The sequence below is a fragment of the Passer montanus genome, unplaced genomic scaffold (assembly GCF_014805655.1).
Source record: "Passer montanus isolate IOZ18808 unplaced genomic scaffold, ASM1480565v1 scaffold14, whole genome shotgun sequence".
Classification (NCBI taxonomy): Eukaryota; Metazoa; Chordata; class Aves; order Passeriformes; family Passeridae; genus Passer; species Passer montanus.
In genome coordinates, this window is record NW_024360941.1 from 6,541,700 (window position 1) to 6,780,271 (window position 238,572).

The 238,572-nt window shown below is 37.1% G+C and overlaps 3 protein-coding genes across 14 annotated transcripts in view; 2 read left to right on the forward strand and 1 right to left on the reverse strand.

Moving 5' to 3' along the window:
• Positions 1-706, forward strand: part of LOC120497912 (tripartite motif-containing protein 54-like) — a 12,353-nt gene extending 11,647 nt beyond the window's left edge. Inside the window, exon 8 of the mRNA XM_039699984.1 lies at positions 1-706. This exon is cut by the window's left edge and continues 4,413 nt beyond it. The gene's annotated coding sequence lies outside the window, so the exon portion shown is untranslated.
• Positions 707-15,285: 14,579 nt separating this feature from the next.
• On the forward strand, positions 15,286-205,487 carry PALLD (palladin, cytoskeletal associated protein). 11 transcript variants are annotated; one of them, XM_039699944.1, is made up of 23 exons: positions 18,042-18,198; positions 21,103-22,137; positions 77,960-78,138; positions 80,446-80,512; positions 81,094-81,199; positions 82,168-82,242; positions 84,750-84,891; positions 86,449-86,472; positions 94,636-94,755; positions 95,518-95,830; positions 165,928-166,623; positions 180,719-180,854; positions 183,181-183,282; positions 183,842-183,892; positions 185,286-185,507; positions 190,382-190,531; positions 194,314-194,408; positions 199,338-199,470; positions 200,448-200,655; positions 201,375-201,540; positions 202,294-202,427; positions 202,541-202,591; positions 203,401-205,487. In XM_039699944.1, the coding sequence occupies exons 2-22, from the start codon at positions 21,104-21,106 to the stop codon at positions 202,552-202,554; spliced, it is 4,167 nt and encodes a 1,388-aa protein (XP_039555878.1). In that variant the 5' UTR covers positions 18,042-18,198; position 21,103; the 3' UTR covers positions 202,555-202,591; positions 203,401-205,487. The 11 variants fall into 11 exon arrangements, with proteins under 11 accessions (XP_039555876.1, XP_039555878.1, XP_039555879.1 ...); XM_039699945.1 differs by lacking the exon at positions 202,541-202,591 and having other exon boundaries at positions 165,928-165,990; positions 166,528-166,623; XM_039699942.1 differs by lacking the exons at positions 18,042-18,198; positions 202,541-202,591 and adding an exon at positions 15,286-15,434.
• Positions 205,488-214,456: 8,969 nt separating this feature from the next.
• CBR4 (carbonyl reductase 4) lies at positions 214,457-221,569 on the reverse strand. 2 transcript variants are annotated; one of them, XM_039699954.1, is made up of 6 exons: positions 221,495-221,569; positions 219,563-219,704; positions 218,912-219,029; positions 218,311-218,447; positions 217,572-217,706; positions 215,383-215,956 (listed from the first exon to the last, which is right to left on the reverse strand). In XM_039699954.1, the coding sequence occupies exons 2-6, from the start codon at positions 219,702-219,704 to the stop codon at positions 215,778-215,780; spliced, it is 711 nt and encodes a 236-aa protein (XP_039555888.1). In that variant the 5' UTR covers positions 221,495-221,569; the 3' UTR covers positions 215,383-215,777. The 2 variants fall into 2 exon arrangements, with proteins under 2 accessions (XP_039555887.1, XP_039555888.1); XM_039699953.1 differs by lacking the exon at positions 221,495-221,569 and having other exon boundaries at positions 214,457-215,956; positions 218,912-219,032.
• Between the last annotated feature and the right edge of the window lie 17,003 nt (positions 221,570-238,572).

Genomic DNA, 238,572 nt, shown 5'->3' on the forward strand with positions numbered 1-238,572 from the left:
TTTTATTAATCAAACTTTGCTACATTGGTATGAAGCCCAATATATATATATATCAGATTTTGCACACTAAATCTGCAGGCCAGTTTGAAAGCTTTTATGGTTGTTCATGACTATACTACTTCATGATTCAATAGAAGCCTTGGAAAGCAGCTAAAACTTTTTTTTTTTTTATAAGAGCTAAAGAACTTTTTGGACTACTTACTTCACAAATGAGCTGAAAGTTTCTAATGCTGTCCTACTGAGAGGCTAATCTGTCCAGCTGTCAGAAATGTGATGTTTGTTCAATATATGTTACAGAGCTATATTAACATGTATGTCACTGCCTGGAAAAAAAGTGCAACTGAAAGATAAAGTGCAACTATTTGGTTTTGTAACTATTAAAAAAATTATTAAAAACAATTGTTTAATTGACATTAGAGCTGTTTAAATGTCAGTTTTTAAAGGTTAACTTCCTAAAGCAAACTTTGCATTATTTTGTATTTTTGGTTTGTTTACTATTGTAATATTGGTTATTAACTAAAGCTTTATTCTGAAATTGTATTTGATAACTCAGATCTAGTAACTTTCTAACATAAAGACTGCTGATCTGTGTGGGAAGACTGCTAAATACTGGTGCTTTAGTTGGTTTTTGTTCTTCAGGTAACATACTTCAGTTTCTCTTCATAGTTTTCTTCCAGCTGTTTAAATGCCAGTAGAACATTATTATTTGGATCATCACAGTTGACTCAGACTTGTTCTGGTTTAATAAAAAAAAAGGAGCAGTGTTCCCTTTTAAGTTGCTTTAAAAGTGAAGCATATATTGTATTCTAAAAGGCACAAATTTATCACACCCAATAGATTTAATAAGCAGTGAAAAATCCTTGAGTGCATAGTAAGCAGGTTTAACCTGAAGAAAGAAAAAATTCATTTAATCTGAAGAAAGAAAAAGGCTAATAAATCTGCACTGGAACTGTTTCATTGTTAATAAACCCAGTTGTGTAGGTAGGGTAAAAAGAGAGCATCAGGCATGACCTCTAATACTGACACACTAGTTCCCTGGGGTCACTGCAGAACAGCTGTAAGCCTAAACAAATAATGCTGCAAAAGCTCATGTTTCTATAATTATATTGAGTATATAAGACTCATGAGTAGTATTAGAAAAGATAATTTATTAATATTATATTGAGAACATGGTATCAACTGATTGATTAACCTGTTGCAAAGCTAAACTGGAACACTGCAGACAAATCGCAGGCTAAATTGAGCAGGAGATTGTGTGAGCTTTCTGTCAATGATGAAGACCCTCTGTTTTGCAAAAAGGACCACTAATTACTAAAAAGGAACTTAATAAACTCAGTTCCTAGAAATTAAGAATACCATGTGGGTTTGTTTTTTTTTTAATACAGTCAATATTTTGTTGAAATACTGGAATTATAGAAGGTTTTGGACTGGAAAGGATGTTAAGGGCCATCTAGTCAGTCACCTGGGTTGGTGCAGTCTTAGGCACAAATCCAGGCTGAGCAGAAAATGGATTGAACCCTGCAGAAAAGCACTTGTAGGTGATGGTTGATGAAAAACTCAACACAAGCCAGCAATGTGCATTCACAGCCCAGAAAGCCAAGAGAGACCTGGGCTACATCAAGAGAATTGTAGCCAGCAGGTCAAGGAGCTGATTCTTTCAGCTCTGCTCTTGTGAGACCCCACCCACTGTAGAGCATCCAACTCTGGTGTCCCCAGTAGGAGAAGGACGTGGAACTGTTGGAGCAAATCCAAAGAAGGGTTATGAAGTTGTTAAGTGGAGTGGATCACCTCTCCTATAACGACAGGCTGAGAAAGTGGGGCCTGTTCAGCCTGGAGAAGAGACAGTTGTGTGGAGACCCATAGCAACCAGTGTCTGAAGGAGGCCTACAGGAAAGCTGGAGAGGGATACTGTCAGAAAATATAGTGATGTAACAAGGGGGAATGGCTTCAAACTGCAATAGTAGGTTTTGATTAGGGAGAAATGCATTACTGTGAGGGTGGTGAAGCAGTAGAACAGAATGTCCAAAGAAATGGAGGGTGCCCAGTCCCCTGAATGTCTTCAAGACTGGATTGGATGGGACTTTGAGCAACCTGGTCTAGTGGGAGGTGTCCCTGCTTATGGCAGGGGGGTTGAAAAAAGATAATCTTTAAGGTCCCTTTCATGCCAGGCCATTAGAGAATTCTATAGTCTCAACTCCCCTGCTTTGGGCATGGGCATCTTTTACTAGGCTGGTTCAAGGGGTGTCTCAGGGCTCTGCCTTGGGACGGGGGCTTGTCAGTGCCTTTATCAGTGACACCCAGGGGCACTGAGCACCCTCACATTGCAGGGGACAGGAAGCTGAGCGGGGCAGGGGCACCACAGAATGATGGCATCATCCAGAGGCACCTGGACAAGCTTGAGAAGTGGGATGAGAACCTCATGAGGTTCCACAAGGCCAAGTGCCAAGTGCTGCACCTGGGTCGTGGTGCAATCCCTGTCACAGATTTTTCCAAGTCAGAAGATACCTCCAAATCTCTCATTTTAGTGCTCCCACCACCTCCAGAACCTGCACTTGGTTGGCCCTTGGGGCTTTTCCGTGCTCCTGCCCACTTCCAGAGGGGAGCACACACAGCCTGTGCCTCTCCTCCACAGCCCCTGTGGGCAGCATGTCCAGCTGCCCTCCTTGGTCTCCACTGAGGAGTGTCTTTCCAGAACAAAGAAAGCAAAAGCTATAGCAATTATAGTACTGTATGCTTATGTGGTGCCTTAGCCGGTTTTTCCTGACTTCTACCATTGTGTAATAAGAATTTCTTGTGTTGATAAAACTAGGTCTGAAGTGAAGTCATATTTTCAATCTAGTGTTCCAAAGAAAAAAAATGTGAGTACTTTTTGGTCTTTGCTCCAACCTGGGTCACTGAACAATACAGAATTAAATATAAGCAGCAAAAGGGATAGGGTTATTTTCAGCCTGGATCATGCCAGTGTTCCATCCCTAAACTTTTGTACTGATACAAGGATCAGTACAGCCACATTTACAGTTGCAGCTGATGAGCAGCAGAGGGAGGAAGAGTTGCAATCTATAAGCTGTTTCATTTTCCCTGTTCAGTCTAACGCTCCAAGTATTAGCTACCTTGTTAGTATTTTCGGCTATCTCCTTTTCTTTGGAATCCAACAGCAAATTGGAGATTTCTTCTTTCCTCTCAGCGTGTAGCCACTATCTCCTTACTGTAGTAATGATCTCCTCTCCCCCAGGCTGAACAGACCAATTTATCTCAGTTACTTCAAATATGGTTTCCCTTCCAGACCCTTCAATGTCTTTGTTGCCATCATCCTGAATTTCTCTAATGGCTTAATGCCTTTTTTTATATTGTGGCACCCAAAACTGCACACAGTGCTCAAGGTGAGGCTGTCCAGAGCAGGACAGTCCCCTCCCTTGCCTGGCTGGTGATGCTGTGCCTGATGCACCCCAGGACAGGATTGGCCCTCCTGACTGCCAGGGCACAATGGCTCAGGTTCAATTTACCATTGACCAGGACCCCCAGGTCCCTTTCCACAGTGCTGCTCTCCAGACTTATTCCTCAGTTTGTGTGTACATCCAGGCTGATTGGAGAGGTTTAAATCTCCTCAGTAACTTCTGCCAATGCCCCCTTTGTGCCTGACTGGCTGCCGAGGGCTTTCAGGTCTGGGTGGGGCTTGGGGCTTGTTCCTGTGTCCCTGGGTTCGGGAATTCCCCTGTACATTTGATATAATCCTCACTTCCAGACTCAAGATTATCTTTGAATTTATTTCTTTTAATGCCACATCTTCATGTGCACACTCATAAACATAAATACATTAAATAAAATTCACAGTGTGTGGTATTACCTGCCATGTGTCTGAGTAGAAATTTTGAACCTGGGATCTCTGTCATCCTCTCTTCTCAAAATGGGAAATGGTCTTGTGCTTCAGAAGAAATCCAGCTACTCCCACAACAACAGAAAATGTGGAGATCTGTTTGAATGTGTTCTGGATTCTGCCCATGCAAAATACATCCCAGCATGAGAAAACTAACAGCTGATTTGGAGAAATGCCATACAAATTATTCAGATATCAGTGTAAGAAGAGTTAAGAAAATTTTTTTAAAGTGCGGAACAAACTGAATGGATAAAAAAACAAGATGTGGCAACAACATAAAACACATACCAATATGTCAGAAATTATTTGACATTCAGTTAAGGATTTCAGCACTCGAGCTTTGTGCTTTTCCTAAATATAGAAACAATGTCCTGTATTCTTTAGGGAGGTGGACATACAGAACACAAAGTAATTCAAAAGGAGTACAATTTTGTAACTTCAAATTGGCCTTCAAAGCAACTCAAAAAGCCATTAGGGAAGCTGAAAGATATTTACAGACAAATTTACATTAAAATTTACATCCTTGTAGGCTAAAAGGGACAAGAAAATCTTCGTTCTTGAATGGGAACCTCTAATGAGATGATTAGTCATCTCAAAAATTAGATGATCAGTCAGCTCAAAACTGACCGCAAAAAGTTGATTATCATGGTATTCCATCTCAATTACAATGCAGTACTAGGTGGAACATAATAATCCCTTTTGTGGAGGAGATTTAATTAGGCAATAGAGTAAAGAAAATCACAGTTGGTCTGCTAAGCAGTATATGCTTTTCTGAAAAGAAAAAGCATAATTTAGACAGAATATTATTGACTTTATAATTTGGAAGTGAATGGGATTGCTGGAGAGTCAGTTAAATCTGAACAAAATGCTGGAGGACACTGAAAAAAGCTTACACATTTCACAGGGAAAGTGCTTCTTGGGCACCATTATCTGATATGCACTCACCCCTGCTGTGCTAGGCATTTAAGAACATCTGCAAAAGGCAGCAATGTCATAGAATGGTAATGTAAAATCAAGTCCTTAATTGAAAGCTTTCAGTGCACAATATGACTATATGCACATGTGATACAGTATTTCTACAGGTTTTTATAAGGGTAATTAAATAGTATATCTAACAAATATTGGCCCATTTTAGCCCTACTTTTTATTATGTCTATTATGTATGGTGCAAAGCAAAGTGTTCTTGATAGATTAAAAAGCAAGATAAACAGAATTAGAAGGTAGTGTAATATGGTGTCAGAACCCAGGACCCATCTCTCTGGATGCCCTGGATGTCTCAAAGCCCTGGCAGGGGCTCAGAGACCCTGGCAGGAAGCCAAAGACACCTGGAAATTCGACCTTAATTCATGGAGCAAATTGCCACTATGCTAAAGTGTTAGAAACTATACAGCTGTACATTAAAATCTGTAAAGATACAGATATATAAAAAGCAAAAATCTTTATGCATCAGAACTACAGGCAATTATAAATAGTGCATCTCTGAACTTTACAGTTCTTGATTTTGCAATGTAAGTACATCTCTTATCAGAGTTTTCAAATGTTTTGGTTTCCAAATTTTGAGAAAAACAATTCCAACTATGCAGCAACAAATACATGTAGGAAAAATGGAAAAAAATTGATTATTATATTATTATAATCTGTGAATAATCCAGACTGTTTGTCAAATTCTCAAATCCTAAATATCTAAGCCATTTGGCAATCCTCTGACTATCTGTGCTCTCCAGTAAATCATGTTATTTATCCAGTAGAGAATAGAATCTTCTCATGCTTCAATAGTTATTCTTAGGTCTTTTGTTCTTCTGCCTTGGGGGAAAAAAGACAAAAAACCAAAAACCAACAGCCCTAATGATTGTCACACTCATTAATTTTACTTTTAAGAAGCATTCCCCTAATGGAAGAAATTCTCAAAAATCAGTGATTCTCTAGATGTCCCAATGTGTACAGAAATCAGCATGTGTTAAAGGTGTACTTGAAAATGAAAATATATGCATGTTTTCTCTGCAAAAGTACAGCATTATCCTATGATCTCCCACATAATTTTAGGCCTCCAGCTCTATAAACCTTAGGCACCTGCTGATCTGGTGAACAGTTACTGATGCCAGCCCATCCTTAATTCAGTCATTACTTCAGGTTTAACTAGCTGTAGCTAGTGACTAGGTGTAACTGTCCCAGTAATTCTATACTAACTGATGATATGCCAGACTTTACCTGTTAGGTGATAGAGCTTGAAAAAAAAAAAGCTGCAAGAAGTTAGTATGCAGAAAAGTGGAAATGATTGGTATGAAAAGGTCAAACCAAAGGCTCCCGCAAGTTGTTTATAATTCCCTTTCATTCCTAGACAGTCTGTCGGTGGGTTCATCAAAATTGCTCAAATCAAGCAGCTTCAAGAGCCTGGAACTGAATGGCCTGGGGGTCTGGGCAATCACACAATAGCAATGCACCCCCTGCAGCAGGTCCTGCACTCCTTGGCTGCCACTGCTGAGGGGGGATTACTAAACAGGAGAGGCCATCACATCAAGTGGATGCATACCTCAATCAGGGACCTTTTTATACCTTACTGTTCATCCTGTGAAGAATGTATGTTCATCATCATTGCTAGGAATTTAATAGAAAGAGAATGTACTGAGATGTGCAAGCTTGACATAAGTACACCCTCAAAAAACACAACACAGATCTATTGTGTACTTTAGCATGTTGAAGCATTCTTTCCTCTTTGCTACTCAGCTGGCCCAACATAATCTACAATATACCTACTGTGAAAAATAACTTCTCACAAATCTCAGCTGATGCCAAGCTGATGAATTGCTGTTATAACTAGAAAACTCCTCAGATACAGAATATGCCTCTTTCACAAACTAATTTCCTTGAAGTGATCTGAGCTGCACACAAAACTCTTAGTATGGGAACATTACCATTACAGTAGGCAAGTTTATTAGTATGTTCTTCTCTAATCTTCACAGAGTTAATGCCTGCCATCCCCTCCAAAGAAAGCACAAAAATATGGGCATTTACCTTTATCTAAGGATTGTTCTATCCACAGCTGAAACCAGACATTTCTGCAGTACATTTCACAGAATTGCTTTGGCATGTTTCCAGGAAAACTTTTACTTTATTTATTCCAGACCTAAAATTGTGTTTAATTAGGATGTCAATGCAAAGCTTTACAATTGTTTCCCCTTTATTTCCCTATTCATCTTTTATCCTTTTCTGATATTGTTCAATGATTTTGAATTCTGTTGATTGATCAAATATTAATTATTTATGCATATTAATTATTTATGCCATTTTAGCTGAGAAATGCTAAATGTCTTCCATAAATTCCAAGTTCATTGCTTTATGAACCTGATTTATGTTTCCCATTTTCTCTCATATAAAATATTTACAAAACAAATCATAGTCAGTGTATATAGCACCGGTAGTAACCTAGTGATAATGAAATATATCCATATACCATGATGAAAACATGTCCAAGGATAAAGTGATATAAGGCTTTGAGAACTCTGATTTTTGAGCAAAAGGATCCAAATGTACTTTACCATACAAGTAAATTAATAAAAAACCCACACACAGCAGCAGAGATCTTAAACTGATTACTTCCTATATTCAGTCTAAAATATTTTTTCTATTGTGTTATTCAAAGTTTAATAAACAAATTTATATGTTTTCACTCTGTATCAGCTAGTATAAAAATATGACATTTAGAATAAACAACAATTTAAAAAGAAAAATATTAATCACTCATTTAAAAATTATTATTATTATTAATAATAATAATGACACCTAAAGTACTGATTCCCTCATATGCATTTGCCATTCCTCTGTCCTGTCCCATTTTCTGAGTATTACCCAAGAAGCAAAGTACCCAAAGTACCCAAAGTTCAACCTACACAATAGTGTGAATGACCCCACCTTTAGGCCTCTATTCCCATAAGAAACACTCTGAAAATATGTGATGGCTGCAAGCCCAGTGAAGGGCCAACACTGACCCTTTGTTATCACTATACATCACTAAACAAACACCAGATTGAAGAGATTTATGATGATGAAGGCTTGTTAACATTTTGAACTGTACTTCTGAGGAAATACATGTCTGGATGTATTAAATAACAATTATTCAGATGCCAGTGTACAAGGCAGAACCTAAAAACCAAATTAAACTTACACAGAGAGATCTGTTGATGAAACACTAGTCCATGGAACATACATCATGTAATTCTGAAAGTTAAATTTCAGAAAGTCTTAGCAAACATTCACAAGGATTATATAGTCATGTCCACGTATCTCTCTATTCCATCTTTATTCATGCAAGGTACAGGAATAATATTAAGGCTGTGAAATCAAACATTCGGAAATCAAATAATGATGAAGGGAAAGGCTTTGTCATGTAAACCTTATGCAGCCTCTACGAGACCTTAGCAGTGAGGCAGATGTCCAGTCTGTACAACTATGAGTCTGAACAAACGTACAGTCTGCTTTCAAAGCTGTTACATTTAGGAACTTGAAAGACTTATGGAAGGACTGAAGTGTGAAGGACTAGAAAGGCATTAGCTTCTACTCAACTTAAAACTCACCAAAATTTAAGGTATTTAGTTAAAAACATTTTCAAAGTTACCTGTCTATATAGAATGCTGGCAAAGTATCAAAACAATGATGCCTGCTCTAATAATAGTGAAATACTTAGAATAAAAGCTCTATAATAAACATTACCAAAAAAAAAAGAGTTTAGATTAAAGGATTTTCTTTAGTGAAAGTTTGATACAGACAAAAGAGAATTAGCTTCCTTCCTGGATTTCTGATGGGTCTTTTTTTGTGAAACTCACTTACTGTCAGTAACTGCTCTATTTCCTCTCCAAGAAAATGTATTAGAAAATTCCCTGCACTTTTATTTTTGCCTTGATTCTCAAAAGATACTAATTTTTCTTACAACTTTAAACTGTGAGATTGTCATTATCATTTCCATTTTGAAAACAAACGGTAGGCACCATCATTGTCACCTCTCAGTTCATACACACCCCTTTTAGAAGGGGTGATTTATCTTCACGTACTACATTTTCTGTATATTTGTAAGGAAAAAAAAAATTTATGAGCTTTATTAGTTAAATAACTTTATACGTTAAGTCAATGAGCTTTGAAAGATGGCAGCTAACTATTGTTAAAAGTTTTGTCACATTTTACTAATTTACTTCATAAGGGTTTGAAGTCAATGGACAGCAACAACCCCAAGCAAAGTCTATGCAATTCCTAAAACTGCAAACTCACTCACACCAGTACAAGTGCACATAAAAATGAGGACCATGAAACCTGGCAATGCAGAGAACTCCTGGGGCTGGAACCCCTTCACTGCTTGCTGGAATATTACACCATCCATTCAATTTGTAGAACAAAGGTAAGGAAAGAATTCTTGGTCAAACATAGCTAAATGTTTTCAAAGGAGAGGTGCAAACTTCTATGGGCTTTTGAGGTAATCAACCCTTATGGTTAAAAACTCACAGACAGCATTTCCCAAGGCAAAGCTTTAGATGTTGATGATTCCTGCGAGTCACTCACAAGAATGGTTTCAATTTAGGATTTAAAATGCATACTGCAGGAAAATGCTATGAAAAATAGAGATAAGAATGTTGTATTGGTTTGTTTATATAGATGTCATATATCAACTGATCACGAAACTGTGCAATATATTCTCACACAGTAAGTACAATATGTCAAAATAATAATTTTTTTTTTGTGATTGCTAATTCCTGAATGCTGTGTATTTATATATTGTAGCTGTTATATATTTTTCATTTATATTATATATATATAATTATTATTTATTTAATGCATTTATTATATAGTAATTATTATTCCAATTCTATCTAAAATATATCTAACACCTCTTCTACACCTGCTTATATCAAGACAAACTTTAACTCTCCAGACTGTTTGGATCTAAGAGTGAAAACAAAGAGAATTAAACAGCTTGTTGTTTGGTTTGTTTTGGTTAGATCACCCTTTCTTCTCTCTTGTTATATAAAGAAAAACCTACATTGATTGGTTTTGTTGGATCCTAATCTTGCACACCAGATATGCCTCTATTCTTATCTGTGCAACAGTACAGTACAGTTAATGCTTTTGCAAAAAGTTTTTCAGGATCTTGCACACCAGATATGCCTCTATTCCTATCTGTACCACATGTGCAACAGTACAGTTAATGCTTTTGCAAAAAGTTTTTCAGTAACAGATTTATTGCCTAAATTCTCTGGGTTATAGCCAGGTTTTACCATTGCCCAAATTTCAAAGCAAATAATATATGTATTATATTGCTCATATAGCATCTTAGAATTTTAGAGTCTTTTGTGATAGTATTACAAAAGCCTCCTCTTTCATCTGCCAGGTTCTTTAGATTTAGTCAGGTTTTGATGACAAAGCCAGAAATTGTATTCCAAACAGCCTGAAAGTGGTGTTTCCAGTAATCCATTTAGATGAATCATTGTTTCAGTGAATCTCAGCTGTCTCACTCATGCTTTTAACTCTCAAATGCACACTTGCATCATCATTAAAGGGTGGTTGTCTTGGCTCTCTAGGCTGCTTCCTCCCAGACCTTTCTCTGACTCAGTGAATATTTTGCATGATTATCAGTGACATTTCACTTTTTAAAGAGAATTCATTAGTTCACTGATCCATCAGCCTGACTCCCTTTTCTAGACTAATACCACCAGGCTCATGTAAGGACCAGAAAATTGCTGTATAAAGATCCACTCAAATGACATCTCACTGAACAACTAGGAAATACATTAATTTAAAATGAATTTTTCCTACTTTGATATAGAAAAACCAATACAAGGTCCACATCTGATGCTGGAGAATTTAAAGCATGGAAAAACATATCTTTAAATAACTGCATACTTTGCCTCTTTATCTTGATTCTAATCAAGATAGCAAACTGGACAGAAAGGAGGTGTGCACGTCTATCATGTACTTTTCATGTCTGATGGCGAGTCAAAACTATCATGTTTTGTCTGAAATATATTTTTTAATGATTTTTCATCACTGCCCTCTAAATGTACTCAATTTACCCCTGCCATTTATTTTTTTCACCAGAAATAATCACCCTTTAGGAAAAAGCTGGATCCTGTCTAAACAGAGACCGTGTTTGACAGCTTGTTTAACTTTAAAAAATTCTGACTGTCAATTTTTCCAATCCATCAGTGCCAAAGTATCAGGACTGTACCCCACCAGTGTTTAGTCACTGGCTCTGGAGCTGTAATGCCTGGGGTGGGAGATGGACCTAGCAGTACAAGATCGGTACTCTGTCAAAATTCTAATTCTTGTTCTTGCTTTTAACAGAACCAGTGGATTCAATTTTGAGGTCCAAGCTCTAGAAACTGACTCCAAAATGAAGATGTACAAGCATTCTCAGTGCTGCCACACAAGTTGTCATTGCCACTGAAAGGCTCCTTCCTCTCTGACAAGCTTGGAGGCCTACTTTGTGTCATTCCTAAAAGCACCTATTTTTAAAAACAGTTTGCTACATGATTTCTCTCTAAAAGGAAATTTTTAATATATAATGCAATAATACATTTCTGTTTGAAGGACACAGACTCTTGAAAACCTACATGGTTTTACATTTAAGGTGTTAAACATTTGCTGTAGTAGAACATGCCCCTCCCAAACTCTAAATGGAGGCAGCTGTATTTTCAACCAACATGAATCAGTTCTTTGTCTGATCTCTTTTCATTTCACAACAGAAAGAGAGAAAGGAAAAATTCTGTTACATTTTCACATGGTATAGCCTATCATAAAACAAGAAGTAAGTTGCTGTTGCTTGTCTGTGTGTTATTCACCACGTCTGCAATATTTCTGCCACCACCTTTTTCAGCACCTGTCTGTTGGCCAATCAGAAAAAAGCAAAAGGCCTGAAGTCTCTCCAACTCCAGGGAAACTCTTTCCTAAAATATCCCCAAGCTAAGTGTCTCCCCTAATCGGAGCTACTGACTGACAAATCTCTCAGCAGTTCATTCTAAACAGCCAGCTGCGTTTTAACTTTTTTCTTTTTTTCTTTAATTTAGTTCTGCTGAAGCTAACAGTGGAAGTAATCAGCTGTTCCATGTTCCTCCTTCAGCATTCATTCCTCTTCCCAGACGTATGGATGTCACATTCTTGCACATTTGTCTTTGTTAGTGCTGTGACTTCTGGCAGCAATACACAGCTGTCTACCCCTATCTGGCATCAGGCATGTTTTTAGGTGGCAGGTGGAGTCTTCCTACGAGCCACAGGAATACATTTGGCATAATCAAAAGACAGCATGCAATAGCTGTTACAAAGGTAAAGCAAAGTAAAGCTGTATTATGATAAAAGGAGAAAGAAGTAAATATTTATTTTCCTACAGATCAGCATCTCATATTTTGTTGAAAGAAGCACATTCCATTTTCAAAGTTAATCCCCGTGTAAATAAAGAAGCTTTTATCTGGTATTGAACTTCAGCTCTGTCTGTGCCTGCTCAGATCAAACACATTTCACATGCTAAGAAGGAATCCAAATACATGACTGGCTGTGAATATAAACATGTAAAATATGCACTACAGGCTTGCAGCTAAAAATTATCTAATAGAGATCATTTTCCTCACAAGGAGGAAAGTCTAAATCCTAGCACATATAACATTAAAGGATGACATGTGATGCTATAAAGCATTTTTCTCACTGCCCAGCTATGGGAATTTTATGATATGCATAAGTGCAAGTAGTTCTTATATAAAGAAAAATCAGCTCTGTTTGAAATGTAATCTTCACAGAGGCACAGGTAATATCTAATGTGAATAGGATTGCAGCACTTAGAATTAAGCAGTTCCATACTCCACAGGGCATAGAGGGATGAGTAACTTTTCAGATACAGCACAGGTAGTTATAACACACGTAATTAATTTAAAAATAAAAGACTTGGTAAAGCCATAATGAATATGACTAATGTGTACACTATACATGACAAAATTAACCCAGAGAAGAGTAATACTTAAAGCATTTAAGTTAATCAAAACTGGGCAAAATTAGAGCTACGGTTCTGTATATGGACTTCTTAAAAGAAAATTTTAAGAAAGAGACTAATGGTTAACTCTGCAGAGTCAGGACAAAAATTAGCTATGTAACATAAACAGGTTGCTTTTCTTCTTTCAAACAGCTTAAGTTAGTGTTACTTTTGTGACACAGATTTTCCACTAGTGTTTTAACTCTAATTTATTTCCCTTCTTTTCTAGAAAATTATGTAAGGCTACACTCAGCTGATACAGCTTAGATTTCTTAAACTTATAATATAATTTGAAATCTTTACATGCTAGACTACACAATCTCAATTATATTGCCATGTGCGATATAATTGACAAATTCCATCTTTGCTTTCTCTATCCTCATGAGATTGCATTGATGCTGCCTTCTTTAACTTCCACTAATTTCCCTCTTGCTTCTTAATTCAACATGAAATTGATCAAAGTTTTTGTACTAAAATCAGCTGTAACACGTGCTTGCTTAAATTCTTGTATACATTCCCAAATGCTACAATGTGGAAGGGCCTTTCTACGTGAACCACAGAAGACCGTCAATTCAGAGTTTGTTGACACCTCATTTCTTTTCTTTGACACCACTAGATAACGCTTCTTAAGTATTTTACTAGAACAGGGCATTGGAAAGGCTTTTTCCAGGCCATGGCACGGCTGTGGGCCCAGCGGCTGCGGTGCGGCCGCAGCTCCAAGGCACGGCGGTGAGCTCCGCCGGTGCGGTGTGGCCGCAGCTCCAAGGCACGGCGGTGAGCTCCGCCGGTGCGGTGCGGCCGCAGCTCCAAGGCACGGCGGTGAGCTCCGCCGGTGCGGTGTGGCCGCAGCTCCAAGGCGCACTGCACAGCACCACATCCCGCAGGCCGAGCTCGGCCCGTGGGCACCCACTGCCTCCACAGCCGCACAGACCGGCAGGCTCCACGCTCCCTGTCCCTCACCGCAGAGCCTCACCCTGCCTGCCCCGCCCGAGCAGCCGCTCTCGCCGGTGTGGCCGCACCTCTTCACCTCCAGCACCGACGCCATTCAGCGGCGCCCACTGGCTTCTCCAAAACCAGACCCCGTCCCCGTTTTCCCCTCAGCGCCTCACGCACCAGAGCGTGTGCGGGGCTGTGAGTGAAGAGTCCGGGCAGGCAGCGAGGCCGGCTCAGGAAGCAGCGTGACACGGAGACACGGTCCTGAGGGGGTCCGATGAACACGGGGCCTGGCAAGGGGCAGGATCAGCACCGCCTTTCCCAGGGCAGCGCCCGCTCTCAGGTAACGCGGACGGAGACATCTCTACCCTGGGCAGTGTTTGTAGGCAGAGACCAAACAGCTTTGCCCTACGTGTTTCCCCTTTGTGATAAATCCGTGAGAGCACAATGTGCTTCACAGCCGCAGATGCAAAAGTGTATTAATCACAGGGCACAGGGGTGCAAACTCCTAAAAAAATTTCTTTGAAATTTTAAGGGATGCTGGGGGCACTTGCCAGTCAAGCAGCTGTTTGTACGTGTGTTCCATTATTACCTGCCCAGCTAATGAAGAGGATGGCGTCTTGAGGCAGAATGATACTCCAAGTGTTCTAGTAGTCTTGAGATAAGGGAAGCAGAATGACAAGTTTCTCAATGTGAGGTAGTTTGCCTCATGAAGACCTTAGGTAGACTATAGATCTTGGACTGACAAGTGTTCATCTCTTTCCCAGTTTACAGAATGGTATTAGTTCTTTGTGAGTTACTTGGCCTTCCTTTCTGTTTTATGGTTTCCTTTCCTGTTCACAGCTGTGGTAATTCTAGTAAGTTGTACTATTTTCAAAGTTTATTTATGTGTTTTTACTTGCAGCCCCTCAATCTCTTTGTTGATGAAATATTCTGTAAAAGAAGGCTGAAGGTTATTATTACTGTTCTGTTATTAGTTTATTTTTAACAATTGCTGTATTTCTTCCAGACCAATTACTAATATAACTACTAGGAAAAGCTGAAGGTGTATAAGCTTTCCCATTGCACTCCTAATATTCTCAGAGAAACTTGGAAAAATTGTGTTTGAATACCATTGACACTGCTTGCTACATATGACACTTTCATACATATATGACAGGTAGAAACTTGCAACGCACTCTATGAAAACATATATTAGCTCTAGATATCTAAAAAATCCATTTATTATTAAGTAAATACAAGCACAATTAAATGTCTTTTGCATACTGAGGGAAAACTAAAGAACAAAGCTATATATAGCATCGAACTACAGCAAGACATTGACCCAGTCTGTTTAAGCATAGGCAACCAGATTATTTTTTTGCTCTTTCAGAGGTGGAAAAATATGTCTGTTAGTAACTCAAAATAACTGGAGGTTTCTGTGGCAACTGGTAAAGGAGGTTGTATCTCTCTCTGCTGCTTAAAGTAGAAGCAGTTCTTAGAGATTTCTATTTGAAGTTTGCATACTGGTGTTTGACTTCAGGTCTTGGAAAGGAGATTGCTTATCTACTTGTATTTTATCTTGTTGCTATTTAGAGTAAGAAACAAAATAACAAGGACCATAACAGAGGTGCTCTGCTTTCTCAGGTAAGTACATTAATCATTAGGGTAAAGACCTTATTGCTGTATTTTGGTTTTACATAATTAACGATGAAAATCTTTTACATTATGTAACATCTTCATCAGATCAAATGGTAAGCTTGTACAACCAGAATAGTTTTATGGTTTTTGGGATGAGATTTGGAATGACTTGAGCTGACTAGAGTTAGAAACTATTATTAAGGTTTCAGGGAAACTGCAGCTGCATTCCATCAAATCTATTGGTAATGAAAACTGTTATCTCTGTGGAGTTCTGTTCATCAGCTGAATTTTCCATAAGACCGCAACAGGAATGGAGTGAGCATATTAGCTGCATATCTCTAATCTTGTTTGATGCTATTATTAATTTTAAAATATTGTGTGCAAATCCTAAATTGTTACATCATTGCATATTAAATCGTGTTTATCTTGCAAAATGTGTAACTGTTCCAAAGTTTTAGTCTGTTTGCCATTTGTTTAGAGTGATTTACTGCCTTTACTACATTTATAAAGGAGAATACACATTGTTTTTGCAATATAAATGGAAGATATCGATTCCAAAATATTCAGTACACATCAAAAATATAAGCATTCCCTAAATCACAGAAAAAGAATGTTGGGAAAATTTATTCATGGCTTAATAGAACTTTATAAAACCTTGCCCTATTTTCAGGTTATGAAGAATATTTCATTAACAGCTGAAGAGGAATTAATTGAACACAAATCTTTCACTTTCTGGGCAAATATTTCTATCATGCTGTACAAAAAGTATTGGGCATACTTGATTTACACAAAACAATACTTTATTTGTATTCAGAAAGAGAAATTTATTTTAAAATATCTCTGCAGATATCTACAGGCAGATATATTTTCTTCCCAGAAGTGAAAATTTAAACACATAATTGCAAGAACCAGGATTTCATCCACCCACTCCCTGTAGAAAATGCTGAAGATAGCCCAAGGCAGCTTGTTGCTGTTTATATGCAGGCTATTTTTGACTCCCATTCCAAGGTGGCGAAGTCTTAGGCATTTAGTGGAGATGCTGGGTGCCTGAAAAACATTGATTTTACTTTGTGGGGTGACTGCTTAAAAATTACGCATACAGTGGTTAACTCTTGGATAACCAGCTTCTTCTTTGTGCACGATCTTCAGCTCGAAATTTTTAGAAGCATGGTTCTGTTCTTATTTGGCACGCTGAAATCACTGTAAAATGACCTGAAATAAAATCCTTTTAGCTAATTTCACTACAACATGGTAAAGACGTCAAACTGCAAAAATGGGATTTGTATACATTGTGAAGCATTCCCAGTCCAGCAGTGAGTCTGTTCAAGCTGTGACTAGGGGACAGTAATTGCCTGTATGAAGATGCCAAGATGCTCTATCAACACTGAAATAGGATGTGTGGTACTGGCACTTGTTGGTACATAAACATGGTCTGATCCTCTAGGGAGCTCTGAGTCTCTTGTGCTCTTCTGTCACAAGAGTACATCTACTGCACTTCCATTGTTGCCAAGGAACAAATTTTAGTAAAAAATGCACAGCAGTATCTAGAAGACCTTGAGCTAAGAGCAAATGCCAGTGTACAAAATGATTTCAAATCTGAGAGCAGATATAATGGATGCTGGCAGAAGGGATGGAGGTCTGTAACATCTCTTTGGAGCTATAATTTCTTCTATCTACTCTGGAGCATGTGACACCCAGTAGGTTGCAATCTGGCAGAAACCACGTTGCCCACACATTGCTTTTATTTCTGGAAACTGTGTGATAAAGTCTCTAGATTAAACCAACAGTCTTCATGTTTACTTCTTCCTTTCACTGAGTTTCAACAGAAATTATGTGCTTGAAAAAGTGCTTTTGGACAGGTTTGGGTTTGGTTTTTTTTGTTTTTTTTTGTTTTTTTTTTTTTCTGGGACTAAACGTTTGCAGGAGTTTTAATGAGGTGAAAGTTCTTCCTTAAGAGAGACAGTAAGTGAGAATTGACTCTGCTACACATTCTCTATAACTCCATAACTCTACAGAAACCAAAAATGTATTTTGATTGTTTCAGTGTTAATACATGTGTCAGAGGTGCGGGGTATTTTTAAGCACACATGTTTTCCAGGGATTTTTTGTGTCTTTTCTGAGGGAGATACTTCTTTTATTATTTCACTTGAGATGTGAAAATTCAGTAGGTTAGTTTATTTGTACAGTGCAGTATATGGTTACAGATTATTTATCAATTATTACAAAAAGTTGCTGTATTTCTACTCATAAATCCAAAAATGTTAAGGGTCTTTTCCAACCTAAATGATCCTAATTTTTTCTTTTCTACAAGATTTTAAGGTACACAAGGAAGCTATTGATTTTAAACGATGCTTAATAGAAAAAGGCAATTATTTTATTTATTATAATGAAAATAGTGTTGTTTAAAACAATTTCAAATCTTTGACCATAAAATGTTATAGAAAGGGAATGGCTAAGCTCTCTAAATTTCTGAGTAGTAAGCACACAGAACTTTGTGCCACTTCCAGGCCGAACGTTGCTGCTGCTGGAATTCCAGATAGTGGCAGTCTGCTGAAACATGAGTTCAGTTACCAAATATAGATGAGTGGGGTACGAATTTCATAGTCACAGAGGACGGATGTAACGCACAGGCCACAATCTTCTCGACTAAGGACCAAGCAAGCTTCAGGGAAGGGCTGGAGCAACTTTAAGCCTATTCAGATAGAAAAGGAGAAAAACAACTTTACCTACTGTTAGTTATACTTGAACTCTTCATATTGGCCTGCTCATTGTAAGATCTGTTTTATATTTTCTGCTAAACGTAATTGTTGTGTTTGTGGAGTAATTTTGCAGGATTTCAAAATTCAGAGAAAAACTATGTGCCTTTTTTGTTTTAAAAAATCTTACTAGATACATTTCATCCTTCATACAATTATTTTGAAGATATAGGTCCTGTTAAGTAATAATTGGGTCATGTTAAATCATAATTTCTTATTTGGCAGTTTCTGCAAATTCAGGATGTTTATATATTTTTTTATGAGTCCTTTAGTTTTCTATGTTTTTTCCATATTTTAGTATATATCTCTACAAAATCTCAATTTGATTACTCTAATTTTCTGAAATTATTGTAATCCAATATGTTTCAAATTTAATATTTACCATATGATTCTTTAGAGCATCTGTATTGGGTTTTGAATAAACATTTAAACTGCATGATAAAAAATGTGGTTTTACTTGGGTGTAATTTTTAAATATATACAAATAGGAGCTCATAAGTAGTCTGAATGTAATAATGTTGATCTGCATGCAACATTGTAATTTATGCTTGTGTCTTTAAATGATACAGTATATGGCTTTGCAGGTTACCTAATGAGTACTGATGATGAAAACTGTTATAAATATATTGTAGTCTAACTTGGAGAAGCTAGAAATAGTGTTCAAAATTTCTAATTATGATCTTATAAGCTACTTGATAGGGTTAGTGATACTTCACCTCCAGTTCACTGTGATTACAAGTTGCTCTAAAAGAATAGTGAGTTTACATATTACAGTATGGCTGAAAAAAGTCTTTCTCCTGGAAGCTTCCATTCAGTTCCCTAAAGCTAGACGCATGAATCCATTTTCAGGAACCTTCTCACCAAGAAGGCTTATCAGCATTAGAAATTGCCAATTAACCAGCACATATAAATCCATCAACTTTATCTAAATATCCAGGTATAGACTGATTCACTTCAATTTAGACATCAGGCTTTGAAAATTACAATATATGTAGCCATTATATTTTTCTAACAACAAAGCTGAGTATTGGGAAGAAATATGTTCATTCATAATCAACTGATTTTAATAATCATGTTGGGTGGCTAACAATAAGCAAAATTGTCCTTCTACCCATGAAAGAGCTCATTGAAACATTAGAGCAGCTTGGTGTTGGAAGTCAGGGAAGTTTATCTGAGTATGTAATGTGTCACTTTGAGATGTGAACAAGCTAGGAACCAGTGTGTGTCAGATTTAAATAAAGATATAATTTGAAGCACAGATATTTATGTGTTGTCTAAATAGCACCTTTGTTCACTTAAATACAAAGTTTTAAAAAATAACTAAGATTTAAGGAGGCAGAAACTCTACAGTTTTAACCCTTGTTTCTCTGGCATTCATCCCGTTTATGCCTGAACAGCTGAGCCTCTAGACCAACTGTTTGCTGGGCTTCTCAGATTCTTTCTTTAAAGCTGCTATGTGGTAGTCAGTTATACTGTATATGCTTTTTTAGATTTTGTTGACAAGAGATTGGCATGGTTGCTAAATTTGTTGCCCTGTAAACGCAGATAACAGGAAAGGAAAACATAATCCCAGCACATAATAAACTTATCACTGAATTCTATAAAAACATTTATCAAACCTTAAATGCTTTGGGTTTCTTAGACTTCTCTTTTATGCGTTGAGTTGTAATCTGTTGGCAAGACAAACAGGCATATCAAGAGATACATATGCTAAGCCAAGAATTCCAATAATCTATCAGTCATTTAATGACTACATGCTGGGTAAGCCCTGGTTTAGTGACTACAGGTAATTGGAGTCTGCACAAGCTGATGCAAAATACGTCCGAGTGCATCTCATGATTGTCAAGCCATTTCTCCACTATCAGTAGAGAATTAAAGGAAATTTTTTCTTTTTAAATCTTATGTAAAATTTTTTCTTGTAGAAATTATCATTAGAATGAGAGGATTTTTCAGGGTAATTAAAACCACTGATGTTCAACTCAATTAAATGCTCTGCAGAAACAATAATTATGTTTCAGATCTCATCAGCCACAATCTAGTGACCAGTTAGACAAATACCTTTCAGCAATGAGATTTTCAGGCCAGTCTTTCCCTTGAGGAAAGTGTGGTTTCCCTGATGTCTTGTTTCTTGCTGACTTTAAAGAGAAGGCTCATCCTAATTCTGAAGTCATGTTGAGAAACTGGAGAAGTATAAATGCTTACCTGCTTTGTGAAACTGGTACAAAATATACATGATACACTTCCATTGAGCAGGATGATATATAGGTTGTGAAATTTGTTTCTTCAGTGCTTTACTTCTAGCATATGGTAGCTTGATATTTCATTTTGCAATTGCTACTAAATTGGTAGCAAGTTAAAAATATTAGCACAATAAGTAAAACAATATTAAACACATTATTAACATTAAACAGAAAGGATAACTTGGAATTTCTAATCCAAATATCCTTGTGTGTATCCTCATAATGGTTTCAAGTTGAACAATTCTCTCAGAATTTGATGGTTTAATGTCTGGAAGGCAATGTTAAGGGAAAGAGAAAAGTAAATATATTCCCAAAATCTTCATAAGGCTAAAACTAGGAAAAGAAAAAATTAAGTCTAATAGAATTGATGTAAAAAACGTAATCAGATGATGAAATAACAGCAATATACATATTGATCCAGTAGAATTGAGATTGTGCTAGGCAATATACAGGCAAAGGATATCTTCATACTTCTGAGGGAAGATTCATGAGAAAAATTACTTCTAAGTGTTCTCATTTCCACCTAGACAATTTGCAGTCCTGGCTCATTCTAATAGAAAACAAGGTTTATTATATGTCATACACTATTATATTCTGCTTATCTTACAGCTTTGTGTCTAGCTTATGGGAACTAGGATATAACATTTTTCATTAAGGAATTGTTCTTGTGTCTTCCAGGATGCAAGACAGAAGCTGTGGCCGGGCATTGCCTCTTTCTTTAATGCTGAAGGAGACTTACTCTCCAGAAAGCGGCAGTAGTACGGGATATCCTGAAAATATGTCAGAAGCTTCATCTTACCATGACTTTTTCTGTGATTCCCTGTCAGACACACAGAATGGTGAATTTTCAAATGAACTTTCTGCCTTCCTTACCCAGGAGGAGATAAGTAAGAGCCTTGACATAGCTCGAGAAGCCATTGCCAATTCCATGGAGGAAGAGGAGAACACAGCACCAGACTTTACTCATTATCTCGACACCCCTCTTTCTAGCCCTTCAGAAAACCCTTCTTTCAGGGACACCGACCTCCATGAGCAAGACACTTTACCAACACCTCAAGCAAGCAGTTGGACTTCATCTGCTGCAAGTCATGTTCTCCCAAGGAATCAGAAAGAGCAATCCACTGCACCTCAGACAGAGGATAGTTTTGCCACAGTTTCTAAGATACAAGCAAGCACCACACCTTTTCTACCTGCTAGTCCCAGCTTTGTCAGAAGCCTGAAATATTCAGAGAAAGGTGGTCCATGTATGCCTAAGACAAGCCCAAACTCTGAATCGACATTTCAGGGAGAAGCTCCTTTCAGGAACAAGCTGTGTGACAAAGCTGCCACATTCATAGAGGAGTTATCATCTATATTTAGACAAGCAGCAAAGACAAGAGGCCGTAGTCCCGATGGGGATTCTTCTTCTCCAGACAGTGGATACCTGTCACCTAATAAGAAACAACCAGCTTTAAGTACCTTGGTGAACCAGCCACATCAAGAGACTGAACCTGAGGACAAATTACCTGGAGTTCATCTGAATGGAGAACACTATTCTGGAAGGGGGAGCATCATGGAGAGCAAAATGGTCCTGTGCCGTCCCTTCATCAACATGGAAGAGCATGAGCTTTCACCACCTCTATTCACTCAGAAGCTCCGGAGCCAGGAAGTTGCCGAAGGAAACAAAGTATTGCTGGAGTGCAGAGTTGCTGGCAACCCAGTCCCTGATGTCAGGTAAGTGCTAAGTCACCAGATAGCATCACCTGATTGTGGAAGGAATCCACAATCAAGGAGGAAGGAATCCACAATCCTAAGAACAGGTATGACAGTGACCCTCTTAGAGGTAGTCACATAAGAGAAGTCAATCATGCAGTTTTAAAAAGCACAAAGATTAACACATTCTAATGTCCTTATTTCACTAGAATGTTTCACTCTGTTTGCTTAGGAAATGAAAATCTGCTTCATTTAAGAGCCACATGGCAAAATTAGAAACAGAATTGGCTCTGTCAACATTCTGTGTGATTGTTACTTCTTCAATCTGGGTAAAAGAAGAGACAGCTTGCTCCTAAAGAGCATATCTCAAGAAGATGATACAGTTTTTACTGCTGATTAATTAGAATGTCTCCAAGATCCATGTAAACTGTTTTTCTGAATTTTAACGCAGAGAGAATCATAAAATAAGTAGGCTCTTAATGACTGAGGAAATGAGTAATGAGAAACATTGCTGACATAATAGTTGGTTATTGTAAAATCAAGCAAACTTTTAAGTAATCACATCAGTATAAATTAGTTTGTAACTTCTGTCTTGTATCCCTTTTGACACACATAATTGTGCTATGTTAGCAGTCTGTAGATGCAGCCATCGCTGCATTGTGGCAAAAATGATTCATGCTAACCTTTTGGGCTCTTGCAAAGCTCCCTGACAGTCAAATTAATACACTTTCATGGTCCATTCTCAAATTGGTTTTGTTTAATAATTATTAATAATTCTCCATCTGGCAATTGAAAGAAGTTACTAATAAAAATTACTTTTTCAATGTTTCCATTGAAAAGAAAATTTCCCCCTTCGTTTCTATTTCATTATGGATCTTCAAGAGAGGAAAAATACGGCACCTACACCTCAAAAACTACTCATTTCAGAAGTCGGTGCACTTCTTTTGCGTGTCCTTTCTGTAGTGACACCGACTTGGCTGAAGAGGTCACTCACACACAGCACGGGCGGCACAGAGCCCTCAAGTGAGCGCTGCAGCGGAGCCAAGGCTGGCTCAGGGGCTAAGAGGCACCAAACACTTGAGTGATGTTCGGGTGAGACTCTAAAGTCTGAATCTTGGGGAAAGGAGGGGGTTCTTTCCAGATGGGAGAGTGTGCAGAAAAATATGTAAAGGATTTTAATCTATAACAGCATTACTAGGAACTTCTAAACAGTTTCATAGTATCATCTAGGCACATCATTGCTCTTCTTTCTGGATATGAAAAGGAGTTTTATGGTGTATCCTGTATATATCCAGTAAATAGTTAATTTGATGCAGTGGAAAAAGACAAGCCTATTTAAAACCGCCCACATATTGCAGAGCAAGTGAAGAATGTCTGTGCTACTTTCAGAAGTATTTTCTGTAAATGGGAGTTTTATATGGTTTTAAAAGAAAGCAAAACATCAATGATACAAAAATAGTTGACCATTCTCTTGTATTTTGGTAATGAAAATAATCCACTTTTCTAAAGCACTTTACTTAGACAATTGTTTCATTAGACTGGGTTTCTGGTTTGTTATATATGTGAAAAACAATCTTCAGATCATAGTCATATGAATTAAAAATATTTACAGTTTTCTGAAGAAACTGGCCAGAAAAATAAATGTGTAAAAGATATTAAGCTTTTTGTGAAGGTTTCTGAATAGGTAGAAAGTAGAAATGGATATTAGGAAAGCATTGTATTGCATTGCCAAAAGAAGAGCTATGGAAGAAGCTGAACTGTTACCCGGTGTGAGAAGTGTAAGAGCAAGCCATTTGGCACATGGAAAACCTGCTCAACAGGAGCTGCAGACAAGGGCATGAGCCAGGGCAGCCATAGTCTGTACATCTTCATATAGCAATAGAATCTGTAGAAACCAAGCTGCACCTCTTCTGGTTCTTCCCAGAAAACCCAGTTTCAATAACATAACCACTGTAAAGGCTGTTTTGGAACTCTGTGTGATAAGTGTGATTAAAGAAGAAAGCAGTTAGGATTTTTTGAGAGTTTTTTTGTTTGTTTTTTTTGCCTCAGCTGGGAAGAAAACTGGAAGCCCCATTTCCTAAAGTCATAAGGAAGTAACAATGGTGACAAGAAACTCACTAAGTTCTTATTTCACCAGGCACTCAAAAAGTGAACTCTGTGTGATAAGTGTGACTAAAGAAGAAAGCAGTTAGGATTTTTTGAAAGTTTTTTTGTTTGTTTTTTTTTTTCCTCAGCTGGGAAGAAAACTGGAAGCCACATTTCCTAAAGTCATAAGGAAGTAAAAATGGTGACTCACTAAGTTCTTATTTCACCAGGCACTCAAAAAGTTGTCCAGTGTAATAATGAATACAGTTGGTATTTAAGCAGCATCAATTACTGGCAACATTTAAATCATCCAACTGACACCAGAGCAAAAGGCCTCCAAAAGAATCTACACAGGCTTTTCTGATCTTTTAGCATGTTACTGCTTTTCTATGCCTCATATTTTATCCTGGACCCAAGTAATCTTTATAACTGGCTTTCTTCCCTTTTCATAGCTTTTTTGTAGCTAAACTTTCTAAGTCCTCAGCCTATACAAAGTTGAGGTAGAATCCTTCTTTATCCTGTTACTTTTCTTATGAGGATAAAGATACCAATGTTGCAGAATCTTAGTATAATTGAAGAAAACATCAAATGTAGTGTAAGGACGTGGTGTATATTTGAAGGTTATTTGATTAGGAAAACCTCTTAAATTTTAAGTTCCTTAGATGTTCATAGCCATACACAGCTGAAAGTAAAACAGTAAGTGTTATGGTTTGAGTGACAAAACTTGACCAAATAGCTTTGCACAACAAATAGAAAAAAAATATATTTTGACAGAAGAACTTAAAACTAGAATCTTAGTGTTGAAATCCAAAAAAAAAAAAATCAGTTACATTTCAGATTTTTTTTTTCAAAGTTCAATGTCTAACTTACTAGTTCTACTAGCAGAAAATCATATTTCTTAAAATGAATATTTTGTCACTGGTCAGATAATTCTTATGTTTCTGTGAGATTCCAGATTCCAGCCTAGGACCTAGGAAGGCACATAGTGATTTGAAAAGTTCTAGGATATCTGTCTTCTAAAGAAGGTCTAAAACATGTAAAATATAAGTTGAAACCAAATGTCTGTTACTCTCAAAACCAATTTATTAGTCAGTAGCTGTCCTTGAAAGTGTATCAGCAATGCTGTGTTTAAAATACTCATATTGGCCTTGAGCTAGCTGAAACAAATTCCAGCTGGGTGTGACTTAGACCTCTTCAGCATTCGCCTCACCACCTGAATATTTAATTGCTTCAAAGCCTGGAGCTGTAAGCTGTGATTAAAGTATTTTCTGACATCTACCTTGAGCTGTAAGCTGTGATTAAAATATTTACAGATATTCACCCAGCTTCTGTAGCATAAGAGGTATTGAAATTTTTATGCAAAATATATTATTTTCCTTTTTCCACAGCAAATTGATGCCAAAAAAATCCAAATCAAAGTTAAAAATAAGGCACTTTCCACAAACTACATGACAAGAACAAGGTCTCTTTGCTTTAAGGAAATAATTTGCTGTCGTTATATTCCTTTTCTTCTCGTAAGTGCTGTTTGTCTAGATTTGGCTTTAACAAATACCCAAAATCTGCACCTAGAAACGTTACTTGCATGTAACCCAGAACTGTTCTTATAAAATACAGAAACAAATGCAAAGTACAATACTTAAATTTATAATAAAACCAAGTTATGTTGACTTCTACAGCTTCAAAATCTTCATCTGTTTTACAGTCTTTAAAGGCTTTGAAGCCTAAAAACACACAATAAACTGTGGCACCACCATAGTCCACCCATCAGGCACAGACGCAAAAAAATTGAACATCAGATTAAGTCATGCTTAACACAAATCTACACACCTGTGTAAAAACTCAAGTGTACAAGACAACAGTGATTAAACTACCTACACAACAGCTGGTAGTTTTAAGTCTTGGAAATTTGGTAGTTTTTAGTCTTAGTAAGAGGTATCCCAGATGTAGTTTCTTTGCTGGACTTGGTTTGAGGTAGGAAAATCTGTGGTTTAGAGATACAATTTAGGTTTATTTCTTGAAGTTTCTTATGAGTAAATTTTGTAGTTGTAGTGAAACTTGGTGGGAGATAGAGATGTTCTACTACTTCTATAATGGCAAGGCTTTAGTATTACTTATTTTTATCAAATGTGAATAGTTGTTTATGTATGTGTGGTAATGGGACATACTTGACCATTCTAGGTGTCCTTAGGTAAAAACAAAACCTGTTTCATGAGTATATTCCTTGCTTTCTTGTAGAAACTCTTTAATAATCATCTTCAAAATTGTTGTGTTACTTTTTTATTTGTAGAATCTTAACTATTTTAGTTAGATTTTAGAATTAGATGATGAAGGTCCTGCTTTTAAAATATTCTCATTAGCTTATATACATACTTGTGTTAGTCAAGATGGAAATTTTAGTGAAGATATTTTATTATGAATTTGTTTAAAGTATTTGCTAATTCCATTCTTGTTTGCTTGACCCAGACCAAAATTTTCTTCTGAACAATGAAATGCTTAATGTGTCTTAAAAACAGAGTTTAGTAGTTTACAAGTATTATGTTAGCTACAGTGATTGCAGAAATAATTCATAAAAGATAAAAAAGATTAGGATATATTCTGTGTGGGAGGAGAGGGCTCTTGTGACTTGAAAATAAGTAACAACTATATATATATTACACTTATACAATAAAAAAAATCAAGTCCTATATTGATCTTTGAGGTGATTCTTACCTGAGTCCCAAAATGTAATATTTTGCAGTTAGAACTGATCTAAAATACTTCCACAATTTATGCAATTGTTTCTGTTCCACTATTTCAGTGTTGTTATAATTCTTTATTAATATCTAGAACAGTGCAACAAGAAATAGTGGTTTTCTTATTATGCAACCCTTTGTAAATAAAAAGTGTCTCCAAAATACCTTGCATTTATTTCCTAAGGGTTATAATTCATGTGAATTGCTCACACATAAAAACATTTTTCTCATAGTCTCCCCATAATTTTCTCTATTAAAAGGTTTTCCCAATTAACATACTTTTATACAGAAATCTCCCAGAGTCCTCTATTAATCTTTTCAGAGCAGAATCCTGCTAATCTGTCTTCTTACTAGCCTTTTGCAAACAGAGGGTGCTTGTTAAGGATGGAAGAATATTCTTGTACCTAAGGAGCTCCTTGGGTCAAAAATGTTCTGTTTGCAGATCTGGATATTTTTCTGTGTATGGAGGGATCATTGACAACCATCTGAAAGCGTTAACAGCATTCTTATTGCTGAGATTAAATAGAAAAATATTGTTGCTATTTTAATCTGGCAGTACACTCTTTTAAGAAATCTGCTCAACAGTAATATGTTGTCATTTAGTATTTTATTTACACTCAAATGAAGAGAAAATATCTTCGATATCATTTCTTTTCATATCAATATGAAAATTTTAGTTCAGCATACTCAATATTTTTCTAAAAAAATAATATTTTTTACTTCTCTTTATCAAAAATGTCTTCTTTTGTTGGACTTTTTTCTTCATTTACAAGTCAACATAATAGCTATTTGCAGTTGATCTCATTATTCTTTTAGCCCTTCTTTCCTTCTCATTTATTTCCTTTTATACTCTTTGTTTATTGGACCATACCATGCTATTCTTGTGTCTTTTGTTTGTTTGCTTTTGCTGATTTTCAGGTAAGGCCTGGCCATCTCCAGGCATCCCTGGAGTTTGGATTTTCTTTCAGAGCAGATTTGGAATGTAGTGTTGAAAGTCACCCCAATGACTTGTGAAACTGCTCCTTAATTCTGCTTGTCTTAGAGCAGTGCTCTGGACTAGTGGGCTTTGCTGGGGAATCAAGGGGTAATGATCCAGCACCAATGGTAAAGCTATTGCAGTGCAGTGGCTGCCCGTAGGGAGTTGTGCCCTGCAGGTATTAGGTAGATAGCCTGCATCTTTCCGATATTTCCTTTCCCATTCTCCATTCATTTTGTGGCAAGAAGAGGCCACACCCTGCATCTGGGGAAAACACGCAGTGGAGTTAAGGCCTGTGTAGGTCATGAACCCACCTGCTTTAAAAAACAGTGGCCTGTCTGAGAATTCTAGTAGTGTGTCAGTTTTCTTAACTTGTAAGTACTAGTTCTTTTACCTTACAAACACTTGGAAAGATTTGCCATGGTGCTCCTTAAGAACAGCGTTTTGGAGACTCTTGTATATGATTGTCTGATTGCAGAGAGGGGGCAGAGCTTAGTGCTGTGCAGGTTGTTACTCTCTAGGAATGACTGGTTACCACCTTTCTGTCTGTGCATGGTGGCATGGTATCTAACCCAGTGGATGTACCCATATGCAGTGCTGGTGAAGATGTTTTTCCAAGCAGGGAGAGCTAGTAGGATTGCTTTGTTGATGTACTGCATGATATTGGTTTCTGACATGGTAGTGTCAAGGGCAATGAGGGTCATTAGGGATGTGTATATTCAGTTTTCATCTGGCCTGGTCTTTGGATATTCATCTGGGTATTCATCAATAATCATACCTAGCCTATGGGAGGAATAGAGGAGGAGGATTTTCCCCAGCCTTCCACTGCCTTCTCCTCCTTCAGGACTTCTATAAAAGATTCTGAAAATTTTGGGTTCTCTTTAGATGTTAAGAAAACCATCTTTCACTAAATTGTTATCTCAACCCATAGGCTTTGCTTTTGTCCCTCCCTCACCAGAAGGGACAGGGGAAAGGGGAGTGGCTTATTTTAGAGTTTAATTCCCTCTTAACCTCTTTCCTCCCTCTGTTGTGGGAGTTAACCCACAATAATGATAACCAAATGTTTTGTTTGAAAAGTGAAGTTTTTTCCCTTGCTTGCCTGTTTAACACCATAGAGTACAGTATTTAAAACAGGTACCTGGAATGCATGGCTCTTTCCTATGTGAAATGACCTTTACGAAGTTCAGACTGTGATAACAGGATAATTTATATAGGTCTTATAAAATAAACAAATTGCTAGAAAACAGGCAGAGCAATCCACTGATGTTGCAAAATGAATATTCAAAGATCTAAAAAAAATGTGTGGATATGGTTGGGAAGGTGGCCTATGGTGACATAACCTCTTTACTTGCTGGGTTTTGTAGAAGCCCCAAGGAGGATCTGTAGATTCTGGACACTGGGATTATTCTTATGTTTTGTTTATTTATTGCCTCTCTAGAATAGTTTTGACTACATGATGTAAGTATTTCCTCATTTTTGTTATACAGGCTCTGTGTATCACCAGGCTCTTTCTTTGGAGCTGTCATTTTTAATTAATGTGGAAATAGCACATTCTTGCTGTTGAATGTATCACACTTGTAAATTGTGGGGTTTAAAAGTTTCATGCTTTTGTTTTGGGTTTTGTGTGTGTTTTTTCCCATCCTGAAATTTGGAAGACTAAAGCCTGTTAGGTGCATGAAGACGACTGCTGCAAGAGGCAATTGTAAAAAAAAAAAAAAAGGAAAGTTATTTGAACTAGAATTACTCTCTTAAATTGGAATTAGGAAGAGAATTCCAGCTCAGGTACTTTATTTTTCTCTTTGCATGCATGTGTCTCTGGTTTAGTTTTTCTGATTGCATTAGTGAAACTTTAAAAACATCTCATCATAACTTCTTTATTCTTTTATTCTTCTTTTTCTGCCTCTCAGTAAAAGAATGCAGATCTAAAGTTCCTTGCTAATGCTCCCAAAATAAATAATGTATGGACTAGTATTTATAAAAATACTCGAAGATTAGATAAAAATGTTATCAAAATACTTGATGGCTAACATGAAAAGCTTAAAAATAAAGTAATAAAATTATGCTGCTATCTACATAGTAGAAAAAACATAAAGGACTTTTGCCTTGTATTTACACAGGAATTGGATGAGACTTGGATGAACTTTAAAATAATGTGGCACCACATGTCTTCAGAAAGTGCTTTCACTACACAAGCTTTGTCCATGTTAAACATTTTTGGTTTAAAAACAAAGTTTAATTGAAGTAGTTTTAAAATACAGATTTTCCACAAAAGTAGGGCTGAAACAGTGCCAGAGGCAGAATTCCAAGAGGCTGCTTTTACTTCATGTTTCAGAATTTATTTGTATAAATCTTATATGCTGTCTCAGGGCCTTTCCAGTATTGTGCAAAGCATCAACAGTCAAGAAGTCTGACAGTGAGGAAATACATCAGCATTCTGCTTGGCATGGACTAATTGAAAGTGATCTGTGAAAATTAAAACTAAACGTAGAGGCTAAGTAGTACAGAGGCAGGAATGAACCGACATGATTTAGGCCTATTTTACTTGTACTGAAAGAGAAGAAAAGAGTAGTGAGGCTTTTCACAGAGAAGTGTTTGAAGTAAGTAATTCTGGCATCAATACTTATCAGCGTTCAACAGGTATGAAGTGCCATTCCAAATCCCATTTAAAATATCATGCTTAATACCCTTTGACATGTTTGCTCATTTGCCTAAAGGCGGTACCACATCTTGGGTTGTTTTAACCTTCTTAAGGGCAATTATAGCAGTTTATTAGTGTTACTTAAACAGGACATATATTTTTAAAACACAATACACTGCTTTATAAATTAAGTAAATGCAAGTACAACTTTGAAACTTGATGCTTTAAAAATTCTTTCTAATAAAAAGCTGTCATGTCTGAAATGCTGTGTAAATGCATTCTTGGCAATGTGAAAGCTACCTTTAAAGATATGGACAATGAAATTTAACAAATAGGACTTCTCTGCAAACATTCACAGCTGAAAATGTTAAACTTCAGTTTGGGCTATTAGAGCTGGCAGGGCTTTGAGGGAGGTAGGAAAGGCTATGGACTAAAAGCTTATAATAGAACAAACATAGAAGAAAAATTGTTAAACAGCAGTGAATAATGAGCTTCTTTTATTTTATTCTGGAATCCGTCTGGAAAGAGTGTTTTTTCTAACAAGTGTTATAGTTTGATAGGACTCTGTTAAGTGGGCTGGAACTGTGGTTCATTTACTAGTAAATGGACTTGCCTTTCCAGCACATGCAGTGGTGAAAGGAATAAAAGAAATTCCCTTGTCCTCCTATTCCCTGTAACATAGGAAAATAAACAAGTAAGTAATGGAATTATAGGATATCCTGATTTGGAAGGGACCCATGAGGATCATCCAAGTTCAGGTCCTTCTCATAGTATCCATATTTCCTTCCCTGAGCAAAAAGATATAAAGCAAGCAGGAAAGTTAAGGAGTTAATTTTGCTCACATTTGGAGGTGTGTGGTGGGGGAAGAACATCATGTCAAGTAGACATTTTATGTTGTCATGAGTTTTCACATTGCACATGCTTTAGAAAAAAAGTGAAGATTAAAAGATTATTTGAGGTTTTTACACTTTGGGATATTTATAAATGATGTAGTTATGTAGTGAGGAGATAGATAGCAGAATGAACAAAATTTAGAAGTTTATCTTTGTACAGAATAAACCTTTACTAAGATATTGTCCCCTAAGTGATTTAAGTGTTTCTTAGCTTTTGTCATCAAGAAAAATTTTCACATGCATTACTTTAAGAAATGTACTTAATGTATATTTCTGTGCCTCTGTAAGTTGCCTTATCTGAAGTGACTTCCAAAAGGGGAACTGATCAGTTGGAATAGGAAAAAATTGCAAACAGCTGAAACACTGAGGGACTTGATTAAGTATTGAAAACTTGAATCAATGTCCATATGATATCTTTCTACAATCAGGAAATTAGGATCTTAATAAGTAGCTTATCTGGGTAGAAAAAAGGTGCAATTTTATTAAATAAATCAAGATGAATAATTCAACTAGATAATTTCACTTGTGTTTACAAGGGGAAAGTTGCAGAAGGGCCGGACGCCTGTACAGAAGTGTCTCATCTGATATACTGAATTACTGCATGTTCAAAGTGTTTGTTACTGACCTGGCTCCAAGAACCTTATTGCCTTCAAGTAGTGTGCTACCACTTGGTGTGATACTACTCAGCATAGATGAGTACACAGCTTAGGACTGGGAGTAGTATGAACTTGAATAGGTCTGACTTCCTGTGGGAAAGGGAAATAAATTAAAATGCCTGAGGATTGGAGGTAATTAACAGATGGAATAACTCCTAAAATACTGGGGTTCTTTTTTTTCTGGTACCTGCAGGTCAAAACAGAGACTAGGAGATTTAGGATTAGATTCAGGATAGATTTTAGGAGACTAAGATTTTTCTGCCACAAATCTGTTATGAAGACATAGCTGTTATGTTTCCTTTAGTCTAATGCTAACATGCTGCTTCAAATCAAAGTGATTCATTGTTTCATGTTATTAATATTATGTACTTGCAATTCATGCATACATTAGCATTATAAAAATAGCTTACTTCGCAGTTATGCAGTGCCTTTCACGTGAACATTTCAGTGCTTTATAAAAACAGTTTGTATAATATGTGAACAGCTTTTCTTTATCTCCTCTTATGTGATAAAGTTGTGCTTTTCAGGTGGCCAAGGGAAAAAGTTTAGACAAATAGAATCCATCTCTCATTTATAGTACAACTGATGGGCACCTATGTGAACTCTTTTAATACCACAGAGAATGTGAACATATTGCTCTTAGAGCAAGTTATTCAATCTAGACTACTGGTTCCCCATTTTCAAGTGAGACTAAGAGAATTTATCCTAATCTTTGTGAAAATCAAATTCAGTTTTGTTTTTTGGGAAAGGCCGTATTCAGGCAATGTTTATTGGACATGTTATGAATCTCCTATGAACTTGAGTGAATTCACTTTTCCAACTGAAACGCATTACCTGATAGATCTATTACTGACTCTGTTTTGTATAGAGCCTTGCCAGGTCCCCTTACCCTCCACCATCAATGAAACTAGCAGTTGCAGTAATCTCTGTAGAGTTGTTTCTCTTTTTCTTTTATTTTTTTTTTTCCTCAAAAAAAAATAACCTTACTAAACTTAACATTTGCAGCAGGGATTATTACAACCTGAAACCTGACTCACTGTTGCAATAGGGTTTTTACAGCTGCAAAAACAAACATGGAACAAACAAAAGCATAGCAGTCTAGAAACAGAAGTCCTCACTTAAGTTAAAGTTTTGTTTACACCCAGTTTACATGGTGTTCTATTAAGTTTGCTTTTCCAGTCAACAGGAGTTTTGAGAAACAAGCTGAAGGCAAAACCTTTGTTCTGTAAATAGGTTGCCCTTTGCTACCTCAAGAATTGTAGGACTAATACCAAGGTATGTAGATTAGAACAATTTATCCATTTTACTGCAATTCAAAGTGAAATGTCTGCTTTTTTTACTGAAATTTGCATAGTGGTGGCTGGCAATACTGTAGCTGCACTTTTGGCAACTATCTGTGCTTACCCAAGCAATAGCTTCATTAGATAAGGAATGTCAGAGATGAAATAAGCAACTCCTGATTCCATAGAAAGGCTCTCCACACAGATAATAAAGATTCTTGGAATGCAAATGTCTGACTGTGGGAGATATGAGGAACCACAGACCCTACGTGTGGTTCTTCCCATATATGACTAAGGCATTCTGTGAATTGGCAGTGCAAGAAAACTACACTGCATGCAAATGAAATGAAAGAACTGGAGAAACAGCCACTGCTTTGGAATGCTAGAGAGAGGCCGAAGACACAGCCTTTACTGGAACTTTTTCTTTGCAAGTGCAGTCTGGTTTTGACATCTTTTTTAGGACTCCACTGCTATCATCAAAAATCTTACCTCCTGATCATAAGTGATGAAGCTGAGGTTACTGGGAGCAGATTTAGAAGGAGTACTACAATCTGATTGCTTTTCTGCCAATCACAGTGTCTTTCAATAGAAATATCCTTTACTTGTTTCTGCTAATTAAACCACAAGTAGAACATAATAAAGATGCATAAACATAGAACAGATGAAGTTCCTAGTGTTTTACTGTATACTTTTTGTCTGTATTACTAATGGAGTATTCTGCTTTAGAAATTGATTTTAGTAATTTACAAAAAAAAGGGATTTTTTTTTTTTATGGAAAAGCATTTAATACTACTATGTGCCTATCCTTTCTTTGCTTTTCCTAAAAACTGTATTTCAAGTAACAGCCATTTCTTTTCTCAGAAGGGCAATTATCTGTGAGAAATAAAGTGCCTTCATAACCCTTTATGTCTGTCTACCAAGAGTGTTCATCTCTCCCTACTTTTTCCTTTAGGTATTCAGAAAATTTTCTCTTTCACAGTATAAAATAGTTCCACTCAAGGATCCAGAATCTAAAGCTAGGGATATTTCTTCCTCAGATTAGGTCTGGTTTTCAAATATAATTTGGCAATTGAAGCAGGCTATGGAAACTCAGCTGCAGGTGTGTTGATTTGAACAAGGAAGCTCCATCTTGTGTCGCAAGGTATTTTACTAAGATGCTAATTCTGCTCCCACTAGAATACAAGTATGACTTTTAAGTAGTTGTACCTCTACTTTAGCCTCTTGCTGTCTTTTTGTTTCTTTTTTACTGCCTCAGCTGAGCAAGTACATTTAGTTACATCGAACGTAGGCTGTCCTCCATTTCCAAAGAGTGATGCTGATTTTTCTTGTCTTCCCACAAATAGAACAAGTCCGCCCTCAATATGAAGTTCTTGATATGTGAAATGTGTTAAGACTTTCCATCAAATGCTGTTCTGTTATTCTTTAGAAGAACTCTGTTTCTTTTAGTTGCTTAGTAAGTTTTCCACCTTTTAATTCTTTCTTGATTACTCTTTGGTGAGTAGTGCACAGGGCATAGCTTCACACCATTTTATTTTTGCCTTGCATATTACATTTGTTCTATTTTCTTACTTGCTCATTTACTCCTAGTGAGCATCGCAAATACAGTTTCTAAGTACCTTTCCCTGTACTCAAAATGGAAACCATCTAGTTAGTTATATAATCTCCCTCAAAATAGTTGATCATATAGGAGGCATCTAATAATAGTTGAACAGAAATGCTTTTTTCCCTCATTGGTCATTAAAAAACTGTGACTAAATTAATGGCTGACTTAAAAATAAGTAAACATTACAAGATCCATGTGGACATTAAGAATGGAAGCATCAAAAACTTTGAATATGTGAAATCAATTTTCAAAGATACTGGAGCATGGGAGCTAGTGGGGAGGTTTTAACACATTACCCATTCCATGTACATTACATGTATATCTTAGGTGTGAACATGGCATTGAACTTTTCATTCCAGTTTTGAAAAGTGTAATGATAATTCTTAACACCCACTATCTGAAGCAGAAGGAATTTCAGTGGTGACTTAACACACATGTAATCTTTGCTATAAAATAATTGTTTATGCCTTTGTTTAGAGTGACAGTGGCCTATTTAAAATGTGGAGTTTCTTTGTTTGTTCTTTTTTTCTGCAGTGTATCAAGGGCCAACATAATCTTCTCAGGAGGAAGACATGTGACTGTCAATCTCAGGGAAATTTTTACCATAAAGGACTGTGCTTTGCTTTTCCTTACTTTAATAAAAATAGAAACAACAACAACAAAGCACCAAAACAAAAATAATCCACCAGCCAAAAAAAAAAACACAACAACAACAAAAAAAATAGCAACTCCCCCTACACACACACTAAAAAATCAACAAAAAACAAAACTCAGCAACAATGGAGCAAGTTGCATGGTATATTGAAGATTACTGAAACAAACATGATGGAAATTCAAATGGAGTAGTGGTTGACATACATGAGCATATTTCTAATCCATTTTAAGATGCTATTTATTCAGTTTTAAGACTAGATATATCTATGAGGACTTTATTTAGTCATTTTCCATGTTAATTGCAGTGAATGTAGGTTTCATATTGTGCTTAGTGTATCACCAGTAGTATTTGAACTTTATGCCCACAAAACAAAATATATGAATAAGTGCAAATGAGATTGTCATCTATTTGAAGTCCTGTGAGGCAGTTTAAAGAACTACTGTGTTGTTTAAAAAAACAAAACAAAACAAAACAAAACAAAACAAAACAAAAAAAAAAAAAAAACCCCAAAAAACACAAAGCTATTTAACACACAGTATCAAATATTCAATCTGGCACATATCATCTTGACTTCCAAGAAAACCTTGTATTGTGGGCCAAAGGGAAGAGGAGGAGGAGAATTTCTGAGGCTTCTACAATACTGCAGGCAGCTGGTATTCTAAAATTAATCTTTCTTGCATAAGCTGAAGCAGGATAGCTTCAGCTATAAGATCAATTATATCAAATATTCTCCTAGGTTTATTTAGTGAATCTTATAGAACAAAACTGAACCTTTTCTCAGCTTGCTGAAGAATGGAATGAAAAAATCTTCGAGATTGACCATTTAGGCTGGAGGGAGATTAATTTCTGACAGATGCAGTTCTTCTACATAATACCTCTGGGAAAGTTTTAAATTATTCCTGCCAGTTATACTGCTAGTTATTCACAGTTTGGCAGGGAGGGGAGGAAAGATCACTATTTTAGTACTGCCTTAAATGCAAGCTCTTGTACTAAAGAGTTCTCTTAAACACGAGGTCCTGAATAAATAGAAAAGCACAATATATAGAAAAATACTCTATTGCAAAGGGACTTGTTTCAGGCCCATGATAAGTCTGCAGTCATATTTTGCAATGGCTTGGAAGTGTCCAGTTGTAATTTGGTAGTTAGGTAAAGTAAGAGGAATTTGTATGGTCGATTGATTTTGAAGCCCATCAGTGTTTAAAGAGAGCAAGCAAGAAACAAGAAGGATCCTGACTGTTATTTTGGTATTCTAACAATCTTTCATACTTTAAAACTTCAACAAAGCAAGCATGCTGCACAATTAGTTCCAATTTCAAAAATCTTGTCTTGGTTTGAAAACAAAACTGCTTTTTTTGTTGCTTTTCTGCAGGATAAGGAAAGGAACTTGATGTGAGAAAAACAAATGACAATTGTTGCAAGTTTTTTAAATGTATCTGAATGATTTCTCTTATTTTCATGTGGTTATATTATTTTTGTAAGTACCTTTTCTAGATTTTGGATTTAGAGAAATAAAACTATCCTTTCACTTAATATTTGAATCCCTTTCACTTTTCTAATTTTATGTTTCATGAAACCTTATAGCCTGAGAACCCTTTGAGAGTAGTCATCATAGATCTAACAGAATACTTTTGATATTTATCACAGCATGAAGGCAAAATGAAGAAATGCTGAGATTTAATGATGTTTTTCTTCAGAGCAGCTACTAAAAAATACCAATGGAAAAAATGTTGATCTGTGTTAGGGCCAAATATTAGCTAGAAAGGAAGTGTTTTGATTACATTGTAGTAGTATGAAATATAGCCTAAATAATGAAAGGCAAAAGGCCTCTTACTATATAATCTTTTTGGCCATCAGCCAGAGCAGGAAATTTTCTCTGGGAGAGTGAAGGTATCGAGTAACTTGAAAAGTAATATATTTTTAAAGACACTAACTTCACTTCACACTGCTTTCTAGAATTAGATTGTCACCTTAAAGAACAGAACTTCTTGTTTGAAAAGTTGACTGCAGTCTAACCCTTTTTCAGTATTTATCTAAAATATGCTTTAATTGGATAGGGAAGAGGGAGAAACCTACAGAATACCATTGTTTTAGTAAGAACCTTTATTACTAGTGAATAGCAGTATACTGGGAAATATACTAGAGAACATCATATATTATTCATGACTGTAGTACAAATGTGTCACCATAAAGTCAAACACTCAAATACCATATTTGCAGTATTTCACTTAACAGAAGTGACTCTTGGCACAGTCAATGTCAGCAATAAATCCTGAAAAGTTCAGTGATGGGTCCTGCAATTATATTCTGCTTCTCCTGCTTATTGCACCAAGTGAGTTTGTTCACTTTTTTGAAAATCTTTGTGGCAAGACCATTGCATGAATGAATCTATACAGACCTAAGGCAGGAGAAGGAGCAAGGACAAAGAGGATGTAGATGGTTGGAGGGATTTCAAATCAGTCTTGAAAGGATTTTGGTTACTGATTGAACCTTTAAAAGGACTGTTATTTATTGTACAGAAAACTTCGTGCTGCTAAAATTTGAACAGTGAAATAGGGTTTTGCTCAAGACAGTTGCAAATTGTTTACTACTATTCTACTTTTGGGGACAAAGCTACCACAATATGTTATTATGTACTAAAAAAGTTCTGTTTCAGAAAGCACACCAGTTTATAATACTTTTGAAATGTCACTACCTGTGATATTTGCTATATGAATTGTGATAGTGATTATTTCTTGTCTCAGTGGATAATTGAACAATCACAATATTCATGTACTTCATGGTGAAGTAGAGGGAGTTAAGACTTAGACACAAACATTCTATTCCATCAAGGCAGCCTGATTCTCTCTCTCGCTCGAGTAGGATGGGTGTTGCAACAGAAAGTGTCTTGGAGAGATGTGAGATTCCTTCTTCTTTATCAGTCTTATGCAAGAGTTCTAAGATGGGTAACATGGGAGAATCAGCATCAGTCCTGGTAGCTTTGCATGCATTCTGTTCATAATGCCAGATACTGTAATGACATCACATCATAAATTATTTCTTTGGGGGCATCCACACCTCCCTTAATTATTTCTATCCTTTGAAGAGTTGCTGATTACAGCTTCCTTATCCCTTAACTTCAAAAGTCCCAACCCATTAAAAGGTTCTGGGAAGGATTTTGTGACTGCTAAGGGTGTGGGATTTTTAGGGTTTTTTTCTTTTTAAGAGAGGAATGAGCAGAAAATTAGGTGTTTAGTTTGCCTGAATTAAAAGAAAATGGTGCCCAGTAATATATATATATTATCCTGCCAGTTCTTTAGGGCATATTTTGAAATTTGATACAGGGCAACCTTTGTGCTAGAGATGTGCCTTTTGCCACTCCTATGAAAATCCACTCAGAGCTGGCCAAGTTACAACCTGCAGTTTGTTCTGGATTTGTATGTAGTTCCATGATAGAGGAAGTTTGCCCTAAAGCAAAGATTATGTATTGTACTTGTTATGCTCATCTCAGAACCCAATCCAAGAAGCATAAACCTTTACAAGCTGGTGGATTTCTATGCTCTCCATTAGGCCAAAGAGGCTGGGACAGTTTGAAGAGAATCTTTGGCCAGGAGTATAGGGTGCTCTTAGGATCAGCACTGGATGACAAGAGGCCACTGTCAGGAGATGTGAACAAGCTGGGAACTGACCAGATAAAAGCTCTTGAAAACCAGGGCAAGAGGGAAGGACAGACTGCCTGGTTAAGAATGCTGGAATTGCAATCCAGTAAGGATAAATGGAAGGACATGGAAAACAAAGAAAACTGAATGAGAGGTCAGGAGGCTGTGCTAGAAAATGTGAAGTACATGGTTTAGGGCTGCCTATACAAAAAGATATAGCCATATAAAGGATGGGACCAGGATGGCTGGGACCAAAGAATTCAACTCTCACTTGCTGTTTAGTAAGAATTTCTCATGGTAGATCAAAACATTCTGATGTGATTTCATCATGCCTTTTGTAGTGTTGTATGATAGAACTTACCTTGTTGGCTTTTTCCAAGAAGCATAAAACTGCCTTCAGTTCTACATAATTGTTGAAGTTATAAAGTTAATGACTCAAAATGTAGAAAACCAAGTTTCACTCAAACAATACACTACATTATGACATTATGTAGTTATATAACCACATTTGCTGCCACCCCGCCACCCCCCCACCTCCAGCATGATCTTATTCAGCAGGTATGGTAGAGGGGTAAAATCAAGAAAGGAATTTTGTGGAATTTATCCTTTTTTTTTGTTGCTGGAACTGGAAAACTAGGTATTGAATGAATATGCATAGTTATTGAATGAATACTGAATTACTTCTCAGTAATGAGGTCAGTGTTTTCAGCTGCAACTGAAACAAATAGAAATTCTGCTCTAACTACATGCTGCATTATTTGGTCTCTGAATAAACCAGCTCCTAAATATTTCATATTGAATTTTGCAATCCCTTTTGCTAAGCAGTGATAACACTTTTTATATCATTGTTAATTCTGAAAAGGAGTTGCTTATGAATTGTTCGTGTAGAGGGAAATAAAAGGACAACAAATACTTATAACAGTTTTAAAAGTAGGTAGACATTATCTAGCAGAGAAGTCCAAATGTTGTTTGATGAAATCAAGGTTCTGAAGGAGATAGAACAGGAATAGGCATGGATATATAAAGTTAAGGAAAATGAGAAAGAACAGATTCCTTTCAGTCTCTCAGATCTTTATTCTTGCCTGTCCTGTACTACATGTTATGAAAAAACCTGGTAACAAACAGTCCCATCCTTTTCCCTCCCAAACACCATTATCTGCTCAGCTGATTCTCTCCAGAGTATGTGTTTGCTATTTGGCATTTCCTAGCATCTGAGTGCTTAACCTCTTAGAAATGCTTTTTAATGCACTAGGCTTGTATGCAATGCCTTTTCTTTCCAAATATAACACCGAAAGCTCAGAACTCTCTGTCATTCATTACTCATGAGATGCACAAAGTCAGCTTGTCAGATATACAGCTGCTCCAGCTGACTTAAAGAAAAAAAAACAATAAATGGTAAAATTATTTTAGAATGATTGTTTAACCTATGGTTGGAAAAGATTAAAATACACTACAAATTCTATGTACATTTTGAAAAAAACATAAGGCATCATTCCTCCAAATATGCTAAAAAGAAAGGCCAACAACAATGGTATGGAAATAAAAGTTTCTGCTAAATGTGTGGTTGCGAGGCATGAGTTTAACATTCTCCAAGCACATAAAAAATGACTAGTTTTACCTGTGGGGAGTATTTTATCAACACATTTTATTAAAACAATACCCATTCTTATCAACCAGAACCAGGTTCAGTCTTGTTAATGGGATGAATTGGCAATGACTTCTGTCTACATAGCAACCAGCAAATATTGTTCCAGTGGTCCAGAGCAGCCAGTGAGAGGCGGGGCACTCTGGGGCAGCTTTACTCATGCCCATAGCACTGTGCTGCAATTCCTCCTCCTGACAACCCCCTCCCCACTTCACGGATGTGAACATTGTTGAGTATGATCTCATCTGAAAATCTCAAATACTTGGCACTTCTATGACAGGAAAGTATTACAAAGTGCTGAGGCTTGCTTCATGAAGATTATAGGTAGGAAGCAATTTTAATTTTGTTGTTAATGACTTACAAATATTTACCAAAAAACCATAATTTTGCTAACATTCCTAATTTCAGTAAGAGTTCGTCTGTGCAGTATTTAATGTTTGCAAGTCCTCGTTGTCCTTAGGGCCTCTTAGTGGAAGTGCACTCAGCTGCTTTTTATTGTTCATAAACAGGCAGTGACTGAGAAAAAAATAAATCCTTTCACTAGTATTATTTATAAGATTTAAACATGTGCCACCTAGTAATGCCTCTTTCATTTTGTTCGGAAATTCTTCATTTTGTTGCTGAAATGCCCTTACTTCACTCTGGATAGAAGAATAAACAGTGAAATACTATATTGCCTCTTTTTCCTTTTATATTTTCTTACTATGGAATATAATTTTTATAAAGGAAATCCTTAATGTATCCAAAGAGATGAACTATATAAGTCAGGAAGTATGTGAAACATTTAGCATGGGTGATTTTTATAGGTGTCTATCATTTAATGGTGTTTTCCATATAAAGACAATTTCTATTATAACAACTTCCATCTCCATTTTAGTTCAAATCTAGTATTTTGAGTGTTTTGAGTAGAAGTTTTAATGGGTATATATTACACCAGTGAATACGATAAAGAATAATATCTTGTACCTTTTTGCATATGTGGTAAGGAATCTAGGTTTTAAGCCCTTTGGGGCCAATAGGGAAAATGCTACCTTTACTTTTAGTTTAATTTTTCTTTTAGAAATATGGTTATTTCATGTTTTAAAGACACTGTTTCTGGCTTGAGGAGGGAGGTGAAATTAGACTGTATATGTCAACAGTAGAAACAAAGGTCCAAAAAAATAAAAAATACAGAATTACTGTTTCTTCCCACTTCTAAACTCAAATTTTAAGCTGGGGTATTTTGAATCTAAAGAGTTACTTGAAGTTTAAATTTTTTAGCATTCAGTGTAGGTGTCTGACTTCAAATTCATGAAACAAACCCTGCCACTTTTCATACATGAATCCAGCAGGATTATATTCTCAAAAGCTATCTTCTGTGGACCAATTTCAGTCAGTACTGAGGAGGTATATTCTATTAGATTTCTTTTCTTGAAGTCAGAAAGTACAACTTGTTTAAATGTGCAGTGTCCATACGAAGATCAATGCTTATGAAAATTTTTAATACAAAATAATTTCTTATGCATAAACTCATGCATTGTACATAGAGCATGTCCTTGATCTGATTCCTGCTGATTGTACAGATTTCCTAGTGATTTTAGTAGGTCACTTAAAAGGATCAGTCAACTTCATCTGAAAACCAGAAATCTCAGAGATATAATGGTTTCTTCTCAGTCCTTAAACATGAGTGGCATAGTTAAATTTAAAATTGGTTGGGATCTAAAAGTCTAAAACTCCAATGTCTATGCTGTACTGCTGACAAAGAATATTAAACAGATCTTTGAGCAGAAAATGTTTCTATGCATAGGAATACACTGATTTTAGTTAAATCTCTTGCCTTGAATACTTCTCTGAAGTTTTGTCTTTATGGTTTCTGCCTCTGTTGGTTCTATTCCTGAATTTAAAGTGAATTAGTGTTTACCCTATCCAGAAGACTTTTTGTTGAAGGGCTTGCCAGCAATATTATGTGTTCTGTGTAAGAGAAGAGCATAGACTGAAGTATTTTTGGATGCTTTTAGAGAAAACAAAACTGGCATAAAATTTAGGGTGTTTTTTCTAACATTTATGCTTGCTATTTATGCCAATTCCATCATTAGACATTAATTCTCTATCATAAGTTTCCCCAGGATCTTGACTTTGCGGAGACAAATGAGTAAAATGAGTGTTTAAAGACTATGAAAATTAAGAATATGTAGAAAAGAAATCAGTGAGCTTCCTTGCAGGTAGAATAAAAGCACTGGTCACAAAGCATTTTGTTTTCAGGTTCTTTCCTGCAGGAACTCAACCCTGTAAGGATTATCATACTGCTGGTTACTTGAACCAGAATTGCATAAATATGGTCTCTGTAAGAAAATTTTGTTTGAAATATCTCAGATTAGGACACAAAATACATTTATTCTGTGTGGTAGCAAGATAGCAAGAGCTTCCTTTCATATGAAATGTCTGTCATCTTACAGCAGTAATTCTTCCCCTCTTCACTATGGCAACACCAAAATGATGTCATTATATATTGCATTTATACATGTTTGATCTTGACCTTCCCATAGAACACTTAGAGAAATTCAAGCCCTGAATTATATGGCTTCCTTTGGATCCAAACTGAATTGTGTTATTTTAATTAACATTTGTAGTCTCTGATGACAGAGACTTGATGACAGAGTAGCATACCAGCAGAGTGATAAAATAAGATTAAAAGGTAGACAAACTTCTGTTTTTATTAAGCCTGAATGTTACAAAAGAAGAAAGGAATTTGATCATGGAATGTTCCTAGATTAAAGATCTTAATAACTAACTTCCACAATATTTCTTTTAAGGTATTAATTGTTTACCTCTGGGTTTGGATGTATTAGGAACTTAGATTTTTGACTTGTTGGGAACCATTTTAGCTTCATAGCTGTAAAAAGCTTGAGTGCTACTGCAACTAAAAAAGGAAAGTGTGATTGCATACCTAAATATTTCACCTAAAGACTTCTTTCTTTCCTTTTTTTGGTTGGTTTTTTTTTTTTTTTTTTTTTGGCAAAACATTCTTATCTGCTTTTTTCTGAGCTCCAAAGGCATAGATAGGGCTTACAGAACTTCAGCATGAAGAGTTGATTCAGCTTTTTAATAGGTAGTTATCTATTATAAAGTAATATCTACCCTAGACTCAGGAGAAACTACTAACAATTTCAATCTTGGGAAAGATGTACAACATGAAAATTCCATAGTAAGTGGTTAGGTCTTCGGTTTTTTCTTTTTTTTTCACTTTCTGACTACAACTATTTGTATTGTTTGCGATAGAATATCAGTTTAAATGTTTATATTTTATAAGCTAATTCATCCAAACTAATTGCAGTAAATAAGCTCAGCATACTTGAGTTCAATTTGTCTTTCAGAGTTGTGGGCATTTTGATGATATGAGCATATATCACACTGCCATATTTGAAAATGCAAGGGAAGCAGTTTTTGAGCTTGAAAGAAAATTGGCAGATAGCTGTTACTACTCCTGGATATCCTCTCTAAATTAGAGTAGTAGCAGGTGCTAGAGAGCTCCCATGATCTTATTCCTAGAAGTGCCTGCATTCATTGGGAAGAGGTGCAATCAACATCAGTAACCTCTACTGAATATTACCTATTTTGTATTTAGCTTTTCCAAAGTAGCAACATGCACTCTGTGAATACATCCCTTTTTTCCAGAGAGTATTGGAAGTCCTGGGCCTCAGGGATTGTTTAAAAAGTTCTGCCTTCAGAAAGCCATCAAGGAGGAAAGGCCATGTCACATTCTGTAGGAGTACAGGGAGTAAGGCAGAGTACTGAATTGGTAAGCAGGAAATGGGCAGGAGTTACTTACTTTTGCATTATGTATTAATAGTAAACTGGGTGCTTCTTCATATGGGTATATATGTAGTTTGGTCTGGTAAGTACTTTTATGTACATTAAGTTGTCACATGGGATATCTGTTATATTCTTGATCCTGCCCTGGCAATGAAGGCTAGCAGTGTTTTCTAAACATACTGCACAGACTGGTTGGGAAACTTATCTGTCAGCAGTAACTTTACCCATAGGATTTTGAAAGCAAATTTTGTTTTTGTTTTTTACCAATCCTACTAGGCAAAGGCCTATGCAATGTAGCACTGGGATCTTCTCACGGGGTAAGAGGTGGTAGGGACTTTGTATTATCAGTACAGAAATAACTTTTGTAGAGACTCATATACAATTTTGAATAAAAATACAATGAATGAAGCATGAATAAAAATGTGTATATAAGCACCAGAAGAAACAGCATAAGTGTTAAAAGTATGGCTTCAAATGATAGTAAAGAAGGTAATTCCCAGCTGATCATATGAAATGCTGTGTTATTTCTATCATAACTCAAAAAACCTCAATAGTTATTTAGCATTTTGTCAATGGAAGACTGCATTTTGACAACAGAAGGATGGGAACAAGGTTGTAGTATGTGCTTTTTCTGTTAGCCTCAAAAAGAAGAAATCTTATAGCAAACGACTTTTCATAACAAAAAAAAAAATGCTGCTGATCAAGAAGAAACTTCAAGAAAACACAAGAACTTGATAGCCAGCATCCCTTGTTTTCCACATTGCATAAGAGTGATCCTGGCCAGACCACTAAATACATGTTTTGCTTCTTGTAAATATGTGGGTGTGAGAGTATATGTTCAATCGAGAGTGGATGAAAGCTACAAGGGAATGACTGTGTAGGTAAAATCAAATTACCCAGAGACACTGCAAATGCTATTTTATCTTCCATAAGGTTTTGCATAGAGATTTGTTATTCCAGTTTTCTAACATCTACCTAAAAATTATGAGGGAAGCATTTAATTTTAGATATGCACAACTGAGAAAATCATACTAAAATTTCATCTCATGAAAAATAGAAAGCTTAAAAAAAAGTGTTAATTTTTTGCACTTTGTTCTGCAGGAATGGTCTTGCAGTAAAGGAAAAACCTCGAACATCTGACTGTACCACCAACTTCATGTTACACACCACTGCAACCAGGGAGGGCAAATGCTATAGAATTTTCTGAATGCTCAGTGCTCCAAACACTTGAAGGTGATATCTTAGAATCTCATTTTATGAAGAGTGTTTACACTGGGGACAAATTAGCATTTTTGGTGTAAGAACAGCAGATGCAGATGCATATAGCATTCCGATTTAGAGCTAAATAATTTGTTAGCCAAGTCTTTCTCAATGGCCACATCTGTGGTTGACTACAAATTGACAATAGCAAGCCTCAGATTGCTATTCTTTCTTAAACATTACAGCACCCATTTTAAGGAGCACTTCAAGGATGCTGGAGGAAGCTAGGAAGCTGTTGGTGTTTAGTCCACATGCTAAACTGAAACTTGTACAATATAATAATTAATAGATATGGGTTCCATCACCTTTTATTGGGGGGAAGAATTATGTAATGTCACATTTCACGTGACTCTCCTTCTAGCTGGTGTGGTATCAGCCTGCCCTCTCTGGTGATAACTGAAAACTGATAGTCCAGTCTCCAGCATTATCACTGCCATTAGGTAATGTTATGTAAATACACATTCTTCGAAAGGAAAGCTGCAAGCAGGTATACTTCAAGTGTAGCTCAATCCTTGGTTTTATCCTCCTGTGTGTTAGTTTGTATTCATTACTAAATGTGGCATGCAAAACTTTAACTGAAAAATTGGAAATGTCAGATTATATTTTTTTAGTCAATTGCAGGACGTCTCATCTTGGATGCTTTTAAAAGGATGTCTTTGGCAGAAAGATTGTCAGCCCTCTGCAGACTGCTTATGCTCCTACAGGCTGGATTTTGTGTTCTGTGTAATATATCTGTAGGCGTACTGTTGTTTATACCTAATCCCCTTTTTAAATTTCACTTGACTTGACTTTCGGAAACTTCTTGATACCTTTTTTGCCAGATTAAAGTACTCGAAGGGTATCTTCATTCCACGCTGTCCTTGTCAGCAGCAGGACAGACGCTCCTTCAGACGCCTCTCTACTGCACTCTAGTGTATTGTCCGGAGATTTCCCCCATCCTGTGCGAACACACAAAATTGTCTTGACTTTTGGATGTCTAAAGGTGTTCCCCCCCCACCCCCCCCACCTTGGTTTCGATACAAAATAACAAACATTAAACCAAAATGTAATATTCTCTGTTTTGCTTCCTCCTTTGAGATTTGCCGTCTATTGAAAAGAATTTTAAGTGACCTTATGTTAACAAATGGAACTTCAAACTGCCTGCTTTCAGTTGTGTGCTGATGCTTTCAGGGATCTAATGCAGCTTTTCACAATGAGTCACCTGAAAAAAAAATTCAGTATTTCCCTGCTTAACTTTGAATTAATGTTGCCTGTACTTAGGTGCCTAAAAGGATCTGACCTTTGGGTAGCTTATCTTTGCATTTCTTTGATGAGGGAATGGTGCCAATGGTGCTAGAGATACTTTGTGGTGATGTTGAGCTAGGGTAGCCAGAACATTTGCATGAGAATCCATATTACACAAGGGGTGCAAAATATAAAGAAAAGTAATCTCTTCTGATGGAGATAGTTTTGTGTGTGCCCACAGTCTGTGTCAATCATTCAGGCTCCTGTGTATGTAATCAAATTCTGTCTAGAGTACAAATAGCTGTTAAAAAAAGTAAACTGCATCCTAATTAAACCTGTTGTTTTCTCTAGTGAACACTTCAGAAAATACACTTCTGTGTTTTAACTAATGGGTTTTTTGTTGTGTTTGGGGGTTTTTTTTGTTGGTTTTTCTTTTTGTTGTTTTTGTTTTTGTTTTGGTTTGGTTTGTTTGGTTTTTTTTCTGGTAGCAAAAGGCAGGATTTCAAAAGGGAAAAAGCTGAAATTCTCAGCAGAAAAAGTTTTTAAGCTTTGTTTCTGCTAAGCACTATGAAGAGAAAGCAAATAACTTTTATTTCTTAGAAATATTTCAATCTTATGTGCAATTTAAAAATATATACATATATCTAGAGGAAAAGTCTTGCTCTCCTTTTAAAAAGCAGTGCAGCATTAACTATGAGCTGCTACCAGGAATTTGCTATGGAGAAGCAAGTTCTTGAATCTCTGACTTCTTGATACGAGTTTAGTAATGGATGTGGACTGTTTATCTTACCTATTGGCTGGCATCTGTTTTTGGATTTTTTTTTCTCTCTTTTCAGATTTGATGGGCATGGAAAGGAAGCCAGAAAAGTTTCTTGGTTTTGAATGCGTATTTACAGGGGAGATCTTCAATATTTTAGTACAGAGATAATATAATGCTGGAAAAATTCAGACTGTGCAGTCTGAGGTGCTTTACATGAATCATATAATGAGCTCTAAGTAGTTCAAAGTCTTTATAGTCTTGTCCAGTACTTCAGTTGTACAAGTCACTACTCATACTTTTATTCAGTGTTACATTCTGAAATGCATGCATTTTAATATAAATTCCTTTAGATATTTATTAGCAATTTTAATAAAAATATTGTTCATGCTTGTGTGTATTGACCTGCTTGCCCTTTTATATTAGAATATTACCTCATATCCCCAGCAACTTGTATTTGGAGCAACATTTGCTTGACTCTCCTTATTGACCAGCTTGCTACTCTTCCAAAAAGTAGTAAAATAAGAGGGAATATAAAGTGCTTGTCTGTGAACCATCTAGAACCAGCCAGGCTCATCCCTTCCTCTCCAGACTAGCAGAATGAATGCAGTTCAGCACGCTACCTGCTTGACAGATTTAGAAATGCCCAGGTTTTCCAGGCATTCTTTTCCAAAGACACTTCTCTTGAAAGGCACTTACTATGTGAGTTCTCCTAGAGACAGCTGTCCTTGGAACAGAAGAGCTGCTGATGGAGCCACAGTGGCACAGACAGATTTTACTTGGTTTATGTGCTTTTTTGGCTATTTTGAAAGTGGTTAAACTGCATATAGAAAATGGAGCTCTATTACCTAACAACTTTAATTTCTTTATAAGGCTAGAGCATAGCAGTATCTTTCTACCTCCACCAAGTCAAGGCCCTCAGTGTTCGTAATAGTGTAAATATCTAAGCAAGTAAGTGGAAATTTATTCCAATTCCCCACATGCATGGATCACTGCAACAAGTAGTGAGAAATCAATATTAATGATCTCTATGTTCGGTATAGTAAGGGGGAAAGAGAAGGAAAAGGAATTAGAAGTTTTGCATTAATTCACTACATGTATAAAATTAAATGCTTTTAATTTTAAATGAGAATTTGGCATTTTCAGTGGTATCCAGAGGGGAGCCTGTGAATATACAGAAGAGATGATCTCTGTCCTGAGAGCTCTGACTGGTATGTAGCAATTGGATGTTACTTCTGGCACTGTGTGGGCTTGATCATCTGATGAGTCCCTGGCACAGCAATCTGTGTAGCAAAGATCTGTGAAGACATCAAGGGCTTGGCAGCATTGTCTGTATCTTAACAATACAACAAGCCTCGATTTGCCAACAGGTATTGCTGCATGAGTTCATTCAGTGAAGGCAGAAACAAAAGCCAGTTTTTCAGTCAGAGGGGAAGGAGAACAGTCTTGCCAGCTGCATTACTCATTAGTTCTTTCAGCCTAGCTTAACCCTTATGTGCACAGTGAAGCTGAGAGAGAGAGCAAGGAGCGTTCAGGAGTGTTCGAATGCTTTGTGGATGCTTTCTGCATTTGTTCATCAGCTGCTGTAGAGCAGCTGGCCATGCTGCAAGAGGGAAACTCAAAGAATGTGTTTCCAGAAATGCTTGGGCAGTCTGCCCTCCAGTTTGTCAGGCTGTTGTTGAAGGTATGCAAAGATCACAGATACTGCACTGAAGAGCAGCAGGATATCTGCTGATTAAGAAATTTGTGATAGTGTATGCATAAAGTATCCATTTTTCACCATAAATCCTGTTTGCTGTGCAATTAGCTCAGAAGCTGCATAGCAGAATGATGGGAAATGTGACAGGGCTCTACCATGCAAGTCTCTGCTTTTATTTCTGGATACTGGTTACTGCTCATCATACTGAGGGGTTACAGAAAAACCTTAATTTTAAAGTTAATTAACAATGGCAAAAAGAATCTTGAGTACAACTTTGGCTACTACTGGCTAGAAGCACTATTAAATCCAAGCTCAGCATTTATATACCAAAAATCCTCTTCTTCAATGTTTAAGCAATGCATTAGGAGGGAAACAGCATCATGTGTTCAGTGTGATTATTCTGGAGAGTTTTAATTTTATTTTTCAATTTACCTATGAGTTAATTTCCTGTACTCATTTTCCTCTGAATTTAGGAATAGAAATATGTGGTTTACCTCAAATTACTTTTGAAGTATTACTGCCGCATGGTTAATCCATCTGAATAGCATTTTTAAGATTTTTTCAAATCATGAAAGGGGATTTGTACCAGAAGTAGGTGAAGCAAGCAGCCTGGTAAAACTCAGCCTTCACTCCACAGCTGTCCAAACAGCCAAAGCAAGCTTGAATCTATATAAAAAGTATTGATTGATGTTCAAGTGAAGTCTGTTCCAGGCAATGCATGAACTGGGACCCCCTTATGATCCCGTCGGCAGTCTCTGCTAGGTGATCTATTGGGAGGTTCTCCCCCCACCCTAACCTAATCCTCAGTGTTTGTGCCAAAATATCTTTTCTGTAATCATCCTTTGAGACATTACATAGTTTGTTTTAAAAAATTATGCATCAACTCCAAAGTGAATATGCAAAGAATGAGATTTTATTTTTAAAATATTTTATGAATAAGATATACTTTTAGTATGCTATTTAAATTTACTCTTAATTCCATTTTCTGTTGATATCAATGCTTCCTTTATGCCAAATGTTAATTCCTAAGTTATTTCTAGTTCTTATTCTCTATATCCAAATGCAATTTCTGGTTTTTTGTTTCTTTGATAGAAAATATTCTAACCTTAAAGAGAAATATAACTTTTTAATATAATATGTCAAAATATAATGTCACAAAAGTGTGAGAAGGAAAAATTGTGGCTACCTTTGTAACTTGCTTTTAAAAGACCAGTAGTGATAGTTCTCTTTCTATGGAAGTAGAAATGAATACTGCTCTTACTATAGCAGTTGGATATGGATTTTTGGCTTACTTAGATTCTACTCCTGTCTAACAAAAAGCATTTGTACAAACAATTTATGTTTTCTGTTAAAAGTAATCCCAAGAATCATTGGGTTTTTGAAATCTAAGTTGTGGTATTCTGGCTATAAAACTCTACAAGTATTGATTAAATTTAACATCAGTACCCAATAAAGGGTTTTTTTCCCTTCAATTTATCTGCTTTCTTTATGGCAATTTATAGGTGCTGGCTAACCATCAAATCTGTTAAATGCTTCTACTGCTTAGTAAACATATCTTGGAAAAATGCAGCATTTTTCTTTTGGCTTAAGCTAATCACTGTGTTTTAAAAGGAGGTTGTTCTTTGTATTTGAAAGCTTTCTGGTTGCTGGTTCTCAACATGCTATTTGCTGATAGTAGAATGATTTATTCTTTTATGGTGAGAGGGGAAGGATGGTTATAATTTTGAATGGGTTTATGGTGAATAATGCAACTTATTTTTTAATAGGTGTTATGTGACTTTCAGAAGATGGCAAATGCCTTGCTGTCAGTTAAAGCCTTGATCACAGTTCAAGAACTGAACCTCCAGGACACAAGAAAAAATAGGGGGGTTCCTTTTCTGCTTCAGCTACACTTTATTTAATTCTATTTTTTACAAAATGCTTGTTGTTTCAATGTTAAATATAATTTTATTTAAATGGAAATGCAGCAGTTGATGGATTGTTTCATTTACTGTTTCTTTCACTAATAGATGCTGCAGAAATGTATTCTTTGAAGGACCAACTAGAATGGGATAAAATGATGCCTATTCTTTTGAAAATAACTGTGATTTTAAAAACAAACCAGTAAACAAAAAATCCCACCAGAATATGAGATATGGTGTGGGTGGAAGGGTTTGGTCCTCGCAAACCTCTTGCTGCGTTGCTACATTTTATTATTTAACTCCTGACAGTTACTAGATCATAAGATAATGATTTTGGCATTGCTCGTATTAAAAACAAACAAACAAAAAACAGATTAAATAAACTCAGAAACTATGCTAAGAACTAATATAAATAGTTCTCCTTCACAGCCTGTGTTTTTCAAAGATTCTTACAATTGCAGATGAACAAGGGGAAAAGAGTATATTGTAGAGGATTTAGTGAAAATTTTGTTAGCTTAAGGAAAACTACTTTCTCTTAGTTCAAACTCAAAGAAATTTTTATGAGCTTCTTCTTACTTTGCTTCCTTGTTTCTTAACTAAAATGGATTTGGTGGTCAGGTGGCAGCAGCATTATCTGCTGACATCAGTTTGCATAGAGAAGGATGTACTGGTAATGTTGGAAGCCTAATTTTAAGAAATTATAGCAGTTGCTCAGCTTCCACAGAACACAAGAGTTGCATTGATGTTTCTTGGTGTCCGGTCAGTTGTCCCAACCATTTGCCTTGTCAGCCTGGAAAGAAAGGCTGTAACATGCCTGTGGTTCCAGTTTCTTTAGTAATGTGACCATGGATTTTCTACACTCTGTTCAAGCAATATCTTTTTCTCTTATTCTTCTTGGATTTTCATTAGTAAATAGTAGCAGATAATGGCAGAAAATAAAATGAAGGGTGAAAAAAGGAATGGAATAGGGGCAGAACTAGGGAGCATTCACACTGCAAATTACATTGTAAGATTAGAAACAATTTTTATGTGTAGCTCCTTATTTTTTACAACCAAAGCTCACACTTTCTTCTACTTTTATGCTGGATTTATAATTTCTTATGAAAGGAGGAATGTAATTTTCTTTAACATCATTTGAAGTATTCACTTATTTGTGAAAATCTTCTGTTCTAACTGAGGATATGTTCCCTTACCAGAAATATGTAGTTGAGTTTTTTATTTTCTGACAGAATATAATGGAGAATCATTACCAATTTCCAGACTCTAGGTTTGTATTTTCTCTCAACATGACAATGAAGGTGAACTAAAACTGCAGATAAATAGAAGCACCAGAGAAGGCATAAGAGTCTCACACTAGTTAGCAATTAAAAGAATAATTCATAAAAAGAATATGAGCAATAATCTCAATACTTGAATTCTGTTAATCATATGGACAGTGAATTTATTAAACAAGTAGATGAGTTGAGTTTTGGAAATGTTTGGTTCCCTCATCTCCACCCTATCATTATCCTAGTCCATGCATACTTTTAAAGTGCTTTTATTTAATCACTAAACAATTAAAAATTAATCTCTTTCAGGGCTAATTATTATATACTTATCCTGAGATTACAATGGATTCCATAAACAAGGAATAAGTAGATGGTTCTGGGAACAAATACTTCAGCCATTTGACTTGTTTGGGCTTGGGATGCCTGCATATATCTCCCTTAAATGTAAATGATTTTCCATTTAAATCAGATATAGCTTCTGATTTGGAGAGAAATCATTAATGGTTAATAAAACAGTGCATGGGCATTTTGATCTTTGGGAAATTCCTGTTGTCACTTAAATGGCAGATTCCTACATTCTTCTCTTGCTCTGAAATATCAGTCATGCTACTTGACTAATATTCAGGCCTAAGTACAGATGAGGATGGTTTTATTTGTGTAATAAATATTTTTGTGTATTATTGTGTAGCAAATATTTTTCTCTCAGTTTATGTTGCAGCTATAGAGCATTTGGAAAACCAAGCTTGTCTGCTCATGTACTGTTAGTGTGATATAGTTATGAAGTTGGAGAGCATTTTGTTTATAGGTACCATTTGTTTTAATAGTTAAAAATCTTGTGATTTCTTTAAAACTCCCGTTTAAGTGTGGTGTTAATTCTGGCCTTGGATTGTGTGGAAGAAATCTCATTAATAAACCTATTCTGAGATATCTGAATACATCCCTTTTTTATGCATAGCTTATACAGCTGCTTCTAATACCTTGTTCTTCTCCATCTCTGTGGCTTATAAGCAAATTAACAATAAATAGAAACACTGGACAATCAAAGACAGAATTATGTATAGTTCTTTGTCCTTAAAATAAGAAAATATTCATGCAAAGCAAACACAATGAATTTTTTTCCCCTCTGATTCAAATCATATTATCTGTAAAAGTTTATTGAAAAAAAAAATGGGGAAAGAGGGTAGTTATATTTACCTGGAATAAAAACTAACTTAAGTTATACCTCTCAGGCAAAAAATACTTTAAAAATAAATGCGCAATAAAAAAGCCTAATTGCTCTTTAGGTCTTTTTAGTTTTGGAGAATGAAATTTCAAGATTAAATAATTGCAGAACATGCAAATACTTCACACATTATCTTTACAGAATAAAAGTTCCTCCATAAACGTCTGCCACAAACCACTTTTCACTTCTTAAAAGAACACAAGTGTTTAGGAGGAGAACAGAGAGCAAAGGAGATGATGAAAAAGCAGGCTTTGGGTCAGTAGCCACAGAAACCATGAAAAGGATGTATGGATAAAAAAGGCAAAACCTTTAAATATTTTATGATCAAAGATAAATTCAGCCTGAGTCATTATTTAAACAATTTAGATATGTAGATATTGAAAGGAAAATGTTTGATTTAGGAAAATACAGATTGTCTGACCTCAGTCTTCTATCTTTTCTGCATTTTTCACCACTCTTGTCTCTTTTCTTAGATTATAGCCCTTGTCTTGCAAGTGCTCCCTACATCCAAACAGTGTCTGTCACCTTTACTGTCGAATACCAAATTTACATAAGCTGTATTGGAAACACATTTATTTGTGTGTACAGAATATATGACACTGAAGGTGTTAAACTGTCCTAGTTACCAGAGTATGTGTCTAGTAAGTGCTCAAAAAAGAGAGTAAAATGTGTTCTTTCCTCTAGATATATGGCTACTATTTTATTATACTGTTATTCCTGGGAGACCAAAAAATTAACATATGATGGCTTCTTTATGCAAATAGTCCAGGAGGGTCTGCCATTACCTTTCTGAATAGGTCTTCCCATACTGTAATGTGAGAAAATCTTGATGCTGCTGCCAACATTCAATTCATACTTTTGTTAGAACATGGTGATCACACTTAAAGACTTTTTAAAATCTGTTCTTTTTTGCTGATTATAATTTAGATGCATTTATTTAATGCTTCAAAAATTACTGTAACCATCTAGTCTGAGCACCAGTCAATTTGTGGTGGCTATATCATACCAGTCAAAGCATTTCTAACACAAAGTGTCTCATTGCTGCATGTAACAAGAACAGCTTTGAGTTTGGTTATGATAACAGACAGAGGAAAAGAAGGTGACAGCTCCCCATTGTTCTTTTGTTTGCTTGCTTTTTTTGTCTTTATGTTGCATAATTTTGCTGAATTTGTATTCTTTCAGGCCTGTGCTTTTCTGTAATAGCAAAACAAATTCAAATGTCTGGACTAATACTGGGTTTTGGACTAACCTCTCTTGTGTGGAGTCTGGATCGCATAGCTAACTAAATGTAGATTTGTTGTTGTCCACTTGAAGAGTGTTTTTCAAGTTAGAACTGTAATTAGTCAGTTCAGCAAATTCAATGCAGCTGATGTTCAAGATAGAATGAGGTGTAGACTAAAAGCCCTCAGGTAATCTTATCTGTTCTTGATCTTTCCTTATGTGTGAAATTTGTCAGGTTAAATTTCAGCTGGCAAACTTCAAGACAACAAAGGAAGCCAAGCTTTGTAATGCTACCAAGTACACACAGGAAAGTACATCACACAGTAGGACTAAACTTCCTGATACAGAACTTGGATTTACTGTAACTTTTATGGCCTTCTAATATATTGAAATTCAGTCTCTAGGGAATATGCAGGAAGGCAAACTTAAATCATCATAACTTCTCTACATTCCAGATGGTTTCTATAGGCTTCTGAGATTTACCTTCAACATAAAATGTATTTGTAGTTTTAAAATTTATCATAAAAATTTTTCTGCAAGTAGCTTTGGAAAAGAACTGTCATTTCTTTCATGTAATGGGAATGAGGGGAAATGTATTATATCTGTTCTGCAAAACCTAAGCTCCTATCCAAAGCTTCATTATTTTTACTAAAGGATAAAACAGGGCTAGGTCCACAAGTACTGACCTTGGATATGGAAATCACTATGTCTGAGCTACACTGTCTCCCATATTGAGGAACAAAGCCTTGTGTAAACAGGTGGCTGGTTTATGCCATCATTATTGAAACCAGCACACTGGAGTCTGTTTTCTAATCTAGTTTCTGCCTTCTTTACCACTGTTACTTCTATTGTGAAAATTACCATTCATCGTTGAAATTTACTAGTTTGGTTTTTCCTAAATACCCAGTGCTACATCAAACAACTCAGAATCATGGGCTAAATTAATCTGCATGAGATTAAATTAAACCCAAAATTGCTTTGAACTTTCTTTATATTGTAATGGTTAAATTAAAACTTAATTAAACACATCACAGACAGTATCACAATAAAAGTATGACTTGCATTGTGTTATCTTACAATATTTTGAAGGGAGTTCCTTAAGACTCAAGTCCTACCTAGACTGAGTAAAGATTCTTCAGAAATGTTAACTAATCATAGAGGCTCTTCCTGAGTTTATAAAGAGTTTTAGCAGTCCTCAAGTGGATTTGACATAAAGCAGGTTAAATACAAGTGCTAAAATAATATTGGGGCTATTGTGTGATGAGCTCAGTTGATCAGAGCATCGTGCTAATGATGCAAGATTGTAGGTTCATTCCCTCCATGGGCCATTCACTTCAGAGCTGGATTTGATGATCCTTATGGATCTCTTCCAACTCAGAAGATTCTGTGATTAATGAATTATTAGTATTTTTCCTTAAATTTGTTCTTCATTTGTTAATGACTATTTTTAAGATTTTGGAAAGCCCACAATTATTGAAATCAGTATTCTAAGGGTTTTAACAGAACAAGAAAAGTCACAATAATTACATTACAACTTTCTGATTATTCAGGAAGGTTGTTTGTTTGGGTTTTTTTTAGGTGAGGTTTTCTTGTTTGTGTTGTCTCATAGGCGTTGATTTTATTTTTCACAATACTCTTCTGTATGTGGATTTTTTTAATGATTGTAAAAAAACGGAAAATTTAAACTATATAAAGATTTTTATATCTCTGTTTCTGCATTATACTGTAAATTTGCAACATTTGCTGTTTTGAAAATCCACACCAACGTACTGGAAATACCTAGGACTGGAATTTAGGAACTTCTGGACAGGCAAACATGACACTGCTTTTTCTGGTGTGTAATAAACTACATTAGTAGTTTCTGTGTTTTCTCTCCAGTTTGCAAACAAATGCACACATTGTGAAATGCACTCTGGCTGGAGTATCATCAAGTAGATTGTTACTAAATCATGCATTTCGTGACGTGTTCTTGTAAGTGTACAGCTCCCCAGTTACAATTTAAAAGCGCAATCATATGAGCTGCAAGTCACAATGGAATTTTTTCTCTACCTACTCTTGAGATCAGAATCATAGGGTAGCTCAGTACATGCGATAAGGAGAGAGAATGAGGGGAGACGGACCACTACTTGACTTCCTTCGTGTTATTTTTGGATATGACTAGCATTCCTCCCCTTACACACACCCTCTTTTCCCCCAGCCCCCATCTCTTACACGCGTTACAAGCTCATGCAAACACTCTCACGTACTCTGCAGCAGCAGCAAGAGCAACAGTTGGACTGGAGCCAGACGACTTAAACTCCGCTTCCTCATTGCCAGCAGGCTTTGTTCTTTGGACTCAGTCAGAACTAGGGAGAACGTCTTCATTGCCGCTCGTGGTGGTTGGAATTTGGCAGCTCAGCTGTCTATTAAATTTTTCTGTGCTCCGCTGCGGACTAGAATGAATTTAGAGCAGCAAAGCTAAGAGCTGGGGCTAGTCAAGAAATCAAGGATCCAGAGACCATCAGCTCTCAGCCTCTTTGTGGGGGTGGGGTTCCTCTGTGCCACTACGGTAAGTGTCAGCCTTAAATGTGTATAAAGGTGCAGGAAACTATAAGGTGCTTTAGCTTACTACTGTAGGGGAGGGGGGGAAAGTACGAGTGGATCACACAGTGTGTGCTGTTATAGTGGTCTTGGAACAGTGCCTTGCAGTAAAATGTTCCTCATTTCTCCCTTTCCAAGAAGCTTTATAAGAATGTATCTATTTTAACAAAATTCATAAGTGTCTGTACAATTTTGGAAAGCTTTCCAAAATGGCTTTATTATTAGGTTTTCTGCAAGCCTGGTTTGTTTTGAGCCATGTGTAGTACAGAGTAACTTTAACTGGCAGAGTAACTCATTTGTTTTAAGTGCAAGAGCTGAACCTGGGAAGTAAAGGTGTTCCATCACGGAGGATATGAGTAGAACTATTGTTCAGGAGGACGGGGAGGGTAAAGGGATGATATGCATCCCAGGACTAGTCTATAGGCACCCAAAATAAGTTTGTTTTAAATGACTGGCATTCATTCAGAGCGCATCCCCTCCCCCTTCCTTTCACCACTATTAGGAGCAAAGTGAATCTTTTTAAAAACAAAAAGCTTTGAGAGTCTACTGTTCTAGAGCATGCAAGTGAAGGCTAATGTACAGTGTAAAAAGAATGTAGGCTTGAATAAATGAGACTGAGAGGACAGGAGTCCTCCTGAAAGAAACTGCTTTCTTCCAATATGCAAAATGATTTAGCTGTTCTTGCTTTTTCAAAGTTAAGACTGCTGCCTTATAAGTTTACTAGGAAAATGGTTTGCTTTGTTACAAAGACTTTTTTTATCTCAGTATTGTCTTTAGAAAAAGTTTTATAATGGCCAGAACAGAGGCAGGTTAATCCAAATGCATTACTTTCAGAAATGCCATCTAGCTGTCAAAGGAAGTTCACTGCAGGGACCCATTTGTTTTAAAAGTACTGATAAGCCCTGCTATCAGCATGCTATTATGTCTTGCTCTGTAGGTTATCTTAATAAAGTGATAAATAAGAAACCCTTGAAGTCCAGAAAGTCAACTGTATAATAAATTTGACAAAGGGGGAAAGACCAGGTGACTGAATGTACTTACTTACTTTTAAAGCAAAAAGTCCAAAGAAACCTTACTGGGACAATAGATCTTAAAAGGGGAAAAAAATTCCTTTCCTTTGCCTTAACTCTGGCTCCATCAGTTACTTCAAGTAGTTATTCAAATATTTTTTGTTGACAAAGTGAGAGTTCCCTTGCCTCTATCTGATTATTAAATGCTGGTGATCAAGTATTTGTGAAGGTGAACCTATTCACATGAAAAATATGCTGAATGGGCAAATATGTGATTGTGCAAGTGTAGCAGTCACAGTCAATTAACTGTTTGTTTGAGGTCTGTGTGTTTGTTTTTTCTAATTTAGAAATTCAAAACCAAAGCTTTGTCATTCTAAATTTCACCCTTCATTTGGGAGAATACTCAGGTGTGTTAATTGTTAAAAATTATCTGCTAAATTATGTTTCTATGGATTGACTGTGAAACAGTGCTCAGCAGCACAGTGTGCAATTACTTAGGATGTTGGGGATGTTTAGTACACTTTGCTTGCCAAGTACTAAGGCATTTCTTTCTATAGTAGTTACTAGCTCTGTTTATGGCAAGTTATTCACTGAATGGGAATTACACACTAAAACTAGCAAAGATTGTTTTTCAGAGCTAAAAATGGAATATTGTTTTCCTCAGTTGGACCCCCCTCTGCAAATGGCACCATGTCAGGTTGCCTCAGCAGCTGCTTTCAGTTTCACAATTTACATGGGTGCTATAATGACATTTTTTCTCATTGATGTGGTGGAAAAATCTGACATCTTTATGCTGTTTTTCCTGCTTTGATATGTTAAAGCATATTTTCTATTGACTGTGAGGTTTGGCAATGAGTGTTGAGTTCAGAGATGGGCCTGTACCAAAATCCCTGGATTCCTACATCCATGAAGTATAAGAAGGTTAATAACTGGATCCAAATGTCTTGGCTCTGCTCTATTCCTGTTTTAAATGCACATCGCTTTGACCACATGTTTAAATTGTTTTTTGAGGTGATTAAGACTGAAAGAAATCTTTCAGGCTCCAGACACAGTTTTAAAGAGGAAATGGCATTTAAGAATCTTACAGTTATTTAAGCAAAGCTTGCTCATTTGCTGTTTAAATGTGACTTTTAGGAGCCTCCAAGGACCTACATTCCCTTTCCTCTGTTATAACTTTAGATGTAAGTAATATTTTGGAACTCCTCCTGAGATGTGCTGAGGAAGCTAAGGTGGTTTTGTGCCTGTCCTTTCTATTTGTTTAAGGAGACTGGTGAAGAAGGCTAGCAGCATACATTCAGATAATGCAGATACCTCAAAATGGTTTTTGATCCTAAGTGATCTACCTATAAGCTTTTAAGAAGGTGTTATATATGTATATACTAAACTGCAAAAAATTGTAGTGGCCTATCGTGAGAAATACTGTAATATGGTGTAGGAGGCTGCAGAAATTGTTGCTGAAATGGTGTGTATTCTGCTTTTTTAATTGATCAGCTTCTCCTACTCTGGCTAGCTTAATGGATTTAGTGGCTCTCTGTGAATACAATTACATATGCATCTGCCAGCTGCTTGTGGTATCCCTGTCTCAGCAAGAAAAGCTGTTCTTTGGCTCCCTGTGCTTTGTGGCACACAACACTGATTTATTAGGCAGTAGATGCATTTTTTTCTTGAATGATTGAACTATGATGTCACTTTTTGACTTGGCTTTAACCTTTTAGAATTGGTTTGGTGTTTTTTTTCTTCAGACTATTCTCTTAACACTAGGAAAGTGGGAAATATCTCAATGTTCATTGCAGAGCAACTCTGTCTACCCCAGCACATTCCAGGGCCACCGAATCATTTGTGGTGAGCGTGATTCAGATCTGGTTAAGATGATTTAAAAGAGAGGTTATGGGCATACTGCAGTTGTGCATTTAAGAAAATACAGAGTTTTTACTGCCTGATTGAGACCACATGGCTCCAACTTAGACTTTTCTTTTAACATGGAAATCATTGGCTGGATGTACTCAAACGATTTATTTTTTTTAAATTGCCTAGAGGCTGAGAGTTTGGGTCATAGCATTTAATGGTAAGGTCAGGGTTAAAACAAATAGTTTTTAATGTTTCTTTGAATAAATGAAAAATAGCTTTTTTGAATATTTTGCAGGGGATGAAAACATGCTTCTCTTAAAAGAAAGCAAATGTATATCAGGAATTCTTTTGGACACTGCAGGCTAATTGGTGACCTGATTTGAGAGTGAGAAGGATAGAGATAAGGGAAGATCTCCCTGTCAAAAATCACAGTAAATATGTTCCACTCCAAATACATTATGGAAAATACCCAAAGTAAAAAAGAAAGACCTTTTTTATTGCATACAATTTAATTGCTTACTCTCAGCATTTTGTGTTGCTCTTAGGAGGACTGAAAAGTTTATATAACTAAACTCTCTTTAAATTGTTGTGACTATTTACATACAGTATATCCCTACTATGAAGAATGAAATTGTAATAATCTATATTCTTTTAATGTATATTATTTATTTTGAATATTTATTTCTTCCCTCAGTGCTCTCACTTCTTTCTTTTCAATTATAATATTTGTCCCATAAACTGGTGCATAGCTTTGATGTAAAACTTTCACCCAAATAAATATTAGACTATGAATGTTATTTTATATGGATACTTTTGAAATTAGTAAAAAATTCCAAGATGTTTCAAACATAGAACGCAAATCAGAAGTTACAGCATTGAATAATCACTCTTTGTTCTTGCGTCTGTTTGGAAGATAAAGTAATGATAAAAGGCAATTCTTACACTAACTCACCATAATTTATCTAGAAATAATACAAGAGTCGTATTCTACAACAGGAAACCAAATAAACAATAGGTATGAGCTTTTTGCTGTCTTTAAGGATTGGGGTGATAAATTTAGCTAGGGGAGAATGGGAAAAAAGAAGAACAGATCAGTCATGCAGCTGTGTAGATCCCTTTTCAACTAGTTTGTTGCTTAATGTTACATCTCTCTCAAATTTACAGACCACACATGAACTTTGTTCTTAACTTTAAAAAAGGATAAAAACGGAAAAAACGAAAAAAACCCCAAACAAACAAAACCCCCCCCCAAAAAAAAAACCAAAAAAAAAAAAACCAAAAAACCAAAACCCAAACATTAACCAGAGGTCATGAATCACTGTTAGTTAATTTCTGCCTCACATAAATGACAATGTAAATGTCATTTGTAACTTTGTAGTGCATAATGTAACTTTTTTGTTGCTGATTTTTGTAACTTTGAAGTGCATAATGCAGGTGGGAAAGCTATTATTATTTCTGAGTAACTGCTGTGAGACTTAATCAGACATCAAAATACGTACTACAGGGTCTTGACATTCCTGTCCATGGTATGTTGATGTGTTGTGTCAGTGTTCAGTTTTACTGAGTTAATGCATATAAAATACTGAATCCAGAATAAAATTAAATCCAGAGTCAACTGGATTTGGTTTTATACTCCACAATCCTAATTGTACTATGGATAGAGCACTACAGTCTTTCTACAAATACACAAGAAAGCATGGCCTTTAAAATGCCCAGTCTTAAAAGATGTATCTTGTGCATGAAGCCCTTGATAAATTTCAGAGCCACTCAGTGCTTTACAGATTAAGTGAAGCAAAGGTGACAAGATTCTGTTGTGTTGTATAGGTGGGAATATTCCTGTGTCTTCATATATATTCCAGAATATCCTGTTCTGTGAAGCATCTTTAGGCCAGCTTTTATAGGGTATGTACATATACAGTTATTCATCTGTTACTAGATTGAAAGTTGTCATTCTCCCTAAACTGTGACTACTTACATTTTTTTTTTCTGATTGTAATGCTGGTGAAGTCTACATTGCACTGTGCATATGTAAAACAGATACCCTCTCTTCAGACAGTTTCTCAATCAATGGAGAGAGGCACATTGGGAAAGGAAATAAGAATCAAGGAATTTCATGATTTACAGGGGTCATAGCAAGCATATATAAACTCACGTCATTGCAAAGAGAAATAAACCTTAAAGCTGCCTTGAGTGTTGACCCTCAACCTGTTGGATTCCTAGGGAGTTTTTGATTTTCCACTCAAACCTGCTCTTAGTATTGTTTCATATTCAGTTTCATGATGTTTGTGAAAAATGTGCATGGTATTCTTTGAGGCATAGCTGGCTAGGCTGGTGTATGTCAGTAGGTAGGATGAAGCTTGAAAATATGAAAATAATGTTGAAATGAATGTTTGGAGCAAGGAGGAAGTAGTCATAAATCTGGAAATAGTCACCAGAGTATAAAACATGGGTACATGCGTGCTGTAGGATCATACCATGTTGACGACTGTCAAACATGGATGTAGGCTTGCCTGATAAAGCTGAAACTAAAGACTGAAGTGAGGGCTGGGCTGTGTCTTGCAGCAAGTGAGATGTGTAAAGGCACTTCAGCTGATACCTGAACAGATAGCATAAGTCGGTCATTATTATTTACAGAAAGGTGATGGCTAGTCCTCAGACCTGGCTTAGGAAGAGAATGTAATCCTCCCCTAAGGAAGATTGTTTGTGTGTTGTAAACTGGACAGTACTACAGCAGTTAACCCTAATGACAGGTATCTCATTGTGTAAACTGAGCAAATCAATGGAATGTAATTTCAGGAAAGGAATGCTCTGTGGAGGATGCTGAGGAAAATGTGGCATAAGTTTTGAGAGAACTGAAGCTCCAAAGACAGGCAATTTTCCTTCCCCACCCTTTCTTTCCTATTATCTGCTGTTTCTACAAGACCTTTTTATACAGCACACTTTAAATCTGTCCTAGGGCACCACAGATGTTATCCCAGAGTCCAATGTCTTGAATCTTATTTTACCTCTTTTAATGGGTAACTTTTTATAATATCTATGATTTTATTTGCCTCTGAGGTAAGATATAAGAAAATAGCATGCTACAGAAAAGTACCATCACTTGTAAATATGATGGATGTTTACAGAGATTAAGCTTTTTTTTTTCCATTAGCAAATGTGAAAATTATCTTTGATAATATTCCATTATTAATCAGAACAGGTATTATCAATATTGTTTTGCTAGTTTGTTGGAAATTAATTCAGAAAGCTTTCAGACTAGTAGGCATAGAAACTAACTAGTTAGATGGTGATTTTTCTATCTGTAAATATATGAAATAAGCAACAGTTGCAAATGTCTGTGAATATAGGGCATCCTAATCTTGAGTTCTTTGATTATGACAGTTTGCTTCACTGACATCACAGCCATCCAAGACCTGTTGCCAGTATTGAAAACCATGGTCAGAGCAGGACTGAGGTACTTGTTCTCTATATCCTATGGCACTCTGCTGAGTAATGCCAATCTCTGCAGGCTGAGTAAATTCTCACTGAGTAAATTTGACTGCTGTCATACTTAATGTGAGGCACTGACAAAACTGCTGACAGCTTCCTTGCTTTGTTGTCAGTTACTGAGTTGCTGACCTGACCCAAATGAATCAAATATTTTAGTTTCTGCTCAGCAAACTTATACTGACTGTCTCTAGCTTAGAAATAATCAAGAAGCAAGAAAAAGGGAGATGATAGTAGGAATAGTACCCATATAAAAATGGAATTGTTTTGTATTAGCTATGTAGGGTTTTATTTTGCATTTAATTCCATCTAGTTTAGCTAATGTTGCAGGTGGCAATTAGAAGCTTATCTATTCAGCTACTATCATGTAGATAGCTGTCTTCTATAGGCATCATTTAGTTGGCCTATAAAAATGCACAGTGATGGCCATGTATGTCACAGTTGATGTAATAGCTTTTTACCTTTCCAAACATCTAAAGTTGTTTTCCACTTTCAAGGTAAACCAACAAGTTCCATGATTACCATTTCCATTTGCTCAGTATGAACAAGACTGTACATCCTGAATGGAGGTTTCCTTTTGCTTATTGTTGATTTGCAAGTTATTAAGGTTTTGTAATTTAATATTGTTGGTTTGTTTTCTGTGGGCTAGAGTGGTTGGTGTCAAACAGTTTTCATCTTCTTCCCCTTTTTAAGTGTTATGGTTTTGAGAAGAATTATTACTTCTTCATCTGACATTTGTGTTGTCAGCCTTGAGTTGCCACTAACTCGCCACAGTCATGTTAAATGCAATTATGTATAGAATTCAAATCACATAAATGAAATTTCATCCTTATAACTTCACATATTTTTTCTTACTTCTAACTCTTTACAGTCCTTCCCTCAAAGTTCAAAATGGTATTTCACTGGAAGATTATGCCTGGCAATTCTTCAATAGGTGCTCTTCCCCATGAAGGCAAAATAATGACAGCACGCTCTTTGAAAATCTGTTTCTGGCCAAAGGAGTATAAGCGATAGCTAAGAGTGGCATTTCAGTTATAGGCACTATGCATTCCATTTCAGCTAGACAAGGAATCATGTTAATCCTACAAGCCTCAACAGTTCTTTGTGTCTGAAAAATGTTCAGCATTTCACATGGGATTATTAAATGCTTTTTTTTTAACCCGCTCAACCATCTTCACTGCCTTTAATTTTTTTATTTTCCTTCCCTTCCATGATTTTCTTAATTTCCTATCAAATACCAGAAGTGGTAACTTCATTTAAGCATGGGTCAACATAAACCAAGTGATGGTATCTTCAATCTAAGTGAACAAAGTTACAGTTATTTTATGTGGCTCAGGTGCATGACTGCCTTCAGACTTCATGGAAGGTGGCCACATAATATCCTTCTGCAACAGGTAAGCAGACCCCTAACAATGAAATTCCAGTATTTCATTGTCACACAGGGCTGTATAATAACTTACATCAATCTCTTCAAGCCAGTCTGCTAGCTTCCAAAAAGATTGAGTAGTTTTATGTCTGGCAGTACATCTGGTAATGCAAGGTCAGGATCTGCTCTTATTTTAGAGACACAGTCAGCACAGAGAAGGTGGCCTTGGAGTTAAGACAGTGGAAATTGAGTTCTGAGATGGCTCTTACTTTCTTGAGAGACAATGGACAAACTGCTTAACCTCAGTTTTTCAGTAGTAAGACATAACTAATTATCTCATGTCCTATTACTGTTTCAGTGCTTAAAGATCTATTCATTGAGCTTTTCTTTAGAGAAACATTTTCTTCAGCTCCTACAGACACAAGAACATTCATTGTGCAATTAGTTTCTGTCTAGACTGTTGTTAACAGGTAGACCAATGGTTATATTCAGTAAGATGTGCGATGTGCTAGACACTGTGGAAAATTACGGTGAATGTTCTTACTGAAAATACAGATAAGAATATGCCCAACCTAATGGAATGGGAAAAATGTTTGGGGCAGGAAATGGTGGAATACAATGAGGGAGGCCTACTAGGCTGCTCTAGTGGGCTCTTCCCGCATGCTCTGAAGCTGAGAACAATCTGAATGGGACCAGGCATGTCGTCTCTAAAACCATATATGTGTTTTCTCTGAAGCACTATACTTTAACTCTGTTCTCATATGCTTCATGCACCACTACTGTACTCTCAGTACAGGGCTGGATGCATTTTTAATGCATCCATGCATTTTAATGCATTTTAAGGACAATTTTTAATATGTTTGCGATAGCTTTCTGTAACTTTGTTTAAACAAATATTTGAGAATGCTTTATGGGACATAAACCAGGCAGAATTTCCTGAATTAACTTCCAAGTCCATTTTGGAGAGAAGATTTGTATCTGTGTATTTCCATGCAGAGCAAAATCCTTTAGCTACAGGGTGAAAAATACAAAGCAGCATCTGTGCTTTGGAAATCTAACATTCTGATTTTTAGGGGAAGAGATGATAATCTTTGCATGAAACAAAACAGCAGATCAATTATTTTTTTTGCTGGCACAACTACAGACACAAGCAGAAGGGGTCTGCTTGACTTACTGACAAATGAATTAGTGGAACAATCTGAAATGCTGATAATGTCTACCACACTTTGACTTCAGGGTAAGATGTTCCAGGCCCCAGAAGGAAGTTGTACAAAACCAGTCAATTTAATTGCCTGTCAGAATGAAATAAATTATTGCTCAGTGTCTGGCTTTTCATGCCCTAAAACTATAGGAGCTCCTGTGTAGTAGCTAGTTGAATGCAATAAGTGCATGTTTCAGGTGCTGGGGGTTTTCTTCTCTTCAGTGCTGAATTCTTCTGTGTAACATGTTTCATATTTCTGTGACAATCCTATGAAAGTATAAAACTCTCAAAGGGTGTTAAATGAATGGCTTTATCTGGTAATCATTTAAACTTCAATTACATTAAAAAATTAATGAAAGGATCTACATTAATATTAAGCACAGAACTGCAGAGCCAGCTATTATCAAACTTTTTATGACTGTACTTGCTCATTCATCACATTTATAAACTGCTCGTTCTTTGTGCTCTGACACATGGAAACGGCTTCCAGGTTTTTTGGCATTGGAGGCAAGCTATTGCAGTGGAGATCAAAATGTAGAAGATATTTCAAAAGAAAAAAAAACTTACCATGAAATATGAAACCTAAAAATGCAAAATGAGAAAGTTACATGGAATGTTAAGGTTATAAATGAATGTAAGTTGATCTTTTACTCCGCTTAATTCTTTCTGTCACTTCCTGCTTATATCACTTACCAACTTCAGTGTAAAGACTTCTGAAATGCAGGTAATTTTATCACAAAACTAGTATGGGGGCATTTTTCTCCTGTATCTTTCTTCTGCTTGTTTGCTTTTTTATTTTTTCTGAGTCATAATAGACAATTGCATCTGTAGATATGTCAGAAGACCAAAGAATTTTCCTTTTCAATGCATTTTAAATAATTTTGGAAATTGTAGACCAGATTGTAAGTCCTTAGAATCCACAGGACTAATTTGTGATTTTTTTTTGGTCTGAAACCCATGAAACCCAGAGAGATTAGAGATACATTTACAACTATATTTATGAAGCAAACAGCCACTTTCCAACTTTGCAAAAGTAAGTGGTACCATTTGATATTAAGAACAAGTGGGAATTTACAATTTTTCAATTATTTTGCCCTATCTTGTATTTAATAATGCTAGGGGAAAAAAAGTACTGTACTGTAGATTATGGAGATATATATAATAAAACTCCTAAGTTATTGCAAACTGGAGGTATTTTCAATGCAATATATTTTTCTGCATGATATTTGCAAGCCTTTATAATTAAATGTTGGGATCTTATAGCTGAAGAGAACAAATTCCAGTGAAGGGAAGAGAAATTAGCCACCTGAAGTTGAAAGTATTTTGTTGTGACACAATATTGGCTATGCTCTGAAGGAAATTTATTTCAGTTTCAACATGTAATGGGAGCTTGAAAAAAATTAAATATTGTCAAGCACAGCCATCCAAGTTGTTGAGTGATGACATTCATTACTGAAATACAGAATTGTAATTGAAGTGAAGCAAAGAGTTCTTTTGACTCTTCGGCTGTGCCAGAAAGTGCATATTCTGAATTTTCAGGAGAATAGCAGTTTTCTCTTTGGTTATTCTGATTTATCCTTCCTCAGTGTAGCTAGCCTAGAAGACAGCAGAATTATTGCTTAGGCACTCACAAAGAGGCTCTAGCTGTGTTTGCCCAGACTGCACTGGATCTCAAAACCCCTTTTTAGATTTATCCCAAATGTATGGATGAGTTGTAAGTGGTGGTAGTATGCATACATGAGGCAGGAACTCAGGTTTAGTCAAATAGATTATATAAAATATTCTTCTATAAACATTTAGATGTCAGGTAGAAAATAGCGCTCCAGAAAATGAAGTGAGAATAATTGTGCAAGAAGAGATGATGTATGGAAACCAATACATTAAATATTATAAATTACTTGTAATGCAATAAATTCTCTGAATATTCTGAAGAAAACTAAGTAAAGAATCTCACTAAATTAGCCTGCAGTTATCTAATGAATCCAACAGCCCTCAAAAATATCTTACAAATAGAAGTGTTGAAAACTTCATGTCTTAAATGGCATATAACTTATTCCGGGATTTTTATTTAATGCTTTTTTCACATGTATGAACATGGTCACGTAGCTTTTAAATTTATACATGTCCGTCCAAACTCACTAGTTAAAAAGTTGCTCAATGAAATTAAATGTTTAGGAATATATAGCTTACGTGTCACAAATAATCAACATGCCTGTTGTAGAAAAGGTGGTTTGCAGTTCATAAGACACAAGTGGTCCTTGAATTGCACAGAATTTTCACTCTTTCTTGATCTGATGATTGCAAAAATATAGAAGAAAGTGAATTATATGTCTACATCTATTTTTCAGTTCAATTGCACCTTCTGAAAGTGACACTTTTATTGCACAGGCTAGTGGCCAAAGAGGGAAAAGAAAGTTCTGTGAAATGTTTCTGAAAATGTGAAATCTGCAGGTTACACCTACACCCAGACTATGATTTTGTCTTCAGAAAACATCTAGTTAAGATAAAGAATAAGTACTTTATGTTTTGTTAATGGACAAAGATATGGAAGAAAAGATAAATCCTTTAAAGGGGTAAAGATAGGTCAAAATAGGATGTGAGGTGGTGTTTAAGCTTTGGCCTTCAAAAAGGGAAAATAAGTTATTCAACATGCATTTCAGCATTCTGTTATTTCAGAAGGTTGACTATAACATAAGAATACTGTTTTAGAAAAATCTTTAAGAGATATTTGTTCATTCTGGTTAGAGAGGTAAGCATACAGATTTTTCCTTTAATATTGACTGCTTTTTGGCCAGTTAAAGAAACATGATCTCCCTGCTGTTCTTGTTGAATAAAAACAGCTGCACAAATGTCTTTGATCGGCATGATGAAACAGGATAACCTGAAATGTGGTATCTCATTTGGATACCATTGATACATTTGTGAAAGATCATTTGCACAAACCCCACAGTGCAGCCAACAACAAGAGTCACTTCCCTGCTTTCTTTGCTGCATGGCATAAATGTACCTCTGAGACTCTGAAGCCAGATCAACAACAAAGCTGCTAGATGCTTTTGGTTAGTTTTATGTTCAATATTTATGTGTCTTCCTTGTAATCAGAGTTCTAAAAAAATAGTGAGCATATCTAGTTTTATAAAAACTTACTCCAGCAAGAAATGAGTAGAAAGTAGTGAACATTACTCTAAGCTCCTAAGAGCTTGTTATTACAGAAATATATATTAATCAGAAATCAATAAATTCGGATTGCATGTAAGTCATGTAGCAGGTCCCTCTTTTCTACATGATATAGTGTCTCTGGTTATGGACAGGAAAGGTTAGCATTAAACTTCTGCATTATAGGCATGATGTGTAATTCAGTTTTATTCATTAAATCTCTTTTTTTTTCCCCCTTTATATCCAGGTGTTTCATTGCTGTGTCACAGCACGCATATCTTCCAACTTTTATAACACTGCAGGATTAATACAGTGACATGCAATTTATAGTGATAAAATCTTACTAGAATGTATTTGTTTTACAAACTCATTATTTAATTTTTTATAGTACATAATTAAATTATGATTAATGTACAAAAAAGGTCAGTTTATTTATTTAAATTACTGTTTGTGTTTCTCTCACACCAAGGCAACTACTTCTAAACACCCAAAAAAAGCCCCAAAAACCAAGTATGAATCTAAATACAGCTGTAAGCATTCCTTTAAAAAATAATTAACAAAAAATACCAATTTGTATTTCCGTTCATATTGTAATGCTCACAGTAGTTTTGACCATGATGCTCCTTTAAAAATATAATAGGAAGCTGAGATAAAACAGGAGGACCTGAGGAAACAAGAGTTAGTTGCCTCAGTTGCAAATTTATAGGAGTAAATTTCAGTACATTCAGCAACTTCAGAAAATACATTTTGTATCAAAAATTCTTATTGTGCCTAAGAATAGTTCAGCAGTGGCACAGTTGAAATCAGCAGCATGCATTATACCACTGCCATAGAAATGCAAAATAAACAGTAGTAACTGTTGAGCAAATAATTTAAAATTCACTTAATCTAAAAAGTAAAAGAAATGTTTTCTAAAATGTTTAAAAAGTTGTACAGTTAAAAGTCTTTGCTTTGCTCAGTGTTGTGTTCAATTTTCATACTTTCTAGCATTGATTTTGTGTTTTCTTGTGTGAATATCATTCAGACAACTAAAAGCTTCCATCAAAAATATTTTCTTTAAAACTTCTATACTTAAATGCTACAAAGTGAGGCCATCAGTTGCAAAGTCAAGGACAAGATACAATCTTGAAAAAAAAAAAAAAGAGAATTTCAAAACTGATTCTGTGATTTTAAGACAGAACAATTACTTTTTAATCAAGTCCGACAATGCTGTCTTTCTTTTGTAATTAGCTGTACACAACCATGTAAGGCTGTGGAATATTGCTGTACCCAGAGAGAATGACATGAGCTACAGGCTATACCTCTGAGCACCTTGTCCAAAGCTATCAAAATCTCAAGCTAACTTTGAGATTATTTCCCCAGCTGAAACAGAGTAGAATCCTTGTTCCGTGGGTAAGGTGAACTGAAAGAGGCTTGGAAAACCTACACAAGAACGTAGGGAAGAAATTTTCCTAATGACAGGAATAAGCTAAAAAAAAAAATCTTTGGAGTTACTGCAGGTTGCAATCAGTGACAGAGGCCATTGCTCACTGTTCTTGGAAGCTTTGTTGCCCATGGCTCAGCTGGTCTCGTGTGTTACTTCTGTACCCCTCCACTTTGTATCCTTGCACAAAACATGATGCAGAGCTTCTCTTCAGAGGAAACAGAGTTAACCTGTAGGAAATGGCAGACTGAAATGTTGATACGTGTCTTGACAATTCAACGATTTTGGTATTCTCTTGCAATTTCTTTGGCACTTTAGGAGAACAGTTTTGGTGTCCAAGTATCTAATTGTGTGGATTACTCAGCTGGATGTGAAGTCCTCACTGAAATTTGTGAGAGCTGGATGAACACTATGCAACATCTGAAAAATCAGTTAAATTAGTTAAATTATTGTACGCTGCTTATAATGTAACACACTTTTTATTACAAAATTTGGTTCTATGTTTTTCAGTATATAGAGATATTTTTTAATTGCTTAACTGAAGATTCAGCCAAAGCACGAGCATTTATATTCAGGTTTTTTTCCCGTAGATTTACAGTTTATAAATATTTAAAGTATGTATGTTGTTATTGGTAACCCACTTATGAATTACCTATACAAATAATGAAATATCTATTGCACAGAAATTGGGCAGTTTGTAGAGAATTATAAGTATCAGAATAATTTGATTCCTGCAGTGTACTCTAGATCTTTTATGAAAAAGCTGAGTTATTTTAAAAATCAGGTTAAGTTCTTTAGGTAGTAATGTTTTATAGTCTGGAAGTGTTGGACTGCTTAGTTTCAATGGAGAAAAGCAAAATGGGAGTTACACAGTATTGTGATGGAAATGCTGACTCTGCCAGTACAAGAATGTCAGAGTATTTCACTTTGACTTTTCTTGCTGGACATACTTAACACTACTAAGGATAAAATTACTTTTTAATTTACAACTTATCTCTCTGCACTTTCTGTAGTGGTCAGAGTTCCCTATTATAATTTCTCCCTAAGGCTATATCTTAAAGTTTCACTTCAGCTGCCATTTTAAATTAACTTTAAGAGTGTGCAGAGAGGAAAACCTCTCTATTCCTCAGTGACTCTCAAAAAACGTAAGTTCCAGCAGGATTATGCATTAGAGAGAACCTTGAACTGTTTTTCTTAAGACCCTTGTGCTTACTTAGTCAGTGTACTGTTCAACTCTGTTTATATTTTGTTCAGGGTCATTAAAATCCCAGACACACGTGCTCCTATGTATTTCCATGCATGGAGGATTGTGAGGGCACAAAGAAAAGAGGAGTGAATAGAAAGGCACATTGTGTGGCTTTCTGCTTGATGTCAGAGTGCATGAGCTGCTGCTTACCTGGCATCTGACTGTCCTTTTTTTGTTTGCTGTTCTGGTTTTGCCACAATGTAGCCAGTAGAAAAGCAAAGACGGTTTGAAGCATGAAAAATGAGTATCTGATCATTGCTCCCCTGCTACCAAAATATCTCTTCCTTGTCTGTTGACTTTTCAGTCTAGTGATTGTTTCACTATCTGCATTAAACATTTAATTGCTATAATTTTAATATACAGGAGATACAATGTAGATGTAAACTAAGCATCGTTGAAGAAAAGCAAGGCAAGGAGTGGAAAAGTACACAGGAAGAGAAATGGTGGAAAGAGAATGAAGAAAAAAGTGGGAAAGAGCAGAAAACTGCAGTGTAATTTGAAATTTGGCAAGATAGAGAATGACTAATAAAATTGATTTCAGTTATATAGAGTGTATGTTCCTCTTTTTTTTTTTTTTAATTGGTCAGCCATTATCTGACACGTTGCCGTAGTTTCTGTTCTTTTTCAAGGGGACAGTTCTCCACAGTTTTGCATGAACTGTAGCACAGCCTGCAGGAATGCACCCATGGTGCAAGCTGGAGGACTTATTCTGGGGACTGATATGTACACCTTTTGTTGGTGTCTCTGCCTGGTTTTTTCCTATTTGCACACTTAATGCCATACTGAGAACCTGCAACAAAGGGATAGGGAAATGAGTTGCTGTTTTTACACTTGGTATCCAGAAGTTATGAAAGAGGTATCTTTTAAAACAATGGTCTCTATGTAGAGAATTTTCTTTTTCTCAAAGCATCTGCTGTGCCTTTGTTCCTCTGTGTTATTTTCTTTCAGGTTGGGTTTGGTTTGGGGTGTTTTAACTCTCCAGAAGTATTGTTGTCTTCTCAGGACTAGAAAATAATCCTCTTATCCCCAAGAGGATCAGTAGGCTGGAATAGACTGGACATGAGTTACTGCTGCCCTAGTTAGCATAAAACTGGAATTTTCTTGTAAGACTTGCTTTGTGGTTATTTTTCTGTGTCTAGCCATGAGTCCTGGTTTCTTTGGCTCAGTTTCCCTTTGATAGTGATTTGTTGCTTGCTTTAGTGATCCTTCACAGTAAGAGGGAATGCTTCAAAGATTTGTCTTTGAATCTTTTTCAGTCCTTAGAAGCAGAAAATTCTCCTCTATGATTATTCTGACTGTAACGCAGTAAGGCTGATTGTACAAATATATATATAAAAGATGAAAAAGTGGCATTTGGTCTGTGTTTGGGGAAAAAGTACTTCACTTATTTTCATTTTATGACCCTTTTTTTATTTCACAAACTCTCTTGAACTGAACTGGCAACTGGGAAGTTATTGCTGAATAAGTATTTCAATTGAGTATTTTCTTATTCACCTAATTTTGATGTAATCAAAAAAAAATTCATGACAAGTAGTCCTCCTCTTTTATCAACACATACACAGAAAAGAAAATACAATTAGAAAAGGAAAGAGAGTACAATTAAGCCTCTTCCAGTGTTCATCATTTCAAATACCTGTGCTCTTGCCAATTGTGAAGGTGAATTCTTCTTTCCACAATAAACAGTGGAGTCCCACACCAGGTGTGTTTCCCATGCATCAAATATTGCCTTAATGACAGCTGAGGTAATTTGGTATTGAATTGCTTACTTACGTGCTTTCCTCTGGGGCAGGCAGTGTCTGATGAAGCAGGTCAGGACTCGTTTTCAGTATGACACTGATGTGATACAAGTCTTAATCCCAGCTAGTGCTGAGGAATAGCTCCCACTATTTGAGACTGACCATGAACAAATCAAGGGACAATGTAGAACTTGTCCTCCTAAGAAAACAGTTTACTTATTGTTATCTGACAAACACATATAAATGGATATTTTTGTTGTTTAAGTTCTCATGCTTAAGACAATTTCTTAAGCATTTTGTGAACATAGAATTTAGGAAACAATAGAAAGCCATACAGCTTGCATTAAACTAAAATGGGATCTGTCTGAGAAAATAATTAGGCTTGGAGGAGAGGTTTTCCTTTGCAGGATGTTTCTGGAAAGGAAAGAAAAATAGAACAAATGGTTATGTAGGGCCTCATATTACAGGCTCTTGTCTGTGATTGTCTAGAAATTGAATTAACTTCTCTCTTGTGCATATTGTTTAAAATGCAGCTTAGGAAAGGCTACACAGAGGTTAGGACTCTGAAGGTCTAATAATCAGAAATAGTAGCAGAGGTCCTCACACTGGTAGAAGGGACGACTTGTGACAAGAGAAAAGGAGGGGAAGAGGGGGAAGAGAAATGTTAATTTTGGCAGTAGAGCTGACAGAATAGATTTGTCTCCAAGGCAAATAGTTGTAAAAGTAGGCCAAAGGGGTCTGCTGAGTAAACAAATGGAAGTTTGTTAGTTCTTTCCAAAAATGATACTTTGTGCACTATCTAGGTAACAGAAGACAGAAAAGGAACTTGTTAGTATTTTAATTACTGAAGACAATTGCATAAAGCTTTAATGCCACTACAAACTGAGGGTTTTGCCTTCAGGAATAAAATATATATTGTTCATTAACACAGAGAGTTTGCCCACAATTATTATGTTATTGAGGGGAATTGTGTTATGTGTAAACCTGGTAGATTTCTTAACTCTGCATTCTGAAATAACCATGACATTTCAAGTTTTACAATGCAATATTTTCAGAAGGATGTTTTAAAACATTTTTATTTATGTTAATGGCATGAAGTTTTCAATTAAAAAGAACAATAAAAGTGAGGCAGTTAAATTTTAAAGACTACTCACTGACTGTTGTTTTGCAGTATCTGTCATCCTGAAGTGTTGTATGCTTTTCCTAAATAGTTAGGAACTCCCTGGGGTTATTTTGGTTTTCGGGGGTAATGGGAAGTCATCTGATAGAGGGGAAAAAATTTAATTTGAAGTATTACTGGGATGTAACTGCAAAAATTCTCTCATCAACACATACAAATTAAAGGAAAAATACCAAATCTTTGCAGCAAATTTTAATTATTTTTAAATTAGTTTTAACAATTTGATGATCTTTTACTTTGCATTGACTATCCATAAATTTCTGAGGTTATATTTGTTAATTTATGAAAAAAACCCATACTAGAGTAGACAACTAAAAGTTTGGGGAGGAAGATCCCTTTTGAAGCTTGCTGTCAATAATTCCTCATTTTGTCCTTGTTCTTGTTAGAGCAAGATTTAAATACTGGGGTGGCAGAGGAAGAAGAGGGAAAGGAGGGAAGGGAGAGGACATGGAAAAACAGATTAAGATTATGGAGCAAGAAGAAGGGAAGAAAGAATGCTAAAGATCAGAGTGGGTTTGCAGGATTGGAATGGGAATAACAGCCCTGGCAAGGCTTGGCCAAATTTGTTTTCAGGATATAGGGACCATTGGAGAACAGAAGAATGGTTGCTCGTCAGTGATTTTCTTTTAATGACTCTCCAATCTGCCTCTGCTCCCTGCAAAAATGCACAGCAGACACTATAAACCAAGAATTAGTGACTTCTCATACTTGCGGGGCTGTCAGAGATAGAGATAAATCAGGGCATAGACCAGGGTAATAGGACTACCTGATATGAGGGCATCAAACAGAAAAAAAGTGGGAACAGGTGCTTTCATGGCAGCAGTATGGGCTGAGAACACAAAGTAGCTTACACTGGTGAATGTTTGATTGACCTGATGTAAACAAAATTATGCTGTGCTTTTATGTACTTATAAATCACCCTAGATAAGTGTCTGTTTTGTCTGTACCTAAATCCATCGCTTTTGTTGGGACATACCTTTTTGGTAGTGGAAGATGTATTGCTTACACACATAAAAATCCAGGCCTAGGAAACCGGTTTATGTTCTTGATCTGAAGCAACAGTAAACCTATTTAAAGCTTATCAATATAGAACCTGTGCCATGGGATTACATTAGGTTGACTGGACAAGATGGATGAAAATCACAGAATGAGTCAGTTGGAAGGGACCACAGTGGGGCATCTGTCCCAACCTCCTTGCTCAAGCAGAGCACATGGCACAGGATTGCATCCAGACAGTTCTTGGGTATTTCCAGTGTGGGAGACTCCACACCCTCTCTCTGCAATCTCTTCTGGTGCTGAGTCAACCACACAGTAAAGATGTTCTTCCTAATATTCTGGTGGGGACTTTCTGTGAATCAGTTGCCTGCTGTCTCTTGTCCTATTGCTGGACACCAATGAGCAGAATCTGGATCCATCCTTTTGATACTCTCCCTTCAGATACTTATATACATTCATGAGGTCCCATCTCAGTTGTCTCTTCTCAAGGCTGAACAGGCCCATCGCCAATTTTTATATGAGAGATGCTAAAGTCCCTTAATTATCTTTGTTGCCCTCTCAACAGGAGCTCCAGAAGCTCCATGACTCTTTATTCTTGAGGAGCCCAAAACTGGACACAGCACTCCAGACGAGGTCTCACCAGAACTGAGTAAAGGGGTAGGATCACCTCCCTTGCCTCCCTTGACCTGCTGGAATGTTCTTCTTAATGCAACCCAGGACACCATTGGCCTCTTGGCCACAAGGACACTGCTGACTCATGGACAGCTGGGTGTCCACCAGCCTCCAGCCTATACTGATGCATAATTGTTCCTCCCCAGGTGTGGGACCCTGCAGTTGCCTTTGTTGAATTTCAGCTGGTTTCTCTCTGCCCATCTCTCCAACCTGCCAAGGTCCCTCTGAAGGGCTGCACAGCACTCTGTGGTATCAGCCACTCCTCCCAGCTTTGTGTCATCAGTGAACTTACTGAGGAGGCACCTTCTCATCCAGCCAAGCATGGATGAATAGTACTAAGCCAAATATCGACCCTTGGGGGACACCACTAGTGACAGGCCTCCAGCTAGACCCTGTGCTACAGATTGCAAATTCAGAAATTTTGTGTGCAGAATCAGCAGAGTTTAGGTAGATGGTAGTGATAAATTATATCAAAATTAATTAGACCGTGGTCAAAACAAGCCAATACACAACTTGTGCAGGAAAAACTCATTTACCAGGAGATAGTTTTTAAATGTAGTTGTGTTGTGTACAATTTTCTTAGTATTCAGAAATGTCTCCCTACCTTTTAAACAAAGTTTATTCTAGCAAGTTATTTCTTTGTGAAATATTTTCTTTTTTAAACACTTCAAAGCACCATGTGCTGATTTCAGTAGCAATTTAGATTTTTGCAGCAGAGTGTAATGTCTTCTTGTGTGCGATGAGCCTGAACCAATCCTTTATATTCTTTTTGTCTTTGTCTTTCTAAATGTGTGTGGGCTGCAGATGGTTCTGTGAAGGAAAAGAACTCCAGAATTCCCCTGACATTCAGATCCATTCTGAAAGTGGAGGACTTCATTCACTAATTATAGTAGAAGCCTTTGAAGACGACACTGGGCGCTATACTTGTCTGGCTTCAAATTCTTTTGGTTCAGATAGCACATCAGCTGAAATATTCATTGAAGGTAAGAGATAAAATAATAAAATACTTGATGTATATAAGAAAGGATAAATAAGCTGAAGTTTACTTTTGGTTCTTTATCTTAACATTACATTCAGTATGGTGGTATTTTTATGGTATTCCTCTGCTTTTCTTTAACACAACACATTTTGAACATCACATCATATTAATTCAGATATTTCAAGGAATGTATCAGGAATCACTGAGTATATTGCTATTTATTTAGGGTAGAAAAGAGATAAAGAATGAAATAGAAGGAACCAGCAAAAACTTTGGCATATCATTAGCTTTTAAGCGGTACCTCTGTAAATCACTATTTAATGATTTGACTAGTAATAATGATTTTCGTGATAGCAGTAATCCCTGTCTCAGTTTTAATATATTTGCCTCCCTGTGCAAATATATGTGGCTGCCCAAAATGAGTTGTCTTAGTCATGTGTAAATGTACCATTGTCTTTGGTATACTGATTTTGAGTCAGATTAAAGTCAGTCATACTGGTTTTGTTCACAAACAGCTGCTAGTTATTGTCAAAATATTTCCTAACTGCAAAATTAGTAATAATTGAAGTATTATTTTCTCTGAAAAAAGTTAATGATGACCATGAGTAAAATTATTAAGTTATTTTTTACCACAGAACTGTATTTCAGGCAAGATTATTTTAACTGAATACCAATTTTTATTTTAATTCATATGTCTCCCAAAAAATTGGGTACTATATATTCTTTTAGCAGCTTTGTAACTCATTAAAATTAATTTAAATGGTCACTTGAAAACATAAAATAAATTAACATAGGAAATAGTTATAAGAAGTCTGAATAATGACACACCAAAATTATTCAATAGATTTTATTTAACAAAACAAAAAACTTTTTGCTGTTAATTAACTAAATCATTATGTATGTGCCTTTATAGGATTTCTTTCATTATGCTCTTTATTCTCAGAACTTCTTAATATCCTATTGGAATATAAGAGCAAAATCCCCAAGACTTTTCTGAATCTTAAAGATTCTAGTAGAGGTTTCCTTTACAGTAGTAATCACGATTTCAGAAATACTCAGGTGTAATACAAATACATACTGCTGTGTGACAGGAGCAACAGTAAAAAAATGAAACAGCTAAGTAGGGAGATGCTGTGAATAAAAGAATTAATTCTTTGACATCTGCCAGTCTTGCTATATGGAAGTCCTATTTTGAAGTTTTATAACATGTTACTTTGAAAGAGAGAGACTTGTACAAGTCATTGCGCTCATGCCCTGTCACTTTTAAAGGAAACAGGTTGCCACACAAGCACTGCTTTGTACATTAATAGACTTGATGACACTGATGCGTGATACTTTCTTTTGTGCAGCAGGCCCAGCCATGCAAGACCTGGTTGTTCTGTGTTCTTAAGAAATCCTTTCAAGTAGACCCACTTTGATGACTGGACATTTGCTTCTCTATTCTCATGTGTTCTATACTACTTATTGCTTTGGTTTTTTTTACAGCATAAACTTTGTAAATCAATAGGGTACTTGGGTATTTTAGTCCCAGCATTGTTTCATTGGAATCTGTCTATGCTATACTATGCATACTGATTATGAAGTGCTTATGGTTTGTATTAAACATACAGCTATCCACATATATGCACAAGTTCCTTGAGGAATAATATGTACTGCATAAATGTCTAGAATAAATGTGTGAAGTATCTGCTATTAGGAAAAATTAGGACAAAGGGAATAAATGCTTTCTTTTTTTTTTTCTTTAAATAAGCTCAGGGTATTGCCAAACACATACATTATATCAAGACTTCACTGGCAAGAAACAGCAGTACATAAATGTTATGTGTAGGTTAATGTAAATAGTCTGAAATGTGGACATCATGGGCAGCAAGTTTAGTCTGAAAATGTCTTGATATACTGAGTTGCTCTTACTTAAGATCGAAGATTTGTTATCTGTATAAGCCATATGTTTGGTTAAGCTTCAAATTTAAAATTTAAGTAAATAAAATTATACATTTCCCATAGAGCAATAGTACTCTGCTTTTTTTTTTGTTTTTTTTCTGCCTTGGCCATATTTGTTTCACTATGAAGGGAGTCAGCTAGGAGCCCAGGGAAAGCAGTGCGCAATTAAATTGGCATGGTTATGATTTCTGTAACTGTCTAAAGTACATAGTTACAATCTTTATCAGATAAAAAACTGCCAAACTTTGTTACAGAGGGTTCTCAATTCTTGAAGTGAGATTCAAAAGCATCATAGTTTTTCCTTTGGAAATTAAACATTAAATAAATCAATAAAAATATATGAGGTTATTGAAAAAACTTTCTTTTCCAGGTGCCAGTTCTACAGATTCAGAGAGTGAAAGTTTAATTTTCCAATTAAAATCTGGAGCTATGCCACAGTAAGTGTGTAAAGCGTTACCAATATTGTGTAAATGTTCTTCATAAGGGATACTGGAAAATCTTTGGTAGTTTTACAGACTGAATAAGCATCTGGGGTATACTTATGTATGCCTTGTCTTTTCTACTTCTCTCATGTGATATAAATGTGTAGTATAATAACTGTAAATTGGATTAATTTACTTGTTCTGTCAGAGAAGACTGGCCTTATTCTGACAACGTGTTTGTTAATATCAGCTTTTCATACTTGAAAGTAAGCTCAAGTTAGCCAAGTTTTCATTTATAGTCACCCAATCCAGTGCCTCCAAAGACATATGTAGAGGACTACAATTAAAGAATAAAATACATTTTAGTTTCATCTTAAATCAGTACTTTTTATTGTGCGTAGAAGTGCAAATTAGCCAGAGGTTGTGTTCTACTCAAGCTTCATTCATCCATCTTGATTTTCAGCAGTCATGTTGATCTTTTCAGTTGATAAGGTCAAATTTAAATATGTAGAAAGTACAAGGTGGCTTACGTATTAAAAACTAACACATTGTTATTTCAGATCCTATAAAGTGCTTCCTGGATTTTTATTTTTCAGGGCCCAAAAGAAAAGCACTTCTGTTTCCTTGACAATAGGATCTTCTACACCAAAATCAGGAGTGACCACAGCTGTAATTCAACCTATCTCTATGCCCAGTCAGCAGGTATTTTTAGACAACTTTTAAATTAGTAAGAGTATTTCAAATTTTCTTTGAAGATTTGCAGCATCTGAAAAACTCTATCATTTTGAGGAATTATATTGTTAAACTATAAACATGCATTACCATATTAAGAATGATAATTTTTAAAAATTAAGCATTTATCCACTGAATGGGATATAAAAATAAATATACATATGGATTCTTACACAATGTGTATCACAGCATTTAAGCAGCAGACAGATCTGGTGATGATGAAAATTACAGAGTTTATCACTTAATAGTGATTTGTTCTAGTCCTAAAAGAATGTACTACAAATGAATATTTTCTGCCAGCAATATATTTTAGCAAAAGTTTTAAATTTTGTTATTAAGTTTAATATTGTTGTCATTTCTTTGGGCCTTTTAGAGAAAAATAAATTTTACTATCTAGATGTTAAATATAGAAAATCATTGTTCATTCATATGTGCTAAGTCTTTAATGCCACTGTGGCTGACTTAGAGTTTACATGTAAATCATAAAATACAAACAAAATTAAAATCTCTATCATCCTGTACATGGTAAGTTCTTTTCCCTTCCTTGAGCCAACCTTGATAAGCTTTTAGGTACCTGAGTTTATTTATCACTGCATCAGTGAAGGTATGTAGTAACAGGAGAAGCAAAAATGCTTCACTGCAAAAGATTTACTTGAATCTATTAACAGAAGTCAAATTCTCAAAATACTTTCAGGCAAAGACAATCTGATACAAAATTCTCATTGGAAGTATATTCTGCCTTCAAAGCTTGCATTTTGATTTCAGAATATAAAAGATGTGAAATAGTGATGTCTTCCAAGAAATATGGTAGAAAGAGAACACCATAATAAGACTGCACATGTGGGAGTTTGCATTTTTGCATATATGCGGGGGCTGTATCATTGAAACTATTGGAAAGTATTCTTTCCATTTCACAGCATTCTTGCATTGCTTTGCAGGTTCAAAGCCCTACTTCATACCTGCACCATCTGGATGGACCCAAGCCTATCTATTCTGCACCTATTTTTACAAAGGTATGTTTTATCCATCATGATTTTTATCTCATACTCTTATAGTCCAAAAGAAAATATCAAAATTATGTGTCCTAATGCAGGAAGGCTTGGTCAAGTTCAAACTTTTCAGTATCAATGACTTCCTAAGAAAATACTTCTCCACTGCAACAGTGAAGTTGTTATGCATTCTACTAGTGGATATAAATGAATATTCTGTATGAATTTTTTTATGGCCAGGACTGCTCTCCATTGATAAATCTTTGTAAACTATAGCAAGGTAAGTACTGATTACTAATAATAGTCTTGACAAAATCTCATTCACAATAATTTACCTGCTGATAAGAACAAATAACACAGGCTTTTTAACTCTGATTTAGAAAAAAATTGTAACCACTCAAGTTGGAAAAGACCTTTAAGATCATCAAGCTCAACCATTAGCCCAGCACAACTAAGCCCACTGCTTATACATGCTGATGAGTGTCACATCTACATGGCTTTTAAATACCTCCATGGATGGCGTCTTTCCTGGGTAGCCATTACTTTGCAACTCTTTCTCTGAAAACAATTTTTCCAATATCCAATCTAAACCTCCCGTGTCACCCCTGAGGCCATTTCCTCTTGTCCAATTGCATGTTACTTGTAACAAGACGCCATCCCCCACTTCATTACAAATTCCCAGAGAGCAATTACATCCCCCCCAAAGCCTCTGTTTCTCACGACTGAACAGCCCCATTTCTCTCAGCTGCTCCTCGTAGGATTTGTGCTCTAAACCCTTTACTAACTTTGTTGCTCTTCTTTGGACATGCTCCAGCACCTCAGTGTTTTTCCTGAGGGGGCCAAAACTCAGCATGGGATTCAAGGTGCAGCCTCACCAGTGCTGAGCCAATCCTTTCTCCTGCTGATCATACTTTTTAGAATATAAGTTTCTATTCAGAAAATTCTACTCAGTATTTCTTAGGTAATTACTTAAGTCAATATTTATCTTCACCTTCATCCCAAATCAAACTTAAGAACCGGGAAACAAAAAGCAGCAAAGCAGCAAAAAGAAGGATGGCATGCTTCCCTATCTATAAAATACAGCTTCAACTGAAAATATTATTTCAGTGTGGCTCAAACAATTATTTCCATAGTAGTAATTATTATTTAATCACTACTTGCTGAAGCCAAAATGAAGTATTTTGGTTATTACTTCAGGAAAACATTTGATTAAAAATTAATATGGGCTGCAAATAGTTTTGCCTAGAGATAAGAGTAAGAGTAAGCCCTGCTCTCTATAGCTGTCTAGCTTGGCTCCAGCATATTCCTGTCTCATATCTAGAAAGGTGTGATTCTGTCCCTTATAATTCTGCACCCATACTGCAGGTGTCACAGGAGGGTGAATAACAGAGGTACGGGAGATTAGAGAATGTGGTTACTGCAAGGCTGGGAAGCAGGCAATTTCCAGGTACAAGTGGGAAAAAGGTGAAGTCCATCCCCCATCCAGAGACTACCAAAGCAATCAAAACTCTGCTGTTTCTTCCTGATGCTGATATCTCTTCTCCCTGAAATTCTTCACTAACTTGATAGGACATACAAAATCAAAAAAAGTAATTACACTAGAAACAAACCAGATATGAACAACAAAATATAAACTTAATCCAGCAGCTTGACATAAATTTCTCCCCATGCAAAGTTCAGGGAACAGCTCAAAGATTTTCAGGTTTCCATGTAACAAAATTCTTATGTATTTGATTAAATAGAGATCTGTGAATGTAAACTAGAATAACTCTGAGCTTAGACCTAATTTCAAGTGCTTTGCTGCACTAAGGTCTAAAACTTTGTCAATAAATTGCAAAAGAAATGAGACAGCCACTGCAGAGTAAAAAGGACTCCTTGATTTGTAATCTTAAGATAGATAACATAGGTAAAAATAGTGGCTATCACCTGTCAATTCTGTTACTTAAAATATTGTGTTTCCCTCTGGTTGCAGCACTTCATTAAAGATCTAGACTTTTCTGGAATTTTTTCACATATGTACAAGGATTTATTACAGCCAGAATACTGTCCCAGAAGCTATCCATACACTAGTTAATACATCCTAATCATATTGGTGTTGTCTAATTTTGCTTGGTTTGTTATATATTGCTCAGATGAAAAGCAGCTCCATCTTCTAGAGCTGGACCCAAAAGCATCTCAGCTACTCTCTCAGGATAAAGTCAATCAATGTGTAGTTAGTTCCAGAATTTTCATTTCAGTTTGTGGAAGAACAAAAACAGAGAGCTCAAACTGCAGTGATCTGCTTGTGTTAATTTGAGGAGTTAAATACTTCTGCATTTTTCCAATCTTTGGTCTTTTTAAGAATGTATTTGTAAATACATTATATTCAATAATTTTAACGATATAGATATGTTAAATTCAATCAGAATGAAAGAAAATGTCTATTGCAAAAATGTAATGACAATAAAGCTTAATTACAAAGGGAAGAAAAGACTATTTTTAAGAGTGTAAAGTGCTTCTGATTTATTTTAATTTTGATGTTTATATTTCAGGAGCTACAAAATGCCACAGCATCTGAAGGACAAGTCGTAGTATTGGAATGCAGGATCAGAGGACACCCTCCCATTCATGTTAAGTGGTTTCGACAGGGCATTGAAATTCAAGATTCTCCAGACTTCAGAATTCTCCAAAAAAGTAAGGCAATGTCATGGTTTAACTTCAGCCAGCAGTTGAGGACCACACAGATCCTCATTCACTCTCCCCCAGTGTGCTGGGGAAGTGAATTGGAAAAGTAAGAGTGAGAGAACTCATGGGTTGAGGTACAGTTTAATAGGGAAAGCAAGTCTCAGAAGCAAAGCAAAACAAGGAATTTTTTCACCCCTTCCCATGGGCAAACAGGTGTTTAGCCATTCTGAGGAAAGAAAAGTTTCTGTAAGTTGCTTGGGAAGACAAGTGCCCTAACTCTGAATGTTACCCCTTTCTCCTTCTTCACCCAGATCTATATGGTGAGCATGATGTCGTATCGTTTGGAATATCACCTTGATCACTGCATTTTGTTTGTCCTGGCTGTGTTCCCTCCCAGTTCTTTGTGCATCCTCAGCCTCCTCACAAGCAGCAGAACAGGCCTTTATAAAAAAAGTCTCTGTATTACCAACACTGTTTTAAGCACAGATCTTAAACATGGCCCAATACCAGCTACTGTGAAGAAAATTAACTCTATCCCACTTAAACCCAGAACATTTTCCACTCCCTTATTCCCATACCATTTATGTCATGCTCAGGTCCCATACTAGCCAAGAGATCCTCATGAACCACCACTTCTCATCCTTTGGTCTAGTACACAGATATCATTCCCTTAGTCTATGCATCATCCCTGTAAAATGTCACAAAACCTTCTTGGAGTTCAGTTAGTCCATATCTTTGGGCTCCATCTGTTATGATGGTACTCAGGACAGGAGAGGTGGTGTGTTGCATGGACTTACTGAGCACCAAAGCCAGCCCAGGCCAGGTCATCACTGCCCTTGCGCTGCTTCATGTGAGGGCTTCTCCTCAATTGTTTCACATTGTTCCTGGTACAGTAATTCGTGTAACATGCAACTCAAATCACAGGTTACAAGAATTTAAAGATATTACCATTACAATCTTCACCCATGGTCCCACTGGACCCTAGCACTGGGTTTAACATTGCAATTAACTCCTCTCCTTGTTTCTAGCCTGGCTAGCAACAAGAGGTTCTGGCTTTCTTCACCTCAGTCAATTCCAGATGTACTGAACACCACTCCAAGTGAAAGCCAACTTGGCCTGCACTCTGCTGCCAAAGAGACTGAGGAAAAACACATTAGGGGTGCCAGTTGTGGCATCCCATTTGGCTGCCTTTGACTCCAGTTTATCTTGAAGTTCTAGCACATCTGGCACAGCTGCACTCAGCCGAAACCAGCTAAGGCAATAATATGAAGTGGCTGCTTTTAATACAGGATGGAAAAAGGAATGTATCATGAAATTAGTCTGTCAGGATTCAGTTTTGGACAGAGTCCTTTCCTCTTCCCATTTCAGTGCTAATGGCTAGAAGTAATAACTGAACTGCTTCTACTGACAAACAATTTAAATATTGTTGATTTTGTAATGTCTGCACAGGTTCTCTACTTATTTACAATATTTCAGTATATGTTCATTCAGTACATTGATATTTATTAATATAAACTCTAATAAATTTTTCTTGTTTGTTTTCCTTCCTTATGATGTGATATGCAGAGCCACGATCTGCCACTGAACCTGGTAAGAATCATATGAAAAAATAATCTCTTGATTCACTAGCTCTTTGAGTTTGTACTGAAGCCATAAATAGAAAAGTGTTTCTGCTGAACATTGGTAAACTGAAACCCCCTTAAAGACAATGCTGCTTTATCACACCTCCCATACTGTACTCTGTCCTTTACATCAATTCCTTTATTAGTTAAACAGTAAATTCCATTTAGACCAGCAAGGGGAGTAAATGGTTTGCTTGCTACTGAGGGAAAAAGGACAAGTCCCACAAAATTCCATTACCCAAATGGTGCTCATAAGAATTACATAATACCTAACCACTAAGTGCTAGTTTTACCAATCCAGCTTGGCAGATGTGATGTGTCTTAAACATAAGTAAAACCTGATCCTAAAAAAAAGAAAAAAGAAAAAAAAAAGAAAAATAAAAAGGCACTGACTCAATTTTTCTAGCCTATTCACAAGATTAAAGTCCTAGATTTCAGCAAGTAAAAGGTGTTCTTCCAACTGCAGGTTTTATCTGCTTAATTTTCCCATTATACATCAATATATACTGGGAGAGATTCTAGAATAGTAAGTGGATGCTAAAAGACTGAGAATAATCTTTGATGTTTCTAAGTCTAACACTTAGAAGAGAGCACAGCAATACAGTCTGAACTTTGCTTTAAGAGAGAGGCTAGTTGTGCTTGAATATTCTTGAATTTGGAGAGAGTGTTAATGACACTCTCTCCAAAACTTTTCTATCTCAGATCTGAGTATTACCAAAGAGTGTCTCTGAAGGATGCTAGAAGTGGGGGGATGCTTTAACTCTGAGGGGTTGAATTGACAGGCAGGACAGACCTAGCAGCTGAGAGATGTTTGTAAAGTATCACTGTGACTATGAGGGTACAGGCTAGGAAAAATGCAGCTTTCCTTTAATTTCCATGGAAATGAGAGGAAAGAAAGAGGAAAAATCTTTTCTTTGTCAGCTATTCACTAATTTTTTTGCTACTTCACAAAATTTTTATATATCTATTTTACTTCATGTCCATTATACATATATAGATTGCATACACACGCAGGTGTTCATGCTCTATCCTAACAGTTAATACTATTAATCATGGTGTGCAACGTCATCAGCTCCAGTATCAGCTGATGCCCTGAATACATGTGACTGAATGATTTGATTTGTGGAGGCTGGAAATGTGAGCCATATGAAGGAAAGAAGAGTATTGGAAAACCAAATTAACCTCTAATGAGGAATTAAAACATGTCAAAGTGCTAGCAATAGGCTATTAGTGTTTTATAGTCATAACACAAACTTTAGTCATAACACAAAATAAATAAAAGATAATAAATTTGTGTGGAAATTAGTTTAATTCTAGATCTTTCTTAGAACATTTTCCTGTAATACATAATACAGAATAAGTCTCCAGTTTAGCTGTTTTCTTGATATCTTAAAAATAAAAAAACAATCTGATCAATAGGTTGACATTTTTCCCCTTCTCAGAGGAACATTTCTCCTAGCACTTAGTGTCAAAGTAGCAAAATCTTTTCTAGATTTAATCTACCAACATTATCAGAATCATACCTGGTATATCTGGCTCATTCTTACTAGGAGCTTCTTTCCTACAAAATCACTTGAACTGTGTTCAATTTGTCCTTTAAAATGATAGATAGTATCTGAAAGGAGTGAAATTTTTCACAAAAGTTTCTAAGAAATACAAATTTGCCAACCTATCTTAGAGTTTTTAATATCCAGTTTAACACTCTTCTGTCAAAACTCATAGTCATGAAAGTTCGTTTAGTTTTGGTAATTTTTTTTTACCCTTTCACCCTCTTTAATAAACCTATTGTGTATAATGCTAGATGAACTAAATATTTTAGAGTAGGAATGCAGCATCATCTAGTAGAAAGGAGAAGCACTTTTTTTCTAGAAAGAAAAGGGTTGTTTGTGCGATAATTGAGTGCTAGAAGATTTTTTTTCATAAACAACTAATTTTCATATTGTTAGTTGCAAGGTTTGTATAGCCTTTCTGACAATTATTGCTATGGAAGACGTAAGAATGTTATTAGTTCATGTATATGTATTAGTTCATGAAATTATCCACTTGCTTTCATAACTGCTGCCTGAAATAGGAAACAGAAAGTGAGATTCTGAGTCCAAAGAGATCATCACTTTGCCCTCCCTCTCACGTACCTGCGCTATCATGTTGAAAGTGCTGAACATTCTCCTTCCCATTTCCGGGTAGCTTGCAGACCCGGAGAAGAGATACCTGAAGTCTTCTAAAGGGTACTAGGGAATGAATTCTTATATGAAAGTTGCATGTCTTCAGTCTTCTCAAGTAGAGAAAAGTTATTTAATGTCGAGGTATCTCATGCCATTCTTAAGGGAGCTGGCAAGACAAAAATAGGAAGACATCTCAAAACAATTTTAGTATCTGTATTGTTGCATCTTTATAGACATAACAGTAGTGAATGCTTGATGCAGTCTGGCTGGTTTGTTGGTGGATTGTTTCTTTTTTCATGCTTGTAATTATGTTGCAATATATATTTATGAGCGCCTTCCCATGCTTTCATTCTGTGAAAGAATTTCAGTTTGGTATTTTGTTCTCCCTGGAATCATTGAGCTAAATACTATACTATCCCTTAAGATTTGTGCACTTATCTTTTCCTACTAAGCCCTATTAAGTAATGTAGTATCTTAAATAGTGCAGTGTCTTACACACTACAGAAATTAATGACAGTACACTTACTGGCTTATTTGCCTAGGAATTGACACAATTTGTGCGTGCAAAGGGAACGTAAATAAAGTTTGGGCACAATGTAAATATTTCCTTTTGGCATAAATAATGAGCAATGTTTTGTATATTAATGGTACTACTGGTAATATGTAACACTGGCTTTTACAATGTCATGAAAATCTTAAAATTTGTACAACAGGAACATGGATACGGTTATCAGAAATGTAATAGATGCAGCACTGGTTTGTGATGTAATGCAAACTCTTAGAAGCCAGACTAAACAATGCCTTCAGAGGAAATTTTTCATGAGCAAATACATAACTGCTATTCAATGCAGATGGTTAATACATATGCAAGATTGACATGGAAATACACATATTCTAGATAAGTATTCAGAATTTTGAAAGATGGACATGCTTTCTAAAAATTTTTCAAAGTGTAAAACATCCATGGAATTTTGCATAAATTGTAGCAAGTTGTAGTGTGACTTTAATTGCTGGTTGTCAACCAAAATCCAACCATCAATAAACACTATAGCACTCAATAACATTGGTTGTCCTTTGATAGGTCAGTACTAATGATTTAAAGGAAAAATAGTCAATGAACTCACACAGGTAAGAAATTAGGAAGCAAAGGAGTTTTTTTGGCTACTTTTTTTTGTTATACTCTATCTACTCTAATGTGTTTTGCACTCCTTTTTCTGTCTAGACAGAAATCAGTTTGCATTGCAAATCCCTCCAGACTGCTTTGTGAATTAATAGCTAGTCAGATTACTCAAAGCCAACATCACAGTTTGTCAAATTACCTGTTCTGTACTTCTTTCTTGGACATTTTGACTTTATACTGATTGAATCCTTCAAAAACAGGCTGCCTGAGAATGAAAAATCCCATGGAATCACTTGCCAGCTGTTGATATTTTGACCATTACTCAGCTGTCTGGAGACAGCCACAAACTGTATTGAATTACATTAGAACGATTGTCTAACAGCATGTAAGAAAACTGTATGAAGTAATTTTGCTTAAATTGCCAGGGAATTGCCACATATACCTTTTTTTTCCTAAGTACAATACTGTGTATGTTCACAAAACACATCTCAAAAGATAGTCATCACTTCTCTTGGATTGTGCTTTCTTGTTTCCTGTTTTACTGTATTCCAGAGTCTCCACTCTAGTTAGTAACTCCTTTAGAATTTCCTCCCTATTTCTACATAATGTTTGAAACTGAAAATACATGGCAAATGTTACAGAAATCCTTACTGCTTCCCTGCACCAAGAAAATCACCTTTCTGGTAGCTGATGAAATTCAAAACATAGAAACTTTGGTAGGTTAACATGTATGCCAGATCCTTGCACTCTTTAGTGAAAATAAGAGAATTATGACTAAGGATCTGTATTCTTATTTCACTGCTGAGAAGCAAACAAGGGCTTGGAGAGAGTAATCTTCTATAAGCCGTATCTCAAGTCAGATTAAGAAAAAAACTGAAAATAGGCTAAAATTCCCCTTCATTTAAGGTGGTCTCATCAATTTACATATTATCACTTGTCAGTTAAATTTTCAATTGTACTCCGTGCTCCCAAGATACCTACAGAATTCTGCCCCTGTCAGTGACCTCATCTTAAGTCTGACTGTTACAACTATCCTTGCTTGTTGATGCTTCCCAATTCAAAGTAAACAACTGATCTGATTTGTACTATGTGAGGATTAATTTCTCCTCAAACTTGAACAATGCTTTGGGGGCTAAGGTTTTTGCTGCCATAGCAGTGTTCCCATTTATTGTACCCAATCTGGCTAGATAGCAGATGTCTTGGTTATTGATTACATATTGTGTAACCTAGACTCTCCACCCTAAAACTGCATTTTATTGCTCACAATCACATTTGCTGTTGTTCAGTTTTCTTACCAGTCTTTTTTAAGTGCTGATTGAGATGTCTTCAAACATAGTAAGTCTTGTGCATCTCCTCAAAATTTTACTGTTCATTCCTTGAGTAACATAAAGCCTGTTAAATTAGCCAGAACAGCTGTCTGACTGGATAAAGGTATATACGATAGTGATAATCAGAAACAGACAAATTGAATAAATTTTTTGTTACATTATTGCAAGCTAAGGCATCTACAGCTCTGCTATACTACCATTTATTACACTACTCTGCACATTCTTCTCTATTTTCACTCTTTTCTATCTTCTTTATATAAAAAATGCACAGATACCTAGATGAGAAGTAACCTGATGGGCCTATTGCTTTTAGTTTAGCTGGAATTAAACACTTGTGGAACATAAGAGAGAATAGGACACAAGCTGGCAATCTATTTTGTTGGATTTTTACCAGGAAACCACAACTGTGACTTCCCACTGTCCCTGTGTATCAGAAAACTTACGGCTTTGAACCTACAGCTCTGGAAATTTCTCTGTTCATTGCACAGGAATGAACAGCTACCAGCAAGGGACTGTACTTATTTCCCCAGCTCTGTGTGTGTGTTACAGTGGAGGAAGCTAATGGTCACATTCGGAGATGAAGTTGCAGATATAAGAATTGCTCTACCTTTAATGTATTACAGAGAAACATTCTGAAGTAAACACACTGCCAGTAATAAAATTTGTTAAAATGCAATAGTTTTCTCTCTTACCAAAGTTTATTCTTCCTAATGGACTCATAAGCCATAAAGGGAAAGAATTGCTGTGTAAAATGTAATCGTTCTTTCTAAATAACTTACAAAACAGTCAAGTACTTGCATGCCTAAGCATTTTACATGTTTCAGTGAACAAAATGCTTTTGTATTCATTTAGTCAAGTGTTAAATATGTTTTAAGGCCCTGAGAACAGCATTTCAGTGCTGCTTTCTGGAACACATTTCTGTGATGAAGTTATTTGTCAGCTGATGAACGCCAGGAAGTAGAACAGACATTATTTCCCTCAAATCTTCTGATTCTGCTTAGCGCAGTACCAGAAAGTAAAATAATTGCATAAGTCAGGATGTAAAGGTAGAAAAATATCCAGAACACTGAGTATATCCAGAGTGTGTTACGGAAATCTTGAAAGAACCTTTCTTTTGCCAAATTAGTGTTTCATTTCTATGTGTTCCACAGTAGTAAGCCTTTTAGCAAGGGGTGAGTGATTCTTGGCTTGGAGAAGGAAAATCAATAAAGATATCAATGTGTTGTTCACATGTGCTTTTTGCCCATGATGCCTTTTGATTTATTCTTAGGATTTCCATGTTTTCAGTTTAGCCAGTTTTCTTATGATTGATCACAAATGTGTTGCAGTTTGTTTGTCTGGTTGAAAAAACTAAATTTTAATCTCTGATTATTTTCATCATTAATTTACTTTGAATTTTTTTACAAAGATCTATATCTAGATCTAGATCTAAATCTATGGTAGATATATGCAATCTACCATATATAATTTTAAAACATACCTCGTCAGCAAGCAAAGCACATCATTCTACAATTCATTAGAATTCTTTTGTCACTGAAGAGTGAAGATTGGCTCTTCTCATGTGATCATTTTACACACTTAAAATCTGGAAGAATGTTATGCATTAATTAGCTCTGCTGTTTAAAAAATAAGACTTCTGCTGGTTGCTGTGTTTTATATTGCCTTTGACCTCATTCAGAGAGCAATTCTCAGCCTGGTGGAGTGATCTTCTTTTGCAGTCCTGAAAGACCCAGCTTTCAGCATTCTGTTAAATGAACAGGAAATTCGAATGCTGCCTGTATAAGATTACATCCCCAGGGTCAGTTCAGTCCAGGAATACGCACGTGTGGTTAACAATACAGCTTCAACTGCTTATGACACACCAAGGCTCTAAAAAAAGCTGATCTCAGTAGTTCAAAAACTAGCTTGTGTTACCCATTACTTTCCTGATAAGACCTTTCATGAGTCATTAATCTTCATCTGTGTTAGATAAGATCCAACGTGCTACAGTGTTACCAGACATGACTCTAGCAGCTACACAGAATGACTGGTTTGCGATGCCAAAAATAAAGGCATGTTCTGCTGTCTGAAAACCAACTCTGAGCCAAACATTTAGTCAGTCATTCATTTTTAGCCCATTTCCAGTACAGGAAGCTTTTGGATACATTGTCATTTATAATTGGAAAAAATTAGTAACTTTTTTGTTAACTGTCTAAATGAGACAGTGGTCTGTCATTCCACAGGGGAAAAAAACAACCACTATTTGAAAATGTTTTCCTATTTGAGCTATGAGAAGTGAAGCTGACCTTACTGAACCTCTTCTACAGAATAATTTTCATATGGAAGTTATTAGATTCTAAAGTACTTTTCCTCATTTTACAGTATGCTTTTATTAACTGATTTTGTGATAATATATGGGATTGTGTCTAAGTATCCAAATTGCAAAATGCATTTTTCTCTTTTTTTTTTCTTTTAATCAAACTGAACATTATAAAACTTCTCTGCTTTGGTTTTGAGACTAAACAGTCAGCATAAACAAAATAAACTCTGAATTAATTAAGGAGACCTGCAATGTAGCATAATGGAACATTGTCCAGGTATAAAATTTTATGTGTATGTTGTGTAAATAGTAGGATTATTTAAATTATCTGTACTGTGACATCTTTTTAAAAAGTACCATTGCAAGTAGAAATAAAACAAAGTGACTTCTTCGAAGAAACTGGAAAAATATGCCTAAATAGTTGTGAGCTTATTATAAATGGATAAAACTGATTTTGTAAAAGTCACTGTAAGACCCAACCTAATATACTTCACACGAATTTTCTGACAGAAATCCTAGTATAATCAAAGCATATACCATGGCTTATCCAAGTAGAATGAACAAATTTAAAACAGCTACAGAATATGTCTGTCACAGCATTCTGAAGAGGTTTTGGGGACACTGTTTTTTATTATATTTTTAATGTATCCATTCTTACTGCTGTGCAGACAAAGACAGAAATTATTTTCCCAAACTCTGCATAAGAGGAATATTTATGCATCTGGAGTTGTTAATTCTGATTAGTATGCACAGGAAAGTTAATTGGAAGTGGTGATAAAATGTTTTCTAGTTTTTCTAGAAATGGGATTTGATCTGAATGTTCCATTAAATACAGAAAAAAACTCAAAGAAAGAATTGTGTGACATTTGTACTGATGGTGTACAAAGAGCTTGCAAAGGTAATTGTTTCTGGAAACCTTTACATTCATTTGTATTAATTAGTACTATCCTGCATTAAAAAAACTTTGAGTGCGTAAAATGACTGCGCAGACTTGTAAGTGCAAAATTACTGTTCAAGCTGGTTTTGAAAACTTAGCTTGATGAATTTACTTCTTTCAGATGCAAAATTATTTTCCTTAAAGCCATTTATGCTGGAAGTTCTGCAGTTCTCACAGTATTTCTTTGTAAAATTCTACTTTCTGGTGTCCTTTTAACATACAGTGCAAAAACCACTACATGGTACTTTAAATAGTTTTTTATGCACTTTATTTTTCTATTTCCAGAGGAGATATGTACACTTGTAATAGCAGAAACTTTTCCTGAAGATTCAGGAATTTTCACCTGCACAGCAACAAATGAACATGGTTCAATAACAAGCAGTGCACAACTGACTGTCTGCTCAGGTATGTGACAAAGAGAAAGAGGAGTGTTTATACATAAATCTTGCATAATTAATTTACCTGTGAAGTTGTTACTCTGCTTTCTTTGTGGAAAATGGTAGTTGTAAGACATGGGGTTTGTCAACCTCAGTGCATTCATATAAAGCAAACAATGTTTCTTATGTTCACTCCCTAGTTTAATATTTTTATTAATGTGAAATAGATTTTTAAAGTTCTGCCATAACTTGGCATATCTTAAGCATTATGGTTCAAGACTAGATGGCAGCAGAGGCAAAATTAAAGATATGAAACTATGCTACTAGAGGTGTCCTTCTGTAAAATAAAACACTGTGAAATGATATGTTTCCATATATATTGTCATGGGATGCACTAACCCAGCTGCCATTGCAAACTTGCCATGTATACATGCATTCTTCAGCATTTTTAAATTATTTGTTCCTCAGTGATCCTGAAACTCCAGGAAGAGGAAGTCCTGTTTTAGCTGTTGTTATCCATACTTGCCAATCTCAGTTAGTGCCTTGATTCCTGAAATAGATTTAGAGAGGTCCCTAAGGTTTTTAGTTGTGCCTTTCCCATGAGGCACACTCAGAAAATGAATAGCCACCCATTAATCTAATTCAGCATAAATTATCAATAGGTGGACTAGAAAAATGCCTTTATAAAACCAAAGATATTTCACCTTTAAAAAACTGAAAATATACCTTGTATTTACCATGTACTTTGTCTATAACTTGTTGAAGAGACATTCTTTTTGATTTCTTTTAGCCAACTTGGAATGTTCTAGTGATGATTTCCATCATTTCTCACCACTTCCTCCAGCTGAAATTAGCTCTCTTGAGCTTCCTCCTAAGAAACATACAGATACCCACCAAGCAAACAACACTGACTTGAGACCTGGTGTGATAGACCTTCAACAACAGCTCAATTCACCTGAGGAAAAATCAAATGGTATTCATCCTCTTCATGGAGTAAATGGAATGATTAGCAGCAAGCCAAATGGTGATAAATCCATCCCATCTCCAGCTGTCTTGCTTTCACCCACAAAGGAGCCACCACCTGTGCTTGCCAAACCAAAGCTGTGAGTATTTTTGAGTGGTTTTGTTTCCTATAAACTTGATATTTGTTGACAGCAAATTTTTGCCTGAAGTGATTTAGCATTAGACAAATGCACAGTCACAGTGCCAGTCCCTTGAGCAGTCTTCTGGCTGCTGTGATTGATGTGCCAAAGAGCTGAATACAGGAGACACTTGTGTCCTTTACGTAGTGCTACATCAAAGAGAAGTACATTCTATATCCCAGTGTCTTTAGAGAGGTTTAAGATAAGTCACAAACAGAGAAATATTGTAGAGGCTGTTGCTCTGTGCCTTTTTTTCCCCAGTCACTGTATGTAAAGATCATAGGGGCCTGAGATTTTTGGATGCCATTTCTGTTTCAGCACTGGTTAGGTCTTTTTTTTTGCTGCATGTGCTTGGGTTTGTGTAGTCCATGACTGTTCAGGTGTGTAATTTTTTTATTATATCTTATGTTTATGTATAACACATATCTCTCTCTGCTTTCAGCCAGATTACACTAGCTCTCTTGTATCTAGAAATCTGAGAAGGCAAAGCTCTAGGAAAGGACAGAGAAATGAGTGGTAAAAAAGTTACAGCAACATTTTTACCTTTTGTTAATGGCGATACCTTAGGCATAAGCAATATTATTATGCTCCCTGTTAGCTTATATTTTGATTTTGACATTGCACAGACTCCTCTTTTCCATCTCCCTAAAGAATATTTGGAATGTGATGAATTTAAATACTACTTTATTTCATTTGCATCAATAGTTGGAAGGAATTGTAAATAATAAAAATATTTAAGAAGAAGCATGAAACACGGTCTTCAAGTTTAGCTAGGTCATTGCTTTATTCCACTTTTTCACAGGAAACTTGCAAAATATAAAAATGCTGGTTTTTTAGCACTCATGTTGAATTTAAATGCATAAAACCACATTTGAGACAGCAAGCCAACAGTATTCCCTTTCCACTCTCACCACTTTTTCTTTCAATTGCTCTTGGTCATTCTAAGCAGTCTCTGGCAATTGTAGAAGGGAAGGAGGGGTGGAAGAGCTAGAAAGACAGAGCAGTGAAATTACAGTATATATGGTGGTGGTTGTGCATATGGGAGGGAGGCTGCTGAGAATGGCAACTTGCAGATGATATGTGATATGGAATAAGCCAGGTGGTCCTGTACCCAGCATATATATCTGTTGCAAGACCCACTTGTGAAGAAAGGAGATAGTGGCTCCAGCAGAGCAGTAAAAAAGAAATTTCACCCCAGAGCTCTCTTTCCCAGAAGCAAGGTTGGCTGAGATAAGGGAAAGAATGTGATATAAACATTGTAAAATGTTCCACTGCTATGTGTGCAAAATTTGTTTTGTTTTTAAACATGAAGTTAACATAAAATACAGTAACGTGAGAAGGATGCTATTGCAAAAGTCCCTTCAGTTGCTGATGTCCAAATTGATGACCTTGGAATCCCTAGTGTAATTACACTTGATTCCTCTATTTTGCAATTAACAACACTTGATGCACAAGAGCCTGATCTTGACTGCAGTCAAGATACATGTTTTGCTTGGTCAGAGGAAGTGTAAATCTGTGCTGCTGTCAGAAATTGAAATCTTGCCTTCTCCTCAGCCAAGTATTTTGCTCCCAAGTACAGTGATAGCATAAGGAAGGGAAAGAGTGCCAACCAAAGGAGAAAAAGAAATGCCTGACTGCAGAGACTTGAAACCAGCTTTCAACATTTGGAAGACTGCTTCCATAGTAAAAGTGAACAAAATAATGACATTAAAATTAGCTGAGTAGTAAAGTAGCTTTCTCAACCATGAGAATCATCTCTCTTGAAAATAACTCATCTATGGAATTGTATCTGTCCATAGAGATGATAGAATCAGCGCATACTAGCAGTGAATAAGAGAAAGCACATTTATTATAACCTTTTTTAAAAGTTATTTAAACTTCTAAATTGTTAACTATGGAGAGAGCTTTAAGTTTCTGAAAATCATTCACAGGTTTGTTTTTCAGGGAGACTGGTTTTAAATTTCCAAAATAATCTTTTTTCAAGTTTATCATAAATTATAAATTACTTAACAGTTTATCTGTGAACTCTCTGAAAACAGTTTCTTCATCCAACACTGAAAGTAATTACAAAAAGTTTGGGAATGATAGGCTGGTATTTGTTTTGTGGTTTTTATTATTATTTTTAATTTAACAAGAGGAAGAGACTGAGTACCTTCTTGAAGTATGACATATATTTGCATCTTGGCAACGTAGCTGTAACCAACACCTCTAAATAATGATTTATCACAATTCAATCTAATGCAAGAGTGGACATACTGCAGAGAGTTACTGTAGTTGTTTTCAGGCTTGAAAAGTGTTTTTAAAGCCCTAAAAAACATTCAGGTTGTGGTTACAGACAGTCTAGTAATCCTTAAGGCATCATTAGTTGTTGCTTCAGTCTGGTGCTAAGAATATTTAAAAGAGTTTAATATGACAATATAAAAAAATTCTGGGAAATATATATATGGAAGTAGTCAACACCAGATATTTTGCTAAAGTGAAATCTAGAAGACAATAATCCTAAATATGGTTAAAGGGCACAATATTTCATGATGTCTTGTTTGCAACATGAGTTTTTGTAGAGTGAAAGGACTGTTGAACTGAGACAAAAACCCCTGATTTCTGTGATTCTGATCTCTGCTGCAGTGACCTATTTGAGGAGGTTGAGCTATTGCTGTGCCTCAGACTTTTCAGTCCATAATGTTGTAATGCACAGATGAGGTTTCAGAAGATCAGCAGCAATGTATGTTATCTTAAGATATTTTGCATCTCTCAAAATCAGGCAAATGGCATTAATAGTAATTTCAGTGTGAAGTCTGTGTATGAAGGATCTGCCTTAAACTCCTTAAAAAACCTCAGTGTAAATGTCTGCAAAAAAGACACAGGGCTTCCCGTAGGACTTTATATAACATGTCTATGATTTCAAATTAAGAACTTCCATTCAAGTGGCTTGGTATTACTGTTATTTTTCCATGTGTCTGTTAAAACAGTAAGAGGGAAAAAATGGTGTTTGTATGGTTACTGGACGTACCTGTGTGATGTTTGTTGGCTTTGTATCAAGCCATCATTTTAAAGTTCATAGACTCAGTGTAACTAAAATGTGGTGCCAGAGCTTCCAGACTAGAGTTCTATCACCTGACCAGAGAGCTTCTCTGCAACTGTCTCATGTTCAGCCTCTTTGTGTTGGAGTGTTATCCAAGTCTGTCATATACAATGACCACAAAGAGTATAAGTTTAAAGGGAGCTTATTATTTCCATAGTAATTGTACTTGATATCTACAAGCAATAAGAAACTTTTTAGAATACCTTGAGAAAAGCTGGATAAGAAAACAATATGTGAGAATAGGCAAAAGTTCAATGATTCATGTAGCTTACATTTAAGACCAAAGGTCTACCCATATCCATGTCATCTGCTCTGCTCATTCAAGGTTGATAAGGACCTTTGGATCTTTATCTTGCTGTTAAAGTCTACCCTCAATTAAACCTTGATCTACACATACATTCTACTGTAGTAGAAATAACTAATGCTAACTAAATTTGCTAAAATGTAAAGCAGGATAACTGCACATAAAGTTAATCCCTTGGTAGTAGTACAAGTCTAGAGCAATTTCTGCATCTGTTTTCACAATCAATGTATGGATGTTTCATTTGTAATGCTTTTTTTCCTCTCATTCTATACCAATACATTTTTAACAGAAATTGAGTTAAGGCAAGGAAAATTTTTGAAACATTTCCATTTCAGTGATCAACTGACACTTGGACTAGGGTTTATAATTTACTAATAACAAATAACACATGAAAACAGAGGAGGCCTTATGAGAGAATATACTAAGAAATAGGAATTTCCCCCGTTTTCTCAGACTCATTTCTTATGCAAAAGTTGCAAGTCCTGAAAAGAAATATTAAGTGTTACAATTTCTTCTGGTACACCTGTGGACTGAACACAGTAGATAACAGTAAGTTTAAAACAAAGCATTAGTTGTCTTTTTTTGATGATCTTGGATCACTCTGAAAATCTCTGAGACCACTGGAAGACAGAAGAGAGGAAATAGGAAGTGTTATGAAAAATAGGTTGAAAGTCATATTTCATTGCCTATTTCAGATCAAGGAATAGCATGAACCAAAACCGGGGGCAGTTATTGCTGAGAAATTTCCTTTTTACTTGTGTCTTTGTTAACATAGTGTCAAAGGGTAATCACAAATGAACTTTAAGCCTTTTAAAATCTGCAGCAATAGAAGTCTGAATGTCTTTCTAACAATAGATGTGAAAAACAAGAGGGGTTAAAGGTGATGCATTTATTTTTTCAGTTTTTTCTCTTTTTATCACTGATGTAAGCAGGTGGAGACACCTAAGTGTACATCCTGCCTGAATAAAAGCTAATCAGTGTTTTAACCAGAAAAGTCAAATATCCTTGAAACAGTAATGAAATACATATACTGTTTGTACCGCCGTCATGGTATGCACACAGGACTTTGGTGTTTTTTCAGACTTGTGCTTTAACACTGAAAGTCATCCAGTTTATAGGACAAGTAGGGACATGAGGGAAATTAATAGAATCATAGAATGTTTTCAGTTAGAAGGACCCTTAAGGATTATCTAGTTCCAGTCCCCTGGAATGGGTAGGGACACCTTCTGCTACAGCAGGCTGCTCAAAGCCCCATGCAACCTGGCCTTGAATGCTTCAAGGGATGATGCATGCAACAGCTTCTCTGGGCAACCTTTTCCAGTGTCTCACCACCTTCACAGTAAAGAATTTCTTCCTAATGTCTAATCTAAACCTCCCCTCTTTCAGTTTAAAGCCATTACTCCTTGTCCTATCACTATCATGACTCCTATATGTCCTATCTGCTCCAGAATTCCACAGGCACCTTTGAGGTACAGGAGGGGCTGCTCTAAGGTCTCCCCAGAATCTTTTCTTCTCCAGACTGAGCAACCCTGGCTCTCTGAGCCCATCTTCACAGTAGAGGTGCTCTAGCCCTCTGAGCATCTTCATGTCCTTCTCTGAACATGTTCAAACAGGTCTGTCTTTCTTATACTGGGGACCCCAGAGCTAGATGCAGCACTGTAGGTGGGGCTCACAAGAGTGGAGTAGGAGAGGGAGAGTAAGCTTCCTCAAGCTGCTGGTCATGCTTCTTCTGGTGCTGCCTAGGATATGATGAGTCTTCTGGGCTACAAGTGCACAAGTTCAGCCGTGTGCTTGAGCCTGTGCATTTTAAGCTTTCAGTTAAACACGTGCTTTAAACTTGTAAAAATCTTTAGTGCCTCCAGTGTTTTTCTTCTCTTTTCTGCCTGAGTATTGCTTTATAGCTCTGTTGCCTCTCTCATACCTTTACCACCAGCTCCTCAAAGTAACAAGAGTGGGATTTTTTCTAAGAAAAGGACAGCAAATGTTGGGACTGGGGGGTGGATTATGCATTTAAGGCAATTTGTTTTTTTCTGTAACAAGGTTGAGTAGAATACTGTGCCAACAGTTTATGATGCACCTTTGAACCAGAAAATATAGCAGGAAATATTGTACTATCCATCTACAAACAGTTTATGGATAGTTTTCTGGTAATCATGAACTAAAAACATTGTAATGAAACATTTCTGTTGATTTTTTGTTTGTTTCTTTCTTTCCTTCTCACCTAAATAACTGGGTGGATTTAATACTTGAAATTATCAAACAAAGGAAATCAAAGTGGTCAATTTTTCTAGAATGCAGCATTTTCTGAGAGGTTCTCAGTGTGCTTTTGTACTGGGAGTTCCTGCAGAAATATTCAATTATTCTTTTGGCATCACAGGGTAGAAATCTCAAATAAAATTATTAAATACTTCCCTGCATGCTAATCCTTGCAGTTTAATCTTCCTACGTACTTAATTTTTACATGGCCTTAATATGGCATGCAGCCACATTTCCCTTGGTATTCTTTCATCCCTGACCATGTAAATATCCAGTCTACACATAACTTTGAAATTGTAAATATATCAACTTATGCTGGTTATGGGGAAGAAGGCAGATGAGAAGGGATATAGGTTTTGTTTTGAACCACCTTTGTTTACTGTCTTGATACAGCTAAACCCATTTGCCAGGACTGCTCACTCCAGCTGTAGAAGGTAGAAGATGAAACTGGAAAACTGAAACAAATGGTGTTCATAATTTTGGATTTGATTTTCAGGAAAAAATAAATTTTAAAGTCTCAGTTATCTGTCACCTTTGCCTTCTGAGTGACTTCCTAGAGAAAGGTCCCACCTGATTCAGGCAAAGTGCTTTTAACTAATACTGCACTGACACTCCCTTTGGCACCCAGGTCTGTTGAGAAATTTTTAAAAAATTTCTGCATACTGCACTTAGTATTCTAATCCAAAACAAGAGACTGGAAATCCTTACTCAACTGAGATATGACATGGAAGTTGATTAATATTTAAAAATACAATATTTATTTTAGAAAATCTGCTAGTCCCTTTTGTACAGGTTTTGACAGTACTTTTTATGATGTTCAATTAGTCAACAAATTGAAATAAAAGATCAACCAATATCAGTTTATGAGGCAGAGAGAGGAACTGGCCAAAGCTTGTTCTGCCAATCTTCATTTTCTTTGGAAAATGTGTTTGATAGAGTCTGGATAGATAAATATAAAGTTCCTTTTCGTAATGTGAACTTCAAAGTAATACAGACTACAGTTCTCTATGATAGACAAGTATAATTATGTGAATGGTAATTGGGTTAAATAGTTATTATGTTTGAATGGGATTTCAAAGCTACATGACTTCGGCTTAAAATCTTCAACAATGTGAGGACTGATTAGTAATTGTTTTATTATTCTTTCCTTGAAGAAATTTTAAAAAAAGGTAATTTGAGGATTTTTTTTTAGCAAGGATAACTTCTGAATAGCTAATTTACTGCATGATTTTTAATATATAGCCAAAAATGGAGCTAAACTATGTAAGCAAAAGTTAAACTTGTTAAATAGAAGTTCAGGTGTTGACTACCCTCAAACTCCCAGTGCCTACTCTTTAATAAACTTGTTCTTGGAATGTTCTTATCATAGAAACCATCTGCAGTTAGTCTACCTGTCTACCTGCAGTTGGTCATGCCCATGCTTTAAAAAGCTCTGCAGAAGTGTGAACCCATCCTTGAGTAAGGAGACTTGCTGGACAGGGTGCTAGCTCATGAAGTTTAATCATAAACTCACATAGTTATATAGCTACTTGATTTTATTATTCTTCTGTTCCCTCCTAACGTATGCCAGATTTTTTTAATTAAAGTTATGCAATTGTCTGATGTTTTCCATGCTTTTTCTATCCGTGATTGTACTATTAAATTTTTCTTGTATGTCATTTCAAATTTTCATCCTTGTTCTCAGGTATATCAGCCTTATCTCTTGCATTTACTTGTATTAACTGTGTTTAAATTTTCTATGTTAAGAAATGTTTTCTGGTGACAAAAATAAGAGGCTGGAACTCAGTGGTATTTGCTTTTTTCTGGTTCAGTGTGCATGCTATGAAACTTAGCTACAGAATTTACATATGCAATTTTTTTCTGTCATAAAGAGAATCAATAGAGGTAACTAAATATACCAACGATGACCTAAGAATTGAGCAAGTGCTTCAGGTCCTCCTCTGTCAGCCTTATTCTTGTCTTAAGAAGCCCTATGGCTCTCTCAGAAGTTTTATGGAGGTAGGAATGGAAAAGGCTTATCCAGTGGAAGGAGCGGTGTTGCTTGAGTAGATATTTGTCAATGAAATAAATTGATGCTTTCTAGAACACTGACAAAACCATGTAAAGACAGTGGCTGGACCACTTTCAAAGACCCTGTTTATATCCTATCAGAAACATCAAATTGGAAGCACAAGTCTAGAATTTCGCTGCAAAGAAGAAGTTCAGTATTTGGCTTGAAATTAATCATAGGGAAGGCAGAAAAGACCCCAAAGCTAAAGACCAGGATAGCTGTATTTACACACAATAGTTCCTCCACTGGTGTAGGAAATGTCTCCAGGGGATGATGAAGGGCTGACCTTAGTATCAAGTAGAACAGTTGTTTACTAGAAAGATAATCAGTCCCTTATCTTTTGGGAGACTTTATAATATGTAGTATGTATGTAGTTTTTGTCTAAAAAAAACCCCAAACTCATGAAAATGTAACTTGGTTGATATCTGGAATGTTCTAGAATTCCTGCCTGTTACCTTCAGGTATCCCTTCAGGTATCCCTGCCAAAATCTGCAGTGTATTTAGTAAGAAAAATAATTAGCATATATGAAGCTAATGGAATTGAACGCCTAGTAAACACTGAGAATTTTGCTTCCAGGATGAGAGCTTGGCAACCCTCTTACAAGCTCTCAAAGGCACTGTATTTTTGTTTCTTTTGACTAATTGTTACTGCTCATTACAAACTTATTAAAGCAGATCTTTGTGATGTTTGGTTATATGTAAAATATCTTTAGTTTTCAAGGCTGTGAAGCATCAACTCAGTACAAGTGGAATTCTATGTATTTATCTGTATTACCCATTATGTGACATACTAAACATACCTTTACACAGGCAAAGGATTAATTTCTTGCATTTTCTTTCAAATTTTTTTCTCTTATCACCATTATCCTGATTCTGGAATTCATTTGTATTTTATGGACTTATCCTTGAAAACATGTCCTCCTACATCTATTTGAAAGATGCAGTTGCCAATATTCTTTTTTCCCTCCTTCTCCCTTTCTTTCTGCCTCTCCCTAACAATCTTAATGACTATTGTTTCTACTTGTATCTTCTTTCTGTTTCTGTATACTTTTTAAGAAACATATGTGGACTGTGTTTTTTCATGTTTCACTCAAGTGTAAGAGTTTGTCAATCAAAATTTTGCTTGCCGTCTCCCTCTCTCACCTTCTCACCTCTCTGTGGTAAACCCTTTAAATAATAGACATGAATTGTTCGGTTCAAGTCCTTTGTAATTCCTAAGCTTTTTTTTTTTAATTTCAATTAGATAACTAGTGTGATATGTGAATTTAATTAAATGTTGTATTTTGGACAAAGTGAATTTTCTGTAAAATAACTGGCAGCTGCAATTGTATGTCAGAAAACAGTTTTAAATAAATTCATTGGGGGTTTTCACTAGCTGTCAGGATTCCTCAGATTGTCTGTAAGTTTACAACCTAGGAAATAATATGAAATGCAATAAGGAAAATAAAAGAGGTCAGATGAGAAAAACATGTCTGCAAATGGAAGTACAATTAAATAACCTTTGATTTGTTTTAATCTCCAGTTCTCTATGGGATGGTATTTCTTGTCTGTATTTCTTGTCTATTTTATACAGCTGATAAATATCAATCCATGATAAGCTGATTTGACATCCAGAGAATGATGGTGGTAGCTCATCTAAATAGAAAAATCTATTTAGAAAAATGGGGTTTTATAGCATTAAAACCTATTTAACATTTTCTGTTCTATTGGTCTTACACCTGTATCACAGAATTTTCCATATTCATAAAATAATTGAAGAATAGGAACTACACTTAAAAAACAGAAGAATTTTAGACTGAGTGAAAAGATTACTTGGTTAAAATTTTATGATGATGTTCACAATGATTGAAATTCTCACCATTTTCAGTGCAGTAATACTGGAAATTTACAAATATTTTCTATTCTCTCACCGTTATTCATTTCATTAAAGTCAATTTAGTACAAGTGGTAGTAGTTTACTCAGATCCTGTTGCAGTTATTGATATATCTCTGCAGTGAAAAATGGAAATGGGAGGTACATGGATATGGAATATGAGCTTTATGGATTGGGGAAAATTGATATGGGAGTAATAATAATTCAGAAGGAAAATTTCTCTTTTCTTGGATTATAAAAGTGCAATTAAAGGAAAGACTTTCCTAAAATTTCTCTTTTCCAAAAATTTTTGTTGAAATAATTGTAATAGAAAAAGAGAAGTTAAAGTAACTAGAGCTTTAAGTAGCTTTTCCTTCATTCCCTTTCCCTTACTTGCTGTTGCTCATTCTTTCTCACTCATACATGTTCTCAGCTCTCAACTCTCTTTTTCTTTCATTCTGATGGAAAGTCTTCACAATTAAAAGTCTTCACAATTCAAACAGATAGCACTGTTAGCATAAGCTTCACCAGTTCAGGATAAGGACTGTTTTGCATTTATTGCACTATCATGTCTTCACAAGGCCTGAAAGAGTTCTTAGCAGAATCAGAGGAAAACTTCATATTTTCCATTTCAAATACAATAATGTCAGAGTTACTGTAGAAATTCCTTTTCTTTGAGTTTTGTTAAGCTGCTGCATTAATTTTACTGGTTGAAGGAATTAAATACTTGCATGATCCTGACAGATTTATAAAATGCAGATCAAATTGCTTAAGTGTTTAGTGGGTGAGAAAGACAGGGTAGAAGCCTACTTTTTTAATGTGAAAATTCTGATTAAAGAGGTTTCATTAAAGACGCTATGGAAAATTATTTTTGATAACTGGTAAGTTCTTTGTTATATTAAATGTTTTTACTGGTTTACTTTAATAGAACTGACATTACAAGGCTCTATATTTAGTTTGCTAGAAGTTACTGTGTATGCTTAGGGTTTGAATCAGTAAGTCATCTTCTTACCTGTTTGAGTGAAAAATCCATTCTGTTTCTTTATTAATCTCACATATGGTGTTCTTCCATAATAGTGTTCTGATTTGTTCTCATTGTTCTGAGGTTCTCTGTTTGTGCAAGTGCTTATAATTTCTGTATGTCTTAATACTATATTTTTAATATATGCCTGTGAAACAGTTAGTGTGTTAACCATCTAAAAAAAATCTCTATGTCTAGCTGTGGAGTTGCTTATAATCTGTTACAGTTTCCTAATATGAAAACCACCACATAGCACCTATAAGCTCTACTGCCTTCTTGGAACTGGCATATAGGGATTAAAATTTTAGTAAAAGCAGAGCTTCCTCTCCACTGCATGCAGAAATGGATATGATATCAATGTACACCCACAAAAATGTACTTGCGGTTCCCATTTCATCAATTACTAGGTGAGATATTTTCTTATTGATAAACCAGCTGTTTCACCCAAGGACCTGCCATGCAAATTATAAACTGATTATAATTTGTGAATGTGGCAGATGTGAGTTTAACATGCCAAAAATTGGTTCTAGTTTTAAATACATCTAAATAAAGTAGAAAAATATTAGAAATATATTTGAACCTGCAAGTGGTATATGGGATAATATTTAAAATTTTTCGCTGATTGCAGACAGATACTTTCTCATTATATAATCTTCTGCTTATTCTGTTGGTGTTAGAGACTGACACAGAACCTGGAAGTAAATGCTCTTCTACACTGTTGTGTGTGTGCAGTATCTGTGCCAAACTTTAACAGGTACTGATCTTATGGCAATTTATCTAACTTTATCTCCTGGACTTGCATAAAGTACCTTGCCAGTAAATGCATTGTGCAAGTCCTTTGGCATTTTTTCACCATTCCTATCTGTACCTGTTTCCTTTATAATTTCCTCCTGTAAATGATTTCTTCAATTAAGGATTTCTTTGGGGTTTTTATTTGTGCTGCCAAGTATAATGCAATGTTATTATTTTTTCAATTTGGAAGAGAATGAGGGAAATAAGCTTCACTGAGCTTAAAGCCTATAGATTCCTAATGAGAACCTGCATTCAGAGTACTTGAATGCCAACTCTTGCTAGTTCAGCTTCTATGGTAGGAATTGTGCAAGCAAACCTTGTATCTCTGCAGAATCTCTCCAAGTTTCAAGAATAGCAGTAGGTATGCAAGTGGTGATCTGGCCAAAGAATGCAATTTTGTGGTTTGGTAGCAGTGTATTCTCCCTGATAGGTGAATAAATGGAAGCATCATCAGCACATTCCAAAAGTTAAAGCATAATGGAATGGATTGCTGCTGTTGTAGAATAGGGAAAGTTTAATGTCTGCTAGATTGCACCCTTCCTTTGAGAAAATTACCTGTTCATACTCACAGAGAGCTCAAGCAGTCACAAGAGACAACAGCTTTATTGCAGCAGTTTACTTCTGATTTTACCTAGAGGATGGAGGCATCTTTTTTTTCCAGCTTTCAGAATTCACTAGTAACATTTTCTGTTGCGTCACTTTTGAGAAAAGTGCTTTTTATTTTATAATTAAATATTCAAAACATATAAAATGGCAGACATTACTGTAAAAGTCTGATTTTATTTTTTGGCAGCTAATTGCTCCAATGTGTGTGTTAATTACATCTTTAAAATTCATGAAATTTCGTAACTTCTTACAGGATAAAATTGTCATTGGAGATTATACAGAAATAATAAGTCCTCTGAAGTGCTTCATGTTGTCTTTTTTTTCATTAATATCTGTAGTATTTTAAATACTTAGGGAAATAGTTATATTGACTTAGAAGATGTTAGTAGCTGAAATTGCTTAGAATTTTGAGTTTTGGATACACTTCAACTTCTGTTTACTTTTATAATGCTCATTGGGAATTAACTCTTCCTCCCTGAAGTAATGTAAGATAAGCAGTGTTTTCTGTCAGAAGCAGAAATTCACAGCTACCCTTTTGGCTCCCTTGCTAATCATGTTTACTTAACTCTCAACACGGTCTAAAATGGACTTCAGTGATATTTCCAGACTTTGTTATCTAGTAAATTCTTGTCTGAGTGAAGTTGCCAAGTCAGCCCCTGAAGGCAGAGCTGTGTGACTTCAGCTTCCATTAAAACACATAACATAATGCTGGTTATGAGCAAACACTCTGGAAATGTGCATAAAAAAATACTCCATGTGCAGAAGCATCCTTTCAGCAGCCACAGCCATTGGGATTATGTAATGAGCCTCCTTCTTGCTTAATTGAAGTCACAGAAGAGTTTGTTGCTATGTCACAGCAGGGGACATAGCATACAGAACACCTCAGTCAAAACAAAATATTTAGGGGGGGAGGGGCAAAAAACCCCCTTATAAATGTCCAGAATTACAAATGTCCAGCCTGGCTATTGCTGTAGTACAGGTAAATATAATGTTCTTTTTTCCTCCTTCTATATGTTTGTATAAATGAAAGACAAATAATTGCTAACTTAATTAAAAACAGCATGGTACAAATGTGAAGGTCCCTGAGACAGAACTCTGCGATTTTGATGCTGATGCTGATGCTTTTGCTCTGTCCAGTTTATTTTTCCTATGTGAATATTTGTCTCTTGCAGTGGAAAGATAAGAGGCACAAGAGAATTTGAGGTTTTCTATCACTAGCTCATAGTGCTAGCTTCATAATTGACTGAAGTTACAGTAATGTGTTTTATTGCAGAAGGCTACAGACAAAAATTTTTTAATTTTATGTTCCCCAAAAATATTTTATAATTTCTTTACATCATGAAGTGGTAGTTGCTGCATATAGAGATCATTTGCACACAGATATCTTTGTCTCACACTTCTCAAGATCCGTGCTCAGAGATTGTGAGGGTTAGCCCCTCTCATCATTCCTTGTTCGATAATCGGATTATGTGATAGGGATCCCAAATGCCTCATTTCAGTATTATCCAGAATTGTAGCTTTGCCTGCAGCATCCCAAAGACAGATTAGCCAATTAATTACAGATTCATCAAGTCATTGAGTGTAATCGGTTTTTAGGCTACTAAGGTCTTTCAGGGAAAAGGACTCAATATGACTTCTGATTTGGAGTCAGTTGCTGGAGCTGGCTTTGAGGGTCCTTCCCCCGTATCATCATCATCCACTGGCCGATTGGTTTTGGTTGTGTGTTTCCCACCTCTCGTGGTAGGAGCAGCAGCCATTGGTTGAGGCTCACAGTCTGGTTTAGCTGCAGGCTTAGGCTCACTTTCTGGTTTAGCTGCAGCCTGAGTGACTGGGGTAGCTGCTGATTTATCTCCCTGCCTCCCTGCCTCTGTCTGCTGCCCTACAGTATTTAGCAGTGTACAATAAGCATATGCCAGCTTATTGCAATGAGCTTTTTTTATTAGAATCATCACAGCACTTTCAGATATTTTCCCATTTCAGCTGGGTTCTGCATTTTCTCACGTGGAAGTCCCAGGTTATAGGGTCAGAAAATTCTTTCAGGGTTTGGGCCATACCCACCCATTCTCCACACCACTCAGGATTTTTTTTTGTGCCTGGGTCCACACCTGGGTTAGGTATCTCATTAGCTCTTCTGGACGTATTAGCCCTCATTTTAGACAAGTTGCAAACTATATAGAGGAAGCTTATTAGATAAAATACCAGGAAAGTGGTCTCTTTAACATTCAGGGGAAATTGAATATTCTCAAAAAGTGACATAGCAGATTCAAAGGAGAAGAAGGGAAGGACAGAAAAGGCTGAAAAGCCTCATTCCTTGCTCCTCATCTAACAAATTGGGTGCAATTACAAATAAACTCCCAAAATATGCTATTAGAACTAGGATACAGGGTAGGATAAAGAAACCATAAACCATACATATCTTGAACAAACCGTTTTAGTACCTTTTAAAATTCCTTATAAACCATTATTATTATGGTTTATTTTGCTCAGCACAATAGCAACCCAAATCCATGCCCCTCTACTGTAAATGCTACGTCTTAGGGACAACATTAGAGCTATGTCCAGATAAGAAAATAAGCCTAGGGACCAGAAAGGTATTAAAACTTTAAAAAAGCCTACGGACTAGATGCACATGAAGGCTTTCACACAGAGAGACATTATGAATTTATGCCACATGGCTACTGACTGCTTTATCCCACTACAGAGTAAATGAAATTAAAATGCAATTAGTACAGTTTTTTTCCATTTTCTTGAGCCACACACTAGGCACCAAAAAGTATTTGTCTTGGTTTAGGGCAAATTTGGGAGGAAACTTTCAAATGGGATATTTTTTTGGAAAGCAAATTCAAGAAGCCCTTTTTTCTTATTGGTTTGGGAAGGATCTCTTTGGAGACAAGTGGAAAAAATGGTTTATTTAACAAGCAAAGTACTCACAAACATGAAAAATTGAGTAATATTAAAGAACGTAACCTTTCATTATTTTGAGATGGCAAATTCAGAGTCCTTTTTGTGGGATGTAGCTTGGCTCTCTTTCAGTCTCTCCGGGGCTCAGGTCCGGTGTCCCAGCCGCAGTGCAGCCTGGAGGGCTCCACCCCAGACCCTAGCCCTGGTCTTCTCGGATAGAGCAATAATTGAACAGTTCCAAAAAACTTCTGGCCTCAGCTAACTAAAAAACACTGACTAAAAGCCAAGGAGCACTCTCTCTCGCTGTCCGTGCTGCAGACAATAGTCTGTAAATGAGATCAAGGGGGAGCAAGTGCTCTTTCTGCAAACAAACTGCGCGCTTCTTTTTCCCCCTTCCTTCTGGGAACCAGTTTTAAAGGTGCAGAACTTAATATCCAGCATGAACAGAACAGTCAGCATCACAAAGTCACCCTAGAGCATGTATTAGATACTATTCTCACAATATTCCGAGAATGAGGAAAATTGGAGAGAAACAACTCCTTTCGTCTTGGTAAGTGTTGAAACAACTAAAGCAAGTTATTAGAGATGCTGCTGAATTATCAGTTACCTAAGTTATTCCACAGTATTCTCATGGTTAAGGTGATTACTTAAATTCTAATTATTCTGCGTAAAAACTGTAAAACAATGAATAGTCCAGATTTTTCTTTCATTCAGAATATTGTATTTCCATCTTCCATGGCATTTATAAACAAGCAATTTTTTGTTCAAGTTTCCATGTTGCTTGCTATCACATTGTTTTGGGCAGTACCTGGCAGCAGATTCCATTTTTTTATCAGAATCCTCCTATAATGTGGCGGTTAACACCTCATTTTAGACTCTCTGCTTCTCTATGTGGAGAGAAGACTGTTGTGAAGAAATCTAGGACCATTAGAGAACAATAGTTTTATCTTTGATACACATAAATGTCTAACAAGTTATCAATATACCAATGACAGGATAATTTCATTAGAAAAAATCATGTGACTTTCAAGAAAGCATTTCAGTTTAATATAGATAGGGATAGAAGTTACCCAAAGCACGGTAATCCTCTGTGCTGATTTGTAAAGCGATATTTTAAATATCCTCCCAGTTCTCTATAAGTATTAAAAAGGAGACATTGAAGGCATCTCTAAATAGCCTTGCTAGTGCCAGAATGAGAAAAATTACTAGAAAGTTACTAGACACAAAATTGTGAAAGACAGAATTTAGTCATCTTTGTTTAAGGTATCTAATTGCTTTACGTAAATTTGTCAAACTGAAACTCAAAATGCTGGAAGCTTTAGATTTAAGACATGCTTTTAAATATGAGTATGGAAGCTTAGAGAAAATGCAGACTCATACATGTTTTGCTTGGTAACAAACTGAGCCATCTGCAAGAAATGCTAGGGGACATAAAATATAGTTCATCAAAAGCAGCCCAAGGGCAAAGAAAGGGGGTTTGGTTTTGTTTTGTTTTTAAAGTAAGCTAAATATACAAGTGGATGAGCTTCTGAGTCTTTGATGTAGCTGGCTTTTTATAAGAGGTTTGTTCTGCCAGTTCTGACCAGGATAGAGCATGCATGTCAAATCCCTTTCTAAACAAGCCTCTCTGATTTCTTCCAGAGAACCAGCCTTACTAAAGCAAGGCAAGGTTAACCCTTATTTAAGAAAAGTATAATGTTGTGTAAATTGGGAGAAAGAGATTGTAGCTCGCTGAAATGGTGCTTCTAACAATAGACATTGATTTAAGCCATTAAATAAATGATGGCATTTTTTCCAAAATAAGATAAGGACAATTCAGAACAAATAACAAACTTTCAAGTTACTATAACAAATTATAATTTCACAAATCATCCTTTAATTTTTCTAAAGGATGAAGTATTGAAAATATACATTCAACAATTCATAAGATTTTATATCTGAAGAAAAAAAAATTCTGGTAAAATGTGAGGTACATAAATGTGTTTCTTTATATTCTTTTACTACAATCATACAATTAGTACTGGTATCTGTAATGGCATAGAAGTAAATTCTTAGAAAATATTTACCTTTCTGTAATAAATCTTGGTATAGTATGTATTTTATGACAAAAATGAGGACAAAAAGAACAGTTTTGAAATATTAAATCTAATTCTACTGAAAAGGCATGCACATGGTAAGAACCCCTGCTGAAGCCACATCTAAATCCCATTTTATACTCAAACAGTGAAAGAGCAAGCCTTGAATTGCCAGGCCTGACCAGGCAATATTTGGACTCAAACATTTAGAAACAGTGCTGTGGATAATGATATTCTGTAAAGCTTTCAGATAGAGGTTAATATGTAATAACAGATAAGTACAAGTACAATTTTAGTGAAAATATTGTGAAATCAGTGACTTGGGGGAATTTGGACAACATGAATGTAACCTATTAAAGGAAATATTAGGGATAGGAAATAGCTGTTTATACTCAATTTGTTGCATACCACTTGTATATTTCATGTTTACTCACCCGTGGAATGTTTCAGGGAAAACATTAACTTTTTGCCAAGGGAAAATGCAGTACAGCGTTATTTAGGGACAGAAAAGCTTTTTTAGGAGTCCAGATTTCAGACAGTAACTCAGTCATCTTTGGATGTTGGCTCTTGGTTGTTTACCTTGTTGAAAATAAGCACGAATTCTGTGAGTACTCTGTACACATTTGCTCTTATTTGTGTGAGAATCCATATACTTTTAAACATTGTAACCAGTTCTAGTTACTGCTTTATACCACCTAGTATCCTCCATAAATTAGCATCTCTTTCTAATATGGCCAAAGGCTTTCTCATAAGCTGTCAGAAAGCAATTGGTTTCAACCCAAGTATTTTACAGCTTTAATTTGTGGTTAGAAGGAAGGTTATTCACTTAAACTTCAGAAAAAGTGAATGACAGAAATATTCTCTCTAAAATGAGAAAGAAGTATTATAAACATAAAATATCTGATATATATGCCAAAACAATTTTGAGAAGTCAAAGGTACTTTTGTAAATTTTGTTTTAGTAATCGATGTCAAACTTCACAAATATCAAAGCCATAAGCTTTCGGACCCCCATTTTAATTTGTAATGACTTGACTCTGATTTTCTTTGGATTTACTGGAATATCTACTTAATACCCTATGTATATAGAGATTCTTGGAAAGAGATCTGAAAACCCAGTAATATCATAGCTTATTTTAGCCAGAAATTCCAATGGGTTTTGTTCTTGTTTGCTACAAGTAAATAATACTTTTTCTTTTCTTTTCTTTTCTCTTTTTTTTTTTTTTTTTTAAAGATATAGACTTCTACAAGACCCTTTGAAAGGAGCTGTATATATTAATGTGAAAGTAAGGAGAAGGGGTTTTTCACATACTAATAATTTCATCTCTTTTGAATGTTTGCAAACCATTGTAAATTTCTGTAAGTTCCAAGCTCCCAAAAGATGATTTAGTCTTGGAGAAGAATCCAGCTATACTCCTTACCAGTCCTCTGAGCAATGATGTAGAATGTGGAAGTAACAGAGTTATCAGAACCTTCCTTCTACGAATAAAAATTATCTAAATATAATTTTATTAGGTCTGTGGTTATGATATTGGGTAGTAGTATACATGTGTGTGTATTCCTATGATAAGCCTTCTTGAAGATCCCTTTATTAAAAATATTTTGCAGAACTCAAAAGGAAACCTCAATCTCTCCAATTTAGAAACTGTGTATGGTAGTCATTGAGTTAGGCATAAGGTGTGCTAAATATTAGTTTACTTTTGATTTTCTGGTGTTTACCTGCATTCATTTTAATTTTGGTAAGGTTTTTTGGCTGTTGCTCTTGTTTTTTCCTTATTTGACCATTGTGCTGAAGATGCATCCCTCAAGCATATTGATGGAATAAATACAACATATTACTACTCCAAGAGTATTAGGATGTCATGTGCTTTTAATTCTGCACAGATTCAAACTTAATATAGGATCTTTTTCTCTTGGCTCTCATTGCCAAGACCTGTGTCTACAATTACCTTCTCTACATCATTGTCTTTCAGGAGCAAATCTGAAGAACCCACTATCTCGCCAGTGGGGTAGAGTATGCATCTCACTGGTGAGGCTCATTTCACATGGTCATTTAGAGGTCAGTCTTCACACAGAGTTCACATAATCTCTTAGAAGTCAGGTTTTAGGTATCTAATCTAAGCTTGCTGGAACTGGAGTCAACTTTGTACGCAAGTCAACTTATATATGTAGATAAGCATTATTCATGACAAAATAAGGCGGCTAAAGCAGCACAGAAAATGTAAAATGGTGATAGTGCATTTCAAATTTGAGTTTCTTGGCAGTACATAGTTGAAAGGTTATTTTTATGTATGGCTGTTTTTAAATGAAACAAAAAATCTGTAGCTCTAAATGCAAATTTCATTTGATAGGCTCTTGTCTTACCAAAATGCCAGATGTTTCAGGTGAAGTGAAGCTGACTCTTTAGAACTGGTTTGTTCAGCTCAGTCAGAGACAGCCTGCCAAAACAAGGCAGGTTAACTCCAAATCACTGCAAACATGCTCTGGGAAGGAGGAAAGACAGCAATTGTTTCCAGACCAATTAATTACACACTTTGGGTTACTGTTTTTAGTGGGTGGTTGTAATAACCAAATGACCCACAAATACTCCATGGAAACCTTAGAAAAAATATTCTGTTTGAAAAACATTTTTACTGTGTACTGTACAGCTGTGATCTTTCAAAGAACTTTAAATGCTAAGAATAATTTCAGAGCAAGACAGTCATAGCAAGTGAAGGAGCTATTTTAAACTTGCTGTAGCAAACAGTTTTCTTAGATGGATGGGAGTCTGAAATATTTCCAGTCTTCTGTAGCTTGTATTGCTTTTTATTTCATAGTTTTTTTAATGGATTCTCAGTAATAGATAATGTTAGTGATATGCATTCCAAGAGGCCTCTTCTGCTTTGGCCTACTTTCAACATACCAGTACAGAAAGATGTGAGAGGATTAGGCTGTAGTCTCATGTATGCACTTCCAACAAGCGTAAGTCAAAGCTGCCATCACCCTGTTCTGGCTTTCCTTCTGCTGGGCTGATTCCATGGATCTTCTGTGCTTGGATCAGATAAAGAGTAGCCCAGGATGCTGTGCTAGGTGAAAAGCAGTAATGCAGCAGATGCCTACATAAATGCTTGTGCTGGCACTAGGGTGGAAGCAGTGGGCAGTGGGTTCTGAATAACAGTGACACCTTTAAACATCTCTGTGTGAAGCTGTGACTTCAGAACTCCTGCCATTCCAGTAATGATGCTCTCCTGCTTGCTATTTCTACTGGAAGAAACATTATTGTTGCTCTTGGATTTTTCTGTTCTGTTGTTTTAAATGTTCTGTTTCATGACAGTGCAGTATAAATGGTTTTTAGTTTAAGAGTAAGGATTTCTGTCCCAGGATTTTTATCCATGAGTTCATCTGCTCCTTATGTTGCTGATTTTTGTTTCTCATTGAGGATTTACAGTCCCTTGAGGTTTGGTAACTGAAAAGATAAAGCTGCAGTGAGAAGTATCCTAGAAAATCAGACTCCAAAGAAACACCTGCAACTGATTATACACTCTGTTAGTGAGTTTTACCCTAGGCTTCAGAAAAATATGAGGGAATGCTAGCTCATTTGGAGAGCTGTAGAAACTTCCACAGGGACAGACCAGTGTAAAGTGCTGTTTTTACACTTATTTTGTTCTTTTACCTTTTCCTGCCCACCCCCTGTCCTGTCTCTCTCCCCTCAATTTTTGTCTCTTTAAACATAGTAGCCTCTCCCCAAATTCCTTCAATATTTCTGCTACTTACTCAAAACCAGAAAAGCACCTTAACTACAAAATTACCAAATGCAGGTCCTCTTCAGGGTAAGCTTGTCTTTCCTTCTGTAATACAGTTGCACTGCTGCTGGGAATCTTGCATCTTGTACTTTCAGTAAAAGTTTTTTTTCCAAATTTATGCAATACAACTGTGAATTTTGCTTCATAGGTCAACTAGTAATTTATTTGAGAGAGAAGAATAAAAATAAATTGTCTCTGAGGTGACGGAGATAAATCATAATCATTTATTAGAAATATTATTTATGTTACATGGCAGCGAAATTGCACAAAAAATTATATCAACAGAGAGGTGGGAAACTGTAGCAATGGTGCCTAGAGGGATGATGGGGTGACTGAATAAGAGGGTACCACTCAAATTTCCTGAAATTACTGATGGAAAATGTTTCTGTTCCACTTAACATTTCCATTCTTCATCCCCAGCTACATGTTGGTCTCCATTAGATTGTGCCAAGTCCAGCTGTGCATGTCTGAGACACTGAAACCTCTTTACAGTGTAATGAAAACATTTATCTTCTATGAACACCATAATAATTTGTATAGAATTATGATGATTTTAGAGCCATAGAGACACTTCATAGAATTATGTAAGGCATCAGATTATAAAGCAAAAATTGCATTAAACAGTACAATCTGATGTAAAATAGTTAAAGTAGTCATAAAATATGGCAAATTCTATCTCCCAACTAGTAGACAATTTCTATTTTATGGTTACATTTCCTTTTCTACAACTTATATTTGCAGTTGAGTGTTTTTCTCAGTATTACAGAAAAGTAAACTAGATCAGATAAATTAGGATGCAGTCAAGGCAGCTTCTTACCTAAAGCCTGGTCCACATGCAGAAACGTTGGGAGCTTTTTTTTTTGTTAGCTGTCAAAATTCCATCACCAAAGGATTTTTTACTTTTAATGTCAGACACCAGTATGCAATTGTCTGAGCTTTTGAGGCCAACATTGAAAATGGGTCTGTATCTCTGTTTTTCTATTCATAGCTCTGCTTTTTTGGGGGAAAAAAAGGAAGCCATTTTTTTAAAAAAGTAAATGTACAATTGCATGTAATGTTTATAGTAGTGCTTAGTATAAACATCCATCAAAATGGTTGTAGGGTATCAGTGTTTGGGTATTTGTGAGTGGCTGCTGCATGGACCCATGTGCATTGATATGAGCTGTATGCTGCAGCTGGTTTTACTCACTTTAAAGATACGACTCTAAAACTATTTCCACAAAGAAGAAAACCTCAAACCTCTAAATATGCTTCTACAATGGCTTTCTTTTGCTGAAGTGGCAATGTGAAAAAGGATTTTCCTGGGCAGATTAAAAACACTGGGTGCTCCAGACAGAACAATCGAGCATTTCAGAATGAATTATACTGACTTGCTGAACCAGACTCTTCTCCCTGTGGGCATGTATTTGTTTGCATATATTTATCAGTGTGCTTGGAAACAGAATGAGAAACATTCATGCATTGCCTTTTAGAGAAGAATCTGAATGGAACTTTTTTTGTTATTGTATTAGGGGGAAAAAGCATCCTAGGGAGGATTGTAGCCACTTACTGTGAACTAGGAAGAGGCTGTAAAGGTGCTCCATCCCACTGATTTTCACACAGTGTGAGTTGCTAGTTCATCTTTCCTTTAGATAATTCCATGCTCCAGTTTAACAGTGAAGCATACTATAACTCCCTGTCTCCTAGTTCAAGCTCCCTGAGGGAGGTATTTCAGGAAACCCTTACTTGCTTGTAGTTTCTTGACTGTCAGGCAATTTTACTTCTTTATTTCCATTCATGACCACACATGAAGCACTTCAGACTTAGTCTGATTGCTAGGACTTTAGCAACAAATTCAAATGCTTCCAGAATTAAAAGTTCTTAAACTAATGGCTCACTTACTACATTTAAAATTTTTACATCTAACTTCTCATGAAAGAACTTACTGGTTTGTTAAAGTTATGACCTTATAGCTTCAAAGTCAGGTTAGGTCTGATATTAGCTGTGGTACTTCACATGATACAGGTCTATCTAGCAAGCACACAGAGCAATTACAGCTCCTGACAAACTGCTGGAATTCTCTTCCCTTGTGACCGGAAAAACTGTTCCAGTGTTTGACATAAAGCAAATGCTTACCAGTCACTGTGCAAGAGGCTGCTTGCAAAGGCTACGGGTCGTTCACACTGCTCAGGGCACACAAAGAAAGCTATATTAGGAGCCTGCTCACACATCACCCATGTTGTTAGTAAGGAGGCAAGCTCTTACAGTGGTTGTTTTGATTATTGGTCTGCAGAGCCTGAGAGCACTTCAGGGTCCAGCTGCCCCATCAATCCATTATGATTTTATCTCGTGAAAAGACTCAGGGTGCACAATTTGCTCTTCTCAAATTTTATTTTACCATCTAAGAAGACTGATTTTCTTGGTTTTCTTCTACTTTTTATGTCTTTGCAAATCAATGTTATTGGACATTTACTAATTTCTAGGCTAGGTTGCTTATATTCCCACTACTAGAACTCTGAACTGAAAACCAAAATACCTATACAGAGAGCTTCAGCATAGCTTATACATATCCTTCATGTCAAAAGCCAAAAATATTGCTGGAAATAATGAATAAGTAATCACATTTTCTATAATGAGGGAAGTGTCCTGCTGTATGCTCTTTCAGGAGTATACTGAGGATTTAGGAATACACCCTCTTCACTTAAAGCTCTCCTTCTGTTATGTGAAAAATGTATTAGGCCACTAGAATGACAGTTCCACTCTTTTTGCTTATTTGTTTTTACTTTCTAATTAATCTGACTTATTCATTTGAAGGGAAGCTGCTGCCTGTCTTGGTTAATTGTGGATGTCTGCTTATATCTTTGCATAAAGACTTCAAGCAAGGCTATTTGGTTTCCATGGCTATGAAAATATATTAGCAGAAGTTTTAAAATCTTGAGGAGAATTTGCTTTTCAGTAAAAGCAGTAATGGAATCATAGTCATTCACTTTCACCTACTATCTAGTAGATTATAAAAGCTGGTAGAAGTTTTTAATAGGGAACAATGCCAAAATACTGATTGGTGAAATTGGGTAAATAGGGAACTAGAGAATAACACAATCTTTAACGACCTCCACATTTTGATTTAATAACTGTTTACACAGGAAGTGTAGATTTTTCTTACAAATGGCAGTTGTAACCATAACATGCCATGAGAATTTTCTGCTCTATGCTTTGGCTGTTCATTTTCTGGGCCACAACAATCTCATTAATATAACCTGTGTAACATTGGATTTATTTTCACGTACTTCCCTTTTACTTTTTACCCAAACTTGTTCTCTATGCTAGGGATCAAGAAATGGTTCAGACTGAAAATTATTAATCCAGTCCCATTTTCAGCCATGTATTATAATTACTAAATCTCCTTCAGTTATTTTTCATGGTTTAAAAAAAACAAACCCAAACCAACAAATATTTTGGAGTGATGTACCTCAACCAAGAGATGGGAGGAGAGGAGAGCTTTAGCTTACATCAGACAGACAAATCAAAGTCAAGAGCTGAAGCTCCCAAAGGAAGGATCTAAACAAGACAACTGTTTGACAGTGTCCTGCAGAATATCAAGACCAACATCACATCAGTCTATGTTCTGGATCAAGTATTAAGCAATATTAGTGAAATTTATTTGTGGTCAGAATTACTCTAATGAACTGGTCCAGCATTACACTTCAGTCTTAGTGTATCCTGAGGGGTTAGTTGCTATGTAGTTGGAAAGGTTTAGAGAAGTTCTTGAAAACCTTTCAAGATAGCTTCCCTTCCTCCCTTGCCTTGCAGTGAGACAAGAATCTGTCTTATGGAAGTTTAGCCAGACTGCCCTACAGATCTCTTGGTCCAGTGACTTGAAGCTGATGTAACCGTGGTTTAGATTGAAGGCCACTACACATAAATTAATTTAGTTACATGACTAAGTAAATTTTTTTCAAGTTGAGATGAACACTTTCAGAAACAATTGTATGCTTTAATTCATTATTCAACAAAGATGAATAATAGACACCAGCCACTCAATAGTGACTCTTTGTAGATGGAACCTGTGGTTGCCTTATGCAGCTGATGTTGCCAGACCTTTCAATGGGACTGCAGAGGGACAGAGCTGGTGATGCTGGGGGGCAGAATGGGCAGCATGTACCTTGGCAGGTTTCTCTCTGCCAGTATAGTTACCAGTGCATTCCCAAAGTGAATGTTATTTCAGTGAGGAAAGTTTGCTCAAGTAGGTAGGGCAGTGTAAATTACCTCTCCCTCCAGCAACAGAAATGCAGAAACCAAGATGTTTTGAAAAGTAGGGATCTACTTCTGCTCCTTGAACTGCAGGGTTAAAGAGGGAATGGGGCTTTTTGCTGCCCACATATCTAATATCCCACAGATGTTTTGGAGAAACAACACCAGAAAAAATATTATCTACCTCTCCTGTTTTGATCTGAGAATTCAATGTATGTTTAGTATCCTCTAATATTTATTTAGTAAACCATTCTACATCATATCAGGGGGACTGCAGATCTAATGGAGCCATTGCTGTCAGATGGAGTTTTTTTAACTTTGCAAAGAAGGATCAGATTTTGTCTCAATAGAGTCAAAAAAGGGTAATAAAATCATACTCTGGTTCAGAAATTACCTGGCATTCTTAAGTAGGTGGAGTTCCTCTCAACGAAATACCTGTAATCTGCTTCTCAGTCAACTTACTATCCTTTGAGTTTCATAGTTTTCTCTAAGAAATATTTTATAAATTCTTTATGCATTGTTTGTCCAGTCGCTAAATGTAAAGGTTCACAGTTTTTTATTCTCTTCATCTCAAGTCTCAGAGGCCACATACACCTTAAGGAGATACATGGCAGAATTTACTTCCTTCATGCTGTTTGCAGTGGGTAGTTTTTTGTCTGGATTATGCTGCACCAAGGGCCATACTTTGCCACAAAAGGGATAAACCTGTATTCCTCAACCCCCACCTTACAACTTCTCCCCTTGCAAAGGCACCAGCAATCATGCAGCCACATGACTAGATCAATTAAGTAGCTGATATAGTTGAAAAATAAGCCAAAAAGAGAAAAAAAGAAAAAAAGTCTTTTCACCAGATCACAACCCTTTCAGTATTGGCCCAAAATAACAGTGAAACTGCATTTTTAGTGTGGAAGGTGGTTTTGATACATCCTTAACAAAAATCTTTCATGTGTCACTCTTGGTACAGAGTATTTTAGAACAGGGTCTGTTGAAATACAAAACTTAAAAGATATCACTGGCTGTCCTCTGCATGGGTACCTTGGGAAACTTTCTTGAACAATGACTCACTAGCAATACTTTGTGGTAACATTTATTGTGTTGATTTTGACATGACTCCCTGCAGAATAAAAATCTTGACGTTGATGAATATCTTGAAAGGTTTACAGGAATTCTTTAAAACTGCAAAATACCTGAAAATTTAACCAGAATATATATTAGCAGAAAATCAAGAGAAAGAAACCACTTAGAATTTCCTATTTTATTTTGTGCAGTTTTTTTCTGTCCAGTTCATGAATTTTGTCATATGCATGCTATATTATTGTGTGAAGGATTTATTGATCTTCATTAGCAAGTCTGATTGGACTGATTTGGAAGGTAACATTATTAAACTGATCAGAAATATTATGCCAGATATTCAGAGTAGAACAATCTGTTTTCTGTAGTATGACTACATCTAACACCACTTCTTAAAGTTGTTTGTTTTGTAAAGCACTTTCATACTTGGAGAATATTTTTCAAAATTACACTATCGGTATAGATTCACAGAATTCTTTCTTTGCATTTCCAGCTGCTCTATAATATATTCCATCTGTGTTTTAACTATATTTGTATTGATTTTTCAGCTATGCTAGCTTATGTCTGTCCTCTGTCTTACTGACCCTAAAGTCAACCAAAGTAGTGGGCATACAGCCAATTTTAGATGGCATTTGGTTAGTTTACTCCCTTTTAAAGTAGTTTAGGAAATGTTACTCAAATATTTCTCTTTTTGTCAAGGCTGTTTAACTTTCACAGTTTCACCCCCTTTACTCTGAATTTTCTCCTCCTCAGTATTTTTCCAGTTCTTGAGAAAGGGATTAGAAATACACCTCACCTCCAGCTATTTTCATTGTAGCTTTCTGTACAGATTTCTGGGGTTTTTTGTCTAGCTATGGGGTTTTTTTCCCTAATCCTGGGTTTGTGTATAATTTTGCTGTGCACTACTTTGCATTTGTCTTTTAAGACATAGTTATATAACCCTAACACATAGCCTGAACTCATAACTTTAAAGTGAATTAGGCGGTGCAAGGAGTGCAGGATCAGACATTTGGAAAATGGTCCAGTGGAATTGTTTTCTTTTCCCTGTACAATGAGTATTTGTCTTAAACAACTTCCATGGCTCTTGGAAACTTATTTCACTTCTTCTTAGGTAATCTATGTTCCATTAGACATTTTTGGTCTGAAGCCAGTTGATTCCTATAGGCTTTACTAAGTGAATTGTGGGTTTTTTCCTTCTGTTTGGGTTTGTTGCATTGGTTTTTTGGGTTTTTTTTTCCCTTTTACCATTTTCTGAAATTTTTCAGCTTTTATTTGGTGGCTATTGGTTTTGGGTTTTTTTTTTCTTTTCCCGTTCTCTGAAATGATTCATGTTTTCTTTTCCCAGATCAGTGACCAGAATTGTAGCTCCTTGTTTGAAAAGCTCAGACCTTTACTTTATTGTAGAATGTATGGGAAGCTGTCCAGGCAATATCTGATTAAAGTATGATAAGAAAGTATATTTAGTGATTAGACATATCCGACTTATTTAATTTTTTGAGAATCATGTCCCGGATCATGTATCACACCATACTATTGATAATACCATTCTCCTGTCAGTGCTGTTTAGGGCAGGTTTCTTCTCATAGCTTACTGGGAAATTCAAAAAGAAATAAAAATACTGTATTGCCTTTTATATACACGTGGGACTGATTCTTTACTTCACTGTGTGTTGTATTCTCTGGAATGTGTACTTGAGTAAAGGAAGCTATACAGTATTTCTTAGAAGAACAAGCCAGGAAATAGTGATGCAAATAAATCAGTCAGACAGGCAGGGTTTTGAAGAGTGAACTGGTGTAGTTACCTAGCTGACTGTATCCAAAATCCAAAAAAGAATTTGCAGTTCTTTAAGGTGGGCTGAGGGGGGTGGGGAAGGTCCTTAAAACACAAAACAGAAGGTGCAAGGAAGAGCAAGAAATTTAGGGTAATAATGAGATACTGACTTCTTTGTGTGCCAGTGAAAAGACCTGCCAGCAATAAGGGGAGTTTTTGTGCAGCAAATAGTTCAGAGGTCTGTACTCAGCTTTGCTCCTTTAGTTGTTGAAAAGTCAAGACTTGGTGTGGTTTCTGTTTCTGGAGTTGTTTAAACATGGTTTCTTTTGTTGTTTGTACGTATTGATATCAGTAGAATGTGAATGTGTAAATAATTTTTCATCAGGATAGCTGTGATACCATGAACTGAATTTTTGAATTGAGAATGACTGCTGCAGTTGCACTTGCCTTCACAGTGGGTACTGGCAGAAGCTCATGAAACCTTCAGCATCTCTAGGCTCTGGCCTGCAGCTCTCCCTTCGGGGTATATCTTCTCAAAGGAAGTTTGACCTTTCAAAGTTGTAGTTGAGATACAGCATCTTTGAGCATGAAGTACTGATCAATCAAACCTCACATCACAGTCTTTGTCATGTTCTGAAAACAGGTGTTGTGTGTTGTTTAGCTTTGTCAGAGAGGTCTCTCTCATGGCCTAACACTGTAAAAAGGAAAATATTGCATCTTAGTGCACCTTAGCACCTATGTTATCTACTCCATTACCCTTATTACTCTCCTATAATTTTAAGGCCTAGTTAAAAATTCAAGTAGGAACTTAAAAACTAATAAAACCACGTGAAAGCAAAATGTCATTCATAACAACTCATGTAAGACCAAAAAACCCCAACAAACTGCCTAAATTTGGGGGTTTTGAGCATGGATTTTTGAGGTTTTTTACAGAACATGGTCTTTTTAAGCCATGGAAACTGCATACTTGCAAAATTGTTGTACCTAATGAAAACCTATACAGATAAATAGAATTTCAGTGCTTTTGAGAAACTCTGTGTTTCTGCTTCTTCATTGACTTTTCAGAATATTTTACCACAGGATACCCCATGATACCTCTTCAACCTTGTTTTTAAAGACACTTCCAGTTTTGTTTTTATTTAAATTTTCACTTCAGCAGTGAAAAATACACTTTGGAGAAGAAACATATGTAGAATACTTCAGAATCTTATGGATATCTGCAGGTTAATATATGTATCCTACAACAGAAGTGTGGACATTTTATTGCATGTTTTAATTAAGTTTAAAGTGAAAAGCACCTTTTTAAAATAAAATTGAATAGCAAGAGTGGTAAAGTTTTTATCTAAATTCAAGATAAAACAGCAGAAATAATTAAATGTGCGGCACAATCTTTTTACCATTTATGGTTATGGCAAAAAAAGAAATGGGAAAAAATGTGCAGCATTCACTGGAAACTAGATAGCAAAAATGAAGTGATTAATGGGAAGTAATTTAGATTAAGAAGAATACATCTTAGGAAGGCATCCAAACCTGCAGGCTTATGTCAGACTTCACAGATTTTACAAAACTGTTACAATAATCCTGCTTAAATGAAATGTAGCATTTTAATATTCAGGCTTACTGCAGCATAAACACATTTGTCTTACAGTACTTTCTTGAGATGAGGTTTTATGATACTATATCTCTTTGCAGTTTATTTTCATCTCAGCTGGTTAGCTGATGTATGCAAAACTTGATGCTTCCCAAATAGACGAGTAAGAACTCCAGAAAGAGATGTATGGTGCAGACTCTCTCAAAGGATCTCTGTGGAAGTTGAACATGTAAGAACAAAAGTTAAAACTAATTTGGACAAGTTTGTTTATCCATTTCTACCCAAACATATCTCAAAAATTACAGGAAAATGAGTTTATAAAGTCAGGTACAAGAAGTTACTTTCTTAGTCTTCTGTTTGATCTCTGTTCTCTCACTGTACAGCATCTCACAAGTTGCCCTGTTGTCATCTTGAACAAATGTTGGGAATGAAGGCAAGATAAACTCCTTGCTTTCAGTTCTTGTGCCTTTTATCTGTGAGTCAGAACAGGATGTCTAGAGACATCCTGCTAAGCCAGGAGCAGTCCAGAGATCCCCATAGGCCACTCTATGTGTGTGATTCATGGACTTCTGACCCAATGGAAGAAAATCTGGCTGAAATGATGATGTCATCCTGAACATGTCCAAAGCTGAATCTTTGGTAGCAAGGGGTTTTGCTTGTTTCTTTTTAAATAAAAGCGCTTATGATCAAGCCAAATATAGGCATAGTTTAGTGCAGAGAAAAAGTCTGATTTCTGGCATGATCCAGATAATGTCAAATTAATTCTCTACAGAAGTGCTCGCATGCTATAATGTCCTTAACATATAGTAAGCAGACCCCTTTAATTAATTTCAACTTCTAAACTTCAATTTCAAAGGCACCTGATTCCCACCAATGGAAATGTTACAAAGTAGTGAGAAACTGATTGCAGGTTCTTCCATCAATGTGCTGTGGACATCTTTCACAAAAGATGATGTTACACTTCCAAGAACGCATTACTGCTTACCAACAGACTGAATGCTTCCTCCATGGAAACCATGGAAAATGTCCTGGTGGGTTCTGCACCAACACATTTGGCATAGACGAGGGTTGTGCTGGCTTAGTGTCTCTTTGGTTGCCATACAGAGAGGAATTGCTGATGCAAGATGTTTTGGTCTGTAAACAAATTATCGTGCAATGGTGAAAGAGCTCTCTTAAAAAGCATTTTGTTGCAGTGTACAGTGTTGGAGTGGTTCATGATCCACTAAGTAAGGAGAAACACTAGTCAACAGCTTTTCTGTGTATTTTAGAACAATTGCATTCCTTTTTCTAAGCCAAAATATAGCCATCACCATTATATAAATGTAAATCTTTCCTGAGAAGTCTGGTTCCCTTCCTTCATTTCCTGTAGCATGTTAGCTGCAGCTTATTTCAGACTGTTTTCTCTTAAGCTCCTAGAAAATGTAAACAGAGCATAAAAATCTTGTCTACAAATCTTCTAAGTAATTCTGAACTCCCACAAGGAGTACATTACCCATAAAATCCGTGATTGTAAATTACTACTGAAGTTTTTTGAGGGTTGTTTTGTTTTGTTCTGGTTTTATATGTTTTAATGTCTAGGAAGAAGAAACCTGGTTTCTAAACCAAAATTAAGTCTTTAGCATGTTGTGCTTTGACAATCTTCATGATTGTCAATCTTCAAGCCCCAGTCTTCATGATGCATGTCTTTTTGTTATATATAATGGCGGGGGGGGGGTTGGTTCCTCAAAGTTCTGTTTAACTTGTGAGCATCCTACAAAGGAAGATCTTACTAGAACACTGCACCAAGAGAGCTAGAATTATTTTGTATTGCTTATTTCGTTACAGTGCTGCTTTATTCTCTGTTTAGCAGTGTCTGATCAGTGGATCTGTTTTGCCCAACAGACTGAGATGAGTCAAACTATGGAGTAAGACTAAGTTTTTCATTTTTAGTCAGCTTCAGTTTTTCATTTCTTCATTTTATTCTGCTGCTCCTCACAGCAGTCTGTGCTTATTTGCTGTTTGCCATTTCCAGATATCACTAGTTGTCATGTAACAAAGTCATTCATTATATATTTCTTTGTAAAACCAGATTGAAAAATAGTCATCTACTTGCAGTTGACAGTTGTTTCTGCTGCTGTTCTGTATATTTTCTCCATTTTGATGAAAACATGGTGGTAAATCTTTTCCAGATCTAAATGCAATGGGCCTTGCCAGCTATGCATATGGAGAATAGTGCTTCCTCTTCCCAAGAATTTGTGCCCAGCTCTCTGACATGTGCATTGTCCTTGACTGCTGCTCTAAATATAACTCAGTGTGTGACTTTTGACCACTCATAACTACATAACTCATAACTCATAACTGCCTTACATTTCAGAGTAGCCTTCATACAGGTCTGTCCCAGCATAAGTTTTAGCACTTCTACACTGAAAATTCTGACAATATTATTTTGATATGAATACACATGTGTTTCTCATGTAATTAATATCACTTCCATGGGTCTATCATAAAACATGCATTAAGATTAAATGATAATTTAGTTGAAACTATAAACTGATGCATAATAATTATTGTTGGACAGTTGTGCTAGTGAACAAACTGGCTAGTGTGCAATGGGCCTGTTTATCACTAAAGTCAAGGCAAAGCCTCATACTTTGACAGGGAAATTTTGAAGATCTGTATTAAAATGTATTATTATCAATATGTGTATCTACATATTCAAAACATGTTAAGATGTTTAGTCTGAGAAATATGATTTTGTGTTATTGAATACGTTTTACAATATCACTAAATGTTTTAGTGTTTATGCTACAATGCCAATAGTTTTTATTACAAAGCTGAACATTAGCACAGAAAATCAGTTTTAGTTTATTGATAAAATGACTAATCTTTTTTTCATTGTTTTCATAATTCCTTTAATAATAGTAAAGATGTTGTAATTTTTCCAAGCAGCAGGTTGAAACGGTTGTTGCCAGTACTCTAACCTTGGTAAGTGGTTGTGCACTGAGCTGAATACTTTCATATTCAGATGATAAAACTACTCAAGTCTGTTGGGTTAATGATGTGGTCTTTTATGGCACATTTCTGTTCCATTGCTCATGAGGAGCCTTCTCATTTTTGACGACATGGAACTGCCACAGCATTGATGTGGGGCTGGACAGCATGAGGGCACCCTCTGGCAGAAGTGAAGGAGAGACAGGATATGGTGTGGTTTTCTGGGGGCAGTAATTCAAACCAGGGAGAAGGAGGCTGCTATGGCTCAGTCTGGTTGCAGCTGTGGATTTACTGTGAGCTGTGGAGTAGTAGTTGGAGTGAGGGGGTTCACTCAGGGAGGTGAAGGAAGCACAAAGTGGCAGGTACTGAAAAGAGAAGATGGCACAGGGAGCAGATATGTTCTACTTGCCTGGAAATAAACTTGCACATTAAAGATTGCCACTGGGGTCAATGACAGCAATTTAAAGAGACAAAACCTGTACTTTGAAACCTGTTTGACCAGACAAAAAGAGGACTAGAACTTACATTGAAAGTCAGTTGAGTAGTAATTTCCAGACCTCTGGGAGGTCACCCTTTCTGCAAGGGTAGAAACCTAAGCTTTCATACGCATTTCTCTTAGATTTTTAGATAGCTGTCCTGAGAGCATTGCCAATTTCTGTTGCAGCAGAGACATACTACTTGCAGAAGAGCAAATGTAGAACAGCACGTCAAAGGTCAAAGGATATGTCCTCCAACCCTAAACGTGTCTCTTGTGATGTCATTTGTTCCATTCAGATGAACCAATGTCAGATGACAGGGCCTGGACAGTAAATTGCTTGCAGAATCAGCAGTGAGTTATTTGTCGGTAGCCTGAACACCTGCTGAAGATGATGGACTAGTTCTGAAATAAACTGGTACTCTGCAGCCTTTAGCAGTAGAAAGGATGAGCTCCATAAGATACTGTATTTTGTTTAAAATTATTATTTCACAATGCTTCATCTTTGTGACATTAGTTTAATTTATTCTTGAAGTATTTCTCTATTTTGGATTTTTATTTTAGAATTTTCTTTGTCAGATAGGAATGTTTTATTTACATTAATCTTGAAACAGAAATTTGAAAGCTGGTCTTTCTGGGCATAAATTCTCCGAAATTGTTCCTATGTATTTCTTATTTTGCTGAAATTGTTTGGTTTGTTTGGTTTTTTCCTGAGGTGAATTTTAACATGCTAATTTAAATATGTAATGTAATTATGATGTCATCAATATATTTATTCTGTTATTTTATTAAGCTATTCCCTTATGTTTTTCTAGTTTGAGAGTTTCTCACAAGCAAACAAACTTGTTCAGGCCTCTGTTGAGGGCAAGAATGTGGTATAAAAATACCAGAGTCGGTTTTCTGTTGAACTGAAAGTACAACTGACTTGCGTGCAGCTGGAGTCTTACAGGAAGATTAGGTTATAAATGCACCTTTGTATTCTCTGTAATTATTTTTTTCAGGCACTTGTGTCCAGGAGCAGTCACTATTGCCCTGTATGTCAGTGACTTAAAGCAGTGCTCTCTGTTCCAGTTTACTATTTGTTTTCTGCTTCATCCAACATCCACGGGAGCTTGCAACAATGGAAGGAGTTTTAGCATTATTTAAGGACTTGTTTTCATAACTCAGTACTAGGGAACCATATTGAGAAATACAGAAATGCTTCCAGATTCCCAGAAAGACTTAGAAAGTTTGAAGTTTAGCTATACCTTCTTCTTTGATTTTTTTCAAAATGTTGTTTCTTGTCACACTGCATGAAAGGACTGTCTCAGAACACTTTTACTAATTTTCAATCACTACTTTGTTAAGGGTTTTCCTTTTAAGGAGTAACAGCTCAATAAGCTCCTTAGTCAGATAACTAGATCTCTGGATCAACTTTTGTTTCAGCTGTCAGTGTGGACATATTCAGTATATACTCTCCTCTGAACTGTTGTCATTTTCTTATTTAAATTTAAAGAAAGAAGTTACTTCCTACAGGATTCCTTGATCTTTGTTAAAAAAAAAAAAAAAAGAAAAAAGCTATTGACTTAAAAAAACTAAATCTAAAAGATGAACAAAAAAAAAATACAGTGACCAGCAGGACTGCGTTTTGGTTGGGTTTTTATTTTTTATTTAAGTGTTCTTCTTCGCTTGCTGTGGCTCTTATAGACATGTACAGTTTGGCAATTCTTTCTCATGAATTACCTGAAGTGCTACTAAAACTGAGTATCAAGAAAAAGGAGCAGCAGTAGGGAGTGTTCCCCTAGCACATTTCACTGTCTTCCTGCAGGTTAGCTCTTCTTCATAAACGCTACTTTTAAAAGTTTCTGGATATTTTGAGAGTAAAGCTAATCTTGCTTTGTTTCTTCACGTAGCATAACAGAATAGTAACTTTTTAAAAAGTAGGTAGTAGTTGAGGGATTCCTTTCCTCTGCAGAAAGCACCAGTGAAATCCCCACAGGACACGCTGTAACCTGTTCTAAAGAACAATGGAAAACACGACAGGAATCTCTGAGTTTTTACACTGGATCTCCATCTCTTCATTTTCCTTTGTCTTGCTGCCAGCGGTTGCAGACGCAGCCGGGGCGGCTCGGGGAGCGCTGCTGCTGGGGGCTCGGCGGCGGCTGTGCGCGGGGCCGGGCCGGGGCAGCGGCGGGGCCGGGCCGAGGGGCTGAGCTCGCCCGGGGCCCGGGCGGGGTGGCCGCTGGAGCCGGGCCGGGCCGAGCCGGGGGCGGCGCGGCCCGGGGGGCTCAGCCAGACAAAGAACAGTCCCGGCAACCAAATAAGGAAGTTGGAGCTGGAGGATTTCAGAATAGGAGCAGAGGGGGGGATGCCAGGGGAAGCAGTCTGTGTGCAGGGAGCTGCTCTCTCCTGCTACCAGCGGAGTGGTGAATGCAGGGGATAGAGGCTTGTCCATATCCTTCTGTGATCTTCAGCCAGCAAAGTTGAGAACTCAAGCTGTGTTTGTCATATTTTCTCATGTTTCTGAAAGCTCTCTACAGTTTTCTGTTTAGAAAGGAGGGGTCTTTGGCAGCCCCGTTGGTTAGCAGACTGAAGATAAATGAGTCATCCTTTGCCAAGGGGAAAGAAGAGTCCCCTTATTGCAGATAATTTTAGGCATTACAAAAACATAAGTTTTTGTCTACTGTAGTGTTCTAATGAAAACTTAGACATTCATCTAGAAAGGCTACACAGGCACTCCTGAGAGTCATGGGGGTCTTTGCAGTTGAGAACAGTAGTAGAAAAAGACAGAAAAGAAAGAAAATAAGCACTAAAAACCCTGATGATTCAGATAGAAGAGCATTTCATAACAACATAAATATGGAAAAATATTATGGGATTTCAGAAATGCAAGTTAGGTACTGGTTTAAACATAGGTGTAAAATTCATGCCCTGTGATCCAGTGTCTTGGGATGTTGTTTTACTTACTTATATGGGCTGAAGTTAAAAGTTCTTATGCCTGGTTGGAAAACACATGGACATCATTCACTTTTTCACTTTAGACTCATTTAAAGCAGGGAGAATGCACACAACAAATATTCTGAAGGAAGAGCTACAATCTCTGCTGAGTGTGTGAAACCTAGGACAGAGAAAACTAAATAGCTGTGGGCACAAACTTCAGCAGTAATGTTTAACATACTGGCCTGGTTTGCTCTGGTTTCAAAATGTTAGCAACAGAATGTGTCCTAAAGTCACAGCCTTTATAGCAAACAATTACATGCACTGTGAGCTTGACATCCTGATGAAAGGAAGTAAGTTATGCCTTGATCTTGAAATTGTGACAAGATCAGCTCATAAACAGCTACTGAAAAACTTTTTAAATACTGTAGGGAAGCCTGGCTCAGAAGAAACAGCTTCTTTATCTTTCCTGACAGGCCTTACAATTACAGCAGCTGTAAGTTACTGAAGTGTAGCTAATTGAAAGATACAACACACTCACTATTGCCATATTGGGGCTATTAAAGAAGGAAATGTAGTGTTGAGATTTGAGTTCAGAACTGGGAAGGACTTACAGGTGACATTCAAACTGCTGTGATCATCTGCAACTTTTTTTAAGCCTTCTAACAGTATTAGCATCTGAAGTGCAGGTAGACGTCTCATAAATCCATGGCAATGCTTGTAAAAGTGGGTTTCAGTATCACAGCTGAAAAGTGTTATGACAGCTTTACTATGAAGTAAAGCCTGAGTAGTCAATGGGGTTTTTTTCTAGGTTATATTTTGTTATATTTAATTTCCAGAGCTCTCACACATTGCAGTATCAGTAGTTCTGCAGGCCAGGAAATCTCATGGATTACTCATGGATGAAACAGACCAATCACATGGGTATTGCAGTATCTAGGAAGTTATTGGGATACTTGACTTCCCCATATGCTTGTTGTTCAACCATCACTGTTCCAGTTCCTTATTAGAAGGTGCCTACATAGTAGAGCCACAGTTTTCCTCTGTGCTGTCATAGGAGTTGCACAATAACTGATCAATGTCATTTAATTTTTTACCCTGAGGACCTTTGCTATTTTAGTCTGAAAGGTGAAATAGTGGTATAACAAAGAAGACTTGAGTATGAGTCACTTTGTCACCATGTATGTACTCACACATGCGAGTATATGTGTCTTTCACAAAAATGGTAACTGCTGCCTTAGGAAAATTGAATCAGTAATATCTTTGGTTTTCTGTTGGTATTATTAGAAGTTTGGACAAAATTCTTCTTGTCATTGTTATTGTTGTTGAATCCTGTTTTCCTAGATCAGAGACTGCAGTATGATCTGCTATCAAGTGCTGACCCTAGCTGTGTTTTCCTTTTTGCAAAGCACATAGCTTTAATAGTGTGTATTTGCAGAATTGAAAGTGGTGGGAAATGTTTGTCTAAATATTCTTTCTTGCAACAAACATGTGATCTTTTATTTTCCAGAAATGCTAAGAACAATAAAAGCCACAAACAGCTTGGTACTTCCAGTTCAGACATTGTGAATTTCACCAAACAGAAATACTACCAGACAAAGCAATTTCCAGTTACTACCTCAGTGTCTGCCAACGCCAGCCAAGTTAGGTAGTACAGGATACTTGAAATAGTGCTAAATGCTTTGAACTGGCACATGTTTGGTAACTACCATTTCAGAGGTATAGTCTGTCACTTTTTGGTTTTGGGAAATCCTAATTTGACATTCTGGCCTTCTAATGAAATCTCTCTCACACATTCCAAGAAAATCAGTGTCCTGTTCCTGGCTTAGGAACCCACATTCAAAGCTATGCAGAAAAGCTTTGACTCTTCTGTCAAAGTTTTGTCCCACAGTATGGGAGGTGATGAAGTTTTATGGAGACACATTTTTTTGTTTTAAATAAAAAAATTAAAATCTGCAATGGTTGGCATGCCAAAACTTATTTTGCACAGCTAGTATAAATGGGATGCATTTCCCTTATGTAGGAAAAACAGGGAGATTGCTGAACTGGCCTCCATAGATCATTGAATTGAGTAAGCTGCATATGAATCAGTTTGGAAGCTTGTAAATTCTTTCAATTCCCTATTCTGGTCAGTCCTTTGGGTCTACTTTACTGACATTTCCATCTGAGTTTAATGATGTTTGAACTGTAATATGAAGCAAAGCTGCATTGTAGCTAGCTGAATACTATTTGGGTTGATTTACAGGCATGCCTACATCCTCACATTAATTTCCAGATTTTAAGACCAAAAGAATCTTGTGTCATGTGTCTCCCTCATTAGAAAACACCATTTGAATCTCAACACAACTTCTTCCTAGATCTCAGAATTTTTTAAGTTTGATTTGTTGGATATTTTTCTTTTGTCAAAACATCCTGTTTTGATTTAAAAAATTTAAGACTTCTGGTCTTAACTAGTGTGATCAGAATTGCACACTCCAGTATAGCTTTGAATGTCTCAGTTAAGTCAGCAGCTACAATGCTAAATTTTTACATATCATAATGAGGGAAAATCAAGGAGGCAAAGATAAGAGAGGAAACAGAAGTGTAGCTTTTTGTAGTAGCACCTGGAAAACAGCTGTTGTTTTTATTTATAAAAAATATATGTATGCTATTAAAATACACTTCCTTCACTGAAGATACACTGCAGGCAAAAAGATTGTATTTAAATGCTACAAATTATTCTGTAATAGTTTAAGAATTTGACTGACTCTCTCATTTAATCCAGTGAGTTATTTTCATTTATTTTCACTCATTGCTGAGGATGTGATTACTTTGTTAAAGGTTTTCTCCCTGCATTTTCAGCTTTTCTTTCCTGAAGGCATCCTTTTTAGTTTTTGTGCTTCCAACAATACTAATTTCATTTCATTTATGGGGTGATTTGAAAAGTAAATCTTAATTTTGTGAAGCTTCTCAAAGTCTGAATAAACGCTAGCAAGAAAACTTCAGGTCGTTTAGTGTTTGCCTGCTTTACTGGTGGCATCTACCATTATCTTCCCTGGTCCACAGAAATGAATTGCTGGGCTCCTTTACTTCATTTTTCCAAAAGCTGTTTGTTATTATTATAATTATGTTTTAATTATTTCTTTTAAATATTAGGATTTAATTTGAGTTGTAGACAATTGTCTTTTTATGTGTGAGTTAGTGTCCCTCATTTTGGTTTGCCAGTCATGCTGTAGATATAGTTGGAAACTCCTTAAACCAGAAACAAATGTTCCTGGGACCAGAATTATAGGCAAAGTTGTTTACAAGAAAGAATCACAGATCATATTAAGTTAAGCATATGGTTTTGTTTCTTTTCTCTTTTGATCTTTATCTTGCAATGTGCCTCATGCTTGTTTCCCAGTAAGCTGAGCTTTGTTTTCACTTTCCATGCCCAAATATGCTGTGGAGTCAGAGACAAGGAAGAATCTTGAACTAAGCTGATGTGCACAAGTTGTCTCTGCTTTCATCTTCCATCCCTATGAACTGAACATACGCAAATACACACAGACATAAAATTCTTCTGTGCAAAAAATTTAAGAGCTGTGACAGAAGAAATGTTGGAGAACTTCTTGATGCATGTCTTTGGTGCAGTATTGTCTCAATCTGTTATAATCAATTACAAAGGAGAAGGTGCAGTTAAGAGATGTGAAGTCCAGGTAATGTTTTTCTATCACTGACTTTTCCTACTGTACATCAGTCTGCTCTTTCTTGTGTGTGTTATATTATCTGCACCTGTTATAGGCCATAACAGAACTGTGTTCTGCTTTTTAGAGGAAATTCTTGACAAGCATGCCTACCAAAAATCATAGAGAGACCTGACCAGCCATGAGTGATACTCTTTTTATCTTTGTACTATCTTAATACTATGTGTATGAGCTGCCATGCTTCTTCCCCAGAGTCATGGACCAGAATTGGAAACAGGGTGCAGTGCAGCACCAGTCTTCTGACTGCCAGGTTCTGGCATGCCATTCTGTTCTAGCAATGGGGAGATGCTTCATTTCCCTCACCCTTTTCCTAATTGGCAGCATTCCTCTGTTCTTCCTGTTACATTCTGGAGGAATTGAGTGATGTGGAGTGAGTTCTGAGTCCTAAAGAGGGCTTAATGGTGAAAAGGTGTGAAAGGGGTTGGGTAAGCAGAGAAATTTTCAGTGCTGCCTTGTTCTGCATTGCCCACTGTGGAATGAAGTTTCTCAGGTAGAGGTCTTGCTCATTTTGGAGGTTCATAACAGCTGGGACAAAATAGTTATGGTGATGTTTTTGTAAACCAAATAGATTTCCAGGCATCCAGAACTGATCTATAATATACACTGATCAGAAACTGGATCCAAGAGAAGAAAGAGGATCACCCTTGCTTTCACCCGCCCTAAAATCTTTTTACTGTCCAGGATGCTGAGCAGAGATGAAAGGCAGCCTGTTCATATGCTTACTTGCTGCTCGTGAGGTAGTCAATGCAAGTGATGCCACTGATCACCTCCATGGGCTAAGCATGGAATTGATAATAGTGATTGTATAGATGTATCTTTTGAGATTATCTATCTTGTTATAAGCAGATGTTGAAGTAGATGTTACTAGTCTTTAGTTGTGTACTTAAAAAAATGATGTTGGCATGTAACCTGTAAGAAAGCACTGGATCTGGACCAAGTGGGTTATAGTAGGAATGGTGTGAACCAACAACAGAAATCTGTTTACCTCCTTCTGGGGAAAAAGAAGAAAAAAAAGGAGGAAAAAAGAAGAATTATCTACCTTCAAATGAATGCCTTAGTGGAATATGTAGTAGTAATTAATATATTTAGAGTAAGTGACACCCTGGAAGGTTTTGCATAATTAGATCACAAAGCAAGTAGATTTTTATATCATATAGTAAATTTTCTCTGATCACTGATGCTATTTTTTGGCAGGTAAAGAAGGCACAGGAGACTATTTGTAAAACAGATGACTACATGTGTCATATAGTGAAATAGCATGATTTTTTTCTGAAAAAAGTTTTAAATTCAGTTTAATCTGAACACTTGGGGTCTTGGTAGTGATGCGTAATGGCATAAGTGTTAATTTAAAAGAAGATAGACGTGTAAAAGGGCTTAGAAGAACAACTTGAGACATCACTTCTGCAGTTCTACATTAAATTTGTAGCCATCCCACCCGCTTGTCATGCAGATGAAGCTGATGTGGCAATCGTGGAAACTTTTGCCTCGAAGAAGAGCTGATGTAAATTCTCGTGGCAACGCTTTTGTGCAGCTGTATGGCAATATGGAAGAGCCTGGCATGTTTCTCTAGGCTATTGCACCGCCTTCTCAAGTTTTTCTGCTGGCTATGGATGTTCGTGGAAGGGGAAAAAAGTGAACTTCCAGCCTGGGACTTGAGCATTTTTTGGCAAAAAGTGTACCACAGAGTCTCAGTTCTTGCAGCTCTGAAGGAGAGTGGCTAAGACTTCGGCTGCGGCAGCGGGTAGAACCATCCCGATGGCGGCTGGCTGCGGGAGAGCCGCGTCTCGCCGCCGTTCCCGGCAGCCTGGTAACGCCTCCCGCACGCCTCGGGGCGCCCGCGGCGGCCGCGGGACTCTTAACGTGAAGCTGCCGGAGCGGCCCCGCGGTGAGTCACGGCGCGGAGCGGCGCCCCGGGCCCGCCCTATATAGCCGCGGGTACCTGCGGCCGCCGCGCCGCTCGCTCCGCGCCCGGGACGCCGGCGCTCGGCTATGTGAGAGCTGCCCGCCCCGCCGTGCCCAGGTAAGGCGGCTGGGTACTCGCAGGAGTTCGCGGTGACGTGTCTTCTTCAGATGAGGTTACCGCACGGCAGGAGCGGTGATGGGAGGCGAAAGGTCAGGGCGCATGAAACCATGCTGTAATCGGACCGGGCTGACCGCCCTTCTGTCGAGTATTTCTACTTTTGATCTACTTTTTCTTGATCTTTTAGTTTGCCTCATCGTCTCTAGCCGCGTAAGAGTTTGGCTGAGGCGCTTTATTTGCCGTCCCCCTGGTGTTTCCAGAGGCAGAAAGGATGCTTTTGTGGCGGCAGCGGCTCTGTGCATCTCTGTAGCCCAAGACTTGCAAAGTCAGTCCTTCAAAAATGTGATAGGGCAGTAAACTATGGGTGCCTTTCCACCCTTCTTTGTACCAGACTTCTGTAGGAACCCAGTGATAGTTTTGGATGAGGAGAGTTGGCAATGGGCAGGAGACTTGATCTTTTAGAAGATTTACTATAGCTTCTTACCCAAATGAAATCAAACACTGGAGTTTTGGGCTGCTCTGTGGAATTCATACGTCTATAAGGAAGACATATTTGGTCATCTAGCACTTAATGTACTCTTGTAGCTAAATTTTTTTGTCTAAAGTTTATCACTGCTTGTTGAAAGGAATTTGGTGTTACTTAGTAACTTTGTAACTTATAACAGTAACAGCTTTGGAGGTTTTTTTCCTTCTTTTCCAAGTCTGCAGCACACATCAGATATTTGTTTAAGTTTTAGTAGTGAAGACAAAAAAAAAAGGAAAGTTTCCTGGCAGTAGGCACATAATTAGAAAGAAGGCTGGGAAAAGTAAGACTGGCCTTCTTTATAATGATGTGTTTACAGAAACTTGGAAAGCAGAGATATGCATTGGCTATCAAAGAGAAACCAACGTCTGCTATTGGAACATTTGGGTCAGCTTTATATTAAGGAATATGGCACTGCAGAGCACACATCTAAAAATAGGAGTGGACACAGTCAATGTTTCATTAGGCTTTGAGGTCAAGAAACAGTTTTTCCATGGTATTCTGTGGCTGTATTGAACTGAAACCATGATTCCTGTGAACAAACCTTATATTTCTGAAATTGACTCTGTAAGATGTATTACATGTTGTGCAGAAAGTTTTGTGTTCACTCACGGGTTTGTGTGCACAGTGGTACACTGGTGTTCTGGGGTGGGAAAAGTTTTGATGACGTTCTTTAAGAAAGCCCAGCAGTTTCCAGACATCCAGAGCTGGTCTGTGATTCACAATGCATACCAGACATAAAAGGATTAAGATACAGAATTGATAACAAGAGGATGGGAAAAAAAATCATAGAAAAAGTTAAATGGCTCTCAGCATATGTCCATTGATTGTATCTAAACTGCTTCACTATGAAAATGGGGCAAATACTTGTGAGAACAAGATTCTGAGAGAGATTGTATTGCATCCTGCTTTTGGTTGGGGAACAAAACCTGAAAGAACTGGCTGTGAAATGATGTTCTTTCACTAATTTTCCTGGCCAGAAGGGGAAACACTGTGGGAAAAGGTGGGGGCAGAGGGATAAGAGTTTGAATAAAAGAAACTGGAAATATGGGGTAGGAGATATACAGATATTCTTGCAATGTTTGAAACACATAGGAATATGCAGGTAGGATATTGTTGGAATTGGGAGTGTCTCATTTGGATAAAACAAATCCTCATCTTTGAGATAGAGGAAATCTGATAGTGGATCTCATCTTTGAGATGAGTTTTCTTTCATCTTTGAGATAGTGGAAATCTGATAATCACAAAGTCAGAATTTACCAATTTATCACACATTGCAATCTGACATAGTAGTTATTCTAAAGTTGCAACGGTGGATATATAGTAAAGGTTTGTTAGCAGTAGGTGGATGTATGTCACAAAACTTTTCTTACAGCTTTCTGAGTTTTTTCAGTAAAAATCTGTCCTGAAAATTTGGAGTGTGTTTTAACTAACAATTAAAAACCATTGATGTAAGAGAAATGTTTTTGTGCTGTTACACTTACCGAACATCCTAGAAAATTCTCTATTATCTTCAAAGTGTTCTTAAGTTTCTTTCTTCTTTTTGTTCATTTTACTGGTGAAGCTCATCTTGCTGGACATCACGCACCAATTATTGTGGGCCTATTGACTAGCCTGAGCCTACTGTTTTCTCTTTGCAGAGACTGCGTGATGATTGCAACATATAAAACTTTGCACTGCAGAATTTTTTGAGCTGATACGATGGTTGTGGAGGGCATGATAGTCTAACTGCTCCACAAGCAGGAGCGTGATTGCAGTTTTATTATCCACTTTGTGGTCTGTGTGATTGCAGCAGCCATTTCTAATAGCTATGTTAGAACAGCATGCCTCCTTTTTTGTAAGGACACAGTGGTAAATCTGATGAGTAATGTTCAGCTGTTGGGCTTTAAGCATTGGAAGACCAAGGAAGCAGTCTGCCTGGAATTGACTTGTGGGATGCTGGTCAGCCCACTTATATGCAGAATTTCTTCTTTCTCTCCTCTACAGAATTTTTTTCTATTACAGTGTTTCGAAATGATCCATGAGAGGCTTACCTTATTGAACTTACTGGTTCTCAGCTGGGTAAAGTAAACCAATCATACTTGAAAAATGATGTAGTTGATGGAAAATATTGTATTCCTCCAACAACAACCTAATTTCTCATCCAGTTCTACTTGAATTAGCTGCTTTTCAATTTTACTCATGCCAACATCCATGTGGATCCATGTGCTTGGGAGCAGAGTAGACTGTCAGTGAGTGTGATGTCATATATGTAGGTTTTCTCTGTGTGTATAGCATCATTTCCTGTAAATTATGAATATTTGTGGACACTACATCTGAAAAACATGAAGATAAAGGCCTTTAGTTTTAAAAAGCTGAGTTTCTAATCTGAAAATGTGTAAATAAGTGCATAGAGCACAGTGCAAAGAAACCCTGAAAGGTGAAGATAGCAATAACATAAATTATTTTGTTTTGAAATTATGCAACTAATGTTGCATATGCTATGTGTTTTTTCATTTGCTGTTTATTGTCCAAGAAAAGACTCTTCAAGTATTTGTGGGTCGTACTGTACTTTTATTGATCTGCAAAGAGTTGGTGGCCCTAAGGTTTTGTTTTCCCAATGAAAATTTCAGGATTATGTAGAATGTATAAATTGACTGATAGTCCCAGATATATTTTTGAGAACATAATAATTGACTGGAAATCTTTTATCCCAGGAATATTATCTAATCAAAATATGCCTGTGGACTTTTGTATTCATGTATCATCTTCCATTGGAAACATTCCTGCTTTTTTAACAGATAGCATTTCAGTGCTAATTAAGTAATAAAGTTCTCTTTGGAGGGAAGTGCCCACTCAGTAATAGCAATACTCAGCAATGATTTCGTAGTAATAATAGATGCATTTGGAAGAATATGTACGGAGTAATTACTAACCAAATTATAGTATGCCTAGAAGACTAATTTTAACCTCCTACTGCAGAAGGTGAAGAGTCTTGTGACCACAAGTGTCAGAACTTATTGGAGCATTATAGATAATTTAACATTTTGGTATTCATATATTAAACATATAATTATAATAATTAAAAATAAAATTATCAAAGAAGAAGAACCAGTAGTTAAGGCAGTTCTTTTTACATGTGTAGTCCACTTTCTGGGTTAACACATGAATAGAAAATTTAGGAAATACTTTTCCTCCACATTTCTGTCTAGACACTTACATGGTCCTTTTCCCACCTGCTTGAGACATTCTAACCTTTGCCAAGGCAGGAAGTTTGTATTTCCTTTATTGAAGCAGAAAGTGATTGTAATTAGTGTATTGTGTATGGCACTCCCCAGCACTTCCCCTTCCATGAAGGAAAGGAATTTTAAGATAAACAGCGCTTACTTTTATACAAATAAATAAATATAGTGGGTTCAATTTCTTGCTGGGCTTTTTCTGCCTTATTCACCTGTGTGAGATGAGCCACGAACCAACTGAATCTGCTTTCCCTAGTTTTCATAGTGTGCATATCTCCCCAGTGATAATTTGAGTACGAAATCTTTGATTACCTTAGATTATCTTAAACCATTGTTTGTAGCAGTTACTTAGAATTCTTTCCAGTCCTTCCCGGGACATTCTTCTGAGCCTGGGAAACTGTATTCATTCACATCAACAAAATATGTTCCTGTTGAAATTTCTCTTTAAAATGGGCTTCAGATATTGTTTCTAACCAATTTCAGAAGATGGTCTACATTATATGCGTGAGGATATAACGCAAGAAAAAACAATTCTTCTAATTATTCTCTTTGAGAAACCAATCTGATATCACAGTTCACTATAGTGTATTTCAAGCAGAAAGTGGTAATGTGGGGTTGAGTTCCTACCTCTACCTTAAAAATATGGAAGAGTTATTTAGTTGAAGAGTTGAGTCTATGCATCAGGAGCTTCTATACTGCATTGCCAAAGTGTCCAAGTTCTGGTAAATGTTCATAAGATGGCACATACCTTATTTGTTCTTTTGGGATTGTTTAAAGTAAAGGTTTTTTAGAAAAAGACTATTATTTTCAGACATGATGTGTCAGCCAGCAGAAATGTACAGGAAAAGATTTTTTTGGGTTTTCATTGGCAACGTGCTTACATTTTTTTTTCCAGGCTTAAATGTAAAAATAGATTAGTGCACAAAAAACCTGTTTTAGTGATGTTAATGCTTATACCAACCATATTACCCCATTGAGTTCCCAGTAAAGGCTGATGCTTGTTTTCTATGCTACTGTACCTATTACAACAATACAGAACCTGAGGTGTGTGTAAATAATGGGAAAACACAAGGTATTACTTTTACAATCTCAAGTGGATTTGTTTCAATCTTAGCATTTACAAAATTTCAGTTTGTTCTCAAACAGAACACTGTTTGAGAAGGCTGATGACATTCTGGCCTGTATCAGCAATAGTGTGGCAGCAGGACCAGGGCTGTGACTGTCCCCCAGTGCTCTGCACTGCTGCATTCAGTTTTGGGACTCTCACTTTGAAAGTGACATTTTGATGCTGCAGCATGTCCAGAGAAGGGCAACAAGGCTTGTGAAAGGACTGGAGAACATGAGGGCTAGCTGGGGGTGTTTAGCCTGGAGAGGAGGAGGCTCAGGAGGACCTCATTACTCTCTACAAGTGTCTGAAATGAGGTCGTGTTGAGGTGGAATTCAGTCTCTTCTACCATACCTGCAGTAAGAGGATCAGAGGTAATGGCATCAAGCTGAGAAGGGGAAGATTCTGATTAGACATCAGGAAAAAAAATTAGATGTTTAGTGGTTTAGAAGTTACAGTGGTAGTGCTGGGTCGATTGTTGGATTTGATGATCTTAAACGTCTCTTCCAAAACATTGAACTGTGATAAAGATTCAGTCAGCTGGACTTAATTTTTAAATTGCAAATGAAAATTAATTCCTCTCCTGTGATGAAAAGAAATGTACATCAGAGAGCAAGAAATGCATGCAGACAGTATCTGGTAGACAGGACAAACTTCATTAGGAGCTCTTGCCTGGGCTCTAGTGAATAGAAAAAGGGAATGGAATATTTAGATTTTTTTAGTACTTCTTCTGCTACAAATTCATTTTAAAAGTATTTCTCCAGCCACACTGAATACAGAAATCTGGTTTAAATCAAGACCCACATGTGTTATAGCAACTTTTCTCAGGAGAGCCAACCTGCTGGGTTTAGGCCAAGCTTTCAGCTGAGCTTACTCCTACCCATTTTTGCACCTTACTCACAACTTGGAAGACTTATCCTTAAAATAGCGTAATTCTTTTTTCTGTAGTTGGATCTTGAAGCTTTTTAAAATTTTTACTCTACAGCTGAATTCATTCTTCTGATTAGGTTGAATCACAGTATGAAAGCACTCACTAGAAACATAATTGTTTCTTTCAGTTCTAAGTGCCATGTGTGTATGTACATCCAGATGTGTGTAAAATGTTTCTAACTTCAAAGAGCAGATTATGCAGAATTTTTTATATGAAAGAAGATAATGTAAGTCTGTTTCTGTGTCCATATGAATCTCATGGTATATGAGTATATAAATGTGTGTGTGTGTCCTTACACACACACATCTATAAAATCTCTACCTGACTTATGGGGGTGCTTTGTTTAAAGCAGCTATTAAAGTGAAAAACTTTTAATAGCCAACTTTGGCCACCAAGGAGCTTCACCAAGGCAGCATTAAAAGTTTTGCGCAAGTGAAAGTAGAGTTTCTTTGCTCAGAAACCCAGTGGTGCTGTATTTCTTTTAGCCCACCTCACTCTACTTACATTGGCTCTGAAATACAAAGCCTTTCTTTGCAGTGTTTGAAGGTTTCAGGAGGGCAGCCTAATTTATGGTTATTTTTGTTCTGACCCAAGATCTAGTGAAGTTTTCAGTGCAAGTGAAGCTTTGAAAATCCCAGGGGTGTTCATAGTATTTTGTGGATGGGGTATTTTCATGCAGTCTGTGTTTGTGTGTGATTTGTGTTTCCTGTTAAAACTTCTAGGGAATTTAATAAAGGCATGAGTTACTTGGTAATACATTACTGATGGTGAGCCTGTTGCAAGATGATGCTGTTTATTTCTGTGCAAATCTGAGGTGCCTAAAACCAGAATTACATAAAGAATATTTAAAGGGAATATTAATATCCACACCTACAGAGGTGTTGGTGCATATCAAGAAATGTCTTTCAGATGTTTTAATGAAAAGACTGCCTGGTGTTCAGAAGTGTTCATCTGTATTTCTCAACTGACAAGCTACCAGACTGTATTTTTTTCTATAAACTGCAGATTATTTTCTTTTCCAGAATACATATCTTCCTCATCTGACAAGGCCAAATTCTACACTTTTTCTGTTTCCAACACTACTTGATAATTTTCTCTGTGGCAATTCTCATGAATTGCATGAGTTCAATGTCCTTGCTGAATAATGCTTATTTTTTCATATATAACATTTGTAGGTAATTTTTTTCAGGCAGTAAATAGATTGCCATACTGCTTGGCTGTGCTCTAGGAGCAAGTCTTGTTTTCCTATGAAACTTCATAGTTTCCTATCTTTTTCAAAACCTGGAGATCTGTATGTGATGTAAAAAAGAGAGACACCTCTTCTATGAGTGTCTGTAGGCATATGAATTCCTTAAGGTGAGACTGTGGAAGTTCACACTGTATTGAAAGTACATTGTGTTGTCTTATGAGTCTCTAGGATGTTGCATGTGGTTTCCATTCCTTTATCTTTAGTGACTTTTGGAGTTTCTGCTAGAGATTTTGCAGTTGTTCTTAAGTGGTTCATCAGGAATTTCTGGAAAATTATTGCTTCTGTTTTCTGCTTTATATTAAAATACCTAAACATTTTCTTTTTTTTTCTTTTTTTTCTTTTTGAACATTTTCTTTTTTTTTCTTTTTTTTCTTTTTTTTCTTTTCTTTTTTTTTTTTTTTTCTTTTTTTTTTCCTTTTTTTTTTTGTTTGCTTGTTTTTGGTTTTAAGAAAGAGAAAAAATTCCTGTCAGTTGGATTTCAGAAACACTTGTACTTAGATGCTGCTTTCGTGGATATGCAACTGAATTAGATAACTGTTGCATGCACATTTTCCACACAGATGGAGAGAAAAAAGGAGTGTCTGTTAAGATAAAATCAAAATGGTATGTCAACATTTTCTAAAACAATGGATGAACTTTCAGCTATTTACTCTGAGGTTACAGCTACAGTTGTGTCTGACCCATAAACCACAGCAACTTTAAGTGTTTCTGTGATTTCAGAAATAAAAATTATATGTTGATTCCAAAACTCTAGGTTCCCATGTCTCCCATCCTTTCAAAAGATAATGGTCATGTTGATGGATAGATAGATGGATAGATACCCAGAGACATATCAATAATGACATTTGTCAGAGTCACCTGAAATACCCAGAAAGTGGAGGAGGAGGCCCAGAATCACAATCTCTGCCAGGTTCCCTTGCTCTCCTACCAGTTACATGGCTGCCATCAGCAGCCAGCTGCCAGCAGCACATCAGCCTTCTCTGCAGCCCTGGCTGGACCCCATTGCAGCACTCTAGTCCTGATGTCAGAGGTGCACCATGCGCTGTGCGGACTGGTGCGGTGGAGCCATTCCTGGCATGGTGAAGCTTGGCAATGACCACATGCATCACAGCTAGCCCAAAATCGAGGACTTGGTTTCAGTTCTGAGGAACCTTTTAGGAAAGGAAGCTTTTTGGAGCAGGAGCTGGTATCTTACAGGAGCAGGGGTTTGTGATTGTCTAAGTTTCAGCATATCCAGCTGGTGTGTGGTATCTCACTGGAAGTTTTCTTCAAGAGACGATCCCGGGGATTCTCCTGGATCACAAAATTATCAAGAAATTTAGACCTCAGAAACACATATAGTAGTTGTGGATGTACAGGCTGCAGTTATAAATGAGGGTATTAACATGTGAGCCCAAATGTTATGCATTAGTTTCAGGTTCTTTCGGTATCCAGGTCTTGAGATGAAGTAAGCCATTAGTGCGCTTCTTTAACACATGTCATTATTATCTGTGGGCATGGCTCTGTGTGTTAAAATGTTTGGTTCAGAAAAAGTATTGAAATCTTTAATGTTACATTTAGCATGTTGTTTTACAAAAAGGCAATAAAATACCTCTGCTTTCACCATTTTCTGGCTGCAGTTTGCTCATTCTGCAAGTTGCCAGACAGAGCTATTGCATCCTCACTTTAATAATCTTTGAAAGTGTTTTGAAACTTCGTAAAGTTAACATTCCTGTTGGGCACAAACTTTGGACTTTTTTTGTGGTAGGCTGTAACTGGAAAAGAGTGATGACCTAGGGACAGTTAATTATAATAAATTACAAGAAAGCTTTGTTGACCACTGAGGCTAATTGTCGGTTTGTGACTAAAACACAACATTTGCATTATGTCCTTTTTTGGGTTAAGAAGATAGATGTTTGTGCTTTAAGCATTACTGCCTACAAATGCAAGAGACAGGCCCTGTTTACTGAGTGAATTCTTGTAAGAGTACTGAATCAGAGGAACTGTTTGCAATGCTAATATTTGAAGGAGCATGCTCATTGATAAAGAGCAGAACAGAATAGAATTGGAATGCTTTTAAGCAGGAAGCTGATCGGCAGTAAATGAAAGCTGGGGTAGTTGAGTGAACATAGAGTTCTGTGATGCCCAGTATTTTTGCTTAGTAACCTCTCTTTTCTCCAAAAAGATTTATTATGTCTGCCAGAATTTCCAATACTGGCAGAGCAAAGTTGATGCATGGTATGGAGGATTGACTAATCAGAGTGAAACTGGGATGTTTGGGTGAGAGTTGTAAAACATGTGAATAGTACCTTTCTAATTAATGGAAAGGCCAGGGCCCCATACAAAGAGTGATACAAGAAGCTGCTTGTCTGAGAGATTAAAATTTTAACAAGTTCATAATAAAATAATACTTTCTGTGCTTCTGAGTTGTGGAAATTCTCCCTGTCATCACTGATGGTCTTTTTGGTAGAGGTAGAATCACAGAAATTTGCCGTTAAGCTTCCTGAGTTACCAATGTTACTCTCTGTGGTTGGTTTTTGAAATTGTTCTTCAATGCTGCATCTGATTAATTACCTCAGATTCCTCAAAAGTTGTATTATAGGTTGTTCACTGTTTTACATGAATTTGAAAACGTGTTTGTTGAGCAACTTAAAATGGAAGGAAGGTACTAATATGATCTGTTTCTGAATTAATTGGCTGTCATTTTGAAAACTCTACAGTTTGCTAAAATCACTGACTAGTGGTGAAGTAACTGTGACGTGCTGCATTAAGGACAGAAAAGATGTAGTGAATTAGTTTTTTGGGTACTGAAGGACATGAAAAATGTGTTTTCCTTATTGAGAAACAGTTCAATGTTTTCAGAGTTTTCCTTGGATGCACCTATTCAGGTCTAGAGTTTTCTTGGATGCTCTTGGATATCTTTGTTGAGCAACTTACAATGGAAGGAAGGTGCTAATATGATCTGTTTCTCAATTAATTGCCCGTCATTTTGAAAACTCTACAGTTTGCTAAATCACGGACTAGTGGTGAAGTTTGTAGAATAATTTAAGGTAACTGTGACATGCTGCATTAAGGACAGAAAAGAGGTAGTGAATTAGCTTTTTGGGTACTGAAGGACATGAAAAATGTGTTTTCCTTATTGAGAAACAGTTCAATGTTTTCAGAGTTTTCCTTGGATGCACCTATTCAGGTCTAGAGTTTTCTTGGATGCTCTTGGATGTACCTATTCAGGTCTAAATTAATGGTTTGTCCTGTAAATTGCTGAATGTGTCTAATAGTCTTGTTATCAGTAACTGGGTCATGCATTGCACAGACTCCGGTCATATGACATCGCACACTGATGTGCAGATTGGCATGTTGTGTGGACAGGAATATGTTTAAACTAAACTCATGCTTTTGGTCTAATGAAACCATTTCAGTGCCTTTTTTCAGAAAATTTTACTAGTTTTGCTCTTATGATAGTACAAATTGATAATCCAGTGTTTTTGAATAACTGTCTTTCTACTCAAATTCTCATTGAAGTGCTGACTCTTAGGGTTTATCTGTGGCATGTTTGGATTTTTTGTTCCCCAGTAAAATAGGGATTACATTTACTGCTGTTGGTGAATTTACACACTGGCCTAAATACAGAAAGAGGTAAGCCATCAGAAATAATAGTGTTGTACATCATATGCAGGCTAAGTCAAGCAATGGCTGGGACTAACTCAAAGCTATAAAAGTCTTCAGGAACTGTCAGGTTTACTTAGTTGTATTTCATTAACTCTAAACTTTTCTGTTTCTGTTCTATAATAAGTATGCATGCCTAAGCAGTTTGGAGCACTTGTGGTAGGAGTATTTATCTGATATAATTTCATCAGCCCAACTGCTTCCTTTAGCTCTAGTTTCATGTTTCCTAGCCCTAAATGGAGGGAAAAGCAACATTTCCAAACTGTAGGTGAAAAATACTGCATAGAATTAGTACAACTGATTTATTTATATAATAAATACCTATATAATAACCTATATAATTTCATCAGCCCAACTGCTTCCTTTAGCTCTAGTTTCATGTTTCCTAGCCCTAAATGGAGGGAAAAGCAACATTTCCAAACTGTAGGTGAAAAATACTGCATAGAATTAGTACAACTGATTGCTAAGCCAAAATTAACTAAGTGGTGGTATACCTTCTTATTTATACATTTCTAGGCATTTTAAACTGTTAATCAACTAATGTTTCTTCTGAAACTTCATTGTGTCAAGATTGCATAGATTTGATTGTGTCAAGATTGCATAGAAAAGACCCTTAAGATCATCAAATCCAATCTTTAAGATCATCAAATCCAACCATTATCCTAGCACCACCATCATGTTCACCATTAAACTGTGTCCTCAGTTGCCATATCCACACATTTTTTGACCACTTCCAGGGATGACTTCCAGTGACTCCACCACTTCTCTGAGCAGCTTGTTCCAGTTTACAGCTTGTAAGAGTTAATATTATTGCTATCTTGGTCATTTAACAAAAAAAGTTCTTCTGACCTTGCGAGAAATTTTGCCATACCACTTATGTCAATTTTTGAAGGAGTTTGTCATTCATCACTGTTATTTAGACTACCTGGATTTGTATGTCAGATAGCCTTCTCTGTGGTCTGAGTATTTAATTAAATCTTGGGAAAAAAGCCCCAGTGACACCAAAGGCAGGGAGTTAATATCCACCAAAAAAATTCTTCTGCTCCTTTATATGTAGGGACATCTTCCAGGCACAAAAGAAAGATTTCTGCATTTTCACTGCTTAAATATGCTCATAAAGGTTCATGCAAAAGGTAGCATTTTTAGACATTGTAACAAGTTTTCTGTAAAGAGCATTGAGACTCTTCAGTCACAATTCACTTCACATTGATTCACTTCAGTCACAAATGCTGATCAGGTGCTTTCCATTTCTGTTGCTACTGATAGGACCTAACCTGGGACCGGAGTACAAAACCTTTACATCTCCAAGAATTTCTATGCCATTTAATTTACAGCAAATTACTGAGATACTTCATTCTTCTTTTAAAAATGTTACTCTGAGAGCAAAACCTAATATTTTTTAATGTCTTTCAATACATGGGTGAATTTTAAACATACATTTTCAAATTCACTTGAATGAAGTTAAATTCATATGAAAGTTGCCTGATTTTCAGAGCTACTAATTACTGTTGCTCCTGGTGGTTTCAGTGGTATGCCTGCGTGCTTGAACACACAGGCTACTAGTGTGACCTCCTGAATTCATTTACACAAGTTTGGAAAGCAGTTGTAGCTTGATTGTTCTGTGATAAAACAAAAAGATGATGGATTCAACATGTATGTGCCCAGCTAGCACATCAGTTCTGCTTGTGGTTGCTGTATACAGTAGGATAACTTGCATAATAATAGTGGTGGGATGGATGAGTGGGAGACTTGCAGTTGATTTTTTTCCCTTACAGCTAATTTCAGCAGATGTTTTCTCTGATTCTAAAATGGCACAGCAATCCAGTATGGCAGTTCAAACCTAAAAGTTGTAACAACTTACTTAGCAGGACCTCTGTCCAATCAGCTGGTTTTAGTGAAGTTTTATTGGAATAAAATTCAATTCATGTTAGATAAATATAAGTGCTATATTATTTTATATTTTGTTTTGAGTTTAACTTCATTCATCTGCTTTTCTTGTTGTTTTCTCCAAATGAGGCATTAGTTGAAACCACTGCTAAAACAATAGTTTAGAAAATGAACACTGGCTGATGATAATAATTCTAATATTGTTTTAGAAAGAAAAAATCTTGTTATGGAATAAGTAACCAATTCATGGATCAACAAAAATACACAAAGGTGAAACTGGTCAAGTGAATATTGTTCTTTATACCTTTGTCATTCATGCAATCAAGTCTTAAGCTACATGTCTTCATTTTTAGGCCTGTACTGGGCTCTTGGTAAGCGTGTAACATTGCACAAATACCCCCACTTGAAATCTTTAGATAGTGAAGGTGAAATTTTCTCCAATTATTCATTGGGCACACTAACCCATTTGAAATTACTTTTCTCTTATTGTAAACTAAACTTTGGCTTTACTTCCATTAAAGACTTCATTCAATTTGGGGCAATTGAATTTAAAATGTATATGTGAAATAAAACTTCATGATCTTACTTGGTCATTGCCATTGAGAAACGAAGCAGCAAAGTCATCTGTAGGAGAATGGATATAGAAGTTCATTCTTGCCTTTCACAATTACCAACCCAAGACAGGTTTTTCAAGCCCTGCTTTGGCAGTGTGAGCTATGAGGTCCAGCTTTCAGGTGCTTGTTCCTGGACAAGCACCACTTTGTTGCTGCACCAGCGGAACCCTCTGGGTGGCTGCTCTTCAGTCTGAAGGAGTGAACAGGCTGAAGACTTTAAAAAGCCAAACAACAAACCGTCACCCAGAACCAAGTTACACAAAACCCAACCAACAAACAAAACCATCAATTTACCCAATTCTATGTTGACTTTCAACTTTTAATTCTCTTGTCCTTTCTGCTAGGGTCCTGAGCTGTTGTGCCATCACAAACGGCAGTGAAAGAACAGGGTTGGACATAAAGAAGTATTAAGGGATGTCTTACTAAGGGGGCCAGAGTTCATGGTATTGTAAGACCAGGTGGTTCCTAAGTGAGAGCAATCACAGCAGTATACAGTGTAGCTCAGCTTACATTTATTTTTTGCATACCTTTACTGGATTAGTATTTTCTTTACTGAGAGCCACTGATGTAAACATGGCAACAATTACTGTAAATTTTTGAAGACTGTTTGCTGCACAGCTGCAGCTAAAAGCAGTAGGACCCACTCAATGAACTTCTCTCAAACTTTTTTGGAAAGGACGAAGCAGAGGACGAAATGACCTACCATGACTTTTTGTACTGTGATAAATACATTTTTGTGTTCATTAGTGTCTGTGTGACAGTGCTTCCATAAATTATGTTCTCAATAAAATTCCATGCCAGCAAATACAGCATGCAGACTTGAAGGGGAATTGGATTTTTGCTCGGCAATATGCACATTGGAAATACAATAACTGGAATTTATGTTTACGTTAATTACAACATGAACATAAATTTCTCATGGCTCTTTTTTTCTTCATGTGCTGTATGAATTGCTTTTTGTCCCTCAAAGTATGGCACAATAAGGACTAGCAATCTCAGTGATGGATGAGGAAAAACTGAGTGAAAGGACTTGTCTTTTTCTCAGGAATCTTGTACATCCACTGCGTTTTGCTGCACATGTAATTTATTTTCACTGTGTACAGTCAAAAAGTCCTATTGTTTTGGTGAAGAGCGCAACCTATGTGGGTGGCAACATCTGTCTCCTAGTAAATAAATATAATATTTTACAGTAATTAATTTCTTCAAAATAGAAGATTTTGTCTTCTTGAAGAACACAAAGAGTAAGCAGCAAATGAAACTGTGATAGATACTTGTGCCTCTGTCCTATTTATATCTGTTGGATCTGTTTTTAATTTATTGGTTTCTAGAGGAATTTCTGAGTCTACAGAAGTAGCATCATAGAAATTAGAACTTTATCCTTTTCTTTTTATGGGAATTATGTACATTTTACAGATGTCTTTTCTTAGACATTATGCAACTCCCTTGCTCTGTGGTTGGTGACATTTAAAAGGTGGTTTTCACTAGAGAGTTTCTTTTCAATGTTGTACTGGGAGATCCAGCTTCATGTTCTAGCCTGTTGCAGCTAACTCCTGGCCTTATATGATGATCCTCACTGAATACTTTGTGGACACTTCTGAGGGTTTACAGCAAGATGTTAAGTTGCAGAGAGGTTTCCTATTAAGGAAAAGTGATGTAATGTCAGTGGAACACTGCCAACTTCTCTCTGCTCATTTTATTTATATTAGCTGCATACCAAAGAAAATGCTCCATAAAACACGAGTGAGTGCTCCCTTCTATATTTAGCCAAGCTAATATACTAATACCAGGAGATTATGTTTATATGCAATTGAAAAAATTATAAAAAGATTTGGGGGCATCTTACAGAAATAAGAGGTTGAACTTGGGAAAAGTAAATGCTAGATTTGCTCCTGGTGCATAAAAAGACTAGGGTTTTTTTTCACATTTGTACTTCCAAGATATGTATTTCTGTGCTGAAAAACATAGTTTAACATTTTAATTGGTCTATTTGGCTGATTGTTTAGGGAACATAAAGTACAAGGAAGTTAATTACATTGACCTGAGCCTTTTTAGTATAAGCGCTGCAGATGTCTCACTTTAAAGCAATTGGCAAGATTGGTGTGATTAAAACCAAGCTTGACATTCCTGTTCCAGTCTGATCTTCTGGTCTGAAATATTCACATTCCTCTTCATACAGAATACAGTGTGATACTGTGCTTTTTTGGCAGGGTTTAAAATCAGTTTGGCATATCTTTGTTCATCACCTTCTCTGACTTTCTTTAGGACTGCTTTTTAAATGAGTAAATGAGTCTCCTTTTAAACTAGTAGATTTTTTTTCCTCCTGGCTTTTGTTCAACTCTTTGTTATACAGCTGATGGTGTTGATAAATAATCACAAGATTTCTTCCTGACTCTAACAATGTTACTTCATAATGCTGTTAAACAATTTGACCTTTTCTATTAATTCTACTCCTACACGGTGACACTAGCTGGGTGTGGTAGTGTTGGAACTATGGATCCTCCCTGATACTAATTCCACCTAAAAGAATATTCCCCATCCAGAGTACTGAGTACATTTGTTAACTGATAAATAAGAGCTGTCGTACTAGTTAACTAACTCATAATGTATATGAAAAAAAGGTAGTTTAATAAATTAAATGCTAAGTTTAGTGTGACTGTGAAACCATGTGATGCATTATGAGTTCTTCAGTTGTCTCATGAGCTACTAAGTTGTGGGTGGGGGAAAGAATTTTGGGTAGCATTATTTTTATCTGCATTTCTGAGGATGCATTGAACATTTTATATGTTTTCTGCTTAAATCTGAGTTGTCTGTCTTCATTTTGAAGCCTGTGGTTTATTGGGATGACTTCTAAAGCCACTGTTTGAGGGAGTCTTCATACATTCTGACATTTAGTATCAAATTTACACACTCTGAACTGCACCCTGGAGGTTTCCCTACTCTCTAGGAGGCTGTACTACTAGTTATGCGAGATGCCAAAGGGGAGTAATGAGAACATTTGCCTATGTATCTCCTTTTGACAATAAGAATTAGAGCAACATGACATCAAACTGAAGGCCAGTAGAAAAAGGCAAATGGTCTTTTAGTCATATCACAAATCAGATATTACTGTTTTACACATCTGGATCTTGTTTCAGAAATATAAAGCTGTCTAATGTGTAGAAGATATGAAAATGATTGTGAGATTCTGTTGCTATTTCCAAGTATGAAGATCTCTTCTCATTCATTCTGAGTGATTCATTGGGGAAGTAGATCTTGCTGCTAAAAATCATGAGAAAAAATTTTGAGTCAACCAAAGGTCAAAAAACATTTCCTGCAATTATGAATTATATGAAACCAGGACTTTTGACTTACTGATTCCTCTTAATTTCAAACGTAAGATTTTAAACATTAAACAAATTTAAACAAAACAAGAAATCTTGAATCATGAGATGCCATTTCTAGTATAAGGTTCTTGCAGGCATATGTTCTCCCTAGTGTAGAAGATCAGACATAGCTAATCTGTGAAGTAGTGCCTGGACAGGGTACAGCAAGAATTATGTGCTATCAATTCTTGCTTAGCAAAGTTTGTTTCTCCATTTTTTTAAACTAAGACTTGGTGGATTACTGATGATTTAAGTAACTTGAATATTGAAGTCTTGAAATTCATTTGGAAAACTGCAGTCTCTGAAGGTTTATGAAATGACCAAAAAATGGGCAGCTTCAAACAATGCTGCCTTTAGGGCGTGAGAATGCAATTAGTGTGGTAAGTCTGAGTGCATGGACTCATTACAGTCTTGGCGTGAGAAAGAGGATGACTGTAGGGGAACGTACTTGTTTTCCTCCAAACAAAAATACTAAGCAGCAAAGTCTTTCTGCAGTTCTGGGTGCTCACTTTCCCTGATAGATAGCACAAATAGTTGGAGAACTTAAATGTCCTTGCTTTATTTTGTACCTTTATGACAAAAACTACTAAATTTTAAAATTATTTTTGCTTTTTTTCCTAGCTTTTTGGCTTTTTACTTATTTTTCTGGATATTTTGTATGTTTTGTCTAATCAATTAGCTGACCTCAAGTCATATAAATGCTTTTGTTATTGTATACACTTTAAGTGCTATACCTGAGGTTTCTACCTGAAATGGAATATGATTAGGAGAATCTTTCAAGTGAGAAACAAGGTCAATGTACTGTGTAAATTTTATTTGTGGCTACAGAGTAGCTTAAGTAAACTGGCCCAGAGACACAAGGGTCTTGCATGTTCTAACGCCTCTAATAATTTTCCTTGAGTTCACAGTAGAATACTGTAGTAGATGAGGTTATTTTAGACCAGTGTTTTCCAGAGAATGAAACATAGTTTTCCCAAGAATGAAATATGGTTTTCCAGAGAAGCTAGAGTATGTAGTGAGGTAGAAGGTAAAGTCATGAGTTTTGGTCTCGTACACCCTAGGTAGGCCTTCTGAAGCTCACAAGGGCTGGTGAAGACAGCCTGGTAGCCCATGGGAAGAGGCAGGGAGGCAGATGAGAAGGCAGACCAGCATTATACCATGATCTGAGTATTGCTGAGAGGAACAGGATCATGTGGAAACTCATAATGAAAAAAGGAAGAACCGTATGATCCCCACTGATGCTGACTTTGGTGATGCCAATATTGTTGTCAATATTCTTCTGCCTTTGAAGTAACCTGGAAGTCCTAAATGACATATTTGATATGAAACTATTGGCTATTTATCAAAGCACAGCCTGGTTTTTCTCTATCTCAGCTGTTTTAGAGGTAAATGATACTTGGGAGTCCAAGCTGTTGTGGTACCTGTAGAGGTTTACACACAATTAGTGTTGGCTTCATTGAGAAAGATACGTATTGCAGCTTTTACGTCTTGCTAGCACTTAGAGTGAGAGAAACAAAGCATGGATTACTTTTTTCTAATTTTAGTTTACTAACAGTGATTTACCAATAGTTTCCAAATGTAATTTTAGTAGTCCACTTATGTGAAGGAAACAATTTATATATAGAATAGTGTAACAGTTTGGGTTGGAGGGGACCTTAAAGAATATTTAGTTCTAACCTTCCTGCTGTGGGGAAGGAACACGGGCAGGAATAAAGTGCATATACAATTCAATGTAAAAACCTTTTACAACAGGGACAATAAGGACAAAACAAGCTGCTGTTGGTCAAGATAAACCAAATGAAATTTACTATAGGAGTAGGTAAACCACTCTTCTTGTCATCCGTTCTGGAATGTTCATTTTAACATAAATCTTAATAAATATGGAAAAATATAACTTGGAACCCTTTAATCAGAAAAGTGTTTTTTCTAATATTCTTTCTCTTGAGAGTGTCCAGCTCCAGGCTAAGAAGGTGCATGAGTCATCAAAATAATGAGTCCATAAAGATAATCTTCATAATTGTCAGACAAAATGGTTTTAAATCCTGAGAAATACACTTTGTTACTAGCCTTTTACAAACCACTCTGATCAGACTGAAAGCAAAAAAGACATGTTTATTTTGTCTGGGAGTTTTTTACTGTAGAGCAGATGGGAGGAGCGGAATTGATTTCTGGAGGTCAGCTGCAGGCAATTGAATAGGAAAATTCATACTACAACATAGAAATAGTAAAATTGCTAACTAGGATAGGTCAATTCATTGTCTCTGAATACGTAAATGTTAAATAATATGCAAGATACCCTATTTTTGACATATATTACACATCAGTATGTTGTACACTTTGAAAGTGTGAAGAAATCCTGTAAAGAAAACCCTATAAATGAAATAAATTAATTTTAATCGTATTCATTTAGAAAAGAGATGTGTTTGACTTACCAGAAATTGACACATAAAATATAAAGCCAGAACCTCTTGTGGTATGCACACTTAGTTTTAAAAGCCTCTTAGATTGCATGGTTTGACTATCACTTCATGGTAGTTTATTTAGTGTATGACTTACATTAGGAAATAGTGCCCAGAAACAAGAGTGGCTCCATAGAGTGAAGAAACATGCTGAGCGTGTTGTATCTGCACACTTCAGGGTCATTGAGCTTTGGGATTTTGGTTTTTCCTTTTGGACTAGCTCTAGTCTGTTCCATGGACTCATAAGTGGCTCAAGCTGGTTAGTTCATTTGACCTGATAGGAAAGGAGTTCATGTTCTCGGGAGGCTTCTCATGGATGAAAACTAGAGAAAAAGGAAGTGGGAAATGGTTGGAAATTTGTTTCAAAAACACATTTCTGACCCAAGCAAAAACCCAAACACAGAGATGTCCTTATGTTTCCTTAGGAGAAATGTCAGGTTCCTTGTTTTTGGCAAGTCACCATGACAGTCACAATTTCATTTGGGGAAAAAATGAAATATTGTTCTTCCTTTTGTTTTCTCTGTATAAGATGGCTGGCTGCTTTCACTGGAAGCTAAGCAAGAGTCAAAACAATTTTAGGGAAGGAACCAGCCATTCATACTCATTGGCACAGTATTTGTCTATAACAAGTGTTTATCAGTACACGTTTGCCTGTATGATGCCTTCTTTTTTATGTGATTATACATCACTTAAGGTGCCGCTTAATTCAGAGAAGTCTTTACTACATATCTCCCATACTCAAGGTTGTTTGCTATAGTAAAAAACAAATAGTACCTGAAGTGAATCATCTTTATGGAATGTATTTTCACTCTGAAGTACAAAAGAAATTATTTGTTCTGCCATTTATGCATAAGGTATTCCATTTAAGCTTTCCAGAACAATATACTGTACACTTAGCTAGCAGTTTTAAAACAAACAAACAAAAAAAATCTCACCATAACATCACTATATCTATTTGTGAGCAAAATTCTGTTTAAAATTATATGTTGCCATTGCAAGAAGCTGATTCAGGTTATATGTCAATGTCCAAATTCGTGTAACAACAGTATGCATTGTTTCTCTTTGTAGTGACAGGGCCTACTCAAATGTTCAGGCACATGATATATTCAGACTACTTAAAAGCAGGTTTTGACTGCAGTGACATCTCTGTACTGTAGGTGGATTTTGCCTCTGCTTAGTAATACTGCTGAAAGATTTCTTTTTGTTTGTTTATTTTAGCCAAGCAACGGGGCAATTATGTTTACAACACCTTTGCAAAAAGTAGCAGCTCTTCATATCTGAGGGTGCTTTAGCAACATTTTGGGTATTGTAATTTTTCTTGTCTCTTTATACATCGGGGATGACACCTTTTAGAAACAAACAACAAAGTTCAGCCTCCAAACTCACTGTTCTAAAGTGCATGTCTGGCTAGATAAGGTGTGACAGTGCCCTGTAAATTATTTTAATTTTGGGAATATAACATCTTCTGCTGTATCAAGCCTAAGTTATAATTGTGTTAGGATTGTGTTAGTTGAATAAATGTCACAGAAGTTCTGGGCAATGCTGCAATGTTATTTTCAGTTTCCAGTGCTCCTGACAAGGCTGAAAGATTATTACTGTCTTTAGCAGTTGGGCTTACTTTGTGGTGCATCTCCTCCTTCCCTAAAAGTATGTTGTTGAGGGAGATATTTTTGTGTGCACAGAAGGACTTCAGGAAGAATGGTATAGCACTAAACTCTTATGGCATTAAGATGGGGCTGACACCTAAAGTAGTTCTACTGTATATTGTTGTAATGGAATTGCAGATGTATATAATTATTTCATTTAAATACCAGTTCTTATGTATTTATTTCCTTTTCAGTTGTTCCTTTTCATATTATGGTTTAAGAATAGGGTGTCTCCACTGAGTTTCCGTAACATAAACTAGTGATGTGTCAGCTGGTAATATCCCAGCTTTACACAAGGCAGCTACCTGCTCAAATGTCAGACCTGTTGTGAATACAGAATAGCTGATAAAAGGGCCTAGAACTCAGTTGTGAGTATTTTTATTAGAGAGTTGAAATTTTAATTTTCCAAAAAGCACATTGAGAGCAAATGTGTGCTCCCTTTAATGTCAGGACATCCAGTAACTACTCAGTTTTATCCCTTTTTAGTATATTATCCATTCATCCTCATGAAAGTATCTCTTGCAATAGTACAAAGCAGTCATCTTTAAAAGAACACACTTGACAGATACTGGAATGTTAATATTGAAGATCTGTAAGTCCAATTTTAAGCCCTCTGTAACAGTTATTGAGTGGGCATAAAAATAAGCAAATCTCCTAACTGGTGGTCAGTAGTAGATAAAATGTGATGATTTATACAGCATCTTGTTAATCAAATACATTAAATTTAAAATAAATATGTAAATTAAAGACAACTGTGCATGTGTTGTACCAGTGAGAAAATGTATAGTACTGTGTCTTTTTCTTCTGTTCACTTTTGGTTTTAGACTAGCACAGTTTTTTGTACTTTGAGATTTTTTTTCCACCCCATATTTTCTTGGAATATATATCAATCAGCACAGAACATAACCTTCTATGTAATATAGCATAATCAGAGTCAGAAGATCTATTTTTCTGTTTCCAGGCCAGTTCATTCCTGCATTCCAAGTAATGATTTCCTACACTTTGGGCCAATCCAGCTGCAGATTGGAACCTGTATTGTAATTAATGTCTCAGTGCAATTTACCTCTTAATAACACAACACTTTTAGCTTCCTTTGTCAGTAAAGCCTGTTGCCTGTGTAATAGTTTAACTGTTATTTCCATCACTGGATAGCCTGTGCACTAGTTGCACTTGCACTGTGTGCACTGTTCTAGTTGTGCAACACAAGTGAATTACCAAGCCAGACCAATTGTTGACTACCAGACCAATTCTTATGATCTAACCCTACCAGAGATATGAAGTTTAGCATTTTTGCTAAAGCTGTATTATATCTTTATGACTTTTGGGAACAATGAACGTGCACAAGAGCACCATTTCCTCTCTTTCTGTACCCAAGCTAAATGTGTTATCTCACTGGTGCATGTTTTGCAAAACATCCCCGCAGTGGTATTGAGGGGTAAAAAATGGTTCCTGTCTCTGAAAGAATGGCTTGTGTTTGCTGAATACTGGCACCATCTCCACTGTTGGTTTCCTTAGCACTGAAATTACCTTGATGTGTTTGACAGATAATCACACCAGAGTGGAAAATGGGCACAGCTACAATGGCCACTTTTTAGGATAGATAGAAAAGTTTTAACAGCCAAATTATAGCAGGACTTCCTTACAAGAGAGTTCACAAACAATGCAGATGGTTTACACTTCTTATCTGTGTGCATGAAGTTTCTTAGATGAAAAGTTAAGCTCAGCTTCACAGTGTGCTTATAACACCGTCCCTGTGTTAGTTCTTGCACCGTATTTCTTCTTCTAGGTGTGAATTAGGTTACATTGAAATTAATTATAAATGCTCCTGTATATCAACCTGAAATACAGAAAATATTTGTGTGAATCTGCATTTTCAGATTGTTAAACTTGAAGGGAAGGTAATAAAAATGTTAAAGGGTTACAGCTGCCGGAGATGGTTCCTAGTTATAGTTCTCAGTTACCCAGCATGAGGTTTAAATTGTAATGACAGCCTGAATCCTCCCTGTAATGTTAGTATACACCAAATATACCTCTGAATATTTTCATGCTAGAAACTGGTGCTGGTTTCTGTGTGTTGTTGTTATTCCTCCATCCTGTCCCCTCCATCATTGGCCTGCCCCCCATTTTTATTTTAACTGATAATTCTAGTCTTACATAAATATGAGCCCTTGCAGCATTTAAAACAGTACACTTCTTTCCCCCCCACACACAATATAAGGGACTGTTCAGCCTCAGAAAACCTAAAGCTTGTCTAAATGCATTTGTACTGATATGGCCTGGAGGCTGTCTGTGTGTTGAATACATAGCAGTTTTTGTTAAGAGGCAACTTTTCTACCTTTACATCACATTTTTGTCTTGACATATATGTACATTTTTAACATTTGTAAAAGTAAGCAAACATTTCTTCAGTGGATATTTCAGTTTGGGTTACTTTTGTATTCTGAGAATTTCTTTTCAGTATAGCTGTAATTTGCTGGCAGATTAAGTTAGGTTTTAGGGGTTTTTTCATTTTTAACAACTCAGTAATTGATAGGCTTGGTGGAAAAAATTTAATTGCATTAGGAATTTCGTCAAGAGTAGAGTTCCAGGTATCAGTGATTGCTATCACATTTTGGATAAGTTCATATGTGTATTTTAGTTTCTTAAATAGAAACTAAACTGTCAGAAGTAGTAAAGAAAATTACTAATTTTCAACAGGTATTGCATCAGTAAAATACACATGTTGTGCTTGTAGAAAGCAAATTAAATGTCTTTAAGAGCTACCTGACAGATCTGTCCTGCCAGCTGCTGGGAGCCACAGATGCAGAAGCAGGTATCTGGTTTGGCTGCCCAGGAGCTAGAAAGATATAAACATATGTGATACATTCCAATTTTAATACATTTAAAAATTATGGAAAAAAAATTGTCCTGGCTTTTATTGTATAAATACCAACATTTAGAGATAACTATATCTAAATGTACACATATAAAAATTTATCTATATATAGAGACCTGCTGACATGGAACTCAGCAAGAAGAGCCCCTGCCATTTGATAGTGTGATAGTGACTGTCTCCCTTTTGCTAGAGCTCCAACATAAATCTGAAGCAATAGTATTGAATTAGAAACTAGATCTTCTTTGGAAAGTAGAGTACATGGAGGTGAGTAGTTCTTACCTCCAATATGCAGACATTTTCTGCCATTGTTTTTGAATCTTAACTTAGAAAAATAGCTCAACCTTTTAAAGTTGTGCTTAATTCTGATCATGTTTCATTTGAAATATTCCTGTACCTTTGTTTCAGTGGTATGTTTTCTAGTGGTATATTTCTGTAGAACTGCACCATCTGTTTCTCAAAGAGTGGGTCACTGATAGGATTGTGAAGGGGCCAGTCTGCTTTTGCTCAGGAACGACTTGAGACAGAGGGAGCTTGTTATTCTTTCATACCTGAGATAAATAGGATTCTTTCTTCCAAACAAAAATTGCCTTTCTTTGTCTGCTTTCCATTTGCTCCTTTTCTTTCATTAAGATCAGGAGGGACAAAATTTGGGATTTTAAAAAGTTATAGAAAACATCACTTAATCTTGGTTCTTTACCTGTGGTCATTTATTTCCATTTACTTTGTGTACTGTGTTGTAAAACACTGACTAAAATTTCAGTGCCTTTGCATACTTCATGGTAGGCATAACTTGGTAGGGTTCATCTCATGTACAAAGACTTCAGGGCTGGAAGAGCATTTCTCTACATTTTGGGAATTTCTCCTTCCAAGAAAGGTATTTTGGATAGAAGGGCTTCCATATGAACTTTTGTGTTTAAAGGTACTCAAAGTTGATGATTAAACTGCAAACAGTAAGACGCTTCCCAGAAGAGGGACATTTTCTCTAAATAAGCTTTGTAAGTAAGATAAAAGTAAAGTTGGTACATACCCTATTACTGGGAATATGCGAATGAGCATAGGAGAGAAGTATGAAGGATTTATTGCATTCCTGGAAATGCCATCTGCTGTAATGCTTTCTGCAATCCAGCAGCCAGGTCTTGTTGAGACTTGGAGAGATGTGCAACCAGTACCTATGTCCCCTCCTCTACTCCACTGTGTTCAGGCACTTGGAGTTACAGTTTCTGATGGGGGTTGTTCCAGTTTAATTCTCAGTCACAGACTGCTCTGTTTTCAAAGCAATGTGATACAGAGGTTATCAGGAAGAAAAAGCATTATGAAAATGGGAAAAAAGTATAAACCAGTCTATTGTAATTTAAACCAAGTGCATACCTCACAATATGATGTCTCGAGAAGCTATTAAACTGTGGTGTGTGTATTGGCAACCACTGTTGTCCACCAAGAAACCTAATGTCTCATGTCCCTAGTTTTTGCTTTTAACATCTGTTTTCAAATGTTTCTTGCTATCCCATAGCTCTGAAAGTCATCACCTTACTGAGCATGTTCTAAGTGCCCGGTACCAAACCTGTGCATGAAGCTGCTCTTACAGGCAGCATGGCTCAGAAACCTCTCATTTGTTGTAACTGATGTCTGCTTTCATTAACATCTTATTGCCTTACGGCTTGTGTTTTGGAACTGTTTTAGCATACCTATTTAATAATCTGAAAATGTATGTTAATATCTTGGTTAAGAATACCTGGTATTGGAAAAACATCACAAGTTCTAAAGCAGAACTTTTGAATATATTTATGTAGTACTAGGCCTGCTTTTCAGTGAGTTGATGAAATTTCTCAATATTCATTTCACCCTAGCTATGATTTTTTTAATTACTTACCTTTATCATGCACTGACTGAATCTGCTAAAAAATTACTTTTAAATGTTCATTCTTATATTGTTATAATTAATTAACAATTAATTATTTGGCAAAACAAAAAATTCCACATGAGAAAATAAGTTTATGCTCTATTGTTTAGACAAGCTTGATGCGTTCCCTGACTTTACGTGTGCCCTATAAAATTGCAAAACATATTTCAACTAATTGGAAAGAGGATGTAATTACAATTAAATTAGTGTTTCTTGTAATCTCATCCAAAAATTAAACTCTTTTAATTCCCTTCTTTGTTTCCCTACTAATGAGAAATTAATAATTTTCATAATTTTGGCAGCTGGGCTCTCCCTGTCTTTGTCACAGCAGAGTTATCTTTCAGGGATCTACCTATGTAGAACTTCCACCACTGATGGTGTCATTCCAAAGAAACACTGGTGAATTGTTATTCTTTCCTCTCCTTCTTCATAAAGACACATCTCTAGGATACTTCTCCTGGAGAAAATAATGCAGTGTCTGATGTTAAAAGAATAGCTCTGAAGTAGAGAACTTTCCTTTGCAGACAAGGATTGTGCACTTCTACAACTGGCATGAAAATTTACTCCAAGATGGTCTTTGTGGTTTTTTGCCCCATGGACTGATACGATAATGGTTGTGTTTGCATGCTATTTTTCAAGCAAACCAACACTTAATTTAGGTGGAGTCTAAGCTGACCAAAAGCTGTTCAACCAGAGTCAGTACTGTCCTGGGCTAATAAACCCTGATTTACAGGCACGCATGTTCCTGCAACCTCGTCATGCTTAGTGTAAGACCCGAGCAACCTCATTTTTGCCCGGCACCCTTTTGTAGAGGTACCCTGAATCTGGTCTCTGCTTCTGCCTGGCAGGGTCAGCAGCAGTGCAGGGCAGTGCTGCAGTGCTGCACTTGCATTGACAGGGCCATAGATGGGCATTTGTGGGATGCTGCTGGCCGGGCGCAGCGCCATGTGATTTGGCAAATGCAAATAAAAAGGTCTCAAGACATGACACTCCTACTTGCTTTCAGCACATGTTGGATAAACATAGTAGTGTTGGAGACAGCTAAGTTTCTTCTATATTCAACACCTTATTTACAATCCTAAATTTTCCCCTTTTTTGTTCTTTTACCTTAGTCTGTCTGTAATAAATGAAAAAAAATTGAGGGTGACTGTGATGAAAAATAAAATAACTATTATTTGTTAATAATTTTAGAAGTATTGGACAGTGGGTCTGCAAATATTCAGGCCAAAGGTGCCGAATGAGGTGTAAGTAGTAATCTTACAGAGTTTTATCTGTCCAGTCAGAAGTGACCTGAGCTGTTTCTGTCATCAACTAAGCAAGTTGAATGCTGATAAGAACTAAAATTGTGTTGTTTTAACTGATTTAAATAAAGGTGACTGTTATTCTTCTATTTTTATAAAATTAATTCAGTTTCAGCCTGCATCCTATGGATTGAAAAGTTGAACTGATAGGGATTTAGAGTCTCTATTGTCAACATTGAGAAATGAATCATAAAATTTACAAAGTGAACTGTAACTTTGGGATGTTCTTGTTGCTAATTTAAGTAAAAAAGTTAATCTCCTTTTAAGTGCTGAAATTTGTATTGTTAGTGAGACATTGCTAGAATTGAACCATCTTTACAACAACAGCACCAAAGAAAGTCAACTCTTAAGTTACTGATTTTTCAGTTTTCTGCCCTAAAACAGCTTGCTCCCCTTTTTCTTATCTAAGCAATCTTTGGCCAGAGATCATAAGCAGAATTATTGTCAGAAAACATTTTCTGGGAAATGTAGATGGTTGGAATATCAAAATTAATCTTCAAGTGGAAAATATGATGTTATTACCATTTCTAATTTTGTTGCTATCAACAGAAGTATATTGTTGTGCCAGAATCACACATTCATATGCCATGCATTAGGCAGACTGCTTCTAAAATGTCTGCTTAGATGACCTAAATTATGTATAAACAATGACACACTTGTAAAAAAGTATTTATATATTAAATGTACAGAAAAAGTATATGTGCATATGCTGAAACTTCATAGATATTTGGAGTTCAATAGTTCAGTTCAGATAAAGTTACATTTTCCAGCTGAAAAAGGACAATTTTAAGCAAGTCAGTCTGATATATTGTCACATGATAGACCGCACAGTTAATTTTGAGCTTAATGTCTTTCAAACAGCTGTATTGAGACAAAAAAACCCAGTTCTGATTTGCTTCACTGCTGAACATTTTACATTTTCCTTTTTTTCCCCCTTAATTAAGAGTTCTGAGTCTCCTGCATATTAATTTTTTTTGCCTCTATTCTTCTTCCAGTGAATTTCTGAATTTCTAAATTAAATTATTATTTCCATTTGAGCTGATAGTACTGCAATGCCTCAGAACTGTATTAAATATCTACTAAGATTCGTCTCAGGAACTACAGTTGTAAATAAAACTGGGGAGAAAAAAAGTGGGGACTCAAGACCTAGGGGAAGCTCAGGTCACAGATTCCCTAGGTTACAGATGTTTCTCAGAAGTCTTTGCTCATCTGCATACATGCATGGTTCTAATACAGAAGTTGGTCCCTTGGCTCCAAGTACCTCATTTAAAGTATGGCTGTGATCAGGTCTGTCTGATTGGCCTACAGAGGCTACAGCAGAAATTCAGCTACAGCTGAAGTTGTTAATGGGTAAATATTTCAGCCTTATTCAAACAAGGCCATTGAAAAAAAAATCACAAGAAACAAAAAGAAAGCTTGTTAAGAATTTCAGTACTTTTACCTTCTGGGTAAATATTTCAGCCTTCTTCAAACAAGGCCATTGAAAAAAAAACAACACAAGAAACAAAAAGAAAGCTTGTTAAGAATTTCAGTACTTTTACCTTGAATTCCATTATCTGGATTGTGCCTTTAAAATACCCTAAGTGCTTCAAACTGACATATAATTTACCTTTTTGAAGAATTGATGGTACTGTTAAATTCTATTGTGCGTACCCTTTTTCCTTCATCTTGAGGACAAAAAAATGGACTTTTGTAGTGTGTTAACTCTGAAGAAGTGGGGCTGTTCAACATATGTAAATGCTTTGAACTTTCCCTCTTTCCATTTTCCTGGACCATAGACCAGTGGAACTTTTACCTCCTCCCCAGCCAGAACTGCATGTCTGATCATCTTTTTGTCTATTTTTCCTTCCCGCAGGGACCCCCAAAAAATACAGCAGCTGCAGAACCAAATTCGTCTGGAGCAAGAAAGTGGACAGTGGTATCGTCACCAACAGCAACCTGATCATCATCAGCACTCTCCCTCTTCTCCTTCCTTTCCTCCTCCCCCCTCCTTCCAGGAGCTTGAATCCAGCCAGTCTGCCACCTCTCCTGTGCCAATGAGTATTCTTAACTCTCATACTTCCCCAACCATGCAGTCTTCCGGCTCCTTCAACTATGCTCGGCCTAAGCAGTTCATTGCTGCCCAGAACATCAGCCCTGCTTCAGGTTATGTGACTCCATCTTCTGGGTCATCTACATCTAGCCTTCCTTCTCCTATGTCTCCAACTGCTTCTCAAAAACAGTTTGGGAGAGTGCCAGTTCCTCCCTTTTCTCAGCAGTTTGCTCCAGAAGGGGAATATGCCTGGTCTCCTTCTTCTCCATCCCCTCCACCCCCACCTCCACCTGTCTTTAGTCCAACAGCGACATATCCAGTGTGTGATTCCTTTCCACTTCCACCTCCTCCACCCCCTCCTCTTCCTTCACTTTCTTCACCTTCCCACAGCCTGTCTCCAACTCCAAGATTTCCTAATTCCAGCCAGTCTCCAGCAGCTTTTCTCAGCTCCATGCTGCCATCCCAGCCACCACCCATTTCTGTCAACGCGTTAGGCCTCCCAAAAGGAGTGACGCCTCCGTAAGTATCAGCTGATGAGCTCCTTGATGTACTGCAGATTGTAATGAAGATTATTGCACTTGCTTCATTTTTACTTTTCTGGAGTCCTTTGCTGTTAGCAGTTATCTGAGAGGGAGAGATGTGTGAATAAATTGCAAGTGCTTCTGTGCTAGGGATGTGAGATCGTTTTTAACCCTCACAGAAGTGAGATTCTGAAAAAGCCCTACAGTAGGAACATAAAAGACGAGAAGCTGAAGCTTTAAACTGGAATTTAAGAAAATGTGAAAACATGAGCAAAAGGCTCTGCAGACCCAGGGCAGTGGAAGGAGATCCAAGAAAACCCTTCTCACGGCCCAGTTCTTTTAAAGTCACATATTCAGTGATATTTCCAGTTTGTGTTCCTATTACATCTGCAGGTAGACAAATACCAAGTAAAGAGAGTGTCTTTTAGAAATCCCTATAGCTTTGTGATACTGAAAATACAAGTTTTAAAGTGCACATCTGATAACAAAGTGGCCATAACAGTTCATTGTCTTTGGCTAGAGATTTTGTTCTGAGGAAGTTTGGGAAAGTGTTGAGGGAGGGATTTAAAATAGCAGTGCATAAAAACAAACAGAATCCCTATCCCTAACAACTCTGCACACTTATTTTCCCCTTTTGTCTTCTGTAAAGGCCAAAATAGTATTTTGGAGCATGTCATCTCCCATCGCAGATCAGTTTTTCTTTCCACTGGCACTAGACTGTCATTCCATCCTTAGAGAACAAAGAGACATGCTGAAGAACAAAAATGAGAATAGCTGTATCCAAGGCTTATTTATAACTTTGTCCAGAAGTTTGTCTAAACATATCTACAGTATCTAGGTGACTTGCTCAGCTACATACTGTTGCAGTGGGAAATTCGGTTATTTCAGTCCAAGATATGAAGTGTAAGAAGAAAGAGGACAGATATCAAAGTAATAAGTCATATATGTTTTAAAAAGCATTTCTTTATCTTGATTTGTTTCATACAGCTCATTATGGAGTCTGGCCATGAAACATTTTTAGGAGAAAAATTAATAAATAGTACAATTTGCTCTTGCAGTCATAATAGTTGTGACTTTCTGTCTTACTGTGTCCTTTGCACTGGCTGAGTTTCACTATTGATGCTGGGCATTGAAAATTGCATTATTAATTTAGGGACAGCTTGACCAGTAAGCACAGCCCACTGAAGCCTGCCATTACCCTTGATTTTCCAAGAAAAGGCTCTAGTCCAGCTATACAGCTCTGACAAGAGCTGGATTAATTTTTGAGCTCACCTCGGTGTGCTGTAAGGGTAATAGCAGCAGCTTGAGCCTCTGCTGTGTCCCTCTTTCCCAGTTACTCTGTGCTTATGGATACATGTTCTCACTTGAAGCATTAGCTGCGCTCTTCCTCATTCCCTTTGATCTTTGGGCAGAGAAACAACTCTGCAAAGATTCTTCCCCCTTCCCTGTGCTCCTCACTTCCCCAAGTGCAGCAGCCAGTCTGGGTATGCACATGATGGTTTGTCTATCTATATTCCTCCCTCCCCCACCCCAACAAGGCAGCAACCTCGGGGCCTGAGCTGAGGATGAGGTAGTTGGCTGTTTTTCTGCATTCCCTCAGGAAATAAAGTCCAGATGGGAGCTGGATTGTGTTAACTGTACTGAATGTATGTGTGTATAATTTGTGTGTGTATATATATATATGTGTGTGCGTGTTTATATATATATATATACACACAGTGAGCATTTGTCATCTGAATTATAACACTGAAACATGGTAAAATATGTACTGTGTGATACAGAAAAGCCATAATCTATTGTTATGTATCTTTGATGCCAATTTTTCCCTGGCTTCTCCTTTTTCATGTTACTGTGTAGGTTAATATCTGGTGTGTCTTGCTGAGTAAATCACTCTCTCTCCCATAATTCTAATATCATTTCTGGGCAGTTCTTCCCCTGGCCTCCATTTCCCCCTCAGTGTTAGTTCTCTTCTGCTTTGTGCTATAGCCTTAGTTCTTTTTTGGCCCCTTTCACTTTTTGCTTCTTTTCCTTTGCCTTTTGCTCCATCCTCACAAGTCCTCTTCAGCACGTTTATCTTTCCAAGACATAGTTTGAGCTCCAGACACTATTCCATAACTTTGGCCTGTAGTCTCACCATTTTGCCATGATCTCCAAGATCTACTGGTTTAAAATGATTATGCTGCTTCCTGACAGTGCGCTTTACAGACTGGGTGCAAGAAATAAATTGTTGCATTCAAAGTTTTGCTTGGCAGCTGAAATGCTAGTCAAGCCATTTATCTTCAAAGACTGTGTCATTGCTAAATCTTGGCACAACTACAGATCTGCTCTTCAAAAGTAGAACTTGGTAGGCATAATCTTTTTCAGTTTTGTGTTGTGGTAGGGGCAGAATAAAGGTGAAGTAATAAACATTGCAGGTGGAGGCAGTTATTTTTGGAAATGGTCAAATGGAAACTGGTCAAAGGCAGCACCAGTAAATTTCTCTGTGGCTGTGTACAAACCAATAGTCTTTGTTACTCCTCTTGGAGTCAAACCTTCCCTTCATCAGCTTTCTTTGGTAATTTCCTTTCCTGTGCATGTGTCATATTTGTTCTACTTAAAAGAGAAATCTATCCAAGGAGATGCAGGACAAAGCAAGAGGAACTCAAAGCTTTGGCCCAGCCCCAGAGATATGACATTATTGGCATAAGCAAAAACTGGTGCAATGAGTCCTGGGACTGGTGTGCCATGAAGGATGGTTACAGGCTTTTCAGGGGGGATAGGGAGGGCAGGAGAGGCAGGGAGGCACTCTATTACATAAAGGGTCTGGAATGAATGGTGCTTACAGTTGGCAATGGCATGGTCAAAAGCCTCTGGATAAGGATTAAGGGACAAACAAGTAATGCAGATGTCATCATGGGAGTTTACTACAGACCTCCTATCCAGAATGGTGATGCTGATGAGGAACTAAGGAACATCTTTAAGTTAACCACTCTTATCCTTATGAGGCACTTCACCTTGGCAAATGCTAACTGAGAATGCCATACAGCTAATACAAGCAGGTCCAGAAGGTTCCTAAACAGATGGATAATCACTACATGGTTCAGATACTAAGGGAGCCAACTCAGTAAGATGCCCTCCTTGGTCTGCTGCTCATTAACAGAGAGACTCTTATGACTGAAGTGGAAATCAGTGGTTGTCTTGGCCACAGCAACCACAAAGCAATTGGATTTAAAACTTCAGACTGCTTAGGGAACTAATGAGTAAGGTTGCCTGGGAAAATGTTTTTGATGGTGCTGGGGTCCATCAATGCTGGTGACTTTTTAAGCACCACCTCCTGTGGGCACAGGAGCAGGCAATTCCAAAATGTTAGAAAAGCAGACGAGGCAGAAGGCCAGCTTGGCTAGGCAGGGATCTTCTAAAGGTAAGGCAAAAAACAAGTAAATGTTTGACCAGCAGAAGCCAGGTGACATGGGAGGACTACAGAGATGCTGCTCACCTCCATGGGGACAAAGTTGTGAGGGAAAAGCTCAATTAGAGCTGAAGCCAGCCAGTACTGTGTATGTAGCACAATAAAAATAACTTTTAAAAATATGCTAGTTGCAAAAGGTAGTGACTTGTTAAATTATGAGGGTGTTCACCATACAAACAGGGACAGAGACAAGGTAGAGGTGGTCAATGCTTTCTTCAGCACCAGTCATGGACTGTGGGATCCCAGTGCCCTGAGCTGAAGAATGAGGATCCTGAGAATTATGAACTCAGAGTCAACTCTAAACTTGTGAGGGAATCATTGCTCTAGCTGGATCCCTGTAAGTCTATAGGGCCTGATGGGATTCATCCAAGAATCCTCAAAGAGCTGGCTGATGTCATTACAAGACTTCTCTCAGTGACTTTTTGAACTGTTTTGGGAATCTGGAGAGGTCCCACTTGACTCAATGCTGGCTAATGTTGTCCCAGTTTTCAAGAACAGCTCAAAGGAAACTACAGGTCTGTCAGTCTCATTTCAGTGCCTGGTAGAATTATGGAGGAGATTACTCTTGGAGTTACTGAAAAACACCTGAAGGATAAGGCAGTCATTGGCCAGAATGGCTTCATCAGGGAAAGCCCTGTTTGACTAGCTTAATTTCCAATTATGACAAGGTAACCCACCTAGCTGACCAAAGGAACCCTGTTCATGTAATCTCTTTGGGCTTCAGTTGAGCTTTCAATACTTTCATGGTGTCCTTCTGGACAACATGTCCAGCATTCATCTAGATCAGCATATCATGTGATGGATGCTCAACTAGTTCACAGATCAGGCACAAAGAATTCCAGTAAACAGGGTTACATCAGGCTGGCAAACAGTCACCAGTGGGGTTCCACACAGCTCCACTGTAGGGCCAGTGCTCTTCAGAAATGACTTAGACACAGAACTTAAAGGAATACTAAGTAAATTTGCTGGTGATACTAAATTGGGGGAAACTGTCAACTACCTTGAGGGCAAAGAGGCCCTAAAGAGAGATCTCGACAAATCAGAGGGTTAAACAATCACCCACTGTATGAAGTTTAATGAAGGCAAGTGCTAGATTTTGCACCTGGGACAAGGCAACCCTGAATATACAAGAGGACTGGGGGATGAGAGACTTCAGAGCAGCTGTTTGGAAAGGGACTGGGGTCTCTGATTGATGGAGAGAGCACGGTTGGCAGCCAGGAGGGCCAACCATGCTCTGGCAAGCATCAGGCACAGCATCCCCAGCCAGGCAAGGGAAGGGATTGTCCTGCTGCAGGCATCAGACACAGCATCCCCAGCCAGGCAAGGGAAGGGATTGTCCTGCTCTGCTCTGCACTGGGGTGACCTCACTTCAAATCCTGTGTGCAGTTTTGGACACCACAGTACAAAAAAGATGGTGAAGGGCCTTGAGGAAAAGGTGTATGAGGAATGGCTGAGGTCACTTGGTCTGTTCAGCCTGGAGAAAAGGAGACTGAGGGGAGACCCCATTGCAGTTAAAACTTCCATGAGGGGAAGAGTAGGTGCAGGCACTGATCCCTCCTCTGTGGTGACCAGTGACAGGACCTGAGGGAATGGTCTGATGCTGAGTCAGGGCAGGTTTACATTGGATATTAGGGCAAGGGTCTACACCCAAAAGGTGGTTGGGCACTCAAACAAGCTCCTCAGAGTAGTGGTCACAGCACCAAGGCTGACAGGATTCAGGGAGGGTGGTTGGGCACTCAAGCTCCTCAGAGTAGTGGTCACAGCACCAAGGCTGACAGGATTCAGGGAGTGTTTGGACAATGCTCTCAAGCACATGGTGTTGTGCTTGGGGTGTCCTGTTGGGGCCAGAAGTTGGATTCAGTTTTTCTTGTGGGTCCCTTCCAACACAGAATATTCTATGATTGTGTAAAAATATTTCTAACCCTCTCTTCAATTCCTGTATTCTGTGGGCCCATGAACAGTAAATACCACAGTAATGTTTCAAGATTTTCCTTGGTTTTGAACCCTGAGATTCTGTGGAAGTGACTGCATTAGCTAAACCACTTTGAACCAATTAATATTTTTTCCAGTTAAATTAGGATAGATTTGGAAAAAATTGCAGTGGGAATTGTTAATTTGTTTAGAATGGAATGTTCTGTGGTTTTGTGTTTTGGATTTTTTTTTTTAATAGCATGTGGTCTTACAGTCTTGTGTGTATTATGGGAATACCTACTTGTGAATTTAATACATTTTATTTGGACATCTGAAACAACAGAAAGGAGCTTTGTGTCATTAATACCTGCTAATTAATCTTTAAATATTTTAAGCATTTATTTACAAAAATATGGTGAGTCTTTCCCTTGAATAAATTATATCTCAATTTTCCAGTTAGCTCTAGACACTTTGTAGTGACCAGCATTTTCAAGCTATGGCTATGGTGTGTTAGTTGAACAAGCTTTGGCAATAACCTTTTTTTATTAATGGAGTAGATTTGGTAGACTTTGTGTCTTGCTAGAGCTTTGTGTTATTAAGCAGAAGAGAAGTGCTGGTGCAACTGCATAGCTAATTAAGTACTTAAGGGAATTTTGAGCACTTATCATTAATTTCTCTGGTAAAACTTGGCTGGAGTAAGTTTGTTGAACACTGTTCTTAAAAATCTCAGTTATTTCCTTCTTTACCTAAAGAAAACTCCAGGGTGGGTGGATCTGTTGTATTCAGATTAGCTTTTGGTTACAAAAGACTTTCAGGGAACAGAGTTAATGTGACAGAAACATACAACTGAGGCAGGTTAAGTTCATAGAAGCTAAAAACTGATCTCCACTGTTCCTAGAAAAAAAGTCAACAAGTTACATGTGAAGGAACAGAAATAAGTACACCTAAAAGTTCTAGCTAAGCACATACATTATATATTTACATGAGCATTTGTGAAAGCACAAATAATCTCATGAGAAGTATTTGGTGACTATTTATTTAGTGAATAGTTGCTTTTAAAAAGTATAAAACCTGCCACTATAGGGTGTGGAGTTATCCAACCTGGAGAAATGGGATCTCTAAGTATAAAAAATATGTATTGTTAGCTATACATATATTCTTTTGAAGGCAACTTTAAAAATTAATGATTTTCCTTAAAGCAGAACTTTTCTTAAAGTAAATATTTTCACTAATACTACCTTAATTAAAAACAGGAAAAAATCTGACTGTACAGAATTGGTGAAAGAACATGAATATTGATTTACTTTCTGGAAAAGGTTGGAAAATGGAAAAGAAAACATTATTTGAATGCAAGATTGTCCAAATTGCCTTGTAGAAGGTAATTAAATAAGCTGCTTTTATCATTCTACACAAAATTTAACTGCTGTTTCAGTGACCTTTAGAACATTAAATCCAAATCATAAAGGAGATTTTGTGGGAATCATGAGAGTGCAATGCCTTTATGATATTGCTTTTTTTCCTCCTTTGCATCAGAGCTGCTGCTCTGTTCTTGCAGCTGTGTACTGTGACTTGTCCATTGCATTCTGTCCCAAATGGAATTGAAACAAATATTTTAGTGATCATTGTTTTCCTTTAGTCAACTGGCAATGTTGGTGACCACTCAGGAAAAATATACTTCTCTATCTTTTTATCTTACAGCCTTCAACCCTCTCCCAGCACAAAAGCCAGCTTTCATTTTAGAGTAAACTGCATTGCTGTGCTATGTAGATGGGACTTACACTTTTCCTGTTTCTGTAAATTATGCTTGTCACACTTTTTAAAAATTGAGGTTATCTGCAGTATGATTGATGTGAAAATTGTAGGAGAAAGTACCTTGATCAAGAACTCCAACATCAAACTGAGAAGACAGGTCAGGGTGTATTCTTTGCTTCTGAGAGAGAGAGAGGGAGAGACTTCATCTCTTTGCTGCCTATTCAGTCATACCTGGAGGTATTCCCAGATAATGTATTGGGAAAACATATCCAAAGGCAAGTATTGCTGTAACTGGAAAAATTCCAGAAAATATCAGAGTTTGCATTCATTCTCAACCTCCAATTTTGGTAAGCTTATTGCTCCTGTCCATTAAACCATTTTTGTTTAAATTTTCTTGAAAATTTTCTTTTCCCATAGCTTGGATACTACTTGTGGCTGTTATACCAACACAGTGACAGTAGACCAATTCTTGTTGGTCGTGCTAAGAAACAGGCCTTTGTTTTTGCAGTTTTTGCATCTCTGGATAAGGCATGTGCAGGTGATTATCATAAAATACCTATGCATATCAGCTCTTCTGAGATATGATTAGTGCATGTTTGTTCCACCTGAACTTAGAAATGCAGGTTGTGTCCCAGATCTAATCAATTAAAGCTGTGCAAAAGTAGAGCTCAAGGATGTAACATGGAGACACACAGACATTAGCCAAAAAAACAGTATCCTGGCAACCATTGCCTCTGGAAGTGTTCATTTTCAAGATATTTTTTATCCAGTTATTTTTCAAAATGGTATTTGCAGGTACTTAAGAATATTGAAGATGGCAGTGAACTTAACTAAGAGAATTAGTACATGTATTTCCCTGTTAAAAAGACAGAGTCTGTTCACAGCATGGCTTTGATGCTTGTTTTGGTCTGCAGGTTTTTTTTTTCAGGGGACTTAATTTTATAACTTCTTTATTTTAAACAGATCTGAATGCCACAAAAACATCAGTGAATGTGAAAGCTTGATACAATGTACATTGTACAAGGTACAATGCTTGATAGTTGCAGAGACCTTAACCAGTAACACCACATCAACTGGAATTAGTTGATATTTTGGATATGAAACCTTTTCCCAGTCCAGTGTAGCTTTTTCTTCCCATGCTTCTCACAGTTACCTGTTCTTCTAAAGATTTCAGGACTATGAGGATTGTGCCAGCCTTTTCTACATTCAGGAGCAGTTAGTGCTTTAGTTGTTTCTTCTTGACCATCAGTTCTAGCATACTGCTGGTAACAATCAGAAATTCGGATTACAAAATGGGCGTTTGATTTTTGATTTGGTATCTGAATATAGGCACATCTTTTGATAGGCAAATGGTGCTTATGTAGCTGCAGTAACCAGAACAGCATGAGGCAGACTGATAGCTTGTCAGGAAGGGAAGGAACTTAACAAGGGAATGAAAAAGTAGTAATTTTTCTTTTCATGAGTAAAAATGCATTTTTAAACATATGCTTTAGAGGAAAAAAAATCCATAGCACTCATGCACTTTGTAGGTAAGTTTGTATTCTTTGCTATCTAAACATTAAGAGGGATCAAACATGTTCAGAAATTTATATTATTCATGTCAGTCTTAACCCTATCCAATGCTGAGACATGATTTATTTTTTTTCAACTACAGTTCCAGAGCATTGGGTGGTAGAAAAATTGAAATTTTCTTACATTTGTTCTGTTTGCTGGAAGTCATTCTTAGTCAAGTCTGTTCCTCAGGCATTCCCTTAATTCAGAAGCATGTAACATCACATTACTGGACACAGCTGAAGCTGCTGGTCTCCACAGCATGTATGACAAGATCAGACTAAACCAATTTTATTATGCAGCTGCAGCTTCAAAGTTTGTGACCTTTTACAGTGCTTGTAGTAACTTTGCTTTTACAGTAAGTGAAAAATGTGTGAAGTGAGCAGGAATTAGCTGCATTTTTGGAAGGCATTAGTTTTAAAGGGAAAAAAAAATCAAGTTACTGTTCATTACCTCAGTACCAGAGAATTAATTTGGATTTCTGTGAAACTAAGCCATATTGGCTGCAAACAGGAATTTGTTCTTGGAAGGATAACAACAGCCAGCCTGTTGCCCTTGTTTACACTGTAAAAGGTACATAGGAAAAGAGGGAATTGCATCCAGCATGCACTCTGTGTAATTAAAACATAAAAAGTACTGCTGGTTTGGCCTTCCTTCTAAACAAATGTCAGGGCAAATATTCAAAACTAAGGAGAGCCAAACCAAGGCTGCAAAAATCTCTGCTGTCAAAAATCTCTGTGTGAATTAGGATGACAGTTTTTAGCAATTTCATTGCACCCTTTCTGACCAAAAGAATTCAAACATTTGTGCTTTTATTTACACCTGGATTCAAGCCCCCACTGACTTAGGTGATGTGTATTTCAGAGGTGCTTAAAATCCCTAGGAGTTGCAGCCTAATTCTCAAGGCTGTTCATTTCTCTGCACATTTGTGGTGATGGCTGTGTGCTTGAGACTGATCCTGTCAATAGCCTGATATATGCTGTCTCTTGCTAGCTTAATGCAGTAAATCTGGAATTTGCCTTGGGCAAATAATGAACATACGAATTCATAAATGAATTGGCAGATTTTTTTTGTTTGATATTATCCCTCAGAGAAGACAGAAAGAAAGCTCATGCGTCACTGAGGACACAGATCTTTAGAGCTAAATGCATCCAGATAAGGGCATGTAAGGATGGTGGAAAATATTTGCAAAAGCAGCTGAAGAAAGTTTGCTGCCAGGCTGTCTTGCCATGTAAACCATTACTCAGGCTGAAAGGATCTGTGCTTTGGAAGACAGATTTACTAAAGTCCTTCTATTTGTTATCGTTGCTTTGCAGACATTTTGAAATTCATCCCAAGAATGTATGTCTTAAGAGTTAACTTGCTGTGGGGTATGTATGTATGCATATATATAAATATATATATATACACACACACACAAGATATCTATTTGGACAGTTTTTAAAGTGTATATATTTAGAGAAGGAGATTCTGAGGAGGGGGTGGAAACAGAGCATCTGCAGGAAGAGCTGTGTTTCCTTATGCACTGCTTTGAGTTTTTTGTCCCAATTTAAAATAGTACTTAAAGAGGAAGAGAGAAGCTCTCCAAAGGTATTTGAAGAAATTTTGACTGGTGGTCACTTTTACAGTTAAATTTTTAAACCAACTGCTTCCTTGCTTATATCCTTAATTAAGGGATGATAATCTACTTTTCAGGCAAGTTGCCTTGACCAGGTCTTGGGTGACATTTCCCCATGGACTGTTCAGAGCTCGGGATCATCTGACACAAAACCAGAGATCTGGAAGGTTGTTAAGGACTCTGCCTCTCCTGTTAAAAGTTACCCAGGATCCCCAGGCCATTGCTGTCATATTTGAATACCTTGTTCTTAAATAAAATGCCTATGTAGCTTTGCTACATAACTTGCTCCAGGGTTTAAATGTCACTGTTGTACAGGGGAGGAAGGAGAGTTCTACATTGTTTGTGTCCAAGCTAGGCCTGTTCTTCTTCAAGTTACTGTGACTTATCATCCTCAAGGGCATGAAGAATTATTAAATACCAGCTATTTTCTGATTTCTGACATTTCATTTGATTTGCCTGTCTATCTTCATTCTCCTAATTTCCTGACTAAATAAACAAGAATTTTTGCCTCTCTGTGTGTGACAGTTTGTCACAAAAGCTATGCTTTTAAAACTGTGTTAGTTTTCTTGTTCTAAAACTTTCCAGTTTGCTGCATTTTTCTTGAAGTGCAGTGGTAAAACTGGATTCAGTGTCTAATAGCAAGGAATAAAGGAAAACAGCTTTCATGCTGCCATGCCCTAGAGTTTTTTATTTTTCCCTTTGGAAATGATAGTGTTATTTTCCAAGTTTTAATCTCATCAGTTCTCAAGAGATGCATAACATGTTAATGCTAATTTTCCATTAGCATTGCTATCATGCTTTGAACATTTTCCTGAGTTTCATCATTAGAATACCTCTAGACAAATCATGAAGATTATTGTGACAGTTGTTACCTGCAAATTAATTACAGCCTCTGCAAATTAAGTGTCATCAGCCAATTTGAGAAATGTGTTTCTCTATTTCACTTTTCCAATTAAGGCCAAAATCCTAAGTGCTCAACTTACTATATGGAGCTCTTTGAAATGCTTCATTGGACTATATTATTTCAGTTTGATAGAAAAAGAAATCACCGGTTATCTCTGAAAAGCTTTTTCAGACTGAATAGCTTTACACAGCCATATAATAGAAAAGTCAGCCAGACTGTTTCCCTGATTTACTAGGGAACTTACTGCAGCTCCTGAAGGCTAAGAAGCCATAAACTCAAGTGTATTAAAGCTACTTCTTGTTGCCTATCTGCATGCCCTTCAGCCTGACAGAGAGATAAACATGAGGTTTAACGTTATTCAATTTTAATTTTGTTTTTTACATTGTTTAAAAATGGACTGTGATATTGGTTTTCTGTGTTTAGTACAGATGTTGAACTTACTAACTTTAAATTCTCAGGTACTCATTTCCCTGTGAAAAAATGTGTGTATTTGCTTAGGGGTTTTAGTTTTCAGATGTAATCAATAGTGCTTCAGAAAATCCTTTTCTTGAAACCCACTCCCAAGCACGTAGCTCATTCTTCTTTTCATACAATGTTGTGACTTACTTGGGTGAACTGTACACTTCACCTTTACAGCCTCTTGAGTCCCAAGCATAAGCAGATCTTTTTCTGGAAAAACTCTGTTTATTAGTCAAGAATAAAAATTTATGAGAATGAGAAATGGAAGCTGTTTGTTAGTGTATCACTTGGAATTTTCAAGGGGAGGATGCATGTCTCCATTAAAAGCTGGCATAGGTGAAGGCAAAGGTGAGGCCAAACTTGAAATTTGCTGCCTTGGAGTTGGCTGATTTTTGGGTTGGGTTTGTTTTGTTTTGTTTGGGTGTTACTGTTGTTTGTTTGAGGATTCTAGTTTTTTTGTGGGGGAGGGTAGTCTAAAAAGTGACAAAATTTGGTTTCATGGCAATGCTGGCCTAGGTGATTAAGGGCTGTAAGGTGAAGGAAAGACTAAGGGAGAAGCAGCTGACACCTGCCCTCCAGCCTTCCAACAGATGCTGAGCCTTTCTGGGGGACATTCCCTTCTGATCTGCTCTCCCCACCTTCTCCTGTCCATTTTCCTTCCACATCTTCCTTTACATTTATTGTACCAAATTTCTGGAATTACTGAGGCATCTCTTTCTTGCAGAGACCTTATCTCTGCCTCTTAACATTCTCTTGTCTCCCTACAGATGGGACAATTTTCATGTCTCTTCCCCAAAACAGAGTGGAGGAAACTTGCTTTCTTATTTGTGACTGAGAAAGAGCCCCAGCTGAAAGCTGAGGGAATTATTTTACTTGCTGGTCACCAGAAAACAGATGACTATTTCTAGGGCAAAGAATGTAGTTCTCTGTCTCTTTGTGAAATTAAGACAAATGCCTGCTCTTCTGCTGTGATTTAATGCAAAAATGCAGTCCTTTTTACACGATCTTCTCTGTTTTCACATTTTGCATTTACTTACAGCAATGGAATATGAAATGTATTAGTTAGGAATGTTTCCAACTGTTATCTTCTGCATCTATTAACTTAATTTCTTTTTGGCTTTTGACAGTATATGTGTGTTTTTTCATTTTTTGTAATGCTAGAAATGACCATTGAAAGCACTTGCTGAAGAATGAAGTCTCTCTAACCACAGAAACATAGAATTGAATATTATCCAAGAAAATTTGTCATCTATGTATGAGTCTTGTTTAGAATTTTGGCACTGATTATTAAATTATTAAGTTGGATATTGGAAATAAATTTTCCAATTACATGCTAGTCTGATTTTTTTCTATCTCTGTCATCTGAGTTTGTCTATTTATCTGATTCAATTCCGTGTTTTCCATGTCATTCCCATGTAATGGGGCAGAGCCCTATTTACTCAAAAAAGGTATAAAGACCCTGTAAACTAATATTGAACCAGTTATCAGTGTTTTAAACAATCCTGTGTCACTTCACTGGAGAAATGGGATGTGCTACAATTTTCAAATACAAAACTTCAGCAATGCTGATTTCTTCTCTGTTAAGAACAGCTGATCTCCAGTAGAAACCACCCATGTTGGGCATTTCCAGTAATAAAGCCATCATAACATTACTGAAAAGTGTTAAATATTAGTGGAGTCTGGTAAAATAAAATTTCCCACACTGTTTAAGAAAATGGGAGTGAAACTTGCTGAAAGTGCAGTCCTATCCTGTAGGCTGGTAAGAGGAATAAATTAGCCCTGTGAATGTGAACTGCTAAATGATTGCTATTCCACTGGGAAATCTTGCTGCTGAGAACTACTTCACAAGGATGATTTTTCTTTTTCCCAGTGTAACCCAGACTGTGAATGGCTCTTCTTTGAGCAACAGCATTTATATGTTGCCTTATGGGTATGTGTTCACAGAGATATGAAGAATAAACATGAGGTTATGCAGTTATTGTGAAGTTGCTACAAGGAATTAGTTAATAAATAACATAAGAAATTAATAATTAACTGCTTTGTCTTACATCTTAGGTACTTTATTCAACTAGGTACTTCATAGGAACCTAGTTTATCTTCCATCCCCATCCCCACTTATCTAGTCATGCTTTCTCTTTCATGTTTCCTCTCATTTTGCTTTATTGCCACTGCTCATTTGTGAGTGTATGGTGTTTACAGCCATTGCCAAGCAATCCTGAGGGCTATTTTAACTGAAGCACAAATAAAGGATAGTTTCATCTTTGTCCTTAAACCTACCATTTAACCAGTAGTGTGAGTTAGTAGCGACACTATAGAAAGAAAGATGTCAGACCTCTAGTTTCAAAGACACAGTGTTGTTTTTGTCATTAATAGCAGTGATTCCAGATACATTCCTAAATACAAATTACTTCAGGAAAGCTCATGATTTTTTTTTTTGTACTGTTTTGCAGGGGATTTCCCAAGAAAACAGGCAGAACTGCTAGGATAGCATCAGATGAAGAGATTCAAGGGTCAAAAGATGCTGTAATTCAGGATCTGGAGAGAAAACTTCGCTTCAAAGAAGACCTTTTGAACAACGGACAACCGGTATAAAAACATAAAATACCCTGGGGAATGGGAGTGAGTGAGGGTGGGCACCACTGGTAGTTTCTGAGAAAGGCTGCATATAAAATAATTGTTGTAGATTGCTTTTTATATATTTATAATTTTTAATTGGATTTTCAAAACTGCATTTCCGAAAGGAATGATAGCGTACATTTTGTTCTATCATTCCTCCTGTTTGACAACTTTACTTGGACTTAACAAAGCAATGGAGGTCGCAAAAATGGTGAATTTGCATAAGAAGCCTGCACGGGCTCTACCTCCAGGACTTTTTGAGCATCAAGGACCATTTGCTTTCGCCTGTTCATTACTGAGTGGATGAACATGCACAGCTCTGTTTCAGTCCAGGCTCATTCTACCTTGTGCCCAGCCACTGGATGATGGGGGAAGCAGTAGGTGCTAACTGGACATCAGAGGAGGTACAAGGCAGTTCATAATGAAAAACAACCCAGCTGGAATCAGGCATCATTAGATTCTGCAGCTGGGGGGCTTCTTTTGACAGATAGAATTTTGACCAGTAGAATAGAAATAACCCATAGTACTAACTTACAGACTCAAGAGTTAATGAACTGCCTGAAAAGTCAAGAAATTAGGTAAAATGAGCATATCAACAATGGAAATGCACAGCCAAAGATCTCTGTTCCTTTTTATGCACTTAAGATGCATATGAAAGATAAAACACCAAATTCTTCCTGCTCAGAGTTGATGAGAAGCAACTTCCCTAAGAGTTTTTTACAGTTACTAAGGCACTATCTTTGAAGCAGGAATTTCTTTTAAAAGGAAAGTAATTTTAAAAATGTAAACTGTTGCCTCTCTTTTATCAAAAAAATGTTTTTCCAAAAATCTGAATGTCTTGGGATGTCCTTGTGTCACTTTGAAAGGAAGTGGAATTTTATGTTTCTTAGGACAATGCCCAGAATTTTACTAAGTTTGCTACTAGATCTGAGCTGTGAACAGTAGTGGTGGAGTTCAAGAAAGCCCACTGAGTCAGACTGTCTATCAACATTGCTCCATTTTGGTTCTTAATAAGGTCAGTGGAGTGAAGTAGGGAGAATGTTCAGAGTGTCTGCTGCTGCTGTTACCTTTCTCCACTGACTGCACAGCATTTGGCAGTTTTCTGTAGCAGTTAAGCAAAATCACTGTCATAGTGTATTAGTTCCTGGTTTTTTCCAAGGAAGTGGGCTGAGAATGACTGTCAATGCCTATTTTGGAAAGTGAGGGAGATGTTTGGCCTGGGCCAAACATTTGAATGGAATGTCCTGAGAATGCCCACATGGCCCAAGGTAAAAAAAAAAAAAAAAAAAAGAGACCAAGTATGATCAGATGATGTAGGAGCTTGAACTAGATTCCTGTCTTGGGTAAATTCTGTATGTGTAATCATGGCAGTGGGCACTTGAAGAGACTGCAGAAGAAATATAAATGAAGAAAAGTTCATGATTTTCTTAGATACTTGTAACTGAGACAGTGCTGCTATCTAGTTGCCATGAGTTTCAGCCTGCTGGTTTAGCTGCAATATGACATTAAGACAAAATTAATTAAATGAGCTTTTTTTAAAAAGCAAGCGTGAAGTAGATGTAATGTTTACAATTTCCATTCTTCATTCGTTTTTAAGTTCTCTCTTTAAATTAGGTGTTTCACCATGAAATGAGTTTGTCTTCTACAAACTTGCATTTTTTTGTGATGTTGATTTGTAAGAGAGTGTCTGAAATGCATTCATAAATGCAGGAAGAAAACTAGTAATAAAATAATTGATTTATACATTAAGATTTTCCTTTAACTCAATTTCTCAGTGTAAATTGTCTTTTATAAGCTGTCTCTGATTTCTGAAAGAGTAAGAAGAAACAGAAATTTGAAAATCTTAAAGAATACATTTTTCTGTATTTTGGAAAAAATGTTCAAGTAGAGTAGAATCTCCTTATAATTTTTGGCAGTATTTTCTGCCTTGTGGTTTTAACGTAAAAACTGAGCAGAATGACTTGGATAAGATTTGAGATGATTTGCTGTGCCCTCTTCTGATGGCCATGATTTAAGCAGTTCCTATTGCTCATTCCTACCCAAGTTCCTGGCACAAGGATGGAAACAAATGGCAGAGTCAGTGTAAGGGTTGCTTAAGCCAAAAGAGCTACTTGTAATACTAAAAAAATGCATTACAAACTGTGGTAGAAAATTTCTGTTAGAAACATATTGCTGCTCTTTTTTATCAACATTACTTTAAGCATTGCTTACTATGTACTGCTTTGTAGATGGAGAAATAGTATCTTTTCTTTCTTTTGCCTCCCCTCTCATCTCCTTTTTATTTTTTTTTGTTCAGAGACTAACATATGAGGAAAAAATGGCTCGTAGGTTGCTGGGAGCAGACAGTGCTGCAACTGTCTTCAATATACAGGAACCAGAAGAAGATCCTGCTATACAGGTGACACATAACTCTACAATTTCACAGGAAAAAATGCCTTTCAGTTTTTCTTTTTTACTGACTGTGATTGTCATTAAAATAAAGTCCTACATGAGATGATAAATATATACAAGATAGGATGGTTATTGATTACAGAAGTCATATGTTATCTATTAGTGAAATAAACTGGAGGATCACATGTCTATTGCTCAGTTTTTCCATAAGGTTGAGACTTCTCAAATGTCTGCTTTCTGCTTTAAACTCTTCTGTTTATCCTGTTCTGTCCTGACCTTTAAGTCTCTCAAGGCAGAAATGCATCTACTATCTTGAAACCATCTTCTCTTTATTTGTGTAATAGGCACTTTTTGGGTGCAGACCAAAACCACAACAGAAAGTCTGCTTGGAAGGCCAGGTACACGCTCTCCATTGTTCAGATGCCAGAGCTGCTATTCAGAAATGTGTAGCATTCGTTTGCTTATGGTGCTGCACAAAGTACATTCTCCTGATAAAAACTGAGGAACTGCCATGGATATCTCTTGTTCTTCTTTCTGCCTCTTGATCTTTTCTTCTACCCTTGCAGGAAGCTCGCTCTGTTGGTGCTTCTGTAGTGAGTCCCATGGATATTCAAAAGGTTATCATTTTCACCTTTATCTGTCTTGTGTTTTTGTCTGGTTTTTCTTTCCCCTTTCCATTCTGCTGTTCTTGGTTAATAACAAGAGGTCATCTAGCATTAATAACTGTGGAGAATTGGGCTGCACTCCATTTGTGAGGATGTTCAAGTTGTTCTAGAAGCCTGTGTGAGTGCAGACAGTTTAACAGCAATCAGCGTGTGCTCCACTATCTTTGTGCTGTAACAATAATGTACACTGACATGATACTAACTGTCATGTACTTCGTGGTTTATTTGTATGGTGCACTTCAGGAAAAGAAAAAGAAATTTTAAAACTCTCTGCAGTTTGCAAGGTATTCCTGTCCTCTAGCATTTTTTGCGATTATCGAGGGTTATGATTGGTTCTGTAACCAATGGCAGAAACGTGTCACATCATTCTCAGACCAGAGGCAGCAACAGAGGATGGGGATGTGAAAGAATACTTTCCATGAGATGCATGTTCTCTCTTAAATACAACAAGAGTCAGAGACTGGCCAAAAGTCATTTGAAAGAGTGTCTGAATTTCTGCTGACTGAGAGAAACATTGACTAATATTTTTTTTCCTGCTTCTGAGCTATTTTACAGTCTGACATTTTCACTCTTATTGGTAAGATTTCAAGCAGGAATTCTGGAAAGTAACAGTTCAAGAAAGCAGATAACAGTGTATATCAGTAAATCAAAACAAATTCAAGCAAGTCAGAGTGTTTTACACTTGATGAACCTTTCTGCTCTTCTTGCTATATCTTCAATACAGTTATGGTAAATTTTGTTTCTAAGGGAGGATCCCACACTCAGGAGATCATAGCAACAGGAGTAAAGGGAAACAACTATCATGGACTGCCACTGTTGCAATTTTCCCTTATTTTTGTCCTCATTTTTACAGCCAACTGTAAACAATAATTTTATCCTTCTGGTTCAGCCTCTGGTAGAGTTCTATGCAAATAGCAGATGTGAACCATATGGTCTTCTAGCCATCTGGAAACAAAACCCACCCTAAATCTGTCTGTACCCTCAAGGAAATATTAGTGTGTTCCTTTTGTCTTTATGAACTGCCTCAGAATACTTTTATTCTTATAGGATTTTTTTTAAATGGAAAGAAAGCAACCAATGAGTGACTTTCCCCTTATAAATTAGACCATAAGACAACATGAAATACAGTTTTTGCCTCATACCAGATGTCTTGATTGTTTCATAGGGAAGCTATTGGAGACATGGATTATAGTGTTTTTCTTCAACAAGATACAGTTTCCTTTTATATGTAAAAACTTAATGGCTTGTTAAAGATTGGTAAAATAAAAAAATCCAAACATTAAAAACATACTTTCCTGAGTAATGTGTTGAAGCTGGACACTAATATCTACCTCTTGTTTGACAGGAATATAAAGTCTCCAGCTTTGAGCAAAGGTTGATCAGTGAAATTGAATACAGGCTGGAGAGATCTCCTGTGGAAGAATCAGATGATGAAGTGCAACATGGAGATGAACCTATTGATAACAGTATGTCACCATATTTTGAGATAAAGCTGAAGCACTTCAAAATCTTTGAGGGAATGCCAGTCACATTTACATGCAAAGTGGCAGGAAATCCAAAGCCAAAGGTAAGAAAAGACAGTAAATCTTTCAAGAATTTCTCTGAAGAGTTCTGTGTTGGTCCTTTATGATCAGGCTCTGGACTATGAGCTGTATCTTACAGGAACAGGAGATATTCACACTTGACAAGAAAGAATCTTATCTGGCATAAACTGCCAAATATCTTTTGGCATAAATGGAACTATTCAGTCAAAATCTAGTAAAAAATGCTATTATGAGGCTTCTGCTCTCAGTTACTCCCTTCTGACACTACTTCTCAGATATTTTACCGGGAAGGAAAGCTTCTGTCATTGTCAGAATTGCCTTTCAGGGTACATTTGTGGCACAGAATGCAATGCAATGCTAGAAAGCCCCACGTGAGCTGGCATAGGAGTCCCAAAAGCCTCCTCATCTTGCTAGCATGGGTAATTAGTTCAGGCATGGTAACATGGTAACCCCAAAAATATGTGGGTTTTAGTTCAGAAGCCAGTATGGTATCTCTCATTCTTCAGCATCTACACACACTAACAAGACTGGATTTTACTGGAATGTAGAAGAAGGTGTAATAAAATACCATAAGCTCCCATATATCCCAACAGCAAGATGAGACATGATGGTGAGGTTTTAATGATGAACTTCTGAGGGAGGGTTGGGCTTGGGAAGCATTTCCTTGTAGCAAATGTAAAAGTACCAGCTGCATGATGTCAGTAGTCTGGAAGAATGCCCTCTTGGATAGGTTGCATACAACCATTTCAAAAATTGCTTGGCAATCAACTGACTGATTATGCAGCAGGCAAACAGCAGCAGCTTCTTCAACTCCCCTGGCAAAGCCAGTGAAGTCCTCGCAGCTCTCACAGTGACCTCTCGTGGACAGGGGCTCTTATCTTCTTAGACAAGATCAGTGATGCCCTCTCTGATACATAAAACTTTCACAGAAGCACTCGCATCCAAATCTCACATCTAGTGTAAGTTTTATGGGTGCTTAGGATTTCCAACAGAGATAAATGCTAGTGACTTTATATGCCCAATGCTATATGTGTAAGATAATGTGCAAGCTGGTTTTTTTTTTTTTAAAGACTTTATGAGATAGCAGAGGAAGAACAACAGAGCGCTAGGGCTACATCTACATCAGCAAGGAGTGCAGACCAGAGGAAGAAAATCTCTAGAATGAGCTATCCACCCCTACACATGTCAGAAGGTTTTACTCCAGGCTAGCTCTAATCTCGTCCCACAGACTGAAGCAGATGCACACTAGATGAGTTCTTGGAGCACATTTTCTGGCTTAGTTTCATCTGAAAGGAATCCAGTTCTGTGCTCCAAGAGCACAACATGATGTGAACCACTCCAAATAAGTGGATCAGTATACTTGTATCAAAAAACCACTCCTGCTTCAAACTGGACACACACACTGAGAAGATAAGCTCAGTCTGACTGAAACCAAATTTTCCATGTCTAGCATTACTTCTGAGATGACCCTAGGTAAGAGGCTGTTGTGCCGAACAAGGGTGGAATGCAAATGGGTCTGTTGCTGATAGAAGTGCAGTGTGTGCAGAGATATTCTTTCTGCCTGAGGCTTATGACTAAATTGCTAGATGATCTATTATGAGTCAGCCTTAGTCAACTTCACCGTCCCCTAATTTCCACAGTTTCCAATTAAGGTGTAGTTTCTCTGTCTGATTTAAGACAGATGAAAGGGGATGTCTCCTTTCCCTCACTGGGGTGATAAGGATTGCACAGCCAAGAAACCACATTCCTAGCACTTCCCCTAAAGCATGCCCTTACAGAGGAGATCCGATGTGAGCCCCTGTGATTCACAGCCATGTTCTGTTTCCTTGCAGTGTCAAAGCCTGCACATTAAGAAGTGATTTGCTCTTGCACCTGGAACTCTGGCCCTTTGTTCCATTCACTCACAGATGCTTTGTGTAATTTGTTAAGTTGCTTGGGATGGAACCAATATCAGTCCTGTTGTATGGGTGCTTGTTAGCCAGGTTTCACAAATGTCCAAGGCCGTGTCTCCCCCTCATCTGCCAGAGCATTCCAGGACAGTAATTTTGAAAAGCTCAATGGCTGAGGGCTGCCCTTCTGCTGTTATTTGTTGAAGCTGGAAGTGTTGTTTGTGAATAAATTTTTTACTCTGGTAAATGAAAAGCTGGAAATAATTTACTAACTTGAAGCTCCTCCCTTCTAAGTATTCTGTCAGGTCTGCCAAGGAATGGCTTTGGGAAAGACTGCAGTGTTTCTAAAATCTGGCATTCATTACAAGGGATTTTTCTAAGCAGAGTTATTGGCTTGATTATTTTTCCCCCGAACATGCCATGTAAATTGAAGACTGATGTGCAGACTCTGTCTTCATATGTATGACTTTAAATCTGAGCCTACTCTTTGTTATAACCTTTGGTGTAATATAAAACTATTTTCTCATTGAAATGAGAAATCTGTGGTTCTACAGGAGGGGCTATGGAATACTTCTTTTTAAGGGATTATTTCTCCTCAGAATTCAGATAGTGCCATACAAGAGGTTAATTGATACACAAATGTTACATAAATCTCATACTGCTCACTCTTCACATGGCTGAATATAATTCTTGGTGATTAAAACAGCTTGTGCTGCCCAAGCTCAAACCCCTCTTTGTACTGTGTATACCATTGTATTCCTAGTCATTGCACACTGGTTTCTGAAAATCTGGTGTAAATAAAAGCAATCCAGCTGCAGTCTTCAGTTCTTGCGTAGTTTAACGGTACATTTATTGAAAGTTATCCTAGGAGGAAAATACTTTACTGCAAGGACCATTGTCTCCTGCAATGGTACTGTTTTACTTATTTACTCCATGTAAGATAAAGGTAATATTAAGAATTTATTGCTCATATGGGATGCCAATGCTTTTAAACTCAGTTGATATAAGTTTTGGACAACATATACATGATGTTTGGATAGCTGGTTCAGTTAATATTTGTGTGTATTTCCATGCATGTCTCCTGATATTTTTGATAAGTGTACTGTTATTAAATAGTTACTACTTAATGCAGTAGATTTCCAAGCAACATTATGACACATGTAAAGCATGCAAGTTAAAACTCATTTTTTGCAGCAATGTTGTTTTAGCACCCATTAGCATGTGTATATAAGTGATCAAATATCTCTTCCATCTCCAGTAAGTGCTCTGTCAGCAGACAAGAAGATGACTAAACCTTTTGTTCGGGCCACAGAGTCTCTGCAAGGCTGCTGACAGACAAAATGGGAAACAAGTATAACCAGCTATTGAGGAAATGAAATCATTTCAACTTACGCATAATGCTTGTTAATATAAAAATCATACACAGTAATAAATATTTAAGCAAAATTTCCACTGATTTTCACCTAAAAAACCTCCATTGTTTTTTGTGAAATTCAAAAGTATGCCCTTAACTTTGCCCCAAGTGAGTGAATTTCAAGCCTTGAAATGTTGGCACACATGAAGAACCCAGCAGATTAAACTCTATCAGGAATGGAATTGCACATTGCTCTGTCACTTCATTTTTTACTAGAGAGCCAGCACCCTTTCTTCACTCTTAAGACCTAAATTCCCACTTCAAAAATGAGGTTGGCCAAAATGTGTTTTTTGCTCATCCTGAATAGTCCCAGCAGGACCAGGACAAATACAGTTGTACTTTGAATGAGTTGGCCTCCTAAAAATGATGTAGGTATCTTCACAAATGTCTCAAATGCTGAACACAATTGATGTTATGTGTAGTACACATTTCAGAAACGACAAGTAAATAATGTTCTACTTAAATATGGATTTGGGCAGCTGAATACAGCCTTCCTAATATAACATTTTTCTGCTATTCCTCTGTGTGTGTTCATGCATACCCAACATTTACTTTTGATTCCAGCAGATATCAGTTTGGGATTTTACTTTATTATTATAATACTAAAAAAAACCAAAACAAAACAATACTCCTGAAAGCTAGGTAATTTTTTTTTCCCTTCAAGTTTGAGGTACTAAAAGTACATTTATTTTGTGTGCAATTCATGGATTACTGTAAGATATTATCCTGCATACATCATTTTTTTGGCTCATTGAAAGTATATCTTGGGTCAGCCAGAGAATGAAATTATGTATCAGAAGTGCTGGAAAAGCCCTCTGTTTGATAGCCAACGTAACAGTTCTGTGCAGCTTGGAACTGTGCTGCTGTTGGCACACAGTTGTTAATGGATGTCGCTGGGCTGCTTTGCTTTGAAGTATTTCCTATGACTTTGCAAAGCTGCCCACTTGCGTAGCTGGCCTGTCACATTGTTAGGGATGACATTGCTAGGTTCAATCATGTCATTGCACTGAGCTGGCCCCTCCACATACTGAGCTGCTCACTGCCAGTGGGAGCAGCTCTATCCCTTCTGGCATTTTGGTCCAGTCCAGTCAGCGTAATGGATATGAGACAAAACAGGTGTTTCAACAGTGAGATCATTGCTTCTATTTTGTCCATCAATGAATTAATTAGGCCTATCATTATCTTGGGTTTTTTATTTATGTTTTTATTTTCTGAAAAGAGAGCAAAAGCATTCTCAAGTTTTTTCTGCAACTTCTTCAGATTTAGGCAAAATAAATGTAAAGTTAGTAATCTCTGAAATCAGTTATCTCTTCTTTGTAATGACGTTTAGTTTCAGTTTTTGAAATGTTCAGCCCTTATGCACCTGTACGTTCTGTTGGAAATCGTTCAGGCTGTTGTTTCTCTTTGGACCACTGATAATCTTGTAACTGTTAGTGAAAGTGAGTCATAGAAAGAGGAGCTGATCAAAGCAGTTTTCTTTTACGACTTACCAGAGAGTTTTTCAGCAGTTAATTTCGTTAGTGTTGTTAAATGAGAAATTATGGCAATGAGCACCCACCTCTTACCAGCTGTGCTTTGCTTTTTTCCCCTGTAGATTTATTGGTTTAAAGATGGGAAACAAATTTCTAAACGAAGTGATCACTACCGAATTCAAAGAGAACCTGATGGAACTTGCTCGCTGCATACTGCAGCCTCCACCCTGGATGATGATGGGAATTACACTATTATGGCTGCTAACCCACAGGTAAATGAAGGTTTGGCTCTGGAGCAAACATCCTTCTGGACATAAATCTTCAGAAAACTATCTCATCTCACATATGCATGATTTAATTAAATGATGAAGTCACTGTAAAGTATGCAAGTTAGATTTCTGTTTTCATTTTGCATCAGTAGGGTGGGACCTTTCTATCTCCAAGAGATTAGCAACTCAACAGTAGTTTTTCTCCTATGGCTTGAGGTTCCAGGAGGAGGGGTATAATTTTTTAATTACTCTTACACTAGTTGTTTCAGCTGATAACATCTCAGTATTCTAACTGAGCACATATATAGAAAGGGAGAAAAAGATCCAGTTTACCAGCAGAAGCAACCCAATCCAGCAATTTCTTTCTTTTGTGCACCCTACTCGCTGACTGAGGCCAATTTTTTTGAAATGAGTGGGAGTATATCACACCTCAACATGCTTACAGTAGGCAGACTGCAAGTCTCTAAAGCAAAAAAAAAATCTAGCACTATTATGTAGCAGTCCCGTGTTGATCTTAAACAGTGCTTTTCTGAAACACAGAGTGTTACTGGTTTAGCAATTTTTCAATGCATTTTCGAAGCATTTTTTCTTTGCAGATTTAATACAAGAGTTGAGGTACACAGCAGAAACCAACTAGTTCATTAGACATAGCCACACTTGCAGGTCACTCATCCTATGGAAGTCACTTTTTCAATCCACTTTTCCTACACCACAGCAAATTGAAGGGCAAGAGTTGCATGTGAGAAACCAAAGCAGTAACATAACTTTTGGGATGTAATGAATTATTTTCATCTGTAGTACCAAATATGTTGCCAAAACCAGGCCTGCAAGCAGAATCACCCTGTAGAATAACAAACTGTATCACTGAGACAGAGTTTAATCTAAGCAGGAGTGTTGTGCTCTGTTATGCACGTTGCTAGGTTACTCAGCATGACGCTGCCATTTTTGTCTCACTATTCAGCTTGTCAGTCCTGCTCATACTGCAGAGGGCTTGGGAATATAAGGGTTTGTACACACAGGCAACACACAGAGAGCAGCTTTTGGGTGGATTCTATGAACTGCAGTGCTTAAATATAGGTGGTTTAATTGTTATTTCTACATATGTAAGTAAAAGAAATATTAATGAAATAGTGTAAGGCCATGGAATTGTTCAAGCTGTGAGCTTTTACACATAGATGACTTTGTTACCAATACTTGGTACCATTTAAGTTGTGAAATTTCACAACAGGTTTAAAATATGCATGCTCAAGGTAAGAAATATTCCTGTTCATCTTCCTCTAAGTGTAGGCTCAGTTCATGCACAGAGTTTCCCTGTGTAGTGATACTGTGTGATCCGAAGTCTTGGAGAACTTGGTGAACAAACTGCCTTTGTGTTTGGGCACTGTACTCTGTCCCTGAATATTTACAGCCTACTTTGGAGCATTTGTTGTTCTGGATAATGTTCATTCAATGACACAACAGTGACCCAGGTTACCAGTCACGGATGGCACTGCTTTGTTAGTGGGTTTTTGGATGTACTAAAATGAGCTGGGTTTGTGCAGTTCCCAGCTTGGAGCTTGAAAAAGCAGCTTTGTTAAATGCTAAAATTCTGTGCTTGTGCTTTTTTCCTCTCTTTGGAAAAGAACCAGAAGCATCCTCCTTTTTACAGTGTAATTCCCAAGCAAACATACTTATCTCTTCCACTATTTGCTTGCTTTTACTATGCATTTAACAGTACAATGGAGGCAAAGAAGGGCAGTGAGTTAATGTACTAGCCTTTCACACTCAAAGATCTGGATTCCAATTCTTTTAAGTCATCCTGAGTGGAAATAATTTTGGCAGACTTCTCAATTCTAATGGAAAGTTGTCCACGTCTCAAAGCTATCACAAACTTAGGCAAATTTGGCAATCTTTCCTTAAGAAAGTGAAGTACGTAAATATAAGGGAGCTCACATCAGAACTCTGATGGATTGGTAGATATTTGCTAGGCTGTTGCTGTGTTTGGTCATTGCTATTGGAATCACCAAACTTTAGAGCAAAAGATGTATTCTCAGCTGATAGAAATCAGTTTTATTAAAGGATTCAGTTCATAAAAGCTCTGCCAGTCCATGCCATCTCATGACCTGGGCTAACATAATGGGATTTATGTGTAAAATGCCTTGTTGACAGACCCTGGAGATCGTCCATGGTAGTTAACACAGCAGGGCCCATTGCCTACGGCATAAAGTGCAGTGAGCTGGAATTAAAGTTCTGACACACCACTGGGGTTTGTTGTAAAATTTGCCATAGAAGTTAATCCAGAGCAAATGGACCCTGGGCCTAGACAAACACAAAACCCTGCCTGGTTTAGGCCTTTAGTTAGAGATTATATCCCTTAACTGAGCTCTTTCTATGAACAGTATGGGCTTGCATAGAGTTATTTTTCACCTTCTTTCTTTTTATCCCATTCCCTCTGCTTCTTTGCATTACAAACCCAGTCCTCAGGCTGGAGTTCCCTTAGTTTCTAGGACATCATCTCATTAATTACTTCCCACTCATTGCTTCCATCCTCTCCATCCTGTGACTTTTCTGAAATCTTTGGCTTCCTGCTTAATCTTCCCTATCCAAATTCCTTATTGCCCTTTGTGTTTCCATTTGTGACACCATCATGTACTGGGATATGCAGAAATGATCCCAAACTATGTGTATTCATCACCTGCCAGAAAAATATTAATATGTAGTGGTACCCAAAATAGAAATTCATTTGTTCCAGATGTCTTCAATGGTCTTGTAACATAAGGGGAAAAATAAAGTTTTTACATAAGGAATTGCTGTGGGTCTGTCACAATGGCTTATTTTAATGCAGGGATTTTACTTCTGGACTAAATGGGTCATGGGAATAGAAGTGGGACACAGACTTCATTTCTAAGGGAACATAAAAGTTGTTGCTATTTGAAGGCTGCTTGTGAGCCTGGTGAAATTGTTTTTTGATGGGATTTGGACCGTTCTTAAAGAACTGCTGTTTGCAACCCCGCAAGTACTGTGATAAAAATATTTGTCACTTTTATGCTGGCAGACTTGAGTGTGGAGCTCACAGCTTCGAGCTGAAATACACTGCAAAGCTGATGTGGATGCTGCTTTACTGCTACCAGCCCGGGGGGCAGAGATGTTATTATGACCACCAGATGCCTTCACCCCTTAGAAGGCAGCCCCATCCCAAATCTGTTAGGACTAGTGCTTGTGGTGGAGAACCTGTCTTCTAAAACACAAAGTAAAAGAAAAAAGGGGGCCAAATACACCAGAGCCATGTTTTATTTATCTTTCATTGAAAATAACCTGAATTATCACCAAAGTCCATCAGCACAGCTGTGCCTTTCAGTGCAATTCCTCAAACAAGATTCACTCTGCAGAGAGGACCTGTTAAGTACCTGTCAAATTATTTTGGCTTTCACATTAATGAGGGGTTTTTTGAGTTTTGAACCCACCGGATCAAGTAGTTCAATCCACTTTGGAGGCAGCAACTGCCTCTGTTGGTAACTGCCAACACTCACCATGGGCCATCTTCTGCCCACTTGCCACACACAGAGGAAACCTGCCCACATCAATAACAGTCAATAAGAACTTGGAACTTGATTGCCAGTGGTATTAACAGTCATTTTTTAAATTAAAAAAACATGAATGTATTATAGTCACAGTCATTCCAGTCTGCTCTGTGTTAGACTGGAAGCTGATAAAATGGGTAGGGGAAAAAAGGGAACAGATCAGATTGAACATTTATTATTACATATTTTAAGTCTTTTCATATTCCTTCTCTATCATCCTAACAGGGCAGAGTGAGTTGCACAGGCAGGCTGATGGTTCAAGCTGTAAATCAAAGAGGCCGCAGTCCTTGGTCACCTTCAGGTCAGCCTCACATAAGAAGGTATTTGATGCATTTTTTTTCTTTTAATAATATGGATTTTGCAAAATAACTGTGGCAAAGTAAAGAATGTGAGGTAAGCAGGTAAGTTAAAAGCACGGCATTCAGGAAGAAATGTGACCTCTGCTGTCTGAAAATTGCTACAGAACTTGCACACTCAGAAGTATAAATCTGAAATGCCATGACTTTTAAATATCCTTACATTTCCCTGTGTGTCCTCCTCCTTTCTCTGTGGTGTTTGCTAGTTACTCTGTATCTCAAATTACACTATCAGCTATTGGGAAGGCTCTTGTCACTTAGGCTTTTTAAAAATATTTCGTGTGATTAGGATTCTACCAGGAATCCCCATCTTCTGCAGCTTCTAGGAAGTGTTCATTTAATAACTGCATGCCAAAGAGGTTTATCAGATTTACATTAGAAATATTTTAGTATTTCAGTATTTAATATTTCAGTTCAAGTTCTTATAAGGAATTATGAGTCAGAAATAAAGTATTAAACTTATCTTTGGTGAGTTTACAGTTATTTTCATACGAAGCTATGGGTTATGTTTGTGGACCATAGAAGGGAATTTTCCCTTCAAATAATTTTTTTCTTTGCCCAAAGCATTTATGAGGCTGTTTAGCTCAGCTTAGACAGCTTTAGATGATACAAAAAAGTTGATTTTGGTTACCAGAACTGTTTCAAGGGCTCTGGTTTCTAGATTCTGTTGTTGTGAGGCATGTTTTTTGTTTAATGCTTCCAACAGCCATAGAATCTCAATATTGCCCAACTAATACACAGAGTATACTAATATACAGAGTACATGTAATTATACAGTCAGTGCACAACCAGGAGAGGATTTCTTTAACAGTTAGTACTGGTACGAACTGGTACTAGCATGTAATGTACAACTGCTGCATGTAAAACAGGCTCTCTTTCCCCCTCTGCTAGCTATAAAGTGTTAGGAAGTGAGACTGGTTGGTTAAAAGATCTTGTCAGTCTTATTCCTGCATGGAACAAACTTCAACCCTGAAAGCATTTCCCAGCATTTCTCTGAGATGGCCACCAGCTCCCTCTGCAGTGTGTCATCTTGTGTTAAGCCCAAAGCTCAGAGTACCTCCGGAGGGGAATATCCTGCCAGGCTGCTCTGAGAGAACAGCACAGAAAAGGCTGGGACCACCTGGCATAGCCTCTCCAGTCACTAATGCACTTAGCACCTCCAGGTAATGGGTACAAATGGAAAGTCCACATTAACCCCTGAAGGGAAAAGCTGCCATGAAGAATCAGGTTTCAGCTGAATAAGTCAGTGCACACAGGGTGACAAAGGGGAAAGACCTTTAAAAGCAAAGATGATGGGAAGGTAGGTAGGGGTGAAAACATCAAGCAGCTGCCACTCCTGCAGCTTCCTGAAGGACAAAATGTGAGGGACAGAACCCCCAGGTAATAATGGAGGAGGCTCTTTTCACTCTCTCCAAATGCATTCAAAGTCCAAGGTCACTTCTGGCTGGTATTTTATTTTCTAATGGAGACAGCCACTCAAGCAGCCACTGTTGCTTTGTGTCCAGTTAGTAATGAATTAGAAATAAGGGATTTCTGTAGAGCAGTTTAATTAAAATTAGAGCAATTATTGGGGTAAAATAACCATGTGAAGGGCTTATCCCATTATCTTTGCTCTGGAAGAGCAGTTTCTGTAAGCATTCAGCACAGAATCTGTTTAGTGACAGTTCTCACTACGCCCACCGGAGGGTTCACCCAAGACTGATGAAATGAGAACACATAAAACCTTCCTAAGACAAAGTCCTGCCACTGGCTTTTCTAATGTAATATGCCAAATTACTGTTCTCCCATATACTGTGGTATTTGTCATGTCTATTGCATTTGACTTTTGATAAGTAATATTCCTATGGCACTACGATATTATAAGATTTTCTGCTTGAGAGTAACAAAATCATTTGTTTGCTTCTTTTACTACAAGTGTAATTATTAGCTTAATGAACTTTATTACTTGTTACACTGTTGACAGGCTTTTTTTCTGACTCTTACAGAATGTTTTCTGGCAGAACTATGGGGTTTTATTTCACTCTTAATATATTTTTCTGACAAACATATAAAATACATTTAGCTGACAAACATCACTTTCTTAGTATCACTTGATGTGGGCAGCTACTTTTGAATTTTTTGATGTGTACAAAGCTTGGACTCAATCCCTTAGATGACAAGGTGCTCAACAAACATTGTGTCACCTAAGCATGGCAGCCAGAGTCCAAAATAAATCATGAAATACAAGAGATTTAAAAACTAAAGATTCCTATCACCCTGCTCTCAATTAGGGGATAAATTTGAACTTAATCTCCTTAATTCTAAATTAGTGATCATTACTATATGACCAGTCGTGAAGTCTTCTTCATCTCCTTACTGAAATTCCCAGTGCATTGTACTGTACCAACCCGTGGAGTCTCCCCTGGACACATTATTACATGGTGTCAGTTGTGCTGAAGCTGATCTCTGCAATGCAATGGCTGCGTTGCAACTCCAAAGAGCCCACGATGAATCCAAGTTATTCCAGTCTTTTGCAATTTGTCATTCTTAGACATCTGAAGCTACTTGGCTCTACTCATTTCATTATTTGTTTAAAACCACAAAATGTTTTAGAATTGAAATTACCCTAGTTTCACCACGCAAGGCAAAGGCTAAAAAAAGAGTCTGTGATTTTAGGGTAAGCTTACCAAGAGGCAGAAATGCAAAATCTGTATTCACAAATTCTTAACTTCTCTGTTTTCCATTTTATTTAACACAAATTCTCCACACACACCTCCCAATTTTGACCAGTGCTGCCTTTTCCTGCAGCTGCAGCTGTGAGTGGGTGGATTCCACACTTCTGTGGTGCCAGTTCACCTGTTTGGCTCAGCTTCGCAAAACCTTACGAAGCACCAGCTACTTGTACTTGGTTGGCATCTTATCAACAGGATGCTTATCAATAATGTGGAGGCAGATTTTGCTCAAGTTGCTTGAACTGTGCAGAACTCACTTGACTAGATACTATAATTTCTAGTTGGTCTTGCAGAACTCATTACCAAACAATATCAGTATACTTTTTCCTTATTGCTCTCCATCTTCCATCCCATCTACCTGCACAAGACATCTATGTCTCCAAACCTGATCAGCAGCTCACCAATTAAAGCTCAGAGTTGCTTATGAGCTGCCATGTTGGACCTACTGAAGTGACTTTGGACATGTTCAAGTGGCAAAAACTGTGAGGTGCTCCAGACACAGATTTAGGCACCTGAAGAGTTACATGAGCTCTTAGTGTGTGCAGGGATGTCAGTCTGTGTTTCCCTTTTCAATATCCAGTCCTACATTATTAAGCAGTATTGAGTGGATATCTACACAAGCCCCCCCAGCCCCTCCATTTGCCTTTAATTGTAGTTGTCAGACAACTGTGATGATCATTAAAAAGTCAACAGTGAATTATTAAAAAGAGAATACCATAGCACAGGTGATGCCTGGCCAATTCAAACACAGCAATATCAGAGAAAAGGGCAACAACAGAGCCCTTATAAAATAAATCAAATTCAAGCAGCTGTAATTAACTGCAGCCTCAGTGGAGCAGAGCATGCAGCTGCAATGTTTATCTCCCATGCAGTAGTACAGCATGTTTTCCAAATGTAACCATTGAGGGGTTTAGGCTCTTTTTTGTTGTGAATTGTTTTAACCTGGAAAAATGACCCTGGGCAGTAGAAAATGCATATGGGCACCTGTACTGCAGCATGGGCACTGCAAACAGCAGCCAAAACAGAAACATTGGCAAAAGTTAACAGGATGTGGGATTCAGAGAAGAGAATTTCACTGTGATGTGTCATTGATAAAAGAGGTCTTTGGAGGATATTTGAGTAGCCCCTCTTCTTTACACAGGATGTTACTGTAGGCAGCAGATGGCTCCAGAATGGAACCCACTGGAGCTGATCAGGCAAGGACAAAAATGGATGTAAAAAATTGTTTCAAGATTCTTTGATTACTAAATCACACAAATGGAATAATCTAATTTCGACAGAAACAAAAATTTAGTTAAATGAGGAATCACTTAGAAAAAGATTTGATGGATTAAATTAAAAGGGAAAAATAGCCAATGCTGAAAATGGATTAAATGATATCATGGAAGCTTAAGGTGATTGATAGTGTGTATGGGGACAGGAGTTTTTTTTCTTCCCTTTTTATTATTTATCAAACTGTTTATGGTACCTTTATATAAAAAAACAAATAACTAGTAACCAAAGTTATTCTCCCTATTTCTCACAAGTGAAACTCATTGTTTCCGTTCCACAGTTTGGTGGCGTTGAAAATACTCAAGAGTATTTCATACAAAAAACCTGTTCAATGAGGAATAAATATATCCACAGCTATTCAATACACAGAATTTTCTGTACAGTCTTCACTAGTGCAGAACAAGAGAAGATAAGTCTGATGTGAAAGGTCTCTTGTCAACTGAGATGGGTTAGCTTTCAGCTGCTGTTGTTTGCTGAAAGGGAACCATGATGTATGAACAACCCATGTACTTTCTGGTGTAATCAGCAGCAGTGAGGGGATTAAATACACAGGACACTAGAAATGGGGAACTGAAGCTCATGCCACAGCCTGCCAACTTATTTGTAGTTTTATTTGTAGTACAGTGATTTAAAGACTAAACAAAAATACTGTAATTCATAAAATTAATTAATTTGCAAGCTGTTATTCTGCAGCAATATTGTTTTATAGGTCATAGTTTGTCACAAGATGTGAATTAAATGAAAGTAATTAAATAACTGTAGTGTCATAATTAAGTCAATCTGGGCCAAATGCTACCAGTGCATGTGTGTAAATATGGGGCGATTATGGGAAAGGTTAAAGAAGTGATTATGGTTCTTCTGATTTAGCAGAGGAAAAAAATAATTTACCTTTATTTCATGTTATTTTAAGACCACGATCTCGATCAAGGGACAGTGGTGATGAAAATGAACCAATTCAGGAACGATTCTTCCGGCCTCATTTTCTGCAGGCTCCTGGAGACCTGACTGTTCAAGAAGGAAAACTATGCAGGATGGACTGCAAGGCAAGTGTCATGCAAAGGGTAGCAGCAGCCTTTTGATAACATCAGCTGACTCAAAAACCACATTGGTTTCTTTTCAAAGCAATTTTGCCTATTGGCAGTTTCGGAGCCTGTTAGCAGGGTAATTAATCTCATTGCTTATGAGTGAGTAAGTGGACAATAAAGTTTCCCTCCCTTCCAATGAAAGTGCTTCAGGCAAATCTTAGAGCTCACAGTAAACTGATTTATAGAATTCAGCTATGCTGTGGTGTGGAGGGAAGCAGCACACACTACAGACAATGTGTTTCTACATTTTAAGTCCTTTTACTAGTTGAGTTTGGAACCCCTGTTAAAAGTTTCAAACAGTATAAACCTGATTTATGACTCTGCTGAGCAGAAATAATTCAGGCTTGGGTGACTTCTGTTTACTTTATGCTGACCTATTTGGGAGAAGCTGTTTGCTCTGAAGCAGTCCCCACAGCAAGTGGCACAGCTTTCAAGAGTGCAAGACTTGTCCATACAGACCAAGCATTAACTAGTGCAAGTGGTGCTGTCACCAGGGCACACCTCAGTGGAATGCAACTTCAGAGGTCAGTAGTTAGTCAGCTAAAATCTTTTTGTCTGCAAGCTTTCCGACAAGAAGTTAATCTAGAAAGGAATATCTTCTCATTCCACCTCAAGAGCAAACAATAAAAAAGACAAAAGGTGTCACCCTGCCTTTTGTTTTGCAATGTATTATTATTTAGCTTCTAGCCTATCTACACACTGATCTTTTTTCAGTCGCGCCCATAAGACATCATGGAATTTAGGGAGTTGGCCAGAAAGTTAAGTAAATGACTACAACTGACTCAATGTGTAAATCAGGACAGAATTAGATCTTTAAATCTTTTGGTACACTTGCAGTAGCAAACCAAACCAAACTTCCTTGAAGAAACAAGTCAGGACTCCTCCAATGTTTCATGTGGCTAAAACAATTTCCCACTGTTCTCTTTACTCTCAAGGTTAGTGGATTACCAACTCCAGACTTAAGCTGGCAACTTAATGGCAGACCAATTCGCCCTGACAGCTCTCACAAAATGTTGGTGCGTGAGAACGGGGTGCACTCCTTGATCATAGAACCGGTCACATCCAGAGATGCTGGAATCTACACGTGCATTGCCAGCAATCGAGCTGGTGAGAATTCATTCAGCCTGGAGCTCACTGTTGCAGGTAATAACTTCATCCTAAGCTTTCAGACTGAGCACTGCCAGGATAGCATGAATAAAGGAAGCATGAATGATGTCAAATGACACGCTGAGGGGTGGAGGGTAAGAAAAGGAAACCTGGCAGTAACAGAAGTATGGTATATTTATAGGTGAGCTATTCATGTTATGTTGTGGCATAAGTTGTCTGGCATGTAATGCCTTTGCACACAGTTAAGAAAAGGGGGCTGCTGGCCTTGAGGCCAGGAACCAGACTATTTCCCTGGATGTTTCTTTGTAATGCCAATCTGTGCAGACCCACGTTACCCCTGGACAGCCAGTGGGAATGCCTTGTGTGTTTCACAGCACATCAGACTAATGCCACTGCAGCCTTCTGGTACAGCAGTTCCTTCTCCAGTTAAAAGTCTGTGCTTTTGTGGAACATGGGGGAGCACATTTTACCAAGCATAGTGCAGGCCGTTTATCTAGTTGTCACGCTCTACATTACAATTATTTTAGGACAGAATCAGCTTTTTAGCATTCACTTTTCCCCCTATTAATATAATGGTGGGATTGTTTTCTTCAGAGGAACCCAGAGGAACCATGACTGAACTTCATGATTAATGAAGACAACACTTATGTTTCCTGCCACTTAAGTCTTTCATAATTGTTTTTGGCACACTGCTGAAAGAAAGGCTATGTTTTCATAGACAAATGTCAACATAACTGCAATCTTTATTTTCACAGCTAAGGAAGTACAAAAAGCACCTGTGTTTATAGAGAAGCTACAAAACACAGGTGTGACTGAGGGATTCCCAGTGCGACTGGAGTGTCGAATCTCGGGAGAGCCATCTCCTCAGATATTTTGGAAGAAAGAGAACGAGTCACTCACATACAACACTGACCGAGTGAGGTTAGACTGAGTTACAATAACCTCCCCATGTGTAACTTCAATGATGATTTATCCTGTAAAGCAAATAAAAACCTAAAAGGTCACATGAACGCTTTATGTAAAGGGCATATCATAAATATTAACTAGTGATTGTAATAATGCATGACATTTACTCAACTTGCAGCCAGCCTGGTGCCTGAACCAGAAATAAAATGGTACTTGTTTTCCATCATTAGACTTTCCATCATAGACACAACTACCTATGCACTCTAAGCAAGAGGAGTTTTACTCTTCCTGAGTCAAAACTACAGAAATTTGCTAGTGAAAACCAAGGTTTAAAAAGAAACACCCTGTGCTTTTCAGCAGAAACTGATTCATAATTCTGCTGTACAGTTAAGCAACTAAGATTCAGTATTTTATATTTTAAGATCTTCCTCAGGTTTCTTTATCCTTTCCACAAAAAGTCTGGGTAAGATCTGGTGTTCCTGCTACTCCAGATGTCTTAATCCGTAATCGTGAAAGAAAAGTTACTTCATGTGTTTTACCTTCTGAGTTTTCAATACAGGATATTAAACTGCCAAATTGTCAAGCATACTCAAGGCTTTATTTTCCACTTGCTAAGTTCAGAGGAAGTTCCATTTTAATTAAAATTTTAATTAAAGTTAGACTATAATCAATCTGTATCTAAGATTGGGTCAGTTTATAATGCCAGTTTAAAACAGCTTACACTGCTTTGTGATTTAAATAGTAATTTTCTACTTTTCTTTTGATTAGCATGCACCAGGATAACTACGGCTACATTTGCCTGCTTATTCAGGGAGCTACAAAGGAGGATGCTGGCTGGTACACTGTTTCAGCTAAGAATGAGGCTGGGATAGTGTCTTGCACTGCCAGGCTGGATGTTTATAGTAAGTGGCTTCAATTTTCATGATCATATTAATCCCCCCAAAAGCAACAGTTCTATAAGTTTTGGGTTGTTCACAGAATGGTTTACATTGGTCTCTCTTTCTTTTGTTTATAGTTTCTCCTCAATAGTAAACATCCACTTCAAGACAACAAATGCTCTGTCAAAGTATATTTCACCGTCTTCCAGACACTAAAGCAAAACAAGCTTGCATGCTTTCTGGTTTTGCTTTGTACATTAAATATAGCTAATTAACAACAGATAACGGCATGATCATATGATTTTTGTGGATCATTATTACTGTTGTTTTGCTGGCACTTCCCTAACCTTTTGTTTTCTTTTGTACATTAGTCTGTAATACACCTGTGACAGCTACCAAAAGTGTAGTAGATGTTTTTATGGCTTTCTCCTTAATTACTCAGTTTGTTCCAAAGCAGCCCCTTATTTTCTTAAAGAAGTATCTCTTACCAGTCTTCTCATAGCAAGAATTAACTGGGAGAGGGGAGTGACTGATAAAGGATGGTTTCTGGGGTGGTGCTGGAAGTGGGAATAGTGAATAAGAGATTTGGTCCAGCATTCTTCAGTATACAAGGGGTGGCAATGGCAACCAGATAATTTCATTTTATGTGCAACAACTCACCCTAGAACAGGCCCATTACTATAACAGGAGTGCACAGAAACAACCTCCTTGCTGTCACCCTTCTAAGTGACACAAGGAAATGTAGAAAACAATGCCAAAAAAGTCACACAGACTGTTGTATTGACTTACCACGCTGGAAGGTGAAACTAGATGCTGAGTAAAAACCCCAAAAAACAACAATGCAAAGAAAGTAAACAAATTTACCTTTGATATAATGGTTTTCTGCTTCTCAGAAATTACTATCTCCTTCACAAAGGGTTGACTGAGCATCTGGCACACTTAGGTGCACCGCTCAAGAAGGCTAACACTTGTTCTTTCCTTTTTAATCTTTTAATAGCTCAGTGGCAACAACCCCCTCAGCAGACCAAGCCAAAGAAGGTGCGGCCCTCAGCCAGCCGATACGCTGCTCTCTGTGACCAAGGACTAGACATCAAAGCAGCTTTCCAGCCAGAAGCAAACCCAGTGCACCTGACAATGCAGCCTGGCCTGGTAGAGAGCGATGATCTGTAGATTCAACTGCCGCTTCCATCATCTTCTTTCAAAGCAGAAACACTGAAAGCCATTGCCTTGACCAATGATACTCCTATGTCACTTTATGCAAGGGCAGACACCTTCATGTACAAAAGATAAACAACAAACACAGTAACCATATATTCCTTATTCATTATACCAAATTAGAAGAATAGATAGATTATTAATAGAAATGTACACATTGCACAACAAATCACATTCACCAGTTCCTTAACCTATGTTGCTTCATAACCCTTTTCATAGAGGCCAAAATGCATCAGAGAGAAAGATTTTTCACTACATACCTTCGTAAGCAGTAAGTAGATGCTACACAGTCTTAATGGTGCAAGATGTTTTCTTCAAGGGTTATCAACAGTTCTAAAATGGCTACACACATTCTGACAGCTACGATGAACAAGTGCAATACTATAAGAATGAAACAGGAAGGGACAAGGAAAGAAATGTAAGCAAATGCTGTATCTCTGCAAACTGCTTTCTATTCAACCATGAAAAAAATAATCTTTCTTTCAATGCTGTTAGTATGGACATCAACACCCTAACTTTCAATTCATTTGTGTTTTTCCTTTTTGCCATCTTGGAGGAGGCTTATTTACAAACACATAGCAATGGCAGTCTAAGCAGAAGTAATTTACTTCTGCAGGACAACCAAGAAGAGATGGCACATAGTAACAATCTACTCCAGACTCAATCACACATTGGTAACTAGATGGGAAAAAATGCTGATAGTATAAACCACTGCAGTGAATTACTGCAAGGGGTGGGAGGGGGACTGTGCAAGAGGTTGAAACTCTCTGGATTTCTGGAGAGCAGGTAACCTTGTAATACTCCCATTCAAGCTTCTGAAATTCTAACATGAGCTGAAAACTAGAGAGTGTATGTATGGAATGTTTGACTGTTTAAAGCTTGTGTAATATGTATGAGGATTTTAGAAATGTATAGTAAGTGAAAAATTGATTGAAACTACACTACGGATTTAAGTGACAAGTATACACCACAGGTGATAGTTTGCAAATCTGAGGAAGTAGAAAATGAAGATAGGCAAAAAAATCCAGTTTGCTTTTTGTTTTTTCTTCTTAATATATGTCTCTGATATTTCCTTCTCCTGACTGCAGGCAAATGTCAACTCTTTTGAGGGGTAGTCTGTGCACCATAGGTGAAAAGCCTGAAGGCTACTTACAGAATGCAAGGCAAATCCATTTGGAAGTGGAGCCCCACTTAAGTCACACCTGACTACGTAGTTTTAAATTAGAATCAAATGAATTTCAGTTGAATGGGAGGGAGGAAGAATGGATGGAAAAATTACTAGGCCTGACAAGGAAAATGAGTGTTTGATGGTACGAGCTACGATACTTCGCTAGGAAAGGAAAACACTGTATTCCTTATATGAAGCACATATATGGTATCTTTCATTATTTATAATAAAAGTGTTGAAATCTTTTATCTCAGTTCATTTATTCAGAAGTCCTGTACTTAGGGATTTGTTTGTTGTTTTTTTTTAATTTTGTAATTGTGTACACCATATATTGCATTACTGCTATACGTGTATTGCTTTGTAAGTACACAAAGTTTGTTTTGTTTTTTAGTGACTAATAAACTTTAGCACACAAGGTAGTACTATTCTGGTGCAGGATATGACTAGTAATGGGGATGGTTAAACTAGATTAACATCAGTCTGACAGGTGGGAATAATCTGATTTTATTCTAGAAGTATGTCATATCTTTTGCCAAATTTTCCTCAACTGTGACATGCTAATTTACTTTTTTGTTTAGCTTCACTAGCATTATTTTGCCACTTTTTATTTGTATTTATAAAAATGTATTATCATTACTTTGGACTGTTGTGCTGATATAATGTGGGTTTAGCATCAATAAATATTACACAAATAGAAAGTTTTCCTTCTGGTAAAGATTAATAACTGTTTTGGTACAAGCATTCAAGTGTAAGATTTGGAAATTTTAAATATTACGAATACAGATTAAATGAGGCCTATATACAGCTTCTAAAAACTACTAGAATTTATCAGAATAGTCTGCTTGTGACCTGGAATCTTGTTTCAACAGAACATAGGAACATTACTCATAAATTCTGACAAATTTTTGCCAAAAAGAGGAACTGGAAGATACTTTTTTTAATAGGCTAGAAAATATGCAGGTCTGTTTTGTATTTCTAATAATTGCAATATGTCATCACTTATAACTGATTCTAAGCAAAAGATACGGTAAATTCATTTATGATCCTGATAACAGGACATTATCAAAATTGGGGGGGAAAAAAGTCAGATTTACTTACAAAATCCTGACTAGTTTCTTCTTTTTTCAATGTGAAGATACCAGGAAAGATGGAACATTATCCATTTTTTTTCTTGTGGGTTTACATTTCAAGCACTGATCACTACAAAGAGGCTTATGTCAGCAATTAAGTGAGTGAGTGCTGACATTAATGGCAATACTGCAACTGAAGTCACTGGAGTTGTGTCTGCTCCCAGAACGTTTGGCTTTGGCTTGGGGACTAAACAACTGAGACTTGTTGAAGATGAGGTCATCATCACTTTTTGCCTCTGTGTAAATGTACAGACACACTTAAGTAGTAAATCACATCTCTAAGCAGCAACATTGTTTTTATGAAAACATTCAGCTGTGCTGTTACTTAGTTACCAGGACTGTTTGGGCTTACAAAGTCAGAGATAGAAGCGTGGCATAAGCAAGTTAACTTCTCAAGCCAAAAAGCAAAAATTCTTGGAAGCATCAAAGTAACTTTCAGAAGTTTAATCTCCTTCCACATAGTCCAAAGACAGATAGTATGACCTGAGAGTGTACTTTTGTCATTTTTTAAGACTAAAAAAACGAGCCTTGACATTTTGCAAGACTTCCAGTTTAGGTATGGGAAGACTTCTAATTGTATAGGAAGCTGATCAGTCCAATCAGCAATCAGAGACTCAATTCAACAATGATCAGGATGACAATAGAAACCTCTGTCAAAAATACAAACAGTGAGGTGCAAAATTCCACATGCATTCCACCATTCCAGCTGGTGGTGTACTTAACACACAGTGCCTTTATCCTACAGCTTTAAGGCAACAGCAAGCATTAGTTAACAAGCATAATTTGCTTCCATCACAGCTAACTGGCAGTTAGGGATCAAAACCAGTCCAGCTCGAAACCCCAGCTTATAAATCATTGTTTCTTCCTGTATCACCACTTTCAAGGTCTATTTTAATTCACTTAGGGTGTATGCTAAGAAATGCCTTGATTCTCCACATCTGGACTGCTACATCCTCACCTCTGCAAGTAGCCCAAACAGATTTCATATGTAAGTACTTCATGAGCTCACATTATCCAACATGCCATGATGCTGAGGGGATGAGCTGCATGCTCTGACTGCAAAACCCAGCTGCCTAATGCACACTGTGCACTATAGACAAATTCAAGCATAGACTAGAAATGCCTGCTTGGATTATGCATGTTGGCTAATTCACTCCCTCACCATTCAAATGTACATGCAAGGGGTAGAATTTACTGACATTTATATCATTCTCCTGAACTAAAAGAAATAGCCTTCCCTCTGCACAGATTTTCTGTTTGAACAGAAATATGAGCACGTGAAACACCTCAGGCAGATGGAAACATAGTTCCTGCCCCAAGGAATTTACAATGTATTCCAGACAGCACACAGTATTCTTTGACTTGACTTAAAGCTTGCAACTCCAACTCAAAATTAGGCCATTTTGCATTCTTTAACAGAAGTGATTAAAACATAAAATTATCTCATACTGCACTGCATCTCTACTAAAAATGTGTTTGGAACATAATGCTCAATCACATCTAAGCAAAAAAGCCAGACAATGAGCAGCAGTACCTGCACAGCAAAGATTTCAGCAGCCATTCAGATGGAGACACACTCCAGTTCAACACCACCTAGAAGGAGAAATGTTGTACTTTATAGAACAACTGCAGTGTAACAGGTAACCCTGGGGACTGGCCAAGTCTTGTAACTGCTATCACTTTCTAGTTCTGTAGTAGCATAAATGGTCCAGAAACAGCTGCAGAACAAGAAAGCAGAAAAAAGTAACAGTACATGGCCATTGCACAGAACGATTACAACACTTACAGAAGGAGCTCTACCAAGTCTCATCACACCAAATGGATTATGGTAGGACTTTTCTCCTGTGTGTTTAACAACACAGTTTCAGGGAGACATACTGCCATCAAACTTTTCTAGACAACTCTTGGCCCAGACATCACAGCGTGTTTGTAGAGAACTGAGGCTACAAAACCCAGACTGCCAAACAGGACCTTTCTGAGCTACTGCAAAAGGTGCTGAAAATAACATAAGATTTTCTATACAACAGGAACCACACCTGTAATCTACTGCAAATTAATGATCTCACCCATGATGGTGTCCTGAAAATTATGGTGAACTATAAAATTATAGCTGCTCTCTGTTCTGTATATACGTTCCAAAAACAGAGCTACAAGGGCCTGCAAAGAATGGATGCAGCTCCAGTCTGTTGCTGGCAGGGACATTTCACCATCAAAAATCATACATGCACACTAAATGACATCTAATCAAAACAAGATAAATTACTATATTCCTTCTTTTCTCTGAAGTTGCAGGAAGTTTGCAGTAGAAATTAACCAACTATCTGAAAAACTAGGATAAATGGTCATACAGAAAGGATCAGAATTAAAACACTGCAACTGAGAGCTTTTAACAGGTCATTGGCATCCGGGTGTTGACAGTACAGCCTCCAGCACAGAGCTGGAACATGCAGTTTAGTGCATCAAGCATTAAAAATACCGAGCTGGGAGATCTGCAAGTCAGAATTCACAAATCATCAAACTGCTTCACTAACAAGCTTCAGCAATACCATATAATCACTTTGCAGTTATTCTTAAACAAATTATTCAAAATCATGCAGCAATTTCAAATCCATTAGTATGCTACATATGCAAGGGCACATCAGTAACATCATGGGACTGGGAAATGTTGAGGAACATCTACACAACTCCATTTGTTCAGTGACATCTGCACCCCACGCTCCCGCTGACACTGCCCTAATGTGTGTGTGTAATGACACCAAGGAAGCTTTGATGGCTTTTACCTCGGTGTTGTCCCACTGCATTTGATACTGAATATTCAAATTGGCAGATTTTTATATACCATGAACTAAACATATCCCAGACCTTAACAGATACGAGCTGTTAACGTAAAAAATAAAATCATAAAAATACCAGACCATGTGATTATAGTCATGCTGACCCAAAGATCTCTGGCAAGGTACAGGTTGCATGTTTTTACTAATAGATATATCTACAGCCTAAAGAAGCCCTTAGTATATGATCTGAAACTGAACCCAATATGTGTGAAAATCAAAAGTAACTTGGGACTTAGCAGAGTTACTTCTTCAGGCACTAAGCACACCCAATGACTTCTCCCCACAACTACACTTGACCTATCTTTTCAAACACAGATTAACTGAATCAAGTGGGAGCACCTGGCCTTGAAGAGTTCATTTTTCATTTGCTTTACCTGAATGAACTACACTGTTCTTCCAAAAAAACAAGTCACATAATTGCAACAGGCAATATACACTTCAGGGTCATGTAATACAACCTCACACTGTGCAATACATGAAAGTAGGAAAATTTGCCTTACAGCAACAAATAATCATTATAATGTATGTTTTAACTGTAGGTACTAATATAACAAAGAGATTTTGCAGGCTGGGATTAAGATATCCACTTCCTATCCAAATTTCACTGATCTCAATATGAAATCCTTTTCATCTTTAGAAGTCATGCCTTACAACCCTCATCAGCTCAGGATATAAGGAACAGGATTTTACAAAACCAGTAACAGGGATGCCAGCCATCAGCTTTGCATCTACACAGGCAACTCCACTTCCCTAAAACAATACAGGTTTACTCACCAAGTCATTACCAGTACAATAATGCCTTAGGATAGACTGCCCTCAGGAGGCCGCAGTGAAATCTCTTCATGGTATACAACCCTAACTCACTCAGCATGCACCAACTCAGCCAACACTATATACTTCTGTTACCATAGTCTGCAAAAGCTGTTCCCCATCAGAGCTCCTCCTTACAGCTGCAATATTTTTTGAAAAATCCCAAACCAAAACCACCTCATGAACATTTTATGTGTCCTGCTACAAACTTTTACATACAAGAATCACAGATGGCTTGGGTTGGAAGGAACCCTAAAGATTATCTAGTTCTAAGCCCCCTGCCATGGGCAGGAACACCTCCCACTAGACCACATTGCTTAGAGCCCATCCAGCCCATCAATTGCAACAGATGCCTCAAGAGCAAGAAAAGACTGTTTGTGTTAGACAGTGAGCTCACTACAGCAAATTCTAAATTACAAACATATTTCTTAAGAGATAAGCAAAAGTAAGGCTCCAATGACCTACCGAGGACAAAAGATGAACAAGAGTAATCCATCATCTTCCCAAACATTAGAAAAATACAGAGAAGACATACAAAACAATTAACTTTCTAGGAATATAATGTGCTTCAACTAAGCCCCAGAACAGGCAAATCACACTACCTATGAACTTTGAACTGAATCAAACTCAAAGCCAAGTGAAGAACAATTTCAGGTTTCCTAACTTGGCAGTGACAAGGCAGGTCACAGAAATGAGTAAGTACTGTGGTACACAACCTTCTTTTATCAAGGATATTCTCTCTGAAGCAGGAACCCAGCAGAGTAAAAGCTCAAAGCAATCATTATGGGTGAATCAGAAAGAGGGTTGCTGTATAAGAGGACTGCATGCTGAATTAAATGACAGCTGCAAAAGCAGCTACCCTCAAAACCTGCCTTGATGGTCTCTTTAGAAATTCTGTGGTGGTAGTGAAAGGCCATCTACAAACCAGTGAGATGGGGTGGGGCAGGAGAAAAGATGTGGAATAAAACACAGAGTAAGTTAAAGACCAGACTTGCATTGTAGCCTTCTCTAAATGCTCCCAAATCTAGTGGATGAGGTGAAGATTCAATGCATGCCTGAAAAAACAGTTTTAGGAATTGGACTCCAGTTTTAGAACTGGAGTAGTGGGAATCCATAAAATACTTAATTCTTAAAGAGAAAAAAGGCAAAAAGATGCCAGTATTTAAAAGATTATAGGAGACTTTTAAGCAACATAGTGGGTGAAGAAACATTAGATGGATAAGAGCACATTCTCTCACTTCCACTGGGAACGGAATCACAGAAACTATATATAATATGATAGTCCACTGAAGTTTTCAAAATTCAACTGAGTAATCATTCTAAGTCAGTCAAGTGCAGTCTGACCCACAAACACCCATATACAAAAAACCCCAAACAGTTATATGTAGCTTGGCATAAATGCCAGCAGCACGAGATGCAAAGCCCAAATGTCTGCTTTTAATCAAGCACAGTGACAAAACAGGCATACCAGAAGTATGATGGAAGTAAGATTAAAAAGTAAGATATTGATACAAAATATATAGAAGTCATAAAAATAAATATCAACATATTAAATCATCCAATCAAACATGGATTGAATTTCCAAACCTAGCAAGGTAAACTCTGTTCTTAGATGATATTTGTACTCACACCATGAACATGCATATGTATAGCCATAGCTATGACATCTGAGAAGTCTAAGGCCAGCAATGTAACTGTGATGACAGACAGCAGTCATGAGTATGTTGGATAAATGTCACACTGAAGAGGCCAAGATCACTTTATTAATATATTCTTTTTCATGCAACTAATCAGGCCCACCCAACTCTGGCTGTGGTCACCCCAACCGTACACACCCTGAGCCAAAATGCTATTTTCAAATAAGTGATTTTTTTAATGGTGACTTTTACTTCTGCAAGTCTATTGGCCAACTTTATTAATAAAGACAGAAGTCCACTACCATAGACTTCCATAAAAAAGAAGCAACATATAATAAGAAAATATTAAAATGAAGCTTGAAAGACAAGTCAAAATTAAGATGCAGCCCAATGATAACACTAAGATTGAATGTACTGAACTTCAGTACAACAATTTTAAATACACACATCAAATTCAATTTATTTTTGTGGAGAGGGGGAAGTCCCTAGCATTCAAACATCAACCTTTGTAAAACCAGCAATCTAGCTTTAGGAGTCAAATGGAATCAGTCACTGAATGTAACATTTACAGCCAGATCAGAGTTCAGAGGAATAGTCTGCAAAAGTGCATTGGCACCTCAGGAACAGGAACTGTGCCTGAAGAAGGCAAGCATATGATTAAAGGAAAAAGCAAAGTGCTCAAGGAAGGAAAATCCACTGGGGAAAAAAATCCCCAGACTCTGAACAAACCCCTATGATCAGTTTTTGGTATCATGGAGGAACTCGAGGAGAACTTCTACAGGCACCTTGTTGCAGGTTTTACTGCTTCCTTTACATCGGGAGAGGTTACAGAGGAAAGAGGGACAAAGGAGAAAGATGAGGCCTTTCACTCCCCTGTTCTAAAAGGAACCAAGTAACTGCACTGGGAAACTTCTGAGTGAAACCTGCCTCAAGTGACCGGAAGCTGGCAAACATGAGAGCAAGTTCTTGTGATTTTAGTGGGTGGAAGGACCACTTGTTTTTTAAGAAGAGATTCCAGAGGGATCCAGGGAATTAAAGCCTAAATATATTTTTCTGTATATAGCAAAGTGCCAGAAATTGTTCTAAAGCCAAGGGAACAACAGGATAAACATACAGAGCTGCTTTTGCAAAGGAAAATCGTGTTTGATAAACATTTTAGAGTTCTTCTAAAGAGGAACTTAAAAGAGATGGGAGTACAGAGATCTAATAATGGTGCATACTTGAAATTCTAAAACACATCTGACACATTCCCTTGCCAAAAACTATTAAAGATGCTGTGTTGCCAAAAGAAGTTGCCATATCAGTACATTGTTTAAAGATAGAAGACAAAGGGAATGAATCAGCAGCTGTTCTCCCCTAAGGATGTGCAGTGCCAATAAAACACCACAGTTCTCTGTTGGGGCAGGCAAAGTATAACTTATTTCTAAGGGTTCTCAGACAGCAGTTTCTGAATGCCACAGTGTAGTCCACTAACACTAAGTTAGTCAAAGTCACAAAGGGATTAAGGAATTAAAAAATTGCAGAACCATTTCACTGAGGAAATAGGTGTTAAAGCCAGTAAACCAAACTCATTGTAGAGATTTGAGAACAATTAATGCTGAAAAAAATACAAAAAATACAAAAAATATGTAGAAATGAACTCCAAGTAGACCATTAATTATTGTTCTGAAAATCTAAGTGCAAAGGTTAGGAAAAAGCAAAACACCTTGGCATTTTTTTGAAATAATATATAACAAAACATAAAACAATTTAATTTTTTTTAATAGATCCACACTGAATTCTGCAAGAAGTTCTACCTGGTGCTCCTTCCTTGAGAAACTGGAAGAGTAAAGCAAAGTTCAACAAAGACAATTTAAGATACAAAAGAGCGCTCCAGCAACAAGCAATTAAAAGAAATATGACTTTTCAGTACAAAACACAAACAACTAAGGCAGGCTGGATAAGATAGAGGTCTACAAATTCAAAAGCAAAACAGAGAGAGCACCTAAGGGCTGTTTTTAATGCCTGCAGGCCTTAACCAGTTATCCATTGGTGGATTCAAATATCCCAGTCACAAACTGCTGGAGGTACCAGAGTCTTCTAAGGTGACACACACCTGATCTGTTACCTACCCTGCACAGTCCCTACTTCCCCTGTCTGAGACATCACACCAGGCCAGACAGAACCAGGATTATGTTAACCAGTTTTCTGTTCTAATTTATCAGTTCAAAGAAAAGGGTGGCAAAAGCTTTTTAAAAGCATGATTTAAAGCCACCAACACTTCAGTCTGGCCCCATGGCAACAGCAATAATAAAAACATACTATATACTGGAACTTTTTAAGGAAATTACTCTGTGGCATGCTGAGATTCTACTGACAGCATTATTTCAGGTTTTAATTGCAAACGTAAACTAAAAATTCCATTGCTAATAACTTATTTAACAGCTCCCTTACCCAAAAAAAAAAAAAAGAAGGGTAATAATAATTAGGGTCAGAACTTACTGAAAGAAAATTATTTCTAGTTTCTTAGGTTTGGCTTTTGGTCAAGAAATGTCACACAGGGTTTGTTTGTAAAATACCAAGGACGGGTATGGGCAGCAGCCAAGTCACTGACATATTCCTACTTGACTAGTGAAAATGTACCAGCTGTCCTTCCTCACCTTCAGTGCCCTTGGAAAAATTCACATCATCTCTGTCCAACTCCTTCTATCAAGGAAAAACATAATTAGCATTTATATTTTTGGTGCAAAGACATATATGACACGTAACAGCGATAACAGGAAGATAAGGACTCCTGGAAGCATTACTTTTAGTGGTATTTTATATTCCAAAGTGAGTAGCACAACCAACTGTAAAATCTCCTGTTCATACACATACTCCTTGTATTATTTCTCAATACATACCTGCAAGAAGCTTGAACATGTATTGTTTTCTGGCACAAAGACAAAATTTCTCAGCTGCACAAATGAAGAAAGACTCAGTTTTAAAGACTCAGTTATCATCAGCGAGATCTCTTCTTTCTGTATTGTGGTGTGTGCCAAGATGGGAAGCAATTTCAAAAGCTGAATCAACATCTGGATCATGATGCAATGAGCACCAGAGCTAAGAAGTGAAGGTCCTGAACCACATTCATAGTTTTCTTTAGAGATAATAAAAACATCAATTATCAAAAATTACTCAAGCTCAATAGAAAAGCCTGAGGTCAAACATTTGGTAAGTTTTCAGCAAGACAGGAACACTCAGAATCATTTACAGCAGAATAATTACTCTGCTTCAAAAGTTGCTTTGAATAAAATAAATGGCCATTTTATTGACTATACATACATATGAGGGAGCATCAACTTAACAGCTGAACTTCGTGTATGTGAAGATACAGAGCAAAACACAAAACACCTTGACTTTGTCCTCTGGAAGTGATACATGTTCCAGACATCTACTGAGTCCTTGTAAGGCGTCTTACAGAGCAAGGTCTGCAGCTGCAGTGTTCAGCAGTGCATGTGCAGCTCAAGCTGAGAATATCACAGAATCACAGAATAATAAGGTTGGAAGAGACCTCTAAGATCATCAAGTCCAACCTATGCCCTAACATCTCAACTAGACTATAGCACCAAGTGCCATGTCCAGTCTTTTTTTAAACACATCCAGAGATGGTGATTCTATCACCTCCCTGGGAAGACAATTCCAGTGCTTTATTATTCTTTCAGTGAAAAATTTTTTCCTAATATCTAACCTATACCTTCCCTGACGTAACTTGAGATTGTGTCCCCTTGTTCGCCCAGTTGCTGCCCGGTGGAAGAGACCGACCCCCACCTGTCTACAACCTCCCTTCAGGAAGTTGTAGAGAGCAATAAGGTCACCTCTAAGCCTCCTCTTCTCCAGGCTATGACAGGATTAGCAGCTCCAGTGCTGTAGCAATCCTTCAATGGGCACAGAAGAGCCACTGGATTGAGTGAGTGCTGTACACACATTCAGGAATGGAACCGAGTAGGCTTTGACTTTATAAAAAACACATTGCATATAATTAAAGCGTCTAAAGGCAATTCAGGTATGCTGAAGATCTAGAAGTTCCTAGCTTTGTAGTGTTAGGTACAAACAAACAAAGCTCAAAGGAAACTCCTTGCTACTTTGTAGGGACTAACTGATAAGAATGCAAAACTATGCATTCACAATCTTTGCCCTACTTGAAAAACTTGATGCAATCATACCTGCTACCCAATAAACACATCTCTGCACTTTATTAACCTTTGTGTAACATGATAATTCAAATACAATCTCATTCTCTCCCAAATTAGCAAGCAGGACTTTATAAAAAACCAGCGGTTTAAAAACGTATCAGTACATTATTAAAGTTATCACTGTATCAAAACCAGATCTTTTTCTGGTTGTTTCATACACAGACTTTATCATACCAAACAGACTCTTTCAGGCAGCTAATCACACACGTTGCACTTCACTGCTGCTGAATTTCTCCTCGGACTGAACAAGACCAAGTCAATTATGTACATCAATCTTCAAACAATTTCCAGCCCTCTCCCTTTATTTAGTACATATTTATATATTACCATCATGACATTAAAGCAGTCATTTTTTCAAGGCAGTACTTAGGTCATAAGCTGCAAGCCTCCATCTACAACCAGAACACTCCCTGTAACATATGGGCATTCTAGAAGGAAGACAACAGCTTGTGCCACTTCATGAGGCTCTCCAAATCTTCCAAGGAGAATTGCTTTCTTTAACTGATCTTCTTCCAAATGAGCTGTCATCTCTGTGTGAATGAAGCCTAAGAGCAGAGAGATATACGAAGAGTTACCTAACCTTCGACTAAATTTATCTAGTGGATTTCCCACTAAGTCTTACAAAGTCAAATCTATTACCAGGATTCAGCACCAGCTACCCCATTCTTCAAAGTCTCCCAAAGCAGCCTACATCATTTGATGGCCAAAACCACTTCCTTATCTAACCAATAAAATACCTTTCATTTTTGGAAGTAGTAATGCAATAACCAAAATGCAGAGATCTATAAAAGTCTATTTAAAAAACCCAAACAAGAAAGGGTAACTAAAATTCAATCCAAATACTATATTTAGTAACACTTTTCTGAAAGACAAAATATACCCATTTCACCAAAATGTTCTCAATTAAAATATGAGCACAAAACAGAAACAAAATGTCTAGCAAGAAACCCTCCCAGTCTTTAAAGTGTTTGCATTCTATTTCAGAACTCACGGCAGTGCTTGCGTAGTTTCTGTTAGAGCACTCATTTGAAGACTATTTCTTGACATTTTTGAAGAACCATTTTTACAGTTTTCCGTTATCTGAGATTTGGCTTTCCCACTGCTGCACAACTCTGCAACAAGCTGCAGCTTTATAAAGAGCTGATCTTACCTGCTTTCTAGCTGCCATCAAGAAGGGAAAGCCTCCCTTTTGCTTTCTACTGTAATACTTTGCCCCTTTATGATGGCTGTGGATGAGCTGCTCAACTCACTAAAGAATAAAAGTATTTTTCCTGCCTAGTTCACAAGCTGAACAGGTTCATGTAGAATTCTGAAAGGCATCAGAGGTAGTAGAAGGTGAGCAGCATGTACACAGTTATGAGTGGAAAAATTCAGAAAATATAGAAGGGATTTTTCCTTAAGGGTGGCAGTTTGCTTGAACTAGATCATCTTAGGAAACTACAACCTTTACTCACAGAAATAACTTTCAGGACTTCCTCCTTTTACTACAGAGACAGGGGTGCTTTTATGACAGCTTTCTCATGTTTCATGACATGTCTGTCATGTTTCCCTAATATCAAACAAGCATCCTCTAGCTGGAGACAAGGGTAGCTCTCCGTCTCTAAGTAGATGTAATCCTTCCATCTGCAAGGAGAGCGAGTTTTGAAGAAGGATCAAAGGAAAAAACTACATTCATTATGTAATAATGGACAGAAGGATAGGCAGACTCACTCTTCCAAATTTCTTGGTGTACCCTTGAAAAGACTGCTTTATGACAGCTTTCTCATGGTCTGTCATGTTTCCCTAATACCAAACAAGCATGCTCTAGCTGGAGACAAGGGTAGCTCTCTGTCCCTAAGTAGATCTAATCCTTCCATCTGCAAGGAGAGCGAGTTTTGAAGAAGGATCAAAGAAAAAAACTACATTCATTATGTAATAATGGACAAAAGGATAGGCAGACTCACTCTTCCAAATTTCTTGGTGTACCCTTGAAAAGACTGAAGATTTTCTGAAAGAATGTATTATACATTAAACAAACAAACAGAAGATATTAAGAACATTGACTTACAAAGCTGAAGAAAATAACAGAGATTAGTATTAAGTTACTTTCAGAATATAAGAAAGATCCACAGTCTTAATAAATTGCAACAGTCAAGGATGCAGGAATTCCTCAAAACTAACCTGGAGCAACAACGTTGACCCGAATTTGCTTTTTTGCTACTTCTTTAGCAAGAGACCGTGAAAATCCAACTAATCCTGCTTTGGTAGCACTATACACACTTTGACCAGAGTTGCCTTTAAGTCCTACAATACTCCCTAAAATAAAGAAACATCAAAGAGAAGATGAAATGGGTAACTTGAAACATGGTACTAACTTTATCATTTTAATTCTAAACTTGGAATGAAAAATGTGATCACAAGAAAAGAGTAAAATATGCATGACTTTATGCATTTTAGCCTGCTAGGATAAGCAAATCTCCCAATTAGCTGTGATTTTTGTACAATTCATGTATCTATGTTGACCAACAAGCACCAGAAGAGTAAAATTAAGACTTTTCTAAAAAAAAAGTATCCTTGCCCAGAATTAAATAAAGAAAGAAATGGACTGAACCTATCAATTCTTAGTTAACTGCCAGCAGCTGGTATATATAGATATTGAAAGAACTGGTAAGAATAGCAAAGTTTCTTTTTTCAATAAAATATAAGCTCTGAGGTGTTTATTACTGAAAAAAGCTATTTAGAAGTTACTGAAATTACACAAAAGAATAAGCATTCAAAAAGAAATGCTAAATATAGAATGTCTAAATACAAGGAAAAGGAAAACAAGTAAATTGTAACAAGCAATGTAATATGTTACACCTGCTAAACACTTCTACAAGACTAGTACACAGAACTCCAAGGGCTTACAGAAGCAACTTACCTATATTGACAATAGCACCTCCCTGCTGCTGAATCATGACCTTTAGAGCAGCCTTGCATGTCAACATTGTTCCCAAAAGGTTAGTGTGAATCTGGGCTATCATATCTTCAGTCTTGGTTCTCAGTAGCAAACCATCCCTGACAAACAAACCAAAAAAACCCAAAGAATTCACTGAACAACCTCCTGATCATGTTCACTCATAAAGAAAAGACTGTTGAACAGAATATTAATGGGGCTGTATGTGGCTCCATACATTCACGCATTTGAAATGACAATGCTGCAAAAAAACAAGCTAGCCATGCTTCTGAACACAGAGCCTCCTTTGCAGAGTGGTATCAAGCACTGTTTTGGACCATTCCGGGGGGAAAAGTGGAAGAAAGAATAGAGGGGGAAGTCAAACTCAGAATGCAGAAACTACAGTGAAAGCTGTATCATCTGTTAGCATTTTACTGCCATCAGGAACAAAATACAGGCAAGCACTTTAATATTGTTTTCAGATGTGCTCATTAGCAACACTCTTACTAAGCACAAAGGGCCAGAGCACCTTACAGTGAGCTGCCTTCATCCAGAATTACCCACAGTCTTGTAAGGAGTAACCAACCTGTTGATCCCAGCTGCATTCACCAAGTAATTAATAGGACCCAAATTCCTCTGCATCTCCTCAAAAGCCTTTTGGACTTCTTTTTCACTGGATACATCACAGCTAAGTGCCAGATGTCCTGCTGTATTGAAATATATATAACGTCACAATAAAAGCTGTATTTAATACATAAACCTTCTTCAGAATGTATCAGCTCAGTTGCAAAACAGATGTTGAACTAGTTATAATTTAAGGAACCTATTTAATCCCCAGGCAATTAAATAAAGACTTTTTTCAAGCATTGTATTCATTAGTTATGTGACAATTCCTTGTCTTATATTTTTTGCCTTTTGGAGTCAAAAGTTCAGCATAAGCAGACTGGTCTCAGTTCTGGCTACTTCAGGAGCTGAGGATGACTCAATTAACACCACCTCTGTTGTGACCCCAAACAATTCCATTCATTTTAAAATTCCCATCATGCAGATAAAAAAGGTAATCTACTTTCTCAACAAGCATTGTGAAAAGAGAATCGTACCAATGTAGCTGGTTTTTAATATTTCTCAGCCTCTATTTTCCTTTCCATCTAGTTAAAGAAGGAGGGGTTTTTAAGGACTCGCTGTTCTCACCAGTCAGGCAAGCAGGGAGCAGGGAGGAGATGAGCAGCATACGTACCACCAAGGCCACGGGCAGTGCTCTGGGCCACGTCCAGGTTCCTAGCAATGATGGCCAGGCGGCAGCCCCTCTGTGCCAGCAGCTCTGCCACAGCTTTGCCTATGCCACGGGATCCTCCGAACACAGCACACACCTTGCCCATCTTCAAAATAATTCATAAATTGCAAATCAACCATCAATGTTGTGTCCAGTGGAGCCAGACATCAACTGCTGCTCTTGTCATCATCACAGCCTTCACCTGTTTGTAGCAGTTTGTACAAACAGGTGAAGGCTGTAATCTTGACACTGGGTTACAAAAGTAGTGATTTGTTTTTTATGCATTTGTTTGTGTTCATTTTTTATTCAAAATAAGCAGCTGAACTAAATTAGACACCACCTTTACAAGTGAAAGTTAATTCTTAAGTATTTACAAACTAGTAAAAAATTTTAAAAATCACACACATAATCTAGCATTCCAATAGTAGAGTTATGGCAACTTTTATTCAATTGATGAATTATGTGATTTAGGTACCTAAAGGCCAAAATGTATTGTTCAGCTGCTTATTCAAGGCTGATGTACTGGTTGTAATTATATTGTTCTTGCAATCACTGTCCTTGTGCTGAAGTCATTTAGCCTCAAGGTCTCACTCCATCCAAAATATCTGTGTTGGACACCACCAGTGCAAATGTCACTGAGAATGATTTGAAACTATTGTATTTACGCTGCTTTAATACTGTCAAAAACCCCCACTAGCCTGGAGTTTTTTGTTTCTGCTTTTGAAGGAAAAAAAAAGCTTTTTGAAATACAAAATGATTCTGAAGTAGCTAGCTTTGATGTTTAGAACGGAGTGCACAAAGAAAGTACTTCTGCAGATGATCTTTTATTCTGCAAGCTCTAGAAACCAATCAGCTGTTTTGGGATTTCCTGAGGAGACAGAGGAAGAATCAAGCACTAACAATGAATCTTTTTTCCATACATTTGAATAAATCCTTTTTGAACCCAATTATACTGTCTTCATCCCGAGGCAATGAGTTTTATTATTTGTGGGAAAGTACTTCCTTTTGTTCTTAATTTGCTTTCTGATTAGATAATTCTATGCATTTCTCCTCATACCTTCCCCTCACTGTTCCACTCTCCACCTGTATCCTCTTTCAGGTCTATTCAGTTACTTCTACACATATGGAAGCTATTCAGTACATCATTAAAGAGTGTCCGAGTCCCTAGACCTTACCCTTGGCCTCACTGAGGTCTAGTAAACCCTTCTGGGTGAGTGACAACCAGAAAAGCACCTGGTACTAAGTGTACCAGGCTACCACAAACTCATGCAGTGGCATGAGGAGTTTGGTCTTCTGTGACACAGCCCGAACAAGCAGCAGGTCTGTCCTTTTCCCCAAGTATTCTCAAGCGTCTGAAACCAGCCCTGGCATGTTCTCGGGGCAAGGACAGCCCCTCGTGCATTAACCAGGCATTCACAGGTGGGGCACAGGGCCCACCCGCCACGCAGTAATGTGGAGTTCGTGCTTTAACAAGAACGCCATACAGGGCGCCTAGAGCGGCAGCAGGAGAAATGACCTGCTGGTCCCTGGATAAATAACGGCAGGGAAAATGAGGTAAACTTGGAGCAACAGGCACACTCAGGCACCCGTATCGCCTTCGCTCTTCTTTCAGAGCCAAACTATGTAACGCGTGACCCGGGGGCTCCGATGGCAGCACGCCGCGGCGCTCGGCTGCCAGCCCACGGAGGGCACCTTGAAACAAGGGGAGCGGGGCTTCCGCAGCCGTGCCCGGCGCCTCCCTGGTTCCCTCCGGCGCCCGTGCGGGCGGCGGGGCCGCGCTGGGCCCGGGCCGGGCCGGGCTGGCGGCCTGAGGGACCCCGCGGCCTGAGGGACCCTGCCCTGCGCGTACCGCCCGCGTCCTCCGCGCTCGCACACGGGCCGCCCCTCTGCTCTCACCGTGCGCTTTGAAACTCCGTTTTACAGCGTCCGGCGTGCAGCTGAGAGCTGCCCTTGTTACCCCCTTCCTGCACCAAAATGTGCTTCATATACAGATACAAGCGGTTAGATGAATCAGGATTTTGTTTCTCTCATTTTTGCATGTATCCTTGCATATACCCAAAATCCCAAGGTTCTTGTATGAGGCATCACTGTACCAGAAGAGTTAAATTTCAAACACGATAAAGCAGATGAGCCCAAAATGCAGAAGCATCTGTGAGCGTTCCTATTCAGGAAGCAAAGCAAACTTCATGATATGCAATTAAACTAATATTTAAAAAACTATTCTGTTGTAACGGTAATGCTGTTTACAGCTATGATCCATGTCTGATGATGTGCTGGAGGGGTTTCTGTGGACTCTTAATTAAGTCATACACACTGAGTAAATTTTACCCCCTGAGGAATACTAATAAAAGCTATGACAATTTTGTACAAGAATACATTTTTGATTTTTTATTTGAGAAAAATTATTAATTGTTATTGTTTTCCACAGAGTAATACGCTAATTTCAAACACGATAAAGCAGATGAGCCCAAAATGCAGAAGCATCTGTGAGCGTTCCTATTCAGGAAGCAAAGCAAACTTCATGATATGCAATTAAACTAATATTTAAAAAACTATTCTGTTGTAACGGTAATGCTGTTTACAGTTATGATCCATGTCTGATGATGTGCTAGAGGGGTTTCTGTGGACTTTTAATTAAGTCACACACACTGTGTAAATTTTACCCCCTGAGGAATACTAATAAAAGCTATGACAATTTTGTACAAGAATACATTTTTGATTTTTTTTTTTTTGAGAAGAATTATTTATTGTTATTGTTTTCCACAGAGTAATACGCTGAAATCCTACTGGAGTTTCTATGAGCAAGCATACTGTTCTTGCCTTTGACTTGAAAGGTGTTTTTCAGAATTTCAGATTATACATGTTTCAGGGGAGCTGTAGAGCATTTAATAACATTAGTTCTATGCATGTGGGATTCTTCTTCCACAGATTATTCTTTACATATAGAAGAAAAAGCAGATTTAGCATTGGCCAACAGGTGAACATCTGTAAGAAAAATAAAATTTTGAAGAAAAGCTATTATGAGAATTAGTTTATTTCAGCAAGTACGTTTAGATTGCAAGTGACTCTTTTCAAAAGAGTGAATGAGATTTTGTGATACAATGACGTTTGTGACCATGCCGTATTCTGAAAGCTTGGAGGTCCCTGTGATGAAGAAGAAAAGGCACAGAGAGATGAGACTTTGACTCAGAATAGTCTCCGACCAAAACTTCTGGTACCTAGCATAATTAAGGACCAGGACAGCTTTTTCTTCAAGTGAAGCTTATCAGCAAAGTAACACAGAATGCAAAAAAAATGGTCCTTAGCGATGTTTTCTGAAGATGTGTATACTACAGAGAAAATAAAATCTGCCTGCTGCTGTCCTTATACAATATGATGCTCATAGTTAAGTGAAAAAAATTATAAGTAATTATGACTTTACCTTATTTCTGACCTGTTTCCTCAGCCATACAGCTGACCTACTCTTGTAAGAAAGTTAAAGACTAATCTGTCCTATACTATTAAGATTTTGCTGGCACAGAGTAAGCATGAGTTAAGTGTGGGGGTTTTAAAGTGTGTTATAGTTGACAAATATCCTTAAATATCCTTTTCAAAAGTTCAGACAAGATTCTGTTTAATTCTTGTTTATTAACATAGTGTTTAAAACCAGATGTATGTTCATTCATTGGCCAAAGTGACATTAGGCTTTTTTTTCCAGATGCCTGGTTAAATCACAAGATCAGATTAAGCAGGGTTCATCTGAGCCAGTTTATTCACACTGATTTCCCAATAAAGCTAGTGGAGTGCAAGAGACAGATCACTGTCATAATGATTACCTCCCCTTTTGGGGGAACAGTAGCTGATACAAGAACTTGATCTGATAGACCTGTTCCGTCTATCATGATCAGATCTGTAACAGCTACTTCAATACTGGTCATTATTATGCCTGCCTTACTATTAATGTGAACATATAATAAGACAATAATTCTTGTATGTCTGTCTGTGTGACCGTGTATACACACACTTGGAACCTGTCCACAATGTACAAAATGATGCAGCTGTCTTTCCTCAGGCCTAAAGCATTCAGACATTAAAAAAACTCTTCCTTAGAGAGTTCTATTTTCCTTTCTTTAATTTTTTTTTGTCATTCTCCCACACAACCAAGATACTGCTTTCAAGTAAGAATTTCTCTATTAACATGGGAAAAAACAGAATAGTCTCAAACAGGAAATGATATTTGATATATCTAAAAGCACAAAAAAATGCAAATCAGAGCAAAATGGCACAAAACAGGCCACTGTAACTGAGGTCCCCTCTATCAGGTATTTCAAATTCCTCTGAGTTTTGATTTAAGGCATGATTTACAGAGGAACTTGAGTCTAATCATTAACCACAGTGGTGCCTGAATCTGTGGCCTATTAAATTTCTGCCAAGAGTCACACATGAAAGAGCAGTGCTGCTCCCATGTCCAGCAGCATTTTCATAGTGTTCCTGTACTGCTTGTGAGAGCATACCTCCCACGTTATATGGGTTTCGTGTAAGGCCTGGGACAAAACAACTGGAGAACTGGCTGCACGTGTGCTCAGTCCTGTTGGAAACAAACACCTGCTGCTTGGAGCACTCAGCTCTGAGAAAACCTGCTTTCAAGTCTCCACCCTTGCTGGAAACATGGTCACTAACTTCAGTTTTTCACCACTGAACAAGCTTGTCATAGCTAGCAGCCTGGAGTGATTTCAGTTGATAGAAGCAAGAACAAAAAGTTAAAGTGGGCCAAGGAGATTTGACACTCAAGCCAGATGATCACTGTCCAGAAATGTAAAACCTTGAGGATTAAGCATCAATTGAAATCAACATTCAAGAAACTATTTTGATTTTCAACTGGTGTATTAAAGATGACCTCCCTAGCTTAAGCAGATCTGATGATGGGGGCATATATCTGGGATACAGGAGTCATGGGTTTAGAACAGAATTAATCCAGGGAAGAGCTTAAGAGGTTTCCTTCTTTCCAGGTCAAATGATAATTCCATGGCAGGTCACACAGTCAACACACTGCCATACATTTCTTCCTGTAAAAAAAGGGTAAACTAGACTATGTGCCTTGTTTTAGGTGAGCTGTCAGGGCTCCTCTTATTTTTCCACTTTGCCTGGACATCTCAGCACTGAAGCTGCTGTCTCTTTTTGTTCCTCTTTCTTCAGGAATGCACTTCTTGCTTATCTTGGGGAAAATCCGGTCTAGTTACTAATTTTATACTTTTTTATATATATATATTTATGCTATATACACACATACAAAACATATAAATAAAGAACTAACAAGTTTTATGATGAATTTCCCAAATGTCTTTGATATGGCCTCAGCCTTCTAGGCAAGTGACACAAAGCTGAGATAAACTGCTAAGGAAGAATCCAACTGCCTTATTGTACAACAGGAAAAATCACCCCTCTTTTCTCAGTATTTTGCCACTTGGCAGACTTTTCCCAACCACAGCAGTTCAGATATTTAAAGTGGCCAAATTGCCACACCTTTGCTCTTAAGCGATCTTTTTTTATGACACTGCAGTCTGTTTTGTTTTTCTAGACCATGCAAAATCTCTGCAATATTTATTCTTGTGTGATAACAATGAACTTTTATCATGCCAACATGAAATGGTTTTATAAAGTTTAGGTACCTTTTCAAAAAATTGAAAACTTCTTCCTCTTAAGAAATTTCTTTCTGGTACCTCCGTGAAAAGTATAAAAGCTCTGTGAAAAGTCTAAAAACAAAACACAGCACCAAAACCCAGAACAAAACAAAGCTATCAGAACCTTGGCAAATTACCTAATGTTTTCATATCCTCCTGGCTAAACAGGTTTTGCCACTAGGACCAGGATTATTTCACACGTCAGCGTGAGGCCCATGTTTGAGTTAGCACGGTCACTGAACTGCTGCTGCTCGCAGTGAGCAGTCAGGCACACCATGGAGGGAACAGAGAGGAGCCTGTATTACTGCTGCTTCATCTGCTGCTGAAATGGAACACCTCACTTCCAGTGCTGACACATTATAATAAAACTACCACAACGTTACCCACCCCTGCAAAGCTATCTTCAAGAAACATTTGTCACACGTTCAGCCTCTGTCCACAAGTCCTGTCTGATCACAGACACTGGACACTCCCAGTGTGTATCAGTGGAGTTTGGAATAAAGAAATGAAATCTAGGATCTCAGCATGTCCTGAAATCTCATACTTCCTTTCATGCATCCCACTCCTTATGAATGCCACCGAGTGTATGTTTTTAGCTCCTGAGTCCCAGGCCAGGACTAGGAACAAGGAAGAAATAACCAGCTTAGCCACTGAGGAACTAAACTCACCGCTTTCTGTACAGCACCTCTTCGACAGACAGTTTTTCAAAAGCACAAAGTGCATCACACAGAGCAGTCAGCATCTCCCAGCAGGGCAATCTGGAAAACAGTCAAAGCTGACACCACCACGGAATGACATGTCACTCCCACCAATCTCCACTGACCATTTTGTATAGAAAGGATGGGTTTTTTGTGTATTGCATATTTCATAAGCATTAAGAACATAACTGAAAGTCTGGTACAATAATATCCAAGAGTTTTGCAGAAGTATCTGAATACTCCTGAGTAAATAACTCTGCTCCAGTTCTCTTAGAGGCAATTTACTTTTAATTATATAGAATATACTTAAAATGAAGTAGTCTCAGGAACAGCACTTAAAAATAGCTAAAAACCATTTATAAACATCTACTCAAGGTCTTGCGCAATTTGCTTTTATTTTACGTATGAACATCCTTAACGTCCCCATTTTGCCTTTCATAGTCTCATCCATATTCCCATTCACTACACATTTATATAATTTGCAAAGTAAGATTCATAGCAAATTATTTCAAGAATTAATTTATCTTGTAAAAATCCGTCTAACTAATACTACAATTGCTGGTGAAAAAAAAAGAGTATTTTTGAGAATTATTCATCAGCAAAGGTTTTCACTCCAGAACATATAAAAATCTACTCTCAACATTAGGATTAACAGAAAACAGTTTTGTTTAACCAGACAAAATTTCCTTCCTGTTATGACGGAGAAAGTGTCAAGGTTTTTCTGCCATAATACATCACTAATCTTAGTCTCAGGTGTTCAATCTCCACAAATGGTATGGGCAAATCTAAATCATTGCCTGCTTTGGTCCTGTGATGCAGTCTCCTGAAAATTTGCTGCATCTACTCATATTTCCAGTCAGTAAACTCTTTGCTTTTTTGAGGAGTGGGAAGGAGGTGGAATGTTGGGAGAAATGGGCAAAGTCATAAAGAAGTGGGGGAATAAATACAGAAAGATTTGACCAAGTGATTTGGACTGAACTCATTAGGGTGAGAAAGTTCATCTAAAGACCTGTGCTGGAAGAATAGAAAAACATAGTTAATAAGTAACAAGAGTTGATCCTTCACTTCCCTTCTCATGAGAAGTTCTAAGGACTTACCCAAAGCAAAAAAAAGCCAAATGTTTGTTTCATAAACAGAGTAATTAACACCCAGGAAATAGTAGATCTGAGATACATGAAAGTGAAATACTTCAGTCATTCCCCCAAATACCTACCTTGACATTCATAACATTTATGAAGAGTTCAAAAGCTGTTTAAAGCAGGAAACTGAAGGCACAAGCACAATCTGTTTTTACAGCCTCGCCTATTTTAGCATACATCCAATATGTGACCGTGAATATGTTTTCAAGGGTAGCCCTAATGAAGCACAAATCTACTGAGTGCAGGAGTACCAACTTAATGTAGCACATCCACTTACTGACAGAAAGCAGCAAGTCAAGGGACTGTGTAGTTATCCCTCCATAATTGCAAATAGCTGTGATCCTAAACATAAGGACTTTCACTGGCAAAACTTCAGCTGAAGGTTTGCCAGCAATGACTGCTGAACATGCTCCATAATAAACAGCAACTGTGATAGTGCTAGTGACAATCACTCACATCTCACAGACTGCTCACCTCCTTTATCTTCGCCAGTATTATAGGAAATGTCAAAACCAATATTCTTTACAGCTTGTTACCATTTTGCAGCCTGAATCACATAGAGTAATGCTTACAGAGTTTTCGAGGAACTCCCAACATTCAATTTTCTCTATCAGATTGTCCTAAATAAATCTGGCTTCATATCACATCTTCTTGCGGAAGTACTTTGCTGTCATTTCATCTCACTCTGTACTTAACTGAGCAGCTGAAGGCTTCATCTTCTTGTGACATACAGAAACCCTTACTGTTGTATTTCCTTCCAATAAAGTAGTCAGTTATAATAATACCCAATCATCTGGCTTAATGAGGTAAGAATTAGGTAATTAAAGATGAAAAGAGGTATTTTCAGATGATTGCTTACACCATTTTTAAATTTGTCTATCACAGTGAATAATTTATTTCAATAATTATCAGGAGAGATTAGCATCCTTAGAAGAAAATAACTATTGTTCACACTGGACTGTCATATAAGTAATGTTTGATTATATAAAATGCCTACCTATTTCAACAGCTGGGCTTTTTCAATCATCCCTCATCTAGGTTTTGATTTGTAAGAGCACAGTTTATGATGAGATTTTACTAGAAGTCAAACATGTTCTGAGCTCCCCATAAAAGGTCTGGTATCCACTCCTGCCTGACAACACAGTTAATAGTGTGGTTTGCAGAAACCCAGGATTGCACAAGCTACCATCTCTAAACTCCAGAAGGTAATTTTGTTATTAATCCCATATATTAACTTTATAGGAAATACAGTTGAAGAAGGGGGGAAGAGCAATTCAGATGAGTTTAGAAGGTGTGTATTTTACCATCAAAAGTGATGAACAAAAATCGTGATTCAGAGCTACACAATACAGGCTGACACAGCTGTAGGGGTGATACAAGAGCCTGGTTTGATTTCTTTTATACATATTTACATATGTATCTCTATATATGTAATTATCCTCACTTGCCTAAACCTTCAGTACTTTTTCTATCCTGAACATAGAGAATATATTGTATACTGCACATCACAGGGGTGGATTATTCCCAGCCTGCTGTATACAAGCTCTCCTTCCAGTCAGAATCCAGCCTCTCTTTATGTTTCTAGACATCATGGGTTTTTTTCTTGACAAAAGAAACACTCCCCATACAAGTTTTTTTAAAGGATGTAAAACTCATATACCATTGTTTGATTGTTTGTTTTGTTGGTTTTGTTTTGTGGGTTTTGTTTTGGGGGTTTTTTGGTGTTTGGTTAGCTTTGTTTGTTTTTTGTTTGCATTTGTTTTGTTTTGTTTGTTTGTTTGTGTTCTTAGGGAACTCTACAATTGCCAGAGATGTAGAGCACTGAAAAGAATAATGAATAAATTCAGGAATGAAGTAGATTTGTCCATGTTTAACATTTTTTAAAGAAATATTCAGAGAGTATTCAAGCTAGTATTTACCTCCTAATTTTCACAGTGTAGCTGCTAAACCAGAAAAGATGGATACATGAAGACCATGCACTTATCAGAGACCTTGCTATTTCCCCAAAACCAGATATCTGGCTTCTGCTCCAGGCTGGCTTTCTGCAGCACAAGGATCATTTGCCATGAATTTTAAGCTAAACCTACAACTTCAACCAATCTTAACTACAATAGAAAAGTCCATTGCTTTTACCTGTTTTCCTTCTATATGGATAATGCTTTTGTGGTTTTCTCTCTTCCTAGTAGACAAAAGAAGGAAGAACACATCTCTCTTTCCAGCTACCATGAAAAGGAGAAATCTTTTTTGTCTCCAGCCATAATCTTTTCCTTAATACTGCCCATGAACTGGAGATGTTCGTACAAAATCGCCTGAATTTGGACTCTGGTGACGATCACTGCGTAATACCAGACTGCATCACTCAGATCGTAATTATCTTATACAAGTGGGCAACATCTCTCCAGAGTGTGCAGTGTTTACATAGCACAGTTTATTTCTGTTTACTTCACTGAATCATTGTTGAATTTGAGGATGCATTTCATAAACAATTATTCTGCTCTAATAGTAACAAGTAACACATTTGCTTTACAGACACCTCAGCGAAGCACTCCTGTCAACATGAATTGTCTGTCATGTACTTTAAAATGTTTTGAAAAAAAAATATGGCATGCCATCTGGCTCCCAAGCACTCATTAAATCCATTGGAATATGAGTGTTTAAGGAAGCTAACATCATATGATGCCCACAAGAAAGAAGGAAACAAGGAAAAAAGAGAAGGAAAGGAAGAGGGAAAGGAAAGGGATCTAGAGATGATACAAACAAGAAATAAAGAATGTGTTTACAATTTAATTTCCTTCAACTAAGAGCATGCCAGCCATTTCAGAGAACAAAGAGAGATGACAGCTTCTGTTCCCAGGAGTTTTTGGTCTAAGATTATTTTCCAAGTGAAATGAAGAAGGAGAATAAAAATCTAGCAGGAGAATGGAATGCTAACGCCATAGAATATTTAGGTTCCTCAGGGGAAGAGTGCCCCGTGACCTGAGATTCAGAGGGCATGCTACAAGTTTCTTTTAAGACTTGCCAAATCACTTCACTTTCCCCCTCCAAATGTCAGGTCCCCCATCTTTAATTGAGGCTAATGACTGTCAGCTTCCCATATTGGCACAGCCCTAGGGAAACATCTCCTACTACATAGCTACTGTCATATTCTGTTGAAGCACTTTTAGACCCTAGAGCAGAAAAAAGGACTGCACCTGCAAAAAATGAATTGCTGGATAGATACAGGATTTAAGTCCCATCTGGAAAGGCATTCTCCTTTATTAGGGGAGTTGTCAATAATTTTGTTCTTGGGAAATTTAAAAAAATCCCAAAACAACCCAGGTTTGACATTAACTCTGTATTTAATGTAATTTTTCAAATAAATTAACTGAAATTTACTAAAAACAACCAGACTGTCATTTGCTGGTATATGCAAACGCTTTGCAAAAACAGAGGTATTTTTTGTGGTACTGTACATTTACATTCAAAACCTGTTAAATATATGTAAATAATCTGATAAACACATGCTAAGCAATTCTACTTATGACATGTTGGTCCATTGCCAGATGACAATGATGCAAGAGAAGAACAAGCTGCAATCCTATGGAAAAGAGCCCAGGGAGTAAAGGGAAGGAGCACAACAGATAACTAAATGTGATAAGAAGGGAAAAACAAGAAAGGCCTCATCCAGAAGACAGCAGGACAACATCTACTGAATAACATGTGGATTAGTGGTGGGTAAATTTCCTCCTTTATAAGAATTGGGTAATGTTGTGCTTACTGACCTTATCCAGCCTCTCTGCATTTTCTCAACTCAACGCATAACTATTTTTAGCAGCAGTACTCTGCAAAGCGTTTTATAACTCATTTTGGCTGTAAAGCTGCAACATCCTTCACAGCTTTAACTGTTTCTTTGAATTCACAGAACTAATCTCAGAGCTGTGGGATTCCTGAATTAGGGTAGTTGGCTAAGCCTCTGATGGAGGCAACCAAGAATGAAGAGATGGAACCTATTGAATGGGGTAAGGGAGGGATCAAGCTTTTATAGTAACAAAAGCTAATATTTTCAGGATATTTTTAATTTGCACCCTACAGGCATAAATTTTGTGAAACTATGAGGAAATTGGAGTCCTGTTTTCTTTTCCATACTGTTCTGAGATATAGCCAAAGTTGTTGCAGAGATTCAGGCTTGACTGGATGGGGCTTTGAGCAGCCTGGTCTAATGGAAGGTATCTGTGCCCATGGCAGGAGGTTGGAACAAGGTGTTCTTTAAGATCCCTCCCAATCCAAACTATTCTATCATTCCGTGACTCCGGACTACCAAGCCGTTCCTTCTTGTTGTTCAAAAGAACAAGACCACTTGTTACACTAATTGATTATTCCATACAGTTTGTGCTGCCAGGTAAATTGCAAATGTCCAGTCATATGTTCTCCTGTTACCCAAACAGGAGTCCCCCAAAACCTGAGCATGACATTCTACAGCTAATCTGCACGTCAGCAGAGTGCCTGCATGAACAGCACTGGTTGAGAATGTTTCTAAATGAGGACAAAAGATTCTCATTCATGAAGCTGGAAATCTTCATGTTTTTAGCTCAGTTTCCTTTAAAACCACTCTGAGAATGACAGACTCTTTTACCATCAGCAGAATTTTCATAGCTCCCATCATAACAGGTAGGAAAGACAGGAACAGCGAAACCACCTTATCCCAGCCTCACCTCTGAAATATTTGCAGAGTTTTTGCCAAACTAATTGATGTTCTTTCTGTATTCTGCATGAAATTACATATTTTTATCCCAAATATAAAAGGAAGATCTTTCATGGTGATGCCTTGTGAAGGCTGACCTAGAACGGAGGCTAGAATGAGTCTAAGAATAGAGTAGATATTTATTAAAAGGCCTCAATGGACTCACCTTGGGCAGCACAAGAGCCCAGCCAGGGCTACACCCAAGATGAAACTAAAATGATCACAAAAATGACAACTGGTCATGAGGTCTCCCACCTTCATAAGTTCTGGTCCATTTGCATATTGGAGTTAGTTGTCCAGTTATAACTTTAGCTTATGAAGTCCCATCTGTCTTGTTTTTCTCTCTTCATTCCACCATTGTTTATGTTCTCAGGCCTGAGATTTGGATCATTTGTCCTTGGTCCCCATCTAGAGAAGAAATTGTTTTGTCTACCTACTCTGTGAAGAGAGCTTACTATCCCCTAATATGAAGCTCAGAACTACACACCAAAGCAGCACAGAATCTGAAAAATATAAAAGCCAAAACCTGAGGCATCAATGGAAGCTTCCAGATCCCTACTTTGGTTCAAAGAAACAAATGAGCCCTTCCTATTCCTCCCACCCACAAGTTAGTGAGCACAGAATAACCCTGAATCTCATTCCAAGATTTTTTCTGCCCCCAGCTTTTACACTCACTGGATGGCAATCTGTCCTGCACCAAGGTGCAGACAGCACCAGTGGCCTGTCTCAAAAATCAGCAAGTTATTGACCTTGTCAGCCTGGCCATCTCAATAACACTCCAACCCTTGCTAAACCCTGTTCTTCACAGAGCCAGACCAGATTAAAAGGGTAAGTACTGCAATTCCCATTTAGTTTGATCAGGTAAAAATTGCTTCTCTTTTTTCTGGTTTGATTTTTTTTTTTTTTTAATTCAATGGAACAGTATCTCCAATTAGAATATAGAAAACACACCCAAACTCTCCAAAGTGCTGTTACTTTTCCATCCTATGTGTTACAGTATCCAATAAATCAATTTCAGACTTGAAATGTCAATTTCATTTATTTTTGCTGAATTAGAGAAAGCATAAGTAACTTCTCTTTGTAAGTAACATTGTTTTTTTTCTTTTCTTAGAACCACACCATTATATTTCCAGGATGGTAGAGAGAAAAAACCACTAGGATTCAGTGCCTCATAGTACATTTAAATCTACTCCTGTTATGCAAAGCTCTTGTTCTTTTTTGTTTGTTTTGTTTGTTCGTTGGGTTTTTTGCTTAGTAATATTCCAATGCACTTAATCCTTTATGAAATGAAGGCCTAGGAGGTTAAGTGGTGCATGTGAAAAAGACAGAAAACAAGGTGGTTGGGTATAACATCAGGCTACATTATAATTAGCCACTAGACATGCTAGTTTTAGCTATAAAAAAGTAATTTAAAGTTATAAGCAAGACATTACATTCATGCCTTAGGGACCTCGTTTATATTTGGAATCACTATTTCAGCATCTAATATCTCTTCCAAAAGCATTCTACTGTGTTACCAAATATAGCTGAAACATAACATAAGCCAGCTCTATAAGCTTTTGTAAAGTTGTCCACACTGCTTTTAGTTACAAAAACATGGGCTTTCTGTTTGTGTCTTCTGTAATACCAGACAGAAATAAGCTTTTAATAGCAAACATTAACCAGACGTTGACCAGAATCTAACACGTGCCCTTGGAAAAAAAAAAAACGAAACAAAAAAAAAAAACACAAAAAAAAAAAACCTTTTTCATTAAAAATGTTTTTGACAGGATTGCAATAGAGAAAACATGCAGACAGACACATGACAGATCTTCAGACACAGACAAACTACCAGGAATTCCAGTCTCTGACAGCAGTTGTCTGATAAGGTCCAAGAAGCTCCAAAGTACAGGTTTTCTAATTTTTCCTCAAACTGGTTCCTGCACTTGACAAAAGCTACTTGGTGGATTTAGCTATTACTTAATAGAAACAAAGGCTGTGGGCTAATTAAATCATAGCTGCACGAGTACACTCTATTACTGTCAGCTATGAGACTGTGATACTTCGTAGTCCAAACCAAACCTGTTACCCTGATTGGCAAAAGTCTGAAGAGAGCAGATGGAACAATTCCCACATCGTCTCGCTCATCAGTAACACACACCGCGGAGTCCACACAACAAAGGTTTGCCATCACAAACACACCCCAGCACTGAGACACATCCTCCTGGCTGACCATTTCCCATCGGCATGACCTCTGAAGAGAGGTGACAGCTCTCACAACTTGGCTTTGCCATCTGAGCTGTCTTGCAGCTCTGACAGCAGTTTGTGCCATCAGTCCCGGCTGTGCCTGCACTTGGGGGCTCTGGTGGCACAGCTGTCTCCACAGCCCCCCCCAGACATGAAATCATCTGAGTTCTGTTGTGGTCCTCATCTTCCAGCACCCAAACACTCAGTGCAATCCACTTACAAACCTCCCTGAGCTACTATGGAGAGGAGCGTTAGCATCACTTACTATGGAATAGCATATTGTAAAATAAAAACACCAAAATAGCTGTGGTTGGACCAGGCAATGTTTCACTGACCTCTGTAATTATCGGGCTGCTTCTTCTCCCACCCACTCCCCACTGGCACATTCACTGCTGACATGTCAGTCTTTACAAAGAGAACTGCACAACTTTCCCAGACTCAGAAACTGATGCTCAAGCCTGCTGATCCTGTGCTGTAGAGAACAGCATGTGGTGTTGAGAAACATCAACCAGATAATTTTGTATTTTAGTAGATAACTTTGCTTTGATCATCTCAGTGTTCACTAACGCTGCCAAATCAGAGAAACAAAAAAAGAGCAGTGTTGTGTTTTGCCATTGCAGCCAAATTTTATCTGCATTTGACACTAAGTTATGTGGATTTCCTTAAAAAGGGGTATTCTAGGTAAGGTAAAGAACAAATGAAAAATACCTGCTGCCATTTTCTTGAGAGCAGCTATGGCAGACTTCCAAACAGCAATATGGCTGTGGTATGTACAACTGGACCACTTCAAATTTGGTCCTGAACCAGTCTCCGGCTCTTCCGACAGAATTCCAAGGCCATCTCATTCTTGCTCTCTTTTTCCTATTCATTGGAGACATCCTCAACAGAAACTCTCCAGCTTTCTGAGAATCTTAACAGTCTGTGGCAGAAATAACTCATTCAGTATTAAGAAATACACATTTGGTGCAAGTAATCAAGAATGCTGAATGCCTAGGCAGGATGAGCACCCATTTTTTAACTTTTAAAATGTTTATCTCTTTGCATAGTTCTTATCTTTCATGAAAATGTTGATCTTTACAAAGCCCAGTAGTACTTTATTTTAAAAAAACCATTAAACTTTATCCTTGTAAAAAAGCTATATTGTGTATCACAGATTTTAAATTATTGAATGCAAAGAATTTCAGTGACTGCAGGGGCAAATAGTTACTTGTGTAGTATAAACTTAGAAGCTGGATAGCCGCATACAATAATGCTTTGACAAGCAAGAAAATAAAGAGATTTCCTGATCTAAGTGTATTCAAAAGACACACTAAGGCTGCCTACCAGAGGAGTAGGGAGAAGTTCTTTGAACTGTAAACTTTTTAGAGCTAACATTCTTCAGCTTATTCAGAAGTTCAACCAGCTGAAATAAGAAATTTGACCTAGGGCACGTCCCTTGTTGTGGAGAACAAAGTCGATGACTACTTTATTCTGCTGCTGACTCATCTTCCCTCCCAAGCATTCGCAGATACACCATGAGAAAATACAGCAGCACCTAACCACAAAAGATTTTGGGACTAGCAGCTGTTAGCAAACCAAAGCCCAGTATGCAATTGTGGATCTGGAAATTAATAGGTTTGATTGAAAACTGAGCAAGTCTTCTATGCTTTACAGTGCTGCTAAAAGGCATCATCTTTGATCTAGTGCCTCAGCTGTACCAGTGGGACAAATGTTTTTTGAGAGAAGAATAACACAGCCAGAATAGCTCTGTATTTTCCAAGTATGAAAATCATCCAACTCAGTTTCTTTCAAACATATTCATTCCTTTAGGGGAGATATTTTCCTTCACTATTTAACAGTAGGGGGCATATTCAATGTATGCCAGTAAAGTTTAATGAAATCAATGAAGTAGCACTGATTTGGAGTAATTGAGAATCCAACCATGTGTTCTATTGCCAAAGAATCTGGATATTTCTAAGGGCTTATATTGCTTTCCTTTCTGGGAAGGGGGGGATGGGGAAGCGGGGGCTTGGGGGAGTCAGGAATTAAAGTCCATTTGCTTTGAAATGGGGTTCTATCTAAGGTAACAGAGACGAGAAAACACCTGCACAGATATTTTTAAATCCTGACCTTTTTTTCCTGCCTTTTAATTGAAGCGTATTTTGTTTTGATGTGCCAGCCAAATTTCCACTCTCTACACTCCTGTACAGGCTGTTCTCACCACTGTGAAATGAGAATGTAGCTAGTGTTTGGACATCCTATGAATTGGTTTTGATCTGAATGACTACTAGATGCAAACATCAGAAGGCCTCTGGGCCATGTAACCTGAACGATGTGGGCACTAGAGCTGGGTGCACAGTGCAGCCAAGTTCTGCTCATTTACATGTGCTAAGGAGAATTTTTACAAGCTTGTTAGATCTGCGAGTAATTGAACTGGCACTAATGTCACTATGTCTAAATTTTCTTTACTCCACTGAGTAGGAACAGTAGAGCAGTTAAGAACTGATTTTGCCATTTTTTAGCAATACAATACAGCTGAGAGAAAAGAGCATCGTAGAAGGAGCCGATAGATAATACTTTCAGAGATCTGCTCAGAATATTATGTAGAGTGTAGCCACTCTGATTTGATAAGCACACATGAAATGCTCATTATTTTAAATGGCCTTTTCATATTGCAGATTGGGTATAGCAAATTGATTTTGTTTTGTTCCTTGTACTAGGGTGATTGGGAACAAAGTGCTCTTCAGTTGTTAAAATGGATCAGTTAAGTCTCTCGCTCACAGAAGGTGGGTTTGAGGAGACTTCTCCTAGAAAGGTTTAGATGCTGATGATCATATTTGGAGGCAGAACTAATCCATCAGAATCTATCTTCAAACTCACAAAAACCAGTCAGCCTTTACTTTGAAAGCAAATTTTACACCACATACCCCAGAAGCACAGGAATCATCAGTTGGCAAAGGAGGAAACAGATGCAAAAAGGTGACACCTCACATTTTCAAGAGCAGGTGCTTACCTCAAGGTTGTCAACAAGTTTGTCGCCCAGAAAGTAAGAGTTATTGGGGTGACACTGTGGAAGAAGAATGCATTGCATCTTGGTATGCAATTCCCAAGACATTCAGGCCTCTAATGTCAGCGTTACTGCATAAAATATGTAGAAAGTGAACACTACTTCTGTTTATTGATGTAAACCTGCAACTAAATTCAGAAATGCAGATGCTTAGTTTTGGATTTCAAATGTATTTGACAGCAGAACAGCATTTGTTCTAGACACAAGCACTAAACAAATACAAGCTAAAGAGACTGGAAAAAGACTGAGGGCTGGATCTTCAGCCTTAGACATCCAAGCTCCTCTCAGGTCCTTTCACAGAGCTTGACTCTAGTAACTAAGGTAAAATCACTAATAAGTTAGTTAAGATTCAGGTCCCATATACAGGTCTTCCAAATCCTTTTCTCTTTCCCATTTTCCTCCACATCTAATGTCCATGTTCTCATAATTCATCATCAGCATTCTCAGCTCTTTTGTTCCCATATACAAATATTGCAAGTATGCCATTAAAAAAGAATTATTATTAGTGTTGTTGTTATTAAAAAGATTTATGACACTGGTTTTGTTCAAGTCAAGCTTAACATCTGCTTAACGTTTACCATAATTAACCAAGTGCAGGGAAAGAGCATCTGAGCATGATTTGAGAAGTACACATATTGCAGAAGTATTGTAGATATCCAAGGAATATTGGTGTATTATCCTACAGAAAGCAGTGACTACACTGTAGGAGTTTTAGTAATGCCAGACACAAATCTCTTTAACTAGACAGGTGGATTCTAGTGTTTCATTAAGGTCAATGTGCACCTTTAAACAGATTTGCTTAAAGCTACTGGAAAAAACAAGCCAGACAAAATATTTTGCCAGCTCTCTGAAAAAAGCCAGAATGCTCAGAAGCCATATTTTTAAGCCTATGCAAAATTATCATAATTGTCATTACTGCTATAAGGCAGAGGTAATGAAGCGAGAATGGACAGAATTTCATATACCTTTGGCAAGCCAAATGTTAAACACATTATTAGAATTACTCAATAATTACAGTGCAAAACAAGCAAACAAACAAAAAAACCCAACCCAAATAAACAGTCTTACTTCTGCTACACAGCCACGACGTTTGTCTATACTTTTCTCCTATGGATGCACTGATGTAAGACCACAGTTCTGAAAAACAAATAAATCTTTCTTTTCTACATTCTCCATTCTGCATTTCTACAAATCATGTTGCCGTCCTCCCTCCCCTCATCCCCCTTAATTAAGGAAGGTTAGATGAGATGCTCCTTCTTTCAGAGAGCACCAGCACCATTTAGGTTCTGCTTGTCAGTCTTAGCTAACACTGAGCTTATTGCAGTAGCTACAACATTTACCAAGTCTCAAACACTGGCAAACACTTTTAGGATTAATTTCCACTAATTTTCCCAGAAGCCATGTGTATATAGCAGACATGTAACCACATGCAAATCCAGGTCTCCTCGTTAGCCAGTTGCTGCCTGACTGCTGTGCACAGACAAC

Coding starts and splice junctions, on each gene's coding strand:
- PALLD (XM_039699942.1), top strand. CDS start 21,104: ATGCAAGACAGAAGCTGTGGCCGGGCATTGCCTCTTTCTTTAATGCTG. Junction 180,855..183,180: donor TTTTGAACAACGGACAACCG/GTATAAAAACAT, acceptor TTTTTTGTTCAG/AGACTAACATATGAGGAAAA. Junction 200,656..201,374: donor CCTGGAGCTCACTGTTGCAG/GTAATAACTTCA, acceptor TTATTTTCACAG/CTAAGGAAGTACAAAAAGCA.
- CBR4 (XM_039699953.1), bottom strand. CDS start 219,704: ATGGGCAAGGTGTGTGCTGTGTTCGGAGGATCCCGTGGCATAGGCAAA. Junction 218,448..218,911: donor AATGCAGCTGGGATCAACAG/GTTGGTTACTCC, acceptor TTTGTTTGTCAG/GGATGGTTTGCTACTGAGAA. Junction 217,707..218,310: donor AGGTGCTATTGTCAATATAG/GTAAGTTGCTTC, acceptor TCTTTATTTTAG/GGAGTATTGTAGGACTTAAA.